Here is a 288,358-nt window from a genome sequence, read left to right as displayed (position 1 = left end):
ATATTCCACAGTGCTTTCACAGAGAATAGTTGGCGCACATGCAGAATGAAGCGTACGCTTGCGCGTACGCAGAACATCAGGCCGCATGCATATAGCAAATGGGTCTGAATCAGGCCCTTTGTCATTAGCTTGCTAATGTCACTCACTTATGGGTGGATGAGGAGTGGGGTGGGGTACTGAGCTCTAGTCTTTACTGTGAGACTTTCTGTACTGCAGCAACCTGTGATTTCCCTCTGCACATTACAATTACACTTTCATGCTGGCTTTCTCTTATCTTTTTTACTTCTGCCTCTTTATTGTTTTCTATTTTTCCAGACATTATTTTCCTTTTACTATTACTACTGTTTCTTATTTTCAGTACACCTGATATATTGTTCATTCTTTAAACACATTTAGATATGTGAGCAATCTGAATGAGGCTGTATGGGTACATGTATATACTTGCCAGAATTAGAGCTCTGGTAAGAACCTGACCCACAGGAAGTGAGGTCATTAATGATCACCAATTAACCCCAAATAGTGGGTTATATATCCCTAGGATTTCTGAAGGAGCCACATTTCCCTTGAAGAAGTCTGTGGATCAGATGAAACGCGTTGGGGGCTCCATATTCTTGCCTCACACGAACTTGCCTAAGAAATTACCAAATAAGATAAGCACTTGGCACATTGGCCACTTATATATATACATATATATATATATATATATATATACATAGTATATAGTCTTTTATCAATTTATTTGCTTTACCTTGCACTAGTCATGCTCAAAATTAAATAGCTTTTTAAAGTGCATTGATCATTATGCTTGTGATTCTATATTGTATATCCTTCATTTTTTTTTTTTTCTTAAAATCTACATTTATTCATCCAGTGTTGTAATCTAAATAAATTTTGTATCTTTTTATATAAATGACACCTGTTTTCCTGGTATATACCTAGTAACAAGTCATTATATATTTATTATAATAGACCATATGAGAGTTATTGTTTGTAATTGGTTATAGCATCTATACAATAGTTCACTTTATATATGTCTTTTTGCACAGATGCACTGACACTTTGTATATATTATTCAATTGTTGAAATTTTAGTCTAATTATTTATTTATCACTTATTTGGGTACCAAAGTCAATATTACCACATAATAGGATTATGTGAAAAATATTCACATCTTTGGTTTGATCACTAACTAGACAGATACCAATTAACATTTAAGCACTGAAGTCGCTGCACATCAAGTTCACTGTCAAAACTAAATCCCCTAATAGCAGATTACTATTTATTTTTCTTGAGATAGCTGACACCTACAACCGGATGGGATAATGCATTTAGATAAGAGGCTCTACCTATATTTTTCTGTGTAATTGAATCCAGGTAGCACTTATATTTCTTCCACTGTTTGAAAAAAAAAAAAAATTATATATATATATATATATATATATATATACATACAGTGGTCGAAGTGGGGCAGTATACAGCAGTATGACATACCGCCACTTCCCGGCCCCACTTCAATTTAGCCACAGAAGAGAATGTACCAGTGCTGGGATCCAGTATGGGATCCCAGTGCTGGAACAGCGACAGCAATGTGTATAGATGTATACCACAGGGGGCGCATCTCGATCATCGCTGGCGGTGGCGCTGGCATGCAGTCGGGACAGAGCATCAGGTTCCGGCTGCACTGTAGTAAACAACAGTCAGTGGCACGCACTGGCCGCCAGCCAATCGCAGGCTCGCTGGCCATCAGCCAATCACGGAGCTTGCCGGCCACCAGCCAATGAGGAGCTGCCAAGTGGCAGCTTCTCATTGGCTCACAGCAGTGCCATTTTAGTGTAAACTGGAGTGCACTACTGTAGCAGCCACCAAGCAAGAAGACCCTATGCTCCCGACAGCTCCATTCCAGCAGTGCAGGTCAGAAGCAATTAGAGAGAGGGAAGGGTGTGAGAGAGGGAATAGAGAGAGGGGCAGGCAGAAGGAAGCAGGCAGTTAGTATTGTATGGGGTGAAAGAGAGAGGGATTCAGTTAGTGAAGGGCAGGGTGTGAGAGAGGGGAGCAGGCAGGGAGAAGTGTAGTACAATGGGGCGATATGGAAGCAGGGGCCGAAGGGGGGTGGATTCAATCTCCATACCCCCACCTCTAAATTCCCACTTCGAGCACTGTATATATATATATATATATATATATAATACCTGGTTCCTGCTGGCTTTAGATTCCCTACCTCTACCCCACCTACTGTGTGTTGCTGCCACCAAATGCAACAGAGCCCGGTGCCAGGGGATAAAAGTGCGACAATGGTGATTTTCAGCACAGCCACATCTTGAGAGGACATGTCTGAAGTGCACACAAATAAATTATCCACTAAAGGACATCAGTATTATATTGTATTTTGTAAAGAAGCATACACTTGTAAAGTATGAATTGGAGAAGGAAACAGGCTGCTAAACAGGCGTATTTCTTTGTATGATACAATATTGCCCTAAATTGGAGAGACAGCTACAATTGTTTTCTACAGAAGTATATGAGAATTTAAAATACAACATTGGGCAAAGACTCAGCTAGAACAGACGCTGTTTGTAAATTGATGATTACTTTTGGAGTGAAAGTATATGTTTGACCTAAAAAAAGATAAGACAAGAAAAAGCAAGTGGAATAGAGGAAATGCAAGGTAATAAGAAAAAGTACAACACAAAGTCCTAAAATTTTTTAATCACAGTTTATATATATTTATTTATAGAGAAGCAAGAAGGAGGGTTTACTTTGTGTTGTTAGCTATATGATTTGTTCTGAGAAGACTTTGCAGGTATGAGTATAGAATTCTGACAGAAAATTAACTAGCTACAGAAAATCACTGCATGTTTCTTAAAAATATTGATTAGTATCTTGAAGTAAGTAATTTAAAAAAGTAAAAACATGGCCATAACTTGAGTTTGGATAATCGAGTCCACGGTGAGACAATTCAAACAGAAAATATTATGATAATAGATAATTATACAAAATAATTCACAGCAGCGGTACATGGAATTTTAGAATATCTGTAACAATAAATATTAATCTATTTCTATTACAAAATGGTATACATTGAACGTGCGTGGTGATCGCACTGCGATTATGCACGCAGATGGGAATCCACTGCAGAGTAAGTGAGAGGCCATGAGCATTTGGGGGTGGTGACAGATGAATGTTTGCAAAAACGCAGACATGCCTGTCCGTTTGAACGCTGTAGCATGGGCGTGCATAAATTAGCCGCTGCAATTGCATATGCAGCTTGACAGCCTTTTGCTTGCGACGAGACTTAGATTAACACAAATGTGTCACTAATGTTGTACAGCAAAAAGGGGTTATGAGTAACTGTCTATATTTAGTGCTTTGGCGTGACTAAACCTCAAAATTAATTCAATGTTGATTTTACCAGGCACAGCACATGTATGTGATATTACTTACATGTGGAAGTCATGGCTTCATAACAAGTTAAGCACTGTGGGCCTGATTCAGACCCGCTCGCAAGTGCTATGCGCTCGCAAGCGGGTTGATGGTGGCCCTGTGCGCGTGCGCGGCGTGCGCACTGTGCTTGCGTGAGCCCCAGAGCGAGCACAAAAAGCACTCGCTCCGGCGCTCGCATCCAAAAGGGGCAGCTGTTGATGTTGATTGACAGCTGCCCGATTTGGAAGACGGGAAGGGGGGTGGCTGAGCAAATGGAGGCGTTCCTGCAGGAACGCCTGCCATTTGTGAGCGACCCTACTGACATCACTAGTGAAGTCAATAGGTGGACTTCCTGCTCTAATAGTGCAGGAAGTCAACTGGGGCATGCGGCAACGAGACCCTACCGCAAAGGTCTCGTCGCAAGCCTGATGGTCACGATGGTCTTGACCATCGCGACCATCATCATGGCCACTCGCATAAGCTGTGGGTCGTAACCCACAGCTATGCGAGTGACCAAGAGGCCGCAACAACAAAAAAACACACGCCCTGATTCAGAGCGAGCGCACGCTTTTTGCGAGCGGCTCTGAATCAGGCCCTGTGTTTCCACAATTGTGGGTAAGGAGAAAAACAGATTGTGGATTCATGTAACAAATGTTTCACATTGTAGGAAACCAAAAGCAAGTCCAGATGGTGGGCAAGGGGTGTGTGACAGACATACTGTATTGCCTCCTTGTCTAATGGTGCATACATATGGTCAGATAACGATATCATTTATTATTTGATCGTTTATATTGTCCTTTTTTTAACCCCTCCAATGACCAAACGATGGTCGATGCGCGGGCACGGATGATTAATATCGATATCGACCATCACCCGTGCATGCAGGCCAACCTGGTTGGATATTGACCAGGTTAGCCTGTTTACTAAAGGGACCCGTGATCGTTGATCGCGGGTTGTTACGTCGTTTGAGGGTTGGTGCATGTTGCTGGATGTTCGATATCAAACATCCAGCACAGGCAGGACAATCAGACAATGATATCTGATCATTGTCTGATCATCCCGTGTGTATGGGCCATACGGCAGTATAAAATTGCGAAAGGGTATAGTCAACCTCAAGCGCTGCATTCGTTTCTGATGGTACCCGATGTACCGATGGTTGCATATACTTCCTGGAGATGATGTGTGCAAGTGGGCATCTTTAGACAGGCTGGCGGGCGTCTACATACACAAAGTGATCGCACGCCAGGACACAGTGGGCGTGCTTAAGCCTTGCCATGCAATCACCTACCATGCCGTCACTTAGCAAAATTTGCATGTGCTGGGTGCGAGTGTACGCATCTAGTGAGCAGGTCTGAATGAGCTCCTATGTATCAAGTCGATTTTTACATAATATTATGCAGAAACTGCAGTTTCTGCATAATTTTATGTAGTGAACCTATGTACTAAAAGCACAATGTAGGAGATTTCACAGAAATCTCCGGAAAAGTGCTAATTAGCGCTACAAAGCTTTTTGGAGTTTAGCACCGGTAGTTTACACCATCTTCAGTTGTGTAAACTACTGTAAGCCTATGGGGGCTTATGGGGACCTATGGGTGCTCCAGGGGCAGGAGAGAGATATTTCGATCACTCCCCCGCAATCCCTGTCCAGTTCCGAAAGCTGACGCTGTGCACATAAATTCCAGGGATATAACTCGCAGGGACAAGGATATTTGTATTAACATAGAATTATTTTTTCTGTACCATTATCTCCTGAATAAATATTGACGTTTGTATGTAAGTTACACACATTTCTGGGTTTAATATATAGTTTACAGGCCCAACATACACTCATCAATATTCTTTGCACAGTATCTTATGTAATGTCTGTGTTGACAGAGGGCCTGATTCAGACCCAGTCGCAAGCGCTGAGCGCTCGCAACTGGGTCAATGGTGGCCCAGAGCGCATGTGCACGACGGAGCCGGCTCCGTCGTGCGCATGCGCGAGACCCGGATAGCGATGGGCAAGCCGTCGCTCCAGGTCTCGTACCAAAGGGGGCATGCTGTCAATGTTGAGTGACAGCACTCCCCCTTTGGTGGGCGGGCCGGGGGAGTGGCTGCCCAAACAGAGGCGTTCCCATGTGAACGCCTCTGTTTGGGGCCGGCCCCACTGACATCACGAGTGATGTCAGTGAGAGAGATTTCAACTCTGTTTGAGGTGAAATCTCTCTGGGGCTTGCGGCAGCGAGGCCCTACCACAAGGGTCTAGTCGCAAGCCGGATGGTCGCGATGGTCTTGACCATTACGACCATCTTCTTGGCCGCTCGCTATAGCTGTGGGTGGTCACCCACGGCTATGCAATCGGCCAGAAGGCCGCTCTAAAAAAAAAATAGCCAGGCCCTGATTCAGAGCGAGTGCTCTGTCAGAGCATCCGGCTCTGAATCAGCTCTGAATCAGAGTGCCCAACAAGCCAGCTTCTACTGATATCCTAGAAATTTTAATTGTATTACTAAATAATAAATAGATGATAAATATAAATAGATGGTGTACATTTGTTATATTGTCTATGTAAATAGTTAAGCTCATTGTTGCCGATAATGAGTGGGACTCTTTGTTATCATATACCTGTCAACCATGGACAGCAAAATCCACTCATTGCACACAATAAAGGTCTCCTTACAAAAACAGAAATCTTACCTGCTCTTCACCAGTACTGATAACAAATGAGTGTAGTGGGTAAAGTGGAGACAGTCCCTGGCAAGTGATGCTGATGTTACTATTGTTAAAAAAAAAAGTGATACTTTAAGTTGTCTGGCACATAGAAAGATAGAGGCATCATCATTTGAAAGAGTGAAGTCCCCACATTCAAAACCCCCTACACTACAGAAATATCATAGAGTTCAGAAATGGGAGAATATCTCCCGTAACTTGGCTTCCATAAATTCAGTGGCAACCATAATGGAGGTCACCTCTTTCAAATGTTGCAACCATTAGTACTTATTGTCTGGTAATCTCCAGACAATGTCACCCTGCACTACAGAAAAAATATGTTTTCCATAGATGGGGAGTGCACCAAATGAGCCCTATTTCTCCGATTGGCTACAAACACATGTAGGATCACTGTGTTGTCCTGTCAGGGGCTGGGGCTGCAGGCTGCGGCTGTGTTGTCCATAAAGGAGCAGGGTCTGCAGTACATACAGGGTGCTTCAGTAATCAGTACATAAAGGGGTGCTGCTGTGTCACTATAGTCCTGTCAATCAAGGGGCTGGGGCTGCAGTACATAAAAGTCTGCTGCAGTGTTTTCCATAAAGGGGCTGGGGCTGCAGTACATAAAGAAGGGCTTCAGTATTAGTACATACAGGGGTGCTGCTGTGTCACTGTTGTCCTGTCAATCAAGAGGCTGGGGCTTTAGTACATAAAGGGCTGCTGCTATCTTGTCCATAAAGGGGTGCTGCTGTGTTGTCCTGTCCAGGTCTGCAGACCATAAAGGGGTGCTGTGTTACCCAAGGGGGAGCTCTGTCAATCCAGGGGTGCTCTACCCCAGTGTAAAAAAAATAATAGTTAAAATAAATAATAATTATCATTCCTCCAAAAATAAAAAAAAGATCTTTTCTGATTTTTTTTTGTGTGTGTGCTAGCTAGTAGCTACGCTATTATTGTTCGGTAACACTGCTGGTCACACCACAGTTTATCATCCACATATTTCTGACTGCAGGTGATCCATCCGCACTCTGCAGGGGTGCTTTGTTGTCCATAAAAGGGGTGCTGTGTTGTTCATCAAGGAGCTGCTGCTTTGTCAAGGGGTGCTTTTCCTCAGTATTAAAAAAATAAAACTTAAATAAAATTATCATGCCTCAAAAAAAAATTTTTTGTGTGTGTGCTAGCTGGTAGCTTCACTATTATTGTTCAGTGACACTGCCAGCCACACCACAGTTTATCATCCACGTATTTGTGACTCTACAGGGGTCTATCTGCACTCCACAGGGGTGCTTTGTTGTTCATAAAGGGGTGCTGTGTTGTTCATCAAGGGGCTGCAGCCTCGTACAGGGAAAATATTATTGTTCGGTGACATTGCCAGTCAGACCACAGTGTAAGTGTGTTGATATGGAGGACGATCAAGTGAGAGGAGAGCAGGAACCACATATTAGTGCTGCAGCTGCTACCAGCAGTCACGATATCAATAGAAGGATGTCAACATCATCTACAAAGGCCGATGCCCAAGGACTTGAGTCAGGACATGTAAAATCAAACAAGCAATGTTTTACAATGGTAAAGAAAAAAAAATAAAGCTAAGTTAGCTGCAGAGAAACAAAAAATTGGCAATATGCCATTTACTACACAAAGTGGCACGGAAAAGATAAGGCATTTATTTATGACTGGTGGTTCTGCATCTTATGATAATGTAAGCTTTTCTCCCTTTAGAAATGTCAGAAAAATAAAAATCGCTAAGGCACATGAACCAACTGTTTGCTCTGAAAAGTCACAGATCCCCGAGGAGAGTCCAATTGTGTCTGTGGTTGCCATGTGTGAGCCTGACCTTTCTAATACTGTTCTTGAAGAGGATCCTGCTTCTACCATTTGTGTGACCTCTGCAAATGTGAGGATGAGCAGCACAAGTCAACATGCTAATGTAGAAATTGAGGATGATGCTGTGGAAGTGCACCAGGAGGATGAGGAGGATGTTTTTGTAGGTGCTAATAAGGATGATGGGGATGTCAATGATGAGGATGTTGTTTGTGTAAATCAGGCAACAGTTGGTGCCCATGGTATGAAAAAGAACATTGTCATGCCAGAGCAAAAGACAAAAAAATCCACTTCTCATGTGTGGAATTATTTCCATCAAATTGTCAAGCCATCTATAATGTTTGCAAAGCAAGAGTTAGTAGAGGTAAGGACCTTAACCATCTAGGAACCTCCTCCTTGTTACATCACTTGCAGTGCATTCAACAAATTCCAAAGTGTTTGCAAAATTCAGAAACTTTGGCTAAAAATGTAACAATCAGTCCAGCATCACCTAGCATCTTCCTTCAATCTGTTAGATCCAAGCGCCTGCAATCTCCACCACCAACACTTGCATCATCAAAATTCTCATTTGTGATCGGAAGTAGTCCTGCTGCATCCAATTTCATAAGCATGACTGACCCCTCTCCTATCCGTGATTACTCAGAAGGATCCTTGAGTGATATGCCTGTTGCTGCTGCTGCTGTGAGTGGATCTTAATCCCAGAAGGGGACCAGGAAGAAGACTACTTTTAGTAGTTTAACAAAACAATTGACTGTCAAACAATCCTTTGCATGTGGGAACAAGTATAACAGCAGTCACCCAGATACACCGCAGATTACTAAGGCCATAACAGGTATGCTGGTATTAGATGTGCATCCAGTATCTTCCATTAATTCAGTGGGTTTTAGAGAGCAAATTGAGCTCCTGTGTCCCACTACCATGTCCCTTCTAGATTCCACTTAACTAGAACAGCAATCCCCAGTCTGTACAAAGACATTAAAAAAACCTTCTTTGTGTCTTCTGAAATGCCGTTATACCCACTGTCCACTTAACCACAATATGTGGACAAGCGGGACAGGGCAAACTAAAGATTACATGACTGTGACATCCCACTGGGTAGGTGTATTACCTCCAACAATGCAAACAGCAACAGCATCTAACAAATGCCAGTTCATTCAGAGGCAGGCTACTCTGTGTATCACCGGTTTCACTACAAGGCATACCACTGAGAACCTTTTAGAAAAACTCAGGGAAATCACTGCAAAATGGCTTACCCCGCTTGGTCTCTCCTCAGGATTTGTGATTTCTGGCAATGCCACCAATATTGTGACAGCATTATATCTGGGCGAATTCTAACACATGTTTTGCTTCCACAATTAATTTGGTAGTGCAAATTATTTTTAAAAAAGGACAGGGGCATTCAGGAGATATTCAGGTGGCCCTGAAAAATTTCAGGACATTTTAGACATTCAGCAACTGTTTTGTGTTGTGTTGTGTTTATCTTTCCGACGGACGCAAATCAGAAGAGATGCAAAGAGCTGTTGGTGAAAAAATTGTCAGCTTAATTGGCACGTGACACAGCAGCATCTCCTCCTTCAGTTTCTGCAGCTGCCAGGGAAAACTAAACTTTCCTAAGAGACCCACTGCTGGTGATGCAGATCAGTCAACAAAACCTAATGACATCTTTTTGGGTCTGAAAGAACTGCCTACAATTAGTGACATGTCTACCGTGACATAACTCCCAAGGACAATTTCATATTGCATCTCTTTTCTATGCATTATGTGCTGTTTGGGGCTTTGCTGCCTGACATTTTTAATTTTATAGTTTATGAATGTCCAGAAATTGTATTGGCCAAAGACTGCATCTCCTGCATATCCCTTTCATTTAAAAAAAAAAAAATTCTGAAGAACCAAGGTGGTAGGGTGGGCAAATTTGAGCAGCAGCTGAGAGCATCTTCCCGCCAGGATGTGTACAAAAAAGTGCATATCTGTTTAATACAAAAATGAGTTGTGTAAATTGGTCACATACATACATATTTACATAGTCCATACAGTGCCGTAAAGCAATCTGAGGTAACCTGAAGCATGCCACCTGTTGTTAACAAATAACTTGCAGTAGGCCCAGCAAACATCACAGACGTTGGGAGTTCTAGTTCAGCCGGTGAACTACATGCTGCTTTTCTCTTATGTAAACAGCAAGTCTTGGTCCCATTATCCCTAACAACCTTCCTGAGTACAAAGTAAACATCTGTTTACAGTATGTTCTAGCAGCACCTCCACAAGCAAGACCACCTCATTTCTATTAGATGTATAAATATTAAAAAAAACCTCCTCCAGATCAAAGATGTCTTTTAGGAACTGAAGAACTTGATCCTACATTGATCTTCCCTCATACATTTCCTTAAGAATCAAAACATTAAAATAAAAATAAATTAAAAACTAATCAATCCTTCTGTCCTTTCCCTGTCTTCAACCCATAAACGTATTCCAATTCCGTCGGGTGTCTGAACTAGTTTTGTTTAATCAAAACATTCTTGGTTTTTAAACTCAAGTCAATTGATCAGCCAATATATCGGGTGCCCATTGGCCGGTGTGTACCAGTTATATGTCTATGAACTACATCATTCATCATTCACAGACATATCATGTCGGCTGTGTTGCACAGCCGATGCCCAATATATCTGCAGATATATTGGGGCATCGTGCTGTGTGTACGGGCGGTCAGCCAACCACCCGTACACTTGCAGCAGCAGCTACGGGGAGGGGGCGCAACACGCCACTGGCCAGTGGGACCCACCCCCTCCAACACACAGAACACAGATAATGGTTGTTCAATTTGTATGAACAACCATCATTTGCAGTTATAGCTGCTGATCACTTGATCTGCAGATATATCTGTTCAGTGTGTACCCAGCTTTAGATTTGTGGAGGAACTAGTATGTGCATGTGTGAAATTCTAACTTTTACAACAATCCCTTATCTTGACAACTCTCACCTGAAGCTTGAGCCATTGTGTGTGGATAATGTGATGAACTATTGTCAACATGGGACCTGGTTTGAAAAGAAGGAAACTTAAAAAAAAATTAACCTCTAAATAGTAATTTACCTTTTTGGTCATACCAGATAGCAAAATATAGGTTAATTTGTATACAGCTCTCTCTCTACCACACAAAATTGGCCACTCTTAAATGTTTATACAAAAGTATAATATGATTGTTTAGCAAAATGTGTTTTGTATATTTAATGTATTTTGTGCTCTAGAGATAACTCGATTGAGGCTGTGGTTATATTTCAGTTTGAAGTAGTGGTATTTGACTAGCACCTTTTAATCCAGATATGTCAGCGTGGAGCATCCTTTTGTTTTACAAGTACTGTAAAAAAATATTTTTTCATTTATTGTTCAAGCTTCACTGTATATTCATTATATATATATACATATATATATATATATATATATATATATACATAATATATATATATATATATATATATATATATATATGTGTTGTTAAACATAAAACTATGAAAGAAATGGGGTGGGTTCATTTGAACTAGTTTGTTAGTGGCAATTTTGATCCCCTATTGTTTTGTAGGGGAACTCCACCCAAGTCCACTTGACTTCCATACAAGCTTGGAATGCCTTTGGACTCCAAATGATGGCATCCTTTAGAAGGAGACCAAATCCAGACAAGCAGAGTCATTGGAAACTGGGAGCACCCAGTTGAAGCAGACTCCATGGAAAATGGGAGCACCCTGTTGATAGATGCTAGGGAAAAGCAGAGCTCCAATCTCCAGAGTGCAGTCCCAGACCCACACTCAGAGCCGGTCCTAGGCATAGACAAACTAAGCAAATGCCTGGGGCATCCAAGCCCACCTAGGGCCGGTGGAGGTTTGGTGCAGGCATGGCCGGGTATCTACTGCTGGCTGGGCAGATACTCTGGCAGCTGCTACTTCTGCTGCACAGTGTCCACAATCAGAGCTCACCTGACAGCTCTGATTGGGCCTGGCAGCAGCAAAAGTGAGCTGGCAGCGGCAGAACAGCAGGGAACCTGGACGGCAGCTAGTGGTTAGTGCCGGGTTGGCTCTGGGGCGTCACACAATCAGAATGAGCTTCTGTGCATGGGCAGAGGCTCATTCAAGACTATAAGTAAATAGTCATGGGAGGGATGCTGCATTATGGACCTTTTGAGGAGCTCGGATAAGTGAGTCACACCTCACGGCTCTGGGCTCCACCTTCACCAATCATCACACATAGCTGCAGCTTGCCAGCCTGAGACTGAAAAAGCAGTTCCACCACCCGCGACTTGCTGTACCTTGAGTCGGGCAGCTCTGCAGGCTGTGCTCAAGCAAAGTAAGTTTGGAACTGGAAGAGTGCTGTGGTGCTCACTGCTGGGAGAGGGATGCACTGCTGGGATATGGGTGATGGGTGAGGGTAGGTGCAGACACTGTGCTGGAATAGGGGGGTCCTGTGCTGGGTGAGGGCTCCTTCTGTGAGGCCACATCCCTTTTCAGGATCCCACGGAGAGGGGGGCACCACCCAAAATCTTGCCTAGGGCACTAATTTAGCTAGGGTCGGCTCTGCCCACATTGTAGAGTCTAACAGCAGCCCTCCAGACTGCAGTGTGTCACAGGTAATAAGCTAGCTAAGGGTAAATACCAAGAAGAAAGGAAAACAAAATTATATACATAAATAACAAGGGATGTTGAGGTAGAAGCAACTCAATGATGAGGAAGAGAGAACTGAGCTCTTGGTCTCACCATGTCTTTGGGACTATAGTAGCTGTCTTTCCCCTTATGGTTTCCCTTGGGTACTTAGATATCCTAAGACTTAATAGCACAAGAAACTTCAAAACTTCAACAAGGCAAGTTGAGAGTGACATGAGTAAAGCAAAGAGAAAAGGTAAGGCTAGTAGTAATAACTGAGGGCCTGATTCACTATGGATCGCTATTCTGCTTATATGCATGCAACTGCATTGCTAATATCAGTGCTGATATTTTAATGTTTGCATTCACATTGCGATCGCAACCTGACATAAAGATCCCCACTTCCCTTTACTCACATCCGTATACTTGACCAATATAGTGAAACAATCGGGAACATCGAATAACATCAGACAGTTAGAGAAGCCCAGACCATACTCAGGAATTGCTTACTTCTGCGCATGCTATGAGGCCTCAGACGGCATCTGGTATCGCAATGGATAATTTATGGACGCCCTGCAACGGCGTTGAAATGCACTGGCATGCCTGTGTTCGCCTGACCACTCCCCTGTCACCACCAACAAATGGCATTTCTGTGGGTCTGCATAGTCACTATGATTTCAATTCCTATCGCAGCGCCTAGCTCGCGCATGTGCACTGCGATGCATACGCATGCACTGTGCAAATTTATTGACTGATTGCGTGCGTATAAGCAACTGCATTCCTTGCTGAATCAGGCCCTGAGTCATAAAAACACAGGGTAAATAACACAATAGGAAATCAGTATCAAGTAAACATAAACAGAGATATATAATTGTACAGCACCTGCTATTATAGGCTAGAGGCTAAGGAAAATGCACTGAAGCACATAAATCCAATTACCAATCTAGATGAAAAGATATGACAACCTAATTTACATATTTATACTGCAGAAATGTCAATCTTCATTAGAATGACCACACTGCTATGCTTCCCCTTCTTGATGACACTGAAATATCTGATAACACAGTCTACAAAAGTGTTTTGTAAGTACAGGTAACATCTAGAAAAATATTGTAAAATATGGAGAGGGTGATCAGTCATTATTGTTATACCACAAATGGGAAAAACTAAACTAATAGTTAACTTACTGTACCAGGCCTCAATTTTAGTAGATACCTTGTACACATAGTAACACATGTGACTATCATATTTCCACAATATTTCCATTTTCCCTCCTGACTTCCAGCATCAGAGATACAAATACAATTGCTATGACATGTTTTCCTATCTATAATCTGTGGTGCTTGCAACTCTGTCTTGCTACTTTTGCAAATTGTTAAAAACTGTAGAAAATCAAACAATAATAATAAAAAAAAAACTTAAACCCCATATAGTCTACAATTTATCTGCGTGTCCACATATGCATCACAAGAAGAGTCAGTCTGATAACAGAGAAGAGCTGACAAAATGAGGAATTTAGTAGGTAAAGATGAGAGCCCTGCTATCTAAAGCTTCTAATCAAAAGGATAAATGGGAAATGCAACAAATGTTTGTAAACAGCTAACAGTGATCATGAAGTAACAAAAGAACAACATGAGCATTGCAATGTAGTTTTAACTTAAAATTTAAAAAGGTCTAAGCACTTAGAGTATGGTACTTGAGTCCGTGGCTCGGGACTTTGCATATTTTTTATTAGGAAGATGTGGATGCCTACATGGAGAAATGGACGTGTACAGGGATTGTAGGTGAGTATGTGTGAGTGGGAGTGTAATAAAGTTATACTTTCACGGTGTGTGTGTCTTGTGTTTATTTTTATATTTCTTTTGCAGGTGAACTAGAGGTACCAGTGGGCCCTTAATGCCCCGCATGTTGGTATTTGTGGTTCTCCAAGCTCCAACTTGCAGGGGAGGCATGCTGGAAGCTCTAGTTCTCCTTTAAAAGACAATGTTATTTGATCTATTTTTATACACAATCAACCCGGCATCCACCGACCAGGGGTGCCAGGGAAAGCCCCAGGCTATTAGCTCAGGCCTGTTGTGCCCTGGAGAGGGGCAACCTCTATACTGGGGGATCCCCACCTCCCAGGGATCCCTGGCCTGGGTTGACTAGTGGTCAGGTATAATGCTCTGGCTGGGGAACCCGGTGAAAGGGTACCCTGGCTGTGGCATTACACCCCCACTAGAAAGAGTCCAGTTCTGGTTTTGGAAAATATGGGGGACCCCTAGGTCTTTTGTCCCCCATATTTCCAAAACCAGGACCGGCTACTGAGCCCAGTGCTGGTTGTGCAAAATAAAGGGGACTCCTACATCTTTTGTCCCCTGTATTTTTACAACCAGGAGTGGCTCAGAAAAGCCTGGTGCTGGTTGTGCTTTTAGAGGGGGACCCCACATATTTTTTTTTTTCATTTTAACACTTTACAGCCTTTTTACACACAGAAGCATGCATGGATCTCACTGATCTGTGCATGCATTTGTGTAATTCACACCTGCTCATGCTAAAAATTCCATCATGAAGCAGGTCTATTATTTTGGGGATATGAAGTTTGATTTGGTGTTCGATTTGGACATATGCATGCAAAATCGAACAAGAAATCACTGTTCAAAATCAATCCAAATGAAGATTGATTTAGAAAAGTCTTCCAAAATCAAATTTTAGTAAATCTGGGATTTTGACATGGATTTATACATTCAATTTGATTTGATTTGAGGTGAGATAAGTTGAACATAAAATTGAATGCAAAATTGAACTTAGATAAATATACCCCCTAGTGTTTGCCAGAAAAGATCAGAGTAACTCAGATAAAATGTGGGGTAGGTTTTTTTTGTGAGACAAACAGTGAGCTTTTTGGTCTCAATTCAAAATAATGTGTGTGGTACAAACCTAACACTGCCCATCCATCTGCAAACATCATCCCAAAAGTGCAGTATAGGGGATAGTATCATATTGTGAGCATGCTTTTTCTCAGAAGGGACTCAATATCTTGTTAAAATTTAAGGACTGTTGAAAAATGCAAAATACTGGAACTTACTGTTACACAACCTTCTTCAGTCTTGCAGTATCTCACAAGGCCAAAGCAACATTCATCTGGATGAACAACCAAAAAGGTGTCTGCTCTATAAGTCAAAGTACAAATCTCAATTCAATTGAAAATCTGTGGCACTATTTGAAAATTGTAGTCGACAAGCTTCATGCAAACAACTTGGACAACCCAAACAGTGTGCAAACCTGGTTGAACATTACCACAACAGACTTGATGACAAATAATAAATTATAGGTTTGAAAATCTGGTTCACAATAAAAACATTGCTGTAACAGTCTTTGTAAGTGTCATTTGTAATGCAGATAAGAGCAAACATACCAGGGGGTTCACCACACTGCAAATTACATACCTTACCAGCATCTTTACGCCAGTAACTTTGATATTCCATCCTGCCTGTTGAGCCAATTCAATCAAAGTAGTAATCCCACTTCAGCAATGCCCAGGAGACAGACCACCCTATACTCTGCATTTCCACATTTCCATATTTTTAAATGCCCCTTACATTCTTACTTACAGGGGCTGATCATGGAACTCCCAAAATCCTCAGCTCACCTGCAAGGACCCTGTAGTGTAAATTCCCAGGTTGTCTGTTATAGCAGGATGGGTATAGATGCAATGGTTAGTAGGTATATTATAGTACACAACCAATAGACATGTTTACTCAATAGTAGCACAGTAGACTGATAACATTTAAGAATTTTCCAATGATTATAAAATAAATTTATAAATGATTAAAAAATACAATACAGTTAATGACAAACATAGTCTGGACAAGAAGGAGTGTCCAGCAGCCTAAATCTCCTTTTTTAAGGACCTGACAACCCCCACCACCACTGACATCATTCACACAATTGTTCGATAGTAACTGTGGTGAGCAATAATGTTTTAGAAGTGCCTCAAATATTGGACATCCATGGAAACAGGATATGCAGAAATTAAATCCAAAATGGGACAATATAGTATGTATTTTTTATGATTTTTTTTCCCATGTCTATAATACTTCTTTATTTAATTTACCTTCTGATGAAGGGATTAGGCTTTGGACATTCATTTAAATACCCAATGTCCATCGGTGATTAGATTGATGCATGAAACTGACTCTACTTATATACTGTAGGTATGAAGTATCTTATAAGACAATCTCTTAGTGAAATATTAAGTTCAGGTATTGCATGCACCAATCAAATATATATAATAAAAAGTTTATTAGTAAAAAATAGAATATTTATTAAACATTCATGAATTATCATCAAATAAAGGGAGTAAATCCCTGCAAATAATTATTTTTGCAGTACAACTTATCAATATTTTTGTTCAAGCCAGATATGATTGGTTGCCATTTTAGAAAGCATAACATAACAAAATCATGGAAATCCATAAAAAAAACCCAGAACAATTGTGCTACGCATTTTGGCTGACCACTTCCACAGGTGAATCCATACTGAAGAAGTGATCAGGAACCATTTCCACACTTAGTAATACATCTGCTATCCATTCATTAATTTAATACAATTTTAATTTTATTTTGGGGGGGATTTCCTTGATTTTATTAAAATTTTATATACTTTTTAAAATGGCAGCTAATTGCATCTGACTGGAACTAAAAAATATTAGTGGAAATGAAAAGTTATTTTGCATGAATTTACTTCCTTAATTTGATGATAATTCATAAATGTTTACTTAGTATTGTATGCTTTACTAAGAAATATACTCATATCTTATTGGTACACTCGTTGTTACATGTTTGCCATAGTAGAAGGTTGCTCCTCCTACTGGCTTTCTTTTTCCAAAGTTTAGATGGCTCCTCAACATTATTAAGGCTAACTTCTGAAGCATTTTGGGCTGCGACTGAGGACTCCAACTGCTAAGGTTGTTGCTGTGGAAAGAACTGCTGGATATGTGAACATTTGCGTATGTATAATAGTAATAGATACTGATTTTTAGAACTGAGTTATAAAAGATATAAAAAAGATGCCTTCACCATTAAATTAAATAATAAGGATATACTTGACTATATATTGATATATTGGCTGATCTTCTGAAAGAATCTCATCCCCACTCAACTGTGTTATGAAACTTCTGCACTATTACATAAGACCCCTAGAATCCTCTATGGAGCGTCTGGTGCCAATAACAACCACCCGCTGTTCCCTTAGCATTAGATGCACACACCGGTACTGAGGCAGTTACCAGGTCTTATACCTCCGAACAGCAGTGGCTTATGCAACAGACAGGAGATCACTAGGTAATAACTGGAATAGTAGTGATCAAGTGACAGTAATGTGGCAAAGACACAGTAAACTGAAGTACTGACACTAGTTTACATAATGTCATGTTTTCACAAAATTACTATGAAAGACATCAAAAGAATTTGGAACTAATTGCATACCGACACTAAATATAACCTTAGTAAAAAAGAGATAAATGCACTTAAGGACATTATGCAGGATATTCAATACTTTTTAAAGAGGCCAACAAAGGTGGTGGCCTGGTAATCCTAAACAGATTAGACATTAACAATACTTTCCATCAACTTCAAGACACCCAGTGCTACATCACACTACTGCATAATCCCACCATCTCTTTTTTGGGGGAACTCTTTCTAATTCTGGACAAAGGAAGTCATATCTAGGAAGGAATGAAGATTTTTACTTAACTCATTTCCCACTGTCCCTGCTTTATATAACCTCCCCAAATTTTCAAATAACTCACCTCACCCCTTGGACATCCCATCATCTCTGGTATTAACTCTCTTTCTTAAAATCTTTCCTTCTATGCTGACACTTTTTTCTAGCTATGTGTTCACACTTTAAACTTCTATATCCCTGACAAAACACACTTTCATAATAAGATCTAGAACATCATCTGTAAACTTTTATAATTATTCTTGACACTAGATGTTACTGCTCTTTATAAAAATATATCTGATTTAAGCATTTCAGCAATCCAAGATGGAGATTTCTCTGATTTCCACTGAGACTTCATTATTAAGTGTATACAATAAATTCTAACACATAATTACTTACTTTTTAATAATACCTTTTATCTTTAGGTAATGGGTATAGTCCATTGACACCATGACTGCTCCTAGTTATGTCAAACTCTACATGGGTAACTTTGAGACACAAATGTGGAGAGTGGGCCCTATGCAGTGAACCTGGAGACCGTTATATTGATGATCTCTTTATTATTTGGTATGGGTTCCCTGACACAGCATTTGAATTTGTCCAATACCTCAATTTCAACTCATATCACATATTTTTCACATAAAATGTCAACACTTTCTTTCCATGTCAACCTCCTAGATGTAACACTCAGTATAGTCAACAACCAAATTGTTACCTCTTATTTTTGTAAAAATGTCAACTCCAGTAACTACATTTCCATAGTGCCCACTATAAGCCTTGGAAAGCAAATAGCCTCAAGGGCCTGCTCCAACATACTTTAATAGATTTGATTTCTTCTTTTACTCTGTCCTCTGGAGCATTACCATGGTTACCTATAATGTCACAGACAAACTCCTGTACAAAAAGGACATGATTGGTAGAAATGGAGATATAAACAACATTCCTTTGCTTTAAGAGAGTTGCTATTGAAACCTATGACAAGACTGTGAAAACTCCCATGCAACGATCACGGCTCTAAGAATGACCTGCACAATGATCCACAGTGCATTTTCTGCTTTTTTATTATCTAGAAATATATGATCCAATTTATACTAGATCTGGCTCTATCCTATCTTATCAAAATAGTGATTTCTTCAACTATTTATACACTCCTTCACTTTTAAAAAGGATTTTTATTACTTTTTGTCACAAGAGTGAATATAGGTGAATCTAATATTTCTGTATTTTCTGTGTAGAAATCAAACATCATTTTAGAATGTCTCTACCACATAAGGATATTGGGTGACACACAAATTAAAGTTTACAATAGTACATTTATTAACAATACATAGATAGTAAACAATTAACTTACTTAAAATGTAAAAGTATAGGATTTGCTGCTGTATTTTGCCTTAGGAGCATCCCTTTTTTTGATCCAACTATAGTCAGCAAGCATACTTGGACTCCACTTGCCCTGATAACACTTTTTCATTACAGAAATATTCTGGTGAAACTGTTTGCCATGTTCATTGCTGACTACTCCAAAATTTGCTGGGAAAAAATCCAGGTGTAAGTCCAAGAAATTATGTTTCAAAAATGTGTTACATCCCATGGTCTTGTAGGATTTTAAAAGATTGGAACGGCAACATTCATGTGCAACGAAACCCTTTGACCAACCTGTGAGGAGTCTGACACAAGTGATAAAACAAAAGTGAGGGATCTAATTTTTATCTTTACCTCCAATTTTACATTTAAAGTAAAGCTCATAAAACTTCTTAATATGTGTAGTAAAACAACATTTCTGAAATTTAAGTGTTACCTCAACACAAATGTAGCAAAAAGAGTCCGGATGGTTGAAACAATATCTAGGCATTGTGCCACTTGGTATTCTAAACAATATAAAATATAAAGTAAACTATATAAATATCAACATATTAAAGAGAAACACCCAGCATTAAAATGTTTACAGAATGAACTCTGACCACCAACTGGCAAGGAATGGTGACTTAGTAAGAATGGATTACTTGCTTAGTCATCACTCCTATGACTCATTATGTTCAAAGTGCATCATTCAGCAGAATGTGACTCAACTGTTTATTATTCTTTACCTTTCGTAACATATACTAATCTTCTCAGAACAGTATAATTAAAGAAAACAAGGGAATTTTACTGAAGAAAAAACTTCCCTAAACATTCCATAAATGGGTTACATATCGTAATGTATATTCTCAAAGTGGGTGTAAGTTTAAAAACTGTGGTGGATAGAAGGATTCTAAGACCATTTCTGAAATCAGTGTAGAATATATATATATATATATATATATATATATATATATATATTTATATATACATACATACATACATAATACCATCTGTGACAAAATCTTTGTTTAGCAGTGTTTTTCTGATTACGTGACCACAATGCTCATTTATTATAGTAGGTAGGCTTGTTTCCTTGTATCAGACATTATATGTATGCTATATGTTTTTATTTACCTACATATTATTTTGTATTCATACTACACAGGTGTGACCACTCCCCATTAATAGATATGGGTATATATTTGCAATAAGTTGAGTGATTCAGCAAAATGTGTAACCATTCTTACCCTAAGTGACATACAAAGATGCGTTGGGTTAACCCCTTCTTTTATTTGTACACACTGGACTCCAAAGTCTGACATTTCCACCTTATTCTCACATTACTCTACCTTGTCTCCAGCTCTGCATGACCAACCACTATTACCAAAAAGGACTGCGAAAGCTGCAGACATTTGTAGCTTTTACATTACAGTATACTAGTGACCTCTTACAAGATCTACTGTACAGGACTTTTCATCCATCCAGAATACTAGCAGTCATTTTTTCCTTTTTGTATAATAGGAACTTTACAAATTGGAGGCTGACATCTGGGTCTCATTGTTTTTCTTCATGAGAGTTTACTTTCATGCTAGTTCAATTATATTTATAAACATTGCATCTATCATGAAAAATATCTATCATCACACCATATGTTTTTTTACTGTTTACTGATGTACACTATTTAGTTTATTATAATATTGTAAAATTTTTTATTTTAGTTTTTATTAAACATATTATATGTTTTGTAACTATATTTCCTACATACACACTAATTTATAGGTGTGTATATTTTTTTATTTCTAATACTCTTCCATTTTTGTAATATATATTGAACTTACATATTCGCAAAGTCCTATATTTCTGTTTCTTGGTTTTACCTCTTTTCAGGTGACTATCCCATTTATACCTGCAGCACCCCTTTTGTGACATCAATATTCAATATTTCCATATACTAATATTTGTCATTATTTCATAATAATTTTTGTTGATTATTGTTTGCTCCATCACTAAACTTGATACTGATTCTAAGGAGTGCCCAAGGTTCACTTTTTTTCCCCATTTTTGGCAGGAATGCTATTAACACTTTGAAAAAGGATAGAGCACAGAGTCTGGTTAGTTTATTAATGGTTCCAGATGGATCTGTTGCCTATCCAGACTAATCTGTAATGTGCTAGTGAAATGCTGGAGGCTAGGAAAATCGCTATTCTTAAACCTGGCAAGGACCAAAAGCACTCTCAAAATGACTGCCTTACAGATGTGTCCCTCTGTATCTAGGAGGTGAGTACATTTAACTGCAATGTAATGATGTTATAGGCATATATACTAGTGTTAGGGACCTGCAGAAAAATGGGGTCCCTTGATGCTGGGCTGCAGACTTAAATGCTTTGATCAAATCATGACAAAATCCCCTTTGTTTTATTTGCTGCACACACATAAATTTGCAGTATATTATTGTTAGCGCCGATAGCAAAAGTTTTTATGTTTTGTATACATATATGGCATTAATATTGCCATGCTGCTGGTACCATGTATGATATGGGTAAAACCGAGCGTGGGCATATTTCTTTTCTGTTTTGTTTCAAAATTTTGCCTTGTGCTATCATGGCAGCTTTCAATTAAGGCTATAAAAAGCCTAGTTGGGTGTGGCTAACAGCCAGCCCCTGTATAGATGTGTCCCTCTGTATCTAGGAGGTGAGAACATTTAACTGCAATGTAATGATGTGCTAGGCATATATGCTAGTGTTAGGTACCTGCAGAAAAATGGGGTCCCTTGATGCTGGGCTGCAGACTTAAATGCTTTGATCAAATCATGACAAAATACCCTTTGTTTTATTTGCTGCACACACATAAATTTGCAGTATATTATTGTTAACGCCGATAGCAAAAGTTTTTCTGTTTTGTATACATATATGGCATTAATATTGCCATGCTGTTGGTACCATTTATGATATGGGTAAAACCGAGCGCAGGCATATTTCTTTTCTGTTTTACCCCTTTTGTGACATCAATATTCAATATTTCTATATACTAATATTTGCCATTATTTCATAATGATTTTTGTTGATTATTGTTTGGTCCATCACTACACTTGATACTGACTCTAAGGAGTGCCCAAGGTTCACTTTTTTCCCCATTTTTGGCAGAAATGCTATTAACACTTTGAAAAAGGATAGAGCACATAGTCTGGTTAGTTTTATTAATGGTTCCAGATGGATCTGTTGCATATCCAGACTAATCTGTAAAGTGCTAGTGAAATGCTGAAGGCTAGGAAAATCGCTATTCTTAAACCTGGCAAGGACCAAAAGCACTCTCAAAATGACTGCCTTACAGCATTGCCATTCTTATTTCTGATGTTAAAATGTTCACAAAATTGTTAGCTCTTTCTTTCTCTATTAGTTCAATCAGGATCAAGTGGTTTTGGGTAAACAAGTCGCTGCTAAAGTGTGTTCAGTTTATTAGCTTGTAATGCTGCTAATCCCACACTTATGATTGTACTATTATTGCACACAGAGAAAACATTTGATATTCTGCATTGGTACATGACTAAGGTCTATTGCCAGATTGGACCTTAGGATCTCTTTCCTCCAGGTGATCCTTGCACTCCTTTACCCAATTATACAGCAATAGGTTGTAATTTTTTAAATTCTATATTTCAAACCAAACTAGACAGGAATGTCCCCTATATCCATTAATATTTGGATTTAAATTTATGACATTTTGGAACCTTTAGTAATAAAGATCAGAGCTATCTTTTTGTAGACAATGTGTTTTATTTGTCACCATCTCCAAGGTCTATTTACCAGCCATCCATACAGTTCTCCAGGAGTACTCTGTAACATCTTATTATAAATGAAAACACCTCAAACTTTAGCTGTGGGTATTGCATAGACTTCTCGTCTGTCTTTTAAGTTGTAATAGCCCTACAACAGGCAAGATTTCTCTATATACTACTTTGAATTCAGATACATCCAGATTTACAAACCATCATTAATTGAAACTATTCTATCCTTTAAAACAATTCCTTAATTTAACTAAAGCATATGTCAATTAAGAGAGCTTGCTGGGTAGAGTGGCCATCTAATATTTAATCCCCCTTCAAATTTTAAATCAATTTTGCTCTGTTATTTCAACTTTTCTGTGTAAGGATAAGTGCCCTTGACTCTCCAGAGACCACATGTTTACATCTAAGTTTAAAGGTATACTTGCTTCCAGTACTTTGGAATATTACCAAATTGCTAACTTGTTGGCCCAACTTTCTGATTGGTTTACTTCTACATCATGGGTAGCTATTGAGAAATCCTGGGTAGCTATTTAGAAGTTTGTATTCCAACCATTTTACCAGCTGTAAGCTCAATAGTTATGACAGTGCGTGACTTTTATAAATATTTGCAAGTGAAATACTACATATTTCCAATCCTACTCCCCCTTCCATCTCATATAACTTCTAATCTCTCATTCCCTTCTCAAAATGGCAGTATTTACATCTGGTATAAAACAATATTCCTTACTGAGGACAACAAATATATGATCTAATCTAAAGAGAAAGCATATTTGATATTGCTCAGTCAAACAAAGAATGAGATGGGATTTGTCAGGATATATTAAAAATTTCTAAATGTATTAACCACTCTGAAATGCTTGTCAAACCTATATCTTACCCTGGATAAGCTCCATAAGATTTCACCTGACATGTCTTGGTTTTGTTGTGGGAACTGTAGTGAGGTTGATAGTTTAATGAATGTTTTTGGCCCTACTTGGTGATCCAGGAATTATAAGAAGTATTTGATTTGTTTGCTTATAGTATGTTACAGGAATGAGTTTCACTCTTTTACCAGAGATGGCATTTCTTAACCATTAATCTACCATCTTTAACCCCCACTGTGAATACATAATCGGTTATATCTAAATTAGTTATTGCCCGATTTTGGAAGAACCCAGTCTCCCAAACTTATCTGAGATTATTGCCAATACCCAAAGGAATCATAACATGGTGACCTTGGCTTTCAGATGCTCTTCTACAGCCTCATCAGTCCTAGTAAAATGACACCTGTATTACACAATTACAAACATTTAGCCCTGCTACTTTGCTTTGTTTACTTCTGGATTTCCTGTCTTTTGAGCCTGTGCTGCCCTATGCCCCAATCAATGGTGTCATTTTATTCATATATATCTGTCTATAAGGACCCTACTTTGCCATAATCTCCACAGATATGCTCCTGCATGGCAGGACTTTAAAAGGTATCTTTAAACCTCTTCCCCTTTTATATCCTATATTAACATTTTATATCAATATCTTCTCTAAATATGCTAAATTGTTACAGTAGATCTCATGTTTTCTCACACAATACATTATAAAATGCGATTCAATGGCTAATTACATATATAGAAATTAACCAATTTTTGAATAGTATATATATTTGTTCAACTTATTTATATATGGTCATACTGTAAAATGTTTAACTTTCGACATTTATCAAAGGTTCATAACTTCAAGAGACATTAGCCCTTAAGCTAAGACTGTGAATGTTTTGATCCATTACTATCCCCATCTTGATAATGTCGATTTACTGCCAGTAACCCCTCTCTTCTGTAAATCCTTGGATTTTAAAAAACTGTTCTTTTAAAAAAATAAATGTAAATGTTTTTAAGGATTTAAAGTAGAATTATTATAATCATATTCAAGAGTGCAGTATGTTCACTGAACAATGTAAAATGTAATAATTTCAAGTTTCTAAAAAATAAGATATTTAGGTTTTACTTTATATATGTTTTACAAATGTAAACTTATATTTTTAATATAGTCTTAATTTACAACAAGCACTGGAATGTCTGAAGTACTCTATGCAGAACAAATATGTAATTCTAGATGATGGATTCTTGGCACAAAGTCATTAAGCTATTAGATGACTGAGCAGGAATTATAGTGTTAGTTTGCAAATGCCAGTCTACAGCAACTACAGGGTTTTATCATGTAAATTTTCAGTCAGAGTTGTTACCAAAATGATGGCAAAAGTGACAAATAATAATAATAATAATAATAATAATAAGCATATAACACAACAAATACAAGTTAAAGCAACAACATTAAGATAATTAATGATTTTAAAAAAATCTAAAAAAAATCCATGTTAATGGACTCTATTGTTACATCTTCTGTCTAAATTGACTTAAAGATGAAAGATATGTTTTCCTAACATAAACCACTCGTTAACTGAAAGAAGAAACATACTATATAGTGTTCATTTTTCCATTTTCCTCCTACCACCCATCCTCTCTCATTATGTGACCACCAATAAGATTAGTTAAAGACAGGAAAAAAAAGGGTAATCACACCTGAGCGTCCCCTAACAGAGATTTTATAAAAGAGAAAATTACTTATCTTCAATCATCAAATATATAGACATTCTTCTGAGATTTCTTCCAAATGATTCCAACATATAGCATGTAAGGAAAAAGAAATGGAAAATCTCGTACAGATGATTTTCACAATATAATGACATGGGAAAAAGACTATATAACAAGGAGTTTTCACCTGGAGTCCACCTGGACTCTCTTTATTTTGTACCAATAAGATTAGTGACTGACTGGTGTGGGGGAGATTTACTGAAGTGGGTTTTCTTCAAATAATATTGCTTTAATGTTTTTATGTGCAGTTTATAAACCAGGCAGTTTACTAAAGGCCAAACAACACATCAAACCACATTATTTCAAACTGTGTGATCCTAAAATGCCAACCCTATATTGACACATGAAACCCAAATACAGCAATGTGTTCATCTTTACTTTGCAAAAACCACATGTAAATTGGCAGGAATAAGGCAGCCATTTTTTACATAGATTGTTCAAATCATGTGTCATTCCAGTATGATTTCGGTGCTCTAGGTCACATGCAACGCGACCTCGCAGAGCAACTTTTTCACTGAAAAAGTGAAACTTATTTGCATAAATAAAACAACTGAGAGTGACAGAACTACACTGCCAGCATACTCTGACCACTGGGAGGTGTGACATTTGTATATATGTGTGTGACTGAGTGTAAATCTGTGTAAAGTTCTCTGATATGAGCAGCAACTGCTTTTCCTCACAGCAAGTTCCACTGTGCTTCATCTGTGACTTTGCATGTATGTAAAACCAATTCCTGTGAGGTTAAAGTCACAGCTTAGCAATGCGAGTGTCTTTCCGCTGTGTCTGCAATGCGACTAAGATGCAAAATGTAAAGCAAAATATGGTACGCTACTCCTCTCAGAGCATCTCATTTCACTGGGCACCATATATCATAAAGACACCCAGTGTATGAGGACACATTTGTATATATTGTCATTAATATATGAGGTTATGCTCTGCTGAAAACCAGCAGAACCCAAATGTTTCATTGAAGTGACAAACATAGAAATGTGCCCACAGACTGTTTTTCCAATCAGAGAACTAAACTACAGAGTAGAGATGAGTGGTTTGGTTTTAGCTCGGATCTTCTCACCATGTTTGGATCTTAGTACAAGGCAAAATATCATCTTTCATGGACATCGCAGTACAGATGTCAGTGAAAGATAAGTTTTTGCCTCGTTCTGAGATCTGAACTTGGTGGGAAGATATGAGCCAAAACTGAACTGCTTATCTCTACTACAGAAGAACCTACTATAACAATTAGCTTCAGGTTCACAACAAAAAAGTACAAAACCTGCTATAAAAATACCCAAACTTTATTTCAAATTCATAGTAGGGTGCTTCTGTTCCCTGTGCTGCCCTTTATTCTGGAGTAGGTAACATCATGACATCACAGAACAAGTGCTGGCACCAGGAAACTGGACACCAGGCCCATACACTCTCCAGGCAATGGGTCTTCTCTCCAAGCACCGTGCAAGTTGCACACAGGTACCCTTAATGCAGCAATTGTAACTCTGGGGCCTGGACACTACCATGTCCACATGCCAATCATTATAGCCTTGCATTAACATATATTGCATTGTGTGTGCCACACTAAATGTATAAAGTTAGAAGAAATGGGGTTACATACAGGAAATAAGTGTTAGCATCCAGTGTTCAATGGTAGAGCTCCCAAGAGCTTACACAAACAGTCATTAATATTATGCTATCAAGTCTGGTAAGCACAGGCATTACTACTGATAGTCCAAAAAATAATTTACAAGTTTGTACACTCATACCTTATGACAAGTGTTAGCTTCGATCTGCTTTGTGTTAGTATTAATACTGCCTGCAATGTTCATGAGCATTAACATTCAGTACAATATAATAAAGTTCTGTGGGAGCACTCATTAAGTAAATAGTATGCTACTGTATGCTAGCAAACTTGAGAACTCTCTCTTGCAAGATTTTGTCTATGCTTTTAATAGTTGTTTTAAGAACCCTAATTAAGATACAATTATAAAAAATTCCTGTCTTAAAAGTATTTATAGTTATCAATGACACTAATATAAATATATAACATACCTGGAATAATGTAAACTATAAACTGCAACCAATGTAAATCATGGCCAAGATGACACCTTGAAGCTAGTGTTTAAAAGCAACCAACCCTGGAGAGCATCATATAATATTAGCAGTTCTCATGGAGAGTAGAATGATCAGGTCTGCCATTGTCATCAACACAATATGAATAAATAATGCATACTGCATCAGTTTATCATTTATTTAGCATAGATTTAAAGAATTTGTAGTTACAAAATTAACTCCAGACATACAAATGTCCATTTCTCAAACAGCCAAGATACAAGAATTCAGAAATGTCTACATCTTGAAATACAATTGCACAACAACAAGATATTGTGCAGGAATAAGCCTTTATTTCTACAGTGACTTTAGACAAGTCGATTCCAATCTCTTCAGCTGCTTGAGGGAAATTAAAGAGCTCATGTCCTCAACTAGTTAGAATTAAAATGGCAAAGGCTGCATTGAGACTATTTTTTATAAGGCTAGCAAAAATTTTCGTATCAATTACTGTCACTTATATAGTTATGTTTCTGTATATATCTCTGTATTTGTATTGCTTTTTATTGTCAAATAAAGAATTGTCACTTATATGTGATAATTAAAGACTATAAATAAATGTAAAATATAAAGTAAAATATCAGGTGACTAGTAACTACAGAGGCGTCACAAGGTGGGTGCGAGGAGTGCGGGCTGCACCCGGGTGTCACCCGCCGAGGGGTGACACCAAAGTGCCAACTCCTACTCAGTGACAGGAACAGGGTGCTACACTGTAGCATTACGTGCAGCACTCGGCTCCTGACACAGTGAGGGAGCCAACACTGCACAAAGAGTGGTCCCTGGGGAGCAGTGCGCATCTCCCGGACCCCTGGAGTGACTAAAATGAGGGTTCAAGCTGCAAGCCTATGCCCCCTACCCATGAGGCCACGTCCCCTTTTGGGTGTTGCACAGGTTCGCACTGCAACCGTCCCCGCACCGGGTGTCACCGCGGGGAGGGATGCTACTGAGTAACTATATATTTATATATCAATCAGCTCTTGACTGAATGTGTTATTGAAAATACGTAGTAAAATGTTTGACATTATACAGTATCACCACAACCTAAGATTATTCAGTTTGTGGTGACGATATTCACATTTCTGAACTGATTTATATCACATATATTGTTGACAGTTTATATTGAAAAATTCAATCTCACAGGTTTTAGGACATGCAATGTCTGATAAAAGATAGTTTAGAATGCGATGTGAAAACTTGAGCCTTTTTATATTTTGTATGAAAATATGTACAGAATGTTAAACAATTCCATATGTTAGATACGTTGTAAACATCTTTCTCAACACTATCAATATTGTATGCTATGTCCTCCACTAAAGGAGTCATTGGATGAAATGAATAATGTATTAGAAAATGTTTCATTAAGTAATTCCTATCTTTGTTTATGTCACTGGTGCATATAAGGTAGCATGTAGAATTCTGAAGTATATGTATTTAATTGTATAGTATGAATACTTTGGCAATCTATTAAACAAAAACATTTAACTCAATGTATTTCTATGTAAGATTTATATATGTTTGCATACTATGGGCGGAATTCAATTGTTTATCACGCCGGATCTCCCATCTAAAGTGACATGAGATCGCGGGGTGATATTCAGTTGATGCCGATCTTTGAGTCGATCAAGCACAAGATGCCAGGTTTAGCCACATAAAACAGCTATATCCAAATAAAGTGCAATTTGGGCACCCAAATGAGTCACTTTTCATGCATTTCAGCTCGCCACTCCTGGGGGGAGCGAGCTGAAATGCTGGTGCTGGCAGCTGATCGTGCCCGACAGGAGCAACAATTGAATAGCTCCATCAGGTACAAGGGGGGGGGCTCAAACAACTGAATTCCGTACTATGTGATATACCATATAAGTTTTTCGACAAGTAGTAAAATAACATATTGTCACTGCAGCGGAGCTAGTACATGTTCTGGGGGCACCCTAGGCATCCCCAACCCCACATCCAGAAGCCTTTCTCTTAGTGGGGGCATCAATGCCTGATGTGTGGGGGCAGTTACATGATAACATAACCTGGCCCAACTCCACCAACTATTCAAAACTATAATTGGCATTATTGTAAATCAGGGGGGGTGGGGGGTGGGACCATGATGACGCGATTCAATTCAAATATTCATTGTCATTACAAATCATCATATGCAATAAAGTGAAATTACAACGCAGCCATAAATGCAGTAGCAACAGTTAATAACAGTTCACTACAAATTTAACCTAAAAATCACAGGCAGTAAGAAGCTATTCCTGAGCCTTCTTCTGAGGGTTTTAATGCTCCTTTATCTTTTGTTTGATGGTAAAAGATCAAAAAGATTATGACATGGATGACTATTATCCACAATAATTTTATTTGCCTTTGTCACACTCCTTTTTAAGTACATTTCTGTCAACTAAGATAGCGATTTACCAATCACCATCTTGGGTTCTATAGACCTACATTCTACCTGGGAGCAATTACCATATCATACCAAGATAGAATACATCAATGTACTCTCAATTACACATCTGCACCTTTTGTACTGCAGAAGAGATGTGAGTAGTCCAAGTGATGTCATCCGTTATATGCACACCTAAAAACTTGAATTCCTTCCCCCTGTCCACTGCTATGTCATTTATACACACTAAGTGTCTTTTTGCCCTTCTTAAATCCAAATTTAACCTCTTTTGTTTTTTTATTGTTACGGGATAAATAGCTTACCTTCCCCTAATGACGTTTATACCTTGGCTATGTATGTGCCTTCATCTTATCGCTAATTAAATCCATAACAGTGGTGTCGTCTGCAAACTTTACAATCATATTTTAGTTTGAAGAGGAAATACAATCAGCAGTCTACAAAGAATATTATAGCAGACTTAAAATACATCCCTGGGGAACACCAGTACTATTGGCAATTTTAGGTTAGCTTTTAGCACCAATTCTAACAGGCTGGGTGCGATCTGACAGAAAAATCCAACAGCCATTTGCATATTGGAACACTGTAGCTAATATTAAATAATGTATTAATCGTCAATGACGGAACAATAGTATTAAATTGAGAGCTATAGTCTAAAAATAAAAGCCTTCACTCACACAGGAGGCAGCATACAGAATAGGGGCAAACACTGTTGGAATTCTCCCGGAAATTTTCGGGACAGTTGGTAAGTTTGAAATATTGCCATATTCAAATTTTGGCAAAAGGTAGGCAAACTAGTACAATACCTTTGAGTATTGTATAAATAATGTAAATTGACAAAAAATATACATTTTAAAAAATATTGAATGAAAATTGCACAATTTACTGTTAAAAATATTTAAATTATGTTGGAAAAGCATGCAAGGGATTTTTAAGTATGTATTGGGTGGTATAACAAAATAGTAATGCATATTGTTGTAATAGGTAACAAAAGGTCAATAAGCTACAGTAGAATATTGCAATTTATGACAGCATATAAATTTTGCTTAATTTCGGTGTCATTAATGTTATGTTGAGCTTTTGTATAAGCAAAGGGAAAAAAAAACATCTAGTGCAATTTAAATCTGCCTGAGTTTTCCTTTTGCAAGCATTTAGTGATGTTACCGGAATCCATTAAGGTATTGATTTGTCTTTCACAGGATATTACCTGTTCTCATTGTTGTGGCTGACTAATGTGTTTGCAGTAATTTATTTATTTGAGTGTGTGTTTTTTGTTATTTTAGTACCTGAATATAACTCCATTGCTCAAAATGGTTTGATTGGAGGAAAAGGATAGAATTACAGGATAATGCTGGAGATTGTGATGTTCATACTGATTTTTTTTTTTTTTTTACAAAAGTGTTACCTGTCTCAGAGGTGTCACATCTAATTCTGGTTATGAGAGAACAGTGTTTTCCATTATGAAAATGTACTTTTATGTTGTGTACTTGATAATATTGGGCCTAATATAGAGTTGGATGTGATTCCATTATCATGTACAACTTCTTCCCATATCTTGAGTTAAGAAATATCTTAAACTTGTGTTTTGATAGGTGGATAAAGGGCAACCCACACATACATGGGTGTTATGTTTTGATAATACCTTCTTTTATAGCTATGAAAAATCAAGCATGTTGATTATGCAGTTATTTCTTGAGGGTAACACTTGCATTGTACAGGTAGATGCACAGCCATCTCTTCATGCTGTTCTCCTTCTTTCTAGTTCCAGATCACATCTACCTGTACTAATGTATTCTTGTCAAGCAATTCTTGATACTAGCACGTTCATGGAAATCCAGAGTGGATTTCCAATGTTATGTCAGGGGGCCTATACCTTCAGGTTCAGACCAAATTTCTCATATCAATTCTGGGCTCTGCATTCTTTCTGTATCTCAGTCCTTAGATGAAGCTTACAGGTCATATCACAACTAAGGCTTCCTATAGGCTAGACTAGGGTTTAGTCTCTCCCAAGATGCATCTCTTTCCAACATACATACTACCTTATATGGTAACAAGCAACTAAGCAATTGTTAATTCACAGAAACATATCATACACAGTAAGGAAATCAGTCACAAGAAAAAATATAACCCTATTTGTCATACTACTACTTTATAATGCACATATACTGTATACATTATAAAATGCTACAACTGGGAGAACATATATACTACACACAGATAGTGCCTTGGTTAGGAATGGAACTCATGACCTAAGGGTAGGAAGGTAGTAATGCTAATCACTGTGCTAACTGTGCTGCCCCAATATGCTCATTATGAAGGGGGTTTAATAATGTGCATGGTGTAACAGAAAAATAAATCTATACTCTATATTCCTATTTGGGATACTGCAACCTACAGTATGTTGAACAATTTAGGCAGTGGATTGTGCCATCTGAAACATGCATTACATAGTTCTTTTGAGACATTATATAAGATTTCTAGAGGTTAGTATGACTAGACCATTTTCTAAAATTAAAACAAACGTTATAGGCACATACCTCCAGAAATTAACAAGAAACTGTATTGATATATACCATGCAGGGGAAAAAGAACATAGGTGTACACTCTGAGTACTAAGAACAATGATATGTACCATGCAGCTTTTTTGAGCATAAATTATGCAACAAACTCTGCATCGAACTCAGAATTGCCACCTACAAACAGATTGTTTTGTTCTTCCCATGATAATATACTGTATGGGGTTCCTGCTCAATTTTTGAAACAATATAGAGGTATCTTCAGTTAAACAGTTAAAACAGTTTGGAATAGTTTTAAACTAATCGATCATTATAATATGCCAGTTACTAAATCCTCTTTATGAGAACTAAATTCTTTAAAATTAAACCTGTTTCAGTATAGCCTTTTCAGGAAGTTTTCCTACTAGATATTCAAAGAATGACAAAGGTCAGGTTTGAGATAGAATTTACACTTACAGATATGTTCACCTTCACTGGAGCTCATCAGTATAGTGTATGTGTTTTCTGCCAGCAGGAAAAAAACTTCAGCAAATTATGAAAATAGTTAGAGAGAAGTGACATCTGCCAAATAGCAGGTGAATGGCACAGCTTTGAATAAATGCATATTTTCTGGCCTGACATTCTGCATTCCTTTAAGCATATTGGTATAATTACATGTGGTATAAAAAGCAGGCTCTTTATGCCATTCATCCTTTGCACTATAAATCAACATGGCATAACTGTAACAATATTATTTAGTGCATAATCTGTGCAAATGAAGAGCCTTACGCAGGTTCCTAGGGTTTATAATGATTTTATAGCAGCTATTTATGTCTTTATATTACCTACTAGCTGGGATTCCCGGCGTTGTTCGGGTTGAAGAGTGGACCCTGAATTATACCTGCAGCCTATATTTGTTTACATTGCCCTTCTCTAAAACACCATTCCACTGATCCTGAAAAGGACCCCACTGTTTGCCAACATGCTTGCAAACAGTGGTGTAACTACCGTGAGTGCAAGGGGTGCCACTGTTATGGTGCCCGAGCTGCCTCTGTGGCCCGCCTCTCCCCTTGCACCCAGTAACACACACAAGGTGGGCAGGTCCAGTCAGGGCTGTCAAGGGGGGTCAAGGTGTCAGCATTGTTGATATGGTGCCAGCCCTGGCAGGTAGTCACAGAGAGACAGTCACAGAGAGACAGTGCCAATGGTTGTGAAGCAATCAGAGCTCGCAGACTTGCAGCCAATAAGCAGTGGCAGCTCCTGACTGGCAGCCAGTCTGCAACCTCTGTTTGGCTTGTGACTGTCTGTTCATGTCTGCTGCTGCCTGCCATTGCACCAGCTGTAATTAACTGGGGGCCCAGCCCCAAATCCACACCTGTTTGCTGCTGATGGCACATACGGGGAGACAAGAGGCTGCTGGAGGGACATGGGGAGGTGAGTAGCTTGGGGTGGCTTAATGTTTAAGGGGCACTACTATTGTGCAGAATAATGTGTTATATGGGGCACTACTACTATGTGGTATAATCTGTAAAGGGCATTACTGTGTGGTATAATGTGAAGAGGGCATTACTGTGTAGTTTAAGGGGCATTACTGTGTGGCATTATGTAAAAGGGGCACTACTACTGCATGGCATAATGTGTATAAGGGGTACCACTGTGTGGCATAACCTGATTGTGCTCTGTGTTGCATAACATGAATGGACTCTGTGTGGTGGTAAAGGTATGTGTTTTTCCTACTTCTGGGGGGGGGCTTTTAAGCTCTTGCTATTTGGCCCACAAAGTTATAGTTAAGCCCTTGCATGCAAACACAGAGGCTCTGGATTTAATATGAAACTACATGAGTCATCAAGTTTGCTCAAACAGGTTAAAATTATACTTTTGAAGATTTTTCACATATTTTTGGCAGACTGACAATTTCCACTAGAGCCAGCCCTGGAATCTGTGTAATTTAAGAGTGTTCCTATTTTTAGGGATTGTGTGACAGTGTGTGGCCCTGACAAAGTTTAAACCCAGGAAAGAACCTAATCCTGGTCAAACTACATCACCCTGACAAATTTGGTGGAGCTAGGTACAAAACTGTGGCTGTGCATAAAGGATAGACAGATGGATAGACAGAAATGTTTTCTCGCTTAAATAGATATTTATATTGTCCTTTGTCATAGTTAAAATAAAAATACTGGTAATTGCTTTGAAAATTACATCTTCCTGGATGCTGACTACTGTATTGATTATGGACTGTCCTAACCATACCTCGAACTTTGATTATTCCTGCTAGCTGATTTTTCTGACCGCTATCTGGACTTTGGACTTTGCAACTGGTCAACCTAATAAATGCAAGTCAAACTAAGTATTATAAAAGTTGTTTTTTGAGCATATTGCCTATAAAAGTAAACAGACAAGCTTCATGTTGAATATCTACTTTTGTTTCTTTACTAAACTGTTATAGCACCCACACAGTAATTTGAGGCAAGAGCAATCATGGAACAGCTTCAATACACTGATGCCATTTCGTACTCCTAATTAAGGGTTTAACAAGTTTTGCAATTGCACCTCAATGAGTTGTAAACCTTAAATGAAAGCTTCATCCAAATACCAACTTTCTCTAACTGAAAAAACAAAATGCAAATAACCAAAAGCCAAGCCAAATTGATTGTTAAACAAAGTAATTTTGCTCTATGCACTTTTTTCTAAATCATTACTAAAAACAATATATATGACTCTAGAGAAAATATAATTCAGATTGTTTTGTTATTTGTCAGCAATGATAACAATATGAACATGTAATTTAATTTTAATTGTGTATTTTTGTTAAATAGTTCAATTATTTTATATATGTAATGTTTTATTTTTTTATATTATTAACTCGTAAGAATGGTGCATCTACCCAGGCCCTTATTTCTGATCTACTGAAAGTGAGCAGAGCAATTTTTGTTTGCTGTTAAGTTGAACCACAGTTCATAAAGTATATTTTACTGTAGAACAGGAGATGTTTCATCTCTTTCAAGAAGATGTTCTTTAAGGAAATATAACCTCTGAGCTTTGTAGTTATGAAATTGATAGCTGTCTCTTCCCAAAGGAGATAATATCTTTTACAATTTGCTAGATAGCAATAAATGTTCCAAGTGAAGAAAAAGAATACGCATATTGTGGTTATATCACTAACGGTACTTATTAAGCCATTTCAAGGGTCATTTTGGTACTAGAAACAAAAGTATATAAACAATTACATATTTTTCCCTTAGGAACACCTAAAAATTCGAAGACAGGAAGATACTTTTTATGGTGCACACCATCTCTGTAGTCCTTGGAACTGGCCCTGGAAAATCAAATGTACCTTATGAGTTTGTGGACTCACCTGACAATGTACATGATAGAATGAGCAAAGCATTAAAGTTTAACATACTACCCCTTTAGGAACATCGGGCCTGATGTAGAGTTGGATGGAAATCGAGTGTATGTACTCTGCATTGTGTGCACTGAAAAAATGTGCAAATGTGTCTATATGTACTGGTTTCCTACCAGTCATCGCCATCAGTGTGCCAGCTCAATACTAAGTAAAAACAGGTGTATTTATTTTTTTATAAATATGTATATACTGTAGATATAAAAATATTCAGAATTAATACAAAATGTATCCAATATAACAGTATAACAATCAATGAAATACAATGAAAATACATAAAGGTTAAATAGCCATAACATTTCTCCTACTAATTATAATTTACATAAGCCTGCATTTGTGTCCCAGTTAGAGCAGTGACAAAACAATCTCTGTTTCTCCAAAGAGCAGGTAGACTGTAGGTAAAAAACTGCACTTTAGAGAAATAGAGGTTAATTGTCACTGCACCAACTGGGACACAGATGAGGGCATATGGAATGTATAATTAGTCTTTTATGTGTTTTGTTGGAAGAGGTGTGCTCCTGCACTGCCTCTCCCCAGCAATATCCAGGTAGGAGAGAGTTGGCGGTCACTAGGATCCACAAGGACTTAACTAAGAGAGGTCTGACCTCTGTCATGCACTACCACGCATGTAGGGCATCTCTGAGCGTCTTTACTCCCCAGTGTCAATGAGGACAGGTCACTCTCGTACACTAGACCACCAGTGGTACTATCTGCTGGTGTCAGAACTACGATCACGCATGGTGCACTATAATACCCAGCAATACCCTAAACTCTAGTCTGCAACTAAAGCTGTGTACATACTTGCCAATATTGTGAATGATTGACCGATAACAATATTGTTCAATTGTTCACAATTTTGTCCAGTGTGTATGCAAGATATCATTATTGATGCGTGCTCCTGCGGATCATTAAAGATATCTTTCATCGTCTGAACATGATGATAGCGTCAGGTTGTGCATGTTGAGGGATGCTGCCGGTGATGTCACTGAATGATATTGTTAACGATATCATTCAGTGTATAGGCTCAATGTCGTTAACAACATTGAGCCCGGCAAACACTTAACAATATCGCTCAAGGAGCGAATCGTTAAGTGTGTATGCGCCTTAACAGTGCATTACATCTGCCATGTTACACCTGTGTAATTCCCTGAGTCATATGGTACCTGTTTTTCTACCTGATGTATAATAAATCTAAGAATTAGCTAATCATACCAAGTGTGGATTAACCGCCACCAGCACTAATTGTATTACACATTTAATCAACATCATCTACACTCTGGACAGTTTTATAATACTCTGGTGCATCAATTTATCTGGAGAACTACTGCTCCCAGCAAATTCTGCATTAATTATGAGGCACCTTTAGAGTATTTTCATTTTTATATACATCCTACAGTAGTTGCTGTCCCCAGCTCCATTCGAGTGGAAGTCAGTGATCTGTCTCTTCCTAGGCAGCCAGCTCCCTGCATCAGCGGGTTGCACTCTGGTTATCTTTGCCAATTGGATACCATCTCCATTGTACTGAGCCACGCCTCCTGCACAGGAACCACCTCTAGGGACTTGTACTGTGCTGACCCTTCTGTTCTCTTCAGTGACTGCCCTCCGGTATTCTCATCACTGAGTGTTGCATCCTCCCCAGATTACAGGGAGCTCCACTAAGCACCACATATAATGGGTCCCTGGACAGCAGGTACACCAGTGCTTTTGAAATGGGTGCCATCTTTACTGCAGGATCTGGACTAATCTCACTGCTCACAGCATAAGCTCATCTTTATGCATAGACCTGAAAATAGTTTAGACTTGCCAAGAGCAGTCCAGGGGACCCTTCCCCTTGGGGCCCCACCCACAGCCCCCTGATGACCAATCATGGTGATCCTTAGCCTAAATACAGAGTAATAAATAATGTAGTGCGTCACTTATGGTTGAGGCTGCTCCTAAGAGAAATTGCCAATTCTCTTTTTAGCTGAAAACAGCTACAAACACAACATCTAATTTAATTGGAGCGCCAATACTAAAAAGCTAAATACAACTCATGGTTTTTGTACAAATAAATGTAATATCCATTAATAATTGCATAACATGTAGAATATAAAGTTAAAAAAGCCTTCAATCAAAAGAACATAAATATGGACATGATATTTTTCAGCAATAACTGTGCAAAATCAACTCACACGGATGAATATCCAATTTAATTTGGTTAATTAGAGCAGCTGACTTGATGTAAATGTATCACTAGAAAAAATATTCCAGCAAACCTACAAAAGCCACTGGTAGGTATGTACTTGTGTTGGCCCAGAATGTATAAATGGGAGCTTGGGAAGATGTATAGTGACTTGCTGCTGTGCTCCTGGTCGTGTAGAACAGAAGAAATAACCTGACTGCAGCTCCACTTCCAGCTATTCTCCCCGTCCATACTGTCCTTAGCTCACTGCAAACTTACATTCCCCGCACTCGTCAGTGCTAAAGGGTACTCACATAAGTCCAGAGACGTGCCACTTGCAGTTGGTCACCGTAAGATGCAATTAGGGTGGTTGCTCAATCACTGCTGTGTCTTGATTGTGAGCAAAATAAGATGCAGTAGCCAGCAAAGTTCTTTTTCATCATATTTTGCTCACAACCAAGACACAGCAGTGACGGAGCAGCCGCCCTAATTGCATCTTACGGCGGGCAATCTCATACTCCAAATTAAAATCTTGGTGTACAGTACATATTATCCATACTTAGGCACAATCCCGGTGACAGGGGGGAGCTAGGGGCATAGCTGTACTGGGCCTCAAGGTTGTAGACGGCCCTGGAAGGGCCCACAGATAATACTTCCTTTGATCACCGCCTGCACTATTGCATGATCAGCAGTGCGCAGGCATGTACATGGTCCATATGGGGAGTCTGTACTACTGTAGCTTTATTGCACTGGTGGTGGCCAGTTCAATAAAGTTTTTTTGTTTATTGCAGCGCATCTTGTGACATCATTACATCACACAGCACCACACTTGCAGAGAGCAGAAGAGCTGTGGTGGGGTGTTAGGGCTGCAGGGATACTGTGGGAGCTGGCTGGTCACTGGAGGGATGCTGACAGGGAGCTGGCTGGAGGAACACTGACAGGGGGCCAAATGTAGGGACACTGACAGGGGGCTGGCTGGAGGGACACTGTGGGGTCTGGTTGGAGAGACACTGTGGGAGCTGGTTGGAGAAACACTGTGGAGATACTGTGGAGGCTGGAGGAATACTATGGGGGGTGGCAGGAGGGATACTGTGGGGGCTGGAAGAACACTGTAGGGGCTGGAGGGACACTGTATGGGCTGGAAGAACACTGGGGCTGGAGAGAGACTGAGGGGCTGGAGAGACAAAAGGGGTCTGGGGTGGAGAGACACTAGGGGCTGGAGGGACACTGTGTGTTTGGAAAAACTGTGGGCTGAAGATACAGAAGGTGTCTAGAGATGGAGAGACACAAGGGCTGGATAGACAAAAGAGAGCCAGAGAGACACAAGGTAATGAAACTGGAGAGACACAGGGGGGCTAGAGAGACATAGGGGGGATGAGGTCTGAAGAGAACTGGGGAGCTGGAGATTATCCACAACTGGCAGGATTAGATGGAAAAGGCTTAAGGACAGTAATATTTATTCTAAATTTACATTACTGATACAAATGGTTCCAAATTAGCAAATAAAGTTTAATAATAAAAAAAATTTGATCAGAGAAGTTCACATTTTGTCCTGCACCTAAACATCTGTTACTATGTATAATCTGGTCAAACCTCTGCTACATGATGATGACATTGGTTATATTCTTTTGCAAATATACTTCTTCCAAACCATGATCTTCTATGTGAAGATTGAATACCAACTAAAGTCAACATCTGCCTAGGGAGTAACAATTTCTTCAGAGGTTCCCCAATGCAGAGAAACAACATATAGGTAGGGCAGACTCAAGCGACTGGCCTTTACCTTCCAGAGACCCAAGGATGGGGGAGCCCTAAAAAATGTGTGTACCAGGCCCCATCTTTTCTGTTGCTGGCCCTGACATTAGCATTGTAATGAAAGCCTCAAATCAGCCTTTGACACCACCACAGATGCTGCCATCTTGCCCCAAAATTCCATGTACATAAAACTATGTGCAATTGTCCAAAATAGTCACAAAAGAGCATTTACATTGAGGTTTTTCATTTTTGCAGTTCATTCATTCTTATATGTATTTTTCTGATTCTGGCCTTTCCATTTGTGGTTCATCAGTGGATCTCCCAGGACTTGTATGGCATACTTACTACTTCTCAGAGAACCTCTATAAAGTTTCTTGGATGAAAATAGCTTGTATTCGTATACAGTCTTCTAACTTGTATATTAAATAAAAGTATGGATAGTGAACTGTGACAGAAATATGCATTTTCTGAATATTAGCAAGTATACATATGAATTCATTCCTCCTTGAAGATGCAGTACCAGTAACATTATTCATACATGACAGCTGAGCAGTCGAAATGGCAAAGTTTCTTCTACCAATAGATAAACATTTACCCTAATTCTTAACTGTCAACTTGAGATTTTGAATGACTTCAATAATACCCTTGGTATAGCATGTATTTGTATAGAATACAGACATTTTATTATTAAGCTAAAAGTCAATATTGCAACTAAAAGTCATAATAAAAACATGATTGTACCCCAGAACAATCTATTATAAAGTGTACATTTTAGGACAGTATCAAATATAATAATCAAACATCAATAATATAAGTTTTACGACTCGTGACAGATGATTCCAGACCTTACGAATCTTTGTCACATACAGCATCAACACTATTGTTGAATTAAAATGAAACCTGAGGCTGATGCCTATTGTGGACATTTAAATTTGTCAATCATCTTTCAATCATCACTATCACTTGTTATTGGCAAAGCAATAGTTACCAGTGACATTCCAACCTTTTGCTTTAAATTGAGTTTGACTTCTGACAAATAATGATCCTGCAAAATTATGTATGTGAAAAATAGAAATAAGTGAAATGTTTAGAAATCAATGAAAAAACTTGAAACATATGAAGGCCAGAACAGTTATGTATATGTTTAATAGTCAACAGCTGCTTTGTGTATAGCATGGCCAATCCCGGGATTGGGATCGACGGGATCCCAGGATTTTGGCCTAAAACTGCCAGGATTTGAATCCTGGGATTGGAGCTTCCAAACCCGGGATTTTGGGATTAGTGAGTGCAGGTTTTATTTGCGCTGTTTAGTTATTTTTTTTGCCGGACAGCGCTGAGCACTTGAAGCACTCGCTCAGATGCTGCCTGGCTGCCCCGGCTCCAAATGCGCGGCTGTGCACAGTGTGACATGATGTCAGCGGTCAGGCTGCACAACCCCACACCAGCCTGCCTCTTCAGATGTGCCCATCTGCCTCATTAACAAACTCAATCCCGTGTATCCCAGGAATCTCGGGATGGAGCGTTTTTCAATCCCAGGATTGAAAAAACAAACGGGATTGGCATCCCTATTTGTGTATGATAGCTGCACATTACAATGATTGACATTGTTGGACCATATAATGTGCTGGTGCTTCCAAATATTATGCATTTGTTTCTAATATTGTTCCCGTATATGGGAATGTATTTGTTAAACTGCCATACTAATAGTTTCACAAGAAAGTACAGTATATAATATTATTTTGGGAAACACTGGCATCAATATACATTAAAAAAAGCATAGTGAAAAATATATGACGTAATATTTTGGACATTTGGACATATGTCATTTAATATACAGTACAGATGGAGAAGAGCATATTTGCAGGGATCAGTGCACTATGCATAAGGATAAGTGGACAATCTATCCATTCTGTGAAAATATTAGTTTAGCTGTTCATAGCTTGGGATATTTAAGTTCATTACAAAATCATTCTGTGCCATAGCACTCATTTCACTGCAATTAACTACAATAATAAATATAAAACAAATTAAAATGTTAGAATGCAAACAGATCATTACACTTTATAACATTTTGTATAGCTAGTTTCCTGTTGTTAATTTTTTTTTTAAATCTCTGATATGTGAGAGGGTAGGATAATATATTTGAAAATACCATCTAATGTTAGGTTCTGTCTTGAATAAAGACATTTCTATGGGAGTCACTGAGTCTGTTTACACCTCATTTGTCCTTTTTGCTTCCTTTCATTTTTTCTCCTCCCCTTTAAGCAAACATATTATGCAGTACTTCTATATACAATACTAAAGGAGAATGTGCAAATGGAGGTGGTGGTGATAATTATGTAGCATACATACATTTATTTATACGGGAAGGTAAAAAAATAGAGGTGGTTGTGATAGGAAAGGTCAGGGCGGATTAACACAGGGCAATCACACAGGATAGGTCTGATCAACCAATTACCAAGAACAGTTACCCAGTGGCGCCTGTTCTCAGACATGGCCTGCGGAGGTGCTGTTGCTGAATAGAAAAGTGCAGATAGAGCAGCTCCTTCTGAGTCCCCTAAGCTTTACGTCATGCCCATAATGCTTAAGGTACTCGGGAGCCGCTCTGTAAGATGCAAAATGCATTCAGCAGCAGAAGGAGACCCTGTCCAGATACTGCTAAATCAGCAGACCACCACAAATGGTAAGTAGACAGGCTCTCTCTGTGGCATACTGGGGGGAGGCACTGGATATAATATTATTATGGGGTCACTATGTGGCATACTAAGGGGGCACTGGGCTTAATGTTAACATGGTGCTCTGTGTGGCATACTGGAGGGCACCATGTGACGTACTGAGGTGGGCACTGGGGCAAAATATTAATATGGGGAAATGTGTGACATTGGGGGGAGCAACATGTGGCATACTGGGGGGACAGGAACATAATAATATGGGGGATTCTGTGTGGCATACTTTCGGGGCAATATGTGGCATAATACGGGGGAACTAGGACATAATATTAATATAAAGGCTCTGTGTGACACTATGTGGTGTACTGGAGGGATACTGGTACATAATATGTATATGTGGACTCTCTGTGGCATACTGGGTGGGCAATATGTTGTATACTGGGCAGGCACAGAGACATTAATATAAAAGGTTCTATTTGGCATACTTAGGGCAATATGTGGGTTTCTGTGGGGCACTGGGACATAATATTAATATAGAGCTCTGTGTGGCATACTAGGGGGTTCACTGAGACATATAAATATGGGGGTTTCTGTTTGAGGCCCCTTGACCATAAAATAAAAATTGGGGGCTCTTTGTGGCATTCTGTGGCCAATATGTTACATGCTGGGGAAGGACTGGGACTCTGATTCATACTCATGGGAGCACTGGAACATAATATTAGTATTGGGGGCTCTGTGTGGTATTCTATGGGAAAACTGCGGTATAATGTTAATATGGGGGCTCTGTTTGGCATACTGGGGTGCAATGTGTGACATACTGAAGTGGGTTGTTTTTCATACTAGGGGCACTGTGCCATAATGTATATGATGGAGCACTTTGTTGCATAATGTAATTTTATTGGTATCGGCCCCAAAAAATGAATTGCCCTAAGGCGCCCACAAACCTTAATCTGTCCCTGGGCAAGATATCTCAAGCAGCAGCTGTCTTTCCAGTCACCTTGTTAAAAATAAATAAAATTAAAACTTAACACCCTCCCTATTTCTCCAGAGTAACAAAACCACTAGCACACAACATGAAAAACAACATGGAGTCTACTTGAAAATATAGCTTCCGGCGCTTAGCTTTGACAGGCTGGGCTAGGGCCACTACAGCAGGGAAACACAGAGTGGGGTCAAAGTCAGACTGGCAATAGGGGTATAGGGAAAATATCTGATGGGCCCCACTGCCAGAGAGCCCACCCTCTCCTCTCTGGGTCAGGTTCCAGCACTCAAATGATACATTATTATTCTATTATTCTATTAGAGGGTCAATTACCTGGTGGAGTAGGACCACTGATGAACATGGGTGCATGGTTCGATTTGCACCTAGGCCAATAAAAGTGGGTGGTCACGACACAAATCTGAAACTTTCTCTCGTTGGTTGTTGGCTTTAACATAATGAACATAATTCCTGCCAGTGATTTTAATTAGACATGTGAACAGCCCCCTGTGTTTTCATTATGGTTTTGGCAAAACCACCCTCAAAAGTTTTGGTTTTGGCAAAACCACCCTCAATGTTTTGGTTCAGATTTGGTTTGTTTTTGTTCCTATAGTATTGTTTACATCAATAACATTAATTTCCAATCAATTTTGACCACCTTACAGCACCTGGAGGGACTTAAATGTAATCCAAAATAAGCGAGATACAGTTTTTAGATCCAACCTCTGAACTTGTCGAGAAGACCCAAATCAGGACTTGGTACTACTTGTAACCCCAAAGTGATTCGAGCCAGGACTTAGTTTGACTTGGGATACCAAAGTTCAGGTGTGTTCAGTTTTCAGCAAAACCGAACTGCTCATCACTAATTTTTGTTCACTAATCTACAATTAAGGCACCCTAGTGGTAAAAACTGAGTTTATTTATTTTACAATGGCATATATTTCACCCTTTACTAGACCTAATACAGTTCTCATTGAGTTTTGGACAGTTGGGAAGCGCATGTCCTAGCTTAATTCTAAATTTCAGTGTAAAAACAAAGCTGGCCAGTATTTGTTCACTACATGCAAAAGCAGTCAGTATTATCTTTGCATAAAAAATATGCATGTGAAGCCCTTGTATCGCAACATGATTTTTTCCAATTACAAATTGCACCTTTTTTGCTTTTACACCCAAAGGCGGCCACACACATACAGGCCATATTCAGAGGTGCACGCTATTGCAGCAGCAGTTGTGATTTTTTGCAGAGTCGAAGCAGTGATAATATGCAAATGCTAGTTTCAGTCCTCCCCTTGTGTACTAGAATGTGCCAGAATGTGCAAGCCCTGAGACCCCCACTTTCAATGTCCATGTAGTGCAACTCCGCCGGGGGTCCTGAATACTCCACCATAGTTGCCAGTGGCGTAACTTCATCCCAGTCGCTAGGAAACAAGACAGATTTTGCCCACCCCGACTCTTCGACTTCGTAAAATGAACAACACACCAAAAAACTGGCACCAATCCTATTTTCCTTCATAAAGTAGCTAACTTTGATATCTCCTTTCCTCACATCTGGAGGGTAGCACAAATCACTCAACTCACAGATAAATTGATCCACTGCCCTATTTATAATACAATGGCAAAAAAAAGTTCCTACAAATACCACAGGAGCTTTTAAGAATCTAATATAAACATTTAGAAATTGAATTCAACATTTTTTTTTTTACAAAAGATTGATTTACATTTTAGGTCTCAGCACTGGATGAGCAGGGGGACCATATGGCCTGCTTACTTCCAGTACTCCCAGAAGGAGGTGGACATGGTAAAGATATGAAAAGAGGGGGAGACAGAGGAAAGAGAGGGAGAGAGATAAAATGGGGGACAGAAAGAGAGAGAGAGAGAGAGAGAGAGAGAATAAATGGGGAGAGAAACAGGAGGAAAATGTGGTAGTAGGCGGGGAGGAGAAAGAGATTGGGAATAAGAGGGAGGTGGAGGGAGAGGGATAGTGTAAGAAAGAAAAGAGACATGGAATAAGAGAGGGGGAAAGACAAGAGAGATGGGGAGAGAGAGAGATGGAGGGGGGGGTGCAGAGGAAAAATTAAACCTGAAAATCCTGGCCACAACATCTGCAGGTACCAGTGCAGATTATATTTATTAGGTATTTTGTATGCTCATGACCTGGTGGATGATGGATTAAAAATGCTAATATATATATCATCTCACCACCAGGTCAAATATTGCCCATACAATTAACATCATTAATACACCCCCATACCATATCAGCTCCCACATAACATTACTGCTACACATGGCCTCCCTAGATACTTAGCTATTGCTGAAGGAGGCGCTATGGTCTGTCTACCAGTTCCTGCACAGAGCAGAGATGCAGAAATTGGGTAGAGGATAAAAGAAGGTCAGACTGGAGTCCTTCGATGGCACAGCAGGTCATCCATAAGCTTGTGTCAAAGGTGATTAACATCCATGAGACACATGCACAGGTAGTAATGTAGTGCAACCATATGTGCCTTTAGGTGACAGGTGTCTATTATATGGGTGCAGTCCACACAATATGAACTACTTTTTTGTTATTAAGAGAAGCTCCCAGTGTCTGCTGCTCTTTTGTGCCCATGAAAAATTAGAAGAGGAAAAGAAGGGGTCAGGGACATGAATGCAGTACATTGATGTTCATTTGGGCTGTACGGTCACCTGGTTAAGTTTGTTGTCACTTGAGCCTCCCCTGAAATTTTTTTTAAGTAGTATGTATGTTTATGTAGTATGCTACTTTAAGGATCTGTGTCAGGATGTCCTTTGGGATGTCTTCTCCATCATTGATGGTGGCTGAACTGGTCTAGACATGGGGGAGAGACCAGCCACCAGAAAGCAGGGCACACATGATGTGAGGGAATCACATGAATGTCATCACTAGGTCCAGAGGTTTAGGTAATATGTGAGGGTCGAACTGTAGGGACCTCCCCTGCTGCTCTCTCTCTGTATGTATTGCTTCTGTGCCATAACAACTTCTCTCATGCAGGAGCCTCTCTTGATTGTGCAGCACACGGACACCCTGCTCCCCCCTCCACCTCCTTTTTTGCCAGCTGCTACGAAGTTTAGAAAAAAAGTAGTTTTACACATCAAAATGACTGTGGTGTGCAGGCAGTAGCAAGTCCAGGACACAGAGCGGGGGCTTCGGGCATTATTGATAGGGAACAGTGGAAGCTGGGACAATGAAGGAGAGGTGCCTCCTTCAGGGCTGGCGACCATCTCCATTGTCTCCGGCAGTTCTGCCCCTGATAGGTGCACCATTGACCATTGCACTGGCCTATGGCAGTGTCTCTTTGTCTGAATATGGCCTCAGTGCCTGTGCTCTAGGTATGATAATGCTGCTGCTTTCACAGACATGCCCAAGACACTCCAATAACATGCCTATGAGTCTGCCATTTTTTCATACACTACAGGCCACCTTCCAGTCATCATCCATGGATTTACCTTACCATTCTTAATACCAATGCTCCAGTACACAACAGTATTAACACAGTGGAATGCATGTGCCTTAGAGGTTTTCAGAATTTTCCCGCATTTGCTGTTTCAAATAATCACATCAACATTGCATCCACCTCCGAATCAGGCCCACATTGTGCACTTATCTGTTAGACCAACTGATTATCATCTGACAGGCTGATAATTATACAGAGTATGGCTGCGACAGAGCACCAATTATTGCTCTGTCAGTATGAGAAATCTTTCAGTATGCCCAAAAGATGCGATAATTGCTGCTCGGATTTGACAGCAGATATACTCACCATCGGACACATACTGTAGACCAATTATCTGACAGTGTATGCCATGTAAGATAATTGGTCTGCATGTCTGATGGTGAATTTTATCTCAAGGTTTCTGACCAGCATAACTCTGAATAAGGCCCTGTATGAACTGGGAGCTATGTCGTAAATCAACTTTTGGTGCTCTAGGGGGAGCCTGACCAAATGATCCAGCCCCCACACTAGAGATGCCTAGCCATATGAAACATGTACTGTTGTAGAAGAGAAGGGATGGTGTTAGTGTTTAACATCTTTCTTTATTTTTTAAGTAATGTTTTACAGCTTAATAAAAATTGGGCACCTTTCTTAATAAAAATATATTACTATGCCCGCCTTCTTAATAAAAATCAATAACTGTGCACCATTCTTAGTAAATGGGACACATTCTTAATAAAAATCAATAACTGTACCTCTTATGTTATCACAATATGCAATGACTTTGTACTCATTTTAATCTATAACAATATCTATAATACTGTTGTTCCCATATTTTCTGTAGGGAATTGAGGAGTACTAAAATAAACATGCAGAGATGTTAGATGTGTAAAGATTGCATTAGTGATCACTTTACTCTTCTATCAGGATTATGCAGCACAGGTTTGGTATAAAAGATAGACAGTAAAACAAGAATTATATAGACAATGTCTAGATAGACAACAGATGTTAGACAGGCCACAGGTCTACAGGGACAAAAGGTCGACACAGAAAAGGTCTATATGGATAAAGGTCGATAGGTATAACATGTTGACAAAAATGGTCAACACATGATTTTTTTTGTTTTATAACCCTAATCTTCACCCTAACCCTCTCCTTGGTGCGTAACCTTAACCCTCCCTCCTGGTGCCAAACCATAACCGTGAGGGTAAGTGCCTAACCCTAACCATCCCTTCTAGTGCCTAACCCTAACCCTCCAGTAAGTGCCTAACCCTAACCCGAAAAAAAAATGTGTCGACCATTTTTGTGACAATCTTTTGACCAGTCGTCCTTTTGTACCTGTTGACATTTATTCATGCTGACCTTTTCAGTGTCAACTTTTGTACCTTTCGACCTTTTGTCCCTGTCAACTTATTGCCTGTGTAACATCTGTTGTCTATCCATGGGCAGATTGGCCATAGGGGTCACGAGGAAGTTTCCCATTAGGCTGATGCGCTTGTGGTGCCACCTGTCAATCTGGCAACTTTTTTTTATACAGTAGATGTGGCTTCACCCCTAGTAGTGATGTCAGCAGTAGTTGAACACCAACCATCTGCAGCCCGTGATCGCTGATCTCTCACTGCACTGCAGCACAGCAGGGGTGCCACACTTGTATAAGGGCTCTACTGTCTGGCATAATGTGTATAAGGACTTTGCTGTCTAAAGTAATGTGTATTAGGGTTCTCCTGTTTGGCGTAATGTGTATTAGAGCCCTGTTGTCTAGCGTAATGTGTATAAGGGCTCTGCTGTCTTGCATAACATGTAGAAGAGACTCTTCTATGTGGCGTAATGTTTAAAAGGATACTTTTGTAGCTTTCACACAGGCTTTTGGGAGACTGCCAATTTCCACTTGCGCCAGACCCGGAATGTTTGTAATCTAAGAGTGTCCCCATTTTTTAGGGATTGTGTGACAGTGTGTGGCCCTGATGAAGTTCAAACCTAGGCAAAAACTTAACCCTGGTCAAACTACACACCCAATGCAAATTTGGTGGAGATAGGCCCAAAATCCTGGCCGTGTATAAAGGACAAACAGACAGACACGCTTTCTCGCTTATTATATAGATAAGTTAAAAAAAATTCTAAATACATCCACAAGGCAAACATACTTCAAAAAAGTTATTGAACACAATGTTATAGTACACTGAAGTGCTCTGTTCCCATGTGTCACATGTGTATTTATGTAAAGTCTTTCATAAAATTGACAAATACGTATTAACATGAATTTTATGTTAATTGCTGACATCCTGCTATTTGTCAGCACATTGGAAGCCACAGCTGGGACATCTGTAGAATTCTCAATTTAAAAAAAAACCCACCAGTTGATGAAAATTTATTTTTTATTCTGTAAAAACAAATTACGATGATCTCTTGTCTACAATCTTTCTACAGGGGCCTATTTAAAATGAAACTGGGAGATACCCCTGATTTCAATTCAAACCACTGCATTAATTATAGCAATAAAACATAATATATGCAGAAACAATACTTAAACGTGTACACAAAACAGTTTACAGGCTCACCGTATTATGGTAAACTTGCTATTTTCTTTATTTATCTAAGCAATTGTATGATTTATTGTTTTTTTTCTTAGTACACTGTTGCACTAGGTAGATTTGTTAAAGCTACATATTTAAAATTTAGTTGTGCTTGTGGGAATTTATTTACTTTCCTATGTATAGCAGACATGCTGTATTTAATACAACTGAAGGCCAGTAGTTTGAAAGGATTCAGCCTAAACCTAAATTCCCCGGGGGGCCTAACCCTAACCTCCCCCCAGGGGTGCCTAACCCTAACCCCCCTTCCCCTAGCCTAAACCTAAGATTCCCCCGGGAGCCCCTAATCTAACCCTCACCCCGACGCGGCTGTCCACGCCCAGCGCCTGGCTTACCTTAAGGCGGGTGTCGGGCTCCTGGCATAGGTCTAATGACAGCCGTCATGATATCGACGCATGTCATTAGTGCCTTGCCGAGATTAGACAGTCGGGAAGCCGGCGGTCGGGATTACGTCCGTCAGCTTCCTGACTGCTTCCGTTTGAAAAGACTGATAATAGAGAGCAGTAGCTTGAACTAGGGATGTGCAGGCTCGGATAGGTTCGAGTTTGCACGTGGAGTTCGGATTTTTCCCTCCAAAAAAACGGAACTCAGAACGAGGCAAAACGTCATCTTACATGGACGAACATCATCATTCCTGGTCTTTTGTCCAGGAATGATGATGTTCGTCCATGTAAGATGACGTTTTGCCTCGTTCTGAGTTCCGTTTTTTTGGAGGGAAAAATCCGAACTCCACGTGCAAACTCGAACCTATCCGAGCCTGCACATCCCTAGCTTGAACTCATCTGCATAGCAAATCATCTCAAATCAAAGTATTGAAATGTTCACATGTATTTTTGTTAATGTAACAACTATTATAACTATAAAAACCCATTAAAAGTAATATTAAAATATATTAGGTACTGTAATATTAAAATAAATTAAAATAACTTTTAGATCCTTTAATTTATTGTAGTATAAAATTGCTAAATATATTTAATTATTTCTTATTCTTAATGGTTTTTCATGTTATAATGCATATTAGTAATTTGTGATTTTATATGAGGAATTCATTTAGGCGAGGGGTTTACCCCACAGCTAATTGAATGCACCACCCAATTCAATTAGTTGCGCGAACCCTGCGCTCTAAACTCCAGAGGGTGGATTTTTCCTTGCAGCCTTAGGAGATGTGAGGAAAAATCTGCATTAAAATGTACACTCTGCATTTTAATGTGCATGGAATTTGTGGGTTAGCTCCTATTAAGTCATGGTTAACCGCATGGGGAAAATGACTATATACTATTATTAATTGAATAACTCTGGGTATGAAAGCTGGAGCTATTTCCTGTGCAGCAAACCCCGTGCCTAATTGAATTCCCCCCTAGGTGTTCAGTGATATAAAGCTCTAACCACATCTTCTATATGATTCAATTGACCTAAATTTTGTCTTAGAGATGGATCCCCACTAATAAGTGTGCCCCACTTAAGGATGATTATTTTTTCTTTTGTACAAACATTGACTCAAATATTATCCAGGTGGGCACTCTGTAAGTTCACATGGCAAGTTTAAAGTAATTATTCTAAATTTTATAGTGTGACTGGAGGAACTCAACCTTACATACTGAACAAAATGAATATTGTACTCATATGGAAGGTCCTTGTTCTCTGTCTTTTGGTTGGTAATTGGGGCTCAAAATAGAGTGGCAAGTAAGCCCAATGTAGAAGGAACTAACTACTGGAAAATGCCATAGGAATAACAGATGGTGGTTAGACAAAAGCAGATGTGTCTGACAGTTTAAACGCTGTTTCATGTGCATACATAAATTAACTATTACGATCTCCTTTGGAACATGAGAGCTCGAGGCGCCATGAGAGCTGCAATGTTTGTGGCTGGTCAGACTGCTGCATGGCTTCCCATTCTGCATTGAAGTTACTGATGTTTACGCTGTGGTCAAACGGATATGAGAAGGCAGCAGTGGGGCGCCCCTATGCTTGGCTGTGCTTTAAAAGGCATTAGCATATTTTAGCAACTGTGATCCATGAGAGAACATAGTTGCAATTGCATCAGTGTCCGTCTCTGAATCAGGCCAAAGTATTGATGTATTGCTTCCAAAATCTCATGATTCTTGTTTTGGTGAAGAAATGTTGCTTTCAATATAGAGCAACATGGAAAAATCTTGAAAAGAATAAACAAATTTTAGTCAGAATGTGAGTTAATGTATAAATAACTAGATAAGGTTAGTACTGGAATGAGAGGATGAGGCAAAAATGATCAGTGTGAAATCTAACCATAAGGAACATCTTATAGTGATGAGGACTGAGTAGAGTAATGAAATTGAAACAGAGACCACTGGGACAGCAGTCAGCATGCACCTTCAAGGACAAACCAACATTTGGGTTGTGGACGTTTCAAAGTCTGACACCAGGAAAAGAGGGAAACCCCAAAATATTAATCAAAAGAAGATATGGGTTACTTAGAATGTCCACTGCTAGTAAGGTGATGAAGCCAAAGAATCTGTGTCAAAAGACTCAGTCGCTGGTTTCAACATGCTCCAAAAATGGTGGCAACGCGCCTGTTTTGAGAAATGCTCTTCTTTGCCGACAAATGCCTGCAGCTTGTCAATCAAGCTGTGGCGTGCAGTGTACTGTGACAGGGACCACAGCAATGTTGCAGCACATACACACTGCAGGCCCAGCGCATGCACAGTCCAAAAACCATTGGCCAATTGCGAACTAATCAGGTCTGCATCTGGGGCTGAATCAGATCCTCTGTTGGCATCACCAACTTGTCACAAAAATCCATGGTCTTTGCTATAAAAATGTGTGTATAATTATACTATCATAACTGAGTTTGAGCATATCTTAAATTGATCTTAATTCCTTCACCAAAACATTGCTTGTCTTTCACTGGCATAATGCTGTGTGTAAGTATGGCTACAGATTATTAAAATATTACTTTTATTGTTGTTGTTATTATAAAAGCAGAAAGTTTTCAGCATATTTAGCAAGTCCTTAACTTTTTTTATGGTAAAACTGCCTTTTAGATTTTACTATTTGTGGCAACAATATACTTGAAACTTTATGATGACTTGCAAAATTGCATAAAGAAAAGAACACCTAGAAAGAAAAGCATAGACCACCTTTGAAATAAAATATACATTTTGTAAATATGACTTGAACAAATAAAATCACAAGCTGGGTAACTAATCTTGGTAGTTCTAACAACAATGCAACATCTAATTATTTATACTAGAATTGAGCTAAATGTAAAATGTTCAGTGGCATATTCACCTCATCTCGTATGAAGTTGATGAATTCAAGAAGTTTCGCCAGCGGAATTTGGCTTTCAAATTTCAACACGAAATTCCTATTATAACTTTGGATGTGCTTTGACTTCTTCCTCATTTGTACACTCCATGTTGTGACCTACTGCAACACAATAGCCTCATGGGACTTCTTATCTGTTGATTTTTATATTATAATGTTGGAGAAGTATGAGCAGAAGATTATCAATTTGTTATCACATATGTACATACAGTTGGATTGTATATTGCAATTTCCATTTTTAACTTTATCTCTTTTGTGATAGGTTTGTACTCGACCTTTTTGATAATTAATCATACATATTTTTTATTTTTACCAATTATTTTTATCATTGAACAGATAGCTCTCATATTCTTCAATCGTTTGTTACTACTAAAATCCATTTATTAAAAAAATGGGAGATCTCTACTGTACATTTAAATAAAAGTGACATAAACTGAAGTGAACAAGTGTCCGAAGTATGATTCCAATCTTCTGTCAATTAGGCGTTATCTGTGAAGGAGAGGGTTTTAAAAATGTTTAATCCTCTCAGAATTTTATTATCATCAATATACATTTGTAAAATCACCCCATCACACCAGTGTCACATTTCAATTTAAAGAGATCTCCTTATCTCTAAACCTCTTAACAATTTCAGAATTATTAGATTGAAAAATGTCCAAATCAAATCCATAGTATTTAGACATATTCATTTGTCTCCTTGTATGTCTATTTTTAGAGCACATATGATCTGATATCATTAATATGACACTAGAAGTGAATAAATAAATAAAGAAAAACTAAACTTTATTTAGGAGTTACATCTCATAGGTGAAACAAGTAGCAGCTTTTAATTATGAGACTGCCAACTAATAAGAAAATACAATATTTAGATTATGAGAAAATTTACAGTGTTTACATCTTGATTATTGAATGATATCAGTGATATATTGTAAATAATTTAATCTGGGTCATACGAGTATAGACTGATACTTAACCCTACACTCTACACTGTTATGAATGGGTGTACTCCTTCTCCTGTAGGGGTTAAAATGGGGGAACTTACCTACTTACCTACTTACCCACTTACAGTCGTAGTTGCTTGGACCTAAAACAGGGGAGGGCTTAATGATACCTTCAGTCACATTATGTAATTAAGCCCCATTCCTTCCAAGATCAACCTTGCAGCACTTTTTAAACACCAGGAAAAAATACTCTCAGGTAACCATGTTTGAAAGAGGGTAGTTCCACTTTTAAATATGACACTTAAGAAATTATTCTCTGGTTGTATGATCACCAGAGAACTTTGTTGGACTGAAAAAAATAATATGAAATCAAAAGATGGGGAACATATCTCCCAATAAACCCAGAGGCACTTTTTTTTTTAAAGAGGAGAGTACCATGGCCCCTTAGTGGTTATTGTCTGGTGGTCACCTGTTTTCATCAGACATTATCAACCTGCTTTGCAGAAATACTAATAAACTTAGATGATGGGAAGGGCACTCAACAACATTGGCATATCTATAATGGGTGAAGGGTCTGCAGCACACATGGGCCCCTGGGTCCATGGGGTGCACACCGTACACTCTTCACCCATATAATAATACATCCATCTCTGGAGTCCTGCGTCGGCCAGCGCTACAAACAGAAATCATGGGAAAAATGGCACAGCAGCCAATTTCACAGAGATTTGTGCATGAGAAGTCTCTGGGAACATAGTGCTGGTGCCGTGTTACCAGAGATCTGCACATGAACTGTAGACTCTGGCACAGAGCTGCCTGAAAGGAGGGGGCCTACACAACAGTTGCACACAGGCCCCTTCTTCTATTAAACTGTCCCTGCTTAACGCAAATGACTTTCCCCCAGCCTAGAATCCACCCAATTAAGGAGACATTCATTTAAAAGAGTTGAGTTCTCTATTTGAAACAATGTGCTGTCATAGTATTCTAAGAAGTTCAAAGATGGGAAGTTCTATTGCTTAGATCTCCTTCAACTTGGTATTGTCACGCCTGAGGGTTGGTTTGGATTAGAAAAGGCATGGGAGACTGAAGAGGAGATTTGAGAGTCCAATGTTAATGAATTGATGAACTTGATCAGCTGGGACCAATGTTGATGTATTGAAGAACTTAATTGATAAGAGTCCGATGTTGATGAATTAATGAACTTGATCGGTTGGGAACATTGTTGATAAATTGAAGAACTTAATGATATGAGTCCGATGACTGGAGGCATTAGATGGGAGCTCAGCACAGAACTGTAGTTTCAGCAAGAAGCAAAGTTGTACTGGCAACAGAGGCCAGTCAAGTAATGAAATTTATAGGGGAGGATCTGCAGGGATTGGATGCTGCGATCAGCTGGTCTAGAAGCAGCACTCTGAGTGGGGGAAGAGCGTCAGGTAACAGATTCCAAAATGGATGCACCCATATTGTGGTTTAGGAGGGAACTCTGGCAGCATTTTGTGTGCCATCATGCTGGGAAGATACACTGTGAGCAAGGGGCTGCAGAAAGCCATCTCCATTCTCAGTGACAGGACAATGAGCGGACGGAGCAGAAGTAGCACAGATAGACCTCAGCACCAGCCGGGAGCAATGTGCAGCATGTACAGATATCTGTGCTATCCTGGACAGGCACTGGAGAGGTAAGAGAGTGGTTTCTAAGGACTAGAGCATGACAGCACCCCCCCTTCACAGGTGGCCCCAGGACACCTCTTAGACTAATGTGGAAACTTGGCATGGAATGTTTGTATCAACAGAAGGATATGGACATAGTTCTTCCAGTTGATTAGGTATTGAAGACATTAATGGATTCTAGAGTCCAGAATCTTTACCACTTCATATTCGACTCCATGATGAGTCTGGACTTTGGGTGCCTTTGGCAGTGCTGTATAAAAATGGTTGAGTATAAGTGGTTTCAATAAAGAAATATGGAAGGAATTTGGTATCCTCAGGAATGGAGGTAGCTTGAGTTTGAATAAAACTGGGTTCATAACATGCTCAATGGTGAATGGTCCAGTGTAGTGGGGTGCAAATTTCATGGATGGAACTCTTAACCACAGGTTTTATGTAGAGGGCAAAACTCCAACTTCTTGCTTGAGACTGGGGACTGGTCTCCTATTCCTGTCAGAAAACTTCTTGTACTGCTCAGAAGCCTTCACAAGGGAAGAGCAGATCTCTTTCCAAATCTTGGAAAAGTTCTGCAAGGCGCGGTCAGCAGCTAGAACCTGTGAGGCAGGAAAAGGCTGAAATTCAGGAACTTGTGGGTGGAGACCATAAGTGGCATAAAAGGGAGTGGAACCAGATGAAGAATGGCATTGATTGTTGTAACAAATTCCACCCAAGGAAGAAGTTCAGCTGAGGTGTCCTGAGAGGACGATACATATAAACAAAGAAAACACTGCAGATCTTGGTTGACTCTGGCCATTAGACTGGGGGTGGTAGGCAGTGGAAAAATTTAGCTTAACTTGGACTAAAGAACACAAGGAATGCCAAAACTTGGTAACAAACTGCACTCCCCGCTCAGAGATGATTTCCAGAGGTAGTCCATGGAGTCTGAAGATTTCTTGTATGAATAATTGAGTCAACTTGGGAGCTGATGGAAGGCCAGTGAGTGTATGAAGTGAGCCATCTTGGTGAACTGGTCAACTACCATCCAGATGGTGTTGAATTTGTTTGAAACTGGGAGGTCGGTAATGAAGATCATCGACAGATGTGACCACAGTTGATGTGGTGCAAAGAGAGGAAGTAACCTGCCCAGCTTGAGACTGTTGAGGCGCTTTATGCTGGGCGCACTTTTTACAAGAGGCAATAAAATAATTTTTGAGAGAGGGACACCAGTAAGACATTAACATTAACAGTTTCTTGTGTAATGTGGGCTTAAAAGAGATTTCCCAACAGGTGGTGAGGATTCTACTCCGACTGCTGAGAAAGCTATTGGATCAATGATGCTTCTCAGTGGATGTAGTCTCATTTTCTTCCTCCATGGAGTGGAGGGTTCTTTACTCCTGGACTCATGGACAAAAAGACAATTTGAAGTTAAATTGTGAGAAGAGAGCCTATTTGGCTTGCCTTGGATGCAAACTATGGGCTGTCTTAAGATATAAGAGTTTTTTGTGGTCTGGGAGAATGGAAATGGGCTGCACAGCTCCTGTCGAAAGATAGTGCCACTCCTCCAAGGCTAACTTAATATCGAGAAGTTCTTGATTCCCAATAGGGTAGTTGCACTCAGAAGAAATTAATTTTCTGGAGAAAAATCCACAAGGGTGGAGAAGCACAGCTCCAACGCCTATGAAGGAAGTGTCAACTTCCAAGATGACACTTGGAAGATGTCCAAGATGGCTGTGTGACATCAGGTTGATGAAGAACAGGAGCTGAAATTAACCTCTGTTTGATTTTTTTGGAAGGCTTCTTTTGCTTCCTCTGACCATCGGGATGGATTGGCACCTTTCTGGGTGAGAGTGGTAATAGATGCAATAATGGTGTAAAAGTTATTTATGAATACTGTGGGAGCATTGCTGAGACCAAAGAGCATAATGCGGTCTTCCACTTGTCTTCTTCCCAAATTCATATGAGATTATATGCTTTTCGCAAGTCCAATTTGGTGAAGATGGTGGCTCCACTGTCTCGATCAAAAAGCTCTGTGATCAGATAGAGAGGATAGCAGTTTTAAATGGTGATGTCATTCAGTCCCCTAAGGTCGATGCAGGGGCACAGACCTCATCTTTTTTTTTTTATGAAAAAGAAGCTGCACCAGCTGGAGAGGTGGAAGGGTGGATGAACCCTTTCTGGGAGCAATAACGGATAAGTTTGCCCTCTGGGAGAATATTTCCCAGTGATTAATTTAATTGGACAATCCCATTCACGCTTCGAGGAAGAATACCAACACCAGCTTTACTGAAAAGAGAAGTTTCCAGATGAGATGGTACTGCAGAGCATACTGGAATAACTTTTTGGAACCAAGAACTGAAGCAGGACAATCCCCAAATGGTGATTTGTGAGGTTCTCCAATCAATTTGAGGATTACACAGAGCCAGAGCAAGCCCAGAACTATGGAATGCAAGGCCCTGGGTAAGAGTTCAGAGTGCAGAGCACCAATCTTGGCATGCAGAAGTCAAGTACAAAGGGCACTTGTACCCCCTAGGATATGGCTTCCATCAACTGACTCATGGTTGGTAATGCCCACTGCTGGACTGATTCAGATGTGATGAAGTTGCCAGCTGCACCTGAATCCAACAGAGCAGAGACTTGCTTGAAGCACTTGGCCACTTGAAGAGAAACTGAGAGATTGCAATATGTTTCTTTGGAGAGGAATAAAATGCTCCTAAGTTAGCCTCTCCTTGCTGAGTTAGGAGCGGGAGTTTCCCAGACACTTGGTACAATTGTTGATATGATTAGATGGAGCAGCACAGTATAGACAGAGATTCTCTGACTGTTGCCAAGTCCTCAAACTTGTCTGGGAGATCACAAGTAACAAGAACATCTTTAATTTTGCGAATAAGCCATTCTAGAGGCTGCATAGAATGCACCATCATTCCAAGAGAGCTCTGATGCTAGTATTTGAAACTGCATCAGATACTGGCCTACAGAATTTGAATCCTGGTGTAGACATAGAAGGTCTGAAGATGCAGATGACATTCTCCCAAATTCCTTGTAAGTTGTTAAGATGGGATCAGATCTTTCCCATAAGGGTTAAGCCCAGTCTAAGGTGGATCCAGATAATAGGGAGATATATGCCACATGGATCCAGTCTGTAGGAAAATTGCTTTGTAGGAGCTCCAACTGTATTTTACATTGATTTAAAAAACCCCTGCAATATTTGGGGTTCCCATCAAATTTTGCAGGTGTAGGAATGTGCAGACGAGGAGCCACTGAGGAAACTGGAACCAGAGAATTTAGAATGGATGAAGTGGCAGCTCCTGAGCTCCTAAGAGTAGATTGAATGTTATCCATCCAGTTAGTCAGCTCTTGGGGGAACTGTACTACCGGACCCTGTGACACCTGATAGTGTTCTAGGTGAGAAACAAGATCAGGTGTAAACCCACAGCTTGTGCCTGATTCTCGGCCAGATCCATAATGTCACTAAAAACTGTCACGCCTGACGGTTGGTTTGGGTTGGAACAGGCATGGGAGACTGAAGAGGAGATTTGAGAGGGCATAAAGTTACTTAGATGGCTTGAGCCAGGACTTCCTCATGTATTGATGTGAGGAAGTAGAGATACGGCAGTGGATGATGGGCCCAAAGGCAAGGACAGGAATAGAATGTCTTTATTTAATAGCAGGTTGGAATGGGACTGGATATATAATACTAAAGGAATTGGCATAATCAGATTGGGACCGATGATGCTGAAATGAGAGCTGGGTCGGTTTGTTGATGAATTAAAGAACTTGATGGATTTGAATCCGATGTTGATGAATTGATGAACTTGATCGGTTGGGACCGATGTTGATGAATTGGAGAACTTAATGATATGAGTCTAATGTTGATGAATTGATGAACTTGATCAGTTGGTAATGATGTTTATGAGTTGAAGAACCCACAGCTGTAACTTCAGCAAGAAGCAACCTTGTATTGGCAACAGAGGCCAGTCAAGAACTTAAATTTAAAGGGGAGGAACCCAGGGTTTGGATGCTGCGATCAGCTGATCTGGGAGCAGCGCTCTGAGTGGAGAGTCCAACATGGCTGCGGCCATAATGTGGTTTAGGAGGAAACTCTGGCGTGCAGCTTGTGTGCCTTCATGCTGGGAAGACACGCTGTGAGCAAGGGGCTGTGGAGAGCCATCTCCATACTCAGTGACAGGACACTGAGCGGATGGGGCAGGAGCAGCACAGACAGACATCAGCACCAGACGGGAAGGATGTGCAGCATGAGTGGACCTCTGTGCTATCTTGAACAGGCACCGGAGAGGTAAGAAAGTGGTTTTTAGGGACCAGAGTGTGACAGCTATCAATAAACACAGGGGTCAACTTATTTGATACAGTAGGTTGTATATTTTTCAACTTGTTATGCCATGTTGAGCATCCAGATTATTCATACACATTTTATGCATTTCACTAAAACATATAAAAAAGGAAAAAAAAAACATCATCATTCTCAATTATTATGTTTAGCTTTTTTATTGTTAAAGCCTGCATATAGAATCCAGCTCTTTGTTGATTTTGAATGGTTGATAAATGCTAAAGCGAGAACCGCAAAGTATTTCTTGGTAGTGGTTACATTTTATTTGGCTGCTTTGAGTAGATTGTCTATGTCTTCTGAGGAGAAATAAACATACTGAGGCCGAAAAACATGGTGATAGTCAAGTATGGAAAATGTACTCAGACATTATTCAAAGTTATTTTTATAAAAAAGAAAGCATGTTAGTAGAAGGGTCACTACTAATGAAATATCTGCACATACTTGTGAGTCATACTAATTAGATGTCAATAAAACATAAAAGAGTTGTAAGCAGGAGTCAACTTATAAAAAATTTTTTTGTTTTCGCAGATGATATTGACAATCCCTCTGAAGGTACCGTATTTGCTCATCAAAAATAGAAAAACCTGGGTGCGTCAATCACAGATGATGGCAAGGAAAGCATATCACACAGAGAAGATTCAGTAGATGAGTGAATAACGTAACTAGAGAATAAGTTACTTACGTTATCTGAAATGTTTATCATAAATCTTTCAATAAAAAGACATAATTTAAAAGAAAATGTGTCAGTCACACAAACTAGATCACTGATAACTGCAAACAAGAAAATAAAAATAAAAAATCAATCCAAAATATATAAAATATACAATTTCAGACATTATCTGAAAATGACAATTCACTGCTCATTATAGTGACAGAAAATAACCTGTCTCTATATATTTACTAAACTAAACATCACAGATATGATTTACTAATAATTGGAATGTATTTTCAGACCTTACCATCAAAAAAAATTCTGTCTGTATAGCAAGTCTTAAAAATGCATTGCAAAGACGGAAAATTCAATCTGCCTATAATTACAGATTATATATATACTGCATGATGACATAGTGGTTTGTATTGCTGCTTTACAGCTTAACAATGAACTACCACACTTTGAAATACCACTTTCACATCATTAAACCAGATATGAATATAGGGCCTGATTCATTACCAATCGCAACTGTTATTATACACGCAGCGGCCGATTGTTGCGGTCTGCGCATACATATGCATCCCAGTGCACATGCGCGAAGGTCTGACTGTGATCGCAGTGACAACGCAGATCCATGGCACAGTGATTGACAGGAAATTAGTGTTTGGGGGTGGAAAAGGAAGGGGGGTGGTCGGCAAAACGCTGGCGTGCCAGTGCATTTGAACGCCATTACAGGGGCATGCATAAATTAGCTACTGCCATGCCATACGCAGCTTGGGCTTAATACCCCAGGATTTTCAAGTCAATGGAAAAGGGGTATTACTAAGCCTTGGAGAGAGATAAAGTGGTTGGAATAAGAGGGGTCTATGTATTAAGCTGTGGGGAGAGATAAAGTGGATGGAGATAAAGTACCAACCAATCAACTCCTAACTGTCATTTTTCAAACACAGCCTGTAAAGTCACAGTTAGAAGCTGAGTGGTTGGAACTTTATCTCCGTCCACTTTATCTCTATCCAAGGCTTAGGGCCTGATTCAGAGCCGCTCGCTGTTTGCAAGCGCTCACTCTGAATCAGGGTGGGGATTTATTTATTTTTTTGGGCCTCCAGGCCGCTCGCTAAGCAGTGGAGCTGCCGTTGCAGTACGAGTCTTGCGCATGCACACGGTGGAGGCGGCACATGCGCAGTCGGGGACCATCAACCCACTTTCAAGCGCTGTGTGCTCACGAGCGGGTCTGAATCAGGTCCTTAGTACATAGACATCATAGTGTTAGAGAGGCATTAATATACTACATTCTGTTTTGTTTATTTTGCCCTGGAAAATGTAAATGATTCTTGACACAAAACACTTCCTGATGTACACTGACTACAAACACAAAATAAAAGTAGAGGGTGATCCATGTACAGCTGGCAGTAACACAGTCTTCTTGCTCAAGTTTCCATGGTGCAATCCCCCTGGAAAAGGAATTCACAGTCTGATGCAAAGTAGTTCTCAGCAGAGAGGGATAAAAAGTTAGATAGAAAAGTAGATAGATAGATAGATAGATAGATAGATAGATAGATAGATAGATAGATAGATAGATAGATAGATAGATATACTATAATGCTTTACATTAAGAAATGTTGGTAACTAACATTTTGCAATATTTAGTATTCTAAAACCAACAGCTAAACTTTAAAGGGAATGTTCCATATGACTTATTTTTTTAACTTTTAGCAAACAGCTTTTTCACATTGTAAACACTGCCTAGTATCATACACTGATGTTATTATTTTGAAAGCATTAAGGCAGAAATAATGTAGACCTGCATGACCTCACTCCTCATTAGCAAAGTACATCTGTGTAGATGCTTTGGCCGTGCAGCTACAGAATTGGGTGTTCGGAATGCACACATGAGAAAAAGTAAAATTGTTGGAAATTATTGCCAACAACCTTAACAATTAAAGCATAACCTCTTCCTGAGGAAGCCGTCCCATCAGACAGAAAACATGTTACAGATACTGGTTTGCTGTGCCTGCACCAATCTCTCTGTGTTGCCACACTAAAACACTGCACCCACCACTACTCATGCATTGCTGGCATATTCATCCTGCTCGCAGATAAAGATTGGTCCCTTTGAGTCAGTCTCCTTTCACAGGAGCCCAGGGGACACATTTACTAAGACTCCAGTCTGATTTTCAGGTGATCATCAGTCAATTTCCAGTTGATTTTTAAAACCGACTTAAAATCTACTGAAAACAGGCTTTAGACATAAATAGAAAATCGTCCAAACCTTCAGGACTTTAACATAGAGTTCTATATCAAATCCTTATTTACTAACAGTCGATTGGAAAATCAACTCAAAATCTACTCTAAATGATCCTCAAATCACAAAAATTAATAAACACATCTGAAACAAGTCTGTTTAACATCTAAACCATGTGCATTTGGCTGGAGCCTCATTATAATGCTTGTAAAATGGGACAGAACCATGTGTTGCACTCTGGCTGTATAGATCATGCTGTGTATTTTCAGTGGTATGCAAATAAACACCTGACTGAAGAGACCCAGGAGCAGCAAAGAGAGGAATCTCAGCAGCTTCTTGTGGTACCCCAGAGCCTACGCAGTGATGGTCATATAACAACCAACTTGCCACATCTGGCTTTTGTACCTGCCAGTTGTTCTTGCTGCAAGCCAACAAATAAGCATTCAGTGGGTGAGATGTAGGAAGGGGAGAAATGCGGTCAAACCCCGAAAATGCGGGTTTGAGCACATTTCTCATATGCAGTAAGCCCCGAAGTGCATTGAAGTGGGTAATGCCATCTTCCTGATGGCATTACCCATATCGGGATACTTTTCCAATCGGATCCCTCCCAGCACCCCTTGTGGCATGCGTAGAAGGGCGCCGGAGGGGCTTCTGGGTCTTAGACCCGGAAGTCCCTCCATTGCAAAGGGGCGCTCTTACCGACAGAGCGGTCCTTTGCGGGGATCTTTATGCAAGCCGGCGTTACAAACGCTGGCATGCATGCAATTACTGGCGGAATGCATCGCATCGTGAGTGCGATGCGTCATGGATCCCGTCCATAGTTACAAACAAGAGAAGTGGCTAAGGCCAGATAATCTTCAAAGGAGAAACCAACATTGCGTTCATGCTTTAGTTTTGCCAGCATACCTGGCAGACTCTCTTCTTCCTCATGTCTCCCTCCATTTAAAACACTTAGGGGCCTATTCATCATCACTAAAATTGCCCATTACACACACAAATTTAAAGGTCTGATAGGACCACCTGATATTCGTCAAACTCTGAAAACTTAAAGTTTTACGAGCCTGCCTGCGATAACAAATGCCACCTTCAGATCACACTTGTTCTCTGAGCCCCTCTCCTTCCTTTGGGAAGGAGTTCCGGGAAGCGAAGAGGGATCCAAGCGGATCCCTCCACCACCTCTTCACTGCCTGCTCAGTGGCTTTGCGCATGCTTGACCTCAGCAATGCTGAATTGCTCTGGTGATAAGTACAGTACAGGAGTCAATTTTAAGTCGTTATTGGTCGATTTTAGTCAATTTTAAACTAGATTCAAAAATAAATTTTAGTAAATTCATCCCCAGGACTGAGGTACATCAGGCTTAATACACCAGGAATGGTGCGCTTTACTTCTCCTAACTTCATCAATGTGCTCTAGGAGCTAAGGCATATGTACATGCAAGCACTTAAGGGTCTGATTCAGCTTAGGATGGAATATCAATGCTGCACACAAGCAGCTTTGCAATTACGTCCTTGCAATTATGGTAATGCAGCAGGAGGCATCACACCTCCTGCATGCATTACTTATCCGAGTTGCATTGATAATCTGCGAGAACATTGGCCGGCTAAATGACACATGGGGTCATGCAAGCCGGCCGTCGCAGATGAGACAAAGAGGCCAGAAAATCCTGGCCTCTTCCCTCCCCCCCAATGGTGAGATACCAACTACATCCCAACAAGTACACATTAGGCAGCACTCCACAGACCTTTCAAGGAGTCAGACTGGATACACCATAAATAATGCAACATTTCAGATGCTTTTAATCCAACTTTCATCAATGCATACAATAATCAAACAATGCTTACCTTAAATAGAGAAACACCCAATTGAAACTTCCGCAAGGCAGACATACCTCTGCCTTGGTGATGCCTTATACAAACTTTCAATACTAGACCCTGCGTTCATCCCCCGGGAGGCGTGTGATGTCATCACGCATGCCACCGGAATTAGGAGGGATACATATATCTAATTGTGTTTATTTATAAAGTTTTTACGTTAACACCCATAAAAATGTTATAAGTAATAAAGGAGGATATGTATCTAACCTTGGAGAGAGATATAAAGTGCTAATCAATCAGCTTCCAACTGTCAGTTTTCAAACACAGGGGGAGTTTTATCAACTCTTGGAGAGAGATAAAATGGAGAAAGATAAAGTACTAACCAATTAACTTCTAACTACTATTTTACAAGCTGTGTTTGAAAAATGACAGTTAAGAGCTGATTGGTTGATACTTTATCTCTCTACTTTATCTCTCTCCAAGCTTTGAGAAATCTCTTTCAGAGCCTGTAAAATGCTGTTAGATTATGATTTGTTGGTACACTCTCTCCACTTTAACTACCTCCAAGATTTGGTACATATCTCCCATAATTAGGAGATATGATCAATGTATAGAAATATAAAGATTAACATGTTTCACTCTGATACAAATGAATATAAGTAGCAGATCAGACAAAAACAAGACATATTAAAAAGTTGCACAACACGAATGGCTCAGCAGCAAACAGGAACCATAAAGGACAGAATGCAACAAGCATCAGATTTTGCATCCCCCAATTCAAGAAAATAAGGGCAGCTACACCCATGTACCTTAAGTACATGATGCATCCAGCCCAGGATGAAAGGGCCAATGGAGAGACCCCCAAAAGTAACAAACTAAAATATAACAACTGAGTATGATATTTAAAAAAGAACAAACAGAAATAAAAAACAGGAGAATAGGATCATGGATTAAAGAGTAACCTCTGAAGGTAAATAAGTACTGGTGCATAAAAAAAGGTGAAAAAAAGGATAGGACAGTAATAAAATATATAAGAAAAACAACAAAGTATTCAAACAGACTATAAAAACTGATGTAATTAATATAACATAAATAAGGCAGGCAGTCATATTCAAACAAGGATAATGACTCAAATAGAGTTACATTAATCTACAAGGGGTATCCTGTCTCAAAATCCACAGTCTAAACCAGGCCTTTAATAAGGATCATCCTACCCCAAGGTCTGTAAATTAAGCCATGTCAGAGTCTTGAGGAGGATCAAAGAAACAAGAGCGACTTAACATGGAGATGGAAAGCTGATGATCATGCAGATGCTCTGTGCTTGGGCAAAATGAGAACCAGACTTCTGAATCTTGGAAGACTGCTACATCCCACAAAGCTTCTCCCAGTAGAAGAGGTTGCGTAGAAAGATGGTGGGCTCAGTCAACAGCAAACAGAGGAAAAATTTGTTTTTAACAAAATATTCTTCAACAGTGGCAAGGTGTTCTATTCACCCCAATCCCTGATATTCTAAGGGGGTCTGCCTGCCAATGACAGGAACAGTACAGTCCTGAAGAGTGGAAATACAGTTCTTGGGGTCAGCAATCCTAGCTCTCAATTGAGGCATTGATTGACATGAAAGAAACAACCAAGTGTGCAATTTCACCATCTGTGTTGCCACCCTCTGTCCCAAATTATTAATGGCTTGAAGGAGTCAGTCCATGCTGCCCTCAAAAGTACAGTCACAACAGGAGAAATCTATAGAAGAAAGTATCAGTAATCAAAGAAAAGCCCAGAGGGTAGCACTGAACAGGAGACCAGAGCAGGGAGAAGCTAAGCTGAGTCAGGAGAGGGCTGCACAGGAAACCCAAGTAAAGCTCAGCAGGACACTAGTAGATAGGGGACAATAACGAAGTGACACAGAATAGCCCTGAACAGGGAGAGGGCAATCCAATAGGAAAGATGTAAAGAGTACCTTAGCTGCAGCAGGTTACAGGTAGATCAATATAGCCAGCAGAACAGGTGCAATCGGAAGAAACAGCAGTGGTAACGGCAACAAGAACTAGTAGCAGATCTCAAAGATGGTATTGAACAGGAGGCCCCAGAGGGTAGCCAGCACTGTGTACCCAAGTGCATGAGCATCCGTGAAAGAGCAGCAGTGCCCAGAAGGTAAGTCATAATCAGGAGTCGCAATCAAGAGCACCCAGCAACAAAGATGCCCCACAACCCAGCAGGGTAGTGGTGTTGTAGTCCCTGGTACAGCACCCAGGAGCTCAATGAGTCGGAGGAAGAACCCCGACATCCACAGCTGGGGAAGGCCCCATGGCTGTACAGAACAGACTGCACACACCAACCAGAACCCAGTAAAATTATTCTCATGGCGTCAGGTGAAGAGCCAGCACCTGAAAAAGGTAAAAGGAGTCCTCTGTAGGGCATCGCAAATTCAATCAGGATTAACAGGCTGGAGAGCAGTAAGACTCACTTTCTACTCCATGCCTGTCTGGGCCATGCTGCTGTTGGAAATTAATTCAAAAATGGACACACTGTTTCTTGAAGTTGATACAAACTTTCCTTAACATTGCACCTTCAATCTGACCACAGAGACTGCCTGAGATACCAGGTAGACTAAAATAGTATTTTTAAGTAAATCCTGAGAGTAAGGAGAAAATGTATTTAATTCAAATAAAGACTAAAGTGAATTGCCAAATATTCTCTGTAAAGCGATGCGTAATATATGTGCGCTATATAAAAAATGTTAATAAATAATAATAAATAAATATGTTGAAGTCTGCCATATCTGAAGATGTAGTTATGTTGGGCACAAGGGCTCTTGATTTTGCATGTGGACACTGAGAGAAGAATGTATTAATCCCGCCATTTTGGAAAACTGCCATGATTTTGCCAACTTTCCAATGAGATACAAATTACCAGATGTAAAAGAAACTATAATGAAAAATGCCTTCTTGCGAGTCACCGTCCTGATTTTTCTAATAGTGAAGGACAAGTCGCTGCAGTGATTTAGTAACTTTTTATAACTCTATATTTATTAACAAATATGCACCAGAAAATGTAGCCAGACAATAGAGATTTCTCTAGCCAGTGAGATACATTTTAAAGCATAAATCTGTGGCATTTTACCACACAAGAGAAAAATGAAAAGCCTATATAAAAATCACACACTCATAGTGGGACTATTTAGTTTGTGAATGATGGCTGCGTTTGGAAATCCCTTTGAATTCTTTTTTGCATTGTTGCTGTCCCACCCTCACAAGGGATGTAGGAGATGAGTACAGCAACATCACTAGAACCAGGGCCTGCACAGGACCCATGCTAAGTGTGTAATATATTTGATTTAGTTTGGCCCTGCATCTGCTCTCAGATTGTGATTTAGTGCAATTTTTGAATCATACAAACCGCCTGAATTCTTGATAAATCCAAGTGGTTACTCATTGTGTGACGGACACTATCATCAAATCTCTTAAAGCAAAAGACTTGTGGCTGGGCAAAAAAAGCAAAAACAAATAAATACATTTAAGCCAAAAAATATTTTATACTTATTAAAAGTGAGAGGTGGTATTATCACATCTCTGTTATAAAAACGTTGTTGTATACTGTATGTGTGATTGTGCATTTTAAGTGAAACAATTGTTTGTTATTTAAACATCCAAGTGGTTACAGCTGGTATCATCAAATGGATGCTTTGGACATGTGACATTGCACTAAACTGACAAAGCAATAACTTTAAGCAAAAATCTAATTTATTCTTGTCAAAATCAAGTGGTCATATTTGGTTATTTTTTGTGAGGGGCAATAGCTGATCTATGATAACAAGCTTGAAAAAGTCCAAAGTTTTGGACAACGCTAGTTGCTGCCTTGCTTACCTTCACGTTGCCCAGACTGAGCTCAAGATTTTTTCCTTCCCACCAAGCACCATGAATTGAGGTTTGTGATTCACTAAGATGCGGCATATCTGCTGATCCTGGCACGCTGCATGCCTAGTGCTAACTGCTACAGTACATGGTCCCAATACAATAGCTGGTGGGAACCAATGGTGAGAGTGAGCCTCAGGACATTTGAGGTCCAGGACGGAACCAACACAGAGAGCTGCCGCAGAGCGCTACAACAACACAGGATCACTAACAAAGTCTTTTGGTGTTGGAAGGAATTTATTAAAGCAGCCGCAGCTTGTGCTATGATACTAAGAGGAAGGTAACTCTCACATGTTACACAAGGACATTAAGCAGTCCATTGACATTTTACATGATCCTCCGTTTCTCCTTTTCCGGTCTATATTTACAGATTTCATCTGTCTCATTTATATATATATATCCAGCTGGAATATTATTCACTACCATCTATATGATTCAGATTTTATGTTGTATGTATGGTTTATATGCTAGTTCATTGTATAATCAGCAGCGCTGATTCAATGTATATTCTAGACTGAACACAAATACATTTTTGCAGTGACTAGTCAGTTGTTTTTACTGTGTACCAAAATATCTTTATTATTACAATAAATTATTATACTGTGTCAATTGATGGCTGTTTCTATCCAGTGCATTTTTGTTCTTTTTAATGTCTATGATAACAAGGAGCTAAAATAAAGAGTACTGTTACTGTGTGTCTATGCGCAGCAACCCCAATACCCTTCACAAAAAATCCAATTGATTTACATGTAACTTCAACTTGTGACCTTCTATCTGTTAATTACCTGACCCAATGCTCATTTTTCACATGGTTCCTAATGTGGCATCTTGTGCCTTGAGAGGCAAATCAGATATCAAGAGCAAGTCACATACATGCTACATCTATGTTTGGTCTACAAAATTGCTTCCAAATCAAATCATGGCCAAAGTGACACATATTGAAACTTTTTTAACAGCTGTGACCAATGTCCAACATTATCTAAAAGCACATTAGTACCTGTCACCAGATGGGGCCATTGGGGTATTAGTTTGTTTATAGAAAATGCAAATATACTAGCAGCGTATAAGTGCTCATGTGAAGAAAGAAAACAAAAACAAGAAAAACAAGATACTCGAACAAGCTATGCAGGCAAATCATAGAAACGTAAAGGTTTGAGAAAGTCAATTGCTGACTTTCAATTACAATAGATTATACAGCAAAATGTCAGCAAGGCAGACAGGAATAGCAGTGTAAGAGTGTTCATGTGAAAATAAACAATATAAATCAACAAGCTATCCAGGCAAGTCCCTAAATGTAATGGTTTCAGAATGCCAATTGTTCACTTTCTTTCACAACAGATTACACAGAAAAATGCCTGACATGCAGAGATGTATCAGTATCACAGTAATCCTTTGAAGCAGACTCCCAACAAGTTTGCATGGCGTAGTCAAAAAATTAAATTGTTTGAGAAAACCAATTTTGACTTTAATTTACAATAGATTATACAACAATAACAGCAATATGTCTGACATGTAGAGGATTAGCAGTATCACATACACACATACATAAACACAGAAGAAAAAATAGTGGAGTGGGCTATGAATAGGTGAGGCTTGCCTCAATTCCATAGATAATTCCATAGATAGTGACAGAACGGCTGCACTTACACAGTGGATGACAAATTAATATTAATATTAGTAGGTGTGACTGCATTTGAGCACTGTAATTTTGTAGGTTACATGCACTTAGATTAATGATGCTCTATATTTCTTCAGGAAATATTTGACATGTATGATTAAGAAGATGCCTTATATCTAGCAACATCATAATAAACGGTATGCCTCATACAATTTGTGTTTCATTTATTTTGATGAAAATCAATATTTCTGCATTATTTTGAAGTAGTCTCCTATGAGGTTCACTCACAACGTTCCCAGCTCTTCTAAACTCTCTCGGGCTGATTCTGAATCAAACACATCCACGGACACTTTTCCATCTGCCCATGGATGACTACATGCTAACACAAGAATCAGCCTTTGCATGTGGAAGCTTATCACGCCCATTGTTCTTACATCCCCTGCCACACATTAGTATCAGGACTTGCACCAGCTCCCTGATAGGTGCAAAAGGTCTGGCTGTAACAGACATCCCATCTTCATCTGCACGCTGAGAATGAGCTTGGAAGTCAGCTGACATGCCCACCACATTCCCACTAGACAGAACAGTAGTGAGCGATTCCATGGTCACCACCCAGTTACCAACCAGTGACTACAATTTCACAGATAGTGAGGTCTGCCAATGGATGGATCAAATTGTACACAATAGTGATCTCCATCTGTGTGCAGATACCTTATCTGGTGCATGAGCAGAAGCGGATTTTTCTTTGGTGAATGCTTATTATGCTGAAAACTGTGAGATCCATGTGCACTGCAACTTATCTGTGCCTCATAATCAACCCTTCTTTCTGAGTACACACTGGAGGGTGGGCAACTTAACTACATCATAGCTAGTATGCTAAAGGGACTCTGAGTTCAAACACCCATTTTTCCCCTGAGAATTCAAATCGACTATTTGAGATGGTAATTTGTAAATTAGCATTAAAGTAACCCTCCACAATTTTACTAAACTAATACAACATGAATCCGATTGAGATTTGGGGCCTGCTCTGAATCACGGTGTACATTTTTTTTTCCCGGCCTCCAGGCCGCTCGCACAGCCGTGGGTGACCACCCACAGCTTGTGCAAGCGGCCTGGTGATGGACACGATTATCGCGACCATCAGGCTTGCGGCGAGACCCTGTGGGAGGGTCTCGGCTCCCAGGCTTAATAGAGCAGGAAGTCCACTACTGACATCACGAGTGATATCAGTAGGGCCGCCCACAAATGACAGGCATTCCTAAGGGACAGCATCGACAGCCGCCCCGTCGTGTACGCCGGAGGCGGCCCATGCGCAGGGGCCAAACATCGACCCACTTGCGAGCGCAATGCACTCATGAGCGGGTCTGAATCAGGCCCTTGGTACAGTATCAATATATGTGACTTTTTCTTTTATGAACAAATGCATTGGTGAATTGTGCTGAATCATCATCAGTGTGATCTTTAAGAGAAGCTGAAGCAGAGGAAGTGTCATGCTCAACCTGAGCCAAAAACTAGCTTATAAGGGCATGTTTACATCTGTTGAGATGTGTCAGTTGAAAAGAAAGATATAATATGACCTCAACCTGTCATGAACTATAAGGAGAAGCCAGGGGATAGGGTGGCTAAGGAATAAGCAGGTGAATAACAGATAGGTCTCCCTATTGCAGCCAAACCCAGGTTTGACTAGACCTTCCCAGAGATGCAGAGTCTCACCTACTTGGTGGTCTTCACCAGTGACCCTTCCAGTCGGGATTTGGGTTTCGCTGCACCAAGTGGGCAGTTTGCGGAACATAGGAGTAGAAATTAATACTAGAACACTGGAGATGCACTGAATACTTGGATACTGGAGATTAACTTAATACTTGGACACTGGTGATGATTGTAATACTTGAACACTGGTGATGAACTTAATACTTGGACACCGGTGATGAACTGAATACTTGAACACTGGAAATGAACTTGAGAATGTTAGAGATCCTAGACGCAGGCTTGCTTGAGAACACAGGGAAATGTACTGGGATTTGCTACAGATTCAGGTGCTGATTTGCACAGAGAGACACAGAGAGAAGTGCACACAGTCATGTACTGGGGATTGCTAAAAGTCCAGTTGAGAGTAATTAATAATTAGCAGGAAAGTTGACTCCACAGTAACACAGGGAATCTGCAATAGAGCACAGCAGCACACTACAAGACACACAGGAATAACAACATAAAACACTGGAGTTCTGAGAGAGAGCTGAAGACACTGGTGAGTCTCAAAGTCACTGGAACAGCGAAGTTGAACAGCAGTTTCTTGTTCCTGGAGTCAGACTTAAATACCCCTGGGTAGCTGGTCATTGGATCAGAGGATAAGCTGAGTGACCACAGGACTATCATTGGGAGAGACTAGTCAGGTGATATGGACCAACATGGCTGTGCCCATGCACAGTACCCCGGAAACTAGGATGCACAGTAGCCCTAGCAGACCCCAGGGAGAATACTCAGTCACCACTCACCACCACTCCCAGTGACTGAACACCTAAGCCCAAGGACGCTGGTGCAGAGGTGAGTAGCGGCCAAACCCAGGCCACATCCTGACACAACCTAGGATCAAATATGGTTGCGATAAATAGAATGATCCAATTCCAAGATGCTGCAAACCCTTGGGTCCTGGTTAACCAAATTAAGAAATTTGCTCTCATCATATCATCCTTGGAGATAGTTTGGATATTGGATGCACCAGGACTTCCTACTAATGAGGAGATTGATGATCCATGTGTTGATGAAGAAGATTGCATATTTGTATATTTCCATGCTGCTGGTAGCTGATGTTTCACTACTTGTTACTATTTAGGATTCTCCTGCTTTTAATGAACCACTTGAATGATCTTGCTGCAAATTATTTAACAGGGAGGAGATGCCTTAATGATTAACATACCTACCTCTACTTACTTTGGCATGACAAAGGCTACAGATGAATTGACATATGTTGACTGTGTTGAGGTCAATACATTTCCGCACTATAGAGGTGGATATTTCTGTCTTTTGCCCAAGCATAACAATGCACTTATAATGGGCATGAGGTGGTACTGCTGGTGGCTGTCTTACTGTACTTTGAAACAATCAACACCAGCCACATTATCTTCTTCAAGTCCAACTCATTCATCATTGTGTCCTCATTTTTGTGTTATAGTCATATTATTAAACTGTTGAACTGTTGAGAAATTGTGGGTGGAGGCTTCTCTATGATTACAGTGTCAGAAACTAAATTATCAGATTAATACATAGCACTCATGATGAACACCCTTAGACTCTCAACAGGGTTCTGTTCAGCCTTCTGTTCAGTTTTATTTACTGCTTCTGATTTGGCTGTTTTGGAGGTGGCACACCTGGACTGTGTGAAAATATGGTATATGGGAGGCTACAGAAGTTGCATGACTGTGTTGGGCACTCACTTTTGTGCTGGGCACTCATTTTTCCATTGGATATTCTAGTACATGTAAGAATGTACATGGTCTGAGCCTTTTTCCTCTGAGGATAGTGTGTGGGATGCTAGCTACTTTCATTTTTTGTATCAAATCACTTCATTAAACAGTAACTTTTCTCTTTACACTTAAGTTAGAAGCTGTTGTTTTCTTTGACAATATCAAACATTACTTGGATTGGGAGCAGCCTTTCTTATAATTTTATTACAAGATTACTTTTTTGACTGGTAGTAGGTGAAAAAGAACTTGACACGCCTGACTCCGTTTAATCCCCTACTGAGGGGCTGAAAGCTGTGGTCCCGGGTTGAGGGAGAAATCGGAGGTGAGGGGCCTGGATGTACATTCTCCTCATCCACAAGTATCGGATGTTGATGAGACCTGACCAAAGGTGCGGAGTCTAACCTGCCTGAATGTATTCACAGTAACCCCTCCAAGCGGGATATGGGTTTCAGATGCTCCCGGCAAGCAGGTGGGGAATGTAGAAAGGTACACCGCTATGTGCTACTAGAAGTACTTTGAGGAAAACATAAGTACGGTTTCTATACCTACAGGTACAGAGTAGGCACAAAGGCAATTGCTTTCTGAAGTGGTACAATGGTAAACCAGTGGGAAGATCCACAGAGGAGTAGGATGCTCTGCAGGCACTGGAGGAGGGTGGCGAATCCAAACGCACCGGAGAGTGGTTCAGTAGTTGTACTCGGTTGGTGTGTACTGACTACACGATGTGCGAATCCAGGTGAAGCAGAGAGTGGTACCGAGATGGTATTTGGAAATAACTTGAGAGCAAGGAACAGGAACCTGGAAAGTAATGATAACAAGCATACACCAGTAGTGACGAGGTTGCACAGGCAACTTCCTGGTGTCCAGGGTCCAGTTATATACCCTAAGGTAGCTATTCATAGGAGATCAGTGTCAGCTGACCGAGACCACGCTACCATTGGTTGAAGGAACAGTCAGGTGAGAAAGACTATCATGGTGGCGCCCATGATGGCAACCTCGGAAACCAAGACACAGCTGCACATGGAGGTCCAAGAGCACCTAAGGCAAAATTCTCAGCGTGTCACCCGCCGCCGCACCTGACGTCTGACCAACACGAGAAGTCAGGGGAAGCCGGTGCTGGGGTGAGTAACGGACGATCCTAGGCCGAACCCTGACAGTACTATTATTCTGAATATATTGACAGTTGTTAGGTAGTAGTTAGAAAATTGGCTTTAAATGACTGTTCCAGCATAAATATTAATGTATAGACAAAAACAATTCCAAAATACATTATTTTACTTGTTTTTGACCATTTTTAATGAAAACCAAACTCAAAACAAATTAGGGTGGTTTTGACAAAACCAAAACACAAAGATGGCTTTCGATCCAAAACCAAATCATGGTGGTCCATGTACATCTATAGTAAAAAACCCCACTATAAATAGATATATTCTTGTTTTAATTTGAGCAGCACAAGTGATTAGAAGGAATGTCAAATCTGATGCCTGTCCTCAACCAGTGATCTCTGGGCACTAAAATACTGTATAAGATGGTTGTGTTGTTGAGAAGAAATCTGGGAGATGTGAGAGGAAATTGTGTAGTAAAAGTTATAAAGCTAAATTTAGAGTGAGGAGCAAATCCAGTCCTTTGCCCAGGACCTTATTTACAGTGAGGAGCAAATCCAGCTAAAAGGTGCAGATTTGCACCTGGACAAACCGTGATGTGATGCAAGGGTTTTAAAAGTTTGTTTTGTTTTTGCATGCATAAAAATACTGTCTATTTTTGCATGCAGCACACCAATACTGGGCAACTTTATATTTACACTGCAGTATAATTTGCCTTCTCAACTGCTTAATATTTTGAGGTCATATGACAGTAATTATTTCCTTTGGATGTACATATATGTTATAGTACAATGTCAAACTATAAAGACAATGACACATATATTGTATAATTCATGCAGTTACAAAGGTATAGGATGTTAGTTGTATGAAAAGAGGGAGATAACTTATCGATAGAACCAGACATGCATGATATTATACAGATGAGAGACTGTGTGTAACAACACCATAGTAGGATTAGATAAAAGGGCAGACTCCATTCAGAAAAATAAAGAATAAACTCTCTGTGTTGCCAACGAGAGCTTTATCCCAGCGCTATATAGGCTTTTGTAATATGAGTACCACTTTTAGTGGTATAATCTATACACAGCTGCTAGCTCAAAAAGTCAGTTACCCTGCTGACTTAAACCAAAAACTTCCAAACAACAAATTGAGCTGCGCTAGTGTAAAATAAATAATGTATATATTTGTATACGTTTGATTGTGCATATAAACTTCATAAGGCTTTCTCCATATAAAACATTTATTTAAAATTTAATTCCTCCACAAGAATACATATGGTATAAAATATATTACAATATTCAGTAATATAACATAATGATAGAATGTAACTTCTCAGTTGCCAATACTATGCTACAATTTGTTCACAGCAAGCTACTGTCATTCTTTCGGTAACCACCCGGGTTTAGCTCCTTATATCCATATACAAATTAAGCAATTTGCGTAAACTCTTGGTAAAACGTCTTAATATTAGGAACAGAGTGGTACAAAGATGATGCTCAACCAAGTAAAAGTTATCCGGTCCATATATATTTTATAACTGGCTCTCATCACAGATGCATTTAAGGTACAGAGACAAACACAGTCCCAGCTAGCGTGGCATCTGTAATGCCTTACTTTCCGCCTCCTTCCCAGTGTCGATACCACGTGGGTGCACCTGTTGTCCTGTACCAAAGTCAGCTCACTCTAGCACTCTGCTGTAAATGTCCAGGTGCTCAATAGCGCTAATAGTAGAGTGAGCACAGGTTTAGATGCCGTCACAGGCTGGTGCAATAAAGCTGGTGTAGTGTCCCATACGCTCAGTGCTACTGTAAATACCGGAGAGCTTGTAGGTATATAGCTGGTATTAGACTGGTATGGTGTAGCAAAACAAGGATTGGCTCTTTGAATAGGACCCTTATCGATGCTTTTCACTCCTCTCCAGGGGCTTTATCAAGATAAAGGGTGCTTGCCCTTGACTCTCTTTTAAGCCCAACACTAATTGATTGATTAGTTCTAAGGTGAAACACATTTGTTAATCGCATACTTGATCACAAAGAGAAGCTAAATGAGTCTCTCTCTCATTGTGGAATAAATGCTATATTTAGGAAAGCCTTTTAAAGTTATCATATACATTTATATTATATTCATCCTGCATATGAATGAATCTAATACCCATCATTTCTTATCTCCATCCCTACGGAGAAAATATTAATATATAAATAATATATAAAATATATATGTATATACATTTCTAATACCATTTTTGTGAAAACACTCATCCAATATCTCATTTCTGATTTTGGTTAGAGGAACATCCGGATGAAAATCAGAAATAATTTTCATATCGCTCTGAATCAGGGCCCACCTCCATAAATATGGAGCGTCCTCCTGGACGCTCGTATAGCTGTGGGTCACCACCCACAGCATATACGAGCGTGCAGGATGATGGTCGCGATGGTCTTGACCATCGCGACCATCGCCACTGCGAGCAGAAGCCTGCGGTTGAGTTTCTCAACCGCAAGGCCAGGAGTGATTTTGGCTCTATCAGAGCCAAAATCACTCCCACTGACATCACTAGTGATGTCAGTGGGGCCGGCTTCTGACGGTAGGCACTCCCTTGGGAACGCCTCCGTCTGGGAGGCACGCCCCCGGCACGCCCACCAAAGGGAGCGTGCTGTCAATCAACATCGACAGCACGCCCCCTTTGATCAGACACTACGAGCGAAGGAAAGTCCTTCGCTCGTCGCGTCTCGCGCATGCGCACCATCGACCCACTTGCAAGCGGACAGCCGCTCGCGAGTGGGTCTGAATCAGGCCCTAAGTACTGAATTTTAAGACATATTATGCATAGAAAATATTATATAAAGCGGTTAACAAAAAAAAAAAAAAAAACATTTTCACTTGTAAATACAAATAAGTTTAAGGAAATTAAATCAATTCAATAAGACTCATAGGAAAAAATAGAAAAAAGAAAATTATTTAAGGGAAAAGAGAAAAACAAAAAGTAAAAATATACTGAGAAAGCATCACACCAAATCTACGTGAAGCACTACACAAATCACCTAAGGCAAAAATACAGATAATGGATTCACTTCATTAAGCCCCTTAGGTGCAACAGTATCTAAAAAGCGAATCCAACGACTTTCCTTCTGATGCAAAAGTTTAATGCGGTCACCCCCTCTCGGCAATGGGGGAACCCAATCAATAATCCGACATCGCAGCATAGACACTTGATGTTCCTCATTCAAAAAGTGGCGGGCTACAGGTTTATCCATCACACGTGTCTGTAATGCTGAACGGATGGATGACCTATGGTTGGCCATCCATCCAATGGTGACCGCTGTGTACTAACCCTACCTCTGCACAACACAACTGATGGTCTCAGACTCAAACACATTAAGAAGGCAAGTAATTCCACAGATTGACTCTTGACAAGGCAAACCTGTTAATTCAAAACCATTCCAGGAGATTACCTCATGAAGCTGATTGAGAGAATGCCAAGAGTGTGCAAAGCTGTCATCCAAGCAAAAGGGGTCTACTTTGAGGAATCTAAAATAAAAAACATATTTTGATTTAACACTTTTTTGTTTACAACATAATTCCATATGTGTTCTTTCATAGTTTTGATGTCTTCAGTATTAATCTACTATATTGAAAATAATTTAAATAAACAAAAACCATTAAATGAGAATGTGTGTTCAAACTTTTGACTGGTACTATATATATAAATATATATATATATATATATATATATATACACATATATATATATTTATATAAATGTACACATCCTTGTGTACTGTATGTACACATATATCTAGCGTGTATATCCCTCTGATTTTGTTTAAGTACCATAAATACACCAATAGACCAATTGAGGGGTAGAATAGCGCATAATAATGAAGAATAATGAGAAAAAAACAAATCAATAGGAGGGAAAATAAATAATATTTTGATAAAAAGAAAGGGGGAAAAAAGAGGAAAGTGATATGAACAATAATGTAAGTGAGCAAATAGAGTGAAATGGATGTCCGGATAAGCAGCCACCAACACCTCTGCAGCGACCGACGTCATCTTGCAGGTGTCTTGGTAGAATGTCAACCCAAGCATCCACCTCTGTATCCCACTCGTCCACTAAGCAAACTTGTGATTCTCCTGTTTTAGCCTATATACTGTACATGAGAAAGGTAAATTCATACTGAGGAGCTACATACCCCAATAAATGATATCTCAATTGACCTATTCTAATCAAGTGTATTTTCATTTGGGTTCTCAGTGAGGGCATGTTCACGCACAAGTGATTATGTATAGCTGCAAATATTCGCAAATGCGCCTGATAGACATGTGTACAGCAAATGTGTTTCAGTTGAGAGAGCCTCCAGCCATATAAAATAGAGGTTTTGAAATAAAAAGGCTGGGTTATAGGAGAACAATCTATTGGGGGAGATTTATCAAATCTTGGAAAGAGATAAAGCTGAGAGACATAAAGTACTAACCAATCAGTTTAAAACTTTAATTTTATAGCTGTGCTAGAAATATTGCAGTTCGAAGCTGATTCGTTTCTATGAGCAACTTCTCCACTTTATCCCTCTCCAAAATTTGAGTAATCAGATTCATATTAATATGCTACATATATTATTTTTCCTTTTGTTACTGTACCTAGTCTAGGTGCTGATCATTTGCCATGGCTTTACTGCAGATTGGTACCTTTGGGCAATTTTGGTTTCAGTTTATATCAATCACCATGATATATTTTATTTTTTTATATATATATATATATATATATATATACATATATATATATATATATATATATATATATATAACATAAAAATACCGGCACTCACTTTGTTGCAGAGCCTTCCAAATACTTGCTGGGGTGCTCACCTTGGGGTGTGGTACCCCTCCACATACATATACAAGAAATAAGCGGCACTCCCAGTCCAGATAATTGAGAAAAACCAGTGCTTTACTGTGCAACGTTTCGGGGTCAGCCCCCCGTCATCAGGACACACCTGATCCCGAAACGTTGCACAGTAAAGCACTGTTTTTTCTCTAATTATCTGGACTGGGAGTGCCGCTTATTTCTTGTACATATATATATATATATATATAGATACAAATAGGTCCACACTCACGTTTTGCTGTCAGTATTGCTGGGGTCGCAAGCTCAAACGGGCTCAGCCGCTCCAAAAGTATAAGAACATATCGAGCGCACTCACCAGACTTGTAAATATAGTAAAGATTTATTAATAGAAAGCCAACATCAGTAGTCCATCCATGGACTACTGATGTTGGCTTTCTATTAATAAATCTTTACTATATTTACAAGTCTGGTGAGTGCGCTCGATATGTTCTTATATATATATATATATATATATATATATATATTTATATATATATAGTGTAGAAAGTGGTGGCAGCGGCACTCCTTAGTAATAAATCAATAAACAGATGAAGTTCTAAACTTCTTTACTTCAACGTTTCAATCTTTTGGATTTTCGTCAGGAAGATAACACATATATATAATATGACACGATTGAGAGTAAAATAAATAAAAAAAATAGCACAGAAAATAACTTTAACATGGTTATATATATTTCATGCATGAACCTTTATGGATCCAGCTTAAGAAAACAGGAAGAGTTCTCATTGAAAAACACAGACTGGTTTTCTATCACCCCTTATTGTGGCAACAGAAAATCAGTTATCGCTGCAATTAACAAGAAAAGTTAGCCGGCAAAGCTGTGAGATACTCAGCTCCCTGGCCATTCTTGCTGGAAGCAGTAAGAAGAAACTACTTTGCCAGTCCACCCTGCTCCCATCTGCGTATTTGTGAGCTGGATTTGCCAGTTACACATGGGCAGTACACTGCAAGCCTTAACTTTGTCTTCTAGTTGCAGATTCTTTAAGAAATAATAATGGAAAACAAATAATAACATTGGTATAAAATTGAAAATAAAAACAATATATCTGCCAATTAAGAAAATGCTTCAATAATAAATAATAACAAAGAGCAGAGAGAGCGAGAGGGAGAGTGGATTGAGAGGAGATCAGAGATGTAGGTAGGAGAGGGACCTAACCTGAGCTAACACACTTGAAAAACCAAGAACAGGTTAGCCACTAACAGTTTTAATACCCATCCATTCATTTTGAAAATGTTTGTATATGTTGGAATGGTGGTGGCACTCCGAAAACAATTTTTGGAGTGTAATATTGAACATTTGGCAATAAACAGAAAAATGTTTCCTATTCCTGCTGTAGGGGAGTTGAAGCAGATCGATGGGATAGCTGATAAATTAGACAAGCTGTAGCATTCAGGATAGATGTAAGAGAGGAGAGTCTGGAGCTAGCAAACACATAAAGTAGGAAGTTGCAATAGTCCAAGGGAGAGATGACAAGTACAAGCAAGCAGTGTAATGTTATTTATATAGAAAAAAAAGAGGGAGAGAACAGTGCTATAGGTATATACACCACACTTGGCGAGAAAAAAATATACACAATGCGGTTGTGTCCGTTAAAACATTATAACATTTAATAAAGTTCAACACAATTTAATAAGATTCAAAACCCCTTTAAAATTCAAAGACACAGTAACTGGATGTAGACAAATATATTTATGCAAATAATTCCGGTATAGTATCCAGCAGAGGGTTATTACCCAGTCGATGACTTTATAAGCCATACAGTCCCTGCTAGCAAGAAGCCCTCACTACGATGTTGCAGGTGGACAGTGAGTCCGGGATTGCGAATGTCCTCCAATTGATGGTGCAATAGTCCACAGTGGGTATCTGTTTAGGGGTTCAATGCATTTCAATGTGGAAGTACCCACATCTTCCTTTGGAGAATATGCTCCTGAGGAAGATGTGGGTACTTCCACATTTAAAGGGTATACCATAACCCTCCCATACAGTACACAAGGAGAATGGACATTGCTTTCTCTATTCCCTTCTAACAAACAGGTCTATGGATTCTATATAGCATAATTTGAGCTCTAGTTAGAGTTCTTTTTAATACTCATAACAGACATACCTGAATGTTTTAATTGTATAGAATTTTATTAAATGTGATATTGCTTTTACTGACCCAAACACATTTTGCATATTTTTATCTCACCATGTGTGGTGTATATACCCATAGCTCTGTTCTCTCCCACTTTTTTCTATATCTATAATTGATTATAGAAAGTCTAACACACTTTGAGTAGAAGCTGCAGGCAGAGCCGGTGTGGCCTTGTGTTGTTTTTTATATTTATACAAGTTGTTTTGTTTACATTGTTATCCTGTTTGGAGACTAATGAAATACAGAAATACATCCTGATCCAGAGTGAGTACTATGCCACATTGTGTGCCCATAACAGTAGGTGCACACATATCCACCTACACTATGTACAGATTTGTGTGTTTGTGCAACTTACAACCTGATTGTGCCAGGAGGGGTAGGAAAGGAGTGTTCTAATGTAGTCCAAGTACAATAGGAACAAACACACCCAAGGAAGTGCTGTCATTGTTAACAGGCGGTCAGGGGCCAATACTTATAGCAGATGATAATGGTCCCCAGCACTAGTGAGCTTCTTCTGATTGATCTGCTGATGCACTTAAGCGCATATTATGCTTTTTTTTCATACACAAGGCAGATATATGTTTCTGCTGTATTAGTGAGGTTTTAGCAGTTTTATTGACTTCTAATAATTAATACATTTGTTGCAAATAAATGGTTAAATATATTAACGTGATCAGGAAATACGTGTGTGTGACGCATTCACTGCAGAAATCAGCCCACTATGCTAATGTTGCTGATCAGCACATATTTTAACATAGGCCTGTTTCTGATCCGCACGCAAATGCCATCACAATTGCGATCTATCACGGATGCGAAAATATGCTAATGACTTATTCATCATCCAGTGCTTAGAGACGCCCAATGAAAGCATCTCACATCCGCCGCTCACACACAAAACCGTAAACATCGAATACAGAATAGGTGGCCATCAGCCTTTTGAGTAAGTCTAAGGTGCCGCAGACATAGCGGGTTTCCAGACACGAAGAGGTTTCTCCTGTTCTGAGCAAGATCGCAGTGGCTAATTTATGCACACCCAGAAAATAGTGTTTAAACTGTCAGGCACTCCTGCGTTTTTCTAACAACCCCGTTACCTCCCTGAAACGCTGACTACCTGTCACTCACTTTGCAAGTGAATCCTCTGTGTGAGCGTAATCACTATTCAATCACTGTGCATGCGCAGTGCAGCTTACATGCATGTTCAATGGCTGACAATCGATCAATCTGGGTAAATATCGACACTGCGTCCGGATTGGATTCAGACCTGGTCGCAAGCGCTGAGCGCTCGCAACCGGGTCGATGGTGGCCCAGAGCGCATGCTCATGACGGAGCCAGCTCCGTCGTGCGCATGCGTGAGACCCGGATAGCGACAGGCAATCCGTCGCTCCGGGTCTTGCCCCAAAGGGGGCGTGCTGTCGATTTTGAGTGACAGCACGCCCCCTTTGGTGGGCGGGCCGGGGGGGTGGCTTCCCAGATGGAGGCGTTCCCATGAAAATGCCTACCGTCTGGGGGCGGCCCCACTGACAACACAAGTGATGTCAGTGGGAGAGCTTTCTGCTCTGTTTGAGCCGAAAGCTTTCTGGGGCTTGCGGCCACGAGACCCTACCACAAGAGTCTCGTCGCCAGCCCGGTGGTCGCAATGGTCTTGACCATTGCGACCATCATCCTGGCCGCTCGCATTAGCTGTGGGTGGCAACCCAGAGCAATGTGAGCGGCCAGGAGGTCGCTCCATAAAAAAAAAAGAGACGCCCCGATTCAGAGCGAGCGCTCTGTCAGAGCATCCAGCTCTGAATCAGGGTCTCAGACCCATAGTTGACACTTTGTATATGCATGCAATTACCGAATGCAAATTGCACCTGTGATTTTGGGGACAATTGCAGCCAACTCTGCATAAGCCTCATAGTAACAGTTTGTTATTTATATCAATGTAACCTTTTTGTTTTTAGGAAAAACATTTTTTAAAACTATGTTTAAAAAAAACAATAACAATAAAAGTTAATCCCAACCGCTAGACAGAAAACGACAGAATAGTGTACTATTTCTGTGTGTTGGGGTTACTGTTATTCTCTTTATTGTATCCATAAAAAGAAATAAAATCTAATAAAGAACAGCAGACAGACAGTGGATGAGTTTAAAACTAGCAGTAGCACAATATTTCCTTGTCCTAAAATAAAAGTAGATATATATGCCATGAGATAAACTTTAGATTGTATTTGGGAAAATAATAAACCTATAAGAATATTCGTAGGGCAGTAAGCTGTATTGCACAAGACAGACACACTTGAGAACTGATTGAAGCTTGCAGGAAGTGTATATAAAGCAGCACACAGGGCACCTGCACATATGGAATCCTGAGATGTACACGAGTGTCATTGTCACCGTGCTCCCTCCTCCGGAGCCGCCGCTGACGTCAGCAGCCTGGCCGGTGCCCCCTTGCAGCCAGCAGGAGGAGAAGGAGAGGGAGCAGAGAAGGAAAAGGCAAAGAAAGGAGAGGAAGGAGGGAGGGAGTTATGCAAAGACGGAGGTCACTGGGTAACAGTGCGCTTCTGTCCTGGAGCAGGGAGCAGCGAACAGCCTCTGAGTGTAAGGAAACAAGTGGCAGGAACAGAGGAACGGGACTCACTTATCATCATCATCACCACAGATTAGCAACATCTCCTGCAGGGGAGCATCATCTAATACACCGGCTGCTCCGTTACTTACTATCTGACTCCTTGTTACACCTCCTACAGTCAGAAACTACAGTCCCCACAGTATCCTATACAAACTGTAACTGGGAGTCTCCTAGCATCAGCCATCTGTCTCACCCTGATCCCTGCTCCTTGCCCCCTGTGCTATCTGCTTGCTGAACCTGGGAGGGGACCATGGCCTCATCTGCCAGTGGGATGGAGGAAGTGCGCTCCTCGGTCCTCACCCCTTTGAAGCTGGTGGGACTTGTCTGCATCTTCCTGGCCCTGTGTCTGGATATCGGAGCCGTTCTGAGCCCAGCCTGGGTGACGGCGGACAACCAGTACTACCTGTCCCTGTGGGAGTCATGCAAGAAACTAGGCAACGACTGGAAATGCGAGTCAACATTGCAGAGCGGTGAGAGACTTTCCAAGCTCCTTGTCCTCACTCACACTCCATGCACCAGCAGCACCCCAGCTTGTTGTTCTCACTCACACCCCATATACTGGCACCACAGCTCCTTGTCCTCACTCACAGTCCATGCACCAGCAGCACCCCAGCTTGTTGTTCTTACTTACACTACGTGTGCCTACAGCACCCCGGCTTGTTGTTCTTACACTACGTGTGCCTACAGCACCCCAGCTTGTTGTTCTCACTCATACCCCATATACTGGCACCACAGCTCCTTATCCTCACTGACACTCCATTACCAGCAGCACCCCAGCTTGTTGTTCTTACTTACACTACGTGTGCCTACAGCACCCCGGCTTCTTGTCCTCATTTACACACCATGTACCAGCAGCACCCCAGCTTGTTGTTCTTACTTACACTACGTGTGCCTACAGCACCCCGGCTTCTTGTCCTCATTTACACACCATGTACCAGCAGCACCCCAACTCCTTGTCCACACTCACACTGCATATACTGGCACCACAGCTCCTTATCCTCACTCACACTCCATGCACCAGCAGCACCCCAGCTTGTTGTTCTTTCTTAAACTCCATGTACCTACAGCAACCCTGCTTCTTGCCTCACTCACACTCCATCTACCAGCAGCACCCAGTCCCCAGATCCTTGTCCTCACTCACACTCCATCTACCAGCAGCACCCAGTCCCCAGATCATTGTCCTCACTCACACTCCATCTGCCAGCAGCACCCAGTCCCCAGCTCCTTGTCCTCACTCACACTCCATCTACTAGCAGCACCCAGTCTCCAGGTCCTTGTCCTCACTCACACTCCATGTACCAGCAGCAGCACCCAGTCCCCAGCTCCATGTCCTCACTCACACTCCATGTCCCAGCAGCACCCAGTCCCCAGATCCTTGTCCTCACTCACACTCCATGTACCAGCAGCAGCACCCAGTCCCCAGCTCCATGTCCTCACTCACACTCCATGTCCCAGCAGCACCCAGTCCCCAGCTCCTTGTCCTCACTCACACTCCATCTACCAGCAGCACCCAGTCCCCAGCTCCTTGTCCTCACTCACACTCCATCTACCAGCAGCACCCAGTCCCCAGCTCCATGTCCTCACTCACACTCCATCTACCAGCAGCACCCAGTCCCCAGCTCCTTGTCCTCACTCACACTCCATCTACCAGCAGCACCCAGTCCCCAGCTTCTTGTCCTCACTCACACCCCATGTACCAGCAGCACCCAATCCCCAGCTCCTTGTCCTCACACTCCATCTACCAGCAGCACCCCAGCTCCTTGTCCTCATTCACACCCCATGTACCAGCAGCATTTGTCAGTCTTCTGTCTCATGGAACCCAGCACACTTCTGACTTCACCTCATCTATAGTATTTATATAAAGCAACACATCACAATTAATATCACTATTGTTATTTGAACGATAGTATGTGGTGCTGTTGGATTGTGTATGTATTCTGTGAATGTGTGCGCCGGTATTCTGCTACCACATCCCTAATCTGATTGAATAAAAACACAAAACTGCTTTAATTTAAAGAGGTGAATATATCATACAGTGCATTGTGCATTGTAAGTAGAGTCTATGTGAATGGCTCTGGTTGACCTTTTAGTAGATCCATTATGTAAGGTTATGGTTTTCTGATATTTACCTTTAAGGATTAAATTCATTACTCTGTTCCCTGAATCTGTGTTGGACACAGAGTTATTCAATCTCCTAATGCTCATCAGACCTGAATATATTTTGCTATATTTTTGACATTGCAGTTGTGATGCACATATTACCACAGGTTGTGACCAGATTAGTCTCCTAGTTCCAGTGTGTTTCTCACATACAGTATGTATATTCCTGGCATCCTGATGTTTGGCAGTCATTGTAAACCCACCAACCTTTTCTCAATAGACTTTTGGTGATGATCAGAAACCTACTTATTGTCAAATTAGTTTACATGGACAGAATCCATGTAAGTTGATTATATCTTTACTTCAATTGGTATGATTGAGTGCATCACCTATTTTTAAGGTATTCCCTTCATGCATTTCTATTATTTCAATGTTACATTGACATTTAATGTAGTCTGCATTATTCAGTGCTAATCGTTCTATGTACTGTAGTACCTTCCTTTAAGTGTGGTTTTATTGTTTTTATATGTAAATGTGACAGACATTGTGCTTGAGAATGTTCTGCCAAGCAAAATGTTATTTTAGTTACATATTTGCCTATATTACAACTTAATACATTGGCAATGTAATGCCTCTAATCAATGCTTACATTACAATTTAGGTTAGATGAATCCCCTAGTGATATAGATGCCCAATATCACTGCATTTGTGAAATGTTCTAATTTAAAAGCTTTGAGCTGATCATAAAGAATACTGACATAAAAAGAAAATAAACATCTATGGTTGATTTTTTTTGTCAATACTATAATACAGCAAATATATTTTTACGTGGTTCCTAAATGTGATGAAAATGCTGTAGAAGGCTGGCGATGGTCCTGAGTGCAATTACCAGCTCAGTACTCACTAGAAAGGCTATGACAAGTAATCGGAGAGGATTACAGGTTCCTGCTTTTACTGTTTAAAAATTAAAGAAGACTGTTACACTGTTATTATGGGACTTCCACTCATCCCATTTGCAGTAATTGTTTCAGTGTTTGTATACATCATCATAGCGGATGCATCTGTAATATTTTCTATTATATACTTTACAATATATCATATCTTTAGAGTTGAAAGCAAAGTCATAATATCATGTCAAAATCCTACTCTTCCTCCAGAAAGGGTTCTATCTTTTATATGGTAATGGTGCCCATTTGTACTTTGTAGCTACTGCAACCATTAGTTTTTACAAGAAGGATGTCATTAACATTATGTCCATTATACACAAGAAAAGGAGGCGTAATAACATGGTATTATAACTTGACTGGCTGTTTTCTAAGTTGCCAAACCCACCACCACATCAACTATAAGTGTGGTTCTAATATGCCGTTTAGGCTGTTTTGGTATTAAAGTTATTTTATTCTACATGTGGCTACTCAATATCTGTTCTTTGTGGCATTGTTCATTTTATTATGTTATTATGTTAGAGAAAATATGAGATGCATTGAAATCCTCTTATCAGTATTAAAGTTTATGATTTCTACAACAATTTTTGGGGGTCTGACCAAGACTTCTAGCTGGAGGTGGAAATGTATTTAATGTGCATTTCTGAAATCTCCTTAGCAACTGCAATTATAGCAATTCATTAGCTTCCTGTTATAATATCCACAGTTTCCAGACTCATTTTCTATATACTTAAAATAGCAAAGGGCTTAAACCGAAGTATTTGCATTTCTAAGTAGCTGCATTTTCTGCATGCATGTTTCAGTGATTGTGTGCTTGAGACTGTATGTGAAGTTGAAAGGCCATGACAAAGCTCGCTGAGGATAATACAAGATGGCTTATGCTGTTTCTAAAGCCTCATTTCATGTCAGCAGTCTCCTTTTTGTGGAGGAAAACAAAAGAATTGCTTTACAGAATGAGAAATGTTGCATTTTCACACACTTAAGTCAAAAATAAGAAACAGATGTGGCTTTCATCCAGCTTCTTCAAACCCGTTGTCTTTTTTTTTTAATTATATTTTTGTAATGTTTACTTTTATAAAAGTTTCTGCAATGTGCTTCCCTTACTTGGCTAACAAAAATGGGCATTTCAAGGTCATTGCACAAGCCCAGTTCACTAGCTATTCCTTGAGTAAATTAATAATTATGCCTGAACAGACCCTTTATGTCTGGCATCTGTGGCTTTTTATATAAAGAGTAAGTTGTAGGACTGTGAAACCCCCTCCCAGCATCCATTTATCCTAATGGTATGGCAAAGAAATGTGCTTGGTGTAACTGTCCAAAGAAAGAATAATAGTCAATCATAAGATGAAAATGGAATTATACAGACAGTGACATACCAAACACAGCACTGTCTTCTCTATGGTTACCACAACACATTTCCTTTCTTGTTTAACTAAAGCTCCTCATGTGGTAGCTTTGAGAGAGTTCCCATATCTGCTAGTTGGATCCTGTTCAAGTCCTTGTACAGTAATTGAAGCCTTTTCGAGTGGTGTATTATACAAGATGTTTTTCCATTTGGTATGGGTTCTGGAACAAAGTCCTGAACCAGTTATGCAAGAGTGGATTCCTGGGAATGTACTATAAACAAATATAATGTTAGTCTTAGCAGCCACTAAGGATATCATATAACTAATATGTGCAGACCACTTCATGCTTCTATTAAAGATATTAAGTTAGAACATACATTTGTTTTAGAAGAAAAATACATTTATGTATTTTCTGTAGTTTGCATGTAATTTAGTCCATAAACCTGTTTATTGTTCTAGAAAATCAGGACCAAGGTTACAAAGGTATAAGCAGAAGCCAGAGAACATAATCAGATTGCTTAACGTTCAACAAGGTGAAGAGGCCAATTTAAAATGAAGCCCCATTACCTGGATTTATGGTATAAAACATTCAGGTTCAATATGGTCTGATAAATATTTATTAAGATCACTGATTAATCTTTGTTTTGCCCTCTCTGAAAACTACCTTATTAGTTATTATTTAATAGTTTTAATAAGATGTGACTTTGAGGAGTGTTGCAGGGTAATTTGACATAAACATATCTAAGCACCCATATTTATTGTCAACAGTTTACAAGGACAGTGTAACAATTCACTCTTAGGGGCTGATTCCACTGATTGAGTTAGGAACAAAGCAAAAAAAAGTCACTTTGTATCTGGAACAAATCATGTTGCAATGCAGGGGTGAATATTTTATTAATACCGGCTGCTTTTGTATGAAACCCACAAATGCTGGATATCTATATTTTTACACTCCAATTTACATTTCAGATTGGATACACGCAGGGGTCCTTAGAGAGATGAATGGGGCCTGTACTAATTACCTGGGCCCTTGCTTGTTGGAGGGGCCCGGCGGTGGCCTGGGTCCAACAGCTGGATCCTGGGTCACTCCCTCTTACCTATCAGCAGCCCAGCACACGCTGCTGTTTGCTGGGCTGCAGTGGGACCAGGGAGACTGCTGCAGCTAAGCAGCAGTATTCTCTGCCTGTGCAGGGGGGGAGCGACCACACTGATCACGCCCCCCCTCCCGGATTTGTGCCGGGCTGAGGGGCTCCCAGCGCCCCCTCCCCAGCAAACAGTGGCGCTGCAAATAGGGTTTTTTTATTTTAATTTTCTTCTAAGGGGACGCGGCCATGCCTCCTACAATTAAGCCATGCCCCTCGATAGTAATGGGGCCTTGGCCGCCTCTCCACGGCCCTGGATACACCGCTCAAATCTAAATCTCTCGGTACATTTAAATCTGCCCCATCTGCAGTGCAGCATGGTTTTGTCAAGGTGCAAAGTTACTTGCTGTTTTGCTCCCAACTCAGAATCAGCCCCTTAAACAGAGTACACACCTCAATGATGTGCCGATCCAATGATGTGGCGATGCGATGTAACGATGCAATATGACAATGCAATATATTGTTACATGCTTAATGTAACAAGTCCACGTTGTCTGTGGCATCATCCCATCTGATGTACAACACAACAGGTGGGAAGCTGTAACCAGCCAATATATCAAACAATGAATTGTGGAAATTTGGGGGTACACACTATACGATGGTCATTGTGATTCATTATGGATTGCAAGATTGGCCACTATATTGTATAGTGTGTACCCAGATTTAGTGTACTGGAATTGGGAAATGTTAAGAGCGGGCCCTCAACAAATGGCCGATTGCGTGCGGAATCGCAGACTAGATTTCATTTAGTCAGGACCAAATCAACTTATCAGAATTTCTTTAGAGCTTGAAGAAAACTTGAGCACACAGAGTTAGCCCCAACATGGAGAACATACAAACTCCACACAAATAGAGCTCAGCAATTTAAAGCAATTAACCACTGTTCCATTGTGCTGCAAATGATATGTTTCCTAGAATCTCCAGTACACAAGCAAATAAGAATTATAATATATCACAGACCATCTCATAACTAATCGGCAGTATGATTCAGTAAATAAATTTTATATTTGAATTTTTTTTATCTAGTCCTCTTTGAAACACTGTAATGCTGATGTGTTACAAAAAACTGCAGATGATATTTGTTTTTAATACTCATTTAGAACCTCACAGTTCAGAAGTGTTTTAGTTGGCCTGTGCAGTATCATAGCCCTGGGCCAGCACTCCTCTACCCCTGTGCACTTGAGACCATGATCATAATCCCGACCGCTGGGATTCAGATGCTCAGAAAGCCAACGCCGGAATGCCAACTCTTATCAGAATGCTAGCGCTGGCATCCCGACCGCCCAGGATCTCGAAGGTAAGTACTGGGGATAGGAGGAGGGTTAGGCACTAGGAGGAGAGTTAGGTTTAGGCTGTGGGGGAGGGGAGGTTAGGTTTAGGCTGCAGGTAGGGATGGCTGGGTTTTGGCACTAGGGGGGAGGGTACGTTTAGGCTGCAGGGAGTTAGGGGTAGGGTTAGGTTAGGTTTACGAACCTGGAGGCATCAGGATTGTAACCTGGTCTGGATGCTGGCATCAGGATTCTGACTGTCGGCATCCTGTACCCATCTCCACAGAACAAGTACCCTACATCTTTCTGTGTAGCCAGACATCCCATAAGGGTGCTGCGCCAGTTGCACACCCCTGTTTATGGTCTTGGGTCTATGCCAGTCATCCATGTACATAGTAAAAAGGAGGGGTACTGGAGAAATGGGCCTAAACATTAAGCTGTACAAAATGATTACTCTTCATAGTGCCTACAACATCATTTTTAAATATGAGTCTATACCAAGATAGATCAATCTGGTTGGCGGCACTTTCCACTTTTAAGCAATCTTCAACTGCCAATGATATAATATAATGGTTACAATTTTATGTATTTATTTTTTTTACATAGGGGACCATTTCATTTAACTATTATTTTCTGTACTTTAAAAACTGTCCAGTGAAGTACTTAACTTCATTGATTTTTATGGTGAAGGCTGATTCCATTATCACTGGAAACCTCCTTCTAACAAATAATAGTAGAGAATTGGTTTTACAGCAAAATATTCTTGCTAATAACCATTGCTTTGTAAATGGCAACAGAATTGCCTGATTACTGATGTTTGGGTAAAATTTGCGAAGTTCGTCTGATTTTAATACTGACCAAGTTGCTTTACCCATTTGTAGGAGCATAATCAATTGGGTGTAGGATTTAAAAACAAAATTGGTCGCAAACTTTTTTGCAGTCAAAACCCAGTGGGAGAAAAAAAAGTCTGGGCACTTACCGATGTGTTCCAGCAGCTCCTTTGTCTGCTGTGCCCAGCTGCCGCATGCTCAACAATGTTGACAGTTACTGGCGGGGGCGACACACATGACTGGTGGGGTCGCACACCACCGGGGGTCTCACACACACTGACAGGGAGTCTCATGCACAGTCTCATACATTATAGGGATCTTAGAGTCACACACACCGATAGTCTCACACATGACAGAGATCTCACATGACAGGGGGTCTCACTAATGACAGGGATCTCACATGACAGGGGGTCTCACACATGACAGGGATCTCACACAGCCTGTGGAAGACATGGCTGCAGTATCTTCAGGGAAGCAAAGAAGGAGAACAGCGCTGCCAGAAGGTAATTTGGACTAATTAAGATATTTGGAAACTTCCAATTGTTTAATTAGTCATTGGGAGGTGTCCTAGAGGTTCTGAAGCAACTTCCAACAAATTTCCTAAAAATAAAGATTTTAGGAAAAATTGGGCTTGCTTTGAAGATGCTAAAAACAAAATTGTGCGCCCCCCCCAAAAAAAAAAAATGTCGCACCTAGTTGAATACCAAAATTTTGCACCAAATTGAATATGCCCCCCAGTGTCCTGCTCACCGCTAAACTACATACAGAGATACATGATGCTGTGCACTCATGAGTATATGTGTGGTTGAGGATTATTCTGTGCGATAGGTGTTATATTGAAATGATAAGGATTTTACATGTTAAGGATACAAATCCAAACTAACTGCGGGCAGCACAGATGGTGTAATGGTTAGCATTACTGCCTCACAGCACTGAGGTTGTGGGTTCGATTCCCACCACGGCCCTAACTGTGTGGAGTTTGTATACTCTCCCTGTGCTTGCTGGGGTTTCCTCCCACACTCCAGAAATATAGTGGATTTACTATGTTCTTTACCACGTGTGTATGAGCACATGGTAAAGAACATAGATTGTAAGCTCCACTGGGGCAGGGACTGATGTGAATGGCCAAATATTCTCTGTAAAGCGCTGTGGAATATGTGTGTGCTATACAAATAACTGGTAATAAATAACTACAAAGTTTAAATTAGATTTCTTTTGCCAAAAATAATAATTTGCATATTTTCATAATTCATTCTTACCATTTAAACATGAATTGCATTACGTTTTACTTTTACCTAAAGTAGCAGATCGGTTAATCATGTGTTCACAATTGCCAATGTGTGATCACAGCACAGCAGAAAACCCTGTAGCAATTGTGTATGTTCTGTTAATAACCCTTTACACTGACAGGTTTGTAAAATAGCTTCGCACTGGCAAAACAAACACAGGAGGACAAAGCCAGACTGTTCTAAGCAGTGCCTGGTGCAGGTTTATGTGATATTTTGACTACTATATGCAGGTTTTGACTAGGAAACAGAGGAAATGGGAATCCATCCGGGACACACCCAATGCTGCAGTAAGTTATGGATGTGTACAGGAAACATGTAATGTTTATAAATATTTAAAACTAAAGCTACAGCTATAAACAAGTAAGCAAAAACAATAACAGTATGTCTCACGGGAAGTTGATGATCTGTCATTATTATTATTATCCTTTATTTACATGGCGCCACAAGTGTTCCGCAGCGCCTTACATAGTACATAAAACTAATAAGTGAACAAAAAAAATACAAGTAACTTACAGTACAGTGAAGGACATTATATACATTGCTGCAATAGTGATTAAAACACTCAAAATAAGCAGCAGGGGGTTGGCAGTCACGTGGTAGGTGCCCTTATGAGGAGTAAGGAGTAGAAGAAAGTGTAAGGAGAAGCACATGAGGGAAGAGGTCCCTGCTCGTGAGAGCTTACATCCTAAAGGGGAGGGGCAGACAGAGAAGGGGAAGATAGGAAGGAGAGAGTATTATGTGGGTTAGGATGAGAGCTGGAAGGCCTTGATGAGAGTCCGTTTGATATGCAGTGAGGTGGAGAATCTGATAGGGAGAGGGAGAGAGTTCCAAAGGTATGGAGCAGCACGGGCTTTATACTTGAAAGATTGCAAAAAAGTATTATTTTACATCAGGAAAAACATGAAAACTTTTATAAAAATCAATTTACCTAAGCTAACTTGCTGTACATAAACCGGGATGAGTACAAAATGTGGACAGACATAATGGTGATATTCATCGTGTCAACATGAGAATGCAGACATGGTCATAATGTTGACATTGGCTATGATGTCATCATCACGTAGATAGTAATGAAATGTTGATGTGAGGTTCTGAATTTGTTGTGGACCCGGGGTGGTGATAGGAGCAGACACAGAAGCAGACTTAAATGAAAAAGTGTAGTTTTTAATAAGTGTCTTAGAAGACATGGGAATGGCAAATGAAAAAGTCCAGGTGTAGCACTAAAGTGCATTTGATAACTGTAGTGGGGGTTAATGAGAAAATGTCCAGATAGTGACGGGCCGGAACAGTCCAGTATACAAGTATGGTGAGCTGAAAACAGAATGCAGATATGATGAGCTGTAACTAAATGCAGGCTTGATTAGCTGTAACTGAATGCAGGTTTGGTGAGCTGTAACTGATGCAAGCAGAGGTAGTGAAGTCCAGCTGGGAGTGAAATGAAGCAAGGTGCAGGGAAACAGCAGGTTTAGGTACTCAGGCAGGTAAGAAAGTATATGGAGGGTGCAGGGTAAGTCCAGCAGGTTGGAACTGGCAAGGTTCAGGCTAGTAGCGTAACAGACAGGGAGGCAGATAAGGCACAGGTACTCTCTCTCAGCCGCAGCTGAGAAACACGTTGCACTGGCAAAGGAAGGAAGGCTCTGGACCTCCCTAAATACTCTGTGCTGCGCCATGACTGGCTGGATTGACCTACCAGGACTGGACAGCCGGAATCACATGGCCGCAGGCAAGATGGCGGCGCCCATGCCAATGGAACGGAAACACCACCAGACCTCACAAGGCTTAGTGACAATGTGCCCGTACAGAACCACGCGCAGCCAATGCCCCTCGCCAAACACCAGCACCGCTGCCAGAGACCCCCCGCCATAACGACCTCACAGGTAATACCCGGTGACCACCATGCTGAGAAACCCTGGCCGTGACAGTTGACATGTTAGAATGTTAACATTTCATCTTTGCAGCCCAGTGATGATTTACCTTATGTCAGTGGCTCCCGCGGCATCTTCCGGGTCCCGGTGGTGATGGGACTATCTCTTCCGGGTCAGATCACCGATCCTGCAGCATTCCAGTAAGTATTCTTTTTGCTACTCCTAATGCTAATCCCTACCTCTAACCCTCTTTCTAGTGCCTAACCCTATCCCCCCCCACAGCCTAACCCTAATGTCGACATTTCATCTGTTGACATTCTGAGAATGTTGATCATTTGCCTGTTGACATTGTCAACAAATTTCTGTGGACATTGTGGTGTCGACATTATGAATGTTGACATTGCTACTGTCGACTTTTTGACTACATCCCCAAAGTAGAACCTGTCCCAAAGGTGACTGATCCTTTCTAATCATGCATGGGTAATCATGCATGGGTTAATGAGTTAAATTAAATAGGTAAATAATCTATTGTGTGTAGAGTGAAGGGTCTATAATCAAGGGTCTACTTTGTGGTTCTTAAACCACTCTTATTATTATATTAGTTGATAAGGTCACAGTCTACTTCAGTATAATGAAATATAAATGAGCAAAATAATGAAATTAAAATACTACATTTAACCCTGTATAAGTTTAATAAAAGAATGACGATCACACAAATCAGTTTTATATTATGGACAGGTATATTGATGAGGATAAACTCAATTTCAATTGTTTTATGAAAGCTACATATTTAGGTTGGGTACGGGATCTCGACGGTCGGGATGCCGGTGGTCAGAATACTGGCAGCGGCATTCCGGCTGTCAGAATCCTAACAGGCTTAGGTAAGTAACCTTACCCTAACCCTTAACCCTCCCCCTAACCCACCTTTCCCACAGCCTAACCCTTTCCGCATTCTAAACATAACCACCCTCCCCACAGCCTAACCCTCAGACTACATCCCATATATGTGATATATAAATGATCTCTTGTCAGGGCCGGATTAAGGTCTGTGGGGGCCCCTGGGCAACAAACTTGTGGGGGCCCCAATCAATAAAATTATACACAGTATATATGTATATATACTGTAGATATATGTACACACACACACATATATATATATATATATAAAATATATATTATATTTATGTGTGTGAGTGTGTGTAATTAACCTTGGTGTTGGTGAGTGCACTTTTGTGTGTGGACATTTAATATATATATATATATATATATATATATATATAGATCCAAAAAAAGGCGTCACTCGGAGACTTGAAATGCAGGTGAAAATTCAGTTTTAATGGTCGACGTTTCGGAGGACAAGCCCCCTTTCTCAAGACACTGACACTGAGAAAGGGGGCTTGTCCTCCGAAACGTCGACCATTAAAACTGAATTTTCACCTGCATTTCAAGTCTCCGAGTGACGCCTTTTTTTGGATCTGTATCTGGGACACTTTGTTGGCACCCTATAGGAAGGCACCGGAGCAATTCAAATGGTATGCATCATTTATTGAGTGCCGGTCTGTGGATCTTTATATATATATATATATATATATATATATATATATATATATATATTAGGGGTGTGCACCGGCCACTTTTCGTGTTTTGTGTTTTGGTTTTGGATCTGGATCTTTCTTCGTGTTTTGGATCTGGATTGGTTTTGCCAAAACCACCCTTGCGTGTTTTGGGTTCTGGGTTTTGTGTTTTGGATCTGTATTTTTTTGAAAAAAAGCATAAAAACAGCTAAAATCACAGAATTTGTAGGTTTTTCTGCTCCTATGCTATTATTAACCTCAATAACCTTAATTTCCACTCATTTCCAGTCTATTCTGAATACCTCACACCTCACAATAGTGTTTTTATGTCCAAAAGGTTGCACCGAGGTAGCTGGATGACTATGCTAAGCGACACAAGTGGGCGGCACAAACACGTGACCCATCTAGGCGTGAAACTGCAGTGGCAGACAGGATGGCATTGAAAAACTAGGCCCCAAACTGTACATAATGCAAAGAAAAAAAAGAGGTGCAAGATGGAATTGTCCTTGGGCCCTCCCACCCACCCTTATGTTGTATAAACAGGACATGCACACTTTAACAAACCAATCATTTCAGCGCCAGGGTCTGCCACACAACTGTGGCTGAAATGATTGGTTCGTTTGGGCCCCCACAAAACAAGCTGGCAATTTATCTGTCCCTGCACAAACTGGCTCTACGGAGGCAAGATGTCATCCTCATCCTCCTCATCCACCGATTCCTCACCCTCTTCAGTGTGTACATCCTCATCCTCACAGAGTATTAATTCGTCCCTGCTGGAACCACAGGTCCCTCTGTACGTTCTGGAGGCTGGTCTCCCTGGAAGAGTTGATAATTCATTTTATGAACATCATCTTCTCCACATTTTGTGGAAGCAACCTCCTACGCCTTTCGCTGACAAGGTTCCCGGCTGCACTAAACACTCTTTCGGAGTACACACTGGAGGGGGGGCAACTCAGGTAAAATAGAGCCAGTTTGTACAGGGACCTCCAAATTGCTTCTTTTTCCTGCCAGTACAGGTACGGACTGTCTGACATGCCTACTTGGATGCTGTCACCGATGTAATCCTTTAACAGACAGACGCACGCTTGTCGCTGCTGCTTTGAGGATTCAAGTGCGGCTACAGCCCACACAATTCACAAAGACAGAAAAAAAAAGAACAATATTTTAATTGTTTGTGTAGCACACTTTGAGGGTGTCACCACCCTTTAACAGACAGACGCACGCTTGTCGCTGCTGCTTTAAGGATGCAGGTGCGGCTACAGCCCACACATTTCACAAAGACCAAAAAAAAAAGAACAATATTTTAATTGTTTGTGTAGCACACTTTGAGGGTGTCACCACCCTTTAACAGACAGACGCACGCTTGTCGCTGCTGCTTTAAGGATGCAGGTGCGGCTACAGCCCACACAATTCACAAAGACAGAAAAAAAAAGAACAATATTTTAATTGTTTGTGTAGCACACTTTGAGGGTGTCACCACCCTTTAACAGACAGACGCACGCTTGTCGCTGCTGCTTTAAGGATGCAGGTGCGGCTACAGCCCACACAATTCACAAAGACACAAAAAAAAAGAACAATATTTTAATTGTTTGTGTAGCACACTTTGAGGGTGTCACCACCCTTTAACAGACAGACGCACGCTTGTCGCTGCTGCTTTGAGGATGCAGGTGGAATCTAGACGGGATTTGGAACCGAGGACACACTACCTCCATCAATTGTCTAAATCCCACTGCACTAATGTCGGATACCGGACGCACGTCTAACACCAACATAGCAGTCAAGGCCTCAGTTATACGTTTTGCTTCAGGATGACTGCTGTCGTACTTCATCCTCATCGCTAGGGACTGTTGGAGGGTCAATTGTTTAGTAAAAGTAGTGATGTTCCTTAACGGTCAAGCCAGCCGGCCCTTTACTTATGACACAGGCGCACGCTTGGCACTACTTTGTTGATGCACGTGCGGCTACTGCGCACACAATTCACAAACACAGAAAATAATTTTTTTTTTGGTTTGGACTGGAGTGTACTTTCGGGGGTTACAGCACCCTTAACGGTCAAGCCAGCCGGCCCTTTACTTATGACACAGGTGCACGCTTGGCACTACTTTGTTGATGCACGTGCGGCTACTGCGCACACAATTCACAAACACAGAAAATAATTTTTTTTTTGGTTTGGACTGGAGTGTACTTTCGGGGGTTACAGCACCCTTAACGGTCAAGCCAGCCGGCCCTTTACTTATGACACAGGCGCACGCTTGGCACTACTTTGTTGATGCACGTGCGGCTACTGCGCACACAATTCACAAACACAGAAAATAATTTTTTTTTTGGTTTGGACTGGAGTGTACTTTCGGGGGTTACAGCACCCTTAACGGTCAAGCCAGCCGGCCCTTTACTTATGACACAGGCGCACGCTTGGCACTACTTTGTTGATGCACGTGCGGCTACTGCGCACACAATTCACAAACACAGAAAATAATTTTTTTTTTGGTTTGGACTGGAGTGTACTTTTGGGGGTTACAGCACCCTTAACGGTCAAGCCAGCCGGCCCTTTACTTATGACACAGGCGCACGCTTGGCACTACTTTGTTGATGCACGTGCGGCTACTGCGCACACAATTCACAAACACAGAAAATAATTTTTTTTTTGGTTTGGACTGGAGTGTACTTTCGGGGGTTACAGCAGCCTTAACGGTCAAGCCAGCCGGCCCTTTACTTATGACACAGGCGCACGCTTGGCACTACTTTGTTGATGCACGTGCGGCTACTGCGCACACAATTCACAAACACAGAAAATAATTTTTTTTCTGGTTTGGACTGGAGTGTACTTTCGGGGGTTACAGCACCCTTAACGGTCAAGCCAGCCGGCCCTTTACTTATGACACAGGCGCACGCTTGGCACTACTTTGTTGATGCACGTGCGGCTACTGCGCACACAATTCACAAACACAGAAAATATATTATTTTTTTAGCACTTGGGGGGAGCACCCCTGATGGACAGAGCACCCCCTGGACAACACTGCAGCACTCCTTTAGGACTGGGACACTGCACAGGACTTTGGAGTGGACACAGCCCCTATGGAGAACTGACTGCACAACACAGTCCAGCCAGCCCCTATGGACTTTGAAGTAGTGGACACAGCCCCTATTAACAACAGCAGCACAGCACAACACAGCCAGCCCCTATGGACTTTGAAGTAGTGGACAACAGCAGCACTACACTACACTACACTACACAGCCCTAACTCCCACCCTCCCTCTTCACTGTCCACAGCCGAGTGAGAAAATGGCGCCGACGTGGGTACCTTATATAGGATCCAAAACCCGCGAGACTCGGAAGGCGGGATGATGACGTTTTGCCTCGATTTCAGATCCGAGTCAGGCGGGAAAAGTCGAGCCTGATTCGGATCGGACTCGGATCGGGGGGGCTCGGGGGGGTTCGGATTTCAGAAATCCGAACCCGCTCACCCCTAATATATATATATATATAAAACTGATGAAAGGCACTCAGAGAATCAATAATCCAAATGGCTACAGCATGGTAGTCAACGTTTCGGAGAAACCTCCTTTATCAAGACTGTATAAAAAATGCAAGTACAGACATACAATAAATAACTTACTTACCACCCTCGTGACACGTGCAAACAATTCCAGCTCCTGACCGAGTCTCGCTGACATCATCAACACGACTCACAGGCAGCCGGGGACTCCCTGGGGGGAGTGGTTAAAAGTGAATGACGTGAAGGTCCATCACCCAGGTAACTATAGTAAACAAACAAGCTGTGCGGCAAAGCGCATAGCGATGCAGTCCAGAAGAAAGGAAAAGAAGTCAGACTGTCAATACAAATGGCCACATTACTTGAGTGGTCGCAACCTCAGAATCTATACGGGAAGTACATCCACTGAAAATGTGTACATATAAACAGATGACACATGCTGATAAGAGCGGCATAATAAGGAAAAACAAAAAATCAACAATCCCAACATATCAAAGCCTGTGTCACGGACACAATCTATAAATATATGTAATAGGGGTCAAATATACTAATGAGGAACAGCCCTAATAGAATCAAAGCAGAAGCTCATAGAAAACACGAAAATGAAAGGGTTTCATTCAAACCCCTCTGTTGTACAGTTTGTAGTCTGTGAATCCAATGGGACTCTTTCTGCAGTAGAGTATGGTCACGATCACCTCCCCTTGAATTAGGGGGCACCCAGTCGATCATTTTGTACCTAATAGTAGATAAATCATGTTGGAATTATTTGAAGTGTCGGGGTACTGGTTGGTCCACGTGTTTGCTCTCTAGGGCAGCTCTGATACTGGATCTGTGAAATGCCATGCGCTCTTTCATTTGCTGAGATGTGTTCCCTATGTAAAATAATCCACAGGGACATCTGATAAAATATATGACAAAGCGACTAGAACAAGTCAGTGCATGTTTGATCTTAAAAATTTTGCCAGACCTAGGATGAGCAAATGTATCACCGGTTTCTAAAAAGCTGCAAGTAATGCGGCCAGTGCATTTGTAATTGCCCGGCTTGCGTGTAAGGAAATGTGTATGTACACACATACACTTATACTGTGTATATATGTATATATAAATATATATATATATAACTATTATATATATATATATATATATATATATTTATTTATACACACACACACATACAGACAGTATAAGTATGTGTGTGTATGTATACAGTGTATATATATATATATACTAGGGGTGTGCACCGGCCACTTTTCGTGTTTTGTGCTTTGGTTTTGGATCTGGATCTTTCTTCGTGTTTTGGATCTGGATTGGTTTTGCCAAAACCACCCTTCCGTGTTTTGGGTTCTGGGTTTTGTGTTTTGGATCTGTATTTTTTTGAAAAAAAGCATAAAAACAGCTAAAATCAAAGAATTTGTGGGTTTTTCTGCTCCTATGCTATTATTAACCTCAATAACCTTAATTTCCACTCATTTCCAGTCTATTCTGAACACCTCACACCTCACAATAGTGTTTTTATGTCCAAAAGGTTGCACCGAGGTAGCTGGATGACTATGCTAAGCGACACGAGTGTGCGGCACAAACACGTGGCCCATCTAGGAGTGACACTGCAGTGGCAGACAGGATGGCAGTGTGAAAAACTAGGCCCCAAACAGTACATAATGCAAAGAAAAAAAAGAGGTGCAAGATGGAATTGTCCTTGGGCCCTCCCACCCACCATTATGTTGTATAAACAGGACATGCACACTTTAACAACCCAATCATTTCAGCGCCAGGGTCTGCCACACGACTGTTGCTGAAATGATTGGTTCGTTTGGGCCCCCACAAAACAAGCTGGCAATTAATCTGTCCCTGCACAAACTGGCTCTACGGAGGCAAGATGTCGTCCTCATCCTCCTCATTCACCGATTCCTCACCCTCTTCAGTGTTGTGTACATCCTCATCCTCACAGAGTATTAATTCGTCCCCGCCGGAATCCACCACCACAGGTCCCTCTGTACGTTCTGGAGGCTGGTCTCCGTGGAAGAGTTGATAATTCATTTTTATGAACATCATCTTCTCCACATTTTGTGGAAGCAACCTCCTACGCCTTTCGCTGACAAGGTTCCCGGCTGCACTAAACACTCTTTCAGAGTACACACTGGAGGGGGGGCAACTCAGGTAAAATAGAGCCAGTTTGTACAGGGGCCTCCAATTTGCCTTTTTTTCCTGCCAGTACATGTACGGACTGTCTGACATGCCTACTTGGATGCTGTCACCGATGTAATCCTTTAACAGACAGACGCACGCTTGTCGCTGCTGCTTTGAGGATGCAGGTGCGGCTACAGCCCACACAATTCACAAAGACAGAAAAAAAGAAGAATTTTTTTATTGTTTGTGGAGCGCACTTTGAGGGTTACACCACCCTTTAACAGAACGACGCACGCTTGTCGCTGCTGCTTTGAGGATGCAGGTGCAGCTACAGCCCACACATTTCACAAAGACAGAAAAAAAAAGAAGAATTTTTTTATTGTTTATGGAGCGCACTTTGAGGGTTACACCACCCTTTAACAGACAGACGCACGCTTGTCGCTGCTGCTTTGAGGATGCAGGTGCGGCTACAGCCCACACAATTCACAAAGACAGAAAAAAAATAATTTTTTTATTTTTTGTGGAGCGCACTTTGGGGGTTACACCACCCTTTAACAGACAGACGCACGCTTGTCGCTTCTGCTTTGAGGATACAGGTGCGGCTACAGCCCACACAATTCACAAAGACAGAAAAAAAAGAATGTTTTTATTATTTGTGGAGCGCACTTTGAGGGATACACTACCCTTTAACAGACAGACGCACGCTTGTCGCTGCTGCTTTGAGGATGCAGGTGCGGCTACAGCCCACACATTTCACAAAGACAGAAAAAAAAGAAGAATTTTTTTATTGTTTGTGGAGCGCACTTTGAGGGTTACACCACCCTTTAACAGACAGACGCACGCTTGTCGCTGCTGCTTTGAGGATGCAGGTGGAATCTAGATGGGATTTGGAACTGGGGGCACACTACCTCCATCAATTGTCTAAATCCCACTGCACTAATGGCGGATACTGGACGCACGTCTAACACCAACATAGCAGTTAAGGCCTCAGTTATACATTTTGCTTCAGGATGACTGCTGTCGTACTTCATCCTCCTCGCTAAGGACTGTGGGAAGGTCAATTGTTTAGTAAAAGTAGTGGTGTTCCTACTTCCTCTCTGGGATGATGAACAACTCCCAGCAGCAGCAACAGCACTAGGAGGAAGTGGTTCTTGATCTTTCCCTATTTTATTTTTATTGGAGAAAGTTTGGTCCTCCATTTATGTTATATTGATATATACGTGCGGCTAAGGCGCACACAAACACAGAAAATAATTTTTTATTTTTGTTGGAGACTACTGCACTTTGTGGGTTACACCACCCTTTAAGAAATGAGCCAGCCGGCCCTTTACTTATGGGACACAGGTGCACGCTTGGCGCTGCTCCTTTGTTGATGCACGTGCAGCCACACTGCACACAATTCACAAACACAGAAAATATTTTTTTATTTTGTTTGGAGTGCCCTTTGGCGTTACAGCACCCTTTAGCGGACAAGCCAGCCGGCCCTTTACTTATGGGACTCAGGCGCATGCTTGGCGCTGCTCCTTTGTTGATGCACGTGCAGCCACAGTGCACACAATTCACAAACACAGAAAATATTTTTTTTATTTTGTTTGGAGTGTACTTTGGGGGTTACAGCACCCTTAAAATGGTCAAGCCAGACGGCCCTTTACTTATGACACAGGCGCACGCTTGGCACTACTTTGTTGATGCACGTGCGGCTACAGTGCACACAATTCACAAACACAGAAAATATATTTTTTTTGTTTGGAGTGTACTTTAGGGGTTACAGCACCCTTTAACGGACAAGCCAGCCGGCCCTTTACTAATGGGACACAGGCGCACGCTTGGCGCTGCTCCTTTGTTGATGTACGTGCAGCCACAGTGCACACAATTCACAAACACAGAAAATATTTTTTGATTTTGTTTGGAGTGTACTTTGGGGGTTACAGCACCCTGTAACGGACAAGCCAGCCGGCCCTTTACTTATGACACAGGCGCACGCTTGGCACTACTTTGTTGATGCACGTGCGGCTACTGTGCACACAATTCACAAACACAGAAAAAATTTTAATTTTTGTTTTTGCACTTGGGGGAGCACCCCTGATGGACAGAGCACCCCCTGGACAACACTACAGCACCCCTTTAGGACTGGGACACTGCACAGGACTTTGGAGTGGACACAGCCCCTATGGTTAACTGACTGCACAACACAGTCCAGCCAGTCCCTATGGACTTTGGAGGAGTGGACACAGCCCCTATGGACAACAGTAGCACAGCACAGCACAACACTACACTGCACTGCACTACACTACACTACACAGCCGAGTCAGCCCTAACACCCACCCTCCCTCTTCACTGTGAGAAAATGGCGCCGACGCGGGTACCTTATAGAGGATCCAAAACCCGCGAGACCCGGAAGGCGGGATGATGATGTTTTGCCTCGATTTCAGATCCGAGTCAGGCGGGAAAAGTCGAGCCTGACTCGGATCGGCCTCAGATCGGGGGGGTTCGGGGGGGTTCGGATTTCAGAAATCCGAACCCGCTCACCCCTAATATATACATATATATACTTACAAAGTACATACATACACACTTACAAATGCTCATATATTTATAATATTGCGTGGTGGTCGGACAGCGGGCTACCTTTCTGCCAGCTCTTCTGCTGACTGCTCTTCTGCTCTACGGCCAGCCACACAGGGAAACGCTGAGGCAGCTGCTATGCCAGGCACGCTGTGCTGGCAGCCTGGGCTCTTCTCTGAGACCAGTCAAAGTCTCGCGAGATTTGACATCATAATCTCACGAGACTGTGACTGTCTCTGTAGTGAGTCACTCTCCTCGGCAGCCGCTGTGTAAGGGAACAGCTGAGCTGCCGAGGACCGCAGCAGGTGTAGTTAGTAGAAGCGCCCTGGGATCAGGGACCGGGGACAGTGTGTGGGGGCCCCCTATGTGTGGGGTCCCCTGGACGATCGCCCCTGTTGCCCTGCCCTTAATCCGGCCCTGTTTCTTGTCCTTCAATTCTTGATAGTTATACAAGACCAGAATCACCATCATTTACTAAACATTGCAACACTCACCCAAAACCAAATTCCCATCTGGATTTGAATTGCGACATGTACCAGTTACAAGTCCCAGTAGCAGGGAACTACTGCTTACCAGGGCGTTGTCCTCACTAATATACTTCCTAACTTACCGTGACTCCGGACAAATGTGATGACTGGCAGGACAGCGAGCCAGCCCTTTCAAATTGGGACTGTCCTGCCTAAATCAGGACAGCTTGCATCTAGTGCACATTGCTGCATGTCATTGTTTATTGAACAGTGAATAAAAAAATTGAAGGGCTTGTTATGCATTGCTAGAATAAAATTTGCATTGAAGTGTGATGAATAGTGATGAACTACAGTTCTGTAAGAAAAAAAATAACTATGATGCTTACTGACCTGTGAAGTCTGTGGGAATGTGCCATGGTGATGGAAATTTTGGCATATGACTGTGTAGAGATGGTTTTAACCTGAAGAATGCATACATTTTCATAGTTTTCTATGAATTAGTTTAGTCACGGACATCTTGTTAACTTATTGCATTCATTCTTTGAGTGTGAGCACATGACATACTGATTTCACTGAAAATTTGCTTTACTGGAAGAAGTTAGCAAGAAAAGATCTCTTCTCCTCTGCAATCACAACCGAATATAGCCACCCATATATTCTGTGATGCTTCCCATGGGTATTTATTAAAGACAGCTGTGTGTCTATATTAGCATATTTTTTTCATTAGTCTTTTTAAAATTATTTTTCATTTTTGTTTCCATTTTTAAACTTTGTTTTACTAAAATTAAGGATTTTTTTACTGAAGCTGGAGTTGGAAGCCGGCCAGTGTCAACGGGAGCCAGTGTCAATCAGCCACCCTGGTCTCCTTTCATTTGTGGTAAACTGCGGTAAAGAGTATATTCTATCACTGCAGTGATAAATTCTATGTAATGATAAATAGATCTCTTAAATTCATAAATAGTGGCTTGTAAGGCATTTAATTAGAATTAATGTACATTAGGGTATTTGGAAAACATTTCTGATCATGTGATGATGGTGGGTACACAATAAAAATATTTATGGACAAACACATTTTTAATAGGAATAAAAAGTTACAGTATACAGTGTATCAGAATCTGTTTTATTTGTCAGATAGTCATGGGATACAGTGGCAACCTGGTGACTGGGTGCTGCATTGCCTCATTTCTGTACCTTTGTGATTATGATATAATACTAGAATATATTATACTACAGTGCCATCAATCTTACAAGTGTTAAAAATGCATATAATTGAGTTCTTAAAGCAGTGTGATGGAGCAGGAGATTTGCAGCATGAATGTGCAAGCCAAAAAATCTGCAAAAAATCCACAATGTTATCTTGTCAACATGGATCACTAAGAAAAGTTTCCAGCAACTAGCTAAACAAATGCTATAATTCTGGTTGTTCTAAGAGTAAAGGGGGGAGTCTAACCCAGTGGCTTTCTCAAACGCTTAATTTCAGAATACGGCAAAGCAAAAATAAATCACCTGCTGCATTAATAATAAAATTTGAAGTGTACAATGTAAATTAATGTATAATCTTTAACTTTATTTGTGGGGTCAAATTTATTCAATGCGATGTCCACGCTTGACGGCAGCCCAGGATTCGTAAGTGATTGCAACCCCATAGGGCTCCGAGCAAAATTAAGAAAATTCAGGCTCAGAGTGGGTCGGTGTTTTAACACCTTTGGAATTGGAACTCGCACCCTTCGCATGGAATAGGATTGACCTCCTAAGTATGCTAAATAACAGAAAGCATGAGGCATAATGTAAGCAGTACATTATTATATCCACAGTTATATTAATCCCTTAAATATATCAATCTAGACTATCTTATCAAGTTAAAACAATACCTTGCAAATGAGTACAACTCTACAGAATGAATATTAATCTCCCTTTAAATCCAATGAACTATATAATAAAAAACTTTTACTGCAGAATAGTTCAACATTTACTGTATTTTTTAACCTAAAAGTGTAAACACACTAAAGACAAAACATAAGTACAGGTTGAGTCTCCCATATCCAAATATTCTGAATATAAATATGGAATATTCCGAAATACGGAATATTTTTAGCATGACTGAGAAAGTGAAACCTTTGCTTTCTGATGGTTCAATGTGCACAAACTTTTTTTTAAAGCACATATTTATTAACATACAGTATAAAATAACCTTCTGGCTGTGTGTATAAAGTGTATATGAAACATAAATGAATATCATGTATGTACGCAAACTATTTTTGATGCTCAAAATTATTAAAAATATTGTATAAAATTACCTGTAGGCTGTGTGGATAAGGTGTATATGTTCTGTGTTTAGATTTGGGTCCCATTCCCTAGATATTTCATTATGGTATGCAATTATTCCAAAATACGGAATATTCCAATATCCAAAATACCCCTGGTCCAAAGAATTTTTAATATGGGAGACTCAACCTGTAAAAGCCGTACACTAAAACCAAAACTTGAGTAACAATAATAGTGGACATTTTGATAAATACATGCAGCCAGGGGATTCCATCCCCTTCAATTAATTATAGCCATTTTTTTTACAAATTAATCATACAGAATGGAATGCTTTTAGGCTCCTAATGCTACAATGGAAGAAACTGCTCATTGTCAAAAATAATAGAAAAAGGAGTATTCTGTTTCCATATTAGGGGTGAATCTGAGTTGGATGCATCTGTTAAATGGACATATCTCGCTCATGGGTCTAAATCCAATCATGGTGTTTTCATGAACTGCACAATAAGAAGTAGCAAGTAGGTACATCCATGTCGCATTATGTGCTAATAGAGACTAACAAGAAGTATGCATTTCTGGGCATGACAAGGCAGCGAGTATCAAGACACATGGAGTGGATGTTTCTGATGGTAGTGTCATAGGAGTATTGTAGGTGTTTATCGCGACTTCAGTGTTTGTTAGGTGTTTAAACGCAGTTGGGATGCCTAGTTTTTAATCGATCTCTTGCACCCAGCATGGGGCTGGTGCAATTCCAGATACTAATGATGATGGCTGAAACAATGCAAAGAAACAATGGGCAACCAGGACACAAAAAAAATCACACTATTATGCACATAGATGGACAGATAGCTATATTATCATGCCTTAGTTTTAGACTGCCGCCAGGGGCGGATTAAGAAGGAAAACCAGCCTGGGAAATTTCTGGAAGCAACCCTAATGGTGCAGGTCTGTTGAGTTGGAGGGGTCTGTGGAGAAGGGCAGGATACTCCCTCATCATAGGGCCTGGAGGGGCTGTGGCAAGCCACGAAGCAGAACAGGTCCGGCAACAGAAATCTTATTGGACGGTACACTCCGTTTTGGGTCCTCCATCCCTCCACACTAGGTACAGGCAAGTCAGCTATGGGGATTTCTCTACAATGGGGAACCTCTGAAGAATTTGAGCCTTACTGGTCAGACAGCATCTTTAGACGGTATTCACTATTCATGTAGGAGACTGCCTTGCCTGGAAGATGCCTGTTTACATAAATATAACCAATGTCATCATCATATAACTGAGGTTTAACCAGATAATACATAGGGCTCTATTTACTACAATCCACATTTGTAATGCAGATTGTAGTGTGATATTACCGACTGAATTTGCATTGCGAATTCAGGCAATATCACAGGGATTTACTACAAATTGTGATAAAGCTCTGCCCCTGCGAATCCCCTCCACACACTTATGACAGTATTTTAGCAAAAAATTCCCTGACAAGTGCAACGCATGCGCCGATCGACCATCGGTAAGCCCTGCCCCCGGGGATCACGGACCCCCCCCGTGACCCCCCCTCCCAAGGACCCTCCCTCCCTTAATTACACTTACCTACAGTCATCGGTGCTCTGGTGATGTCCTCCGTAGCTCCGGTCATCTGACATCCCATACTGCACTGAGACCCTGTCAAGTGACGACTGAGTCCCAGTGCAGGCTGGGAGACCAGCTGACCGGAGGAAGGACATCACCCAGAGCCCCAATCACCGGTCCGTGGACTCTGGTAAGTTTTTTTTTTTACTATTTTTTTTCTTTTTTTTTAGCAGTGTATCAGCATGTGGTCTATTTAGACCACACAGCTGATCACTGGAACAGGCTCCGGGCTCTGCTCTGCTCATTAGAGCAGAGCAGGAGTCCGGTAACCGGGGAAGACCCTGGATAATGCCACCTCCAGGTGGCGTTATTATCACAGGGCTTTCCCCAGTATTTTTTCACAATTTATTTTTAGTAACTTTGGCCAGATAACATTTCCCATTAGAATTATGGGAAATGCGATCTGCTTACTAAAAATAAGTGATAATTAGGGCTTGGAGTAGAATTTTACGATATCTACTCTAATTGCCCTGTAGTAACTTTAGGTGATACTAAAATAATGTGAAAAGGGTGTGAAAACACCCTTTTTCACTTTATGTTAGTCAAAATAATGTTAATAAATAGAGCCCATAGTAAAAGAAGTTTTTGTGCAGGACAAAATGTGAATTTCCCTGATCAAACAATTTTATATACTAAAACTATTTGCTAATTTGGTAGCATTTGTATCAGTAATATGTTTCTTTTTTGCTGTTTTGAATTGCTGTCTTAATGAAGGTTACTATCCCTCAGCCTTACCCCTCCCCCTGTGCAGCTCTAATGCTATTCCCTACTACACCCCCATGCCTCTCCAGCCATATGCTCCCTGTGTCTCTCAGTCTTTGGCTACAGCTCCCCATGTCTTTCCAGGCCCAGGCCCCATGTGTCTCTCGAGTCCCCCATGTCTCTTCATCCCAAGGACCCCGTGTGTCTCTTCAGGCCCCTCTGAATCTCTCCAGGCCACCCTGTGTCTCTCCAGGCCCTTCTTCATCTCTCCATCTCCAGGCCCCACTGTGTCTATCCAGGCCCCCTGTAACTCTCCAGGTCCCCTATGTCTCTCCAAGCCCCCTGTGTCTTTTCATCTCCAGTCCACCTGTGTCTCCCCAGGCCCCCTACATCTTTCAATCTCCCTCCTGTGTCTCTCCAGGTGCCATGTGTCTTTCCATCTCCAAGCCCCACTGTGACTTTCCAGACCACCTTGTGTCTATCCAGGCACATCTGTGTCTCTTGAGGCCCCCCTGTGTCTTTTTAGGCCCCCTAGTGTCTCTCCAGGCTCCCCTATGTCTCTTAATGTCCAGGCCCCCCTGTGTCTTTGCAGGCTTCCTTATGTCTCCAAGTTCAGGCCCCCTTGTGTCTCTCCTGGCTCCCTGTGTCTCTCTCTGGCATCAGTCCCTCCTGTGTCTATCCGGCCCCCTATGTCTCTCTGGAGCCAGTTGCCATGTTTCCACAGCCTGCCTTTGTCTCTCTGGATCCAGGCAGCACTTACATTCCTTTTCAGTTTGACTTCTGTTCTGGGTGAAGTTCTCCTCTTCTTCACAGCTCTTTTCTGCTCAGCAGTGTAGCATTACATCACAACACTGTGCGCACTGCACCTCACCAGCCTTACTGAATAAAAATAGATTTATTGTTCCAGGCTGGCAAGCACCCCTACCACTGGATGCACAGCCATAAGGTGTGACTCACAAGCTCCACAAAGGCCCATGGGAGGAGCTGCTGTGGCTGGGCACGCACAGCAGCCTTCTAGTGGGCAATTAACTACAAACTTCTGATTGGAATCGATCGCTCTTATCACGATAGCCATCAGCCTTCCCGGCAGGCAGTGTGTGCCATCTTTGGACCAGTCCAGAAGGAACATTCCTGCTTTCCCGGTGGCCCAATCCATTCCTGGTTGCCACAATGGATGTAAATTCAGATGTGACTGCGTCTAACTCTGAATCATACCCTAAGTTTGCAGGAGGTTTTAATAGAGCATGCAATGGGCAAAATAATAAGTAAAGTGGTCACTTTTTACCTTGAACTATGGGTTTAAAAAGCATTATACTGTATAAATAACTGTTAATAAATAAATAAAAAGCAAAGGCCCTCATTCAGAGCCGTACGCTCTGAGCAGAGTGCACGCTCTGAATGAGGGCCGGGCTCCATTTTCATGGAGCGTCCTCCTGGACGCTCGTATAGCTGTGGGTCACCACCCACAGGCTATACGAGCGTGCATTGTGATGGTCGCGATGGTCGAGACCATCGCGACCATCGAATTTGCGAGCCGGAGCCTGCGGTTGAGGTTTTCAACCGCAAGCTCCGGAGTGATTTTGGCTCTATCAGAGCCAAAATCACTCCCACTGACATCACTAGTGATGTCAGTGGGCCGGCTTCTGATGGGAGGCGTTCCCTTAGGAACGCCCCCGTCAGGGAGGCACGCCCCCGGCACGCCCACCAAAGGGGGCGTGCTGTGAATCAACATTGACAGCACACCCCCTTTGATCGGACACAATGAGCGAAGGACTTTCCTTCGCTCGTCGCGTCTGGCGCATGCGCACGACGGAGATCCCTCCGTCGTGCGCATGCTCAGTCCAGAACATCGACCCACTTGCGAGCGGACAGCCGCTCGCGAGTGGGTCTGAATCAGGCCCAAAGTTTTATTATATTTTGGAAAATTGAATAGAAATGACAAGAAGGGCCTTCAGTCTATTGTTAATCAACTGACTTAATCTTTTATCTTCTACATTGCCATTATTTATTATTGTACAGTATTTATCACTTGCCCCTTATGTGGTTACATCAAATGCCACCACCCCAAGCTGGACTTTCCTTGACACAGTCATGTGTGATGTGACCTGCCAGAAACACCTACCAGTAGCTGCTGGAATGTTACCTTCCTGCACCCACCAGTCACAGAGCACTCTGTCAGCCACTCTATACCTGCAGTTTTCCTTCACACAGTATCTTCTTCTCACCTGACACAGTGAATGATTTTCTGTATATATGTACTTAATGAATTTATGTGGTAAATTGTTTTGTGGGATTAATTATCAAATAGCTCTAAAAAGACAGATTTACATGGAGAAGCTGTCACATCACAGCCTCTGAAATTGCCACCATCAGCAAGGGATGCAGTCAATACCTTGTGAAAGCCATCAGATCCTGCAGGGGAATGATAAATTGGAAGAAACCCTAAATCCTTCAAGAACTTCCATTTTTGCCAGATTTAGTGAACTTTTTCTTTTAATAAATAGGAATTAGGCCTTATTATTTTACAATCTGCATTTTGATAAATTGAGAAGTAAAGAGCCTTATTATTCTTTTTATGAAATAGTCCCATAAACTATCATTCCTTAGCTTGTCATATCTTGGCATATTGCATTAGTTAGCCTAAAGGAGGAGACCTCTATCTGAACAATTCCTGAGGGTCAGCTCTCGAACTAACATTTAGTGGGGGCAGTTTTTAATATTTTTTTTAGGTTAATCACATTTTTTATTTTTTAGAACCAATGTACACACACATGGCACACATGGCTAGGTGGGTTTTGCTTTGCTATTGGCACAGTTTGCCTTACTTTTCAATAGTGAAGAAATACTGTGAAAAACAAGCTGACCATATTACTGACTATAGAAAAATGTTATATATAAATATGAATTGGTGTTAGTGAGTAGATTATCGAAAGGGATTACCATATACAATGATATTTGGATATGTGTTCCTTGTAAGGGAAAGTGTTATTGCAGTGCATAACAGCTGGAAAAACATTGTAAGCTCATGTGTTGGAAAAGGTCATGTTTTCATAAAAATCTTATTTGTGGTTGCTTTATATTGGCATTTGACTAAAGCTTTTGGTTTGGGGTGCCATTGGAGCAGATCCAGTACTAGTGAATAATGTATGTGACAAAAAAATAAAAAAATAAAGCTAGGGTGATCTTTGTGCATTTTTTAAAAATGTGTGTTATCCCTGATTTTTGTCAAAACTATTGGTATGTATAAACATTTAAAACTCATATTCCAAACAAAGTTATCTCAGAGACTACTTGCAATATTACTGTCAGGACTCCACTAGGTATCCCTTATTTGTCATGGACCTATAACCGTATCACCCTGACTGGTATTACACTAGCATTACTACTGTGATTGCATAGATGTAATGAGGGCAGAGTCTAAAATAATACTCACAATGAATATTCTATGAAACTGCTCATATACCATACACCTCTTTTTTTACACCTCTGCTACAACATGTGGTAAATACAAAGGAGCCACAGGTCCCTTAACACGCTATAACAATTGCCCAGGCTCAAAGACACACACTACCACTTAGTTAGTTGGTCTCCAACATCTAATAGCCTCTTCAAAGGCTGGGTTCTGGAACATATATGAAAATAGACTAATAAAGAAACACTTTATTTACTAAAGTTAGTTACAGAAATTATATAAATAAAAAGCATTACAGATTACATAGACATGTGTTGCAATTTCAAAATAAGGAAGAAATGTACACAGAAATACAGTCAGCTTATTCCGGGAGGGGAGGAGTGGGGGGGTGGGCAAACATGGCAGGAAAATACTGAACCAGGCATCAAAACAGAATTTATCCCCTAAGTCTGACACAGAATAAAAAACTCCCATGCCTTTTGTGAACTGCCCCTCCCATAGTGATTTCATGACTGAGTCCTTAACTGGCTTGTTCAGTAACCCAAGGCTCATATCAGGTCTGCCTATATAATGTTTAAGCTTAGTACATAAGTACAAATAACTGTACATAATTTCCCCTGTGTAACATCTACATGAAATATGGCATATTTACATTAATCTATATTATGTAAGCTACAAAATGTGTGTAGGCAAGACTGTTCTGACATGTGTGATTGGTTAGATACCTAATTTCTCCCAAACCATTACCTTTAGGGACTCTCAATCATGCCAGGCTGCATATAGGCTTGAGGTATATTTCTATGATTTTGGGAACTCCTAGCTGTTGTGGAAATATAAATTTCTTGTCAAAAATTTATAACATATGGTGAGGTATTTGATCCCTGTTTATGGTCAGTGACACTTCATGATCAGATGGCTGTTTGAATACCTGATGCTGTGTTGGGTGCCATGTAAGCAGCCTCAAGTCATTTATACCTCTCCAGGTAATTGCATTTCCTACTCACAGGACACCATAAAGGATGTACATATTAGTGAAACTATACTAGTCCATGCTTCCTCTGTGATTTCCATGTGTTCTACATTCAACAAACTTTGATATTCCTAAACCACCTTTTATGTGTCATCCTGTAAATACTACAGGATGACAAAATCTAACAAAAGGGATTCAGATTGCCTGCCCTCAATGACCTTACATTTACAAAAAATATATTATTATTATTATTATTATTATTATTATTAATGGAAGATATTTTCCTCTACAATGCACTAGCATGCCTATAAACATATATTTTTAAACAAATAACGCTTTCACAAATGGTTGTCATTATTTTGTAATGAAGAATAAATAAAAATTGACAAGGCTGTTAATATTTTAGTATCTGGGCCAGGCCTCATATTGGCAATTTATTGGTATTCTTTCAAAAGTCAACTACAGTGACCAAGGGAGTTTAAAAAGCTTTTACAAGCTACAGGTGATTGAGAACACACTTCAGCATTATTGGATTTGTTCATGGAGCTTCTTATAAATCATTTAAAATATAATGGCAGAATAAAAAGGAATAATGAAACATAAAACCAAGAGCCGTGTAACCTAGAATATAGAAATAAACCTGAGGGCATGGCATTTAGGTTTATTTTGACTCACTGATGTATGAGAAGAGTGTTAAGTGCTCAGATTGACAGGAGCAAAGTGTTTATTAACCTATAAACATTACAATTCTACATGCAGGATAGTAATGTAGACATAGTTATGGTCTATTAACAGATTTAACAAATGAAAAATAGTCTAATATTTTACAAGCAATTCAGAAATGCAGGTGATGTCAGTGCCATTTGGGTATCCACTATATCACAGATTCTCAAACTCTGTCCTCAGGACCCCAAACAGTTTTTCAGGTCTCCTCACAGAATCACATGTGAAATAATTATCTCCACCTGTGGATCTTTTCAAATGTGTCAGTATATAATGAATACACCTGTGCACCTGCTGGGTGACCTGGAAAACGTGAACTTTGTGGGGTCCTGAGGACCAAGACTAGAGAACTACTGCACTATATAATCAAAGTTTCTTTCTGGGTCCTATCACAGATGACCAAATATCTATATATATTAGAGATGAGCAGTTTGGGTTTTGACTCGGATCTTTCCGCCAAATTCAGATATCAGAGCAAGGCAAAACATCCTTTGTCATGGACATATGTGCTAAGTGATGCTCAGCTCCCCAGTGATATTGGCTGCAAGCAGTAAGCACAGACTTAATTCTTCTCCAGCCAGCCAAGATTCATACTGCTTATGTCTGACCCGACATTGCCTGGTCATATAGGAGCATTGTAACTGGAAGAACAGTCTCATGCTTCCAGGTAAAGATTTGTCCAAGTGCAGATCCATCAAATATAAACCTATCGATGGCCATCACATCTTGCAGGACTTGGTAAAGAGGGAGGATCCCAAATCTAGGTATTTTCTCCTTTTTAATAAATAAATCGCATAGTCTCTTTAACGACTTTGGAAAGTCCAACAAAGAATTATCAACAAAAAGTTTTGATTCAGAATTGAGGGTGTGGTATGATATGTCAACATACAGAATGTTGACATTCATTACTGTATATCAACACCTTAATGTCAACCTGTTCAGAACATGTTTAGTAAGTTGACATGTCAATATCCACAATGTTGACATTTTTAGAGCATCAACATTGTGAATGTCAGCAGGTAGAAATTCAACAGCTCTATTTTAGCCTAAAACTACACCTAACTTTAACCTCATTGCTGGCTAACCCTAATCCTAAGTGCAGCCTAACCCTAACCCTAATTACATTTGTCAACATTGTTACTGTCAACATTGAGAACATGTTGACATTTTGGTGTCAGTATTTTGATTGTCAACATTCTATATGTGAATATCTTGACTAGAACTCCAGAGTTGCATGCAATTCTGTCTGCATATGAATCTCACAATTTTTAGTAGACTACACATGCGTCGGTAGGCCTCAATGCACAACTTAGAAGAATTATGGGAACTTCAGAGTTGCATGCATCTCAGTCAGCTTTCCACTTGCGATTTAGGATTAAGTATTCTGTGTGCATTTCTTGGGCATGTTTGTGGAGGTAAGCATATCTGGAGGTTGGTCCAATTTCAAATGATCTTCTGCACTAAGGCCCTGGTTCAGAGATGGATGCAGATCATACAGCCTCTGTGTCTTTGTCTGCAATGGCTGTGCATTAATCTGCTAATGCCACTTGAGGCATCTTGTCTAAATATACGTCTCCTGGTGGCTTCTCTGATTCGCTGCTGCGTCCTCGGATCACCTGTCTGAACAACAGTCATCTGAGTAAAGGTGCATATCTTCTATACGCCTAATGAACAACTGTACGATAATGACATCATTATCATTCAATCGTTCATTATACTGAAAAAGGGGGGTCAAGTGTACTCTGTATAGGTGTAGAGCAAAGTGTTGTGAATGGTGTTACGTAAATGAAGGACGGACAACAGAGTAAGGGGCCAAACCATTTAATGAGTAGGCACAGTGCTGCTCCGGAATGGTCCGAGGGGTGGAAGGGGGGGATATGGTGGGTCTTGGGAGGTGTGGAGTACCGAGGCATTGGTGGATGTGGGTGTATAGATTATAGCCTGACTGACTTGGGGGAAGGTAGGTAGACCCTTTCAGGGGGCTCCTTGCCGTGCGGTTCTTGACTAGAACGTCTTCCCTGCTGGAGCTTTGGTCTACAGTCTTGCGAGCAGTCTGATATGCGGTAAAGTCAGTTGTGTCCGTAAAAGTTCTGATGAATGTGGCGTCCCACACTGTGGGGCATGAAATAACTTACCCACTGGTTGGGTACCTTTGCTGTAGCGTTGTGGCCAGGGTGTAGTTTGCAGAGGTGAGTCTTGTCTCATCCTGACTCAAACAGATGTTGGTGATACCGGAGATGCGATGCTGCAGTCTGCGTTTATCCTGGGGATGTGCTTCCCCTGTTGGAGGTCGTTGCTCACTGGTCTGAAGTTAGATACTATTGCTGCCTTGCGACCAGTGAACCCTTGCGTGCAAGCGGAGTCTGTCACCACAGGCCCTGGAAGGATGCCACTTGCTTGAGGTGCTCACGGCTGGCCTGGGAGGATGAGTACCCTCTTTAGTAGCTAATGGACGGCGTAAGGTGAGTGGTGCAGGATGTCATTGCCGACTGGGAGCGGAGGTGTGGATGTGCACCACTGTCCAGAGCATTTTGCTGTTTTCTGGTGATGCTATCGGCTGTCTGGATCGGTGTTGCTCCTGAGGGTCAGAGTGTGACCGCGGAGTGAGGGAGGTTGAGATCCGCAGCTGGATGGGCTGCGTGCATGTGGGCGAGAATGGAGTATGTCTGGTCGTGGTGCCGGTTCCGGTTATCGGGATAGCCTTGTCCTTGGTGGGGGGGGGGGAAAGATAGCGCAGGTGTGGGTTCATTATACTGTTCAGTAGATATTGTACCCACACTGAATGATATGTCGTACAGTGCGGGTTCCGGACTATAGACAGACAGTAATTAGTTAGACAATGTCTAGATAGACACCAGATGTTAGACTGTTAATAGTTAGACAAGTATAAAAGTTCAACACAAACAAAAGTCAGACACACTAAAGTTAGACATGTAAAAAGTTCGACAGGTACAAAAGATCAACATGGTCAAAAGTTCGACATGAAAAAGATCGACACAAAATGGTCGGCGCATTTTTTTATTTTTTTTTAGGGTTAGTTTTAGGGTTAGGGTTAGGCAATTTCTTGGTGGTTAGGGTTAGGCACTTACCCCCATGGTTAGGGTTAGGTACTTACCCAGACGGTTAGGGTTAGGCACCAAGGGGAGGGTTAGGGTTAGGGTGAAGATCAGGGCTAGAAAACAAAAATAAATAATTGTCGACCATTTTTGTGTCGACCATTTCCATGTTGAACTTTTGACCCTGTCGACCTTTTGTACCTGTCGAACTTTGTACATGTCTAACTTTAGTGTGTCTGACTTTTGTTTGTGTCTAACTTTTTTCCCTGTCTAACTATTGACTGTCTAACATCTGGTGTATATCTAGATATTGTCTAACTAATTACTGTTCAGTGCAGGCACTCTCCCTCATCCCTGAACATGCACAACCTGACGATATTGTCAGGTGTGGCAGTATGTTCAGGCGATGATAGATGCCCACAACGACCAGCGGGAGTGCACATCACTGGTCGTTGCTGGCATATTCACTGCACGATTAATGAACGATGTCGTTATCGTTCAATCGTCCATTTATATCGTCTAGTGGATATGCGCATATAGCCTCAGATTACTCAGACTGGCCGGGAAATTCATGCTGATGAAGCCAGTGAAGCTGCATCCATTGATGCAGCCACTGGCTTCAGCACGGCCAGAAAATGGGGCCGTCATGCCCATATTTTTTTGTAACACTGCCTGTGGCCGACCCTAAAGGCTAGCAGTATGTCTGTCATGCTGCAGCTTTTGGGACACTGCAAGCAACATTTCAGGCTTCGATTTGCACATGTGCAGTGTGGCTTCTATGCATGCGCAGGTCTAAAAATATTGGATATGTATGTAAACATTGAATTTATGTACATCTCTGAATTAGGCCCTAAGTACCATATAGGGCTGGTGGAAATGCATGCTGATGATGATGACGGATGGATGGGGATGGTGCCGTCAAATCGTTGCAGATGACTCTGAATACCAGCAGAGATCCTCATTTATTTCCAGACATGTACAAGTCCAAAGTGTGTGATCATTTCATTACAAATAATCAGCCCAGAGGCTAAACTGCACTATTTTCTCAGACAGCACAGAGTAACCTCTATGTAGCAGAGCTGTCTGGGTCATCATATGAAAGTTCCAGTGCCTCAATAAATGTGTCAGCTGAACAAAATATAGGCTTGAGAATCTGTCTGTAGAAGTGAAATAACACAGTTATTCTTCTGACCCAAGCGACCGTGGTGTCAGCCTAAAATACAGTTCACAACTGTTAATGCAATTAGTAAATGTTTAATGATTTTCAGAAAACCTGTCTTGATGGTTCCACTTCAGCTCTGGAACAGCAGCTAGGAGTCAGCCCAGGTTTAACAGTATAAAATCAGAGAGCAGTGAATGCAATTAATGTAAGCTCTGACACCTCAGAGAGCATGAATTTAAGGTTTCTACTCATCTAAGAGTCTTTTTAGACTTATGAAATATCTACGTGTAATTTGATCTTGTTTTTAACTGTTTTGTTAAAAAAAATGTTTGTTTTTTCCTTAAAAACACTATGGGCAGATGTACTAAGCTCTGAAAAGTGATAAATTAGAAAATGATAAAGTACCAACCAATCAGCATCTAACTGTCATGTTACAAGCTGTGTTTGAAAAATGTCAGGAGCTGATTGGTTTGCACTTTATCACTCTACAATTTATCACTTTCCAGAGCTGCCCCTAAAGGTTAAAATATTGATGTGTTCACAGTTCCAAGCAATTTGTCAGCTGTAAAGCACTGAAATAATGGGAAATGCAAAATTGTCAAATAATTTTGCTGTTCTGCAGAAACAGTATCCACCTACATGAATTGTGGGTTTTTGCAATGAGTAGATTGATAATGGCTGCTGGTCATTTGCAAAAAATGTATTTGGACTTACAAAAAATGACTCCATTGAAAACTTTTGTAAACTTTATAAATAATGCTAATGCACAAATAAAAATAACAGGCTGGGTATTACAGATCATTTTTTTGTTTTCAGATTCTTGCAGCCCATTATTCCAGGAAGTACAGTTATATTAGCAGAGTGACCTGGGATTAAAGTCAGTATACAAATAGATGCTGTAGTTTGAGAGTATAGATTTAAGGCTTTGAGAAATGAGAAGGATAGCATTTCCCTGCCATGTCTGCTGCAGTACACACCTAATGTATCATTCTACAGAATGTAATCTTGTGAGCAGGGCCTTCTTACCACTTTGTCTGTCTGTTATTACCTAGTCACATTTTATTAATGCTTTGTTCTCAATAATAAAGCACAATGGAATTTTCTGGTGCCATATAAGGAAATGCTAAAAAATAATAACTACATTCCCAGCAAGTACATCATGTCATGAGGTTCTGATAGAATTTAAAATGCTCAATCTGTAACCTAACTTTAATATCAGTACAGCTCAGTGTATTAAATGAATACATGTAAGACATGGTCTGTTTTCTGTATATTACATTTCTGTATATTGAAAGAAATTAATGGAGAAAGAAACAGTGAACTCATTTAGAAATAGTGCAAAACTTTTTATTACACTTTTGCCACTTTGATCCACAACTCTGAGCTGAAGCAAAAATGTTACTTCACTCAACTGTTATTTCATTAAAAAAAATTGCAAATAACAATTTTCTTTCACAAGAACTAAATAAAATGAGTGAAGGATATATTTTGTTCTGAATTTGAATATGCATTAAATTTTTTTCATTCATGCAGGGTTTTTGTGACATACGTTTAAAGCTTTATAAAATTAGTACTTACGTAAGTCTAATTGATAAATATACACCTCATTCTGGCTGACCTAAAAAATTATAGATGATGATTTTCGGGCATATTTTGCCTCTGGGATGTCTCTCTTCATAGTCCAGCAATAGTCAGCCAGCATACTGTTACTCCATTTGCCTTTGTACCTCTTTGGTAGAGGAAACTTTTCACTATGTAAGGCAGGCCTCATTGCAGATGGCAAGCAAGGATAGTTAACTGTATATTTAGTTTTAGATGTAATTCCTCTAATGTTAGTTAAGCAGAAATAGTAATAAGCAGTGGTGTAACTAGGGTATTTGGAGTCCAGGGCAAATAGAAAAATTGAGCCCCCCTTGTGGGCATAGTCACAAGGGGCGTGGTCACTGAAAATGGGGCATGTCAACATGACACACACCCCTTTCTTGTCACTGGGAACATTTCTTTCTATATGCACCTTAATGCAGTGCAACTTATACAGTCCCCCTTATGCAGACCCCCAGTAGTGCCCCTTATACAGTACCCCCAGTATGCAATGCCCCCAGTAGTGGTCCCTCTTATGCAGGCCCCCAGTAGTGCCCCTTATACAGTACCCCTAGTGGTGGTCCCCCTTATGCAGCCCACCATTAGTTCTCCTTATTCAGTGCCCCCAGTAGTGGTCCCACATATGCAGGCCCCCAGTAGTTATCCCCCTTATGCAGCCCCCCATTAGTTCCCCTTATACAGTGCCCCCAGTAGTGGTCTCCCTTATGCAGGCCCCCAGTAGTGATCCCCCATATGCAGTGCCCCTTACACAGTGTCCCCTGTAGTGGTCCCCCTTATGCAGCCCCCCATTACTTCCTCTAATACAGTGCCCCCAGGAGTGATCCCCTTATGCAGGTCCCCAGTAGTTCCCCTTATACAGTGCCACCAGTAGTAGTCCCCTCCTTAGTAGTAGTCCCCAGTAGTGGTCCCCCCCGAAGCAGTGGCCCCAGTAGTAGTCCCCTCTTTAGTAGTAGTCCCCAGTAGGGGTGCCCCCCCAATGCAGTGCCCCCAGTAGCCAGTAGTGGTGCCCTCCCAGAGCACACACACATAAAAAAAAAAAAAAAACCTGAATCCCCGCTCCTGCTCCCTCCACAGACATCAGCTCCTCTGTCCTCCTGGGCCGGCCTGCTCTGCATTATGGGAGAGACATCATGACGTCTCTCCCATTACCTACTGCAGGAGCTGGAAGATGGAGCTCATCGCCCGGCTTACCTTCGATCGGTAAGCCAGGTGTCAGGCTCCCAGCATAGGTGTAATGACCGGTGTCGGGATTTCGACGCTGGTCATTAGACACCTGCCGGGATTAAACAGTCGGGTTGCTGACGGTCGGCATTTAGACCAGCAGCAGCCTGACTGCATCCCAGTCCAGGGCACACGCCCTGCTCTACCACTGGCAATAAGTTTAATGGTTCTTTGCTTCCCTCCAAGTCATAGGAATTGCAAATGGCAAATGATGTGAACCATTTTTCCAGCCAGTGAGAAGCCTAACACACAGGGGCATCTTAGGAGAGGAGGGGGCCCATGTGCACTCCCCATGTGGGACCCCCTCCTCCTCCCCCGGTGGCCGGCAGGCGACTGACTCAGCTGGCCAACCACGGAGCATTAGTAGACTCTGGGCACAAGAGTGTGCCCGGAGTCTACTGCGCATGCGCAGAACGCTGGGAGAATGTCCGCGGTGGCCATTATCCGCCATTCTGTGCATGCGCAGAACACCAGAAAAATGGCCGTGGCGGCCATTATTCTGGTGTTTTATGCAGCGCTAACAGCCACTGCGGGACCACGGACAGGTAAGTTTGAAATAATATGGGTTGCAGGGTGTGCGGTGCGGGGCCTCCCTGGACCCGGGGGCCTGTGTGTCCCGCACACACTGCACCCATTATAGATATGCCACTGCTAACTCATGATACATGGCATATATGCAGCGCCCAGTTCTTAGCTTGATCACCAACTTTACACCCGAAGTAAAGTTGATAACACTTTTTTACAAGTGGCTTGAAATTTTGACTCTGAGATTTGAAGGTTACTTCACCACACACATGACAGAAATTGTCTGGATGATTTAAATACTTTCTTGGCATTACTGAAAATATTCTAACAACTAATACAACAAATATTTGTGCTAACAAGCTCCTCTATGGTGAGAGAAACCCAGGGTTCACAGTAGAATGTGCTGAGGCCTGATTGGAGGAGCCCAGCACACATGCTTCTCTGACCCAACCAGGGGGTCGAGGCTACACAGGCAGGTTAGGCTGCATGGAGGAGGTGGAGGAGTAGGAAGCTGCTGGAGGCTCCCCATAAAGGTGAGAAGGGAGAGTGGGAAGGTACTACAGGGTGACATATTGTTTGTATGCTCCTGTCTATCTGCCTCTGTGTGATAGTCCATAAAGAACACTAAAATCTTAAAAAAGAAAAGTAACTGTCATAAACACACTATGCCTGATAGAAAAATTATAATCACATATTTGATTTCATAATTTAAAACTGCTCTAGAGTCACTATTCAGTTTTCATGTGAAAAATTTCACCAGTGTAACAGCAAAATATTTCATACAATTTTCTTTACTCTCTGGTGTAGATTGTATATTGCAGATTTTGATAGACATCATTATTTGTGTTTTGGTCTCTGTGGAGAGCTCTAGATCAAAGGCTAAACTTCTTCATATAGAGCAGTAAGTACCTAGTATAAGCCCTTGTGGAAACATTAAATAAATAAAGCAAACATGAACATGTTTGATTTGTACTGCAAATTTTACATATTAAGATATTAGATAAAACCAAGGACCTCCATATCCACAGAAAAGTACAAGAATGCATTCATTGGAATTCGCTTTGGCTTTATTATCCTTATAGATTGCTTAGCATTGCTGCCTCACAATGCTGGTCATGGGTTCAGTGTCCACCAGGAACCTTTGTGGAGTTTGTATGTTATATATCTGGCTGTATATATCAGCTATGATTAAAAATATAATAATAATAATAGTAATAATAATAATAATAATAATAATATCACACATAGCCTCTCAGTGTACTGAACTTTGAGTTAGACAATATAGTTTTCTGGCCTATCACATTGTTTCTTTAGTCGCTGAATTGGAACATGGTACTGTCAAAACTACTTCATGCTGTTTTTTTCTTTGAACTTTGTTGACACAGTGTTGCTCTTTACAAAACAAAAATTATATTCCATTGGTGCTTGGTTATTTCTGCAGTATTGGTTTAACATGTAAAGGAGAAAATAAAATTCAAAATGGTGTTATAAAGTCATACACTTGTAACACCCTTGTGTCAACACAGCACATTGGCGGATGGTGATTAGTTCTCCAAAATTAGCACTGACACCTCCTCACATCTCACATGTAGTGACCTTACTTTGTATAGGATAAATTTGTGCATGTAAAGTTTTCCTTATCACACAGGAAAAACAATTCTCAAAGTTCCATCTGTTCATCTCCATTTTATGTCCCAAAAGGAAAACAAATAGAGATCTTGTGCATTATCTCAAGAGTGTTACTTTTATTGTTTACAGTAAAAATTCAACACAATCCTCAGCAGACAGAACCAAGCTTCAATGTGATATTATCTATCTATCTATCTATCTATCTATCTATCTATCTATCTATCTATCTATCTATCTGTCTGTCTATCTGTCTGTCTGTCTGTCTGTCTGTCTGTCTGACACTATCTATCTATCTGTCTATCTGTCTGTCTGTCTGTCTGTCTGTCTATCTATCTATCATTATTGTTCTAAGTTTGGTGATTCTTGTTTGCGTGCTAATGAACTCTAGGCTGCATGGTTTAAAAAAAATGTCATGCAAAAAACAATAATAAATCAATTCTAGTCTTGTAAATTAAAAATTATAAGGAACCATTTAGAAATAAACATGGGGCAATTTGAGCTTTATTCATATGAAAGCTAAGTAATCAAAAAAAGCTTAAATCATAATTTAAAGAAATGAAATGCAGTACTCTCTGTAAAAGAAAAATAGAAAGTTTTATGATTGCATTACTCGCAAAGCATACCAAAAACAACAGGAAGCAGCCACAAACATATAGATTATACACAATTAACTGTATGTTTCAAGGGATTGAAATTAGCAATAGTACAATTACAGGTAAAACTTAAAGTAATAATTTGCATACATGTATAATAATTTAGAAATTGCTACTTTTTCTAAATTACTCATAAAGCCTGAAATACAAATTGACATTTAAAAGATCAATAAAGAACATTTATAAATATATCTCTTTAAAAGTCACAGGCAATTATTTGAACTGAAAATATCAGAGAGAAGTTGTGATCTGAAAGAGAAATGATTTCCTACACACAGCAGACTAATTCAGAGACCGCAACTTTGTACAAAAAAAAAATACTGCCCTATTTTCAGTGCTCCTAGATTCAGCAATAGGGCAATAAAAGCTTAGGCATTCACTTCAAATGTCTGTTCACCTCTAAATTCCCATTTTGATAACTGCCCTTCTGGCATTCTGATGCATTTTAGGTCAAAGGGACTTTAAATGGCTATATGATTGTTGGAACCAACAGTATGTTAAAACTATACAGGAAAGGTAACAAGCTTTTTAAGCAGCAAAAAGTACTTGTGGGTTTTTAGAACTGATGCTGCTTTTCTAGTAAAAAAAAAATCAATCTGAGCCTTACAGCTATTGAAAATTTTGGTGAATCACTGCCATTTTCCCCAAAAAGACAAGTCAGCCATATTCTTTGCATAGTCAATATCACATAACTTTATCTTATCTTATCTTAATCTCCTTTACTGCATACCTATATTTATTCATTTTTGATCAGTATTTTTATTTGGACCTTTAAAGGTAATTTTTTTTGTAGGTGAGAATTCAATTCCTGACATTGTTGTGATGTGCCATTCCGGAATGGCACATTGTGTCCTACAGGCACCACAAATTTCCCTTGCACCCAATAGAGGTGCGAGAGAAAACTTGTAATATCTGAACTACTGTAAATGACCGATATAACTTGTATGCACATCCAGGCATCACTGCAATGCCCGCTGACTGATATATTCACATCTGGGCATCACCGCAATGCCCAACAGCAATTGCTTTGAATGTGATCCCCACCCAAATTACTTGCTGAAAACTATGTTATTTTCGTGATTTTTATTTTTTTTCCATGACAATTTTATATGGTCCAAGATTGCATTTTTTTGCATAAAGTGTCATGTTTGATTTTATTTTTTACACTTCTTGGTTATAATATTTATCTAGGGATGCATCCAATCTGTACAAGTAATTGTGTTTAAATTATATTTGTTTTTGGACATAAACATAAAATTATAATTTAATTAATACTAAATTGTAAACTGACAGTATAATATTGCAAGGAAATAAATTAAAATGTCAAATTATGATCTGTTATTCATTTAAATATGGCAAAAAACTAATAAAAGTTAGACCCTAAACAAAATGTCTGTTGCACACATTTAGCTCATTGCTCAGCCATTTCTGAAATCAGTTACAGAAAGCTAATGAAGAAAAACATCTTGACTTGATAATTAAAAACAACAAATTTTAGGACTTTCACATGCTCTTTAGTAAATGTATTCCTTGTGTTTTTCTTTATGGAAAATTTAAATATGGCAATACCTGTTTTGGTTGTTAATAATTAGAAGCTGTAAATGTTTTGCTATGTATAGTATTAGAAGAGCATTCATTTCTTATTTTATCTTTTGCTTGTACACCTTTTAAGCAACAACTAGTCACAGGCAGTGGCGTTACTAGGAGCTGCTGGGGGTGAGGACCACTCTGGGTGTCACCCTCCGAGGGGGTGACACCAAAATGCCAGCTCTTTCTCAGTGAAAGAACCAATTAACTAAACTGAATTGATAATTGGGCTCAACTAATCTAGACACAATGTGGTATATTTACTAAAGTGAGAGTTTTTAGAAGTGGAGTTGCTACCAATAGCAACCAATCAGATTCTAGCTATTATCTTCTAGAAGGTGCTAGTTAAATGTTGATTGGTTGCTATGGGCAACATCACCATTTCTAACTTGCCATAATTTACAGAATCATAAATTCTGCTCTCTACCAGAAATTCTGAATGAGAATGTCTTGGTCATCAGTCCTTGATCTGAAGCTCAAGCAAAATTAGGTTATGCAGCAAGACAAAGAGTGGCCTTGTCAAAGTCTTCCCTAAATTAAATATAATTTAAAAACTCTATTTTGTGTTTATCATGTTGTCTTTGTATTATAATCAATTTTGTTTAAAGATCAGAAACAATTAAGTGTGACAAATATACAAAAATAAAATAAATCATTAAGGGGGCAAAAATTTTTTTATGCCACTGCATCTGCATTTTTTTTTTCATCTGATATGTCCTAATAGTTATTAATAATATTCTGCAACAAGTTGCTATAAATTAGAATAAACAAGGAGATAAATTAATGTTTGTTAGACAGCGGTTAATTATATGTATGCAAAATTGCGAGCATAGATTTAATTTTCACCATATCTGTATTATATGGTATAACTGCAAACATTTAGGACGAAATAGGCTACATCTCTAATCCCCCGAAACTACAACCACTAATTTCAGGTGAGATCACATCACCTATCCAGCAGGCACATTCCTTCCAACTATCTAAAATCAGTAAAAGGAAAATTGGGACTGTGGCAAATATCATGAAAGGATTCTAATGCATTTTTTTAAATTCTTTGTGGAAAAAGTTTGTGTTTAAAGCTACCTACACTCTATACAATTATTGGGCTGATTTGTGAATAATCGGATGATTGGCCTGATTTTTTGTATAGTGTGTATGAACAATCATTTCACGAATGAAACGGTTAGAAAACATCCACAAATGCATTCCTTTGATTATCTGATCTGCCAGTCAAGAACGAAAACTAATGAAAATTTTCAATAATCTGCCCATAATTCCTATGTTCTCCTGTCACTATGTCATTCTCCTTGTAGGTGGACATATGCAAAATCAGTTTGGTGTAGTGAAAAATCGGTACTGTAGCTTCCAAGAAAAAAATGCATAATGTATAGCACAGATATTGGGGCTTGCAATTTTCCAAAAAAATCATCCTGTTCCTCATCCCAATCAAAAAAATCTGACAGTGTGTAACTGGCTTAAGTCTAATGAGGGCATTTTTAAATCCACAAAATAGCTCAAACATGCTAGCTACTACTTTTGATGACTTTGTGAGACTACATTATGTCACTTGATTACATTTACCTTATTACACCTGGTGTTTACTTTGCTCTACATAGATATACATTTTATTTTTTTGTATGATTGGCACCTACAGATGTGTCCTCATACACTATTGCTGAAGTCACGCAAAACAGCCCCACGGTGCAACAGATTACATGTTACTTGGCTTGTGCTGAGCGTGTTTTTCACTGGAAAATGCATCTTAGTTGCAATCGGATGTGACAGACCACTTCACGAGACTGCACTGATTAATTTGATATGACGCTTGTATAACTGTGTGCAACTAAGTCTGAATTTGTATACGAAGTGTTGTGATGCGGTGGCTGTGGCTTTTTCATGCCAAATTCCTTTGTACTTCACAGACTCGCAGTCTTGTGGTTTGTTGCATCGGATTGTGACTAAGATGCATTTTCAGGTAAAAAAAACATGAAAAGTCAAGTTGTATAGGACCTGGTGGATCACTCAGGGCAGGCGTCTCACGTAACATGGCATATTGAGGCAAGATATAGGAGGACACATCTGTAACTGCAGATAGTGGGGCTGATTCTGAGTTGGGAGCAAAGCAAAAAAGCAACAGTAACAAACCATGCTGCAATGCAAGGAGTACAAATACAATTTATTTTAATGCAGCCTAAATATTGGCTTTAGCATGTAGCCCATAAATGCTGAACTGCTTATTTTTACACTGCAATCTAAATTTGAATTTATGTATTTATGTGTATATATATTCCGTCTGAGAGGAGAGAGCTTCTTTAATATATTGAATGATATGCATTAACTGTCTTTAAATAAACACCCACTTTTATCAAGGTACCTACATCTGCTAGAATCCTGTTACTACCGTATAGCACCAAATGCTATTCTGGAGCCTAGTGTCTCCATAACAGGATGGCAGTGTGCTCTGTGCTGTCCCCCATCCCCTAATTCCTTGACATCACGGCTAGAGGGCGGGGGCACCATCTCTCTACAGGCTGCAGGGTATCTCTACAGTAGCACTACTCAGGGCCGGATTAAGGCTTGTGGGGGCCCCATGGCAACTAAGTTGCGGGGGCCCCCTTCAAGCCACACAGAGCCCAGCCCAGCCATGCCCCCAGTAGCAGTCCTCCCTCAACAGTAGTCCCCCCAGGAGTACCCCTAGTAGTAATCACCCTCTATGCTGTGTCCCCCAGTAGTGGTCGCAGCAGTGTGCATTGCCCCCAGTAGTATCCCCAGCAGTGCCCCTAGTAGTACCCCCAGCAGTGTCCCTAGTAATAGTCCAATCCCCCCCCAGCAGTGCCCCTAGTAGTACCCCCAGAAGTCCCTAGTAGTAGTCCTTCCCCCCCAGCAGTGCCCCTAGTAGTACCCCCATAAGTCCCTAGCAGTAGTCCTTCCCCCCCACAGCAGTGCCCATAGTAGTAGTCATCCTTTCCCCCCCAGCAGTGCCCCTAGTAGTAGTCATCCTTCCCCCCCACAGCAGTGCCCCTAGTAGTACTTCCCCCCACATGCAGCAGTGCCCCTAGAAGTATTTCCCCCCCTCCCACAGCAGTGCCCCTAGTAGTACTTCCCCCCCCACAGTAGTGCCCCTAGTAGTACTTCCCCCCCAGCAGTGCCCCTAGTAGTACTTCCCCCCCACAGCAGTGCCCCTAGTAGTACTTCCCCCCCCCCACAGCGGTGCCTCTTGTAGTACTTTCCCCCCCACACAGCAGTGCCCCTAGTAGTAGTCCAAATGCAGCAGTGCCCTTAGGAGTAGTTGTCCCCACCCCCAGACACACACACTGAAAAAAAAAAATTCTCCACTTACCTTAAGCCCCGTTCCGGCATCTGCTCTTCTGTCCGGCGTCCTCCCAGGCTGGCCCGCTCTGCATGATGGGAGAGACGTCATCGTCTCTCCCATCAAACACTGCAGGAGCCGGAAGATGGAGGCTCCGGCAGTGGGCCATAGCGCAGCAGCTGATGAGAGTCTGTGTGACTCTCATCGGCTACTAAAACAAACACACAGCTGCCGGCGCCGGCGGCTGTGTGTTTGTGCTGTGTAGTGTGGACAGCACTTATGTGCCATCCACACTACTGCCCTGCCCCAAGCTGATGCAGCAGCACTGACTGTGCTGCTGTATGCAGTAGTGTGGGGGCCCTCTGTGTGTGGGGGCCCCTGTTGCCCCTCCCTTAATCCGGCCCTGGCACTACTGCCTGCATTGTGCCCATCCAGACACCATGGAAGCAACACGCATGTGCCCCTGCAGACACCATGGAAGCAACATGCATGTGCCACAGGGCAGCAACGGTACTGCCACAGGGCAGCAACAGTGATGCCCCAGGGCCCTCCACCCTGTGTTATGGCACCACTCGCAAACCCCTTGTTACACTGCTGGCTTAAACCCTATTTCAGGGACCCAGTGCAGACTGGTCCATTGTGAGGGACCAGTCGGACTTAGCCAACAACAATCAGGAAGTGTTGCAGCAGCATGACCACGCATATACAGAAGTAAGTGGTCCAGGTACCAGTGTAAGAACCTGGTGGTAGCAGCAGGTTAACCACCCACAGTGCAGTGGCAGTCAGTAACAGTTACTGATGGTGAAAGAAAATTCCTAGAAGTGGTGAAGTAAGCCCACTCAAGTTGCTCAAGGACAAGCAATCTCCTCTATCTACAACAAAAATATGTGATTGCCTGGTCACAGATATACAAATTAAATCTAAATTTCTCTAAACATTTTATATCTTACCCATCTGCAGTGTAGCATGGTTTTACCAAGGTGCAAAGTTACTTGATATTTGCTTTTTTCCCAACTCAGAATCAGTAGTATAAATTGCTATTATACCTGTGCACTTTGATCTCCTAAATGAGACTTTAGGTGAGTACACAATGGGAATGCAGTCATACATTGACAATGTCGACATTCGGAATATATGCCACCTAGAAAATATTAAAATGGGCAGAAAGTCGACATATGAAAAGTCGAGATTGTGAAAGTGTCAGCATTTGCATTAGGCTTAGGTTTAGTGTTAGGGTTAAGGATAGATTTACATTAAAGACATGGTGCTAACATTCTTATCATGTTGAAATTTCATCAATGTTGATATACTGAATGTCAACATAGTCAAAGTGGACATTGTGAACATGTCGACATATTTAACCTCAACATAACGTTAATTTCGTCATTCTCATCTCGACGTGATGAATGTTTACGTAATATACAGAACCCAAAAGTTAGAGATAGGACAAAGCTTTGCAATGAGCAAAATACTCCTTTTAGAAAATACCTTGAGGTTGATTACTTACCTACTTTTCTTTATTACTCCCTTGGAGAAGCCCAGGGAGGAGAAGCAGGTGGGCAGTGATTGGGGCAGGGCTGGATTTTCATCACTAAGAACGCCCATCACTGTAAATTGTCGCCAACAAGCATATTTAAATAGGAGGCGTGGCCAAATGATGCCATTCCTATAGAATTGTGTCATTAACCTCCATGCCTGCTCACAGACTGCTGATCTCCCGGAAAATTCTCCCCATTCTGCCCACTTCACTAGGAAGTGAGCAGGATGAGGGAGAGGTGCCTACTCATCCAGGGATGTGAGGTGTTTTAGAATTCCAATATACTTACCCAAAATTGATGCATGACAAAATATTGAGGACAGATAAGGAAAAAAACCTCAGCATGCATGAACTTTTTGTTTGCTCTGTATAGCAATCATTGATGCCAAAATATACAGTAGCTGGTGCAAAATCTAAATACAGTATGTAGACTGAGCTGTTATATCCTCTTCACTTAATCACTGTGATGGGCATCAGTATTATTTTACAACCCAACCATCCTGGTTACAGCAACACAGTCAGGATTTGATAGGACCATCCTTTTGGGGGTTTGGAGGTATTGCCCTACCACAGGCATTAGAGGAATGTGCATTCAGGACATGCTGCAATAAAATGGTGTATTTTTTTAATAAAATTGCCTACCGAATCACACCCGCCATAATGCAGTCTTGTCCCCAGCGTGCCACTGTCACACTTCTGCTGTACATTCCTAACTCAAAAATGTTAGGAAGTAGACTTTTGTCCATTTGCAACAATTTTGTAGGGCTCATCAAAAAGTTAACTGTAAGGAGACATGAGCATAAAACCAGTGACAGTATTTTATATTTAATTATTATATATGTAATATTATTTAATTTGTCAATGTTGGTTCAACAAGTAATCATTTGGGAAAATTTGAGAAAAGTAAAATATAATGAAGAGGGGAGGTCAGAATGTCTAAATGGTCAGTGTTGTGATTTGACATGTGCACCACTGCACAAAAAAGAGATGGAGAGCACAATGCACAATGGTTGAACAAGCCACCCGATAATGCGTAAATGTCTCATTGTCTTGTAAAATTAGCAAAAAGGATAAAAAATGTAATGAGATGCACCACAATTGTTTTTATCTTCATAAAATAACCCTTTCTCATTTTAAATAAAAAACGTTTTTTTTTTAATTGACAATGCCCCTATGTCATAATTATGACGTCTCAGGCTACAAGAATACCAACTTACTTTACTTGTAGGTTAGTGAATATTTTTGGATCTGAAACAATATGTGCAAAACTTTTCTATTATGTATGCTTAAAAATAACCTTTAACCTATTTTAACAATAATAACTCATTTTTTAACATTTTATTTTTTATTATTAATTTTGGATAGGTAAAGCATATTTACATGAAATACCATGATGGGATCTTGTGAAAAGATCCACAGTAACAATGTCAATAATCATAATGTTGACAGGCAACTGGTCATCATTCTCAGAATGTCAACAGATGAAATGTTGACATTGTAAGAATATTGGCTTTAGTGCTAGGCTGTGGGAAGTAGGGTTAGGTGCAGGGGAGAGTTCGGGTTAGGCACTAGACGGAGGGTTTAGGGGTAGGTATTAGGGATAATGGAGAATTACTTACCGGAATGCTGGAGTATCGGAGCTCTGACAAGGAAGTGACAATCACATGACCGCCGGGGCAGAGAAGATGCTGCTGCAGCCATTGCAGCCACCAGGAAAAGGTAAGTTACTGCTGGGCCAAATGTCAACATTCTAACATGTCAAAATTTATTGACTGTCTACATGATGCATGATGAGATGGTCAACGTCAATATTATGACAATGTCGACATGAATGTTGAAATTATGACATTTCATACCCAACCAGCCCTGACTTTAGGAACAAAATGTTTTATTGTGCCATTTTAAAACTGCCACTCACCACATTAAGTTTTCGTCCTCAAACCTTGAGATTTATCTTGCATTTTGGAGACTGCAACTTCAAAATGCATATGATGGTTTCCAGTTTGAAACCCATAAATTGGTTACGATTTAGTCAAAACTAGATGGGCAAGCAAAATTTAAATCACCTAGTTTTAACCCTTCAATTTCATAACAATCCAGTGCTAATGATCATTGTGTCTGGTCCTCTAGGTGTGGGGATCACTATTGAGCACCCACACCTAGAGAGGCCTGACCCAAGTCTGAATAGCATTTGGCCCCTCCTAGTACCTCTGGGTGGTGGATACCAGTGTAATATTATAGAAATTATAGTGTCCCTTCTGGTGGCTCTACAAGTGTCAGCAATGGTGTGCAAGTGTATATAGGAATCTGTAGTGACACAATAGCACACACTAGAACTGTTGGCCCACAATATTTATATTTTAAATGATCATGTCACTTGTGATTAAATATAAAATTACTATGCCACCTTTGATTAAATATTAAATTAGTTTACTCTTTTTGATTAAATATTAAATCAGTTTGTCCCATTTGAAGAAGTCTGCACCCCCCTTGGTTAAATAATGAATCAGTATACCACATTTGATTAAATAGTAAATGAGTGTGCCCCCTTTGATTAAAAAGTTAATCAGGCCAACTTCAAATTAATAATTTAGTAATCAAGTTGTTCCAATTATTTTGTATAACATTTTTGCCATGTAATACTATCGATAGTGCAGATAAATACTTACCTATAATCTTTTTGCCTTTTTGATCCAATGTAATTCATAGGGAAACAAAACCCAATAGAGATGAGCTTGCATTACAGAATGAGTTTACTCCGGTAATTCAGCCTACTTAATGGACATTATTTTTACTATTATTATTATTATAGCTACCAAAGATAGAGATCACATTTTTTGGATCACATTTATATTTAACTGTTTTCAGGGATGTATTAAGAGAGGAGGCGGCCCATGTGCTGTCTCCGTCCAGGACCCCCTTCTCTTTATCCGGTGGCCGACTGCACACTGAGTGCAGCAGTAGACTCTGAGCACTAGTTGAGTCTACTGTATGACTCTGAGAAAATGGTGCGGCAGTTATTTTCCCGGTGATTTCCCTACTGCACATGTGCAAAATGCCAGGTAAATGGCCACCGCACAATTTTGCCACTGATTTGTACAGTGCAGCTATCACCGATGCGGGACTCTGGAGAGGTGAGTATTGAAGAAATGATTGCGGTGTGGGCCACCCTGGACCCAGGGGCCCGTGTGCACCGCACAGCCTGCACCCGTTATTGATAAGCCACTGACTATTTTACATAAATGACAGGACATTTTATCTTAGAGGCATTTTACTTTAATTTAGATCATTTGATTTAATTTTGCATTATTTTACATTAATTTGAAACATTCTGTTAGTTTGCAGTGGTTTACAATAAATTGCAGATGTTATATGATAGTTTGCAGTAGTTTACATTAATGTGGGTCCACCTTATATTAGTTTAATGGAAAACACCACACAGGATGGTGATATTATGTTAGCATAATTTTACATTTTATTTATTTATATATAGTTTGCTGTGTTTCACATTCATTTATATATGTTAGTTTACAGCTTATTTTATATAATATATATATATATATATATATATATATATATATATATATATATATATATATAGTGCTTTTCACCAAAAGGACTCAAAGTGCTCATAAAATTAATTAATTTATTTGATATTACTTTGCAATATGTTACATTCATAGGAGGATCTTATATGTTTGTTTCCAAGTTTTTAGATTTCTTTGAGAGCATTTCACATTAGTTTGTAGTGTTTTATTCATTTGGAGACATTTTATGTTAGTTGAATGTAAAATACTGCATATTTATGTTAGCTGAATGTGAAACACTGCAATGATGACAGATTTTATGGAAGAATTGTTACATTACATTAATTTAAGTCATTTTGTGTTAGTTTGCTGAATTTCACAAATTTAGATTTAATTGAATAGGTTTGCATTAACTTGTAAGCATTTGATGCAAATGTATAATATAATATTTTACATTATTTTGAGTTATTTAAATTATTTCAACAGTCGGCTGTAGCTTCAAAGCACATACTGATCTGTGCAGGGTTTTGTGTGTAAAGTATTAGATCGCAGGTTCTCAAACTCGGTCCTCAGGACCCCAAACAGTGCATGTTTTCCAGGTCTCCTCACTGAGTCACAAGTCAAATAATCCCCACCTGTGGATCTTTTAAAATGTCAGTGAGTAGTGAATACACATGTGCACCTGCTAGGTGACCTGGAAAACTTGAACTGTGTGGGGTCCTGAGGACCGAGCTTGAGAACCACTGGATTAGATGAATATTTAAAGCTCCCCCCGAAAAGCATAACTAGCCCCGGACCTCTAAACCTGGTATGGAACTGGAAAACCAGGGGAAACACCAGTTGCGGAACCCCATTTTTCCAGTAACCGGAACCAGGCTGAACCAGCCGGTGGGCTTACACCATGCAGTAGCAGGTAGACACACAGCATGGGGTCCCCCTGCCGTAATATAAAACCAGACCCAAACTGCTCAACCCAGGGCTGGAAACCCACGTAAAGTAGGGACTCCAAAAATAAATTCCCATCCTGAGGATCTTTTCACACTCCTGGTGGGGGTGTTGCTGCAAAGTAGTTTAGCCTGCGGACATAATGGTGTTTGCATCATCATGGCCCCACCTTCCGCTACACAATGCCATACTGATAATGTAATTCAGAGTAATCGGTAAGTGGGTGTTTGCGGGCGGGTGGGAGCAGGCTTCCGGGAGACTAGCCCGCTCTTCCAGGTGGCTGGGAGCACCACCCGATTTATGGGAGCCTCGTGCCATTCTGGCAGAGTAGGCAAATAAGTCCTGAATTTCAGCTGAAGAGCCAAGAGGTAAATGAAAGGGAAGGAGGAAAGAAGGTTAGGGGGAAAATGTGAAATGTTGTATTCATAATGTACAAATTAATGATGCATAGTTCCTAAAAAAAATTGGAGAACAATTGAGTCTTAATAATGAGAAAAATACTAAAATAAATGGAAAATGGAGTAATAATAACAGAAAATATTATTTATTAATTTGATGAAAAATATGTGCTATGGAAAAAACTTTTTTAATACATTTTTTGTTGCAATATGACATAACATAAAATTTGTAATATAAAACAATAAAGTATTGCATGTTCAAAAGCAGAGTAACAAATAACTTATATTTGAAATTTCGACAAGACAGTCGGATTTTGAATACATATACATACAAAAAAATTGGGTGCAATGAGAAGGTTTGGCTATATAATCTTGGTGGGAGGCATCGGTTAAAGGGAAAATAGCCACAAAAAGTGGATAGGGGGGTCCGGTGCAGCTACTCGGGTAAGATATCAAGTGGTCTGATGCAAACTATCGTGAATTTGCTTTCTAGTTATAAGCGGTAAAGTACCAATATAAGATTCCCACAATACAAAAAAATAGCCATCTGCCCCCCTTTTTTTACACTGTTTATACCCAGTCCATTCGAAACAGGAGATGTAATTTGCTAAAAAAACAGAATAGCAGGTGTGGTGTATTTAGTATCCAAAACTGTAAAATATTTTTATTTCCGACTGCACTAAGTGCTAACAGCAATTTTTTACCCTCCGGGGTTATTCGTTGTCTAGGATCAAATACTCCTAGTATAGCCAATAGTTAACTAGCCCATAGACATAGATAACTAGTTTAACCTTTGCATATTGCCGCACAAGGTGCCAAAAGTTTTTTATTATAGGGCAAGCCCACAGACAATGCTATATTTCTGCCTCCCCCGAGTGGCATTTGGAACACTGGTGGCTTGTGGAATTCCCCATGTGGAAACGTCTCATAAGGTATAAGTAAACGTTATCATAGGCAAATGCAGGGGTTTTTTTTCGTCTGCCTGGAAACCCCTCTCCCCAGCCCACACCATGACCACAATAGAAATAGTAATGTAATAGAATTTTACTAGTGTTGCATGTTCTTCTCAGTATCACAAATTAAATAATTAGCACCACCTGTGGATCTTTTAACATGTATCAGTCAGTAATAAATAACCTGTGCACCAACTAGGAGATCTGGAAAACATTCACTGTTAGGGATGTGCTGCTATAGAGCCCAATATGTACATATACTGTATGTCCAGGGCAGTGCTAGGTTCTGCTGCTGCTCCCAGACTCCCAGACTTGCTCCCATGCTCTGGAATGGTGCCCACATCTAACATAAAACCATTCAGCACAGGCAGGATGGCCCTACTGCCGCATTTAATGGCTTACTGTGATCGCTGGTCCTCTATATGCTGGAATTATGACACACAATATACTTTGTATGATGCATGTTAAAACTGGTTAAGTGCTAATTCTACCCTCTTCATGGACTGGCCACATGCACTTTAAAATCAAGCATTTGGAAACCCCCCTCTAGAAATCCTGCATTTGCCACTGGTTATGATACACATTAAGAAAAAATTCTTTATACATACTAGCTGGGGCACACCTTTCATGAAATTGCAAGAGCACATTCCATTATTGGGATATCCAATGAAGGCAAATGTGCCATCCAGCTGATCACCCTCAAAAATCTTTGGAGTGGTACATGACATCCTGAAGGAAAGTATAATGGATTGCTATAGTTTAATACATAGGGGGTGGTACCGAATTATCTAATGGGTAATCCCAATCCTGTCATGGTTGGTGTCTGAGAGTTACCGGACTCAGGTGTTGAACTGGTTACAGCGGAGACCGGCTTGACTGGAACCATGAATGAGGTAAATAGCTCTATTTGCATAGGAATTGTATGGCAGTGAGAACTGCCTTTGATGGTAAATGACAGGAGCAGGAAAGTTGTAACATTGGAGGTGAACCAGTAGAAAACTTGAAGGGACTGGGACTGACAGGAAGGCTTGGTGAACTGGACGGGGTACCACTGGATGGGCTTGCAGAATTGGACTGAGAAAAATAGATAACTTGGAGGAACCGGACTGGGACCGGCAGGAAGGCTTGCTGAGCTGGAAGGGATACCAGTAGGTAAGCTTGCAGAATTGGACTGAGAACCAATAAATAACTTGGAGGAACCAGACTGGGTTCAGCAGGAAGGCTTGCTGAGCTGGACGGAATACCAGTAGGTAGGCGTGCAGAATTGGACTGAGAAGTATATAACTTGGGGTACTGAACTGGGACCGGCAGGAAGGCTTGCTGAATTTGACTGTGAACCAGTAGGATTTCCAGATGTGCCAGGTATAGCTATTAGCAAGATTGCTGACTGAACTGGTCTGGGAACCAGCAGGATTTCCTGATGTGCCAGGTATAGCTATTAGCAGGATTGCTGAATGAACTGGCCTGGGAACCAGCATGATTTCTGGATACACCAGGTATAGCTGTTAGCAGGATTACTTGATGAACTGGTCTGGGAATCAGTGGATTTCTGGATATGCCAGGTATAGCCATTCACAGGATTACTAGATGAACTGGTCTGGGAACCAGCATGATTTCTGGAAACACCAGGTATAGCTGTTAGCAGGATTACTAGATGAACTGGTCTGGGAACCAGTGGATTTCTGGATACACCAGGTATTGCTGCCAGCAGGAGTCTGGAATACACTTGTATACAGGGAGACAGAAATAGCACAATCTGTACACCAATGGAAGTAACAAGATGCTGAGGTCCTGAATGCTATTAGAGGAGGATGTTAATACCATGGTGGATACAGTCAGGTGGTCCTGCAGTAGCATTCTGAGTGGTGGAGGGCACAACATGCAGAGGGAGCAAACATATCTGCAGTACCGAGAGTCAGAACTACACCTGCGATTCCAATCAAGACTAGCAGTGTTCACAGACAGGAAAGAACCCAAGTGAATAATCAATGTGGAAAGGAGAGCACAGTCCAAATGCATACACAGAAGTGTTGCAGCCAGCATGATCAGGACAGATCTCCCAGGCGAATTACACATACAGATCCACAGGACAGTTGACAGGGGTAAGACTCAAGGTAAATGGTGAAAAACTAGCCAGGGTCATGACAAATCCCCAACTTAGAAATGTCAAATAGCATGATTCACATAGAATTGGGATTTGAGAAATGCCAGAGGGTACAGTATGATCATTTCATATATATGAGAAGCTTCAAAAAAACATTTTGGGGTGCTTATGTACTGTTACCAAGGCCAGAAAGCATGGTTAACCCCACCACCCTCCAAATTGTAAAGGGGTGAGCAGCCATGCCATCAAGAAAATTGAGATTATAAATCAAGGGTAGATGTAAGGAGTGGAAAGCATTTTAACCCACTGTATAGGTCAAAATATGCCAAATCTCCAGGTTGTAAGTGGATTGGCTTTAATAATTTTCGGAATCTCCTGGTCATGTTGGTGGAGGAAGCAAACCAGAGCAGTGTCTCCCAGAAAACCCTGCTCCAAATGGGTATTAGTATATGTTGTTTCATTGTGCAGCCAGTTGCATAGGTGTCGCAATAATGCTGTATGATTATATGTCACCACATCTGAAATAATTTATACCACCATTGGATTTAGTCTTAGAGAGTTTGTGCAGGGCGAAGCAAGATCTACCATTCTTCCAAATACATTTGCGGAAGAGGAATAAACTTTTATCAGATGTAAAAAGAGTGGTAATGAAATTTAAGCATGCCTAAAATGAACACAGATGTTTCTAGAGAACACCATATTAATAAGTGTGGGTATAGGGAGCAAGGATCTGTGGGTAAAATGGGAAGGGAAGCATGGGTGTGTGTATTAAATATAATATCTTTAGAACCACATACATGGTAACTACTCTTTGTAAATCAAATCCTGATTCAATAAAGTACTGAAGCAGGGCTGGCATTTGTGCATGGCAATCAGATTATCGTTATTCAAGAAAGCTGCAGAAAAGATATTGACTACAATGTAACAAATTATAAACCCTGTGTCCTAATTTAATTGTTCAATGATCTCCCAACAATGGGTGCAGACAACACTAATAGACCGTGCTTGTGGCAGTCACATGACTGTCTCTCAGAATCTCCTTCTCACCTGTCAGCTCACTCAGCTTGGTACATAAATCTGAAACATCCTTTACAAACAGAGTCTTCATACCTTAGAGCTCAGACTATAAATTAATTTACCATTTGATGCAAATAATAAAAAGAAAACTTTCATTACTCACTATAGGGCCTACTCATTTAATATCCAACTCGCCACAAGTACCGAAAAATATATTGTATTGGCTGTTGGACAGAAAACCATCTGTCCCTATTACTTATGCTGGGCATACACTATACAATTATCTGTCAGATATCTGACAATCGAACATTTGTTCACAAACACTGGATAACAGACAAAAATGGACGTTCAGCCAAATTGGTTAAATAAAACAAATTTATCCAATTTGAATAATCATTTTTGTCTGTTTTCCAGTGTTTAAAACCATATAATCAATTGTCATTTGCTCCCATACATTACCAGATTTTCATTCCAACCAGCCAGATTGGACAGATATCTGACAGATAACTGTATAGTGTATGCCCAGCATTACACTTTCACTGTTAATTACTAGCAGTGAAAGTTTACATAGCTGGGCAGTGCATATGTGCATACATGAACTGTGGGCCTGTTTCAGACCCGCTCGCAAGCGCTATGCTCTCGCAAGCGTGTCGATGTTGGGGCATTGCTCACACGCGGCATGCGCAAGCCTCGGAGCGAGTGAGAAATTCACTTGCTCCGGGGCTCGCTACAAATGGGGCGGCTGTCGATGTTGATTTAAAATTGAGGACCAATAACAAAATTGTTAAAAAAAAGTACACAATGTAGGGTAAAAAGAGAGCTTTCAGGTCTGATATGAGCGACCCGCGCCATGCATCTTCATGCTTAATCTGCGACTTTATACTGCTTTTTTGCAACCAAAAAATGAATCCTAAATAACTAGCATACTACGTATATGTAAACTAATATGCAAAATTAAGGGAAAAGTAAAAGAGCAAAAAGCGCACAGCAGGGGAATCGCACAGGCATGTAGTGCTATAAGGCACTAAAAGGATGGGTGTATGATGTCACATCTATAAATCACATCTATAATTTCACTTTAGACTGTGCAGGACCCTCTTCCATCATATTTTTTTCCTTCCCTCACTTCTACCATTATCTCCTCCCCACTGCCTATAATGACACCCAACATTTGGGTTCTACCACCCTGCTGAATATTTGAGTATTATGACTGCTGATACAGCAGTGTTTATAAACAATGTCCATGTTCTGTAATGTTCTTTATTGTATATCAAGCTATTTGCCAGGCTTTACACTCCTGTACATGTTCATTGGGTTCTGGAAGTATAAAAGGCAAAGAGGAACAGTGGCGTATCTAGGGGAGTGGAGCAGGCCACGTATCCTGGGCACTGTCGGACCCGGTGGCAAGGGTGACGCTGGGTCTGACAGTGGCACTTTATTCTAAAACAAACACACTGCCACCAGGTAGTACAATCACTGACAATGAGTGTACTACCCGGCGGCAGTGTGTTTGTTTTAGCAGCCAATAAGAGTCAGACAGACTCTTATTGGCTGCTGCACCCAGAGCCGGTGCCGGGCTGGAGCTCACTCCTGAGCTCCGCCTTCTGGCTCCCGCAGTGGGTTAAGGGAGAGACCCCATGACATATCTCCCATAGTGCCGAGCAGGATGGGAAAAGCGGGCATCGGTGGGCACAGGTGCAGGGATTTGGGTAAGTATAATTTTGTGTTGTGTGTGTCTGTGTATTTTATGTGTAAGAGGCACTACTAATAGAGGCACTGTATAAGGGGCACTACTGGGGACACTGTGTATAAGGGGCACTACTACTGGGGGCACTGTATAAGCGGCACTACTGGGGCACTGTATATGAGGGGCACTACTGGGGCACTGTATGCACCGCTACCGGGGGACTGCATAAGGGGCACTACTACAGGGGGCACTGCATAAAGGGCACTTCTATAGGGGGCACTGCTTAAGGGGCACTGCTACTGGGAACATTACATAATGGGCACTACTACAGTGGGCATTGCAAAAGGGGCACTACTATTAGGGGCATTGCATAATGGGCACTACTACTGGGGACATTAAGGTGCATATGGAATGGAAAGAAATGTTCCCAGAGTGACGAAAAATGGTGGCGTGTCATGTTGACATGCTCCCATTTTTTCAGTGTCCATGTCCCTTTTTACATGTGGCCATGCCCACTTTTTTGGCACACATGCTCAGTTGGGGTGGGCTCCATTTTTCATCTTGCCCTGGGCGCCAAATACCCTAGTTACACCACTGAAGAGTAGTCTTCTTGCTGGTGATAGTTTCTACCCTGGTCTCTGCCTGTGCTTCCTGGATTCTGTCCTTTATACTGCTTGTTATTTTGATCTTGACTTTGATTATTGTCTGTTTTGTCTGCTGCCTGCCTCAAACATAGGAATTGTTATTGGATTACTCTGTCTTTATCCCTAGCATTACTGATCTACAGTACTGAGCAATACATATATCATTATTCCTTTGTGATCATTTTACTTCTGCAAAGGAAAGTAGTGTTTAATGATTTGATGTTATGCTTTGCACAAATATGTGCAGTTGCTTTATATATTCTCTACTACAGTCCTACTTGTCATTGGAGTCTATCTGAAACAGTCAATTAACTGTGGCTACTGTCATGGGTGTAACTGTAGTAGGTGCAGAAGGTGCCATTGCCATAGGTCCCAGAGGCATAGGGGACCCAGGACCCAGGTCATATAGTTATCTACCAATTCCTGGAATTACTTGTTAAGCAATTGGTTTTGGGCCATTGCCCGGTCTGAAAAGTAGGAATCGTCAGCACTAGATGCCAATCTCACCCTCTGGGTAAAGCTCCACACTGATATGATAGATCTCCTGGAGGGCACTGCAAAGTTACATAATATAAACTGGTGGCACCAAAATGTTTTTGTACATAATGTTTCCTTTTTTGTACTTTGCAAGGTGTTGCTGAACCCTTGTTGGTGCCATATAAATAAAGGATAATTATTAATTATCAGAAGAACAAGAAGAAGTATTGGCAGGTCTCATCCTTGGATTTATATACTGATTGAGTAGAGGCCATTGTAAAAGTTAAACAGTTAGTTTTATATATTACATTACAGTTACGCTCCTGTGTAAGCATACATTGTACTACTGTGATGTAAGATGCCAAATTGTGTGTCTTTTTTATTTGTGTTATTAACAGGCTTTGGCAGTGTTTGCTAATTTTTGCCTGTCACAGATTTTTTTGTGCATGACAGTGAAAGTGTATATGATTGATATTATGTTCCTGTTTCAAAGTGTGTCTGCTGTAAGTGCTGTACTATAAAAGGTAAAACATTATTTTAGTACACAAATGATATATTTTAGGTAATAATGTGTCCCTTACATACTATACAGATTATTACTTTATAAATGTATTATATTGCTAGCAAGTACCTTTTGGCTCTTTGTTTCTTAACATACAGTTTTGTTTTAGTAGATTGTATGTTCCCAATTGTAAAGCACTGTGGAACATGCTGCTGCTTTATAATTAAATGTCTTTTATTACTCTTTGATTAAAATTCTTATAATTTACAATGTACACTCATGAATTAATTCTATTGGAGCACTAAACACAGTGATTACAAATGATCTGCTATGTTGTGTCCTGAGAAAACTTGGCTTTCATCACAAATAATTCAGAATAAATTGGCAATTTATATTCCGTATTTATTGTTATACTTTAGTATTTGAATTTTTATCTTTTACCAAGCATTTCATCTTTTACAAAGTTTGCAAAATCCTTGAATATTCAATAAACCTTGCCTACAACAAGGATGATTTATACTTGAAGAAATCAAGAATAAAATAAATTAAGTTTATCCATATTTCTAGGATTTGAATGTGTATAGAACTGCATTACATACCTCAAACTCTCTCAAACTATTAAAAATGTTCTTCTCACTCATCAATGTTGTTTTAATTAATATAAAAGCATACCATGTAATTCTACGATATTTAAAATGTTCTCACTTATATAGTATACAGTCAAGGCATCTAAAATCATTACATAATTATACACCCTTGTGGTCAAAATGGAGATGAAAGCACTGTGCTATGGCAAATGATTTTCTGTGAAAATAAGAAAAACAGTAGCACCCGATAGCATACCTGCTTACTTTCCCAGAAATTGCAGAAGGCTCACAATTTTCTGTGTAGCTCCCCTCACCGCCAGAAGAGTAGGTGGATCTTTCACGTCCTGCTCACTTCCTAATGAAGTGAACAGGATGGAGCAATGATATGGGGGGCTACAATTATGCAAATTGCATCATTTATCCCCTCCCCATGGACCTGTGAATGCGACATTTTGCGACGACAAGGGCGGTGCCTAATGATGTTAAGAGTCCAGCACCGCCCCCCGAAGCTGTCAGGTACATCTCCTCTCCAAGCTTCTGAAGTACAATACATCTCCCCTCCGGGTGGCTGAGGTAACCTGGTTTCATTTAGTAGTACTGTATAAAAGGTTCTATTTCATAAGATAAATATAAGAGTCTCATTAACATGAAGGTCATGTGACCTAATTGATTGATTAGAAGCACTACATAAAGTGGATATTTGCCCACTACAGTGGAGGAACTAGTGGCGGTGCAGTCGGTGGCTTGCACCAGGGCCCGCTGTGGTGCAGGGGCCCAAAGCCGTCACTGCACCCACCGCTAGTGTCCCCGCCACTAGGTAGTGCAGACCGCAGTGAGTGCGGTCCACACTACACAATAACAAACACACAGCCACCAGCGGTAGCTGTGTGTTTGTTATAGCAGCCGATGAGTCAGACAGAGTCTCATTGGCTGCTGCGTCCACAGAGGGAGCTGGCTGGAGCTCACTCATGAGCTCCACCTTTCGGCTCCCCCCGCAGTGGGTGACGGGAGAGCATCATGACGTCTCTCCCATAGTGCAGGAGAAGAATGGGCCAGGACTTGGAGCGGACACCGGCGATCACGTCAGGAGCGGGGATTCAGATAATTTGTGGGTTTTTTTTGTGTGTGTGTGTGTAAGGGGCACTGGCACTGCATAGGGGGGAGCTACAGGGGGCACGGTATAGGGGGCCTCTATTGGGGGCACTGTAAGGGGGGGCTACTAGGGGCACTGCATAGAGGGGCTGCTACTAGGGGCAATGCATAGGGGGGACTACTGCGGGGGGCAATGCTTAGGGGGGACTACTACTGGGGACACTGCATAGAGGGGACTACTACTGGGAGCACTGTATAGGAGGACTACTGGGGGAAAAGCATAGGGAGGACTACTACTGGGGGCACTGCACAGGGGGCTACTACTGGGGGCAATGCATAGGGGGGACTACTACTGGGGGCAATGCATAGGGGGGACTACTACTGGGGGCAATGCATAAGGGGATTACTACTGGTGGCAATGAATAGGAGGAACTAATACTGGGGGCAGTGCATAGGGAGGACTACTACTGTGGGCACTGTATACGGGGGACTACTACTGGGGCAATGAATAGGGGGGCTACTACTGGGGGCAATGTATAGAGGGGACCACTTTTGGGGGCACTGTATAGGGGGCACTGCATAGGGGGACCACTACTGAGGGCACTGTATATAGGGCACTACTGGGGGTACTATATATGGGCACTACTGTGGGCACTGCATAGGGGGACCATTACTGGGGGCACTGTATAGGGGGGCCTAAAGCATATTGTTGCACCTGGGCCCACCACTCTCTAGTTCTGCCACTGGCCCACCAACCACGATCCTATGGACTGTTATCTTTGAAAAATCTCACCAGGACAAAATGCATCAAGGGTCCTCTTGAGCATGTATTGAAATACTGTGACATCTGACTCTACCATAATTCTGTACCTGTTTGGAGTTGATGCAAGGAGATAGGAGTAACATCTGCCAGTTTCCAGTTTTAGATTAGATAAGCCTGTTTTTATCCATGTAAGATTGTTATATCTATCTTATGTAATAAAAACTTTTACACAGTATGTTATGTGATTTCTAAGAACAAAATTATGGACAATCCTTTAAATTATATCTGTTTAGTAAACTGTACATTAACATAAATACTGGAGAATCATATTCTGTTAAATTAGAAATAACATGAGCAATTGGCAGTGGCATCACAAGGGGGGTTCGGGGGGTACAGGCCACACCCGGGTGTCACCCGCGGAGGGGTGACACCAAGGCGCAGTCTCTCCTCAGTGACACGAGCCGGGTGCTGCATTGTAGCATTAAGTACAGCACTCAGCTTCTGTCACAGTGAGGGAGCCGGCACCCCCCACCACCCTATTGATAACCACGGACCGGGGTTCGGGCCACAAGCCCACTCCCCTTCCCCGAGACCACGCCCTTCCCCGAGACCACATCCCCTTTTTAGTGGCACACGATTGCTCCGTGCGCATGGCATCCCTCCCTGCACCAGGTGTCACCACAGGGAGGGACGCCACTGGCAGTTGGCATATGCCCTTCTCTTTATAGTCACATTATACTATCCTAATTTTTTCAAGTGCTCTTACCACAAAAGTTAACCTTTGTTTAAAAGTTAGTTTAATAACTCTACTGTCATATATTGTAATATCCTTATCCCTAGCAGATATTTTTTGTAACAAGTTCTTGCTCATGTTTCTAATGGGTTTTTACATGTGAATATGAAATCGCAGGGTGTAATGTTTTATTACATGTTCATGGGATGGGTACGGGATGATGGCGCTCGGCGGTCAGAATCCCGATGCTGGCATCCTAACAGGATTAGGATACTGAGCAACAGGTGCCTGCCCCTCTCCCTACCTTAACCCTAACCCTCCCTCCCTGGTGCTTGAACCTAACCTCCCTCCTATTGCCTTAACCTAACCTCCCCCTCTCCGCACCCTAAACCTAATCCTCCCCCCTTAGTGCCTAACCTCTAATGCTAACCCACTGCCTAACCCCGCTACTTACCTTCGGGATTCTGGTGGTTGGGATGCCGACACCGGGATTCTGACAGGTGTCTGGATTCTGTTGCCGGCATTCTGCCCACTGGAATCCCAGCGGTCGGGATATTGACCACTTCCCCATTGTCACAATTAATATAAAATTAATGTAAGCATTGTGAAACATTTTTCTATTTAGAGTACTAAGTGGTTTGTGAACAGAAAACTGGCATCATCATCTTCCACAACCCGTACACCTGCACAGATATGTGCAGTCTGGTTTATATATTCTATACTACAGTTCCATGTGCCATTAGGGTCTATCTGAAACAGCTAATAGACTGTGGCTACTGTCAAGGGTTTAGCTATAGTAGGTGCAAAAGGTGCCAATGCTATATTGCCCAGGGGTTTAGAAGACCCCGGACCCAGGTCATATAATTATCTACCAAGTTCTTGATATTGCTTGTTAAGCAATTGGTTCTGGCCTGTTGCCCTTTCAGAAAACTTGAAATTGTGAGCACTAGATGGTGATCTTTGTCTCTCCCCAGTGTCGGACTGGGACATGAAGGGCCCATCGGGGGAATACAGTGGTAGGGGCCCATGCTTAAAAGGGTGTGGTCATCCACTAGAGGGGGTGTGGCCAGCCACCACAGATGCTTGGCTAACCAATGGGAAAATGTTGGTGTAGTTTCTATAGAAGAGAACCAAGCCCCCATACTGATCAGTGCTCCTGGTAACTGACCATCTAATAGAGTAACAATCTATAATTTGAGGTCTGGAACCTGACACCTAGAGGAGGGGTGGGCCCACAGGCAGTGGGGCCCACTGGGGATTTCAGCTGTTCCCCTGTGGGCCAGTCCAACCCTATCTCTCCCTCTCAGTAAAGCTCTACACTGATATGATACATCTCCTGTAGGGCACAGCAATGTTACAAAATATAAACTGGTGGCACGGAAATGTTACAAAATATGAACTGGGGGCAGAATATAAACTGGTGGTACCGAAATGTTACACAATATTATGAACTGGTGGCATAATATGAATTTAGGGGATTGTAGTGTGACACAATATGAACTGAGGGCAATGTTAGGTGGCATAAAATGAATTAGGGGCACTAATGTAGCACAGTATAAACTGACAGCACTACAATGTGGCATATGGATGGAGTGCACTTTGTGGTGCAGTGTGAACTAGGTCACATATACAGTATGGTGCAAAACATTAACTAAGGCATTAGTTAATGTTAAAATAGAGCACTTCTATGGGGAACAAAATGAACAACCACTGTGGAGAGAGGTGTCTCTCTAGAAGCATTGAGATGAGGGCCCCTTTAAAATGTGGCTATGGGACCCACAAAAATCTAGTTATGCTCCTGGCTACTGTAATTTATATTGTGTTTACTTACACTATTTGAGAAATACTCTGCAGGTTATCGGAAACTCATAAATCATATTGTGCATATGCCGTGTAGTCTTGTATTATTGCCTAGTACATTTGAGGTATTATTATAGACCTGCTTAGTTTCCTGTTTATCCTATCAATCATACCAGTCTGAGCTAAATCTTTACTACCCTTCTGAAATCCTGTTAGCATCCAGGTACCGGTAAGCATAATAAACTATAAGGCAAAAGTGGCTGTTAAAGGTAAAGATCTATATTCTGATTGTAGGGATATATCATGTGCACTGCACTACTGTTTATTCATTGTAAAACGCAAAGTTCATTCTGAACCTGGCATTCCCTTCTACTGTTAAAATGTAAAGTACTTCCTTCCTATACCATTATGGATATCTGAAGTTCATGTCCTCATGGGATATGATACAGGTCTAAAAGTTGAGTTGCAGTCAGTTCAGCTACTTTGACATCAATGGCTCTGTGTCTGGGGATGCATTCAGCCTATCAACATTTATAATGTTGACAGGCAGGAGATATGCAACAGAATGCCGACAACACTATGTAGACTTTTAAAAAAGCTGCTTAATGCATTTTAGCAGCATGTTTACAGTTATACAGCTGGTACCTTTAAAATGCTTTAAGCAGTATTTTAACTTTGCATAGTTCCACCGACATTCTACTGGCAATCTCCTGCTTGTCGACATTATAAATGTATTTCCCGTGTCTGTGAGTCAACCATTCAAAAAGAAACTTTTTATAAAGTAACTACATATACAATATGTCTCTAACATTTCAACCTGCTGTGGGTTAGTGAAAAAGAGAGCAAGGTTGAGTTATTTGGTTAAGTTTAAACACTACATACTGTATTCATGAATAGAATTAATCTCAGTTTTACATATCCTTTGCTGTATATTACTGTCAGAGTGTACTTGCTTGCTCTTTAATGAATACATAGGTGACACAGTTTATCTCTTTCTTTCTAAATCCATTTTACAGTAAGTAATATTTTCTTATTAAGACTAGATTTTGATGCTTTCCAAGGCACAGCATTACAGCTGAGATTAACACTAGTGAAGCCTCCTGGAATGTGTATTGATACCGGGTGTAATGTTACCCATGCCTAATGCTATTTATGTTCTCTTATCATATATTATTGGGGAAGTTACTTTGTGATTTTACCCACTTACATATAATCTACAAGGGCAATCCAGCAGGCAGGTAATGAGCTCATACTGGCACATAACAAAAACACTTCATAATTGTACCCTTGTACAAGTATTAGCACATTTGTCATATCAGAGCTATGAAAGCTTCCTAAACTGTTTAGTCCAAGGTAGTACTTTCATAATGACTTACAATTGCCACATGCACAATTAAATGCATCGTCATTAGACAGAAAGACAATTTAAAATGGTGAAGTGCACACATATACACACACATATATAAAGCGGGGTTTTCGGCGGCACTCAGAGACGACTATCAATAAATACAAGGACCGCAGTTTGACAGAAATCGACGTTTCAATGCTCAGCGCATTTTCATCAGGATACAACATAGCAATCTAAACAATCTTACCTTTATAGCAGACAGACACCCAGTGCAGAGGGTAATGTCTAAATCCCCTTCACGGAGAGGACCCTGACGTCATCAGCCAGTGTCCAGCATCATTCCCTGCCATCCAAGTGGGCATAGAGGGGGAATATAACCATGTGGCGAGCGTAGCGAGCCACCGTGCCCAAAGCGTGGCGAGCACAGTGAGCCCGCGAGGGGACAACAAACTTGTGTAAGTGGGGACAAAGTACCTCTTTAGCTGGCTGTCATGGGCAGGAACTGCACTTCCGCTCTGACTCACGTCACTTCCAGGTCCCTAGCGCGAAGGGGAAATACAGCCAACCCAGTGCAGAGACGTCCGGAGCCGCCTGAGGCGGTGAACTGATGATGTCATCACGTGACAACCCACCACCAACACTAGAAAGACTACGGAAGCCTATCAGAATCAAAAGTAGACAAAAAGCAAAGTCAAACATATGGCATTGCTAAACGAACATAATCCTAACCTAAAAATATGAAACAAAATAGATATATCTGCTTAGATTTAAGTTAATACATGTTAAGAGGGGGAGAGGGAGAGAGGCACAGCTAAGCAGTCAAGGAGAGAAATCATATTCATATAGAGATGAGAGAAATCCTATTCATATAAAAATGAATAACCTGTTGTTAACAAAATATACAATAATATAAATATACATATATATAAGTATAAATATAAATGTAAATATATGCCAAAGTACCCAGAGGTTCTATTTATGGAAAACATTGAATGCCCAGTTGCTCATTTAACCCTTTAGGTGTGAGTGTATCTAAATTATAGATCCAGCGAGATTCTAACTGCAAGAGACGTAGAGATCTGTCACCCCCATGTAAAAGAGGGGGCACATGATCGATTATTCTGTATTTTAGTGATGCCAAATTGTGCTTGGCCTCCAAATAATGTTTGGCAACAGGCTGCTCGGAGTGTCCCTTATCTAATGCTGCTCTAATTGCACTGCTATGTAGAGCCATGCGCTCTTTGAACACACATATATATATATATCACACTTGCCGACTCTCTCGCAATGGCCGGGAGGCTCCCGAATATTGGGTGGCGCTCCCGGCCCCCTGCAGTAGAAGGTAAGTATCACAGTTTGGCCACCACACCCCACCCGCAAAGTGGGGGCGGTCCGGAGGTGTCAGATTTGCGCTGAATCGCATCATCGTAGCCACACTGCCTGCTTTACAGTGCCGTAAAATCTCCCTGTCACGCCCTCGAACCACCCACTATTCCAGCTGCCACGCCAATCTGACTGCCCAGGGAAAGTCGGCAAGCATGATATACAGTCAGATGCATACAGTCAGGTGCATAAATATTGGGACATTGACAGAATTTTCGTAAAATGCCCCAAAAACAAGTAGGAACTGAAGACATTTGCAGTAGAGGCCTGGCAGAGCATTACCAGGGATGAAACCCAGCGTCTGGTGATGTCTATGCGTTCCAGACTTCAGGCTATAATTGCCTGCAAAGGATTTGCAACAAAGTATTAAAAAGTGAAAGTTAGATTTAGGATTGTTTAGTTTGTCCCATTTCTTTTGGCCCCTTAAAAACTGGGAGGCACATATAGAAACCGTTGTAATTCCTACACCGTTCATCTGATTTGGATGTAATTACCCTCAAATTAATTCTGAAAGTCTGCAGTTAAAGCACATCTTGTCTGTTTCAATTCAAAGCCATTGTGGTGGTGAATAGAGGCCAAAATATGAAAATTCTGTCAATGTCCCAATATTTATGCACCTGACTGTATATATATATATATATACATATATATATATATATATATATATATATATATATATATATATATATATATATCACAAACTACTGGATGTACACTATTTCTTTTTTTTTATATAAATTTTTATTGAAGCAATAAGTGTTACAGCAGTATATAACAAATAAATGAAATACTACATTTGCTTAGAACAAACAGATGATAGAGGTGTCACATTATCAAAAAGGGTAAAACATAAACATATTTGCAGAAAATCAGTAATCCAAATGGCTGTTGTTACAGCATCAGATTTGGGAACAAAACAGTCTGGATGTACACTATTTGAAAAAATTCCTCTATTATCCCCCTATTAACTTTGGGCCTGATTCAGATTTCAGAATAGTGTAAGATAGAGCAAGTAACTGTGGGCCTCATTCAGAGGCGGTCGGAGGATGCAAGCGGTCGCTCAGATACTGGGCGGCCACTTGCATCCTGACCGCCCGCCTCTGTTGCGGTCGTTAGGCTGTGGGTTAACACCCACAGCTCTAACGACCGCTCGGGTGATGGTCGCGATGGTCAGAGACCATCGCGACCATCGGGGCTTACGACGAGACCCTAGGGTAGGGTCTCACTTGTCGTAAGCCCCGGAGAGCTTCTGGCTCTGTCTGAGCCGGAAGCTCTCCACTGACATCACTAGTGATGTCAGTGGGGCCTCCCCAAAACGGCAGGCGTTCCCATGGGAACGCCCCCATTTGGGCTGCCACCCCCCGGCCCGCCTTCCAAATGGGGCGAGCTGTCAATCAACATCGACAGTTCACCCCCTTTGGATCGAGACCCGCTACGACCGGCGCTGTCGGTCGTAGCGGGTCTCACACATGCGCACGATGGCGCCGGCACCGTCGTGCGCATGCTCTGTGGGGGGCCATCGACCGGGTCTGAATGACCCCCTGTGTACCTGGACAAACCATGTTGCAATGCAATTGGTACAAATACATAGTTGTTTTTGCATTTGGGCTAAATACTGGCTGCTTTTGCATGTAGCCCACAAATGCTGGTCAGCTTTATTTTTACACTGTAAATTAGATTTCAGTTTGGACACATCTCCCAAATCTAAATCTCTCTGCACATTTTAAACCTGCCCCACTGGCAGTGCAGCATGGTTTTACCAAGGCACACAGTTACTTGCTCTTTATTATGGGCCCCATACACGGTGCGATATGCACCTTGCGATGCGTGGCTGATCCGACGGCTGACATATTCGGCAGTTCCCACACATGGAGCGATCTGGTGGCCAACCATCCGATATGCTGGCACCCCTCTCCTCCGCCCACATAGCGCTGCATGGGATCGTTCATCGATCCCCCAGTTCAACTGAACAAGCAGAAAGATCTGGAGGAGTGACGGAGGACCCCACGGGAGCATACAGCGGCTGGTATTATGCCCACACACGGAACAATATAGCGGCGATATCATTCAAAACCGTTGGATCGGTCACTATATTGCTCCGTGTGTGGGGGCCTTTACCATACTTGCCTACTTTTGAATAAGCATTTCAGGGAGATTGTGAAGACAACACCTATGAGCGCACGTTAAAGTGGGTGTATACTGCTAAATCTGAGAGGCGTGTCATAAAATTAATTTGCATCCTAATGTAAATGAGCCCCAAATCAGTTACTAAGATCAACTTGGTGATGAAAACATACTGATACTTTTCAGAAAATACATGTAGCCATAGGAATCATTGTGCCTTATACCCAATGCAAGGAATTATACTAATGATCCCATTTGAAAGTATATATGTTTTTTTATGTATATAACAGTTTCATAATGGGGTAACTTGCAATCAGGGAGATTGCTGGACTCATCATGGAGACAGGGAGATTGCTGCTATTTCAGGGAGTCTCCTTGACAATCAGGGAGAGTTGGCAAGTATGACCTTTACTCTATTCCCAAATCTGAATCAGGCCCTTTGTTTACATTGATTTTGTATATCTTACACATTTTGCGTATAGACCAGAGGTTCCAAAACTCAGTCCTCAAGGCACCCTAACAGTCTAGGTTTTTAGGATATCCATGCTTGATCACTGGTGACTTAATTAGTGCCTCAGTCAATTTGATTTAACCACCTGTGCTCAGTCATGGATATTTCTAAAACCTGATCTGTTGGGGTGCCTTGAGGGAACCTATGGTAAAGACCAGTGGTTCTCAAACTCGGTCCTCAGGACCCCACACAGGTCACGTTTTGCAGGTCACCCAGCAGGTGCACAGGTGTACTCATTACTCACTGACATTTTAAAAGATTCACAGGTGGAGCTAACTATCTCACTTGTGATTCTGTGAGGAGACCTGGAAAACATGCACTGTTTGGGGTCCTGAGGACCGAGTTTGAGAACCTGTGGTATACACTGTTACCACTCTATTATTGCTGTTATATTTCTAAAGTATACAAACCAGCAATGTTTATATGGTTTGTTTTAGCTTTAGTTGTGGAAAGAATATAGTAAAATGTAATAAAGTAAAATCTCATCAACATCGCAGAAAAAAAAAATTATTGAAATCTTCACAAATTGCTTTCTGCTAGGAAAAGCTTTAGGGTGGATCAAAAGAGCAGTTTCCTACCTGTTATTGTATGTGCTGTAGTACTGTATAACAGAGACAGATGTGAGAATGAATGAAAAATTAATGAACAAAATTATGGACAATCCTTTAAATGATATCTGTCTAGTATACTGTACATTTACATAAACACTGGAGGATCATATTCTATTAAATTAGAAATACCATGAACAATGGGCATATGCCCTCCCCTTTTCAGTCACATTATACTGTCCGATTTTTTTGCTCTTACCACAAAAGTTAACCTTTGTTTAAAAGCTAGTACCTAATTCCTCTACTGTTATATATATATACAGTATATATATGGAATCAAAATATGGTACTGTTTTTTTGAATGCATTTAGAAACCAGCACCTTTTTAATAATAATACCCTGGTGACTGGCCATTTTCATATATTCTATAATAAATAATAAATAATGCATTCTTGGTCCTATAAAAGCATATATAAGACAAGCTTGACCAGAGATACAGGGACTTAGATACAAGGCTGCTACTATTATAAGTTTTAATAATGACACATTCTTTCTAGTTCCTGGTAACACACATGGTACACACTTACCTGATGAAGAGGCTGACCAGCCATCGTGCTGATTGAGCGGCCAATTGGGTAAGATATACAATTGGCCGCTCAATGTGTCTGGTTAGATATCACTACAGAGCGAGCATTTAAATTTGCCCACCCAATTGTGATGTCAGTGTCAGCAGTTCCTTCAACCCAGTGTATAGGTAGTCGGCGGGGTCGCCCATAGACACATATAGATGCAGGGAGAGGGGGGGGAGTTTTGGAATCTGCACAGGGCAGATAATTTACTAATTATCTGAAACAATTATTGAAATTGTAATAATAACCAGCTTTGTTAACATTTAAAGCAAGGTATTATCCCTTATTGGTTCACGGGTTATGGCTGGTGGTGAACCACTGGAAAAATACAAGGTACTTGTATATGGGATGTTGGATCACAAAGAGATGATCCAAACAGAGATGAAAGAATTTTCCTTTTTTTTGGGTGCACTCTTAACATATGAAAATATTATATAAAACTTAACTTTTAATTGATTGGACAAACAAACATGAAAAAACAGGTATACATACAAAACATATCTGCTCGCAATTTAAGCATATATATTGCTGCAGATTACTTTCTCCTAATTGGGAGGATTAGAATAAGTTTTAACTATAATGGCTCAATAAATTGTGTAAGGTCTGTTGGTTTGGCAATATGCTTATATCTTATCTGTACTTATGTTTCAAACAACCATTAAGCAATACATATTGTACATGAATACAGACCATTTTTTGAACAAAGAAAAAAGAGTGAAATATAACAATTTACATACCACTTCAATAAATCGATCCTATCTCAGACTCCAAGTACAAATCTATATATAGGAGTGGTTTGGAACACTGCAAAGCCAGTCACATCCTCATAATTAACTCCTGTCAAATATTCCTCATATAATGTATAGTGTTGTTCAATCACTAGTATCTATTAATACAGAAAACCAAACAAAACACAATTGCCCTTGTGATCATGTCCTCAAATAAGGCAATATCTTGCATTGATTGATTTTAAACATGATATTGACTGAATATAAATATCCGTGAAACATGCAATTAAAGCACTTGTAAGAACCAATCTTTGTATGATAGTTTAAAAAGAAGGAGAACACTGCCGTATTGGGGGAGACCTCTCACCCCTGTCCCCGTTTACCCCAGGGTACTGGACGAGTCAGAGGGAGATGGAGACCTCCTAGGTGCAGTGTGAAAACAAGAAAAAGAGACAGTGCAGTCGGTTCCTACTGTCCCGCTAGCTCCGGTTTCCCCCTGTTGTGAATGCACAGTGCAGGGCGGAATCGCCGGTGGGAGCGGGATGAGGGGGCCGACAGAAATACCAATGCCAAACCAACAGACCTTACACAATTTATTGAGCCATTATAGTTAAAACTTATTCTAATCCTCCCAATTAGTAGAAAGTAATCTGCAGCAATATATATGCTTAAATTGCGAGCAGATATGTTTTGTATGTATACCTGTTTTTTCATGTTTGTTTGTCCAATCAATTAAAAGTTAAGTTTTATATAATATTTTCATATGTTAAGAGTGCACCCAAAAAAAAAGGAAAGTCTTTAATCTCTGTTTGGATCATCTCTTTGTGATCCAACACCCCATATACACATATAGATAGATGTACCAATATATCTGCATGATATATCGGCATCGGCTGTGCTGCAGGGCCGACCTGATATGTCTGTGAATTACATCATTCACAGACATATTGGGTGTGCGCACTCACCTAGTTGTAGTTTGATCGAACAATATATCTACTACTATCTACTATTGTGTACCCAGCTTTACAATATATATTATTTTTATTAATATAAAGAGTCGCCAAAATCTTCATAGTTCATTATGGAATTTTAGTTTACCTTTTATTTACTTCATGGCCATTTTAAAACATCAAAGCACCATAGAACAATTTATATGAAATTAACATTTCCTAGTAACGAAGAAACAATTGCCAGCAGTACTGTATTTGAAAAGTAGAAAAAGAAAAAACGCAAATCTAAAGTCCCCCACATATCAGAGATTGATTGCAGCAATCGTGCAATTTGCAATCGATTGTGTATAAAAATCTTTCCCTTTTTCAATCGATTGTGGCAATTCTGCAATCTGCAATCGATTGAAAAAGGGAAAGATTTTTATACACAATCGATTGCAAATTGCACGAGTGCTGCAATCAATATCTGCTGTATGGGGGCCTTTAGTTTTGTCTAGCTATCTCCCTTTCCCTCTGGTTGGGCTGGAGTTTCTGGATTTATTTATCCAAATTTCCTTCCACAGCTGCAGTTCCTCCCAGTAAATACTCAAAATCAATTTCTGACTCAGCCTCTCTGTCACAGTGTAATAGTTTGAAGCTTTTGGGAAGAAAAAGAAGACAAAAGGAACAGCTGAAGCAAATCACAATCTTCTGGAATTGTTTTTATTATTATCTTGGTATAGAGCGCCCATATCAAACCTACAGTATAGACCCAGCGCAAAATTTGTGGCAATGGTAAAAGTTAGTGACTACTTATGATGTGTGTGTGTCTTTTTCTTTAAATGCATTTATTTATTTTTCTTATTTTTATTTTTACATTTATACATCAGTAATATTTCCTTAGTATTTCCTTTAATATATTACTTAAAGCCACTGTGATCACCAAATAACTCAGTATGTGCAGTCATCTCTTTCCTGTCTGGGACCAAATTAAGCAAATATCTGATCATTCAGTAGCTTGCTGAAGGACAATCTGTAGGGAGCTGATCTTATCTCTCTATAGTAAATTATCACTGCTACTGCTGGTGAGAAAGTAGTATAGTCCAATCTAGATAATTAGAATGATCATTTACATTCCATTTAGTCTGTGCTCTTTGTACAAATGATCTATATTAGATCTTTTCTTTCCATGCAATATTATTTAGCTGTTTCTTCTCAATTATTATTTTTTCTTACTGTGCTTAATGTCTTGCTACTTCACTAACTAATAAACAGTTTTCTACTCTCATTTTTGGATCATTTCTCCTCACCCTTTCCTTCTACCTCTCATCATATTTTATTCTTTATTGCATTCCTATGTGATTTGATTTTTAATTTACAGGCCACCTTACATTATATGTCCTTAATATTGTATAATTATCACTTCTAATCTGCCAAATCTGTCTACTATTATGTATATTGGGCCTGATTCAGCAAGGATCGCAGTTGTTCGTCGGCACGCAATCGGTTGATTTTTTTCACACTGTTCATGCGTACACATCGCAGTGAGCTTGCGCGAACCAAGCGCTTCAGTCGGAACTGCGATTGCAGTGGTGACGCAGACCCATCTCAGAGTGATTGACAGGATGTGCGGTTTGTAGGTGGGGGGGGTGGTTGGGCGAACGCAGATGTGCCAGTGCATTTCAACGGCATTGCAGGGATGTGCATAAATTAGCCACTGCGATATCATGCGCAGCCTGAGGCCTTATTGCGTGCGCTGAAGTTAGCAGTTCCTGAGTGAGATCTGACATGCCTTAACTGTGCGTATGGGTCCGATGTTACCAATTATTTTGCTATGTTGCCAAAGTATAGAGATGTGAGTACGGGGAAGAGGGTGTACTTATGTTAGTCTGTAATCACAATGCGAATGCAAACATTTGCATAACACCACTGATAATAGCAACTGCGTTGCATGTGTATAAGCAGAATAACGATCCATGCTGAATCAGGCCCATTATACGTAGTAGAGATTAATGGGTTCAGTTTTGACTGGGTTCTTTTCGCCAAAATAGCACAAGTTCGGATTTAGTGTATTGGTTATCCAAAACACCTCAGAGCAGGGCAGTAAGTAAGATGCCATTTTGAGATGAGTAAAACCAAACAGCTCATCTCTATTATTTAGTGGTCGAAGTGGGAATTTCTATGTGCTAGAATGGAATTGAATGGCAGAGAGTTATCTAAGCATCCAAAGGCCGGGATCCATGGGGGTGGGGGATCTGTGTAACCACCCCTGTAAAACATCTCACATGCCCACTACTGCAGTGGCACATTGGGCAAGGATTGAGAAGAGACTGCTGCTGGACTCTCCACAGCCCTGCCCACTCTCCTCTTTCTCCCAGTCCAGTGTGGCACTGTGCTGCTATACAGCGGCCAGCGGTAGTGGTCATTATCCGCCATTGCTCAAGGCTTCAGGATTTTGATAGTGTGAAATGAATTTGAAGTTTTGTTAACACTATGGGGGATATGTATTAAACCTTCTAAAGAGAACCATTGGAGAAGTCACCCATAGCAACCATTCAGCTTCTGCCAATTTATAAATTGTACTAGATAAATGGTCGACATTCACAATGTCAAAAATCATAATGTGGAATTTCAGGTACTGATATGCCCTGAAACACTCATGATGAAGTCATGGCAAATAACTCCTCTCGGTGCACCAGGACCCGGTGCACCACTAGGTTACTAAAGGTTACCTTTTGGTTCTCACCATTGTAGTTAATGGTGGGAACTATTCATTGGCTGAGAGAGACAGAGGCTCTCAGCCAATGAACGCTCAGCACATGCATTTCTAAGTGAAACGCCGTGGTTGAGCTGACATTCGGGAAGTACCGTCCTTAGAGGATGTTACTTATGTCCGTAGCTTGGTTAAGACATGGATGCCTACATGGACAAAATGACATGTGCAGGTATTGTAGGCGAGTACCCGTGAATGGGAGTTGAGTGTAATAAAGTTCTACTTTCACGGTGTGTGTGTCTTGTATTTATTTTAATATTTCTTTTGCATATGAACTAGAGGTACCAGTGGGCACTTAGGGCCCAATTCAGACCCGTTCGCTAGATGCGTTCACACGCAGCCAAAGTATGCAAATCCTGCAAGAGCAAGGCATTAGCACGCCCGCTGTCTTGGCGTGCAATTGCGGTGAGTATTTAGACGCCCACCAGTATGTCTAAAGATGCCCACATATACACGTCATCTCCAGGATGTGTATGCAACAATCGGTAACATCGAGTGCCATCGGTAGCGTACGCAGCACTTGTGGCTGACCATACCCTACCGTAAGCACTGCGAGTGCTTCAGTGTCTAAATCAACCATGTGACATGTACTATGACACTGCTTCTTAATTATCACGCCTCTAAATTGGCGTTAAGACGCTCAGGCATGCCTGCCTTCGCACCACCACTCCCCCGTTTCCATAGACCAACCCCAGTCACCACCCACAAATGGCTCATCCTGTCACTCAAGGTGTCTATGCATAAGGGGTGATCGCTTCACTATTGCATAGACTGGATCGCGCACACACACTGCGATTCGTACGCATGCGCATATTGCAAATATTGGCAGGCTACATGCAAACGCAGCCTAGCAAGTGGGTCTGAATCAGGCTCTTAAGGCTGTGCATGCTGGTACTTGTGGTTCTCCAAGTACCAGCATGCAGGGGAGGCTTGCTGGGATCTCTAGTTCTCCTGTAAAAGACAATGTTATTTAATCTATTTTTACACACAATCAACCCGGCACCCACTGGCCAGGGGTTCTGAGGATATCCCCGGGTTATCAGCTGAGGCCTGGGGTGCACTTCAGAGGGAGAACCCCTTTATTGGGGGGCTCCCCATTTCCCCCCTTTATTGGGGGGCCACCTCCCCAGGGATGCCCTGCCTGGGCTGCCTCGCGATCAGGTATAATACTTATGCTGGGGAACCCAGTGAAAGTGTACCATGGCTGTGACATTATTATTATTACTAGTTATTTATATAGCACACACATATTCTGCAGCGCTTTACAGTGAATATTTGGCCATTCACATCAGTCCCTGCCCCAGTGGCGCTTACAATCTATATTCCCTACCACATGCTCACGCACATACACACTAAGGTTAATTTTGTTGGGAGCCAATTAACCTACCAGTATATTTTTGTAGTGTGGTTGGAAACCAGAGCACCCGGAGGAAACCCACACAAGCACAGGGAGAATATACAAACTCCACACAGTTAGGGCCGTAGTGGGAAATGAACCCACAACTTCAGTGCTGTGAGGCAGTAATGCTAACCATTACACCATCTGTGCTGCCCATTGAACCCCTGCTAGAAAGTGTCCGGTGCTGGTTTTGGAAAATACAGGGGAGCCCTACATCTTTTGTCCCACGTATTTCCAAAACCAGCTCACTGAACCCAGTGCTGGTTGTGCTATATATGGGTGACACCTAGGTCCTTTGTCCCCCTGTAATTTCACAACCAGGACCGGCTCAGAAAAGTTTGGTGCTGGGTGTGCTTTTAAGGGGGGCAGGGGCGTATCTTCCCATTGGCCTGGATGGCCCTCGCCAGGGGCGCCGTTGCCACCCGACATAATTAACAAATGATCACTGGTCTCCTGTTTTCTCTGCACAGTGTGCCACAGACAGCTGTCATTAGTAAATGATTCCTGGCCTCCTTCTGTCTCCTCTGCTCTTATCAGTGTCCTCCATTGATTGCTATTGTGTATCAGGCTTCTTATATGTCCCTTTATATCAGAAACATTTAAAATTAGAGAGACTAATTTTTTTTTATTTTTTTTTTCCAATATATCTCTTCTCCCACAATACCCACTAGATGCCAATCACCACTCACTAATTCCCATATGTCAACCTTGCAGGAAAAGAGTGTAAGCACCACATCAACCACAATGCTCTATTCGCAAACAATGCACCTTGTTTGTTATTGATGCCCTCTTTTCCTGTGTTGTTGACATATAGAAATTAATAAACAGTGCTTGCATGTAGTAAGTGTTATAACTGAAAAAATATAAAAATATATATATATACTAAAAAAAGTATATATATATATATATTGTCTCCCTATTTCTACAGGCGTGTAAGTTGAACTACCCCCAGTGTAAGTACTAATACATTTATTTTTTCCTCAGTATGGGGAATTGACCATGATCTTTATAGATTGTGGATACTCAGGTGTCAGGATTAAGATATAATCTTTATGGGCTGTTATTATTATTGTGTGTGAGATAGCAATGGAACCATGTGGGCGGTTTTACCAGTGAATTATATGGCAGAGTTAAAAAAAAGCATAATGCAGTGTACAGTCCAATTTGAATATATTTAAATTATTTTACCCCTAATGCATGTTTGTTTTTGATGCTATGTTTTCAAGCTTTTCCTGTGTATTTTGGCATTAGTAAATAGTGGTTTGCAATAGAGTAAGTTCTGTAAAAGATATATATATGTATATATATATATATTAAAAAGAGAAAAAAAAATATTCTCCCTATTTCTACAGGTGTCTGAATTAAACTACCCCCAGTGTGTGTTATTTTATTTTTTCAAGTAGAAGCAGTCATTGGAGGGGGGCGCCAGTCCCTTAGTTTGCCAGGGGCGCTCGGACCCGAAGATACACCCCTGAAGGGGGGAACCCACATAATTTTTTTTTAATTGTAATACTTTACAAACTTTTAACACACAGAAGCATGCACGGATTTCACTTATCTGTGCATACATCTACAGTATGTAATTCATACTTGCTCATGCTAAAATTGCCAGCATGAAGCAGGTCTATTATTTGGGGTATTTGAAGTTTGATTTTCAGTTCGATTTGGTGTTCCTTTTCAAATCGAATATTAGTAAATGTGGGATTTGTATGTTGGTCTATGTAAAGATACCGATGTTTTGTTGATGTTTGATTATTGATTAGGATTTGAGTGGACTTTAGTTTTATGTTAGATTTGACATTCGGTTTTGCCTTTAGTAAATATCCAATGGCAAAATCTAATGAAAACCGAATGCAAATTGAAAATGAAATCACACAAAACTTAAAATCGAACATTTGTAAATATACCTCTAGTTGTACAGCAACACATCTGTATATCATACTGGACCTGCATATACCGGATAACTTTGAGCGCTGCTTATTACATTATCACATTATTGCTGAATCTTAATTGCACTGCAAAAACAATAACAATAAACAATAAGTACATAAATGAAGAAGCCACAAGTAAACCCCAAAAGGAGCCACCAACTCGACGCAATATCAAATCCCAAATAATAGTCTGCAATATTTTCTCCTTTCTCTTCTACTGTGGATTACAAATAATATGGAGAAGGGGAAAAATGTAAACAATAGTGCACAGCAATATTTCAAAATAACACCCAGTTATCACAGCATAGAGATTTTAAATATTGTGAATACTCCAGATGATTGAGAACACACAGAGGGAGTGCAGGCAGAATTAATTTGGGGCCAATCACACCCTCTTCTGAATTCAATGCTAACACAATGATCTCTTGCTAATGGGCATGTAATACATATAGATTCCGCAAAGCACCTCCTGTATTAGGCCATCTCTCCATCCAGCACATACTGTATATAAAATGACCATGTGTAATAATCTTAAGGTCGTTGGTCAGATCGTTTGTCAGATTGGACAGTTTATGCAAGATATCGTTTGTCAGGGAGTGCAGGGGAGTTCAAGGGAAATCGTTAATGACATCACATCTTTTGCGAGTCATCTAGTGTGTAGGCACCTTAATAATAGCCAATAATCAAGCGTATGATTTCAACTTGTAGTTTTGAGATAACAATTTCGACACTATTTTCTCTTTTTCCAACCAGTGTAAGAATAACAAAGAAAATATTGCAGCGACTTCTATAATAATGTGGAAAATAGACAGAAAGATAGAAAGGGGTAAGGGGGGGGTGTAAAACAAAAAGGGGAAAAAGGAAAGAGCAAAAAGGGGATGAAGGGGAGTAAGATGGCAAGGGGATATGAGCCATGCACTCCCAGGTCCAAGGCCATCGTTGTTTAAGTGTAGGTAATTGGTGGATCCTGTAGAAGCATCCTAGTTTCATACCATTGTGTTGATTTGAAACATTGTTGTATTTGTCTTTTCATCTCAGAATTTAAAGTAATAATAAAGCTTTCCCATTTTGAGAAGAACTGCTCTGTTTTCTTTTTCTTGTAAAGAGAGTAGTCAACCAAATCCATTTTGAAGATATTGAATAATTTCTCTTTGAACATGAAGAAAGGGTAGGATGAAACCATTGTTGGACCATACATTATTTAGCTACCGTACAGCCGAGATAATCAACAATAGTTTTTTACAGCCCTTGGAAACTCTAGCTGTTCCCGGAATGTATCCCAACACTGCCCTTTCTGGCATTAATGGAAGATAATTGACTAAGGTTGCTAACACATACTGCTTCACTTCGATCCAAAATCTTTTAATAACCCTACAGTCCCATAGGCAATGATATAAAGATGCCTCCAAATGGGTACATGTGGGACACACAGCGGAGGTTGCGATGCCGATTAGGTGACAATGCTTGGGAGAAAGATAATCCCTATAAAGTAGTCTGTAGAACATCTGTCTATAGGTCGTAGCAGTCAATGTTCAAAGGGAATATTTTATTGTACGCAAAATATTAGCCTCCATTAGATTCGGAAGGCAGGTCTCCTGTTCTGGTCCCGGGCGCCTTCTCAATCAATCTGAAAAAGGGACTACGGGACTGGCACATGCGCACTAGTGGCAGGAAGCTGCACATGTGTATATCACCGTCTGCCAAAGGGCTGCATCATCTGCAGCCCCTTGGAGCCAGTTAGGGCTGGTCGAAATGATAGAGGAGTGGCTTTCTACTGGAAGCTGCTCTCTGCTAATAGCAGCCTGGACTGGCAGTCCCAGGGGGAGGAGACACCTCCCCCTGAGACTGCCTGTCTTTTAAGTGACTGGCAGGTAACACTTCCAATGGGAAGCCACTGCCAGTCACAGTGTAGCTAGTGCAGTCACGGACATTAACTGGCTCACTGAGGTGATGGATTTTACTGGGGGTGGGGGCTGCCCCTAGGAAAAATCTGCCACTGACCAGAATTTAAAGCAGCTTCCTGCTCACTTTTCACTAAGTTTTCTCCAGTAGGATCCCAGTACTAACAATCAACTGGGGCTTCTACCTTAATGATGTTTGCAAGAGGACAGAAGAAATCCTGTGAATAGATTAAAACAACAGCAGGCTCCAGATTGGATGCCAGTACCTTGTCCATTCATAAGTTGACTTTACTTTGCAGTCAGTTGGTTCCTGGTGCACCTATAGTACTGCAGAAGACCCACGTCACAGCTGATTATAACTGCTTAGACACTACTGAATAGATCAAATTATGGAGAAACCTCACTAAGATCCTAATATGTGGGAAAACTCAGTATATTTATGTTTGTAAGTCAATTTTGTATAATTCTTCATTAACACGGGTAGAAGCAAATACACATGTGCCTTTCTGTTTACTATGTAAAAGATTGCTCTGAATTGTAGAGTTCCATTGTTTTAGTGTTTTACATTTTACAAGAATGCAAACTTGGCTGGACTTGCAAGCCAGCTGCACCTCAAGTGACTAAATAGATTTACTAAGTAAAGCCTGGAAAACACTGTCTGATTTTTTTGAATGGGCTAACAAACGGGGCAATTTTTTTGAAAATCGAAAAGCCAGATATTACGCCAAACCACACTGATTTTGCATATGTTTGTCTACAAGGAGTATGACGTATTCACAGGAAAACATAAGCAATATGGTATGATTATCGAGAATGCACAGACATGTCTCGATATCAGGATATTAAGGGCGAGATTTTTTGTCTTGGCCGGCCGATCGGATAATCATAGGAATGCGATTATCAAAGGAATGCGTTTTTTAAGTCTTTTATTGGTGAAACACTGAAACACGCATGCCTACACACTATGCAATAACTTAGGCCGATCACCTGATTATTGGCAAATTGGACCAATAATTGTATAGTGTGTACCTAGCTTTAGAACCTATTTTTCTTGAAAAGAAAGGCATTGATTTCAGGCAAAGCAATATGTGCCCATGACAGATCATTGTCAGTTTTAGGGGAAGGAAACTGAATGATATTTAGAAGTATAAAGAAATTTGCATGTTGATTTTTGGGAAAGTAAAGGAACATGGATTTTACTAACAGACCTTTATTTGGGTAAAGACAGGTACAACCTGCTCATTGGCAAAAATATTGTAATAGCCAAATAACTGTAAAAGCAGACCAAAATTACCTGTAGTTTTATATGCATAGTTTTTCATCAGTTGCATATAGAATTAAATTGAGCTATACTTATAGTGGGGTGTACTTGTATTTCATTCTGCATATTCTGACATACTCTAAATTGTACATATTGATTGCCGTTTAAGAGCTGATTTTGTCATTACTTATTCTATCTCTTGTAAAACCATGCAGTGCATTTTCTCAGCAGGGGTTTATAGAAAACAGCATCTGACACATTGTTGATAAATGTATTTTTTTTCATTTGCTTTCAATGTTCCATTTGAATAGACGATAATGTATCTGTTGTTCTGTTTTCTGCCTGCTATAACTCATGCATGCATCAGTTGTTTTCAGGCTGCCAGAAATGCATTTCTGCTTGAAATTGATTTACTTCTATTCAGAAGAAATTTGGCATAGTTTACATTGCAAATTCTTTCCTAAGAATGAGGTATAATAGTTATCATTTTTGTGGCTCACCATACTGAAAATTGTAGCTGTGCAGTAAACCCATATTATACATGTTACCAGCTACTTGGCAATTTTAATGCCATATGTGAACACACAACAAAACTGGTTTTCAGCGCTTGTCACCATCACTGTATATGTGTGTGTATCCAGCAAAGGAAAGCATATTGAATTTGTTCATATTTTGAAAAAAAAAAAAACATTTTGCAGGCCAGTTTCTACACTACCATATGTTTCAAACACCATTAAATTGCAGTTAAAATTATCTCACCTCCCATATACTGTACAGAGGCTAACACTCGGCCTAACCGCCCCCTCCAGCCCTGGTCTTCTCCATATGCACCAAAGACATCTTGTTGAAGGCCAGCCAATGTTCGCTATCCAGCCACATTTAAAGTTTATGGAAACGGAGCTGGATCTGGCAGCCCTCAGTCACCTGCAACTCTCTGGTCTGTTTCAGTTTGTGTCTGTGTTGTTACTCTCCAGCTTGAAGGCAAAGATGAGGGGCAGCTGCTTACTTGAAGTGGATTCAGCCTGGAAGGCACACAGTGCTGGCATGGAAATGAAGATGATGACACTGGTTGAGCATGGAGGCTTTAGGCCTGGAAAAGGGCTTAGGTACGGGATGCTGGTGCTCAGGATCCCAGCGTTCAGAATCCTGACACTGGCATTCTCACAGGGTTAAAATACCAACAGCGGCCAGTAATTACCCTAACCCAACCCCTACTCCTAAAACTAACCATCCCTCCCTGCATCCTAAACCTAACCCCCCCCAGTGCCTAAACCTAACCCTCCCCCCAGTGCCTAACCCTAACCCCTAACCCTCCCACTAGCCCCACAACTTACCATCAGGATGCCGGTACCGGAATTCTGATTGGTGTTGGGATTCTGGTGCCGGCAATCTGAGCGTCGGTACCCCGACAGCCGGCATTTCAACTACCTTGCTGGAAAAGGCATGTGTGCAATTCTGTACAGCCACAGCCAGGTTTGCCTGTAGCGAGCAACCCTCTGGTATGTGTATTTTTCTAGCCATGCCCATTGCACAGTAACTGCCCCTTAGTTATTTTTACTAACCCCCCCACTTTAAGCACAAGAATGTTTTCCTTTAACAGGTCACTTTCCAGTACATGACAGTCCTCATCCCATATATGACAGGCCACACAGCTTACTTCACAGTTTACACTACTAATTTTCAAATTCCCACCCAAATTCTACAAATCTACACTCACAGTGGTAAATACAGGAGCACACAGTGACTAGACGGGGAGGGGAGGTGTTTATCAGCAGACACAGCAAACAAGCTGCTTCACCAGGTACCTAAGCCATATGCCGCTGCTTTTAAATCAATGTAGAGGGTAAATTCAGGCATCCACTTGAGACTGAAGTGCTTCAAAACAAATAGGCTTTTATTCCAGCAAATAGGTACAGCCAGTGCTATAGCTTTTTACAAACAGGAGTACAAACAGCAATTCAGGAGCACTGTACATGGTAATATAGCATCACAGAAGACAGCAATATGGTAGGTCAGGTTATGCAACATCCAGTACATAGAGGGGTGTCAAAGGGGCACACCCTCTTATCTCTCCTCCTGAATAACCCCTTAACCATAGTTGCCTACCCTCCTGCATCCTGCGGCTCCTGGATCACTGTCTTTATTCCTGCTGCCATGGATTGTAAATCATAAATCCTGCATTCTTCACTGCAGGTCAACTCAACCTGCTGGGAAACCAACAAGGCATTGAAGAGCAAAAACAATCACTGTGACTGCTGTTGTCGTGAAAAGATGGATTTTGCATCTGCATGGGCATAACTGCACCTGATGCAAATGGTATAAACATGTAACTTGTTGTTTCTTTCTGTTTCTGTAACTTGGTATGGAATGTTCTGTGTGTAGAAAATGACAAGCCATTTTAACAAAGGTTGAAAGAGAGGTTATAGGAAGTTGTCTTCCTGTTCAGCCATAAATGTCCAATGACACTGTTTACATTGTATGTACAATCTATCTATTCTCTGTAGAAGAAATGCTTTTCAAAGTGTATAACTGAGAGTTAATGGACTGGCTAGTGTTTACTTATTGTCCTAGGCTCAGGGTACAAGTTGTTAATGTCTGTGGTTTCCTCACTTGAAGCAGGGATCAAAGCATGGAATCTGATTATAACCAGGGGCGTAGAGAGCCATGCGGGCCCCGGTAAAGAGGGGGGCGTGGCCTAATTTCAGGAGGCGTGACCACGCCCCCTTGAAAAAAAAAGATAATTTTGCAGCGCCGCGAAGCAGCGCTGCGTGCCGGGGAGGGGGTGCTGTGAGCCCCTCAGCCCAGCGCAAAGCCAGTGGGGGGCACGATCAGTGTGATCGCTCCCCCCTTCAGGCATAGGTGATTGCTGTGGCTGCTACTTAGCAGCCGCAAGCAATCAACCGCTGCAGTCCAGCACACGCTGTGTGCTGTGCTGCTGCAGAGGGAGGGAGGGAGGGAGGAAGTGAGGGGGGGGGCGGTGCCAGACCTGGGCCCCCGCCGGGCCCCTACCGGGCCCCTCTGGAAGCCCGGGCCCGGGTAAACTGTACCCGCCCCCCCCCCCCTCTCAGCGCCCATGGTTATAACTCCACATGGGGTCAGGCTTACAGGCCAAGGAGAGACAGACCGACCAGCCAGGTGTCAAATCTCTCCCCTAGCCATCTGTAAGAAGTGTCCAGTTCTGCGGACACAGAGCTAATTTCTAACCTCCAAACAGGATAGAGTGAGCAATGATTAATTAAATGAACTAACTCCTGCTTAATTGACCAAGAAACCCTGTGTTTCACTCACCTAAGCAAACTTGATTGTCATTTGCTTTCATACCTTACCAGATTTTCATTCCAACCAATCAAGTAGTTGGATGGTTGGACAGAAAATCTTTACATGTGTATGCAGCATTAGCCATTCTTCTAATGTTGGAAATTTCCACCCTGCCACAAAGTGTTTTCTTTTTAAAACTGGATAATCATGATTATACACAGACACATGCATATGTATTTCATCGCACTACACCTATCTCCACTCAGGGCCAGATTAATAATGGAGAAGATGGAGGCCCAGCTCCAGGTCTCCACATAAAAATAGGAACATCATCATGACCGCATGATGATGACCAGCTCCATGACTGGTCACACAGTCAGCCATAAATCATAGATATTGAAATTGTATTTCTAGTTTTCTTAAAAAATTATAAATTGTTTCACTTTGAATGTATTTAGAGATACAGTGGGGCTAATAGTGTAGGGGTGTACACACCCACATGGATCTGGCCACTCCCACACAGAACTGGACACAGCTCCTCCCCTTCTCAGTTAACTTGAACATTTCCAGCCCCAGGACCATGTGGCTCTTAATACGGCCTTGCCCCCCACCGCCAGATATAATGTTATAGGTGTAAAGTTCCCAAGTTAAAATTACAGCACAGGACAGACTTTAAAAGTTTTGAAGTGTTTCTGTTTTCTTTACACATTACACTGACTTACAGAAGATTGCTGTTACCAACCATTGAATGCAATCATACCAATCACTGTTTAGTGTGAATCATACTTGCCTATCCTCCCAATTCAGTCGGGAGCCTCCCGAAAATCAGGTGCCGCTCCCGGCCCCCCAGAAAGGCAGGCAAGCCCCCCAGTCCCCACCCCCCCTGCACAGTTACATTATAAACCCTGGCAGCAGGGGGGGGCGGTGATGCGATTCAGGCTGAATTGCGTCATCATGGCCCTTCCCACTGCTTCACAATGCCATTAATATCGGCATTGTGGTGAGTTGGCGGGGCCAAGGTGACACGATCGCACTGTCACGCCCCATGCTCCACCCCAATTGATGCGTCATTGTCGGGACACACCCCCCTTTGTCGCGACATGCCCCCCATTGTGGAAGGCTGACAGCTCACTCCAGGAAGGAGGGAGCTAATAGTCAGCAAGTATGGTGTGAAGGGTTCTCCAACAGTTGGCCACCTTTCCTGCAGCTGCCGACTTCACTCCACCATATGTGGGGAGGTTTGAGTTTCATGTATTGACGTCTGAGTGTAGGGTGAATGTGGAGTATTTTGGTACATGTGGATCTTGAAATATGTCATGCTGTCTACACTGATGTACAGTAAAGTGTGTTACTACATTCTATTTCTTTACTATGTAATATCTGTTACAATGGTGATTTCATCGAGATGGTGCAAGTTCAGAATTCATGTTTCAGAGTAGAATCTGCACAGCATAGTGGCAAATGACTTTATATGTAGCTTTTTTATTTTACATAGCAAAGCTTCTGTCACTGCTCGTACCTTTTTCTAGGCCTAAACAACTCTTACTGTACATTCATAAAATGGGGATCCGGTCTAAAGATCTACAGTAAAAAGGTAGACAATGTCTAGATAGACCCCAGATGTTAGACAGTAATAGGTTAACAGGGACATATTGTCGACACATTAAAGGTCGACATGTAAGAAGGTCGACATGTACAAATTGTCAACAGTGTCAAAAGTTTGACCTGAAAATGGTTGACTGAAAAATGGTCGACACATGATTTTTTTTGTTTTTTTAGGGTTAGGGTTAGGTTTAGGGTTAGTGTTAGGCATTTACCGGAGGGTCAGGGTTAGGCACTTTCCTCAACGGTCAGGGTTAGGCACCAGGAGGAAGGGTTAGGGTTAGGCACTTACCAGACAGTTAGGGTTAAGCACTAGAAAGGACAGTTAGGGTCAGGCATCTACCCCGACAGTTAGGTTTAGGCGCCAGGAGGGAGGGTTAGGGTTAGGCACCAAGGGGAGGGTTAGGGTGTAGATTAGGGTTATAAAAAACATAAAACATGTGTCGACCATTTTTGTGTCTTCCATTTACACATTGACCTTTTGACACTGTCGACCATTTGTACCTGTCAACCTTCTTACATGTCGACCTTTAGTGTGTCGACCTTTTGTCCCTGTCGACCTAATATCTCTGTCAACTTATTGACTGTCTAATGTAATAGGGTGAGAGTTTAGAAAATGTGAGAGTTTTATCACACTTTTTTAAACTCGGCCAATGTAACAGAGTCCGACGAACAAAGCAACAGAGCAAACTTGCATGTTTTTCAGACTCAAAAAACTCTCACGATTTAAAATCTCATCCAGATGTTTTCCCATTTTGAAGATAAAACTCGACCAATGTGAGAGATTACTGCTAAACTCTCAAATTTTTTGAACTCTCACCCTATTACATTTGGCCCCTGGTGTGTATCTAGTCATTGTCTACCTATTTACTGTAGATCTTTCAATCCATATCCCATAAAATTTAATTATTCCATACATTACATTTCTTTCTTTTTTAGGTGTAGAACAGAACCAAAAACTTAATTTATATATTTTAACACTGAAACTGTATGTGAAGTACAGTATTTGCTTGGTGTTTTTTTTCATATACAGCCTATTATGGATTAATGAATGATGTGTCTTCCTCAACCATTGCTGGGATCCTCAGGGATATTCACTGTGCCCATGACAACTTTCTGATAAATTACATTACATTTTCTACATATGTATGTGATAAATAATTCATTAATGTATAATATGCTGCATATGAACAAAACATCAAGCATTTTACTGCATTTCATATATAGTTACATTTTTAAGTGACATACAAATAAAGTTTATGGTTGTGTTGTACACTAAAATAATTTTTTGAAGACAATTCTAGCATTAAATAATGCATTGGTCTATGTTGTGTTTTGTTTTATGTTGATAAATATTATAATTTATTTATTTATCTGCTTGCACATTTATGTTTTTCTCCTTGGATAGGTAATTTTTTTATGTACTTAATTCTTTTTTAATACACAATAACAATAACTATTAATTTATAGAGCATGGCAATGTTGTTTTTTTATATTAATTGCTAGTGGGCTTTTTTAAATTTTTAGTTTCCGTTTTTCAATTTGCTTTTAAACTTTGTGTAAATAATACGTACTATTAGAGATTCTGCAGTTGATGCAGACACACTACAATGGCACTTTATGTACCATATCTTTTGTGAAGTCTGCTCATGCCCAGAAAGTGGACAGGACTATGCAGACTGAGACACAGATGTATATACACGTGAAAAAATTTTTTTTTGTTTTGGACACAAGACAAAGAGTTGTTTCTGCTATACTAGAGAGTTTTCTGAAGTTGTATTTCTGAATTATTGAGAGTGCATAAAGTGTCAAGAAAAAATCTGTGAACCTTTTGGGATTACCTGAAACTGCATATACTGTATTTGTCATAATATCTGATCTGATCTTCATCTAAGTCATAAGAATAGACACAGTCTGCTTAAACTAATAACACACAATCAATTTTATGTTTTGATTTATTTATTGAATGTGTAAAACATTCCCAGTTCATGGTGGAAAAAGTATGGGACCTGATAGATTTAATAGCTGGTTGACCATCCTTTGGCAGCAATAACTTCAACTAAACATCTCCTGTGGCTGCAGATTAAACTTGCACAATGACCAGTAGGAATTTTGGATCATTCATCCTTACAAAAATGTTTCAGTTCAGCAATATTCTTGGGATGTCTGTTGTGAACCACTTTCTTCAGCTCATACCACATTATCTCAGTTAGGTTGAGGTTGTGCTCAGGGGCCCTGACTGGGCACTCCAGAAGGCACATTTCTTTCTATTGAAGCCATTCATTTGTTGATTTACTTCTGTGTTTGTGGTTGATGTCCTGTTGCATCACCTAAGTTCCATTGACCTTCAATTGGGGAACAGCTAGCCTTCTACTGCAAATGTCTTGAGAAACTTTGGAATTTATGTTTCTATCATTGAGGTGCTATAGGGCCTCTATGATTACGTAAAGGCAAATGAACAATGCTGAACTCATTTTTATACATTTTCGTGGATATGCTTTGTATAGATTCCTGTAAATGGTAACTGTATAAACAGATATGACTCCTAATTGGCGAGTTTCAGTGTAAGTGTTCACACTTATTGTATCAATTAAATATATATATATATATATATATATACTGTATACTCTGTTAGGTTTAAGTAAAAACAAAGTTTGGACCAGCAGACCATTGGAGTAGTAAATATATATATATATATATATATACATATACATATATATATATATATATATATATATATATATGTGTGTGTGTATTTTAAATGCTTGTTTCTTTAATATTTATTTAATATTGTGCTAGATAATATGTTATATTATTACATTATTCATACTTTCACTTTTTGTTTCTCTTCTGTAGATTGGCAGATTGCGACCCTTGCCTTACTACTCGGTGGTGCTGCCATTATTCTCATTGCATTCCTTATTGGCTTAGTCTCCATTTGTGTGGGATCTCGCAGGCGGTTCTACAGACCAGTGGCAGTCATGCTTTTCGCTGCAGGTAACTCAGTCATATTGTTGCAGATGCAGAACTACCAATTAAGGGGAAAAGATAGCATCTCAGATGTACTAAGCCTTGGAGAGAGGTAAAGTACCATCCTATAAGTTCCTAACTGCACTTTACAGGCTGTGTTTGAAAAATGACAGTTAGGAGCTGATTGTTTGGTTCTTTATCTATCTACACTGTATCCAGTGACGTAACTATAAATTTTGCTCCCCCATGCCAAAAAAGTTTCAGGCGCCCCCCCCGCCCAAAGATCAAACACACCCAAAGACGACGTTTAAGGTGTGTGGTTACATGATACAGCAACGTGCCTTACACATTATGACACAATAAGTAATGCCACTTAGAACACATTATGCCACACAGCAATGCCCCTTACACATGCCACACAATAATGCCACGTATAACACATAATGACATACAGTAAAGCCCTTATAACAAATTTATGCCATGCTGTAATGCCCCTATTTCACATTATGCCACACTGTAATACCACATACAACACATTATGTCACACAGTAATGCCCCTTACACATTATGCCACACAGTAATGCCCCTAATAGCACATTGTGCACACAGTAATGCCAAATATACATTATGCCAAACAGTAATGCCCATTACATCCCTCCCTGAAGTAGATCTTACCTCACCAACCCTCCTCTCTGCTCCTGTAAGTCTGTCACCTCAGCTCAAGACAGGTTGCACAGTTTTCATGTCCGTGTAGAACCAGATTATTGGGAACATAGTAAACTGTGTGTATCAAGTTAGTGCCTCTTATACAGTGCCCCCTGTAGTTGTGCCCCAAAATGCAATGCCCCCTATACTAGTGCCCCTTATGCAATGCCCCCTGTAATAGTGCCCCTTATGCAATGTCCCCTGTAGTAGTGCCCATTATGCAGGGCCCCCTGTAGTTGTGCCCATTAAAGCAGTGCCCCCTGTAGTTGTGTCCCATATGCAATGCCCCCTATACTAGTGCCCCTTATGCAATGCCCCCTGTAATAGTGCCCCTTATGCAATGCCCCCTGTAGTAGTGTCCATTATGCAGGGCCCCTGTAATTGTGCCCATTAAAGTAGTGCCCCCTGTAGATGTGCCCATTTGCAGTGCCCCTTGTAGTTGTGCCACTTCAAGTAGTGCCCCCTGTAGTTGTGCCCATTTTAGTAGTGCCCCCTGTAGTTGTGCCCAGTAGTTGCCCCCTGTAGTTGCCCTCAGTAGTGAATCCCCTGTAGGTAGCCCCCTGTAGTTGCACCCAGTAGTTGCCCCCAGTAGTTGCCCCCAGTAGTGAGCCCGCTGTAGTTGCCCCCTGTGGTTGCCCCCAGTAGTGAGCCCCCTGTGGTTGCCCCCAGTAGTGAGTCCCCTGTAGTTGCCCCCAGTAGTGAGCCCCCTGTAGTTGCCCCCTGTAGTGAGCCCCCTGTAGTTGCCCCCAGTAGTGAGCCCCCTGTAGTTGCACCTAGTTGATTCCAATAGTGAGCCCCCAGTAGTGAGCCCCCTGTAGTGAGCCCCCTGTAGTGAGCCCCCTGTAGTGAGCTCCCCGTAGTTGCCCCCAGTAGTGAGCCCCCTGTAGTTGACCCCTGTGGTTGCCCCCAGTAGTGAGCCCCCTGTAGTTGCCCCCAGTAGTGAGCCCCCTGTAGTTGCACCTAGTTGATTCCAATAGTGAGCCCCCTGTAGTGAGCCCCCTGTAGTGAACCCCCTGTAGTGAGCTCCCCATAGTTGCCCCCAGTAGTTAGCCCCCTGTAGTTACCCCCTGTGGTTGCCCCCAGTAGTGAGCCCCCTGTGGTTGCCCCCAGTAGTGAGCCCCCTGTAGTTGCCCCCAGTAGTGAGCCCCCTGTAGTTGCACCTAGTTGATCCCAATAGTGAACCCCCAGTAGTGAGCCCCCTGTAGTGAGCTCCCCGTAGTTGCCCACAGTAGTTAGCCCCCTGTAGTTGCTCCCCCCCCGTGTGCACGCAAACACACACAAAAAAAACACTTACCTTTATCCCCGCTCCAGTGCTGCTGCCGTCCATACCCCTTCCATACCCCAGCATCCGCTCCTCGGCACTATGGGAGTGATGTCATTACGTCACTCCCATAGTGCTCTGCGGGACCCGGAAGACGGAGCTTACTCCTGAGCTCCATCTCCGGCGTCCGCTCCTCGGCACTATGGGAGTGACGTCATGACGTCACTCCCATAGTGCCCTGCGGGACCCGGAAGACGGAGGGAGCTCCATCCTCTGGCTGCCACCAGGGGTTTGAATAGGAGCCGGGCGCACGCTGGTAACACACTCAGCGGGCACCTGGCAGATGGAGGGTGCAGAGGGTGTGACCGCACCCCCTGCACCCTCCGTAGTTACGGGAGTTCCGCCACTGAGTGGCGTAACTACTGCCCCCGTCGCACCCAAGCTACCCAGCACCTCCAAGCCACTGCGGGGACTGAGGGGGCAGTAGTTACGCCACTGACTGTATCTCTCGCCACGGCTTAGTACATCTACCCCATATATAAACACAGCATGGTCATTTACAATTAGATAGCTACGGTAAAATAAGATTTTGTAAAGCACCAAATATATCAAATTTATGGGTCTAGTTAACATGAACTTGTGTAATTCTAGAATGTCCTACGACAGCAATTTACTAAGCCGGGGTTCCTCTAGTCAGAAAAGTTTGCTAGCTGCCAGGGAAATATTATAGCAACATGCACATGAATGGCTAAAGCCTGTGCATGCGCACAGTAGTTTGAACTGGCAGGGATCCAGTTATACCTCTCCAGCTTCGCTGGGTCCCCTTTGCCGGGTATAGCTAATGCTATCCTGTGGTGTTGTTATCTACTTAGAGGTTTATCAGGATGGCGGTAACCAGTGCAAAATAGGTCAAATATTCATTAAACGAAGAAAAACGGAGATAAGCCTTTTGGTGTTTGCCGGAGAATGGTTTTTCTCAACTTTATAAATAGACATTTCCAAATTTGCAAGTCATAGCAGATCCTTTTTGTCACACAAAGCTCTAGAGCAGTGGTTCTCAAACTCGGTCCTCAGAACACCACACAGTTTGCGTTTTCCTGGTCGCCTAGCAGGTGACACATTCTAAAATATCCACAGGTGGAGATAATTATTTCACTTGTGATTCTGTGAGGGAACCTGGAAAACATGCACTGTTTGGAGTCTTGAGGACCGAGTTTGGGAACCTGTGCTCTAGAGTATCATCTACTTCTAGTGGGACAATAGGATGAAATAAGAGCCCATAAATGTATTTGAAAATAAAAATGCAGATATACAGTACAGCAGTTGAAACATAATAATTTTCCTGAGATAGATAACCGTTGTAACTCTTACAGTGTAGATCAGGAAATGTTCCCTTTAATAAGGCTTGATACACAGTAGGATGTGCTTCGACTGATGTTTTTACCTATGCACCTTGTATTATAAAAAGCTCAGTGACAAATAGTAATGATGTTGCAGCATCTGGGCAGATACTTAATAACAGTGTTCCTTGTTTAATCCTAATTGTGTGAAACTTTCACAGAAAAAAAGATATATATTAGCAATCTGTCCTGTTGTAAAAGATCCCAATTCATTCTGAAAAATGTTAGCCGATTAATGGTCTAACAAATGAAAGCAATTGTTTAGTATTTAGGAACTTTGTTTTTCGTAGTGCTAAAGCTACAGGCAAATTAATTTAACATAATAGAAGTGCTTGCTAGAATTTAAATGATAACCTTATACAACTCTTGCCTACTAATTGTGTAGTTATCCTCATACAGTGACGATATTTATGCATGCATTCTAAAAACAACTTTTCTGTAGCTAACAGCATTTCTCATTTTATATTCACATATTTTCTGCTTTTGTTGTCCATCTTTAACCACTTGAGACAGAGAAATTAATTTGTGAGTTCAAGCCCTGGAAGAAACAATACCAAGAAGAATTGCATTTAAAAATAGCATTTTTCCTAACACAACATAAAAAAACATTCCTTTGCTAGTTTCAAGATATTTCATATATTACTCACACATCCAGTCCCTGTTGCTCTGACTTTTGCTTGACACAGCACTGTGACCTGAGCCACAAGATAGTGGTTGATCAAGTGAGGTCAGAATAGATTTTGCTACATCTTGCATCAATTTTTGGTTAAGCCTAGTCAGCACAGTTTATATAAAAAAACTTTACTGAAGTTAAACATGTAACTACAGAATAATGAGACTGCAAGTCACTCTAACATTCATATTCCCCTACTCTCCTATAACATCTGGGAGACTCGTACATTTAGGGGAAGTCTCCTGGAATCACAGGTCAGTAGGCAACACTCTCCACTTCTGTGATGACATTCGCTGGGGATAATGTCATTGTGACCTAGCTCCTGTTGCGCAATAGCACAAATTACAACATTTTTCAGTAAGGGAGGGGTCATGATGACATTATTCATGGTACAGACCCCACACAGTTACCCCTGGTACCTCCCCCTCCAGGATCTCCTGGAGAGGAGTCCCACAAAGCAGGCAACTATGCTAAAGTTTTTGACAAACGACATGACAAGGAAGGGACTATCCGGGATTGGCTGGGTATTGGTTCTAGCAATATTTTTATGTACTCCAACTGTTTCTGCAGACTATATTTACATAGTAATAATGTTACACTACTGAATGGTGGCACATACATTTTCATTGCATTCTTGAATACAAACTTCAAAGGATGGGGCATCTGTAACTGAATGACAGCTCACTAAAAAATAGAAACCCACTTTATGACAGTTATTGTACCTTTAGGCTATCCAATAGCCAGCAACTATGATGTTTTCCTTCTGAGGAATTTTAACAGTTGTTGTTTTATATAAATATATGCCATATGAGTCAAGCTGGCCACACACTAGACCAACTTTCATCCAACCAGCCAACTAGTTGATTGGTTGGAATGAAAATCTGGTAACATATGGGAGTAAATGATGATCAGCAATTTGCTCCTAAATGCCAGAAAACAGATGAAAATGGTCGTCAGGCAAGTTTGTTAAATGTTAGATCAAAACAATTTGTTCAAACAACAGTTTTTTTCCATTTTCCGGCGTTTGGGAGCAAATTGCTGATTGTCATTTGCTTTCATCCCTTATCAGATTTTCATTCCAACCAATCAACTAATTCCCGCAAAGGATTTGCAACAAAGTATTAAAAAGTGAAAGTTAGATTTAGGATTGTTTAGTTTGTCCCATTACTTTTGGCCCCTTAAAAAAAGGGAGGTACATATAGAAACCGTTGTAATTCCTACACCGTTCACCTGATTTGGATGTAATTACCCTCAAATTAAATTGGAAAGTCTGCAGTTAAAGCACATCTTGTTTGTTTCATTTCAAAGCCATTATGGTGGTGAATAGAGGCCAAAATATGAAAATTCTGTCAATGTCCCAATATTTATGCACCTGACTGTATCAATTAATACAGCAGCTGCACTCTCATTCAATAGAAGTCCATAGCAGCAACTGTGGTGCCATCCCACCAACGGATCCTGAATGGGTCCAACGTATAGAGATATATAAAGAAGGGCACTCACCAGGGTTTAAAAAGAGAAAAATATGAAATCCTTTAATGTTATACTTACATATTCATGTCAATGTTTCGATCCATTGTTGGAACTTGTTCCAGAGATGCAACTGCACATCATGACATCAAAAAGGAATGCTAGCACCCAAAGAGCTCTTTGACATTCCTTCCTCCAATGCCACCCTAAAACCCTTTCTAAGAGTTGTTTATACTGAACTAAAAGGCCACAGATGGAACACTAATCATTTTGATAATGAAGAAAGACTAGCCATCAATTCTTTAAAAATGTACACTTCAGTGGTAATGCAGATGTGTCCTGCTTCAGTTGCACCAAATAGCCCCTCGCCATGCATCAGGTCCAGCGTGACTCGGTCAAGTTGGGCATCTTTTAAGATAAAAGGTGTCTTTTTGCATAATTAAAACACATTGAAGACTAAACGCTGATCAACGTGGTATGCAACATTTGTACATCTAAGTGCAACTGCATTCTATCTAATACTTGAATAGACAAGACTCTCGACAAGTTTCTCATGGTAGAGTATCCCTTTTGTCCCATTATATATATTCAACCAAAGATAAAGAAGACTTTGGTAAATCCCTGGGGAGGCATATAGTATTTGCTAGGGGTTCTTTTGATTTTTATCTCCACTCATGTGTAAGGAGGATAGATAGTTATATATGTGATAGTAATGATTTTCTGGTAGGGCTGACATTGATAGATGATGATTGAAGGCTGCCTATTGGCCACAATGAATATATGCTCAGCTTACACTATCATTCCACATAACATTGGTGTAGAGATATATATAACAAGCTTTTTTGCAGGGGCTAGACCAGGGCCTGCCTTATTAATTTGTTGTGATGTTGGTTGGCAAGGTGTTAGAATAAAATAATTTTTCTTACTAGGGTGAGTACTAGTTACAGCTTGCTGGAACAGGCATACTGTAGGTTGAATACATTGTATAATATAAAAGGGCCATAAATTAAATTTTCTTCATTTGGAAAATTAGTGCAAGAGCATTTTGACATAGTCAATGGTCTTAAGCAACTAGACAACCCTATATGATTTAAAGTCTCCATTAACACAGACCGTATGAACATGTTGGATGTCACTGTCTTAAAGGAGGGTATGAGACTTGCAAACCCTACTGTTGTGTACCAGTCATCATCTGAATGTCTTGAAATCAAGTTTGTTGGTCTCCCAGTTCCTGAGGGTGCTCAGCAATAATGCCAATGCTGATCTAGTGGAAGACTGATTCATGAAGTGCAAGGAGCGCTTTATACATTGTGGATACAAAAGGAGTATAGTTGAGAGATGCCTCACCAGAGCTAGATTACTCTTTTCTGAGGGCTCTAGTGGCACCAAGAAGGTGGGCTCTGAAAGAAGGGTGATATTAGACATGAGGTGCGACACAAACCTTAGGAATGTCTAAAGCTCAGTCAACAGGAACAGGCCAGTGGCCTGGATGGACCCAGCCTTCAAGTTCTTGTGTAACAAGCCACCACTCTTGAGTGTCAGGAGAGGTACAAATTTAAAATACTTTCTGTTTAGGCCTAATGCGGACAGGTATAAAAAGCTGGAGGCTGTTTTGAAATGCAAAGGCTGCTACAAGTGTCTTGGCTGCACTACCTGCCTGGCCATCATCAAGGGACATATTTTCTGTCATCCGCACAGTGGACATAAAATTTATTTGACATTGTTAACCTGCCAAATGAATCATCTAATCTATTTCCTTACTTGTTTGTGCAGGCTAATGTATGTCAGAAAAGCTATATAGACATTTCACAAACACATGCCCCAACATTGGGCCTCCATCTGCCTGTTGTACACCAATGGAGAAGCTAATAAACTGCCTGCTGCACACTTTCAAATATCAACTATCAACCTTAAGTTACACAATAATAGACTGGAATCTCCCCCCAAGCAGAGGGGGCAACCATGGATTTATTTTACCTAAACGTGAAGCTAGATGGATCCATCATCTGATCATGGTTGCTCCAAGGGGTCTCAATAAAAACAATTATCTTAATGTATTTTTCCAAGACTTTACAGTGATTGGACTAGCATCTAGTGGAATACTCTTTGCATATATAACTTCCTTACCATTATATTTTTCCAAGTATTTTCCTAATTTTTTTTCATAATTTTTCACTTCCCGGACCATGTAATGAATCCATTTGCCTGGGTTCGGCTTTAGATGTGACTTGGGATCCTGGTTTATTGTTCCCAACTTATGATTTGATATCTGATTTTTTAATGTTTTGTTTTTTATTTTTATTTACAAAACAGAAACCGCATCGCACAACAGCCTCCTGATTTTCAATACTATCCCCTGCGTTTCACCACAGCATCCTATATTTCACCAAAACCCCCTTCCATCTCACCACAGGCCCCTGATTCTCACTCCTGCTTCTTACCACATCCCCTATATCACACCACAGGCCTCTGCATCTCACCACAATCCCCTGCTTCTCTCTACTGCTCCTTGCATGTCACCTGTGTCACCACATCGTCCCCTGCTGGTGTCTGACCACTGAGATGTGCTGAGAAGGGCAGAAGGATCATGGACGAGAGATTTGTATTGCAGCTACCATAAGTATTATCAGCAGCATGTCCCAGAGGCTAAAGCACCTGTGCATATATCTGCAGCCTCCATGCGCAACCCTCTGCAGCTGCCGAACATGGCACTGAAAAATGTCCTCTTTGCACAATGTAAACTATATTTCCTGGGCTTCCTGTTGAGCTTCCTAACCATGGTGCCACTGTCCGAGAACAGCGCTGACTTTCACTAAAGGGCGTTTGGTGAGCGGAACATCAGGCTGGAGAGGGAGCATTTCAAGGAGAAAAAGTGATCACAGGAGTCCGCCTGCAGGTTCAGCGTAGGGATGGACATCAGAATCCAATGATTACTAAACATAGATGTTTTTGTTTCGATGGTAGTGCTTCTATCTTATGATGGTGGTGGTCTGATATATGCCACCATCGAATGGAAATCATTTAATGGTGTTCCAATGGTTGTTTGTTTGATTACATTTCTGCTAGCTATGCCTCCCCTGCCTCCTTCCTAGGTACTGGATAGATAGATAGATAGATAGATAGATAGATAGATAGATAGATAGATAGATAGATAGATAGATAGATAGATAGATAGATAGACAGACAGATACAGGGGCGGATTGGGATGGAAAACCAGTTCGGGAGATTGTAGTAGCAGCCTGTTAAGGGGGACACATGCGCATATTAAAAACAATGCACAAGAAAAAAATAAAACACATTAGCCCCCACAGGAAAAAAAACACACATTGGCTCCACACAGAAAAAAAGCAAACACATTGGCCCCTACAGAAAGCAATAAAACACATTAGTACCCACAGGAAAAAAATAAAACACATTGGCTCTCATAGGAAAAAAATACAAACACAATGACCACCAGCAGGAAAAAATAAACACATTAGCCCCCACAGGAAAAAATAGAACACATTGGCCGCCACAAGAAAAAAATGCACACACATTGGCCCCAAATGAAAAAATAAACACATTTGTCCCTAGAGAAAACAATAAAACACATTGGCTCCCACAGAAAAAAAAAAAAAAAACACATTGACCCCTGACAGGTAAAAAACAAATACGTTCATTGATACCACCAGGAAAAAAACACATTTGACTCCACAAGAAAAAAATTGGCTGTGCAGTGTACATCACAGGGGTCATGGGGTATGGTGGGTAGTGTATGTCCAGGGCCTGGGGGTACTGTATGTCTAGGGGGCCAGGGAGTAAGGTATGATCCGGAGGCTGGGGGTAGGGAGGGTTACGGTATATTCCAGAGACATGGATGGTAGTTAGAGTGGGTACTGTATTGTGAAGCCAGGGGAAAGTCTGGTTAGTCATTCGCCCCCACCGGAGCCAGCTCCTTGAGCACGAGCTCCATACACTCTGCCACTGCTGGGGTCAGGATGGGAGTAGTAGTAGTGGAATGCAGGGGACAAGATGGGAGTAGTAGTAGTGTGGATCAGGGAGCAGGTTGGGAGTAGTAGTAGTGTGGATCAGGGAGCAGGATGGAAGTAGCAATAGTAGTAAGCAGGGTGTAGGATGGGAGTAGTAGTAGTGGTAAGCAGGGAGTTGGATGGGAGTAGTAGTAGTGGTAAGCAGGGGGTTGGGTGGGAGTAGTAGTAGTGATAAGCAGAGGGTTGGATGGGAGTAGTAGTAGTGGTAAGCATGGGGTTGGAAGGGAGTAGTAGTAGTAGGCAGGGGGTTGGATGGGAGTAGTAGTAGTGTTAAGCAGGTGGTTGGATGGGAGTAGTAGTAGTTGTAAGCAGGGGTTGGATGGGAATAGTAGTAGTGATAAGCAGGGAGTTGGACGAGAGTAGTAGTAGTGATAAGCAGGGGGTTGGATGGGAGCAGTAGTAATGGCAAGCAGGGGATTGGATGGGAGTAGTAGTAGTGGTAAGCAGGGGGTTGGATGGGAGTAGTAGTAGTAAGCAGGGGGTTGGATGGGAGTAGTAGTAGTGGTAAGCAGGGGGTTGGATGGGAGTAGTAGTGCAGATCAGGGGGCAGGAAAGGATTATTAATGGGAAGTGGGAGTAGTAATAATGCGGGCAGGCTTGGAGTTGTAGTATTGCGATGCAGGGGGCAGGCTTGGAATAGTAGTAGTTCAGTGCAGGGGGCAGGTTGGGAGCAGTAGTGTGGAGCAGGGTGCAGAGTGGGAGTAGCAGTGTGAATAAGCGGACAGGATGGGAGTGGAAGGGACTCGCTGGGAAGAAGTAAGCTGAACATGAATCACCTCCACTCCGGGTCAACTTCTCTCTGCATGGGTCCTGGCTGCCATCCCTCTCTCATGCTGATAGCAGCATCCAGTTTGCACACTGCACAGCCATTCAGTGAAAACTTCTCCCACCAGTGTCTGGTTCCTCCGGTGGCGGCTCCTACTCCATCCCAGCTATACAGCTGCAGCCTGCACAAGCCCCTTTCATCCTGCTTGCTTAATCCAGCTCACCTCCCACAGCCCAGAGGATGGCCCGGCCCCGACCCCACAGGGGATGGCCCGGCCCCGACCACACCACAGAGACATGGGACCTGACAGCGGTCAGCAGAGGGAGAAGACACAGCACAGTGATGGTGGATCCGGGAGCTTCCAGTTTGCGTTCCACAGTGGAACACAAATCATGGTAGCCAGCATCAACCTGGCCTGGCCGGTAGTGTTGGCCAGCCCTGCAGGGGGGTTCATGGGACCGGCCCAGCTGGAACTTCCCCGCTTTCCTGGCAGCCCAATCCGCCTCTGGCTAGATAGATAGATACAGAAAGAGAGAGGCTTTTTTTTAAACTATATAAAACAATTTATAAAAAAGAAAAAGTCCCCAATATGGTCAGTTTATCAAATTGCAGAAAAAATAACTATATAAACCTGATTCAGAGCAGTTTTATTAACAAATCTTTTCAAGTTTTGTTAAAAAAATTTCCCGAAATAGGTTTAATTAGCTATCTTTTAAAAAAAATTGTTAATAAAAAAAATAATACATTTTGTCAAAAAGTTTTGCAATAGATGTAGTAACAACAGGCCAAATGTAATAGGATGAGAGTTTAGAAAATGTGTGAGAAAACTGTCACATTTTTAAACTCAGCCAATGTAAACTCGCATGTTTTGCAGACTCAAAAAAACTCTCAAGATTAAAACTCTCATCCAGGTGATTCCTATTTTGAAAATAGAACTCGATCAATGTAATAGTGTGAGAGTATTACTGCTAAACTCTCACATTTTCTAAACTCTCACCCTATTACATTTGGCCCAACAGGTTTCAAATTAAAAAGGTAAGCTAACAGGAAAACACCCACCCAAACAGGTCTCACGTCGTCTTTGATGTGATGATGTATTATTTAATTATCTGAACACCATTTAAGATATTTGCAAAGCTTCTTTGTTTATCTACAATATTTAAGTATATAAAAAAATGTCAGTGTGTTCTGGCTTCTACTTGATTTTCTTTCTTTCTATTTTTTACTCACTTGGACTACTGTGGCTCAAAACTGAGGGCCAAGTGCCTACATTTTAGAAAAAGGAATTGTAAGTATCAAGGGGGTGAAGACACCTAAACCTCTCCCAATACTACCAGGTGAAATAAAATATGAATCTAGCACTACTCTGGCACTACTCTGGGGATATTAGCTTCCCCCTCTCAGCAGCAACATCAAAGAGCATCAGTGAACAAAGAAACGTGTCATTTAAAGGATAGTAAATTTGTCTTTAAAATTGGGCAATGGCATTGTAGCTAAGTATAACCACGTTTCAATCCAGTCAGCTATTTTCCCGTAATATTGCTGAGTGGGTCATAGGGGGTTTGACTAGGATACATTAATAACTGACTGAATATCAGTTTAGTAAGAGGATGCCTTAGCTGAAATAGATGAGATAGATAAAATTGATCTGCTTTATTTTTGCAGATACCATAGTGATGCTTTGTGTATTCAGCAGTTTTACTGTTTGAAACTATAGAAAACTATATGTCATAAACTAAGAAATTTAGTTGGAAAAAAGATTTAAAAATAAATGCTAACATTCTTTGACATGTTTACTTTACACCCACAGAATGTTTCCTTACATGTGAATGGCCTATTGCCGAGCAGCTGCCACACAGCACTATTCCTTCAGCGGTCATAGAGAAATGACTGATATATTTACCACACAGAGGGGCCTATTCATTAAACCTAAAAATTCTCTAGAGATAATTAGGTTTAGAACTCTCATGGAGTTCTACCTAATTATAGGTGGAATTCATCATTCCACCTCTCCATAAGTATCTATTCCGAAAAGCTGTCATTTTTGCGATGACAGCTTTTTGGGAAATAGATACTTTTCCCTGCCTACACTACCTTATCGCATCTGGAAACAGTGCTGCGCATGCGCTGTTACATCTGTAAAACCAGCGCATGCGCAGCACTGCCTACAGATGCGTTAAGTTTGTGTACCCCCCCGACCCCCCCCCCCTCCGCTCACCTCCCCCCCCCTCGACATGTCTGCGCAGCAGCCTCTGGCTCTGTCCTGCTGGTCTGTCATGTGGTTTCCCAGCAGACCACATGACAGATTAGAAAAAAAAAAAAACTTTTTTTTTTCCTCTAAACTTTCTTGTGCTCTGCTGGGGAGCACTCATGTCTGACCAGCCTCCGGAGCAGAGCGCCGGAGGGACTCGCTGGGGGACCTGCACAGGTAAGTCGATTCTGCTATTCGCCACCTCACAGTGGTGAATAGTAACTGCATCAAATTCCAAAAATTCATAATTTTCGCAATTTGATGAATACCACAATTTCCACATCCCCATACTAATGTATGGGGAGTGTGGAAATTAACGCAGGAGAACTTAGCAAGGAGATATCTGTGATATCTCCTGTGCTAAGTCTGTTCATGAATACCAAAATAACGTTATTTAAGGAAAATGTCCTTAAAAACTTTATTTTAGTGTTGATGAATAGGCCCCAGAATCACTTAAAAGTTCTTAAAAACAATTGAAATTTTTTTTAGCTCAGTGCAGAAATATTTAATAGGGGAGTTTTTGTCATTTTTATCAATTGTTACTTATTTATTATTCATTACCAGTTATTTATATAGCACACACATTTTCCACAGGGATTCGAACCAACAACCTCAGTGCTGTGAGGCAGTAACGCTAACCATTACACTGTCTGTGCTGCCCAATATCTAATTGTTTTTTATGAATATTGTTGCATATGTGTTCAATTAAATATATAACATATTTTATGACATTGTTATTATTATAGCACTCTTTATAAGTATAATGTCTAATGAATTTAATAAATGCAATTATACTTAGCATCCAGTCATAGAAAAAACATATATCAATTAGATACCAGTAATATCAGAAACAGCAACAGAAATCTTGAGGCCCAGCACACTCATGTTTTTGAGCTGCCATCTATCCCCAGTAGGTATAGGCCATCAGCTTATCCCTCCTGTGTGTCTCCAGCCTAATTCCCACATGTGTCTCTTAGCCTTGTCTCTCCTATGTCATCATTATCTGTTTCTCACCAGTCTAATTCACTTTGTTTCTCTACAGCCTCATCCTTGAATGTCTCTCTCAGCCTTACCCCCTTGTCTCTCCTGCCTCATCATCACCTATGTCTCTCCAGTCTCATTCCCTTTGTGTCTCTCCAGCGCTATTCACACTGTTGTGTCTCTCCTACCCAAGCTCTTTGTCTTAAGCACCATTTCCCTATGTCTCTCCTGCCTCATCTCTCTTGACATTGGCTTATTCCTCTAGTCTCTCAACTTCATCCACACCTGTGTCTCTCAGCATCATCCACAACATATCTGTCAGTCTCACCCCCACTGTGTCTCTCAGCCTCATTCCCCTGTGCCTCTCAGTCTCATCCCCATGTCTCTTCAGTACATCTCCTCATGTTTCATCCCCCTCTGTATCTCCAGCACATCCCATTGTTAACCTCTAGCACATTCTCCTCTATCTCTTGGCCTCATTACTTCATGTCTCTCCAGCACACCCCCCTGTGTCTCCCCAGCTCAATGTCTTGAGCACTATAACCCCAGTATTTCTGCATCTCCAGCCCCCTCTATGTGCCTCTTTAGCGCACAAATGACTTTTGCCTGCTACTCAGCCATTCAGTAGTGCATCATCATGATGTCACATGCACTTTGCTGTGTCCTAGTGTCCAACAAGTATGCACAATGAGGAACTCTCTAACATGCATCAGTATTTCCTCAAACAAATGCCATCTTGTCACAAAGCTCTTCCTAAGACCTTTACAGCACATGCTGATGTGCAATTCCAATGGTAACTGAAACACCCTTTCACAGTGATAAACTCTAATCTTTATACAACTTCCACCACTAATGTTAATAACTCAGCATAACCCAAAAGCCCACAATAAACCCCATATAAAATACTATTATAATAGCTTAAGTGCTATCTTGTGTTATTCATGATAAATCAGCCTACTTTCAAAGTCAGTATCAGAATAATCACCAATCATGAGGCATGTTACTATGGGATCTATTTATTGACATTTCTTTTACTAAAATAAAGTGAAAAAGGGTGTTTTCACACCCTTTTCACATTATTTTAGTATCACCTATATGTACAAAAGGGCAGTAAATTGGAGTAGAATTCGTAAAATTCTTCTCCAAGCCCTAATTATCGCATATTTTTAGTAAGCAGATCGCATTTCCCATAATTGTAATGGGAAATGCGATCTTCCTGGAATTTACTAAAAATATATTGTGAAAAAATACCTGGGGGAAGCCCTGTGATAATAACACCACCTGGAGGTGGCTTAATCCAGGGTCTCCCCCGGTTACCGGACTCCTGCTCTGCTGTAACAGTCAGAGCAGAGCCCGGAGCTGGCCCCAGTGATCATCTATCTGGTCTAAACAGACTACACACTGATCACTGCTAAAAAAAAAAAAAAATTACCTGAGTCCAGGGCCAGTGATCGGGGCTCCAGTGATGTCCTCTGGGGCTCTGGTCAGCTGGTCTCCCATCCTGTCACAGTGCAGGATGGGAGACCAGCTGACCAGAGCCACGGAGGACATCGCCGGAGCACCAATCACTAGAGGTAAGTGAAACTAAGGGTGGGGGGTCGCAAGGGGGGGATCTAGTCATGGGAGGGGTGCCTGCAGGGAGTCACGATCAAGGAGGGGGGGTAGCAGCAGCCAGTCACTGTACTTTCTCCGAACAATACAGTGATAATGCTACAGAGGAGATTCACAGGGACAGATGCCCTGATTCAGAGCCGGACGCTCTGACCAGAGCGCTTGCTCTGAATCAGGGCCATCCTAGTTAAATTTGGAGCGGCCTTTTGGACGCTCGCATAGCTGTGGGTTACCACCCACAGCTTATGCGAGTGTCCATGATGATGGTCGCAATGGTCAAGACCATCGCGACCATCGGGCTTGCAACAAGACCCTGCGGTAGGGTCTCGCTGCCGCAAGCCCTGGAGTGATTTTGGCTCTATCAGAGCCAAAATCACTCCCACTGACATCACTAGTGATGTAAGTGGGGCCGGACCCAGACGGTAGGCGTTCCCATGGGAACGCCTCCGTCTGCCAGCCACGCCCCCAGCACGCCCACCAAAGGGGACTCACCATTGACAGCACGCCCCCTTTGGTGCGAGACCCGGAGCGACAGCTTGGCTGTCGCTATCCGGGTCTCGCGCATGCGCACAACGGAGCTCCCTCCATCGTGCGCATGCGCATTTGGGTACCATTGACCCGCTTGCGAGCGTCCTGCGCTCGCGAGCGGGTCTGAATGAGATCCAGAGCTTTATCGCAAGCTCTGTCCATGCAATTGATTTTTAATAAATCCCTGTGATATTGCCTGAATTTGCAATGCGGATTCAGTCGGTAATATCAAACTGCAATCTGCATTTTAATGTGGATTGTAGTAAATAGAGCCCTATGTGTGTAAACAAAATTGATAAATTCAGCTTCCAGAATTAACTCTAGATTTTCACAGTTGTATTACACGATGGGGACATCCAGGGGATACATCTACATATATTTAGTAAAAGTATGACAGTTTGTGTAACCTGGACACATTTTTTTAATAAAGTAATGGAATCACCATGCTGTGGTAATGGAATCACCAAGTGGGTAATGAGCATGGTAAAATGTACTGATTCCTATATGTTTGCTAACTATTAATGCAAATAGTAGTTGCAGTAGTGTTCTTTCAAGTCCAGGACTTGAAAGAACACAATTATACACATTTATTGAGTATTGCTGCGTAACCTATAAACCTAAGATTGATCACTACATAAGATACATGCATGAACTTTACACTATACTGTATATCTATGTTGTTTTCCTGAAATGTGCCATAATGGCATAGTAGACCAAAATGATGATGCGTACTAACTTTCAAACCACAAAATGTTCCAAGCTCGTGACCAACAAAGAATTACACGCTTAAATGTCTTCATTTTATGTACAATGACAAGCCTCTATCCATGTATGTATGATTTGGGGGAGATATACTAAGCTATGGAAAGTGATAAATTGGAGAGTGATAAACTACCAGCTACTCAGCTCCTAACTGATATGTTACAGGCTGTGTTTGAAAAATGACAGTTAGGAGCTGATTGGTTGGTAGTTTATCACTCTCCAATTTATCACTTTTCAGAGCTCAGTAGATCTGCCCCTGTATCTCTATAGCATTTGACTTCAGTTAATCTGCACTACAACAAAAAGGATATATAAAACTATATAATCATCTTTAACCCCTGTGCTCTGGTGGATATGGGGCTTGTCATCTTCTTATACTGTATTTTTAAAACTGTGGTTGACGAGTCCTACTTGTCATCCGCAGCAAAGTGCTCAGTTTTAAGTGAATTAAAAAAGAATACAAAGTATTGACAGAGAGTGGTGGGAAGACAACTAGAGAGTTGAGGGAACTCTTGTTTGAAAAAGGGGGGTACCCTCTATTAAACTTTGTGCCCCAAATGAAATGATTGTCTGGGGATCAGAGTGATCACCAGATATTATCCCCCTATATTGCAGAAAAAACATGGAGTCTAGGGACGGGGAAGATATCCTCAAACCTGGCTTTCAATAATTAAGGAGCACCTATTTTTGAAATAAGGGAGTCCCCTCTTTCAAATGATGGTTTTCCTTAGTACTTATTGTCTGGTGATTATAGGTGAGAGTGACGTTGGATGGATATGAGTAGGCAGCAGTGGGCGTCTTTATGTCAGCTGTGCTTTGGGAGGCATTATCATATTTTAGAAACTGTGATCTGTAGGTGATTGCAGTTGTGATTGCATTTTCATCCAATGCTGAATCAGGCCCTATGTACTCAGTGACAGATCCAGACAGGGGGCTCCACGATTGGCATGTGTTGCTGAGGATGTGGTCAACTGCCTAAGGGGGATGGGGTCCACGTTCTATAGTTATTTTGTGCCAAATATCATAGCATATGAACTATTTTTGCACTTATATTATGAGTAGGACAGTGGCAGTGGCGTCACAAGGGGGGTGCGGGGGATGCGGCTCGCACCCGTGTGTCACCCGCCGAGGGGTGGCACCAAGGTGCAGGCTCCCCCTCAGTGACAGGAGCCGGGTGCTGCACTGTAGTATTAAGTGCAGCACTCGGTTCCTGTCAGTGAGGGAGCCGGCACCGCACATGCCCGCACCTCCTGCATCCCCAACCGGCACCACCCCATTGATAGATTTTGGTTACCACAGCGACGGGCCGGGTTCGGACCGCGGGACCACGCCACTCACTCAGTGTCACGCCCCCTCCTTGAATACCAGGGCCGCGATGCCATGCCCCTCGCCTATTGTCACGCCCCTCCCGAAGGCCACGCCCCCTTTTCGTCAGGTGCCGCGCGCATGGCGTCCCTCCCCGCACCATGTGTCACCGCAGGGAGAGACGCCACTGGACAGTGGTATAGTAGAAGTACTGGAATGGAAATATAAAATGAGTGGCCGGGGGCATGGGGCTGCCTACCTAAAAAATCTTTAGGGATTTGGATACTGTGAAATTATATTAAAAAGCTTTTTTTTTTTAACACTCCTCCCAAATGTTATGTCACTTAAAAGAAACATAGCTACCTGCTTTTATTGGTCTATCACCCTCTTCAATGGACAAAAGGCCTGGTTCAGAGATGGACACTAATGCGATCCCAGCTGTGATTTTGTGCAGACCACAGCTGCAAAAATATGCTAATAGTTCCAAAGCTTACCTGAGCATAGGGACGCTACTGCTGCCTTGTCATCTGCGTAAATATCGGGAACATCGACGCACATCGACCAGCCATGCAGCCCTTGTGGCATGTCTGACTTGTCTCAAATACAGTGTCTCTCCTGACACAGAGCTCTCATGCTGCTTTGTAGCTTGCATTGGCTAATTTATGCATGCCCACATAGTGGCATTTAAACGGAAAGACACACTTGCTTTTTTTTAATCACCCCCGTTACCTCCTCCAAAACGCTGACTACCCGTACTCACTTTGTGTGAATGTGTTCTCTTTGCGTGCAAAATCGCAAGACAATTGCAGAGCGTGCGCAGTGAGACTTTGATGCATTGGCAATAGCAAAAGATGCTCATTCTGCGTAAAAAAAATTGCCAGTGCATACATCCCTGACTCAGGTCCAAAATGTGCTGATCCTACCCAGTACCTTTATATGACATTAATACCTCTATATGACCTTTGTATGATATTAGTGCAGACTTTTTAACATTGACTATGCTGGGAACTCTACCTGTTTGTGGCTGATGCATAAAGACAAGTAATTTTCCTTCCTGCAGAGCAAATAGGAAACTCTGGCCAAACAGACAAAGGAAGTAAAGTACAAACAATGTAATTCATGCTGTCTTTCAATAATATAAGCAGTAATAGTTTATTAAATAAAGAATATCACATTTCTGTAATGGGTCATCTTTAAGAAACACACAAAATGTAGTACGTATAATATATACATTGGCAGGTAGCTACTTAATATACAATGTAGTGTCTGCCATTTAATACAGACTGCTTTTTTGATATTGCCATACAAAGAAATCCCATTCTAATTACCCCCAACACAATATATGAATCCCAATGACTGATAAACCGAGCTGTAACTAGGCATGTCACATAAGTATCAACTATTGCAATGATTGCTCCAGCACTGCAACAGGTGTGCAATTATGGCCTGGGGCTGCAAATGTGACAATCCCAGGACACCATGTCATGGGTAAGATCAGCAGCAATGCAGCATTCATTACGACCCTGCCTAATTATCAACCTTCCTCCATCAATTACATGAAGCGAGAAGCTGATTATCTCATGATTTCACACAGAGCCGTAGCTAGACTTTTTGGTGCCCTGTGCCAGAAAGAGCATTGGCGCCCCCCTCATTTTTCAAAGGGACATAGGCCCTCATTCAGAGCCACTCGCTAGCGGCAGTACGCCCGTTCCGAGCGATGTTCGCACATCTGCGCATGCGTACGGTTTTTAGTACGCATGCGCGAACCAGTCAGTGCGGCCGAAAATCGTTGGTACGCAATATAGCGAGGGCCTGCTATTTTGAGTGACAGAATGAGGCGCATGTGGGTGGTAACAGGGGAAGGTGCTTGAAAACGGGGAGTGGAGATCCGAACGCAGGCGTGCTTAAAGGTCAAAACGGGCGTTTTAAGGGAGTGCATATTTAATACAGCAGCGTCATTGACCACGTCACTTGTTTTTTTTTAACTCAGAACTGCTCGCAAAATAGCGGTTGAAAACACCAACCACAAGAATAGCGAGCAGTTCATACGCTGTACGATGTACTCGATTAATCTAATAAATAGCGGACATGACGTATGGTGCGTGCGGCCAGGGGGCGTTTTTATCAAAAAAACGAGCGTATGTTTTGCTCGCTCGTTCAGACTTAGAGGTGGGAACAGACTGCAATTTGCGAACGGATCATTTGAATAGCCACCCCTTGTTTTTGAACGAACGACCACAAATAGCGAACGGCTCTGAATCAGGCCCATAATCTTATGCTGGGTACACCATACTTGCCAACTCTCCCTCATTGTCAGGGAGACTCCCTGAAACAGCAGCAATCTCCCTGTCTCCCTGAAGAGTCCAGTAATCTCCCTGATTGCACCTTACTCACAATATTATTATTTATTTATTATCAGTTATTTATATAGCGCACACATATTCCGCAGCGCTTTACAGAGAATATTTGGCCATTCACATCAGTCCCTGCCCCAGTGGAGCTTACAATCTATGTTCCCTATCACGTACACACATACACACTAGGGTTAATTTGTGTTGGGAGCCAATTAACCTAGCAGTATATATTTTTTGGAGTGTGGGAGGAAACCGGAGCACCCGGAGGAAACCCACGCAAGCACAGGGAGAATATACAAACTCCACACAGGTAGGGCCATGGTGGGAATTGAACCCATGACCTCAGTGCTGTGAGGCAGTAACGCTAACCATTACACCGTCTGTGCTGCCCATGAAGCTGTTACTTAAAAAAAACACAGAGATATATGCATTCAAATGGGATAATTAGTATCATTTCCTGCCTTGGTTATAAGACACAATGATCCCTATGGCTACATGTATTTTCTGAAAAGTATCAGTGTATTTTCACCAACAAATAGATCTTACTATCTGCTTTTGGGCTCATTTACATTTGGATGTAAGTAATTTTTAAGGCACGCCTCTCAGATGTAGCAGTACACGCCACTTTACCGTCGCGCTCATAGGTGTGGTTTTCGCAATCTCCCTGAAATACTTTTTCAAAAGTAGGCAAGTATGGGGTACATCCTGGCCGATATATTGGCCGATCAATTGATCGGCCAATATATCGTGCCTCCGTCGGCCAGTGTGTACAGACGATATGTCTGTGAACAACGTCGTTCACAGACATATCGCATTGGCCGATCAGCCGATCGCCCGTACAGAGAGGGGGGTAGGCCGCGAGCGGGTACTACTTACCCGGGTCCGGCACAACTCCCCATTCACAGCAGCCCAGCACACGCTGCTGTGTGCTGGGCTGCACTGGGAGACTGTCTGAGGCTGTTAAAGCAGCAGCCCGAGCAGTCTCCTATGCCAAAGGGGGGAGCGATCACGCTGATCGCGCCCCCATTGGCTGTGCGCCGGATTGAGGGGCACATAGCGTCCCCCTCCCAGTGCGCAGCGCCGCATTGCAGATGTGGGTTTTTTTTTCCTAAGGGGGCATGGCCATGCCTGCCACGATTTGGTCACGCCCTCAATCCGCCCCCAGTCCGGCACGAGCTGCTGCAGATGATGGTCGTTCAGTGTGTATGAACGACCATCTTCTGCAGATATATATGTCAGGTGTGTACCCACCTTAAGGTAAGTGAGTAGAGTGCCCTAATTATTCTACTGTAAATAGAATAAAAATTTCCTTTAAATGAAAAAAATTTTCAGCATCATTAATTCAAATGACCCTACATTTTATTTGCTATATTCATGACATTAAAGCAATTGTGAGGCTGTATTTAAAATGAAGGAAGCTGCATTATAAAATTAAACTGCATGGCTGCAGAATTAATATTAATTCCTTTTCAGGATGATATTAAACCTTGTCTCAAATAATGTGATTTAACACAAGCAATTGTTTCTAGTAGGAATTTATTGTATCTCACATCTATGGACAATTCCTATTCTTGTTTCTATCACCCTTATTTGTGACACACAAAAAATAAATACAATATGTACAGAGTGCAACCAAGTCCTGACCCCCAATCTTCTGTTTTTTTATGCAGCAGTAGTTACCTCCTCTCCAGGGGCGTAACAATTGCCCCCACAGACCCCATGGTAGCAAGGGGCACAGTGACTTGGGAGGCACGTTGACTGGGGGGCAGTGTTTATGCAGAATCCATGGTGTCTCATAGGCAAATGCAGGGGGGTTCCGGTTGCCTGGAAACCCCCCTCCCTGGCCCACACCATGACCACAATAACAGTATATAATTACATTTTACTAGCGCTGCATGTTTTGAAGATCTCTGTATCACAAATGAAATAATTACCAAAACCAGTCTTGATTACACCTGTGCACCAACTAGGCGATATGGAAAACATGCACTGTTAGGGGTGCACTACTATAGACCACCTAATACTGTATAACATACACTATCCAGTGCACAAGGAAACCAATGTGTACATATATGTCCAGGACAGTGCTAGGTTCTTCTGCCACTCCGCCAAACTCCTGGACTTACTCCAGTGCTCTGTAATGATGCCCACATTTGAAATAAAAACATTCAGCTCAGGCAAGATGGCCCTACCACCACATCTAATGGGTTAACTTTGTTTAGCTGGCCCTGTATATGTTGAAATGATGACATACACTACACTTTGTATGATGTATATTATAATTGGTTAAGTGCTAATTATGCCCTCTTCATGGACTGGCCATACTCGCTCTAAAATCAGGCATTGGGAAACCCCCCTCTAGAAATCCTGCGTTTGCCACTGGGTCTAGCAGTCCGCTTGGAATCTGCTGAAAATGTCCCTCCAAAAATGGCCACTGCCTAGGAGGAGACAGATGTCAAGTAGGACCTCTAGCGTCTGTCAGGGAAGCACAGTGTGCAAAGAGTTACCCGGAAGTGCCAAGAACACTGGCACCACCAGGAGAGGATGCAGAAAGCTGCAACTTCTGCCGTGAAACCAATGACAATGAGCATGAGACCCCTGACAACGAGCATGGAAGCCCTGACAACAAGCATGGAAACCCATAGCAGGAAACCCCTGGCAACAAGCATGGAAACCAGAGCATAAAACCCCTGACAACGAGCATGAGACCCCTGACAAAAAGCAGGTAATTTAAAAGTTATTAGAAATAAATATGGATGGAATGTAAATACAGATCTGGCGCCCGTACCTATTAAAAGTCCTCTCGCTAGGATATACTATAGGGTTGCAGCAAAGTAAACAAACTCTGTGTGGGTTTGTAATACAAGAACAGTTAGTATGGAAATGATAGTTCGCGCTACCTCTATAGATGATCTCAATTGAAATTCAGTAATAAAAATAAAAATAAATATGGATGGAATGTAAATACAGATCAAAAATAGAATATTTATTAATCACTAAAAAAAGGCCCATGTTGTCATGAGAAACAAGACATGAGTTAAATGTAAGACAGTATGGAAATACATACATAAAAAACACCAACAATTGAATAAAAACCTGACAGCCGGCTTCCCGACTGCTTTATCCCGGCAAGGGTTAAATGACAGGCGTCTAAATCCAGTCATTTTTCCAACGCCGGGAGACCGGCGCCCGGCATCCCTATCAAAGGACAGCCGCGGGGGGGGGGGGAGGGTTAGGTTTATGGCACCCGGGGGGGACTTAGGGTTAGGCACCTCCCGGGAGGGTTAGGGTTAGGCTAGGGGGAGGGAGGGTTAGGGTTAGGCACCCTCGGGGGGAGGTTAGGGTTAGGCACCCTTAAGGAGGGTTAGGGGGGTTAGCTTAGTTTGTACTTACCTAGGGACGATCGGGATTTCCAGCGCTGCCGCTGCCGGGATCTCTGCATCTGTCGGACTGACGCTGCCGGGAATCGAACTGCCGGCCATGCGTCAGCCGGTATTTCATACCGATTCCTCTTGTCACGCCATGTTCCCTCTGACTTGGCTTTCAACAAGCATCTTTTTCACCCAAAAATTAGTCTAAGTCACAAACGGATGTGAAAAACCGTCTAATGAGAGTGCACTGATTAATTTGACATGTGTACTCTTATATCTGTGTAAGACAGAGGGGCCTACATTCATCATACCTAAAATTTCGAGGGAGGTAATTAGGTTTAGAACTCGCATGGAGTTCTACCTAATTACCGGAGGAATTCATTATTCCTCCTCCCTATAACTATCTATTCCGAAAAGCTGTAATTTTTGCGATGACAGCTTTTCGGGAAATAGATAGTTTTCCCTGCCTGCTCTAACTTACTGCAGCTGGAATCCGTGCTGCGAATGCTCTGTTACATTCATAAACCCAGCGCATGCGCAGCATTGCCTACACATGCGGTAAGTTTGTGTGCGCCCCCCCCCTCCCCCATCTGCTCACCTCCCCCTGTCCCGCACTTACCTGCCCGCTGCAGCGCCTCCAGCTCCGTCCTGCTGGTCTGTCATGTTGTTTCCCAGCAGCACACAGAGCAGTTTAGAAAAAAAAAATATACTAAACTTTATTGTGTTCTGCTGGTAGAACACAATGTCAGTATTGCAGACGGAGCCAGAGGACGCATCAGAGCACCGGAGGGAGACGCCGGGGGACCTGCACAGCTGGAAGCAGGTAAGTCTGTCCTGCTATTCGCCACCTCACAATGGCAAATAGTAACTCCATCAAATTCCGAAAATACATAATTTTCGGAATTTGATGAATACCATAATTTCCACATTCCCATCCCCAATGTATGCGGAGTGTGGAAATTAATGCAGGGGGACTTAGCAAGGAGATATCAGTGATATCTCCTGTGCTGAGTGGCTTCATGAATACTAAAATAATGTTATTTAAGGAAAATGTTATTAAGAATGTTATTTTAGTGTTGATGAATAGGCCCCTAAGTCTAATAGGTATATTTACTAAAGTGAGAGTTTTTAAAAGTGGACATGATGCCCATAGCAACCAATCAGATTCTACTTAACATTTAACTAGCACCTTCTAGAACATAATAGCTAGAATCTGATTAGTTGCTATGGGCAACATCACCATTTCTAAAAACTCTCACTTTAAATTTACCACTAGATCTATATACAAAATGCTATGATGCAGTGTCCACAGCTTTTCTCCTCACCAATGTTCATTGTGCTTCATATACAGATTCAGTTGCACACAGATATACTTGTTAATTTAGCAAGTGATTACTTTTAATCACTACATTGGACATTACATAAGAAAAATCGGCTAGAGAGATTGCTTTTAAAATGAAGAATTGTGATTTTATTAGTACCTTTAAAATTAAAATTCTCTAGTCTACAAAATACAGCCAATTGAGAACAGACTCCTGTTTCTATGACCTTCATTTGCAACACAGAAAATAATTATTGTGTACAAGGTGCCTGATTCAGCAAAGATCTCTATTCTGCTAATACGTGAGCAAAGAAGTTAATATGTAAATGTTTGCATTCGCATTGTGTCACAGCTTAACATAAGGATGCCCACTTCCCCTTACTCACAGCCGTATACTTTTGCAACATAATGAAATAAATGTGCGTATGGGTTCGATGTTATTTGATGTTACCGATTATTTTGCTATGTTGCCAAAGTATACGGATGTGAGTAAGGGGAAGTGGGTGTCCTTATGTTAGGCTGCAATTGCAATGCAAATGCAAACATTTGCATACCCCCGCTGATATTAGCAACTGCATTGCATGCGTATAAGCAGAATAGCGATCCTTGCTGACTCAGGCCCTCAGTTTGTACACACCCCTCCCAAATCTAACTCTCTCTGCACATTTTATATCTGCCCCACCTGTTGTGCAGAATGGTTTTATCAAGGTGCAGAGTTACTTTACTGTGTCCACCATAAGTGTGGATAAAAAAATTAAGCATAATAAATTAAAAGACATCAATGAAAATATATCATGAATATAGGTGTTCTCATGGAAGATACAGATATGTTTGCAGACAAATTATGCCCACTAAATATGACTGCTGTCATTGTTGCTCCACGTTTCAAACAGCACAGTATTTGAGATTACCAATTTTTGCTAATATTCATCTTTAAGCTACTTCAGTGCCCAACATTTATTTTTTATCCTATATTATGAATTGTCTCTTATGCTTTTTTTTTATTGAAATGCTGCCCAGTCAGAACAGCTAGAATAAGATGGTGTGTGACATTAGAACACAGAAGAAGCACTTATGATTCTCCATCTTTTTAACAAGCTAGTAGGTGGTAAAACATCTTCAATTATTTGAACAGGCCTCTGTTTGTTTCCCGTACTTTTGATTAATTTCATTTGATAGAAATCTCTGCAGGTGCTCACAGCAAGCAAATCGATCTATATACATAATTTATTATTTACTCAGCAAGCAAATCCTCAAATCTTCACTTGGCTTAATGGTTCTATCATATGCAAAATAGAACTTTTTGATGTGTTAACTTCTTTTATAAGCAGCAATGTCAAAGGAAACTATTACAATGTTTGACGGCGTTTAATCTCAGTTCTTTAATAAGTATGTCTGTATTTTGTAACTAATATTGTGTGTAAATTAATAATTCCATACAGTTTGTACCTTACTTCTATAGATATAGATTAATACTTTTTCCATAAAGTCATGTTAAAAAAGTAAGCCTTTTTTAAATTATATATGACTACATATTAAATATCTATTTTTCCCCAAGTCCTAAAATATGAAGATCTAATCTTGTGAAAATTAAACATAACATAATTTCCCCTTGATGCAGCTGGACTTAAGCCCCCCCTCCCAGTGACATCAGCTGTCAATCCTTGGGATGGCAGGGAGGAGAGGGTTGCATAGACTGTAGCCTATGACATGCAGAATCCCAAGGCCAGACAGGTAAGGAACCTCCGCTGATGAGGACACTTCTGTAAGCTGAATAAAGTGGAAATACATCTTTTGACCACCACATTGAAACACACAAAAACACATCATTCAGCATGAAGAAATAATTACAAATGAAGAGCATTACATGCAGTTACCACTGTACCCTAAAATCACCAAAATATTAGATCGTATGAGGTTCTGCTATTCCAAAATAACTCAAAAGCTGTGTCCAGTGATCTACAGGCCTCTGTCAACATGGTAGATGATAGAGTTTATAAGTCTGCTGTCACAAAATGACTGAAGAAGAGAAAGGGTAGCTAAGAGAAAGCACATCTCCCGGAAAAAGTAGGCAAGCCTCCTGGCCGGCCAACGATCACCCTGCAAATCGCAGACAAACCCATGCATCATCATGACCCGCCCCCTGCTTCACAATGCCGGTAATCTTGGCATTGTGTAGTGGGGCCCCAGAGGGGGCTGGCAGAATGTTGGCAAGCATGCATATAATGTATTTTGATCGCTTGTGATCAACTGATAATAATCAATTTTTTGTGTTATCAAAACAGTCTACAGTTCAGGGGTGGAACTACCGGCGGTGCACTAGGCCCCCCGCAATATACGGGTCCACACTGCCTGGCACCATTTGCAAATGGCTGGCTGCAGTGCAGCTGCTTGCCGGGCAGTTATCAGTGCTGTGACTGAGCCGGCCAGCAGCTACACGCAGAGAGGACCAGGGCACAGTGCAGTCAGGCTCAGCACTGCAATGCACTACTGGGTAATAAATCCCAGTAGTCTTTGCAGTGTACTTTAGAGGAGCATGTGCTGAGCTCTGATTGGAGGAGCCCACCACATGCTCCTCTGATCCTGCAGCAGCGCATCTTCATGGGTGTGACTCATTGTGAGGCTGTGACTGCTGCTCTGCCAGCTGCTGGAGGATGCTGCTGATGACTACACTGTGTGGGGACTGCAGTGTAGCATAATGTGGAGAGAACTACAGTTGGTATTATTTGCGGGCACTACAGTGTGGCATAATGTGGGGGGCACTACAGGTGGCATAATGTGTGGGCACTACAGTGTAGCATAATGTGGGGGGCACTACAGGTGGCATAATGTGGGGGGCACTACAGGTGGCATAATGTGTGGGGACTACAGTGTAGTATAATGTGTGGGCATTAAAGGTGGCATAATGTGTGGACACTATAGGTGGCATAATGTGAGGGTACTACAGCGTAGCATAATATGTGGGCACTGAAGGTGGCATAATGTGTGGCCACTACAGGTAGCATAATGTGTGGGTACTACAGGTGGCATAATGTGTGGGTACTGCAGTGGTATAATGTGTTGGGACTACAGTGTTTCATAATGTGTGGGCCCTACAGGTGGCATAAAGTGTGGACACTACAGGGTGGCATAATGTGTCGGCACTACAGGTGACATAATGTGTGGGACTACAGTATAGCATAATGTGTGGGCACTATAGTGTGGTATAATGTGTGGGGCACTACAGTGTGACATAATTTGGGGGCACTGCAGTGTGGGCACCCACTGCATCTTCATGTCACCCACTGTCTGTCACCTCTTCCTATCATCCTCTCCCTGTCACCCACTGCCTCTCCCCTTTCCCTGTCACCTCACCCTATCATCCTCTCACTGTCACCCACTGCCCCTCCCTCTCCCCCACTGCCTGTCTCTTCTCCCGCTCACCCACTGCTTTTCCCTGTCATTACTGCCTGTCACCTCTCCCTATCACTCTCTCCCTGTCACCCACTGCCTATCCCCTCTCTCTTTCAACTATTGCCTGTCAACTATCCCTGTCACCCTCTCCCCTTCTCTGTCACCCACTGCTTCTCCCTGTCACCTCTTCCCTGTCACCCACTGCCTCTTCCCTCTCCCTGTCACCCACTGCCTGTCACCTCTCCCTGTCACTCACTGCTTCTCCCTGTCAACCACTGCCTGTCACCTCTCCCTATCACCCTCTCCCTGTCACCCACTGCCTATTATCTCTCCCTGTCACCCTCTCCTTGTCACCTTCTTGCTTCTCTTTGTCTATCTCTTGCCTCTCCCTGTCACCCTCTACCTCTCCCTGTCACCCACTGCACTTTGAACTTGGAGTAGGGTGGAGGAGGGGGGCCCAAAGCTAATTTTTTCACCTGGACCCACCACTCACAAGTTCCGCCACTGCTACAGTTATAATGTTAAAGTCAGCCCTAATGTGGTAGGATGTCTGGTGTAAATGATAGACCTTATTGGCCTACCCCTGTAATACTTACACATTTTTGGGGTTAGACTGCATTGGCAATGATTGCACTCCAAAACACAGGGGTACAATGTATTCAGTAAAAATGCCACTAGTATGTGCATTTGAAAAGTTGCAACTAATGCAAGATTTAGGATTTTGCGCAATTTACACTGCAAACCACTGCTGTTCAGTTAGTGCACATTAGTACCAAGTAAATCAAAATATAACTTATCATTTTCTAGTGCAGAATTTGTTAGGAAAGCCAGTGTATTTAATTCCAGCTCTGCTGTTTTATAACTGTATATTGGGCCCAGACAATAACCAGTGTGTATCTTGAAGAAAACACACACATGTTTATACTGTAGTTCACTCTTCCGTAATTTAATGGAAAAAAATATTTTTTACCATTTTGGAGAGCTATTCTTTGCCATCATGTGCTATAAAGATACCAGTGTGACCAGCCCAAAAACCTGCCAAAAGAAGTCCAGCACAGATGTAAAAAAGCATCAGCAGTGAAAGAGTTAATTCACAAAAACCAAGACATAATTGCCTTCGCTCCCAGAATGGCTGGGAGGCTCCCAAAAATCGGACGCCCAGTACCCGAGTGAAGAGGCCAGTTCAGGCGTCCGATGATGCAATTTGCGTTGAATTGCCTTATCGTGGCTCCGCTCACCACTTCACAATGCCAGTAATCCCAGCATTGTATAGTGGGGGTGGGGCTACGATGATGCAATCACATCATCACGACTCCAGACCTGCCCACCTCTATCATGACCAGGTGGGAGCAGCCAAAAGTTTGGATATTATGAACTAAGGACATAATATCATCAAAAAAACTTCTTTCATAACTTTCTATTCTATAAAAATGTCTAGGAGACTCCCAAGTTTTAGTGAGTCCCAATGGACTTTTGGAAAAGTATGTCACTCTACCTCATCACTCCTACTTCCTAGAAAATTGACAGGATGGGAACGTGACATGATTGTCAGTAGTTCACATTCACATAGGTCCTTCTGCGTGATTCCACGATTCAGGACAAGAAATCCTAAGAAAGTCATTGTAAGGCCCATTTTACTTTGAATGTTTTGCTCACCTCCCGCATCTCCCTCTTAGAATATCGGCAAGTATGCCACACAGGCAGAATCACACACAAGCACGCAAGTTAACATGTCAGAACTCAGAAGCCTATAAATGTATCAGATGAGTAGGGATTTTTTTAGTCCCTACCTCAGAAACTGCAGTTGTGATAGGTATTTTGGTGAAACAATCTTTTACACAGATTTGAAATCTTTGATATTCCAGATGAAAATGTTACTGTCTCTTACATAAATTCTCTAACTGTGGAATTATGATAGTGTGCAGACGGGATGTAGGTGGCATCTCAGCACACAGAATGCATTGGCATCCTGGCGCACAGAATTCCAGTGCTCACAAACTTGGTGCCGGAATCCCGACAGGTTCAGAATCTTAACTTGAGAATCCCGGCGACTGCAATCCCGATTATAAGTATTCAGGTTAGGGTTAGGCTGTGGGAGGGGAGAATTAGGACTAGGTTGCTGTGGGGAAGGTTAGGGTTAGGCTGCAGAAGAGCTGGGTTAGGCTTAGGCTGTGGGAATGGTGGGTTTGGATTATGGGTAGAGTTAGAGGAAGGGTTAAATTACTTACCTGCAGGCATCGCAATTCTGGCACTGGGATTCCGACCGCCACCATTGTGTGTCCCAGGATTGTGTATAAAACCCATAAAGACATATAACTTAGGGGATGCGGTCAATATCCCAGCACATGGAATGCCGGTGCTTAGAATACCAACACCTGTCAGAATCCCGGCATCGGCATACCGACAGCTGGCATCCCAAAAGTAAGTAGCGGGTTTGGGTAAATGGTTATGGGTTATGCACTAGGGCAAGGCTTAGTGTAGGCACTAAGGGGGTAGGGCTAGGATTAGGGTGCGGGGAGGAGGAGGTTAGGTTTAGGCACTAGGAGGAAGGTTAGGTTTAGGCACCTGGGGGGGGGTTAGAGCAAGGGGTAGGGAGAGGGGGAGGGTTAGGATATCTACAGTATCCTAACCCTGTCAGGATTTTGACCGCCAGGATCCTGAGCGCCTGTATCCCTTACCCAACCCATCATTTAGTACTAGTAAGAGAGTACATAGAGTTGTATCAGAATTAACCCAGCTTTATTAAATATTGCATTTTTGTAGTATATTTTACTTTTCTGAAAAGCATTGATATGTTAAATAGTCAAAGTACATAACTGAGTGAACAAATATTCAGTTTTCTACATTCTGAGCACGTATGCCTCTTTGGATATATCTGTCCTGTAAAACTGTGTATAAAATGCCTATTGTGATAACAAGAGAGATGATAAGATCCTTTGTGCAATGATTACTCATGCTGCTCTTTATCAAATAGCATACCCGAAATGTTATAAACTAATCTAAAGGCAGTGTCACTGAATTTTGATAAGTTATTTAAGTAAGATAGTAAAATGTTGTGTGCCAATTCCAAATTGTTCATGTTGAGAGGTAAACTATTGAATTTACCAGTCATAACCACAAATCCACCTATATAGTGTAACCAAATATTTATTGGGTTTCCATCACTCTCATAAATCTATATCTATATCTACAGTGCTTTTAAAAATCCAGCAATTATTTTTTTTAGCCCCTAAAGCATTTTTTTCACCATTATACTGAGCCTATTTTGGCATTTGGACTTAACACGTTCCAACTTTATACCAGTATGTTTTCTATGCATTAATAATAGAAATTTACACTTTGTGTTATTTTCAGATTCTTTTACATTTTCATAAAATACCATTGGTTTATTTATGACCCAATTTATCCTCTTTGTCTTGCCTGAAATCCACAATAGTTTTCAGAAGATAGCACAGCTGAGTAAATGTTTTCACATTTATCACAGTTTTCATTTAGTTATTAAAGTAAAGTTGGGTAAACAATTGAAAAAGAGGAATTTCAAATTGTTTTTGACAGTTGTGATAATGAAGAAGTTGTCCCAGGATTGAATATGTGTATCATAAATCATCTCACATCCTATGCCAGGTACTGTATGTCTCTGCTGCTCTCCAGTCACCTGCTTGTATCAATATAAATGTTGTAATATGGCACAAGATTTCCCTACCTATTTAAGAAACAAATATACTGTATATCCAGATTACTGCTCTATTTCAAGATTTATGCCATTGCAGGGGCATGATTGTGTGTCTTGCCCCCGTTCTTGTCACACTGGGGGCTTGCCAAGCACTCCGGGAGCTGTTGGGCAGGCGCCAGTCTCTCCAGATACAGGGGGTGTGGCTTGTATGATGTGCACATCCGCGTCATCCATCACCGCTGTCGCAGATCGGTGACACCATCCAAGGGGGTGACACCAAAATAGCAGAGCAGCTCTGCTATTTGGTGTCACCCTCAGATGGTGTCAAATGGCATGGCCTACACTCCCTAATGACACCACTGATTTGCACATGAGAAGTCCATAGCCTGGGCACCGAGATGGAGATTAGCAAGTAGAAATAACCCGGGCTTGATGGAGGTGCCTGATTGGGGCCCTGGCCCATCACCTGTCCTCCCTCCTTTACCTGTCAGTGGCAGCAGCCTGTATCTCCCCAGCCCAGCACATGCTGCAATGTGCTGGGCTGTGGTGGGACCAGGGAGGCTGCTGCCGCTGATCAGTAGCAGCAGTCTTCTCTGGTTATTCAGGGGAAGGAGTGATCACACTGATTATGTCCCTCTCCTGGATTTGCCCCTGTCTGATGGGAACACAGTGCCCCCCTGTGATTAGCGGCACAGCATATACTATTTTTATTTGTATCGAGGTGTGGCCATGCCTACTTGCATTAGGCCATGCCCCCCAATATTACTGAGGCCCTGCACAGCTCTCTGCGGTCCTACCCATAGCAAGAGTTGCCTGAAGCCATGGAAATTCCATTCACTGATATTCAGATGAAGTTTGGGTAAAACTGTGCAAATCACAGTTTTACTATTTTTTATATGTGCTTGCAAATGGCAGTTTGCTTTGATTTCCTCAAATTTGTGGGATCCCAGGACCGATTAGCTCCATCCACTTCCCATTAACTGCTTACCATCAATGGTGATAATTTGCAAAGTGGACCTGAGGTTCACCACAAAATAGAAATCAGTACTATTCAGGTGCGCTACTTTAAGGTCGGGAACACACTGGAACATTATCGGCATGATTTGTCAAATCATGTATATTGTGTAGTGTGTATGGACAATTGCACGCTCCTACACGTTGTATATGACATCCTCTGGTTGGCTGTGCTGCAAGGCCAATCAGAAGATATCGTGTACAAGGTGGTGCAGTATAATGAAGGACAGAATGAGATATTGGGCCTGATTCAGACCCACTCGCGAGCGGCTGTCCGCTCGCAAGTGGGTCGATGTTCTGGACTGAGCATGCGCACGACGGAGGGAGCTCCGTCGTGCGCATGCGCCAGACGTGACGAGCGAAGGAAAGTCCTTCGCTCGTTGTGTCCGATCAAAGGGGGCGTGCTGTCAATGTTGATTGACAGCACGCCCCCTTTGGTAGGCGTGTCGGGGGCGTGCCTCCCTGACGGGGGCGTTCCCACGGGAACGCCTCCCGTCAAAAGCCGGCCCCCTGACATCACTAGTGATGTCAGTGGGAGTGATTTTGGCTCTGATAGAGCCAAAATCACTCCGGGCCTTGCGGTTGAAAACCTCAACCGCAGGCTCCGGCTCGCAGTTTCGATGGTCGCGATGGTCAAGACCATCGCGGCCATCAAACTGCACGCTCGTATAGGCTGTGGGTGGTGACCCACAGCTATACGAGCGTCCAGAAGGACGCTCCATTTTCATGGAGGCCGGCCCTCATTCAGAGCGTGCGCTCTGCTCAGAGCGTACGGCTCTGAATGAGGGCCATTGTTCCATTGATAATTAAATTGCAGTGTGTAAGGGCAACCACAGATGATCCGGGATGAAGGGACTTTGTCCCGATTGCCCGTTGTTCTATATTTGTACCTGGCCTATAAGAAATGTGTATACAAGTACATATATAAAATAATTTGAAAAGTGCTCTCAGGACAAGTTAGTACACTGTGTATGTCAAAACAAATGAAAGTCTGACACTGTAACAACTATATATATATATATATATATAGATAGTCACATGTCCTGACTGACTCACTGACTGACTGATCAACACTCACCCCAAACCCCTGGACCAAGAAACATGAAATTCGGGGATTATATCCTTCCATGACGTTCAAAATTTTACTCCTAAGGGGGTGAAAAGTGCTAAAATGTTTTGTCCCCTTGTGCAATGTCCTAACTGACTCATCGTGGCTGCAGCATAGTTCAGAATTCAAACACCGACTGTCATCCCAAGTGCTGCCAAACATAACTGGTAGTTGGTGTGGCTCCCCTATTTGAATAGTGAGGGAAGGGAATGTGTTACTACAGAAGGAGAAATAAAAATATGTGTTACAACAACAGTGAGAGGTGAATGTGTTACTATAGAGGTATGAGAGGGGAATGTGTTGCTACACAGGTATGGAAGGGGAATGTGTTACTACACAGGTGAAGCAGGGAAGGGGAAAGTGAAAATGTGTCACTATGGAGTGAGGGAAGGGAATGTGTTACAACAAGGGTGAGGGAGGGGAAAGTGTTATTACAGGGGTGAGGGAGGGTAATGTGTTACTCCAGAAGTGAGGGAGGGGAATAAGTTACTACATGTGTGTGTGAGGGTAATGTGTTACTATAGGTGTGAGGAAGCTAAATATGTTTCTACAGAGGTGAGTAATTGGAATGTGTTAGTACACAGGTGAGGGAGGATGATGTCTTACTATAGCAATGAGGGAGGGGATGCATTACTATAAAGGTGAATAATTAATGTTTTATTGGAGTGGTGAGATGGAAATGGAAACAGTAAATATCTAAGGTCTACCCGTGTGAAAGCATATACATAATAGCAGATTTTGTACACAATATATGTAGTTAAACTGAGTAAGTTCACCTGCCAATAACAAGGCATCTTATGTAGGTGAGTCCCTAGTCTGTAACAAAAAAGTATTTTCAGGGTATTTCAGCACAGACCTTCCTGAGCCTCTATATGCAGCAGCCATTAAGGGAGGGGTCTGCTCCCAAAACATATTTAAAATTTAGTTTTTAAATTCACCACAAAATACTTTAATTTTTCACTACTTGTATGTCCACTAAGCGAATATCAAGGTGCACACCCCCAGTGGGAAGCAATCACCGCACAGCAAAAGTTCACATTGATGAATAATTTAGAATTTTGAGGACAAAAATGAATTTATTCCATTTTGGAATACGGCTGTAACATAACAAAATGTGGAAAAAATTAAGCGTTGTGAATACTTTCCGGATGCACTGTAGTTCTTTTTTTTTTTTTTTTTACTACGCTAATGACCCTGTCTGCAAAGTAGCAAAAAACAGCAAGCTAAGCTTTAACATTATCTTTTAGAGAGTTTTTGTATAGCAACAAGGTATCTATGACTTAGTTCTGCACAGCCTATTAATTATAAAAATGGAACAGGTTCAACAACTTAATAACCATCACTTTCAAAACTTTGTTACTGTGGGGTTAACAAAGTAGAATGGGAATGTATTAAGGCCCTGATTCAGAGGAGCTCGCTATTTGCGAGCGCTCACTCTGAATGATGGCGGGACGTTTTTTTTTTCACAGGCCTCCAAGCTGCTCGCTAAGCTGTGGGTGACCACCCACAGCTTTAGCGGGTGGCCTGGCAATGGTCGCGTTTATCGCGACCATCGGGCTTGCGATGAGACCCTTGTGGTAGGGTCTTGTCCACCGTAAGCCCCAGTGAACTTCCTGCTCTAATAAAGCAGGAAGTTCACGACTGACATCACTGGTGATGTCAGTAGGGCCGCCCACAAACGGCAGGCATTCCTTCAGGAACGCCTCCGTTTGTCCAGCCACCCACCCTGCATGCCTACAAAATGGGGCGAGCTGTCAATCACAATCGACAGCTGCCCCGTCTTGTAGCGAGTCCCGTAGCGAGTGAAAATTCACTCGCTATGGGGCTCGCGCGTGTGCACTGCCCGGCCATCGACCCGCTTGTGAGCGCTGTGCGCTCGCAAGTGGGTCTGAATCAGGTCCTAAGTGTGTACAGAACAGAAGACTAGGCCACTGATAAGTCACATCCCAAGTCACAATTATAATGAATAGCATTCTCCCTTAACATAATAAATGCCAAAGGGGCTGTAAGCTTCTGTAATGACATTATTTGATCCTTGCTGACTCATTTCTTTGTAATCCATACACTGTGACTGGCCTGCTTGTCTAGGGGTCATAAATTGTTCCGCACTATGGGCCTGATTCAGTACAGACCACAAGCGCAACTACGGACGCAGATCGAGCGATTGTTTGCAATCGTGCATGCATAGAAGCCTCAGTGCGCATGCGCAGCAGCCACATTGCAATTACAGAAGCACAGAAGAAACCAATGCAAAGTGAGTGACAGGCTGTCAGCGTTTGGGGGTGGTGACGGGAGGGTGGTCGAAGGAACACAGGCGTGTCTATCCGTTGGAATGCCGTTTCGTGGTTAGCCACTGCAATTGCATATGCAGCATGAGAGCTCTCTGCGTGCGAGGAGACTTGCAGTGTCTGCGGCTGGTCAGAGCTGGTGTAAATGCTGCATGACTAGCCAAGGTGCATCAATGGTGCCGATGTTTATGCAGAAAACAGATATTAGATGGATATGAGAAAGCAGTAGTGGGTGTCTTTATGCCGGGTGAGCTTTGGAAAGCATTAGCATATTTTAGCAGCTGCGATCCGTGCAAATTCGCAGCTGCGATCGCAATTGCAATCCTTACTGAATCAGACCCTATGTTATCTCTATGAACAGTGAAGACACTTTGAAAGGGTTTCCAAATGAGTATAATTATTTTAGATAACCCATAAGTATTCTTTTGTATGCATTTTTTTTATATATTCATCATACTGTATGTACAAAACCTGTTAATTAAATGAGCTATGGAAGTTTGCAAAACGTGTATATTTTCTCCTTACATTAAATTCAGTATATGAAAAGGACATAAACAAAATGGGTGGTCTGAGTAAATCTATGAAGGTGTTACAGCATTATGATTTTGGGGCCTATTCATCAACACTAAAATAACGTTTTTAAGGCCATTTTCCTTAAATAACGTTATTTTGATATTCATGAACAGACTTAGCACAGGAGATATCACAGATATCTCCTTGCTATGTTCCCCTGCGTTAATTTCCACACTCCCCATACATTAGTATGGGGATGTGGAAATTGTGGTATTCATCAAATTCCGAAAATTATGAATTTTCGGAATTTGATGCAGTTACTATTCGCCACTGTGAGGTGGCGAATAGCAGAATCGACTTACCTGTATCCGCGTGTGCAGGTCCCCCGACGAGTCCCCCCGGCGCTCTGCTCCGTCCTCTGGCTCCGGAGGCTGGTCGGACATGTGTGCTCCCCAGCAGAGCACAAGTAAGTTTAGAAAAAAAATAAAGTTTTTTTTTTTCTAATCTGTCATGTGGTCTGCTGGGAAACCACATGACAGACCAGCCTCCGGAGCCTGAGGACGGAGCAGAGCGCTGGAGGGACACATGACAGACCAGCAGGACGGAGCCGGAGGCTGCTGTGCGGACAGGTAAGTCGGAGGGGGGTCGGGGGGGGTAACACAAACTTAACGCATCTGTAGGCAGTGCTGCGCATGCGCTGGTTTTACAGATGTAACAGCGCATGCGCAGCACTGTTTCCAGATGCGATAAGGTAGTGTAGGCAGGGAAAAGTATCTATTTCCCGAAAAGCTGTCATCGCAAAAATGACAGCTTTTTGGAATAGATACTTATGGAGAGGTGGAATGATGAATTCCGCCTATAATTAGGTAGAACTCCATGCGAGTTCTAAACCTAATTATCTCTTGAGAAGTTTTAGGTTTAATGAATAGGCCCCATAGTCTTTTAGAAAATACAAGTGAAACCACTGTTATGATAAGGTTTTGACATAATTTGAAAAGTACTCAGCTTTCACAATGTTTATCCATTGATGGGTAATTGCTTTAATTGCTAAAGCAAAGTTATACAGAGAGAAACATTGGCATGGAAACAAGCAAAGATAAAAAAGTATTTTAAGTGATAACGAACAGTATATCTGCATGACCAATATGAGATTCACCATTTATAATAATTTACTTTCCAGTGTATTAAAAGAAATTAAAACTAAAATAATTATGCCAAATTGTTTCCAATTTGGTCATGACAAGCAGCAGTGTCAAATGATTTGCATACACTGTCTAATTCTTAAATAAACACAGAAAAGCCATACCAAATTCACCAAACAAAGCAATGTACTTGTGCTGAACACCTTTTCACATTGACTTAATCTGCACATTAGTATGGACAGAAAGACTTCCATAATCTTTGTGTAAAAACATAGGGCTTTGTGTTATGAAGTTGTAATCAGTTCAAAGTAATCATTTTGTTGTTCGAGAGTTTAAACCATTTGACATTCACAAAGCATAATAGATTTCTATCACTAACATTTTTCAAATGTTCCACACAGCTGGATGGAGATAAAATGATTTTGTTGGCCTTTTATTGCATCTTACTTTTTTCCCAGTTCTGCGCTCCTGAGTAACCCTGTAGAATTTAAAAAAAAAACTACTCAGTGTTTTAGAAAATACATTATTGTTACATAAAATACCCAACTTCAATTATCCCTCTTTTACAGCAAAGTTCCGGGTCTGACTCAGGACTTAACCCTTTCATACTGCGTCGTTGACCCAGAATATTCCAGAGTCGGCGCCGTTCACACTGGAGCCGGGTCTGCAGTGACCTGGCTCTTTCGGCATTGCAGTGGACGCTTGAAGATCCAAGCACCACTGAAGTTGGCCAATCGGGTGGCATGCGGCACGATCCGGGTCATCATAATTCGGATCGCGTCATTTACACTACAGAATTTCACGGGTTGTTCCCGTGTTAAATCCTGCAAGTTACCTGGGTTTAATTCCCGGATGGCTTAGTGCCATCTGCATTCATTTCAGAGTGCACAATATGACTGACTTGCATGAAGCTTTGAATAAGCTCCATAGTGTTCATTAGGAGTAGTACTGAAGTCTGATACATGGAAGGAACTTTTATGCATAGTGCCTTAGTTTTAAGTGGAATAATTACTATTTTTACTACTTCATATTTCCTTGTGGTCAAATCTAATCAACAGCTTCACATAAGACAAAGTAACAAAGTTAACCTGGGTACTCACCTGAAAGATATATCTGCAGATGGTGGTTGTTCATACACACTGAACAACCATCATCGGTCATCTAAAGATATCTCTGTTGAGAGAAACATTGGCCAATTAATCTTTCCTCTGTACACACTGACAGATTATCATAATGAATTTTGCCAAATATTCATGTCATTTACATATTGGGTTGGCCTTATAGGCTGGCATATTCTCTCATCCTACTGCTGGCTTTCCCATAACACAAGTCTATGCTGAATTGCCCTGCTTCCAGTATTCCCCATACATCTGTACTGCGTGTCTTACACTTAGGCTACCCATCAGCACCCACTCCTGAACATACACAACCATCATCAAACTACTTCATACAAAAACATCCCCCATGCGTTTATAACAGTGACTGTGGCCCCTGCTCCCAGCTGGGCATGCTGGGACCATTAGTTCTACAGACAGCCCACCGCTGCTCTATCCATTTGCAGACAGTGGTCCTGAATCAGAGCCGCTCGCTCTGACAGCGCTCGCTCTGAATCAGGGCCGGGATTTTTTTTTTTGGAGCGGCCTCTTGGCCGCTCGCATAGCTATGCGTGACCACCCACAGCTATAGCGAGCGGCCTTGATCATGGTCGCGATGATCATGACCATCCCGACCATTGGGCTTGCGACGAGACCCTTGTGGTAGGGTTTCGTTCATCGCAAGCCCCAGAGAGCTTTCAGCTCTAACAGAACTGTAAGCTCTCCACTGACATCACTTGTGATGTCAGTGGGGCCGCCCCCAAACGGCAAGCGTTCCCTCGGGAACGCCTCCATTTGGGCAGCCACCCCCCCGGCTGTCACTCAACATCGAATTCGGATTGCCCGTCGCTAGCTAGGTCTCACGCATGCGCATGACGGAGCCGGCTCCGTCGTGCGCATGCGCTGTGGGCCACCAATCGACCCGGTTGCGAGCGCTCAGTGCTTGTGACCGGGCCTGAATCAGGCCCTGTGCACAGTCACAGCTCCTGCACACATGTCCCACGCTGACGCCGGCAGAAGGACGCTGCTTCCGCACAGTGACATGACTCTCGTCACCAGCCCGCGTCAAACCTGTCTGGTGTGAAGGCAGATGCTACCGTGAAGGCATCTACTCACATGGTGAGATCAGGACACGCAGCTCTCACCTGGTGCCACGCTGATGCCATCTGATCGCTGATCCCTTGTATGTATAAATTTACATAACCCAGCCCACCTACATGACAGACTAGTCAGCCGACCTATCGTGCATCGGCGAGTAGGCCATACACACAGAACGATGCACCAATATATCTGCAGATATATTGGACATCAGCTGTGTTGCAGAGCTGATGCGATATGTCTGTGAACGACGTCGTTCACAGACATATCATTTGTACACACCCACCAATCAGGTAACGATATATTGGCCGATCAATTGATCGGCCAATATATATATGCCAGTGTGTACCCAGCATTAAACTTATGTATCCACAGGATTGCAATACTGATAGGAAAGATCAGGGGTGTAACTAGGTATTTGGCTCCCCTTGCATCTATTGTACGTACGCCCATGGGAAAGATGATGGGCAGTGCATAACTATCATCACTGCATTCTTATAAACATGACTAAATGGTCTTTTTGACAACAAAAATACAGAGTTGTATGGCAGTGTGGTATATTTTGTGTAAGAGCATGGTTTGGCTCTGAATGATAAGAATGATAAGTAGATGAGCAGATAGATCAGGTTAGATATGGGTGTTTCATGTGCATATTAAGCATGGGGATATAATTTAATAAATCTTATGGCATTAAATGATTTTGGCTTGATTTTTTTTATCACATATTATCGTTCAGAGTTTTTGTTCCAATACTTTCAATGAATGCCATCTGCAGAAATTCAAGGCTATATGAAACAAATAGATAGCTTTATATGAATGCAGATTATATTCCTTGTATATTAAAAAAACAGAAACGTTTTCAGCAAATATTAAACTTTATAATACCATGGTGGATTTGTTAGCTGAAACATGAAAGCGTAGATGGATATGGCAATTGATTCAGAGATGGACCCTTTTGCACAGAAGCCACTTCTTTGGGGCCTCTGTTTTAGGCAGTGGTTCCCGTCACCACCCATTCACCTCCCTCAAACAGCCTCAGCCTGTCATTCAGGCTGCGGCTTCCAGGGCACTGTGACCGGGGATCCTAGTGGCATTACAGCACATGCACACTGCGGCCTCGGTGCATGCACAGTCCACCCACCATCGGACTTGTTGGCAAACCAGCAGGTTTGCGTGCAGGTCTGTATCAGGCCCATAGTCTTAAAATTCTATATTAATAAAATATACTATTTTGTATTTATATTACTTTTAAAAATTGAGAAAGAATTTGTAATTTTGTTCTAAACAAGCATTTCAAATTGTGCTGTATCTGAAATATTTACCTATAATACATAGAGAAGTGAAGAATGAAATAGCATTAAACATGAATGAAAGTGGTATTTAAGCTATGATAAACTCCAGGAATATAGGGTGAAAAGGTTAGAAGTGGTGACTGATGTGGGACACTGGTGGATTATTTTAATACCTACACTTCAATAAGCTTCTTTAGATAAAGCTCAGAAGCAAGTTATTAGAATGCCATATCAAATTAAAATCATATGTCAACATACAAGCAATCCACTGCTTATCTGTTTTAATCCAGCCTTAGCAAGTTGAGCAAATCATCTGCAAAAAGAGCAACCAGTATAGGCCGAAAACGTTCACTTTGGTTTTTTTTGCATCACTGGTTCATCTTGAGGTTGCAGATATTTTATACAGTTTAATGAAATTCTCTAATGTAATAGTTTGCATTACTGCCCATATTTTTCATCTTTCTTTTATTATTGTTTTTTATAAAACAGTGTCTTTGTAGTAAGGATAATAAATGCAGTTGTAATGAAGCTAGAGATCACAGGTAGTGACTATAAATTTGGCTTATTTACTAAAATCGTATATATGGGGGCAGTATTTACTCTGAACCACACTGAATAGTTTCATTTATTTTGCAGTGAAATTGCATTCAAAGTATTGATGATTTGGTTTAATGGACATGTTTAAATGACCCCAGTACCGCACTAACCCAGTTTCCTGAAATATTCTGGAGACTATTGAATTTTGGTGAGTTTTCAAGTTTACCTGGAAGAGTAGCCCACCCTCTGGGGCAAATAGGAGGGATGTGGGCAGGAAGTGGCCACGATAAGATGTTTTGCCACAAATCCTGTCACTGAAGCCCTTCTCCCGGCTGTGTGAAATTTTTCAGCAGGGCTATGTTGATGTGAATTGCTTTGCCAGACCCACCCAAACTTGCTCCCTGGACTTCCCTTCTTAGACCTCCCACTCAACGTATGCCTAATGCTTATGTACATTTTGTTTTAATTAGTCAAGTATGTAAAATTATTCATTGTTGTATTTCAGTTATTTTGGGCAGTAAGTGGAAAGCACACGACTGAACTTACATGTAAAAATGGCATACTGAGAACATTTTGTAAAGTATTCCACATCAATAGGAATACATATATTTTTAAAGACTTTGTCACCATACATGTACTTCAACTTTATATTCATTAAATTGCACTCCAATCCTCTTCTCTTTTATCTGCCTAATGGTAGTATGAAGGGATGAATGTATAAATAATCTCATTAGGACATTTCCTCTTTTCTGCTTAATAAATCATCTTGGATAAGATCTTGCAGAACTCTTATTAGATTGGTATAACCATCCCACAATACAATATCTTGGAACGTCCTGAGGACATTCTGAGGGGCTGTACCTGACTGCAGGGTGTGTTCCTGGAGCATACAAAGATGCTCCGGGCTGCACTGCAGCAGCCTTACTGGGTGCAGTGTGCTACTCCAGGCACCCTGTTAGCCATAAGCAAAGGCCGTGGCAGCAACAGTGCCACCCACAGGGCCCTGCGCTCTGTGAGACAGAACCACTTGCAATCCCCTAGTTATGACCCTGCTTCTAATGTTTATTCTACCTTGTGATACATAAAACTATGGCTTGTTTTATACTGGAGACAATGAAGCAAGAAAATGTGTTGAGGTTACAATGTCTTTCATATAATTAACATGCATGTCCATGCTAGTCCATGATAAATTTGCAACTGCATGTCCATGCTATATTACAAAATTATCTTTATATTTGATCATTTATCTTTTTGTACGAAATAAGACCAAAAAATTATACAGATGTGTCCTCATACATCTCGCCTCCTTGTGCATTAAACAGCCCTTCTAGTTGCGCCATGCTGTGGTGTGACTCGGTATCGCCGAGCGCCTTTTGTATGACTTTTTACCTTCAAATGTGTCTTATTTGTACTGTGATGCAAACAGCACAAACAGCTTCTGCTGATTAAAATGATATGCAGCATGCCTATATTCTGTGTGCAACTGCGGGTGTATCTGCATGCAAAACGCTACATTACAGTGTTAGTGCCGCTAACACTGTAACGTAGCGTTTTGCATGCAGATACACCCGCAGTCGCTCACAGAACATAGAGATGCTGCATATCATTTTAATCAGCAGAAGCTGTTTGTGCAAACTATTTGCTTCGCATTACAAATAAGATGCATTTGAAGGTTAAACAGTCACACGGAAGATGCTCAGTGCTACAGAGTCACACGGAGCTCCCACGTTATGTGTAGCGCGACTTGTAGTGTGCTGAGAATATATGTACATGGAGACATCTGTAAATATATTTTAAAGCCTTTTTCCACTGGTGACAACTTCTGCCATATTTCCTCAGAAGTAATTATTTAATGATAAATACTTAAAAGTTAGAATTTGTGGTTAAAACTGAATAGCTTTTATCTTTGCTATTATACTTACATTTGATAAATGACTGTATAGTGAAAAGTAAGCCTTTGTAAGCTTGTCTGAGGACACTGAGCAGTGACTCACATAACCTGACTTACCTTGAAGACAAGTATTGTGGATATGTGCAACTCATCGCAATCACCTTTCTATCTGTAGGTGTAAGGTATAGATCATTTATGTAAATCAAGCTGTGGCTGTATGCCACACTGCTGTCATTATGATATTCTGTTATAACGTTGATTTATGTATTGTAGGAAAAAAAAATCCTCACCAATATTAATGTTGGGTATCTGTATTATGTTCATCACAGTGATGCCATCTCTGTAAAATCATAGCTTTACCTTTTGGGGGTTGAGTTTACCATAGTGGCACATTGTACATTTATTTTATTCCCTGTATGGATTCAACAGGTGAAACAGAATCTCTTCCACACCAGAAACAGGTCTGCTATTTCTATAGTGCTACTGATGCCTATGAGAACCATTATATTACATGAACTTTTTAAAAGTATTTGGGTATTTACATACTACTGAGCATTAATATAAGAAGAACTGTTTTTGCAATGCACTTTCTAGTGCACCTAATTACCAATAAACATGTGTTGCAGGACTGCGTTATGTGCAGGGTTTCCGAGCAGGACATATATAAGCGAGAGAGGTGGACTCATGCAGTGGGAGGTGGGAAGGTAGGGCCATGATGATGCAAACTTCAGCATTAATGCTCATGTACTTTATTAGGGAACTGGGCATGTTTGTGTCAAGTGGCCTCCTCTGCCAGGAGTCCAGGGGAACGCACTGAAATTCAGGAGTCTCCCAGATATTCCAGGAGAAAAGGCAATTATAGCTTATTATAGCTATAGTCTTTAGTACATGTAGTACTTGTATAATTTGGATAGATAAACAGATAATCATACATAGATACAGTATTATATATAGATAGATAGATAGATAGATAGATAGATAGATAGATAGATAGGTGAAAGGCACAGTTGAAATTCATTATCAAAATCATACGTTTGCACCTGTTATATTGATGATTCCTGACTGTGGTGATATTACTGTACTTGTTGGCAGAAGGAGGGTGTTGGAAGAAAACATTAAAGAGAATGAAATGTTAAAATTTTTGCTTAGTGTTTGCTAATATGTCATGTATTTGATTTGTTTGCTAACCTGATTCATTTTTTTTTTCAGTTGTCCTCCAGGTGTGTGGCCTTGTGTTATATCCAATCAAGTTCATCGAAACCGTCACTCTAAAAATATATCATGAATTCAACTGGGGCTATGGCTTAGCATGGGGTGCAACTATATTCTCTTTTGGAGGTGCTATACTTTATTGCCTGAATCCGAAGAACTACGAGGACTACTACTAGTTGTGCAAGGAAAAATAACAAAACAATAGGTTTCCTCAAGTTTTTGTACCTTCCTTTTCTAGAAGATCTGTGGAGCATCAAGCAATTTGCTCAGTTGTTTAAATCTCCCTTTGCCTTTTGGCTGCCAATGTTATAACCAGCTTTACATCCTTCCAAAAGAGAAAATAAAAACTGCAGAAAAATGAAAGATAACAAAGATTGAATGATATGAACAAGTAGAAGCTAATTGCTGCAATTTGTTACAATATTAACTTTTTTCCCCAGTAGAAGTAAAGAAAACTACTCAAACATAATCACTGTATAAATTGTATAAGGAAATATATACTGTAAAGGATGCCCGATTCCTTGTGGAAAGCTTCAAACATAGAATTCCTAAGAAATTGTCCCTGTGTTATACTGCTGAGGTCACTACATTACTGGCTGGGGTTCTGAGGAAATCTAATGCTGTGATAATCCAGATGGAAGAATAATAATCAAACATGGTTCGTGACATGAAAACAAATCAGAAGTCAAGGTTTTCCTCAATAAAAAAGGTGTAAACCATCATTTACCCACATTTTCAACATCTGAAGAAATATACTTAGAATTAGTGGTTTAATATTCACCTTTACTTGGAATATCAAAACACGGACATCTGTTTTCCATGAAAATAAAATAAAGATAGATTTACTGGTTTCCTTTGAACTGAATGATTTAGCTAAAGGATATCTAAGCCCAATAAAGAGAGAGAAAGAGGGAGAGAGAGTATGGCAATAGATTTTAAGCAACTATTTTTTGAAGAAGAGTATGTGTTTGTAGATTGTGTAACATCAAATATTTTAATATATCATTGCCCTCAGAGAATATTTGACAGTAATGTCATTTTACAGAGAATTAAATAACCAAATTAGAATGCACTGTTTATAGTCACCATAAGTACCAGTTTGTGCTTGATTATTGACAGAAAGACCTACCATTAAATTAATTGTTCTTATGAATCTATTTTTATGTATAGGCCTTCATGTGCTGCTAACTCTAGAATGACATTATACACTTTAAGTTGTCAAATAAGCTCAGTACAATGTTTGCAGCTATCCCACACAACAGCAAATATATTCTGTGGCTTAAAGATGATCATTAAAAAAAAGATTGTAAATCATTATGAATTTTGAGAAAAAAACCTCTAAATAGATATAATTTAAAATTACAGTTGTCATTAATTGCTACATGGGCAATGAGTGTTAAATATTCCTAACTGAACTTAGATTTATAGTGCAGCTAGTGTCATCTGTTTCTGGCATGCCTTAGTTTGCCAGAGAGCAGATAAGTACAATAAATAATTTGTATTTATAACAATCGCAGCAAAATCCATTTAATCTTTCCATTAATAGATTACAGTAACTGCATTTGAATACATGCACATTCCTGTGTGCACAGCCCTCTGTACTCAAATTAATTACTAGCAAACTGTTTAAGGGAAAGATGTAACAAAAGTTCATTGACAGAAAATCACTACATTAAAATTCCTCCTGATTTTAGTGTAATCTTTTTTATTTCATTTTAAAGTAATTAAATGAGTTCTATGTTACTGCGTTATACTTATTACTTTAATATAGGTTTCAATACAGGAGTTATGTTGTAGGAAATGCTAATTATATTAGAAATCTATGCTCTAGATTCAGACTGTATAAAGTTTTTCTAGTTCCATTTTCTTAAACAGCGTATCTAGCAATTACCTTTCTCGCAGGATGTCTTTTGGGGTTTGGGTGTATGGAATGTGCATATTAAGCATTTCCTGCAGTAATTAAAATCCCAAAACATTTGTGCATTGAGTGCTCTAGGAACTGGTTGTAAAAGTTACTATGAAAATAATAATCTTTATTAAGTCAGCATTAAAGCTAATGAATACCTGTCCTACTATACTGTGTACAAGAACAGAATTGTAATATTCTTTAGCCCAACTTTCTCTATTTAAGCAGCATTTAAGATGGTATACAATCGGGAAACCGGCTGCCTTAATACCGACAGCCGGCTTGACAAATGCGGCCGGCGGTAATTCATACCCCCCGAAAATATTATACATTTCCTATTTAGGTCTAACATTATCACATGACAAGCTAATGGCAATATACTACAATTTACAGATAAACTAGAAGATGCAAATAAAACCTATTTTTGACAATATTGCCAGAGGCTGGTCAAAGGGGACACTGAGGGGCCAGTATTATTCTTAGCCATTTTGTGTGTACTTTTTGGCAAATGGAGGTGACCCCAAGCCAGTACTATATGTTGCCTATATCTCCTATGGGTTTTTAATCAGACTCTGAATACTGCTGTGATCTTTTAATAAACTAAACAAATGCATTGAGTAGTTAGTGTTACATAGACTACTGTATGTACTTTCCACTATTTTCTCATGGCCCCTCTCACAACTGCCTGTTATCCCAGACTGCAATATTGCGTAGTTGGGGCCATTATGATGTGAATCAGACCTAAAAAGTGGGCAAGTAAGCCGTAAAAGTAGGCAAATATGGCTGTGACCTGGTGGTGCACTGTTCCAGGCCTGAAGTATAAATTATATATTTTATTTTGTGATTATGCTGGACTGAGCAGACAGTGTAGGTAATTTATGATCACATAGAGCAACACCAAAGAATACTAAATCTATTTGCCCCCTATTGTGATGTAAGAAAAGTGCACTGCTTGAACTTCCTTCACTTGATTTTTTGTATCAATATAGTATTTTTGCCAAGGGAACATGTTGATCTGGCTATCAGGCAGGTTTTGAGTTGCTTGTGCAAAATAATATACTTTATTTTATTTGTTTACTGTCTGAAAAAAGCAAAAATGAGATTAAATGGAGTTTGGGCATTTCAAGGCTTGCCTTACACAGCAGAACATGGCTTTTACACGCCTCTAAATATGGGATTATAAATAGCATTTAATGGTATAGGCACAAAAAAAAACAATTTCTCAATCAACAAATATAAAATATATCTAGTAATAAATTTAATTAAAGGAAAATCTATTGTCAAAGTTTTTTTTTTAATACAGCTCTAAAATAATCAGAGGGAAGTTTTTATTTGCTGTTCCATGGGAAGTGCAGTTTAAAACACAGAGGATGCAGGCATTTTGAGGAAGAACAAGGCCTCTTAGGGGGGTTACCGGGCATTGCTGGACCCGCCTCACCTCCAGACCCCATAACAAGTCCACCCCCTGTGAATCCATTAGTGCACTTTTTCAAATTAATATCAAATGTATTTATCAAATACATGTTCTCCATTGCATAAGCACATAATATGTTTGATATTTTTGGTCACATGGTGGTAAGGTATGCAGTCCTATTACTTAGGCTATAGAGAAAAATATATATTACAAGAGAAAAAGCACATATTTTAGCATTTGTTTCATGCATTTCAGTTTTTAATTGGTCTATGAAACTTAAAAGAAAGTATACTTTAACATAATTATTATTATTATACTGCCAACATGAACATGTTTATTTTTAGTGACTTAACTAAAGGAGAGGCAGTCCCTGATATAATGTATTACATATGTGACCAACAGAGAACCCCGAGGACTGTTTCTGAGACTCCACTTGGTGTCCTGATCCACAGTTGTGCATCTGTGGTCTATGTAATATAAGCTATAAATGAGTACAAAGTTGCTCTATATAAAAACCTCCTTCTATCAACAGTATGCTCATCCACCATTTTTGTCCTCATCTGGAATGCTTGTTTTTAAAGTATAATCAATATTATAATCACAGGTTATTAGCTACAGATATTAACACAATATTAACAGTAATACTAGAATATGATGCATATCATGTTTTTAGTTTTTAGTAGAATAACCCATACATAAAAATCAAAGCAAATATTTGGTAGGCTGCTAAGTCTTATAAAACATTTCTACTGTAAGGACAGTGTTATTAAATAAGTCCCTATAAAATTGAAACAGAATATTAGAACATAGTTATAACTGAAATAAAGCATCATAAAATGACAAAAATTTATAAATTTCTCTCCTTGGGGAAGAGTTGATTAATTAAAACATATACCTGTCACATGTTTATACACCCAATACTCACATGCAACATTTGTTTCCTGCCTCCTGCTAACTTACACAGAAAAAAATGTGGATGTACAGTAACAGGCTCTTTACATTAGACACATGGTCATAAATGCATACATGTGCCTAAGCCACATATAAACCACCAATCAGTATCAAGTGGTTTGCTAGTGCTGGCGACAGAGCCAGAGCAGGGTTCACATCTGCCCTATGTGCCGGTCCTGCCCCCAAACCTGTGACACCATGAAAGGGGGCATGGCCATCACATGGAAATAGTGTATAGCTGCTTGGATGCTTTAGGTGGCTCTAGACACCCACTGGATGCTCCGAGCAGCACTGCAGTAGCCCTACTAACCACAGTGTGCTATTCCAGGCATTCTGCTAGCCAGATGCAGGGGACATGGGTAACAGCATCACTGGCACACCCCTTCCTATGGCGCTGGCTGGCAAACATCACAATCATCTGCTGTGTATACCTGCCCATGCCCACCCGCAAATAATATGGCTTTCCCAGTTGTATATGTGTCTTTTTTTGCTGTTTGCAATTGCATGAAAACACCCTTACTGTACCTGATCTACATTAGATTCTCCTCAACCTATTCTACCCATTCAAGTGCAGGCAGGTGTAAGTGGCCTAATCATACCAATCTGCATGAGTACATATGCATTCACACACTATTCTTTACATACTCATTGTAAATTCCCACAAGATGCACTGCACCAACTGGCATATAACTCATTCTGCCTGTACCCCATAGTCTCTGCAAGAGGTTTCCAAATCCATAGCAAAAATACTTTTGGCATGGGTTGGGTACGGGATGCCTAACCATAATATATAACCCTAATCCTATCCCCCCCCCTACCCCAATACTTACCGTCAGGATGCCAGCAGTCGGGATGTCGGTGGTCGGGATGCTGGCACCGGGTTTCTGACCACCGGCATCCCAACAGCTGGGATCTCAACTACACTTTTGGCATGTGCTGTCTATCCTGTTCTTTTATTTAATTTTAATGTGTTGGACTGTTTATTTTAATTTGCCATGTTTATTTATTGATAATTTTTCATAAGTATAGCCACATATAGCGATATGGATTCCATATTAATAATATTATGATTACACAGAAGAAAGTTTTAGGTTAGTGTTTCTTGTAGCAAAGCCTCATCTAACAATTCAGTCCGAAAATATTATTAGTATACCTCATAAATATTATCAACAACTTAACCAAAAGAATTCACTCATTACTTATAATGTAAAAGGCACTTTAAGATAGAATGCAGCAGCACTAGAGGAATAAATCTGATATTAATATCAGTTGTACTAAGAAATTTTCAGATGCGAGACAAATACACAATAAGGAATAGGACATAGATGATAAATGTAAGTAAAATATATATGGTGGAAAACCCATTTACAAGAATGCACAGAAATACAGTGACAGTCTAAATGAGTTATAAGTGTAAAAGTATTATAAAGATTGTTAATATGTGTAAAAGTTGCTTGCTCTTTAAGATATAGGACATCTATCATAGTTGACTAGCTTTCTGGAAGTTTCAGAGACCCCAGGATTCCAAGGGCTTCTCCTGGACTCCTTCGAGAGTAGACCAGCTACTCGTATATGGCTAATTTCCCCAATAAAGTGGGCAATCTGGCGACCTGTTGACTCGGCACCCAGGGAATCATGTCATAGTGCCTACTTCATCCACATGGCTGCCTGATGCTAAAATTTGCAGCAAGGAGATGCAGGAGGTGGGGCTGCAGTGATATGTTTTATTGCGCTGTGCCCGGTCACCTCCCACCAACGCCTGCTCTCCAAAATCTCCCAGGGGGCTTTAAATCAATATTGGCAATATGAAATATATTACTTTCAACATTGTTTCCAAGATTTCTCATTTTAAATACGTTACATTACAAATTGAATGATTTGATTATATATTAAACAGTGCTAAAGTAATTAAAGCATACTGTACATCAGTTTTACCTTATAGAGGTGTAACATGCAATATATGTCTACTTTTTCAATATCACACATATACTGTGAAATATATACTTATTAAGAGTTTCTCCTTGACATCTTTCTCTTTAGTAATGCCTAATGCTGTAATAGGAATTTAAAATGTATAAAGACAAACAAGATTTGAAAGAGCAATTGTGAGAAATTTGAATTTGCATAATATACGAAGATAAACTATTTTCTTTATTATATGTCACTGCATCACTTAACTAAATGCTTATAGCACTATTGTGTATAATTTTTTATAAAAAAAAGTTTTTAAATTATTCATTGTATCTGGTACATTTACTTAGTTTTTCAAGTAATATGGTACTTAACTAAACTAATTATATACTAAAGTTAGTTTTTCAAAACTTTGTTTTAATCTATGTGATATAGTCTATAAAACATAAAGGAAGATAGATATTTTAGAAAGTAAGAACTTTTGCTTTACATTGAAGAAACCTAGATTGTATGCAAAAAAGAGTGGCAGGCAATGCTGCCTTGTATCTATTGTTGTATCTTGACAATTCAACCACTGTATGTTTTACTTTAGATTAGCTTTATGCTGCCTTGTAACTTTTCCAGTTGGTATGTTTATTGGTCTTGTACTTGGTTTTGATTCAAATATATTAATTTTAGTCTTTAAAACACATCCATTTTTATTTAGTTTTATGTAGTACATACATATTATAATTAGAATGCCAGCAGGGCTACATTAATTATTCAGAATTCTATGGCATAACATGTTTATGGTCCAATATTACATATCGTGCTTCAGACTCTTGCACAACTATGTTAAAATTTTGTAAGTTAAATTTAAAAATAAATATAGAGAGAGACATTATGTGTTTGAATTAAAACTGATATATATATATATATATAGAATAGCATGTGACTGTATAATATTAAACATGCAATGATCTTACTGATAAGTGAAGTCCAATCTTATAGCTAGCAATGTAATTTATTCATACTGTATTTTTGTACAGGACAGTACACACTAACCTATTGCCTCTGTGTTCTCTATAATGCCTAATACTGTGCCTAGAGATTTCATTTCTGTCTAGAAAATAAAATATATTTCAAGCTGTTCATTTTTGTTGTTTTTAGTTGCATTCAATGTTTATGAAATTATAAATGTTTCCATTTATTGTAATGATAGTTGTTGTTTTTTTGGTAAATGATTATGTAATTTTGGGCAGCACATACTCCTTACATTTGATCTGTCATGGTTTATGGTTTTAATGATCTGTAATTTAAAAAGACAAAAAAAAAAACAAACCCCAACAATAAGTAGTATGGCCACCATTAAAACTCTTCATTGATAATTCCGGTTTACAGTATGTGTCTGCTCAGATACATATGGTTCATATCGGGGCTAAATTTATTATTTCACATGTGCCTGAAAACAAGTGCACAATAAAGTGAGGATGAGCGATTCGGATTCTATGGAATTGGAACCGCTTTGAACATAGGGGATCCGAGTCCACCAGAGCCGCCTGACTCGGATTCCACTTCGAGGCCGAATGTCATCCTCCCGACGTCGGATTCTCGCGAGACTTGGTTCTATATAAGGTGCCACGATCGGGTCGGGACTCGGCGCCATTTCTTACTCGGCATGCACTCTGCGCTCTGCTCTGCAATAAGGTGGCTGTGTCCAGACCCCAGACTAGTGGCTGTGATGTTAAGTGACTATAGGGGACACACTGCCCACTGATGTATGCTGCGTTACTCTGCTAATTAAAATGGATGTAGTACTGTAGCCTGTGTCCAGACTCCAGTCTCACAACAGGTGGCCGTGCTGTTAGTTGACTGTGTATAGGGGGCACACTGCACGCTAATGTATGCTGCGCTATACTCTGCTGATTAAAGTGGCTGTAGCCTGTGTCTGACTCCAGACTCACAAGTGGCTGTGCTGTTAAGTGACTGTGTATAGGTGGGCACACGGCAGGGCACGCTGATGTATACTGTGTTACTCTGCTGATTAAAGTGGTTGTGTCCAGACTCACAAGTGGCTGTGTGTACAAGGCATTCTGATGTATGCTGCGCAGTACTAATACCCATCTGCTCTAGTGTAAAAAAAGTAAAACAAATTTTTTTTAAAAAGTTTTAAAAAATGAATACAATTTAAAAAAAACTTTTTTTGTGCTGTACCTCACTGTGTACTGTATACAAGCACTGTGAATCCTTGGGCCGTAGCCCTCTGTGTATACAAGCACCATCACTCCTTGGCCGTAGTCCTCTGTGTATACAAGCACTGTGACTCCTTGGGCCTGTCAAAACCGGATAATTGGCGAAGACAGAATCTGTTTGCAATCAGACGCACAATGCAATTCAGTGCTGTTTTCCCCGCATACATACATTTAAAAGCAATGGTCCCGTAACGCAAAAAGGATAATTATTACTTGGTTTAAACGCGATGTCAGTATACTGTGTAAAGAGATGTTTTCTGTAACTATGGCTTAGTAAATGATAATTGAACTGTGTTTGGAACCGTTCTGATCTACCTTATTTCCACAGCATTCCGGTGACATCAATATGAAGATCAGAACATGCGGCTATGAAATATGAATGTTAGAGAGAATATCTATTTGAAATGTTGTTTTCCATAGCAGCTTAGATTTGCATGTTGGGGGATACAAAAGGAGATTGGAGACCTTTTGTATCCATTTGGAATTGTCCAATAAATGCCCTGTAACAGAATTCTAACCTTTACCAAAAGACAATAACATGGTGTAGGCCTATTTACATTTTTCTCCAAAGGACTGGTTATTCCAGTCTAATCAATAGAGCTAGCTAGCTGAGAGTAGAATCTAATTAACAGTAGTTTCAGATAACCAAAAGGATACTCCCTTTCTGATGACCTCACAGGTAAAAGGGGGCGGGAACATAGCATGCACATCCTGAGAAAACAGTTTAGCAGAGGCACTTGCAAATTTTAGTAGGGAGAGAGAGGTTTCCTCTCTCACAAGACAACGGAATATGGATCTCAGTTCCCCTGGGTTGTTGTAGCTAAGTATAAATTGTGCAATATTTAGCCTGTTTTGGGTGTCTGAGGCTTTTTGGTGTTAGTCTGTTATTAGCTTAGCATGGTGTGTGGTTTGTAGTTTTCTAAGGATATTCATGGGTCTGTGTTGGCATGCAGTGGATGATGTGTTGTCTGGTCTGTGCTTTTCATCTGCACTGTAGGGTACAGTGGTCTGTTGTCAGCATGCAGGAAAGGGATTGATTGTGGAATTGTTGTAATATTTGTGAATGATTGATGCTGGTTGATTGAGATCCTCTGATGTGTTCTGTGTTTGGGCCCTGCCATGTGTTCTGTGTTTGGGCCCTGCCATGTGTTCTGTGTTTGGGCCCTGCCATGTGTTCTGTGTTTGGGCCCTGCCATGTGTTCTGTGTTTGGGCCCTGCCATGTGTTCTGTGTTTGGGCCCCGCCATGTGCTTGAACGGTATCTCTGCTTGGGAGAGATGGGCTTTGTGTGTGCTGTATACTCATGAATGTGATCATAGGGTGGTGTCACGTGTTGTATCGTGGAGGTTGAATTGATGGCAGCTTTGAATGGTTGTGGGTGGTTGCCGTGTGGTGTTGTGTGAGTCAGATGGGTATGTTGTCTGCGGTTTGTTGGAGATGGCTTGGCTTGCCTCCATGTGGGGTGAAGAAGGGAAATTGTGATTCTGCCCAGTTGTGGTGTTGTGTGGGTCAGATAGGTATATTGTCTTTGTTGTGGTTGTGGTCATTGATGGATGATTTGCGGAGTTGCAGCTTGGTGCAGGATGGAGTTTGCCTAGGGATCATGAGGCTTGCAAAGAAAGGAAAAACATGTGCTTCGGCCCTTCCCCCTCCCCACGGTCTAGTGACTACTGGATGAGGTCTGTTGTAGGTTCAGAGACCATGCGGTTTGGACAATAGGGCAGGAAGCATTCCCAACCCCCCTCATGCACAAACACGCACACCATCACCAGCCATCTTGAACATGTGCTCTCAGCAGACATTGATATATCTCTCATTGTATTTTAATATGTCTCTTTCTCTCTCTCTCTCTCTCTCTTTCTCTCTCTCTCTCTCTCTCTCTCTGTCTGATATTGCTCATTGTATTTTGATCTTTAATAACCATTTTATGTATTTTAACTGTACCTTATGAACTAATGTTTGTACAATTTATTTGCGCTCATTATTAGATCATAGCGTTGTAACATCTGTACTTTTACCTGAATAATAATCTTTAGCGCTTCGGACCGCTATTCAACTGTCTCGGTATTTCATTAATGGTATAATCAAAATAGCGACATCTTGTGGTTTTAGAAGGTATAGGCAGGGTTTTGTCTTAGAGGTTTTTAGGCAGGGTTTTGTCTTAGAGGTTCTAGGCAGGTGAATCTTAGAGGTTTATAGGAAGGAATATATTAAAAAGATTTATTTACGATTTAACAGTGGGGGCTCGCATCGGTTTATCACACTATCTGATACACGATAACAATCGGTCAGTCCTCTCTCAGCAAAAGGGTGGAGGCGCCTTTTGAGAGACACATTAGTCTCTCATTACCACAGTGTTGCTGAGAGCGTACTGCCGGTTATTGTGTAGAGGAAGCGCTGATCAGAATCCAGGGACAAGAAAGGAAAAAGTTTCTTTTTCCTTTGTTGATAGAACCTTACGTTTAGAGGGGTGCCGCAGTATTGAGTATGAGGCTGAGATGCATTTTTGCGTATGCAGTTAAAAAGTCATTATACGCTTGTGTGGTAGTCGCATAATTGTGTATGCGGCCGGTCGCACAATAAGCGTATACGCACTTCCGGTTCGGCTGAAACATGTTTGAACAAAGCCATTGAGGTTTACATTTTTTTTCTATCTACCAATATCTGGGTAAACGTTTATTTTCTGCGCAGAGAAAGTATGTAACAGTGAGTATGTGTTGGACAGTTAAGGGTATCATATGATCCTTAAGGGCTAGGTGCAAGGGTTAGCCTAGCCGCTCGGTAAGCAGCTTACCGTTCAGTACACAGAGCAGGTGTATGGTTTGTTATTTTTGTTAGGGACCGGCTCTCAGTGTGACTGCAATGTTCAATAATATTTGAGCATTATAGTTGAGCCGCACTAGGTGTGATTGTGAGCTGAGAGAGAACAGGTGAGCGTGGCGCATCTAGAAATAACGTCTGTAGGTGAGCGTGGCGCATCTAGAAATAACGTCCGTAGGTGAGCGTGGCGCATCTAGAAATAACGTCCGTAGGTGAGCGTGGCGCATCTAGAAATAACGTCCGTAGGTAAGTGAAAGTATCTTGATTGTCTTTCACCAGCTTAAATCTTTATTGAAAAGCGTAGGAGTTGTCTCAAAATGGGAGCCACGCAAACAGTAGAAATGTTAGGCAATGATGTGCTGCTAATGGAGGAATATGATGAGAAAGAGTGTTAGACCGTTTCCCAGACTTGGTAGTTTTGATAAAAAATGTGTTAGATAATGTCCAGGATCACATCAGTATGGTGCGATCCCGAGAGAAAAAGATTAAGTATTTTGAATGTTTAAAAAAATATGGTAGCGTGAAGGGGATGCGTGGCTTAACAATGTGCAAATGACGCAAACTAGCGTCGTGAGCACATTACCAGAGAATAAACCTGCAGCGCTGAATTGCAATGCGTGCGAGCTGCGAAATAGCGCGCGCGTGCGGCACGGTAGCGTTGTGGAAGGTAGTACAGATGGTTCACGCGCACCACCGTCATATGCGGATGGGGGTGTAGGTACAGTCAATGTGAAAACCCATAAAAATTTAAGAGATCCAGAGTAAGGTAGCTTAACTATTGTTTATTTTCTCCCTCCCATACCCCAACTACCAGTGCCCTCTTGCTTCCATATAAGGGAGAGGTACACTGCACATAGACACGAAAGCCTCAGGATCCCAGGGACTAACCCAGTATTGTTTGTCAAAGCTTTATAGAACTGTTATGTTTAAATGATATTAAACTGTTGTGCTTTATCTTTCACATACAGGACGCAAGGCTGCCAAAGACATACGACAGCCATACCCGGCTAAGATTGCCTGATTGATTGGGGGATAGAACCATATCCGATGTGTTAACGAAATTCGACATCCTCAAAGGGTGGCCGACTAAGATGCCAGAGTCCATTCCACCAAATACAGGGAGGATTAATCTACCGGGGGAGATGCAAGGCGGAGACGAGGCCGATAGCATGGACCTGTCGATCGCGAGCTTGTGCCGGGAAGATTAAAAGGTGACTGTGAGCTATCTGAGCTAAAGAAATTGCAGATCAGTGTTGCAGCAATGGATCAGTCCGCTGTGTTCATTTTTGTATTCTTTTTCAGAGTTTTCACCATCCTGGGTTGCTCGGGGATTCCTGGTTTCGGTGATAGGGGACTGATACAGACAATGGGAGCTGATGTCGGCATTGATGCAGAGGAGTTGAAAGGAGGAGTGCTATACCAAACCAGGGGAGTGCCGGTCCAATATGTAGTGTATAATAATGTAGCCTGAGTTTGAGTGGTCATGCATGGATATAGTGTTTATGTTGTTTTAAGTCATCTTAGGTAATGCAGTCCCAACCCCTTCCAAGGCTCCCCTTATAGGATAGGTGCATCCCCACATCTTTCCCATGATCCCTTAAGGATCCACGGTGTGCGTATAAGGGCAGTTTTATGTCCCTCCCAGAGACGCATTATCTGAATGGTTCAAATGACCACACTGTGTCATACCATAATAACATTGAACGGTATATTCTCATGCATGGCTAAACAGATTCAGAACAGGTTGTGATAGCGCCTGATTGGCTATCAAAGGGTGGACTGTCAAAACCGGATAATTGGCGAAGACAGAATCTGTTTGCAATCAGACGCACAATGCAATTCAGTGCTGTTTTCCCCGCATACATACATTTAAAAGCAATGGTCCCGTAACGCAAAAAGGATAATTATTACTTGGTTTAAACGCGATGTCAGTATACTGTGTAAAGAGATGTTTTCTGTAACTATGGCTTAGTAAATGATAATTGAACTGTGTTTGGAACTGTTCTGATCTACCTTATTTCCACAGCATTCCGGTGACATCAATATGAAGATCAGAACATGCGGCTATGAAATATGAATGTTAGAGAGAATATCTATTTGAAATGTTGTTTTCCATAGCAGCTTAGATTTGCATGTTGGGGGATACAAAAGGAGATTGGAGACCTTTTGTATCCATTTGGAATTGTCCAATAAATGCCCTGTAACAGAATTCTAACCTTTACCAAAAGACAATAACATGGTGTAGGCCTATTTACATTTTTCTCCAAAGGACTGGTTATTCCAGTCTAATCAATAGAGCTAGCTAGCTGAGAGTAGAATCTAATTAACAGTAGTTTCAGATAACCAAAAGGATACTCCCTTTCTGATGACCTCACAGGTAAAAGGGGGCGGGAACATAGCATGCACATCCTGAGAAAACACAGTTTAGCAGAGGCACTTGCAAATTTTAGAAGGGAGAGAGAGGTTTCCTCTCTCACAAGACAACGGAATATGGATCTCAGTTCCCCTGGGTTGTTGTAGCTAAGTGTAAATTGTGCAATATTTAGCCTGTTTTGGGTGTCTGAGGCTTTTTGGTGTTAGTCTGTTATTAGCTTAGCATGGTGTGTGGTTTGTAGTTTTCTAAGGATATTCATGGGTCTGTGTTGGCATGCAGTGGATGATGTGTTGTCTGGTCTGTGCTTTTCATCTGCACTGTAGGGTACAGTGGTCTGTTGTCAGCATGCAGGAAAGGGATTGATTGTGGAATTGTTGTAATATTTGTGAATGATTGATGCTGGTTGATTGAGATCCTCTGATGTGTTCTGAGTTTGGGCCCTGCCATGTGTTCTGTGTTTGGGCCCTGCCATGTGTTCTGTGTTTGGGCCCTGCCATGTGTTCTGTGTTTGGGCCCTGCCATGTGTTCTGTGTTTGGGCCCTGCCATGTGCTTGAACGGTATCTCTGCTTGGGAGAGATGGGCTTTGTGTGTGCTGTATACTCATGAATGTGATCATAGGGTGGTGTCACGTGTTGTATCGTGGAGGTTGAATTGATGGCAGCTTTGAATGGTCGTGGGTGGTTGCCGTGTGGTGTTGTGTGAGTCAGATGGGTATGTTGTCTGCGGTTTGTTGGAGATGGCTTGGCTTGCCTCCATGTGGGGTGAAGAAGGGAAATTGTGATTCTGCCCAGTTGTGGTGTTGTGTGGGTCAGATAGGTATATTGTCTTTGTTGTGGTTGTGGTCATTGATGGATGATTTGCGGAGTTGCAGCTTGGTGCAGGATGGAGTTTGCCTAGGGATCATGAGGCTTGCAAAGAAAGGAAAAACATGTGCTTCGGCCCTTCCCCCTCCCCACGGTCTAGTGACTACTGGATGAGGTCTGTTGTAGGTTCAGAGACCATGCGGTTTGGACAATAGGGCAGGAAGCATTCCCAACCCCCCTCATGCACAAACACGCACACCATCACCAGCCATCTTGAACATGTGCTCTCAGCAGACATTGATATATCTCTCATTGTATTTTAATATGTCTCTTTCTCTCTCTCTCTCTCTCTCTCTTTCTCTCTCTCTCTCTCTCTCTCTCTGTCTGATATTGCTCATTGTATTTTGATCTTTAATAACCATTTTATGTATTTTAACTGTACCTTATGACCTAATGTTTGTACAATTTATTTGCGCTCATTATTAGATCATAGCGTTGTAACATCTGTACTTTTACCTGAATAATAATCTTTAGCGCTTCGGACCGCTATTCAACTGTCTCGGTATTTCATTAATGGTATAATCAAAATAGCGACATCTTGTGGTTTTAGAAGGTATAGGCAGGGTTTTGTCTTAGAGGTTTTTAGGCAGGGTTTTGTCTTAGAGGTTCTAGGCAGGTGAATCTTAGAGGTTTATAGGAAGGAATATATTAAAAGGTATTTAGCTCTCTGTGTATACAAGCACCATAACTTCATGGGCCTTAGCACTCTGTGTATACAAGCACTGTGACTCCTTGGGCCTTAGCCCTCTGCATATACAAGCACCATGACTCCTTGGGCCTTAATCCTCTGTGTATACAAGCACTGTGAATCCTTGGGCCTTAGCCCTCTGCGTATGAAAGCACCGTGACTCCTTGGGTCTTAACCCTCTGTGTATACAAGCACTGTGACTCCTTGGGCTGTACCCCTCTGTGTATCCAAGCACCATAACTACCTTGGGCCATAGCCCTCTGTGTATACAAGCACTGTGACTCCTTGGGCTGTACCCCTCTGTGTATACAAGCACTGTAACTTCTTTGGGCCTTAGCCATCTGTGTATACAAGCACCATGACTCCTTGGGGCTTAGCCCTCTGTGTATACAAACACTGTGACTCATTGGGCCTTAGCCCTCTGTGTATACAAGCGCCATGACTCCTTGGGCCGTAGCCCTCTGTGTATTCCAGCACCATGACTCCTTGGGGCTTAGCCCTCTGTGTATACAAGCACTGTGACTCATTGGGCCTTAGCCCTCTGTGTATACAAGCGCCATGACTCCTTGGGCCATAGCCCTCTGTGTATTCCAGCACCATGACTCATTGGGCCTTAGCCCTCTGTGTGTACAAGCAATATGACTCCTTGGGCTATAGCCCTCTGTGTATACAAGCACTATGACTCATTGGGCTGTACCCCTCTGTGTATACAAGCACTGTGACTCCTTGGGCCATAGCCCACTGTGTATACAAGTACTGTGACTCTGCTAGCCGTACCCCACTTTGTGGGTGGGAGGGCTCAAGGACAATTCTATCTTGCACTACCTTTCATTTCTGCCACTGCTGTGTGGCAATATTTCATAGATGTGCTTTAAACTGCGGTGTCTGTGCTGCTGCTCAGATGCTTAGCAACCAGCCAGCTTACTGCAGCCTTTGGCCAATAATGGTGAAAACAATATTGTGAGCTGTGAGGTGGTTTAAATTGACTGTAAATGACTGGAAATTAATGTTATTGAGGTTAATAATAATACTCTAGGAACAAAAAAAGCCCAAATTATGTGATTTTTAGCTTTTTTTGTAAATTTTTGTAAAACATCCAAATCCAAATCACAAACCAGTCACGGCGGTTTGTCAAATCCAAATTCAAAGCCGGACGATGAATCAGAGCCAAATCCAAATCCAGCAAAAATGGTCTGGCGCACATCCCTACAACAAACACACCCTATCTAAAGTTAGCATATGTGAGTATGCTTCATCACAGACAAGTTCTAACTATTCAGTCACATGTGGAGCAACTGAGTTACGTATGACTCTACATCACACTTAGTTGTATAAACCTGGTTCCAGAGCATGCAAGTGCGAAAGCCACAAGATACTGCTAATGGATGTCTTCCCCTAAGTCTGGCTCCTATCAAACCAACAGCAGCATTTAGCAAATGTCATAAATCCATTCTATTTCCCTCCTTTCTCCTTTTCAACTGGTGCAACGTTTGTCAAATCCTGACATTATTATTTAACAAAACTGCAACATTTTGGGATATTTTTATAAAGGAGTCTGAGCAGAAAAACAATGCTTTATTTCTTTATACCACAGTTTTAATAACTGTGGTCTTCAATAAAGAAAAATGTAACCTTGTGTTTTGTATACTCATTTGATAATTTAGCAAAGCAACATTTATTACAAATAAGTAAAATGTAAGTCATATAATTAGAGAATAAATTGTATAAGCATTGCATGACCAGGAAAGTGCCTTTTTACGGGATGTCAGTTCAACCAAAAATGTTGACTACTTTAGGTACTATTGTCCATAGCCCCAGCCCTATTAGGCAAAAGTCAATGTATCTATAATTGCTTAGGGGTGTGCAGAGTACATCCCACCCTGCACCCAAAATAGACCTCACAGTGTGCAGTGCAGCTGGACCCCCCTATGTAGTCTGCAGGCAGTGCCATCTTTCAAGCTATTATCTTCAGAAAGATGGTGATGGCGATATCAAAGTCTCTACCACTGTACTAGAGGATTTGCTATCATCTTCCCAAAAATAGTGCCACCAGAAAAAAGTCTCTGGCAGCTTGCATACAGCTCTTGCCACTGGGGTGGAACTCCCAGAGAAAATAGATAAGCACTGAAGGGCCTCCTCGATGTACAGCAGAGGGATCCAAGTTTGACCGCCACTCTTCCATTGTAGCTCAGCAGAGGTGTACCTGCTCCTGCTGCATCGTTGATCAGCTTTGTCCCAGGAGCCCCGCTAACACATGCAATAGGGGACAGGAAGGCTCCCGTCTGATACCGCTCAGTCTGCGCTGCAGCAAGAGATGAAGCACCCGCCATTGCTGTTAGACAGTGAGCTGGGACTTGAGCCCCTATCCCAGGGACCACGGATACAGAGAGCTCAGATGGGACCCACCGGTGACGGCTGATTTTGTATCACAGCAAATGGCGGTTTACCCCATCTGCTGCTGCAGAGTCAACGGCAACTCAGTGAGTCTATCTGACCCTGACCCACTGGCCAATGTCACACAGTGTACCTGAGAGCACTACACGGTTAGAAGAGTCCCTTGGGATACTGCAGAGCCTTTAGGGTGACCTTCATTTTACAATCAAGATTCTCCATCCTCCTCGAGAGAAAAGCCGCTTCACATGGTACATACCTGGACATAAAGAGGAGAGACTTTTTACCAGAAATCAGGACCTTACCCCAGCCCTTCTTGTGTTATTTTCATTGAGCCTATTGTTAATCAGTACATATATATCACAAATTGCCTAATATATTTGACCCACTGTTGCTCAACATATGGATGTATATTTTATTGGTTTCCCTATATTTTAATAAACCTAATTGAAACATTTCCTATTGTACTATACATCTGTTTACTATCTTATCTAAATCATAGATACTACATATATATATATATGTATATATAAAGTCAGAAATCCATTGCACTCGCCACTCCTAGATTTGGGGTGCAGACCTGCACTCGCCATTCCCAGGACTGGGGTGCAAGTGGCCTGTGACCACATTGCTTAAATAAAAACAGAAAACCCAGCACTCACCATGTTTAAACACTCACAATGATGTATAAATAAGTAAATAAATAATGGGGATTTAGTTCATGGATTGATCAATGCATTTAAGCCCGCAGCCCACATCACGGGACCCCACTTTCTGCAGGTCCTACACTATCCGTCACACTGATGGAAACCTGTTAGCTGCTATCACATAGTTTAGACTAAAAAAATCCATCAGTGTGACGGATAGTGTAGGACCTGCAGATCAATCCATGAACTAAATCCCCATTATTTATTTACTTATTTATACATCATTGTGAGTGTTTAAACATGGTGAGTGCTGGGTTTTCTGTTTTTATATATATATATATATATATATATATTTAGATTAATATGTATATATATATATATATATATATATATACACATATACACACACCATTTTTGTTTTCCCTTTTTTTGGGGGGACACCAAACTCTAACTTGCCTCTGTGCAACTGGGATCACCTTATGTCCCTGCCCCACCATGTATTAATTCACCGCTGGCAGCCTAACCCTTCCATCCTGCAGCCTAACCCTAAATCTCTCCTCCCACAGTCTAACCCTAAATCTCCCCTCCCGCAGCCTAACCCTAACCCTTCCATCCCGCAGCCTAACCCTAAATCTCTCCTCCCGCAGCCTAACCCTAAATCTCCCCTCCCGCATCCTAACCCTAACCCTTCCATCCCGCAGCCTAACCCTAAATCTCCCCTCCCGCAGCCTAACCCTAACCCTTCCATCCCGCAGCCTAACCCTAACTCTTCCATCATACAGCCTAACCCTAAATTCCCCTCCCGCAGCCTAACCCTAACCCTTCCATCCCGCAGCCTAACCCTAACCCTTCCATCCTACAGTCTAACCCTCCCCTCATGAATATTGCAACTCTCGTTTCACTACATACACAGTGTTACACTTTATAATCTCTCATTCTAATTATTATTGCTCACTACACTACATTCCAGTTATTTTATTTCCCACTGTTGAGTTGGTGTCATTCTATACTGTATCTCCTCGCATTAGCTGTAACTTCTGAGAATGCCATTAATAAATTACAGATTTGCACATTGTCACTAATAGATTAAAATGTCTCTCTAACTTTATTCACTTTTTTCAGTGAGGTTTTTAAATCATAGAGTAATTGTATTTATTTAATCTTAAAACTACTAACTATACATTAGTAACATGACCAATGATTTGTTAAATTATTTTGTGCAATGGAAGGCAATTGGTAGGTTGAACAAAGTGAGGTTTCAAAATACAGCTATTTCCATTGCATATATTTTTAAGGCATTTGCTTATAGGTGGTATGTAAACCTGTTTAAAAATAGGCAAAACATTTATTTATACAAAAATGAAAGCCTTATTGTCCTATGCCACTTAAATGACAGTTATTTTCCTATGTTCCTTTACTTTAGTTCATGGAATTTAAAACTTCATATACAGTGGAACATTGTATACATGGGTGGTCTCTTTCTTTGTGCATTATGAAATCAATCTCATTGAGGCGATTGTCTCATACTGACTGAGGAAATTGAACAGAGCCTACCTGTTTACAGTATACGTATGTCATTCTTACATTTAAGACTAGAGATGAACAACTCCATGTTGCAAAATCTATCTTCAGGAATGAAAATCAATTTCAGAAGCTCTGCAAATTCATTTATTATGGATTGTTTGCTACTACTGCCTAACATAGTATATTTTTATATTCTTGCTATTTGTTGTTTAGTAAAGACTTATGTACAGTATATTTTTGCTGGTACATATTTTTATACTATGGGCCTTATTCAATTAGTTTCGCACCCGCGATAATATTTTGCATGCCGGACTTTTCACCTACATCGTGTATTTTAGCTGCGGAAACTTATCACGCGCGTCCCCGCGATTCGCCGTATTCATTTCCAAAACACGCGAATACGCAACCTGGTGAATGCAAAACTGGCGAAAAGTACTGTCAGAATTCGGGAAATCAGCTTGACACCCCCTAAAAGATGCACTAACATTGGGGATCAATGTACATGCCCCCAAATAGCCCTAATAAAGCTGGGTACTTAAGGTGTGTCAATTTCTTCTAATTAGCATCTTTGCAGTAGTGGTGAAGAATAGTATTAAGCAGTTTTTTGTTGTTAAAATAAGTATACCTGTCAAATTTGTGGTACTTGAAAATGGTTGCAAGCATGGTTTAAAGTCGCTAAAGTAAAGTTTAAAAAAACATAATAAAACTCACCTGCAGCAAGGACCTGCAATCCAAGAACAATCTCACCCATACTTGCAGACGCCCCAAAAGTCTATTTCGCTAGTTTTTAAGTTTGTACCCCCACTTTGCACTTTTTCGCCCCCTTTTTCGAAGTAATTTTTTGGGGTGTTCCTCTATTTTTTTTTTTTTAATGCAGTTATCATTTGGGGGCTGCCCCAAGGTTGCAGAGTGGTTTTCCCACCTTTGTACCCCAAAATAGCGATCTTGCACTTTTTATCGACACCTATTCATAAGCGAATCTTTTTTGCCTATTACATTGCATTGCGTTTTCGCGTACCATTGCGTTTTCGCGTACGCGCAAACAGTTTGCAATTGAATATGGAGATAAGTGTCCGCCTGGCGAAAAGTCACAATCGGCAATACTATTTTGCGGATTCTGACTTTTCGCAGCTAATTGAATATGGGCCCATGTTGGAACACTACATTTTATAGAATGTGTTTTGTTATCCTATGTCTGCTTATGCACAGTGCACATGGCACAATTTCAGCACATTAGTTATTATTAGTCACTAATATTCAATGGAGTTGCTGACACTAGGGTCCACAACACATATCTCAAGTAATTTAATTTATTAATATTTTTGTTTTAATTTTTTTTAAAACATACTTGATATATTACATTGTATACTGATACTGATATAATAGAGATATACTGTATAACTATAATATTTACATTTAACATGTCTATTATTAGGGTCAGTTGTATTTTTACATTGACTGTGAATGTGACTTAATTATTGGGCCAGCTTATGGGGATCTTGCAAAGACCCTGCCAGTAGGACTAGATTGCATCACTGGTAAGTCAGTGCCAGTATTTGCTTTCATTGTACAGTGCCATCTTTCTAAAGATGGGACGATGATACAGTGGAAAAGGAGGAAACTGCTTGTCAGCACGAGTTAGGTATACTCTAGGTGCAAGGTGCACATGGGCCACATGGTCCAGGGGATGCCGCACGCACACCTTGCACCCATTGTAAATATGTCTATGGGTTGAGACCAGTACTTTTTAACCTATCTTCTCCGATACATTGAAGTGACAGAATGGGACTTTTATTGTCAACATCACAACAAATCAGCCCTGTTGATTAGGTTGGGTCCACATAGGTAATTGTTATAGATTCTACTTGTTCAAAGGTAGGAGAATAGTGGAGTACTGTAAATTAAATATATTGAGGCTGATTTAGAGTTGGGAGAAAACTCACCCAAAGCATCTAAAGGCCTCCCCAGAAGAAAATGGGGGCATGCAGGGAAGCTAAGGTGAGTCTCAATTTGGAGGATATTTCTGAGTAGACAACAGCCTTCGAGGTTAGTGTGAATGGAGCTTGCTACAGTATAAAATGACATGATTATGGATCAAGGGATGTAGTCAGGATCCCGATGGTCAGAATGCCAATGGTCACAATAATGACAGCGTTATCCCGACAGTCAGAATCCTGACACACTCCGGTGGTTTAGGGTTAGGGTTAGGCACTGGGGGGAGGGTTAGGGTTAGGCTGCAGGAGGGGAGGGTTAGGGCTAGGCTGCTGGATGAAGGGTTAGTCTGCAGGAGGGGAAGGTTAGGGTTAGGCTGCGGGATGGGAGGATTAGGGTTAGGCTGCAGGATGGGAAGGAAAGGATAAGGGTTATGCTGTGGGAGAGGTGAGTTAGGGTTAGGGTAATGGTTAGAATACTTACATAAATCTGTCAGGATTTTGACTGTTGAGATGCCGCTGTCAGTATTCAGACCGCTGAGATCCCTGCACCCAACTTGGATAGTAACACTCCTATTTTAATAAGTTAAAGTTTAAAATGTTTGAGGGAAAAGCCTTTCTTAAAAATGTGAGTGAGTACCTGACAGGTGTGTTTCATGAATCAGGACAATGTCTGCAGCCTCTTGTTAACATGATCCTAGGACCAGTGGTTTCATTTTGGGCAAATTCAGATCATTCAAATTAGTGGATAATATTTTTAGAGACCAGGGAACTGTTCAAATATCATAGTAAGGAAGTGGGAAGGTGAGGCAGTCCTCCAGGCAGAGATGGGGAAAACACACAGAGTAGAAGACATAGAAAGATGGAAATACCATAAGAAGGGCAGACAGCAAAAACCCTTAGGAAAGCCTAAGTATAAAGCATAACTATAATGAATTGTAAGATCAATCTCAGGTTCAACTGTAGAGGGAGTACAACTGTAGAGGGAGTACTAAAAGAGTGAGGTATGGCCAGTTCTGGGAAGATGAGCAAGATTTTTTATAGAAAATTAGAGCAGGGCTTTGCTCATTGTGAATTTATTAACTTAGCAATAACAAGAAATGCACTTATTTCGATAACCCTGATACCTGGGTCCAAGGCAGCAACTCCCATAATCTCAGATTTAGGATATTATATTACAGAGAGTGGACAGTGGAACTCCAACAGGAGAAAAATTGCTGGTATGTTACTGCCAAAAACCAGCAGGGAGAGGTGAGCAGAGTCAATGAACAAGGAGCCAGTAACAGGGGAAAGACATTAAGTACAGCACAGTACTTTATTTACTCTAATGCACCAGCATGGAAAAGTATGGCTGGTGGGGGCAACAATAGCCAATTTTTGGGTTGTAAGAGTAGACACAGGAGAGATATACACAAGTTGGGGTACCTGTGGCAAGTAATTAGCTGGCAACCAAGCTGAGCAGCACTGCAGAGCAGGATGAAGTCCACAGATACAACTCTGGATATGTATGATGGGACAGCTGGACGCCGTGTTCACCTCTTTAAAGTGGGTTGCAGTGAAAGAGACAAGCAGGCTGGTCGTCTGGTGCAAAAGCTCACCACTGTGGGGCAGTCATATAGAGACAAAGAAACATGTTGCTGGAGCTGAACAATTACAGGTCAGATTCCAATGGTCAGCCAAACAGTGTGAATTAGCCTAGACATTGCTGGTGGAGGACCTCTGGGATAGGCCAAAGTGGCTTGAACTCACTCCCAGGGGAAGGAACCCACGCAGATTAGTGACAGATGGTCAACACAATAAAATGCCTGCAGATGATAAAATTTGGGGCAATACATAAGAATCACTGGAGATATGACTGGATTAGTAGCAGACATGTATGGAGCACATCAGAGATGTTTTCACAATGTTAGCAAGGCCCCTCCTCCCTCTTCCATATATTTTGTTATACTTTCTTTATAGCTGTACTACTGACACTTAATTCATCCACTCTCATTCATTTTATTAACATTATTCAGGTAGTGTACTTACCCTCGCAAAATTTCACTACACTTTCTTTTCTGTAGGTCATATCATTAAATAAATGCTGGATTTATTAAACTTATTATATTATTCACATTCAGTCTACTTCTTTTTAGGTTGTGTAGATGTTTTTTTCTCTTATACTTTCCAATAGGGACTTATTTGAGAGCCTTTATCTATACAAACCAATGACCCACTGCTTAGGCATTAAGCACTTAACTGCAAATATATTTTTTAAAACATAGTCCATAATTGTATATTTTTCATTTATTAGGTAAATAATATCTAAAAGTTATGCAATAATATTTTTGCACCCTGTGGGCATGTCTATCAGATCTCTGTACCATTATCCTTCCACCCCTGTAGTATTTTCAATCACCCTTGAGATACTCCTGTAGAAATTGACCTTGTAGCATTCCTCCCTGTAGTGTTGATGCCCCCTGTAGCATTATCTACTCATCCTGGTGCATAATTCCATTAGCCTGTAGCATTTGATCCATCCTGTAGCATTACCCACCATCACCAAAGTTGGCATAAGTCCCTATGTTACATTTTTCTGCAGTGGCCATAGATACATTTATTTGCTTCCACTCATCTCCTTCCTCAATATATACTGTATGCACTTATGCAGAGTGCAACAGACCCTGTTACATGCAGCTCAGAGCGTACCCTATGAGCAAGAAGTATCGCTTGGAGGGTCTCATGATCAGATACCAGTCCACTCCGAAACTACTGCTGACAGTGCTGAGATCAAGAGTTAATTTATCTTTGTTGCACTATAGTTGCATGGGAGGAATAGCAGGACGCATCAGTGCCATAACAGAGCTCTATGCCGCACTGTGCTGGACTAGACCTCTAAACCCGTCACATAATGGCATCATGTTGAGGGGGCAAAGCCGCCAGCTCTAGTAAGTAGAGCACTGCTGGAAGCAGTCTAAGGATGCTCCAGGGAAGAGATACACAGGCTGCATGGTGCCTGTCTGGAGCGTCCCTTGGATGCTCCAGGTGGCTCTGCAGTAATGCTAGTGGCTGCAAGGTAACGTCCAGCGATAGTGCTTCCACAGGATCCTTTGCTCTGTGCATTGGCGCCGCTCGCACATCTAGTTATAGCCCTGGGATGCATTGTCAGACTTCAAGTCTTATTGTTAATATAGGGAGTTTTTTATTTTTCTATCTTTACCCTACATTGTAGTGTTCATTTTTCTACATTATTGTTACCTCATAAAATATTATTGTGTATTCTATTTTGCACAGTGATTATGTAAGGTTTTTCTTTATGTTGTTTGCTTTTAGCTATTAACTGATTTTGTACAATATAACAGGTCGCTTCTATTATTATTATTATTATTATTATTATTATTATTATTACTAGGTTTCCTAGATGTAGATTCAGTTTACAGTTTTACTATATATGTTTTATTAGTAAAGTTTTAATATTTGTATCTTCTCAAAGTAAACTTTTGTGCACTACATAATTAGGCATTATTTTTCAGACTATATAATATTTAAAATCTGAAATAAAATAGGTCAAGTGATACAGTTAGTATTTCCCAAGTCCATATAAATGTAGTCATACAAAGGGTTTTCAGGATTTGTAGAAAGCCATTTGGTAAAATAAAATTCAAGATTTCTATGGACAGAAAAGTAGAACACAATAGATTTGGTAACTAGCAGTAGTATTATATCAATGAAAAGTGTTTATCAGTTGAAATGCATTAAGAAAATGTAAAATATTATGTTTGTAATATAATAACAGTTATTGCCATGGAAATAAAAAAGCACAAAGCACTTAACAGAAAGTAGAAGCAGTTTACTCCTACATGTAATGCAGAAGCAAGAAGTCGTGTATATATACACAAACAAATACGCACAAACAACTGAATGTGATAAATATAGTTATTCAAGTTTTAATATTATTATAAACTAGCTGAAGTACCTGGCATTGCCCGGGTTTAAATCTTCAAGTTATTAAGTTTATTATGTGGTGTTGTCCAAACCCATCCAATTTCTACCCAGCGCACTCTGCCCAGGGGTGTATTAAGAGAGGAGGGGGCCCATGTGCACTCTTTGTGTGGGCCCCATCCTCTCTACCCAGTGGCCAGCAGCTCAATGACGTGGCTGGCCAGCCACTGGAGCATTAGTAGACTCTGGGCACTATAGTGTGCCCGGAGTCTACTGTGCATGCGCAGAAAGCCGGACGGCCATTTTCCAGTGTACTGAGCAGTGCTGACACCTGACGCGGGACCACGGAAAGGTGAGTTTAAAATAATATGGGTGCAGGGGCCCGTGTGCCTCGCACACACTGCACCAATTATAGATACGCCACTGACTCTGCTGTGAGGTACGACTGGGACCGAAACCACTCCAATAGGCATCTTAGACCAATTGCCACCACTCTGTGAAGTTTTCATCCAAATCCATCCAGTGGAAGGCCCAGAACAGGCTCCCAAGGTCAAAGTTCTGCCCAGCATCCCCAGGTCAAAGTTCTGCACAGTGTCCTCAGGTCAAATTTCTACCCAGTAACCCTGGGTCAAAGTTCTGCCCAGCATACACTAAAGGGAGGTCTGACTGGGACCTTAACCCCTTAGTATGTTTTCTGGCATCCAATGTTACCACTCTGAAATTTTCATCCAAATCCATCCAGTAGAAGGTACAGAACAGGCTCCCCCAAGTCAAAGTGCTGCCAATTGTTGCTATGTCAAAGTTCTGCCCTGTGTACACCAATGGGAGGTCCGACCGGGTCTTCAAACCCCTAGTATGTCTTCTGGGATCCAATGTTACCACTCTGAAGCTTTCGTCCAAATTCATCCATTGGAAGGCTCAGAACAGGTTCCCTGGGGCAAAGTTCTGCCCAGTGTACAATAATGGAAGGTACGACTGGTTTCCTAACCCCTTAAAGCCTGGCAAGGATCCAGCTGGACCACCTCGCTTTGGTTTTATCCCAATTAGTGCAGGGAAGTTTCTTCAAGTTATTAAGTTTTATTATGTGATATTGTCCAAATCCATCCAGTGAAAGGCCCAGAACAAGCTCCTTGGGTCAAAGTTCTGCCTGGCACACTCAACTGTGAGGTCCGATCGGGACCCCAACCACTCCATTAGGCATCCCAGACCAATTGCCACCCCTTTAAGTTTTCATCAAAATCCATCTAGTGGAAAGCCTAGAACAGGGTCCCCAGGTTAAAGTTCTGCCCGGTGTCCCATGGTCAAAGTTCTGCCCAGTGTACACCAACGAGAGGTCTGACCAGAACCCCAACTCCCTAGTATGTCTTCTGGGATCCAATGTTACCATTCTGTGAAGTTTTCATCCAAATCTGTCCAGTGAAAGGCTCAGAACAGCTCCCTGGGTCAAAATTTTGCCCAGGTACCAATGTTCCTGATCAACTGCAGGTCTAATTAGGACCCTAACCTCCCTAAATCCTGGCCAGGATCCAACTGGACAACCTCACTTTGGTTTCATCCCAATCGATGCAAGGGTGTCCTAATGCATAACCGGACAGACAGACAAACAAACAAACAGACAAATGAATATTATATATAAGATAAGATACATTACATGATGCCCCTCTAGACTTCAATTCGGCCCATATAGTGATTCTCCCTAAACCTGGGAAAGACCCCACATCAGTCACATCCTACCGTCCTATTTGCTTCCTCATTTAGGACTTAAAGATCTTTTCTAAATTAATGGCCCAATGTTTGCAGACAATTTTGGCTAGGTTAATACATCCCTCACAGACTGGCTTTATAAAGGGGCATCATTCTGTCCTCAATATTCAGACTCTCATTGCAGCCATGATTCAAACACATCAGACTAAAGCCAAGCAGAACATTGTTGTTAACTGTGACTGTGATAAGGCGTTTGATAGGGTCAGTTGGTCCCACCTGTTATGCATTTTCAATTTTCAGGGATTTGGCCCAAAATTCACTCATATTTTTCAAACATTGTGCAACTTCCAGACTAAGTTTCTTACCATCAACATGTTAAACACCAGACGTTTCATGCTTCATTGTGGAACTAGGCAGGGCTGTCCGCTATCCGCTCTTCTTTTTGACCTGGCTATAGATCTACTGATCCGATATTTCTTGCAGTTGTCTAGATGGCAAGGTATTAACATAGCCAACCATGAAATTAAAGAATCTGCTTTCGCAGATGATCTGCTTTTATATTTTCATAATGCTAAACAAGCTATTCCCTTGCTCGTGGGCAAACTGTGTGACTTTGAATTGGTGGCTGGATTCCAGGTTAATACTACAAAGACGGTGGCACTAGCATTTTTCCCCGTAGATAGGTCAGGCTGGGGAGGCACTTTGCCATTCAAATGGACATCTTCAGCCTTAAAATACCTTGGCATAATGATCCCCTCTCACCCTTCCCAATTGTACGTAGCTAATTATCTTAAACTATTAACTCAAACTTTTGCTGACTTAAGGAAATGGGGAACTTTGCCCCTTTCTTATATAGGCAGCTGCCATGTAATCATATTTTATACCCTCATATTTTATACCTTATCCAAATGTTACCTCTCCTTCTCTCTAAAAAAGACTTACAAAAGTTAAATAAAGAGATGCAGCACTTTATTTGGGCCAATAAACTCCCCAGAATTTCCCTCTACAAATTACAAAAGACCACTGACTTAGGGGGTGTGAATCTAATTAGTATTAGGTAAGCTACTACGTGTAGTGCTTGGAGGCAGACCCGCTCCCTGAACTTATCTTACTCTTCCTCTCTTTTTCTTCCATTGGTGGGTAACCCTGCATTTGCAGCTGGTCGATCATAACTATACATCAGTAACTGGTCTTTTCAGGGATTGCAATACCTGCATCAGATGGTGTATACTGATTCCTTACAGTCTCTCACACTCAGTAAGCTATATAGCAAGTTCCCACACATTTGCATCCCTCTCTTTCCATTTTTACAAGTGCAGAGCTATATATATTACTATCGCTGACTGATAGTGACAGATGGTGTAAACTGGATGGCACGCTACGGCTCATGCCTGCAGACCCCTTCCTCTCCTCTCATATCTATCCATTCATCCTGTTATTTAATTTAGAAGGAATTACAGAGGGTCTAGTGAAGTGGAAGGTCATCTTTCCAGATCTTAGTCTTCCTCAGATTGTGTCAGCTACCAAAAACCTTAACAAAAGTTTGATTTCCAACTCTTATGCTGAAGTGAATTACAAAATCCTGCACTGAGCGTACTACACTCCCATATTAAAATATTTAATAGGACAATCAGCTAGCTCTAATAGTTACAAATGTGGGTCCCTTGAGTCAGATATATTTCATTGTCTTTGGTCATGACATTTGAGTACTAATACATCAATATGTTACTCATACCTTATAGATAAATGTACCCTTATCTCCTAACTGGGTATTTTGGTGGTCATCCTCTACTCTAGCCTCCACTGGCTTATCTAAAGGCAATAAGATACTATTGTCCAAATTTGTGGGAGCAGCTAAAAAACAACATTCTTTCACAATGGATAGAAACAACAACCCATTCACTCACCTTGTTTTCACCTATTCTCTCTCATTTATTTCATATGGATTGGACAGCTACATCCATTAATAAGGAGGGTCTCACTGAGAAATTCTTATCCACCATATGTGAATACTTTATCTCCTGAGTTGAAACAAACACTTGAACACTGCTTTCACCTAACTATGTGGTATTATTTAGCGGTGCTAGATGGAAGTGCTCCTTTTTAGTCCTGCCTGTTGCCTCCCTGTCACACAAACTTGTTATCTGAGACCGTTTTGTTTTTTGCTTTATTTGCTGCTATTGTTATTTTATACAGGGTTTCATTCTCTGTTTTTGACTCATGTCTAATTTGTAGGAGTGCTGTTCATTCTTAGCTCCTTGTATGTATTTATTTTTTCACTATATGTATGTTGATTTAGTGTATTTTGAATCTCTTTGCTCATTGAGTCAATAAAAATTATTGTTATAAATAAAAACATAAGATACATTTGGAAAAAAAAATATCTGGGGTTAAATCAATCTACAGTACATAGAAATGAACTTATCATTCCCAGTACATAATGAACAAGTTGTGAGGTACAGTATCTATTACACATATTAAAATAAAAAAATATTGTTTTGCGTTGTACAAACAAGGAGTGCTAGGTATAGTTTTAAATTGTTAATTGTATCAAAATCCATAGTTCCCAGCTGTCCAGAGCCAGCCCAATATATACTCTAACTATGTTGGCACATAGAGCACCTGCCACTAGTGGGCATCGCAAGGAAGCAGCCTGGCACTGCATGGAGCAGCCCGGCCCCTAGCGAGGCCACATACACAACAATCAGAGGAGGAATTATCCCAGGGTGGGGTAACCCCAGATTCATTTCCACCCTGCACCGACCCTGGCCTGCAGATCTTGGGGTTCTCCTTGGCAACAAAGAGTGAGATGCCGGGTTTTTGCGATGTGCTGCTTACTACATTTAAAAGGGTTGATCTACCCCTGCAGCTATCCCTAATTTCAGAAAAAGTGCCAGGTTTTAAAACTTATCCCTGGAAATGTTTGCCAGTGGTATTGTTCTTATTTTCAGTACTAACCAAAAACACAACAAAATGTCTATTTTTCAGCATGTTACATGTAGTTCCCACTAAAGATGTGCTTGGATCTGCGTTTTTTGGTTTTAGTTCTAATTCATCTTCATGTTATGATTTTAGCAAAACCACCCTCCAGTGTTTTGGTTTGGATATGGTTTTGGTTCAGTTTTCGAATTCATAAAAATCAATAAAAATCGATAAACGGATAAAAACGGCTAAAATCATGTAATATGGACCTGTTTACATGCAATCCAAAATCCGAGTTCAGTTTTTAAATCCGAGTTCCGAACTAATAGCAGACCCGATCCAGGACTTGGTTCTACTCAGATCCCCAAAGTGATTCCAAACTGGGACTCGATTTGACTTGGATCCCCTAAGTTTGGTTGTGTTCATATTTCAGGAAAACTGAAGCACACATCTCTAGTTCCTACATGTCATTTGTATTCTCTAGGTATTATAAATTATTACTTACTGGAGATATGTAAAGTTCCACAAAAACATTAGAATACAATTAAGCAAACATGACATGAAGGGAATTTTTAACAGAGAAATACTGCAAAGGCGCTAAACCAACATGAGCATATTATCAAACCAAATTGAAAATTGTACAGTATTTATTAAACATAGATTAATATCATAAATTAATATCAGTTACTCCCGGGAGTACATAAATAATATCACATATGAATCATAAAAACAATGATATTATTAAGAATAGATAATTAGTATCAAAAATAAAAAGTAAAAAAATTCTGATCCATACAGCTGAAGGTGGGAACTAAAGGTCACAAATGGCGATGAAGTATCCAATGTTCATTTGGAATAAAGATTAGTCTCCACACTGATATATAAATCCGCAGTTGGAATATAATATTGAATGTTGGTAGAGATATATGAGCAATGTGCTCTGAGTACTCGCTCCGCTGATGTCCTCTGTCAGACTCCAGTCTGTAGGAAAAGCTTGAAGACTGCGGGATAGTCCTTTGTATCAAGCTCCAATTAGGGGATAGAGCATCACGGATCCTGCGGCTGTTATATATGGTGATCTGGCCCGGTTGCAAGCTGGTTACCCCAGGAGGCGACTCTACATGGTCGTGCTCATCTGACCACTGGTGTAAGTCCGCACACAGGCTGTGTCCACCGGATGTTTCCGTGGGTGAAATGCTTGCTCCAGCAAGCTTGCCAGATAATGAGCAGATGTGCGGCAGGTAGTGAATAAACCTCCAAGTGGAGAAACACCTTGGTCTCCATCGCGTTTCCCCGTGTTGCACGGCTTTATCAAGAAGCAGGTGTCTAAATTAGCAGTAGTGGCTGTGATCCTTTATAGTGAAGTCATTCAGTTAATTCAGGTATTTTGATCTGATTAATAATGAGGTTTTCCAAGTTGTGGCTCCTTAATTTAGATACGAATATAGTTGCAAAATAAATTGCAACTCTTTTTTATGGTTAGAAAATATATGTAAAATGATAATAATAAAAATAATAATAATAATAATAATAATAATAATAATAATAACAGTTCCCACTTTGTTCAATAACAGGAAACAGTGTATATACACATATATAAAAAAACAGTAAAAATTATAACAAACAATAACAATAATAAATATTAATAATCAATAATAATAAAAATATTAAATAAACAAACATATATTCATAATTAAGTTCTAAAAAAAGGCATATATATATACTAATCTTTCTGCTGTTTATTATTCTATCATTCTCACTTTCATCATTGGTATTGTTTGTTTATTTATTAAAAGATAATAATAAATGAATCTGACATGTTTCAAACGGTCTTTACTAAATATCGATTGGGAATGAAAATGTTATATACATATTTATATACAGGAATGCCTGTGCCTATCCCATAATTGGAGCTTGATACAGAGGACTATCCCGCAGTCTTCATTCTTTTCCTACAGACTGGAGTCTGACAGAGGAAATCTGTGGAGTGAGTACTCAGAGCACTTTGCTCATATATCTCTACCAACATTCAATATTATATTCCAACTGCGGATTTATATATTAGTGTGGAGACTTTATCTTTATTCCAAATGAACATTGGATACTTCATCGCCATTTGTGACCTTTAGTTCCCACCTTCAGCTGTATGGATCAGAATTTTTTTACTTTTTATTTTTGATACTAATTATCTATTCTTAATAATATCATTGTTTTTATGATTCATATGTGATATTATTTATGTACTCTCGGGAGTAACTGATATTAATTTATAATATTAATCTATGTTTAATAAATACTGTACAATTTTCAATTTGGTCTGATAATATGCTCATGTTGGTTTAGCGCCTTTGCAGTATTTCTCCATTTTAGCTGTTTTTGTATTGGAGACAGGCAATCTCCAATTCTGCATATTGGCAGGCACACCTTCTGAGCTTTACTCAATACAATTTCACTTGGGCGCCCAGGTTTTTCTTATGAAGGGAATTTTAGTGCTCCAAGGCCTGCAGAGACAGTATTTTAAATGACATGCTTAGCTCACATTGGGTGCTGTATGTAGTAACAGCACACTGGGTTGTGGTTGCGTCTCTCCTCTCGGCAACCCTGTATGTAATTTGCTGTATATTTTTCATTTTCTGAAATAGCTCTGATATTCAGCCAGTTCTGGTCTCTGAAAAAGAAAATATTTTTTTTATATCAACAATATGATCCTAAAGTGTAGGGATTACAGATTTCTTGATAAGCTCCATTACCATCTGCTGTACACATGGTAACAATTAAAATTAAATTTTTATTTTTGTATACATTTTTGAACTGAACCACATAGCTGTTTACAAACAGAAAACGCAGTTGCTGCCATCTACACGCCTTATTTTTTATGTATTTCACCACCTGCTGAATCTGTACAGGAAAAATGAAGTAGCATTAAAAATCCTTTTGGAGTTTTATCTTTAGTACTTAAGTATTATGTTTTTTTTGTGTTAAATCTATTTATTATGCAAATCAATTAAATACAATGCAAGTGATAATGCGAGAATAATAGATGAGTGGCATAAATTATACTGTTTCTCACAGTCATGTACAAATAAAGATATCAGTAAAAGAGGAGTTAGGAAGTACCAATGAGACAAAAAACACTAGAGATAAGCAGTGCAGAATATCATTGCTGAAACTGAAGACTATATATATAACGGTAAGCATTTAATAATGATTAAAAAGCAATTGAGGGAAAGGTGGGGGAGGAGTGATTGTCAGTCACTTAATGCAGAAAACATACTATTATACAAGACAAGAGTGTGGGTGTCAGAGAGGGGAAGGGAGAAGACAAGACAAGACTTATATAAGAACTATTGTTGTGGCAACCGGAATCACTCAGTGGACTCAAAAATCTTAACTATGTTAATGTATGTCTCCCTTTTTTTTAGCAAATTATTCCATATCATTCTCTTTACAAGGAAGGGAAACCTGTTTATCAAAGAAAGGCAAATCCAGAATTTCTATATTACCTGTACTAAGATGAGACAGGAGATATCCATTTGAGATGGCTTTCTGAGCCAGTTTTACTACTTGCCCTGGAGAAAAGTACTCCAAGAAGGCAAGTATTGATATGGGATCCATCAGTAGTTAGAAGTGAAAAGTGAGTTGAGAAAGCAAATCATTTATGCCAAAAATTAGCTATTTTTGGACAAAGCCACATATTGGGCTTGACACACACAATTCAGAATTCTGATGGATCTTGGAATTTTTAGCAAACAGCACATATATAACGGCCTGCATATGCAACTTAGAGTGATTTAGAGTTATGCTGCCCTTGGTCACATCTCCCTCACGTCTCAATGGGTGTAAATGGGTGTCAATGGTTGTTTGCACATAGGTTAAATGTCCCATGGGCCTGTAAATCCCTGTACCAGAATCCCAATGGTGGAAATCCTGAAACATGCAAGTAAGTAATCTTACCCTTCCCATAACCCTACACCTAACCCACCTTTCCCAAAGTCTAACCCTAACCCTCCCCTCCCACAGCCTAACCCTCCCCCCTGCAGCCCAGCCCTCCCCTCTCACAACTCTTACCCTCCCCCTAGTGCCTAACCCTAAACCTAACCCTAATAACCACCATCTGGATCACAGCCGATGGGACTCTGGAGATGGGATTCTGACTCCTGTCTAAATTCCGGCACCGGGATTCAGAGTGCCAGCATTGTGTGTCCAGGAATGCCAACTACATCTCGTTCGCAGGGAATTCTGTTCACTGGAAGTGGCCGCAGTGGTCTATTATGTATAAAAGTTGCTTTTCTAAGTTTATTCCCCTAAAATCATGTGTTTTTTCTGAACTTGGGACACATAAGATCTGTTATGGACTCTCTAAGATGTATCTCCAGAAGTCTAGTGGAAGCAAGAACTGTCATAGTATATTCTGTGGATCTAAGAATCACCATGTTACAGAGACAGTGAGAAAGTTCTACTGTCAAGAGGACCATAACCTCATGCATAAATGATCATCAGTAGGAGTAAGGAAATCAGAGTACCAGTGGTGAATCCTGAATTTAGTAGAGCAAGAGACTAATAGTAAAGACTCCAGATCATTAACCGGAGGCAAGGACATAGTATACAGCAAGGCAATAATTTATTGAGAACATAGTGACAAATTTGGAGGTACTGTATGTAGTCACCATTTCTCCATTCACTACTGTATGTTGGCATTCACAATGTTGGCAGCAGAAGACCAACAGTGATGATGTCAAAATAGTTGAATTCAGGATTACCCCATAGAATCCAGAAACCAGTCAGAATTTTTGTGCCGGCATCCCGATGGTAAGTATTAGGGCTAGGAGGAGGGTTAAGGTTAAGCACTAAGGGGAGATTTTGGGTTTAGGGTTAGGCTGCTGGGACATGGGTAATGTTTAGGCTGCATGGGGGGAGGGTTAGGTTTAGGGGTATGGTTAGTTTTAGGATACTTACCTGCAGGGTATACTAACCTATCGGGATGCTGGCGTCGGGATTCTGAGGGCTGGGATCATGAGTGCGGGCATCCCATACGCAACCCCTCTAAACACTTGTTAGTTAAATGTTCAAATTGCAGAAGCCAGTTTAAAATATGTTTAAACATTGTAGCCCTTGAGAATGCCAAAATGTCTTGTAAAAAATACCCCTATTCTGTTTAGCTTGCATATCTGTACCTACTGTAACTATAAAGACTTTTTCCAGCTGACAGATAAAGAGAGTGAAGGCAGTTGTACAGAGTAATGAGACAACTTCACTAATGCTGATGGACAACATATAAATGCAATAAAACAAGTTTGAGAAAATAATGTTTTTGATGACAGCCTAACAGAGAGAGAGGGGTAAAGGTTTAATTTTATTTTAATTGGGTAATGATTTTCATCAGTATTGGCATAAAATGAAATGTATATGAAATGGCTCGTTACCTAATCTTTCAATCCATACAAATGGATTGTATTACAATATCAGAAATATTTTGCAGATAATAAAATGATGTCCTCCAATAATTTCCAGTTTATACGTAGGCAAGCAATAAGCATCAGAATGGTACAGTTCACAATAATAAATCATTTACTAGCATAAAACCATCCACAAGTGATTTCAGAGCTGGGTAATATGTAGTTGATTTTTGTGTTGTTATGGGATTTTTTTTTTAATTGAAATTCATGAATTACACAATAACAAATATATACACTGTTTAGTCTAATTAAGATCTCTTACCCACTGGTGTCTATTTGTAAAATGAATGTAAATGGATCTCACCCTAGAAATCAATGTTTCTTTTTTTCCATACACATTGGCATTGTTATTTGTGCCATATTCTGTCAAATTGTGGTAATAGCTTATGCAACGCCTATGATCTTTTTAATACTATTTAAAATGCAAATAAAAGAGTGTGCCAAATACCTCTTGCATTTTTTTTTTCATAGTGATTTTGCCATTTCAAATAAATGCTTGTAATATGTATTTTGGAGTGTGGTTTAATGAAGGCCATGTACAAGCCTGTCCTTGACTGATTTGGGAACCTATTATTTTATACATTATTATCATTACCAGAAGCATCATGCAAGGGAACCATTCCAGAAAGATGGAATAGCCACATGCATGATGTAAAATTTTAAATGTAGCAGAGAAAATGTCTTCTGCACTGCATGTTATAGTGTTAATGGAACACACACTCTCTTACTGTGCTACCAAAGAAATATGAGTGCATGAGTGTACGTGACAGAGAAAGGCTGCAGGCTACAGTTTAACCTTCAGTCTCACAGAAGCAGACATTTCCAATACTAAACGTTCTGCCAAGTATCCATTTAAGGAGCTAGTTTACAACAATATGTTACCTGGTGAGCTACATTATATGTTATGCCTAATCTTTTTTTGCTCTACAGTTCTTTATTTTAATCAAGTACTGTGCATGCTGAATTGTATTGTAAAGGTATTTAATCCTGTATAAGTTATCCATGTTAAAATTCTCTCTGATGAAATTATCTGTAATTTGCATCTAATAAAGGTTCCTCTGATGAATTAACATTGTACAATAAAACATCTTAAGTGACTAAGTGGTCTATTTACTAAGCCTTGGATGGAGATAAAGTCGACGGAGATAAGGTACCAGCCAATCAGCTCCTAACTGTCATTTTTCAAACACAGCCTGTAACATGGCAGTTAGGAGCTGATTGGCTGGTACTTTTTCTACATTAACTTTATCTCCATCCAAGGCTTAGTAAATAGACCCCTAATTCTCCTAACACATATAATATGTATATAGAGGAATTTCACAGAATACTTACATTAACTGCCAAGTTTATTACATATGCAAAACTATAGATTGTCCTGTACAAATTAAGACATTATTTACTGTGAAACAAAGGACAATTGCAACTGAGTATGACTGATTTATTCAGGAGGGGAGGGACAAATATTGTGAAAGAAAGAAGAAAGGGTATAGAGAAAAGGAAGGTATGAAGTTAATAAGAGGGGGACATGCCCACACTAGGTGCATGATGGTGGAGCACTGTGAAAGATACTAGATATATTGGCAAACAGTTTAGAGAACATTGGAATTGTTGTGGAACACCATTCTTATAAACAAGACAAACAGTTATTTATGTATCGATTCCTATCTATCTATAAGTTCTAACAATCGATTCCTGCCTATATCTTCTAAACAATATTCCTGCCTATACCTTCTAAAATTGACGCTATCTCAGCGTAATGAGTCACATAAGAAATAAATGCTTTCAGACTTTGAATGTGGTTCCAAAGCACAAAAAGATATTATTCAATATAAAAACAGATGGTTACATGCTGTGATCTAAATACAATTAGCGCAAATAAATCATACAGACCCAATGTATAGTTGTTATATACGCACGCGCTCTGGGCCCAGATACCGGCATCAGCATTAGAAACCTCCGTCAACAGCACAGCAAGAAGACTCAGGACTGGGGTCTTAGAGTGCACATATATACTCTTGCAGGCAGAGATAGGCAATACAATAGACAAGTTTGACATGATTCCATTGGTTCTTCTTAAAGGTGCTTTTGTTACAGGATAGTTCCTAGGTAAATTCAAATAGATGCAAACAGCCTCCGACCGCCCTTTGTGTCCTTTTTCCCGCTGCATGCTAATCTAAGCTGCTAACATTACAGAGTACATTTTAATGTTTAACTCTCTATAGTCCATAGTTTGCAGATGCATGTTCCGATCTTCTCACCGATGGTACTGGAAATCTGTTGAGACACAGTGGATCAGTACAACACCAAACATGGTCTGCTTACCATGTACTAAACCTTAGATATCAAATAATCTTTATTTCACAACATTAATAATTACTGAATAAACCTTGAATATTACACTTTAATACTAGGGAACCTTTTATGTAAGTGTGCAGTGTGTAAGTATTGGGGAATAGGGAAAAGATGCTAGTTAGCGCTCTGCGACTATGTGTTTTGTGGGGTACACCATGGAACGTGTTTTGCAGGGTTAATCATTTTATATGTTTTAGTGACTGTCTGTATTTACATGGTGAGGACTTTTAACTTCTTACTATTGCGTGGGAATCGCACGACGCTAAATAATAGCATCTCCGTATTTACTTATAATGGTGAGTTTCACTAAAATGGTGGTGGGCGGCCAGTTGCAAAATGGTGTCTCATTTCCATTCGCAAAATGGCATTGTGCAGATCTAGTTTTAAACCGATCCTATCTCAACCAATTATCCGACTTCGACAGTCCACCCTTTGATAGCAAACAACATGCTATCATACTCTGATTTTAAAAATAATTTATTCTTACATAATGACATATCATTTAATGTTATATTATGGGATGGCACAAGGTGGTTCTTAATCCATCAATAATGTGTCTCTAGGAGGGGACATAAGACTACTCCTATACGCACACCACGGATCTTGGGAGATCATGGGAAAGATGTGGGGATGCACCAATCCTATAAAGGAAGTCTTGAGGGGGAATAGGGACTTACATTATTTAAAATAACATGTTAATAACACATTTTATGCATGTCCAAATATAATACATTATACGATGGTATTTCCTAGTTCAGGGCTGTAATGCAGTTCTACATTTACCTCAGTATTCATATTGTTACCACTGACCACCATCATGATTTCATTCCTTTGATTCACCTTATCTTTACAGTTTCCACATTCTAGGAACACACCTGACACATATGCCAATTACTATGATGACACCCAGTATAAGGATCAGGAGTTTACCTATGCTCGCAATCATTTCCTGGACCCACTCTCCTAGACCTGAGAACCATTTCACTGGGTTTAACCATGAAACCCATTCCTCTTCCTTCTCCTCTACTTCAGCCACTGAAGCATTATGGTTCTTTCGAAATTCCCATTTCAGCTGCAGAATTTCATCCATCTTCCGGTCTATCACCTCCTTGGTATCATTTGTAATGTAAGTGCAACACTTTACTCCAAATTGGGTTGCCAAAGTTATGCAATACCCTCCAGTGGCAGCTGTTAAATAATTTAACACTAGTCTATGTTGCACCAGTTCTTTCTTGTATGCTTGCAATTCCCTACCTCTATGCCTAAATGTGTACATTCCACATTCATCTCGGTGATATTGTCTATCAATTTAGTAAGGTCTTGGATATATCTGAAATGTAGTGTACCCCAAGCGATCCTGGTGGGATCCAGTGCTACCAAAACTTGAAAGCCAGTTGTCTCACTAACTGAGTGGCTTTATGCACATCACCAGGTATCATATTTCTATTGTCTCTGTGTTTATACTGTGTGTGAAGATATGGTGATGGTGTGCTTTTATGAATACCAAGCATTTCACCATGTGTAAGGGTCATAACTTCTCGAATTACTCTTCCCAAATAACACAAACCTTCGGAACTCGGAGAGTGCCACTTATACACTTTCCTTCCACATATAAAATATACATCATCGGGGAGAACATAAGGAATAGAATGCATCATAATCATCCAACACATTTCCCTAACAAATGATCCTATCTCAAGTTCTCCCATCTGGCTAATACATGTTTCTGGTTGTATAACTCTGGCACAATACCCTTCTGATACTCTGCCAACCATTTCTTTGGTGTTACTCAGTGTATATTTATACCGGAAATGTCTTCCACCTGACCTAATTGTGCGTAACAGTTCATAATTCCTAGGCTCACAGTCAGCTCTTTGTGAGAAGGTCATCGTTTGGTTATCCCCAGTCACCTCCACACTTCCTGGTTCATTGGAGTTGGTGATGTTTAAACATATAAGTATTTTATCTGCCTGGTACTGGTGGAACTTAAAATGGGGTGGTTTGGTATTAAGAAATTTTCCATCCAGTGTCTTCCCTTTTTGTAACTCTATAATTTCAGAGACATTGAATGGGAATGGCACTAATCCTACATTATGCTGTCCTTAGGGGCACGTGAAAACACACCCAACAGTCAGTTTGGTTTAAAATTTTGCCCACCATGGTGTGATAGTCCTCTAAAGGATATCCACCCCAATACTGATTATACTTAGGTTGACACCGTTGGATACAATTCTCATCAAATACGGACCCACAGAACTCACACATACAATAATCCTCAGATGATAGACCTTCACACTGTCTTCGAGTATCCAAAATAGCAGATCTCTTAACAATTACAGTACTAAGATTGGTCAGACACTCCCTTGCTTGGCATAGCACTCCTCCTCTCGACTCCACTCCATCAATACTGCCATTAGCTCCCATCTCCTCTATCGATCCCCCGTCACAGAAACCAGAGATCCCTGAACAAATCAGGATGATGGAAACTCTGGAAGAGAATACAAAAATGAACACAGCAGACCAGTCCATTGCCGTAGCAAGGACCTGCAAATTTCTTTAGTTCAGATATCTCCATGCAACCTTTTAATCCTCCCGGAACAAGCTCGCGATCACCAGGTCCACGTTATCTGCCTCGACTCCGCCTTGTTTTTCCACCGGTTGGTTGACCTTTTTGCAGTGAGTGGAATGGACCCAGGTATCTCTTTAGGCCACCTTCAAAGATGTGGTACTCATCAGCAACACCTGATATGGACTCTCCCAATGATCAGTCAAACAACCTGAAAGCAAGAAATTTCTGATCATAACATATTCTCCAGGTTCAACATCATGACAGTTTGTTTCAGGCATATCATGTGACAACAATTTCAGTTTCTGCTGTTGCTGTTTTAACTGTTTACTCATTGTTATAAGATACTTTACAGTTACCTCGTTGTTACCTTTCAAATCTTCCTGTGGACTTATAATCAAATGAGGTTGTCTACCAAACAGTATTTCAAAGGGGGATAGATTTAGAGGGTGTCTAGGAGTGGTCCTTATGCTATGTAGGGCCAACAGTAATGCTTCTGGCCATCCTAGTCCAGTCTCTGCCATGATCTTGCTTAATTTATTTTTAATAGTACCGTTCATCCTCTCCAACTTGGCACTGGTTTGCAGTCGGTAGGGGGTATGAAGTTGACTATTAATCCCATCAGTTTACACATATTTTGAAAAACATCACCTGTGAAATGAGTACCCCTCTCACTCTCGATAATTTTAGGGATAACGTATCTGCACACAAACTCCTGGACAATTTTCTTGGCAGTGAACGCAGCAGTATTAGTGGCAGTTTCCCAATTGGAAAACACGACAGTGCACACTAATACATACTTGACATTCCTGCAGGGTGGTAATTGGATGAAATCAATTTGTATTACCTGGAAAGGTCCGTCAGTCGGAGGAATGGAATATTGTTCGGTAGGGATCATTTTCCCAATGTTTTACCTCAAGCAGGTCAGACAGGACATTGCTCTCTTTTCCACTTGAGAAGAAAAACCCGGTGTGCACCAGTATGCTCTCACCAATTTGCACATACCTTGTTTTCCCAAATGAGTCAGACCGTGCGCTGCCTCAGCCAGGCTAGGGTAGTATGCCTTGGGAGCCACTGTCTTACCTTGTCCATCCCTCCAGAGTCCAAAGGACTCTTGCCCACATCCCTTGGACCTCCAGACTGACTTTTCCTGGATAGAACCCAAATTTTGCATCTCAATTAATTTCAGCATATCAATTGTTTGAAAAGTCATGAATTGTTCCATTGGTACATTCATTTTTAATCCTGGTGCCGATTTTGCAGCTTCGTCTGCCCTGTTGTTGCCCAGTGACACTGGATTATCCTCAGATGTATGGGCTTTACACTTAATTACTGCCACTGCCTTTGGCAATTGGATTGCTGTTAATAGTCCTTTTATATGTTTGGAATGTGCAATTGGTGTGCCTGCTGCTGTCATAAATTTTCTCAGATGCCATAAGGCAGCGAAATTGTGTACTATCCCGAAGGCGTACCTAGAGTCCGTGTAGATATTAGCGGATTTACCTTTCGCTAATTCAGACGCTCTCTTTAAGGCCACCAGTTCTGCTACTTGGGCCGAGTGTGGTGGTCCTAAAGGTTCGGCTTCTATGATGTCCTCATCATTTACCACAGCATAACCTGTACATAACTCTCCAGTGTCAGTATGTCTATGACAACTCCCATCCATGTAAAATGTCACATCTACATTTTCTAAAGGTGTATCCCGTATGTCAGGTCTTGCAGTAAAGGTTTGATTCAGATATTCCATACAATCATGTGCATCAATATACCTGCAGAACTCACCTGTTGCCAGCAGCTCACCTCTCTCCATCCTTTGTGCATCATGTTGTACATATGGTAAATACGTAGCTGGATTTAACGTACTGCACCTTTTGATGGTGATGTTTGCAGGTGCTATTAAGGCTAGTTCCCATTTTGTGAACCTAGCTGAGGAGGCATGTCTGGTTTGGGCAGAGTTTAGCAAAGAAGATACAGCTTGGGGAGTATAGACAATCATATCATGGGCTAGTACCACATCCTCACTCTTACTGACCAATAGAGCAGTTGCTGCTACATTTATTAAACACATTGGGAGTGATCTTGCCACAGTGACCAATTGTGCACTGTAGTATGCTATGGGCCTACTGGTATCGCCATGTTTTTGTGTGAGGACACCTGCTGCACAACCATCGGCTTCCGTACAATACAAATCAAAAGGTTTTTCATAATAAGGTATTCCCAATGCAGGTGCTCTTGTCGGACTATACTTAATATTAAGGAAAGCCTGCTCTGATTCCTCTGTGTGTATGACACGATCAGACTTTGAGGAAGAGACTAAGTCCTGTAATGGCAAGGCCAAAATAGAAAAATCTGGGATCCACATTCTGCAGTATCCACACATTCCCAAGAAGATACTAATTTGCTGTTGATTCTGCGGCAATATCATGTTCTGTATGGCCTGGATTCTGTCATTTGTGAAATGTCGTAACCCCTGAGTTAGGCAGTGTCCCAAATATTTAATCCTGGACTGGCATGGCTGTCGTTTGTCCTTAGCAACCTTGTGTCCTGTTTGCGAGAGATGAAGCAACAAAAATTTAGTATCACTTAAACATGACATAAACGAATCAGAACATAGCAATAAATCATCCACATATTGTATTAGAACAGATCCATTGGCAGGTTTAAAAGATTGTAAATAGTCGTGTAAGGCCTGGGAGAAAATACTGGGGCTGTCTATGAAACCCTGGGGCAATCGTGTCCATGTGTATTGTACACCCTGTATGTAAAGGCGAATAGGTACTGACAGTCAGGATGAAGAGGTACAGAGAAGAAAGCAAAACAGAAGTCAATGACAGTGAAATGGGTTGCATTGGGTGGGATCTGCATAAAAATGATAGCTGGATTTGGCACTACGGGAAATTGGCTCTCTACCACCTTATTAACCCCTCTGAGGTCTTGTACCAGCCTATAACCCCTCCTACCACTCTTCTTTACAGGAAAGATGGGACTGTTGGCTACACTTGCTGTAAAAAATGAAAATTCCCTGCTGTAACAATTGCTCAATTATGGGATAAACCCCTAATTCTAATGGGTACTGGGGAATTTTAGGAGCTTGCCTACCACTTTTTAGATCTACCATTACAGGACTTACGTTTGCCATTAATCCAGTGTCCTATCCATCCTTGGTCCAAAGAAAATCTGGGATTTGGGATAACATTTGATCTACCTGAGATGGATTTTTATTTGAACCAGTAGAGTGATACATTATCCTTTGGGGAGTGTCCAACATATCCCTCACCTCGTGTGCAACTCTCTCAGGGATATCTAGAAATACACCTTCAGGGGTACAACATATGACACATCCCATCTTACATAGCAAATCCCTTCACAGTAGGTTAGTAGGAGCCGCTGCTGCCAGGAGGAAAGAATGCCTGGTATGCAATGGCCCGATAGTGACCTCTGTGGATTTTCTTAAAGGATAATGTTGCACTTTACCCATTACACCCATTGTTGGTACTGTCTCGCTGGTTACCTGTAAGTTAGTGGGAGATTTTATCACTGACCAGGTTGCCCCTGTGTCTACAAGAAAAGGATATTTGGTACAAGCTACATCAACCATCATTACCGGTTCCTCCCTAGTACTTCCCGTTAACCTGGCTATCTGTAGACTACGGGTATGACCTGACCCCTAGCGTTGACTCACTCTCCAATACAGCATTTATGGACACAATTGGAGCTGGTGACTGTTGTGAGTTTCCTGTACTCTGTGTATATCCTGTATGGGGATATACAGGTATTCCCTGGTTAGGGGGTCCTACCCTCTTCACCTTACAGCTCCTACTTATGTGTCCCACTTGGTTGCAGTTGAAGCACCTTCATGAGTGGGGTGGGTGTATGGATTGCTGTGTGGGTTGAGTGGAAGGGAAAGGTGGTGGGTGTGGGTAAGGATATTGAGGAAAATATGGTGGTTGTGGATAGTATGGGATTTGAGGCTGTGTGTGATAAGTGTGGTAAGATTGTGTTTGAGGTGGTGCAGGATTGGTGAGGATGTGCAGCTGTGCAGGTGCATGTGTGTCTGTTGGCTGTGATGTTATAGTCATTTCTTCTAGAGCTTGAATACTAACAGCCATTAGTTACTCGCTCCTGATCTCTCCCTTTTTACAGATGTTCTTATCATGTTCAATAGCAGACTCTATGAGGGTGTCTACAGTGACTCCCCTCCAGTCAGGTTGTGAGGTCTGAACTCGGGTCTTTAGGCTTTCTTTTAGACCATCCATAAGTACAGTGATGATCATTCCCCTGTGATGAGTGCTATCTTTAATATACTCTAACCTAGTGTACTGGGTGATAGCCTGCAGAACTTGATTACAATAATCAACTGCAGATTCACTCTCTTTTTGTTTTATGGTGAAAATTTTGCTCCAGTTAACTACTACTGGAAAATATACACCCAATTGAGTTATAATGCGGGAAATGTTACCTTGGTTAATTTTGTCTGTTAAGGGAACATCTCCATCCAATACGCAATCCGTGATAAACTTTGTCACGTCGGTATTGCATGGAAGACAAGCCCTTAACACCACTTGCCAATCTTTGTTGGTTGGCTCGTGAGCACTAGCCAAAGTTTTCAAAAATCTTTGGCATTTGGCTAATTCCTTTTTAGGATCAGGTTAATAATTCATTAAGGAGTTTAGCTCCACTCTTGTCCAAGGACAGTACATTGCTACCTCTCTTGTGGGCACTACACCATTCGCATCTGCATTCCCATTCGGAACAGTTATTGTTCGGACGGGATGCAGACTGGCCACACTGCTGCTTTTGACCTTGTTACCTGGCTGGGGATTTAGTCTACTACTGCTACGTATAGGCTTAACAACTTCCTCTACGGGTGCAGTGGATGTTAACACTTCCTGTACTATCACTGATGAAGATGGCGGCACCACTTGTGCTTGTTATGGTGGAGCATCTAACATGTGTACAGCATGGGAAATGGCAGACATAACAATAGGCTCATCATCCGCATCATAAACATTTTCCTTATGATTTAAAGAAAGGGTACAAGTTACTTGTTACATTTTTATGGGTTTTTTCAACAACTGTACTTGCACCCCCAACTGCATAGGGTGGTGGTGGTGCGCATGAACCACTGGCAATACCTTCCACAATGCTACCTTGCTGCACATGCATGCTATCTCGTGGTGCACATGCACCGCAGTTTAGCACTGCGGGTGCACTCTCCAGTAACATGCCCGCGATGCTAGTTTGCTTCACGTGCACACATTTAAGCCACGCATCCCCCTCATGCTGCCATAATTTTAAACACTCATTATATTTTACCTTTTTAATTCGAGAGCGCACCATACAGATGCTATCTCGGACATTGTTCAATACCTCCTTATCATAGCTGCCAATTCTGGGAAAAGGTCTAACACTCCTCATCGTCATTTTAAACCGTACATCACAGTACCTAATTGCATAAGCACCGTACTTAGTATGCATAATATGGCATGCCGACCCAAGCGGCGCTTCCAACAGCAGCACATCATGAAACATCTCTACCGTTTGCTTGGCCCCCATCTGGGAGAACCCTAAGATTTTGAATAGAGATTTAAACTGGTGAAAGACAGTCAAGATACTTTCACTTACCTGCGGACGATATTAACAGGATGCGCCCACACACCTATGGAAGAATAACCAGGCTGCTTCCACGCACCTAATCCCTTTTTTACTACATTTCAACTGCTAGCATGTAGGTATTCCAAAAATACTTTCCCTTTTCAGTGATTTTGTCCACCCTCTACCCAGTTCACAATCACAATTTAGCCAAAACTGTGCGGTTCAATTACAATGCTCAAATAACCCTAACTTATCAGCGAATACTGTAATCACACTGGGAGCCGAACCTACAACAAAGACAACAGATACACCTGCTTATGTGTTAGAATGGTATCTACTACCGAGCTACTAGGCCGACATCAGGTGCCTAGCACTTAAGGGTCCTACGATACCCTTAACTAGGGAAAAAGTTACCCTACCAACAAATACTCACTGTTACACACTCTTTTCGTGCTCAGAAAAATACAAGTTTTCCCAGACTATGGTAACACTGATCAAGATTAACAACAATGCTACTGTAATCTATCAATATCACCATACACTCTCAATGGCTTTGTTTAAAACACGTGGCAGCAATACCGGAAATACGTATACGCTATTTTGCGACTAGTCGCATACACAATAATGCGACTACTACACAACACGTATTATGACTTTACGCTATATTGTGACTTGGTTGCATACACAATAATGCGACTTCCCCTTTTTAACACAAAAAATCTATTAATGAAGGAAAACAAACTTTTTCCTCCCTCGTCCCTGGATTCTCAAATAGCGCTCCTAAAGCCACAATAACAGGTAGCAGACTCTCAGCAACAAAGTGATAGCAGATTTCGAAGGCACAATGCGTTCTCCTGCTAGGCGCCTCCACCCTTTTGCTGAGAGATCGCTACCGAGTGTCACCTAGTGACCGGTACCATGATAAACTCTGCGAGCCCCCAATTATCGATTCCTATTTATCTATACCTTCTAACAATCGATTCCTACTTATACCTTCTAAACAATATTCCTGCCTATACCTTCTAAAATTGTCGCTATTCAGCGTAATGAGTCGCACAAGAAATAAATGCTTTCAGACTTTGAATGTGCTTCCAAAGCACAAAAAGATATTTAATATAAAAACAGATGGTTACATGCTTTGATCTAAATACAATTAGCGCAAATAAATCATACAGACCCAATGTATAGTTGTTATAAACGCACGCGTTATGGGCCCAGATACCGGCATCAGCATTAGAAACCTCCGTCAACAGCACAGCAAGAAGACTCAAGACTGGGGTCAGAGAGTGCACATATATACTCTTGCAGGCAGGGATAGGCAATACAATAGACAAGTTTGACATGATTCCAATGGTTCTTCTTAAAGGTGCTTTTGTTACAGGATAGTTCATAGGTCAATTCAAATAGATGCAAACAGCCTCCAATCGCCCTTTGTGTCCTTTTTCCCGCTGCATGCTAATCTAAGCTGCTAACATTGCAGAGTACATTTTAATGTTTAACTCTCTATAGTCCATAGTTTGCAGATGCATGTTCCGATCTTCTCACATATGGTATTGGAAATTTGTTGAGACACAGTGGATCAGTACAACACCAAACATGGTCTGCTTACCATGTACTAATCCTTAGATATCAAATAATCTTTATTTCCCAACATTAATAATTACTGAATAAACCTTGAATATTACACTTTAATACTAGGGAACCTTTTATGTAAGTGTGCAGTAAGTGTAAGTAATGGGGAATAGGGAAAAGATGCTAGTTAGCGCTGTGCGACTATGTGTTTTATAGAGTACACCATGGAACGTGTTTTGCAGGGTTAATCATTTTATATGTTTTAGTGACTGTCGGTATATACATGGTGAGGACTTTTAACTTCTTTCTATTGCGTTGGAATCGCACAACGCTAAATAATAGCATCGCCGTATGTACTTGTAATGGCGAGTTTCACTAAAATGACGCTGGGCGGCCAGTCGCAAAATGGCGTCTCATTGCCATTCGCAAAATGGCGTTGTGCATATTTAGTTTTAAACCGATCCTATCTCAGCCAATTATCCGGCTTCGACATATGGTATACGTTATATGTTTCACATTTTAAAATGTACTACAATATTTACAACATTACACGAAAGCCACCTAGGCTGAAGTCAATGTAAGAGTCCTGCCAATTGTGATTGGTTGGGACTATATAGTGTTATTACTGGGTAGAATAGTTATGTGGTTTAAGTAAAATGTCAGTTACTTGTTTAGCCTATCAATTTATCCTTCATTTAAATAATACAGTGACTTTTTATGTCAAGATATTGTGTCTGTGTGTTTATTTCAATATTCTATGGTTAATTGGGTTATTTCATGGTTATGTAGCCACAATGGTATGGACATCTTAGAGCTCTAGGCTAAGGACCTCCAGGCTGCTGTAATTTGACATACAGTATAGCAGGTGGAATCAGTATGTAATGCTGTCAGCTATTTAGCCGCAGGATCAAATACTGACAGTGGCAGTCCGGCGGGTCTAAAACCTGACATCTCGAGGTAAGTATCATAACCCTCCCTTCCCTCCCCCCTAACCCTCCCTTTGGGGTGCCTATCCCTAAACTCCCCCTGTTAGTTCCTAACCCTAAACTCTCCCCGTTACTGTCTAAACCTAACACCCCCCTCCCCACACCCTAAACCTAACCCTCTGGGGAAGGTGCCTAACCCTAACCCCTCCTAGTGGTGTTTAAGCCTAAACCCCCTTCCCCTACCCTAATCCTCCTGGGGGGGTTGCCTAACCCTAAGTCTCCCCGAGGGTCCCTAAACCTAACCCTCGCCACCCTGTGGCTAGACACTAAGACACCCGGCATTCAGAACTAGCTTGGTTAAAACACTGAAGATTATAAATACAGAAATGCAGGTTGTCTGCTAGAATTTGGTACCAGCTCTATCATCAGTGGTCACATGACTGCAGGTAAAAGTTCGAGGACATGTTGCATAACCTTTTCTATAGTGCTGTGTGGAAGGGCTTTGGTTAGCCAACACTAGATATACAGTGGTGTAACCTCTTGTCTTTGGCGCCCAGGGCAAGATGAAAAATAACGCCCCACACAAATGTGCGCGCATGCGTGCTAAAAAGTGAGTGTGACCACATGGTGCAAGGGACATGGCCAATGAAAATGGGGGCATGTCCACATGAAATGCCACCATTTCCCATCACTCTAGAAACATTCCTTTCCATTCCATATGCACCTTAATGCCCTTAGCAGTAGTGCCCTTTATGCAATGCCAATTATAGTAGTGCCCCTTATGCAATGTACCCCGTAGCAGTGTCTCTTATGCAGTGGCCCCTATAGTAGTGCATCGTATGCAGTGCCCCCAGTAGTAGAGCCCTTTATGCAGTGCCCTTAGTAGTAGTACCCTTTATACAGTGCCCCCAGTAGTAGTGCCCTTATGCAGTTTCCCCTGTAGTAATGCCCCTTATGTAGTGCTCCAAGTAGTAGTGCCCCTTATGCAGTGCCACCAGTAGTATTGCCCCTTATACAGTGCCCCCAGTAGTGCCCCTTATGCAGTGCACCCAGTGGTGCTCCTTATGCAGTGCCCCCAGTAGTACTTTCTCCTTACACATAAAATACAAAACTATACTTACCTGAATCCCCGCTCCTGCGCCCATCACTGCCACTTGGCACTATGACATCGCTCCCTTCACCCACTGTGGGAACCGGAAGGTAGTGCTCTTGAGTGTGCTCTAGCTTCAGTGAGCTCCAGCACGGTACTGGCCCTGGGTGCAGCAGCCAATAAGAATCTGCCAGATTCTATTTGGCTGCTAAAACAAACACACCACTGCTGGGTCGTACACTCACTGTCAGTGAATGTACTAGCCATCGCAGGTGTGGTGTGTTTGTTTCATTGTGTAGTGCCACAGATTGCACTAAGCTGGATGGTGGTGCTCCTCCCCGCCGCCAGGTTAGGCAGTGCCCAGGGCCCCACCTAGTTACACCACTGCTGAGTGGTATGTAATGCTGGACCCAGTAAGGATATGTTGGGTACCAGCACATTATAACACCTGCATTGTATTTCAAAGATCTATTCCTACCCCTTTATTTCCTGCTTCCTCCTTCTTCTCTTCATTTAATCTAGGGTGCTCTCATCTGCAAACTGGGTGATACAGAAACCAGGGCATTTTCTTCCCAGATAGTTAAGTGTTTTTGGAAAATATATTAATGTTGTCTGGTGGTTGTATTAATGTTATCTGAGTTGGTGAAGTAATGTTGTATAGTAATGTTATATAGTGGCTGGTGTGGGAAGTATATAAATGTTATGTGGTAAGGGTGTAGTAATTCCTTGTGTTAAATGGGTCAAAAGTCAGTGTATTATCATACAGAAAATAAGGGTACAAAGTCACTTTGGTTTCTGAAATGTTTATGCATGAAGTGCTGAATGTTTTACACATTGGATGTTAGGGTGGTCCCAGGTTAGATTGCTTTGTAGAGTGGGGGAAGATGTAACAAATTTTCCAGAGAAAATCTAGTACATTATATAAAAATGACAGGTAGAATCTGATTGGGCAATTTTTTGACTTGTCATCTTTAGAAGGTTTGATATATCTCCCCCTAGATTTGTTAGTGGCTATCCCAGTTGCTCGTCGGTTTTTCTGTTTATTTCAACTAATTTCTGTCAGGCCTGGATATCTCTGTATCTCTATTGCAGCCAGGGGCGTAGAGAGCACCGCCGAACCATGGTAAAGAGGGTGTGGCCTAATTGTGAGAGGCGTGGCCACTCCCCCTTAAAAAAAACAAAAAACACATACTTTTGCACCGCTATGCCGGGGAGGTTGCGCTGTGAGCCCCTCAGCCAGGCACAAATCCAGGGGGGGGGTGCTATCAGTGTGATCGCTCCTCCCCTCAGGCATAGGAGATTGCTGTGGCTGCACGAGAAATCTCCCACTGCGGCTCAGCACATGCTGTGTGCTGGGCTGCTGCGAGGGAGGGGGGGCGGCGCCAGACCCAGGCCCCCGCCGGCCCCTCTGGAAGCATGGGCCCGGGTAAATTGTACCCGCTCCCCCTCTCTTTTGGCGCCCCTGATTGCAGCCATATATTGTAGTCATTGGAGCCTTTAAAAATGGCCATGGGTTTGTGTGTGAAGCTTGCCATAAATGCATTTATTTCAATATGGATTATATATTTAAAATAATCTAATATGTATTGTGACACACTGGGTCTACTAAAGTAGCTGTACCACTATCAAGGTAAATACATTTTGTGTTATATAATTCAGTGTATTTAGTGCATATTTGGGAAAAATAAGAACAAAATCCAAACTAGAACAGCTTTATTTCTGTTACTGTTCCACAGATACCAGTGTTTATATTTATTTATTTTTTCTTTCTATACAGTATTTCACACTTTAGAAGCTTTTAGCAAGATACCTAAAACTGTGAATTAAGGCTGCCTTAGGGGAGCTGGAAAAATCCTTTTATATTAACTAGAACTGAATTGGTATTTTCAGCACTTTGCTGAGATAATGATCTACATTTATCTAGAAATGCAGATAGGAGAAATATACAGCAGCTGTTTGTGCATTCAACTTTGATATGTTTATGCCTAATATTCTTGCAGTAATCTAGTCTTGCTATAGTAAGGCTGTCATAACAAAATAGCATATTATTAACAAACTAGTAATAAGACTAATGCACTATTTATGCATTCTAATGAATACTATAATACCTTGCAGGTTTGGTATGAAAGATCTACAGTAGAAAGACTGTCTAGATAGACACCATATGGTAGACAGTCAATAGGTAGACAGTGACAATAGGTCAACACCCCAAAGGTCGACATGGATGAATATATACAGGTACAAAAGATCTACAGGTTCAAAAGGTCGACATTGAAATGGTCGAAAGATATTTTCTTTGTTTACCTGTCAACCTTTTGCCTTCGCTCATATTTTCATTTAACTTTTTTTTAGATTGCACAGAAAACCTTATATATATATATATATATATATATATATATATATATATAGGGCTTGATGGAGAAGTGGACACAGAAGCTTATGCAGCAGCTTATATTAGCGGTCACCCTTCTGCTACTTTATGCAAATGCCGCTACAAACCCATTCTCTTATATACATCAATGCGGCTGAATGTGCAAGGAGATGCAATCTGTGCATTCAGCAATACCGATTGGTGCATCCTTAGATGCCACCATCAGGTGCACCATCGAAACTTGCATCAGCCTTATGGTAGGTATGGTTTCTCTGAGTGTGGCCTCCTATGTGAGCGGTTGAGCGTCTGTATGTACAACCCCTTTCATTGACACGCCCATGACACTCCCATACCACACCTATTGAACATACCATTTTTCTGTACATTTCTAGCCACCACCCAGGAACCCCCATCAATTTTCTGAAATATACTGTCCATATCGATAGCAACAGCACCTTTTTGTGTACACTCTGTGTATTGCAAGCACCGTAGGGTTTATAGAAATTTTCATGCATGCACAGATGCAATAACTCATAAATAAAGGCATTCTGTGCAGATTGTGTGTGGCTCTGAATCAGGCCCATAGTTACAGCTAGAGGAGCCCAGTGTGTGGTTTTATCCTGGAGATCTTTTTGTGGAGAGTTGAACATACATTTTTTTGTTTGCTTATCATCCACAAACTGAAAAACAAACTGAAAGGTTGTACCAGACACTTTAAAAATAGCTTAGGTGTTACTTCTCTGAACTCTATGACAATTGGGTAGAACTCCTTCCATGGGTCAAATTTAATTAGAAAAATGGACTGCATACAGCTTCTAAATATTCTCCATTTGTCTGTGTTTATAAGATACTGTACATCAAAATTTAGATAAACTCAATAAGACTATTGATAACAAATCTCTTAATTGTGAAATGACAGAAAATATATAGCAGTCAAGGCTCCGATAATTGTAAAATATAATATTATATTTATTTGCATATAAATTGTTAAAACATGTATCACAGTGCAATTCAATACACATTCAATGCAGACCTGCAAGAGTAATTGAAACATTTTTATATACACATCACTTTGTTGCAATCTTTGATTGGACTTAAAGATTTCCAATATCACAGTGTTTAATCGGGTTTTAAAGTTAGAGCAATGTCCATATATACCATTAAAAATTGGCAAGCTATAATGTCACAATAAAATAAGCACAAAGTAGCTGTGGATAAATGTTACAAGCATAACCTGTGTGTTTGCAACATTGAATGGTGAATCTGGCTTCCTGTAATCTTTAGGCAGCAGTCTGTCTCCCGTACCTGTCAGTTGAATGTGCTTGATGGTCAGATTGGAGCCTAATTAAGATCCCACAGTCTTGTTGTATGCTTGTGTTAATAATTCCACTTGGTACTTCGATTAGATTCCTCCAAAAAAGCTTGTCACGATTTAGGGTGCTATCAATCAGGGGGTCCACTGATGCATTTTTCCCCCTTCAAGTGTCACATTTTGAGAAAGCCCCCACTTCAAAGGGGCAAAATGCATCAGTGGACCCCCTGATTTATAGAATAAATATATAAAAAAAAAAACTAGTGGACAAATTACTACTTAAACCTTTGGTGCTCTAATAGTAAATATATTATGTAATATAAAATGTTTACTTGCAGCAAATGATTGAAGTGATGCTAATATGTCAAAGTAAGAGAAAAGGAAAAAAACAAGATAATACTCCACTAGGTATACCTTTAAAATTTGTTAAATACCAATAAAAATGATGTACAGTATATGAACAGTAAATATCAGTTGCTCCCCATAAGAAAATAAATTTACAGTATATGAGGTTCAGATATAATAAAAATACAAATATTTTACTAGTACATCATTAGTAATCAAAAACTTGTACAATAAACATACATATACTTAAAAAAAGCTCCTGCTCTTAAATTAAGGATTTGGATTGATACACAAAATAACAGTGTTCGCAATGTACATGCAAAGTATGTTACTGAAATTCCTCTCTCTGTTTACAATGTTGCAAATGGTATGTAGAGCTGTAGAGGGCATATAATTAGAATCCTGCAAATAGAAAATTGTATTCTGGTACAGGTACTTTTTTAACATAATTATGTTTATTGTGCAAATTTTTATTTATGATGTACTAGTAAAATATTTTTATTTTTATTACATCTGAGCCTCATATATATTTATTTCCTTATGGGAAGAAACTGATAATTATTCTTTATATGCATCATTTTTATTGGTATTTAACAAAGTTAAAAAGAATAAATATATAGTCAAGTGTGTGAAAAAAAATAATTGTTTAAAATAGGCTTGTCATAGTTTAAGTTTTTTGGTTTATAAGAATTTTCATTATGTGTGCTGCTATTGTGCTCCTCAGGATTGATACTGTTTCATGTTGTTTGTAATAATTGTAACAAATTTCTACAGTACTTTGGCCCTCATTCAGAGCCGCACGCAAGCGGGCGCACGTACGTTAGGCGTACGTACAAAAATATTTAAATTCAATGGCTCGCTCGTATTTTCGTTCGCATCTAAAATTCCTCCCTAAACTCTGACGACCCCTCCTCTAACTAACGAGCGTACGAAATAGCGAGCGTACATCTCCGAAATGGCTTGAAAGGAACGCACGCACAAGTATAAACAGGAAGTGGCCTTGTCAGATGTCGATTACCTGCTCCTTTATTCTGCCTACCTCCATCAATCGTATCATGCCAATCAATGTATCAATTAGCTTAATTGTTTGTTTTTTTTCAACACAATGCAAGAAACTTTACTCTTGTCTGTGTTTGTGTTTACCCGCAGAATACGTACGGATGAAACATTCGCTTGTATTGTTTAAAAAACATGTGAACCACAATTAAACAATTGTACTATTGCTGTGTATCCCCGCATATTTCCCTGGGTTCATTTCTTTATTTAAATTTGCTTACGCATGTCACTGCATCAAGCCTATCCTAACTCTCCAGAGATTTCTGGCCCTGTCGAACACATGACTCATACACTAACCAATAAAATTGCTCCTGTTAATTTCCAAAATACATTAGCCAATCAGAAAATTTTTACACACTTTATCAAAAATGATTTTTAAGAAAAACACCATTGCCATCATGAGAGCCTCCGCATTCACCAGGCGTGAGCTGCTGGTGCTTACGGAGGTCATGGATCGCCGGATCACCAGCCAGCCAGAACCCATGACCAACCGGCAGAAGCGCTCCGCGTATGCGGAGGTACGGTCCCGCCTGCGGTCCTTTGGATCACGCCGCAACATCGGGCAGCTGGAGCGCAGGTGGTCCGACCTGCAACGGCGAACGCCCCGCTTGCTGGCATGCTTTCGCATGCAGATCCTGGCAAGTAAGTGTTATGTATTGTGGTTTTAATGTTTGTGTTTGTGGGGCAAACTGCGTGTGCATGTTTTCCTGTCTGTTCTATTTATTATTTGTACTCATATCTGCGTGTGCATGTTTTCCTGTCTGTTCTATTTATTATTTGTACTCATATCTGCGTGTGCATGTTTTCCTGTCTGTTCTATTTATTATTTGTACTCATATCTGCGTGTGCATGTTTTCCTGTCCGTTCTATTTATTATTTGTACTCATATCTGCGTCTGCATGTTTTCCTGTCTGTTCTATTTATTATTTGTACTCATATCTGCGTCTGCATGTTTTCCTGTCTGTTCTATTTATTATTTGTACTCATATCTGCGTCTGCATGTTTTCCTGTCTGTTCTATTTATTATTTGTACTCATATCTGCATCTGCATGTTTTCCTGTCTGTTCTATTTATTATTTGTACTCATATCTGCGTCTGCATGTTTTCCTGTCTGTTCTATTTATTATTTGTACTCATATCTGCGTCTGCATGTTTTCCTGTCTGTTCTATTTATTATTTGTACTCATATCTGCGTCTGCATGTTTTCCTGTCTGTTCTATTTATTATTTGTACTCATATCTGCGTCTGCATGTTTTCCTGTCTGTTCTATTTATTATTTGTACTCATATCTGCGTCTGCATGTTTTCCTGTCTGTTCTATTTATTATTTGTACTCATATCTGCGTCTGCATGTTTTCCTGTCTGTTCTATTTATTATTTGTACTCATATCTGCGTCTGCATGTTTTCCCTCTTTTTATGAATTTTTAATTCTACTGCTATTTTTTTTGGTTTTTTTTTTTTTTTTTTTGGTTTGTTTGGCCGGATTTGTCCATAAACTAAACGCAATTTATTTGACATATTTTAGGGGGACAGCCAAGACTCCGCCGTCAACGTCGGCGTTCCCGCCCACTCTCCCCAACCCCCAGCCAACACTCCACCCCAAATCTTTCGCCTATTCCCCACTCCTCCCCATCCTTCCCAGACCCTCTCCCGGAAATGTCGGGACTCCTTCCCCTCCGTCCCACTTCCCCCTCTCCTCCACCCACCCCTCTTCCAATTACCCCCTCCCCGGAGTCCTGCATAACTCCGCCCCATTCTTTGGGGAATGACGGATCCTCCGAGGAGGATCATGGAGGTTTTGCCGGAGCTCCCGATTTGTTTCCCGGTATGTTTTTTATTATTTTTTTTTAAAGCACAAACTGTTTGTATGTAATCATGTGTCGTGCCTTTCTTCGTGTTTTTGTGGCTTGACTTTTGAGGATTGTGAAGGTTTGCCTTTACCTCTTCCTGGTGATTTAAGCATACACATATCATACCTGTGGGAATTTGTACCTAGGCCTTGTATTTTTGCCAGCCCACCCTTTTTATTTATGTTTTTGGGTTTAGGAGTGATTAGTTTTTTAATTAATGTTTTTCTGTGGAGTCCCTATTGTTGTATTAACCCACACACTTTTCTCACCCACAGAGGAACAGAGGCGTCGGCAAGAGGTGGCGGATGTTGTGGGGCAGATGCGCCACCATGTAATCGGCCTTCTGGTGGCCCTCGACCGGCTGTCTGGCCTCCTTCGGCATTAGTTTTTTTTTTTTGGTTGTATTTTCCCAATAAAATTTTAAAGACAAATATACGTTGTGGCTCATTTTTAAAAACCAAAACCAAGATAGTTTAGCCTGACATAAGTTCCTGCAAGGATTTCCCTTTTTTAAAAGTTAGATTGTGTTTTGTCTTTGTATGTCAAACAGACACCAGAAACACATAACAGTAACAATGTAATTTCCCTTTTTGGGTGTAGTGTCAATTTCAGATTTCTACATTTTCCAGGTTCCTACTTGGTGCGCAAGCTGCTTAGGCCAATCTTACAAATCCCAAGGTTGGGCCAGGCTTCCTTTTGGTGTGGATTGGAAAGCTGAAAACATATTTCAGTTTTGCTCATCTGGCATCAGTACTGGTTTACCCCTTAGTCAAATGTAACTTGTGTTAACCGGGTTACACTTGCTGTTAACGTCCCAAAAAAGGAAGACCATTTCACTCTTCAAACATTTATTCACCACATAACAGAGAAAACAAAGTGGTCACTCCCAAAAAAAATACACACTGATAAATTCAAAGACAACACATACCAAGAAAAAAATAAATAAAAACACAAAATCAAGAACTGGTTGACGAAGGACCATGCCAACATGATTCCACAAACATGGCGTTGCGATATGGGTTCCAGAATATATGCCCAAAAGGACCAGATCCAGGTTTGGTAAGGGTAGCAGGAAGTAGTGAGCGTTGGAGTGCCAAAGATTATGTGAACAAACAGAAGATGGTGAGAAAATTAAAAATAAATTAGATGTTTGCCAAAAAAACAAACACATTAGGTATAAACACTGGAGTTTTGAACAAACTTACCTAAAAAATCTGGCCACCACATCATCGCGTATGGCCCCCCCACATACTGACCTTCGACCAACCTCGGGGGGGCCATCCTCAGGTAAGGCATCCTCTGGCTGCATTGGGACACCACTCCTTATGGCAATGTTGTGAAATATCCCACACAGGACCACAATTTTAGACACCATATCCGGCACATACATGAGCTCGCCACCAGAGCGGTGGAGGCATCTGAATCGGCCTTTTAAAAGGCCGATACAGCGCTCCACCACTTGCCTGGTGGCTGTAAGTGCGGAATTATACGCACTTTGTGGCCCTGGTGTGGGAGCCAAATAAGGAGTGAGCAGCCAGGACATGCAAGGGTATCCACTGTCTCCTGTGAACAAAAATAGACCACATCAGGAACACTGTGTATCAAGCTTAACATTGTTATGTACTAAAGGTCTCCACTTACCCAGAAGCCACGCATCACCAGCTTGTAGGTTGGTTAATTTCTGCCATATCCCTGATTGCCGGATGACGAAGGAGTCATGAGCACTTCCGGGTAATTTAGCATTCAGGGACAGGATCTGGAGGGAGGCATCACATACCACCATTACATTCAGGGAGTGATAGTGTTTCCTGTTTCTAAATATGGCCTCCAGCCGTGCTGGAGGCTGAAGTGGTATGTGAGTACCATCCACAACCCCTATGATGTGTGGGAAGCCAGCTATTTGGTAAAAATTGGCCTTGGTCACACTAAGGGCACCCATATCCAAAGGCATTTTAATAAAATGATGGAGGTGCTTGAAAAGTGCCTCCATCACTGCCCTCAGGATCCGGGAAAAGGAGGATTGGGAGATGCCCGCCACTATTCCGACCGTTGTTTGAAACGATCCTGAGGCACAGAAATGTAACACCGCCATAAATTGCGTAAGTGGTGGTATTGCTGTTGGACTGTCAATTTGCCGCTCAAGATCACTTTCTATTAATGAGAGAGTGTCTATGATGATTTTGGGAGGTAGACGGTAGCGTCTTAAAACCTCATCATCGGGCATTCCAAAAAGGGTGACACGTGTTCGAAATATCTGGGGCCTTGCATGCCTACGATGCCTACGCCTGGGACGAGTTTGAGGTTGGTCGTCTTCCGGGAGCAGGGCCAGAACAATTCGCCCCAGATCTACCTGAAATTCAAAGTTTACAATGTAAGGCTTTTGACCCACCCCAAAAGTAAGAAAAAACAACTTAGCTTTCTGATACCATCCATAGCTGCTTACATGCCGGGGTATTGTCATGATACGTATAAACTGTAAAAAAGGCAACAATGAGACGTCAAAAATGTAAAGGGTTTTTTTTTTGGTTAAAAATTGTTGCAAGCCAACACAGAAAATAACGGAAAAACACATTTGGACATCGATGAAAACTACATTGCACACCGTACGTCAAATAGGGTTCAAATGGACCCAAAAAATGGAAAAGGGAAAAGCAAAACTGGATTATATGATGAATAAGCCGTCAAAAATGCGGTAAATTATTCGCAAATGCAAGTCACTACACCAACAGTCAAAAATGCGGTAAATTATTCGCAAATGCAAGTCACTACACCAACAGTCAAAAATGCGGTAAATTATTCGCAAATGCAAGTCACTACACCAACAGTCAAAAATGCGGTAAATTATTCGCAAATGCAAGTCACTACACCAACAGTCAAAAATGCGGTAAATTATTCGCAAATGCAAGTCACTACACCAACAGTCAAAAATGCAGTAATTCATTCGCAAATGCAAGGCGCTACACCAACAGTCAAAAATGCCGTAATTCATTCGCAAATGCAAGACAAAAAATGGACTTACCCAACTCGAATATATAAGATGTCCTCAAAAAACTTCTTTGGGTCCGAAAACCAAAAAAAACTAAAAAAGATGAAATGAGTGTTAAACAAATTAACTAACCACAAAACAGAAGAATACACCAATTGGCCACAAATTTGAATGCACAAAACTTACCAAATCAGGAAAGGATGTTGAAAAAATGAAAAAAATGCGAACGGAAAAACCAAATAAATGTAGCAAAAACAAACAAAAAAACAACTCTCCAAAATCCTCCAAACGCAACCAACCAACCAAATCCAAACCACTTAACCAACAACACTCCAACAACCCCACCTCGAATCCACACACACCAAGCCATAAATAGTGTTTATTTTCCCGCACAAATTAAGGATGAATCATAGGGACGCACAATCAATGATGCGGCCGCAAACTAACGACGCATGTATAAATACGTCACGAAATCACATAGAATTTCTGGATGATTTCATGCTGGAAGCAGAGACATGGCTTCAAACCAGGGAAACAATGGTCAAAATTGCGGCGGTAAGGCCTTCATGCATTTTGTGTCAATGAGTATTTTAAAACATAATATTGTGCAAGTTGTGAAGTGGCAAAATCTGCATATTTACCCAAATAGGTGAGGAGGATGACATGGAAGAGACTGCTGGCCCCAGTCAACCCGCCAAAGCTGCAAAAAAAAAAAGGCAGCCACATTTCACAAGCAAGGAGATGGAGGTTTTGATCCAGAAGTGCGTGGACATCCTGCCCCAGGCAGCCAGGAATATGAGCCAAAGCCAGAAGTGGAGAATGTGGGAGGAGGTCGCCGTTGCTGTCAATAGGGTGGGTGATTATGTCCGTCTAGCCCGGGATGTCAAACGGCGGTAAGTAAACACTTTCCCATCCTATAAACAAACCCCATTGTAAAAAAAAGGATAATGGTTCCAAATTCATTCCACAGATGGGCAGACTTCAAATATCGTCTAAAACAAAAACTTGCCGACAGGGCTAGGCATGCAAGGGGGACAGGTGGGGGTCCCACCCCTGTGTCATTGGAGTTGACAGACTTAGAAGAGATGGCACAGGGGTGTGTGCAGGCTGTGGAGGTGTTTGGCGTGTCCAACATGGATACGGACATGCCAGACTTTGCGGCTCCTCATGTTGGCCAAGGTAAGTCTTGTGATGTCACCAACTCAGAAATGCTATTGTGCCAATATGTAGATTCTAATGTGAGTCTTTTCTCCAATTTCCTAACAGAGACAGAGGCGGATGAGTCTGCTCCAGAGGGGAGCCTTGGCCGCAGAATTTCTGCTGACTCTGCAGGGGAGGAACCAGTACATCCGGCTGAGGACCCTGCAGAAGCCAGTCCAGGGCGTGCCCCCTCGCAGGCAGTGGGCCTCCTCACAGAACTCAATTTTAAATCGGATTGCCATACGGAGATTCTGCAGAGGATGGACGCCAGTCTGATATGGGTGGCTGAGGCCCTGGAGCAAAATGCTGCGGCCAACGTGACCATTGCTCAGGCCCTGGCGGAAAATACCAGGGCCAACATCCGCATCGCCGATGCCCTGGAGCAGCTCGTTCGCCAGCACATGGTGGAGCCGACCTCCCTTCCTGCCGGAACATCCAGATCCTCTACCTCTGGCACATCAGGCAATCCTCCAAATGTGCCTAGCCCTGTGCCTAGTCCAGAGGCCACAACATCTGCCTCTGGACAGGCCAGCCCGATGGCATCCCGGACCCGGTCTGGCGCCCACCCTCACCCAGCCAAACGGGCGAGAAAACGGTGACAGCAATGGCGACTTTTCCCACTTTCCTTCTGTGCTTGGCTCATATTCCTTTCTGGTCAAAACTTCCCTCTCCTTTCTTGTGAAATGTTTTTAAATTTTGTATTTACGATTATGTTAGTAGTTATGTTTTGTTTTTTTTTTGATCAAATATCTTGGCCACAAAAAAAGGCAATACAATATTATTGCAATTTGTTTGTGTGTAAACAATAAATTTAAAAAAAAAAACTGACATTGTATTGTGACATTATTGTACAAATGGGTTACATTTAATCCTGGCCTTAAACGCAAAAAATGACCCTCTTTTGTTAAAAAAAAGGCCTCTTTAAGGAACGTTTAAAAAAACACATAGCGATGCAAATTCCACAGTAAACCAAAAAAAAGGGGAGCTAATTAAAAGATGATGACATTATTTTTACAATAGGCCATAACCACCAAATTGTGGCCAAAATAAAAGCCCAAAAATGTACGCTAATTGATTATGTAATCATGACATTAGCAGCTCTGATTTCCACCTGCGTACGCTTTTGTGCTATCCCAATAAACTGCTTTCCAAACACATACCAAGCCGGATTTCAATCCAACACTAATTACTTTACTGACCAGCCGCGATTAATCGCAGCACCATCGTGGAGTCCCGGGACGGAGGAGAAGGCCATCGCCAATGTGGTCGAGTAATCCTGACCCTAAGCTGTGCGAGCATTTTGAAGGGAAAGCGGATGTTTCAGTGACGTATGAGACGGTCCGAACACATTTGACGTTCGCATCTGCTAATGTATGTACGCCCCAAAAATGCTTCGCCACGCCTGCGTTTTGTCATCTCCACCCCCGTCAACACCCAAAAACGCCCTGTTCTGTCAATCACATTTGACATGTCACTTCCTGTACGCTATTTTAGGAACGAGAGAAAAAAAGCTCGCAATCTGCCGTACGCACATGCGCGGTGTAACACCGACGCATGCGCGGTTAGTCAACATCGGAACGCAACGAGCGTACTGTTGTTAACGTGCGGCTCTGAATGAGGGCCTTTGTTTTAATTTACACTTTTATCTTGATAATATGTGGAACCTGGAGTATCTGTCTAATGATATTCTTTTATGTTTGTACTCAAACAGATTTCAATATGTTTTGCTGTAATGTAGGTTGCAGAATCTATTATGCCTAACAGCAACCTACATTACAGCAAAACCTATTGAAATCACTTTTTACAGATCTTTCATCCAGGGTTGGGGATGTTTCTGTATCAATTACAATCCCATACATTATTACTATTATTATTATTGTATATAAGGCTTATTATATAAAACCTTTGTGTTTTGCATTGTTCGAGTTGTTTTCTGATGCCCAAATCCATTAATTTTAAGGGTTGACCTTTAATTCTATATTTTTCCATAGAGATTGTTATGGATATGTATTGTTTAAAGATTGAGTAGTTTTATGAAGTTTTATTTTTCAATACAGCTTTTCCCACTTAGGCCCAAATTCAATTAGTTTTGCACCCGTGATACTTTTCTGCCTGCCACACTTTGTCTACATCGCATGTTTGGGCCTCAAAAACATATCGTGCGCGCCCCCACTATTCGCCGTATTCAATTCCAAAGGACATGAAAAAGCGTCCTGCCGAAACCCAAACAGGTGAAAAGTGCTGTAAAAAATGGGGAAATCAGCCTTACACGCCCCAAAAGATGCACTAACATTGGGGATCAATGAAGAGGTCCCGAATAGCCCTAATAAAGTTATTTGGGGTACATAAGTTGTGTAAATAGTCTCTAATTAGCATCTTTGCACAAGTGGTGAAGAATGGCATTAAGCAGTATTTTTTGGTGAGAATAAATAGTCCTGTCAAATTTGGGGTACTTGAAAACTCATCAAATCTCAAAAATAAACTTGTAGAGTATACAGCCACTTCACTTCCAAAAAGAAAAAATATGTCCTAAAACAAAGAATGTCATTAATGTGAAGGCTGTAAGACCTTTTAATATATAGGGGAAATAAACAGAATTCATTGACAGATATAAAAAAAAACCTGGAAAATCAACCACTTAATTAATTGCACACAAGTAGTAGTATACAGTATTGCCTCAAATACTCATGTAATATGAATTACATCAGAATGACTTCTTGACAACTCAAACAAAGAATGCTTGATGATGTTGGCAACATCTGTAATAAAGAGACTGATCAACAAATATTGAAACTTCTTACCAGTGTTGTGGGTCACTTTTTGAAATACCATGAAGGAAACACAAAGGATGTAAGAAAATTTGGAATGGAATGCAATAGGCGGTGGCAGGCAAGCAGCAGTGCAGCAGGTCAGACTGCCAGGTCAGCTTACAGTGATAGGTCAGGCGGTGGCATTCAGCACCAGCAGGTCCTCAGGTATTGACTGCCACATCCAGTGACGGCTTCCAGCAAGTGTTTGTATTTGGAGAGTGTTTGATCTCCAGTGGTAAATATCAGTGGTGCTGTTCTAGTGCTGCAGTGACTTTTGAAAAATGACTCTAAATTTATCTTACTCAAGAATAGTGTAGATGCCTTTGGAAACAACAAAAATAATCAATATGCAATGTTCCTATGAACCATAACTCTGTAATAACACATATCAATAAAATGCATAATTTCCTTAAACAATAGTAATCACATTTATCTGACCTTGCAATAATAATAATCAATATAAGATCTTCCAATAATAATAAATAGTTTCTCTTTTGTAAGAAAGATATGAATAAAATTACATAAAATAAAAATTAAAAAACAGAATTTAAAACTAATAAAAATATTTAACAGTGCTGTACTAACAACACAAAAGAGTAAAATAATAAGAGTCACCATACATACATATAACTGGAACATCTCATACCTTTTATATAAAATACAAATCAATATAAAGTACTCTACATTTATAGAGATAAAAAACAGATCTAGCTGAAATTACGAACAACCAATGAGTTATTTGAATACAAGTTCCAGGATTATAAAATTCTTAACTAAGTAATATATGTCATCATGAAGAAAATACAAAAAATCTATTTTTCTTAAATATTTAACTAAAAAGCAGGTCGCACCCAACAACAAGCTGATAAAACCAATATATGTACCACTCCTAATTTAAAATACACATCCCTATCGTTCACTGATCACCATTATTCACTTTATAATTTTTATACATGCACAGTATTTTTTCACACCAAACTTTCAGGTATTCTTTCATACATCAAACACAAGATGCAAAATTATTCAAAGTGATTTTTCTAAAAAATGAATTCACAAATATGCCTTCACTGTAATCACATGGTATTTTAACTACCATATCATCCAATTTTCTCAACACATTAATAAAATAGATCCATTATTTCACTAATACACTACAATGCAAAAAATAATCAATAACCTAAAAACACACAGACCATTCATAATATATAACACACACAGAGATGATAGATGAAAAATATATTTTCCAACAGCAATAAAAGTAGAATTATTTTATCAATTGTATATTTAATACTATCACAAATAACAGAACAGAAATTAATAGCAACACATTTACAAATGAATGCTTCTAAAGATGGGAGATTACTGATATTAGTATACAACCATATTGAAAAAAATAATATATGCAAAACCATGATTAAAAATAATGAGATTATTTGCAAACAAAAATAGATACTTTGTAGACTACATGATCTGACACGAACAAGTTAATAATCCATAAGAATAAACAATAACTTAAATAACAAGTATAATAATGAAAAATGTAAAAATAGTAATACAAGATATTTATTTTACTAAAAAGATAAAATACATCAAAGACCTATATAATGCAGAAAAATAAATTGCAAGAGTAATTTTAAAATCTGATCACATTTGCAGCAAACAAAATAATATGAATACTTTATTCCCAAATGTCCATAGAACATAATACTCTACTACAAATAACAGCATAAACACAAATATACATAGAAACACATTTTGCTACTTTCAGTTATATACTTAATACATTGCAAACATAAAAAAATCTACTTAAAGAAACTAAATCCATATAGGGTTACTTAAAGGAATACCACCACCCCTAACCCTGCTTTACAAATAAAACATACAGATAATACAAAAGACATAAAATTAGAAATTGAGCAGCAATAGTTTGTACAGTTTTGATTTAAATCAAGGTACCAAAATGCAATTGTGTTAACCGCCTAAGAGAAAGTCCAGGGTTAAATGCATGTCTGTGTTTGACTGGGAAATAGCGTGATCCTATAATGAAAATTAATACTGAATGAATGAATAAATGAATGAATGAATGTGCATACCACTGATCAGTCAGGCTAGTAGATGGACACACCATGAGATATTTAGGTATAGAGTTTTATTGTACCATTACTGAATGTGAAATATCAATGATAATGTAATAGATTGTCTTTTATAAATAATGATGTCTTCATAAGCAGGCAAGTATGTTTATAATACCACCATGACAGTTTTAAGCAGTCTAAATATATTAAGATTGGACATCTGTGTGTGACTGCGTCTGAATCTTTGTAAAAATGGCTCAGATTCCTCACTCAAATGCATTTGTGCTTCACCTGCCACATTATACTTGTGTAAAACCAATTCCTATTTGGTTAAAGTCACAGGTTATTGTCTCTAGTACATTGTGAGTGGATGTTTGCTACATTTGAGATGCGACTAAGATGCAGTATTGAAAAAAAATGCGGTACACTACTCCTCTTAGAGTGTCTTAGTCTTGCCCGGCGTCCTGATCCATATGGCGTAAAGATGCCCAGTAAGTTAGGCGAGATCGGTACGTCGAGAATACTGTAAGTGCGTACCAGTCTATTTGCATAATAGAGTATACAGATTGTACAGTGAATACAATGTAGTAATTTTACTCGCCACAAGTAGTCACAGAATATGGTTACTGTAGAGGGATCACTGATCCTCATACTGGCTAGGTACTCAGATTTTGTTGGATGTTGTGACCAGAGATGGAACCTGTGGATCAAGGATACTAGATCACCACATGAAGCTGACAGCAGGGATTGAGAGATGTGCAAGACAGGAAAAAGGAGAGAGAATGATTTGGTGCCTGGGGAGGGGCTAGCCACAGAAAGCAAACTAATGTCAGTGCCAGTCCCTTATAAAAAAAAAATCTTTCACGGGCCACATAAGTATAAAAACTCTCTCTCTCTCATATAGTGTATAGATTATTGATTCCCACTACCCCTACATTTACCATTTCTTATTTTTTTCACAAATAAAACATATGAAACCTCTACTGTGATGAAGGGGTGTATTTACTATCTGATTATCAGTGGTTCTGGTGGCGGGATTTAAAAAGCCAATAATATTAAATGCAAAACACTGATGGTTTTGCATATATTATTATTGCCCTTTCAAACCTGTTGCCAGAACTGCTGGCAAGCGGTGGCTTTGAAAAGCCAAAAATTTATCAAATATACTTCCAAGTATTAAAAACTTGTTATTTGGTAACAGTATGAGCTGCTGTTACACCTACTGGTCTTGATTCTGAAGAGTTCTCAGTTACACTTTTAGCCAAACTTAAATATTGCACCTGTGAACCGCTATAACCCACTCTGCACCATACTTATGTCTTAAGTTTAGTTTTTTTTAATCTATGCTCTTTTGCCTTTTTAGCATTTGAACTACAGTATTGACAATTATTATAAACTCACATTCCCTTTATACAACACAAGAGATATCTCAAGTAATGCCGCATTTAATGGTAATCAGTGTATATGGAAACCCTAACACCATGTTTGAATCATGCCTATGCCTAGTATGTACATTACTCATGGTATATTACCCTGAAGAGGTGAAAATCCGGATGGTTGGAGTTACCCATGGATAAACCTTCTGGCTTCTTCGTTTGGCAGCAAACCTCAACTCAGACCAAGCTTTAGCAGAAAGGCAAGGGTTCCCCAACCGGACACAGATAATGCCAGACAAGTATTATACAAGAGAAGTTTTACATTTATTTTGTAAACCTGAAATTGCTAGAATGGGTCACTACAATCAAATATTATTGTTTCAAATACTTTTAAAATAACCTTAAATAAATATTCAATAAATTGCAGTACATTGAAAATGCTTTTACACAGTAATTAAATTGCATATGGCTTAAATGACTTGCGATAATTACATTTACTTCATTGATATACCTACACAACTACCAAACAATTATATAGTAACATTTTAAATAATGCACAAACCACAGCTCTATTACACTGTACTGTATATCCAAAATGAAATAAAAATCTTAACTAAAATGCTAAAGACACCCTAAAGTTCCAACAATATTTTTGCAACTGGAAAGATGGCATCCCGACACTGTTGGGGTCTTTGTGTGCATAGTAGAGACTTGTGAATGTGTATTAACTTATTTTAAGTGTATAAATGTCTATTTCAAGAAATAAGTGCCTATACTTGTGTTACATAAATAGTTGTCTTTCACTAAATCTGAAAACACAAAGCTGGATTCAAATTCCACTCTAATGACTTTGCACAGCAGGCATGGGCATCACTCAACCTCTGGATCACTAAGGGGGGTATCCATTTAGCCCCAAACATAGTTCGGGTGCTAATGGATCACCCAGGATATTGCTGAAATTAAATAATATGTTATCCTTTTAAAATACAAGTGCATCTCAACTGGACATACTGATAGTGATTACAACTGTGTATTTTATTGGAATGGCATAACATTATACTTTCATTGTGAAATATTTGATTTAATTTAAGATTTACATATTGCAATCTGCATTGGTTATATAAATTTACAAATATTATTTCCTTATCATTATATACAAACCATGAAATTTTGATTCAGAATTGCAGACAAGTTGTCATCGCATGCTGTCACATTGCATGCTCAGAAATAAATATGGATCTCTCCTGTTTTCAGAGTTACAATTATCTCTGATGTCACACTTCCCTATCTATCTGCTTGTAGAAGTACCTATCATCACTAATATAGAGGACTTGCAGAAGCCTGAAGCCCGAAGTCCGCCTGATGCCAGCACTTATTGGTTGTTTTTTTTCGGGACCTGATATATTCCGAAAAATAATCCACAATAAGTGACACTTTTTCACCCCTGAAATGGCAAAAACACATAGGTCCACGAGCTTATCGTGGATCCTATTGGTTTTCGGGAAAAATATCCTATTATTTTGGATGAAATAATAGGATAGGGTGAAAAAAACATTGTCAAAAAACAGGGATAATTGGCAAAAAATCCACGTTTTTCACTGATCGTGCCTAAATGGATACCCCCTTACTATGTGGCACTACAAGTTCCAAGCAGAATTTACTCTCAGTAACTTGTCTTTAGATGCTGTAAAGGTGCGTATCCACTTGCCGATGGGGTAATGACAGTACGATTGCAACATTGTATAGTCAATCCTCATCCCCTGTAGTACCTACACTTGACGATATGTCGTTCACTGCAGGCACCCTCCTTCACCCCCAAACATGGCTAATCTGTTAATATCGGCAGATTGACCGTCATGTTCAGGGGATGATTGATGTTGGTAATGACCAGCTGGAGCGTGCATCGCTGGTAGTTTCTGATGTTAAACTACTGGATTTATGCATGATTAATGAGCGATTGAATGATTACATTGCAGTTCTAATTATCACAGTTGACTT

The 288,358-nt window shown here is 40.9% G+C and overlaps 1 protein-coding gene across 3 annotated transcripts; it reads left to right on the top strand.

The window, feature by feature from the left end:
• Positions 1–84,511: 84,511 nt before the first annotated feature.
• TMEM47 (transmembrane protein 47) lies at positions 84,512–234,311 on the top strand. Of its 3 annotated transcripts, none has more exons than XR_015871969.1 (4): positions 84,512–85,142; positions 174,069–174,209; positions 219,222–219,882; positions 231,425–234,311. XR_015871969.1 is itself a non-coding variant. In XM_088454199.1 (3 exons), exons 1-3 carry the CDS (start codon positions 84,923–84,925, stop codon positions 219,398–219,400), a joined length of 540 nt encoding a protein of 179 aa, XP_088310325.1. In that variant the 5' UTR covers positions 84,512–84,922; the 3' UTR covers positions 219,401–220,069. The 3 variants fall into 3 exon arrangements, 1 of the variants encoding a protein (XP_088310325.1); XR_015871968.1 differs by having other exon boundaries at positions 219,222–219,933; XM_088454199.1 differs by lacking the exon at positions 231,425–234,311 and having other exon boundaries at positions 219,222–220,069.
• Positions 234,312–288,358: the final 54,047 nt, after the last annotated feature.

The sequence above is a fragment of the Taudactylus pleione genome, unplaced genomic scaffold, assembly GCF_031769625.1.
Source record: "Taudactylus pleione unplaced genomic scaffold, aTauple2 ptg000609l, whole genome shotgun sequence".
In the NCBI taxonomy this organism is placed as follows: Eukaryota; Metazoa; Chordata; class Amphibia; order Anura; family Myobatrachidae; genus Taudactylus; species Taudactylus pleione.
This window is presented reverse-complemented; position numbering and strand designations above follow the sequence as displayed.

Bases quoted from the DNA above. Each gene is read 5' to 3' on its own strand.
- TMEM47 (XM_088454199.1), top strand. From the start codon at position 84,923: ATGGCCTCATCTGCCAGTGGGATGGAGGAAGTGCGCTCCTCGGTCCTC. The intron at 85,143-174,068 runs GTGAGAGACTTT...TCTCTTCTGTAG, and splicing joins CGAGTCAACATTGCAGAGCG to ATTGGCAGATTGCGACCCTT. The intron at 174,210-219,221 runs GTAACTCAGTCA...TTTTTTTTTCAG, and splicing joins AGTCATGCTTTTCGCTGCAG to TTGTCCTCCAGGTGTGTGGC.